This window comes from Maniola hyperantus, chromosome 10 (assembly GCF_902806685.2).
Source record: "Maniola hyperantus chromosome 10, iAphHyp1.2, whole genome shotgun sequence".
NCBI lineage: Eukaryota > Metazoa > Arthropoda > Insecta > Lepidoptera > Nymphalidae > Maniola > Maniola hyperantus.
The window spans coordinates 6,313,189-6,581,037 of record NC_048545.1 but is presented as its reverse complement, the minus strand read 5'-3'; the positions used below and the strand labels follow the sequence as shown (position 1 = coordinate 6,581,037).

At 36.8% G+C, this 267,849-nt stretch overlaps 3 protein-coding genes and 3 long non-coding RNA genes across 10 annotated transcripts in view; 3 read left to right on the top strand and 3 right to left on the bottom strand.

The window, feature by feature from the left end:
- Nucleotides 1-60,518: 60,518 nt before the first annotated feature.
- Nucleotides 60,519-63,765, top strand: LOC117986192 (IQ motif and ubiquitin-like domain-containing protein). The gene is made up of 5 exons (XM_034973032.2): nt 60,519-61,450; nt 61,566-61,678; nt 61,751-61,959; nt 62,104-62,233; nt 62,445-63,765. The coding sequence occupies exons 1-5, from the start codon at nt 60,526-60,528 to the stop codon at nt 63,573-63,575; spliced, it is 2,508 nt and encodes an 835-aa protein (XP_034828923.1). The 5' UTR covers nt 60,519-60,525; the 3' UTR covers nt 63,576-63,765.
- Nucleotides 63,766-64,067: 302 nt separating this feature from the next.
- wapl (wings apart-like) lies at nt 64,068-84,469 on the bottom strand. The gene is made up of 14 exons (XM_034973031.2): nt 83,841-84,469; nt 81,735-83,626; nt 80,811-80,999; nt 79,665-79,769; nt 78,924-79,067; nt 78,224-78,345; nt 76,338-76,464; nt 75,386-75,601; nt 74,428-74,623; nt 73,652-73,773; nt 72,370-72,533; nt 70,966-71,072; nt 70,280-70,464; nt 64,068-69,759 (listed from the first exon to the last, which is right to left on the bottom strand). Exons 1-14 carry the CDS (start codon nt 83,998-84,000, stop codon nt 69,487-69,489), a joined length of 4,002 nt encoding a protein of 1,333 aa, XP_034828922.1. The 5' UTR covers nt 84,001-84,469; the 3' UTR covers nt 64,068-69,486.
- Nucleotides 84,470-85,937: 1,468 nt separating this feature from the next.
- Nucleotides 85,938-87,044, bottom strand: LOC138402950 (uncharacterized). Its single transcript, XR_011237262.1, has 3 exons — nt 86,780-87,044; nt 86,377-86,508; nt 85,938-86,118 (listed from the first exon to the last, which is right to left on the bottom strand). It is a non-coding gene; the product is annotated as an uncharacterized lncRNA (long non-coding RNA).
- A 20,892-nt stretch (nt 87,045-107,936) lies between these two features.
- Nucleotides 107,937-134,158, bottom strand: LOC138402948 (uncharacterized). 2 transcript variants are annotated; one of them, XR_011237258.1, is made up of 5 exons: nt 134,019-134,158; nt 114,073-114,195; nt 112,994-113,204; nt 108,565-108,657; nt 107,937-108,082 (listed from the first exon to the last, which is right to left on the bottom strand). It is a non-coding gene; the product is annotated as an uncharacterized lncRNA (long non-coding RNA). The 2 variants fall into 2 exon arrangements; XR_011237257.1 differs by lacking the exon at nt 112,994-113,204.
- A 9,820-nt stretch (nt 134,159-143,978) lies between these two features.
- On the top strand, nt 143,979-242,996 carry Abd-B (Abdominal B). Of its 4 annotated transcripts, none has more exons than XM_069501600.1 (7): nt 143,979-144,109; nt 167,488-167,532; nt 197,961-198,023; nt 223,963-224,018; nt 229,523-229,569; nt 233,572-234,171; nt 239,147-242,996. In XM_069501600.1, exons 6-7 carry the CDS (start codon nt 233,613-233,615, stop codon nt 239,539-239,541), a joined length of 954 nt encoding a protein of 317 aa, XP_069357701.1. In that variant the 5' UTR covers nt 143,979-144,109; nt 167,488-167,532; nt 197,961-198,023; nt 223,963-224,018; nt 229,523-229,569; nt 233,572-233,612; the 3' UTR covers nt 239,542-242,996. The 4 variants fall into 4 exon arrangements, with proteins under 4 accessions (XP_069357701.1, XP_069357698.1, XP_034828656.1 ...); XM_069501597.1 differs by having other exon boundaries at nt 223,963-224,054; XM_034972765.2 differs by lacking the exons at nt 143,979-144,109; nt 167,488-167,532 and adding an exon at nt 180,985-181,230 and having other exon boundaries at nt 223,963-224,054.
- An 18,887-nt stretch (nt 242,997-261,883) lies between these two features.
- LOC117985829 (uncharacterized) overlaps nt 261,884-267,849 on the top strand; it is a 127,831-nt gene continuing 121,865 nt past the window's right edge. Inside the window, exon 1 of the long non-coding RNA XR_011237261.1 lies at nt 261,884-261,992. This is a non-coding gene — a long non-coding RNA (uncharacterized lncRNA). The remainder of the gene's footprint in view (nt 261,993-267,849) is intronic.

Sequence of the window (267,849 nt, the reverse complement as noted above, 5' to 3'; positions counted from 1 at the left end):
ATCGATAGATTGGCCAATATATAAATACTAGCCTGCACGGTCACGACGCTGCAGGTGGTTTCGCCTATAACATCATCATTATCAACTCATCGCTGACCACTGAGAATGAGAAGGGCTTAAGTCAAGTGCGGACTGGTGAACTTCACACACATTTGAGAACATTCAAGAGAACTCTCAGACATGCAGGTTTTCATCACGATGTTGATCAAGCGAAAAGTTAGCGGTGCGTGCCCGGAATTGAACACCGGATCCCCGAATAGGACACCGACACGACGTCTTAACCTAGTGGTTAAGACGGGGAAGCACGGATAGCCTAGTGGCTATCAGTGCTTCCCACTAGGCTACGCTCATGCCTATGCTCAATTTGAGTCCCAATGACAATTATTGCCGCATATCATGAAAAAGCTGAACTTTTTAACACGTTTTTATTAACTCACTTTCTTGTCGGTCTCTTTGATTGTATGTCCGGAACAAATCTTGCTTAATTTTTTTTACTCAAACATTATTTAAATTGTCTTTATATCTTTACACTACTTAAATGTATAAAAGCTGGAGTTCCGCAAGGGAGTGTTTTAGGGCCGGTCCTGTACCTATTATATACCTGCGATATTCCAGACCTTGAAAACAATACTATTGCCACTTTTGCTGATGATACTGCCATTATGGCCGTAGGAGGCACACATGAAGAGGCAGTGGGTAACGTACAAATAGCGCTAAATAAAGTCTATAAATGGACTAAAAAGTAGAGAATAAAGCTAAATGAATCAAAGTCAGTTCATATAGATTTCACAAATAAAACAAAAAAGTATCACGCTGTCTTCATAAACGACCAAAAAATCTCCTACGTGGATACAGCTAAATACCTTGGTATGACACTTGATGTGAAGTTGCGCTGGAAAGCTCATGTCAAGAAAAAAGGAAAGAACTTGATATAAAGTATAAACAGATGTATTGGCTACTTGGTAGATATTCCTCGCTGTCAATACACAACAAGATTCTTTTGTACAGACAAGTCCTGATGCCCATTTAGACTTATGGCATACAGCTGTGGGGCTGTACCAAAAAAAGTAACATCCAAATCATCCAACGGTTCCAAAACAAAGTACTCAGGAATATTGTAAATGCACCCTGGTACATCAGAAATGATGATATTCATAGGGACCTTCAAATTGAATACGTCCATAAAGTTATCACCAAATCTGCCAAAGCCCACGACTATAGGCTTCACCACCACGTTAACGTCGAAGCAATCCAGCTGCTTGACGTAACGGAGACAGTGAGAAGACTAAAAAGGACCAAACCTTTTGAGTTAGTGTATAGTGATTAGTGATAGTGTACATAGTGTAAGTGCTGAAAGAACACGTGAACAAAGTGTCATATCTCAAATCAAGAAAGACTAAGATGCGTCAGTGGACAATTTCTTAGTATATAAGATAATTTATAAGTTTAGGTTAAAATAAAATTACTTATTAGTCATACATTAGGCTAGATCGTAATATAATTGAGTAGCTAATTGGCACTCAACAATAAGGAAAAAAAAAAAAAAATATCTTTACACAAAATTTTATTTTTATTAATATTACTTGCCCTGTATAAATACTGTGAATCAAGTTGTGAAGAAGTTAACTTGAGCTGTCAATCTGTGTCTATTAGAATTTGGACAAATGAAGTTTCCAATAATAATGAAATGGGTATAAAATATACGAGTATATTACAGTATTTTTATCGCTCTCTGAATAATTATGAACATAAGCTACATGTTTTTGTTTCGTCATCGAACCGCAAAAATTGTTGGATTAGTTAATACCGTGTTAATTAATTTATGCATAAAATATTTATAAAGTACGCACATAAATTTGCAGACGGATGCCAGGTTTAACAATATAGGAAAACAAAATTAACAAAACCAACGAGCCGATTTACAAGGGCGACAAATTTTAGTGTCATTTAGTTTTGCTTAATAAATAGCGATACATAATAAAATTATTTGCATACATATACTGTCAAAATTGGTGAAAGAATTATTAATTAATGCATTACCTAAAATCGACACAATATTACAATAATAACTGTCCATCGACTGTTGACCACATAATTTTTGGAAATTACACAGTCATGACAATGATTTATTTGTTTGGGAGAGAATAATTCAATATTTCTTTTAGTTAACGTCAATTTAAAACCTATGAATAAATATTTTTAGAGTGGATGTGTAAGATAAATATGAGTAACATTTGTAAATGTAGTCTTGAAAAAACTCGTTACTTTAAAAAGTATAAAGATAAGGTATTATAAAATTTTCTTAGGGATTAATGTTACTAATTAATTTGAAATCATTCTAATGCTAATTGTAGCCTCTCTGATTCTGATAAGTTTTTAAGTTTGGCCACTTGAATTAGGTACAATACCTTTAGGTTTTTTATAAAAATGATCAGTAAAATGACAAATAAGTTCGTTTAATGACACTCTTGTAGTAAATGTAAGCCGATTTTAAATCAACAAAAAAGTTGAATCAGAAAATATCAATCAGGCTCAGGGCGTTTGGTATACACGGTATATTAATTTAATTTCGCACAATTCGTAACAATCAGCGTAAAACAATTTACAGGGCAGTGTAGAGTAATCATCGAAATAGGATTGTCACTTTCCAATTATTGGTGCGTTGGGGGAATCTCGATTGTAGGTATTTGGACGATCGCTCTTGTCGAAAATGGAATTTGGAATGCTGAGTTAACTTTGCGTTCACATTAAAAAATGTTTAAAGGAACTGGATTCACCATTTCCAAACCACTATTTAGTCAGAGAACTAAAGAGTGGTTTCCCTATAAATAACTGATACTATATACATCTCTCTCTCTCTCTGATAGAAATCTGCCTGTGTTCTTCAATGGATTTATTGGGTACTTTAAATAGTTTGTCCCATACCTTGATGTCAGTTGTATGAGTCGTTTGTAATTATGTTAGATCGTAGCTAGGTAGTAGCCTTGTATAAGAAGATATAAAAAATCTAACACAAAGAAACGTATCAAATATTTCGTGCAACTATTTAATACTTATTTTTTTAACAAGCTTGAAGCGATGCTAAAACATTATGTGACGACAACCAACGAGTAATGTGAGCTACGCAACTTAGCCGCTACGAATTTTGCGCGTAGACTGTCTACGTAGCTACTACCTCTACGGGGTTAGAATGTTGGTTGAATGGGTTGATTCATTATAATAATTATTCGTAATGCATAGTTTCTCTGGTAAAACAATATCATATAATTATGAATTAGACAATCATTTATTGACTAAGATTATTTCTTCTTAATTTCCTTAGTATATTATTAGTTTAGTAGTAGGTACCTAAGTAGGTACGACCAAGCTTCGTTCGGCGTCTCCCGAGTTGATTGGTGTTAACCTTGAATACCCGCAAGAACTCTAAAACATTATCTACGAAATTCCATACAAATGGCTAGATTTGCTATATATCTAAATATATAAAAGGAAAAGGTGACTGACTGACTGACTGACTGAATGACTGACTGACTGACTGACTGACTGATCTATCAACGCACAGCTCAAACTACTGGACGGATCGGGCTGAAATTTGGCATGCAGATAGCTATTAGGACGTAGGCATCCGCTAAGAAAGGATTTTTGAAAATTCAACCCCTAAGGGGGTGAAATAGGGGTTTGAAATTTATGTAGTCCACGCGGACAACGTCGCGAGCATAAGCTAGTATCTAATATATTTGCCCATTTAAAGTAAGTATGGGATATGAAAAACAAACGTAAAAATATGCAAATTAATAAAATTTTCTTTCTTATATTTCCATTAGCTCTCTAGATTTTTATTATACCATAATATTATATGTAATAAATTCAATATAGATATTATGGAGTACTAAAACATATAGTTACTTCTAATAGTTGAATGTATTTCCATAAACAGGTAATGTATCAATATAATATTAAGTAAAAATATATTTATTACGCTTTGCTAGAGCAATCATTAAGTTTAAATATTATTCAACTCATATAATTATTATTATGTTATTGATTTCATTTGAATTACATATACACTATAAACGTCAAACCGCGTAGTCGGTACGTCAAATCACTTCAGTCAAGAGGTAAGTTTCTCTCCCCAAAGCATAAATATGACCTATTTTAATTTATTAAGCGCTTTAGTCCTCTAAAAGCTTTTAATTTCCATGTTAAAAAATTAAAACATGTTTCACATTGTAAAGAACCGTAATAAAATGCGATAGGTATAATTTACGGATGAAAAAAGATTGAATGCAGGCTGCGAAATTTCATTTTGGTTACGATTTATCATAATGTGGAGTGGTTCATAAAGAACCTAAAATATAATTATATTGCAGGCATGAGTCGTACGTAGGTCGCTAGAAAATAGGCCACGGGTTCTTTTTTGCTGTTAAATAGAAAAACAAAATATATAGTTATAATTATGTTATATTTATTTGAGAAACAGTACACAGTACTGTAAATAGTTTTGGATTCTGAAATTCTTTAATTAATCTCTCTCATCTAATTTTGAGGATTACTTGATAAATTGATACCTAATAGGAATTTGCAGATGATACACTTTAATAAGTTGAAAACTGTGCCTGTTCACGTTTCCTTCGCATCGTGGCACTCTGCTTGTGTAGGACGTTAACATAATATATGATTCGTGTAGAACTATGGACGACAAACTTCTCATCGTATGCAAATTAACTCTACGGATAAATGTTCGGTATTATAAAACTTTCTTATTTTTCTATTTTTCGTATGTAAATTCCGTCTATAAAATCAAAGGGTTGCTTTGCTTTGACGACATTCAATTTCCAAATTAGCCTAATAAAAAATAAAACTTTTAATTGCTGTAGTTTTACATCGTTTTTTTTATAGACTCGAGATCAAATCAAGCAATGCTTGTAGATCGCTTAATACTTATTATGGTAGGTCGACACCCAATTGTTTTCAATGAAGGGTTTGATAACCTTATTTATTTATAAATCATACGGAAGTGAAGATTTAAAATAACTAATTGCATAATATACTCAACCCGTATCAAAGTAGTACCCGTGTGATAGTTTTATTTTCCTTGTTTGTTTGTTTGTTTGTTGTTTGTATTGGATGTTCGTTGGTGGTGATGGTGGCTTTGGTAGATAAAGGTGTAAAAATGTTACGTCAAAGTGTAAAGTCTAATTTTTTATATTTTCTTCTAAGTAGTATTAGAAATCACGTCATGCATTGCCAGGCACTTAGTATGGTGGCACTTTTAAAGTCTAATCAATTTTTAACGTTTAAGGGTGGCTGTGGGGAGGGGGGTACTTAAAAAAGTTTTATGTAAAATCGTGAAATAGATACCTACCTATAAATACAGTCCGTGTAACTACTCCAGTCATCCAGGCCATTTGTAGCTGAAAAGCAATATACACACGTGCCAAAAACCTATTTCAGAAAATTGGATGATAAAATATTTCACATGTCTACCTACCTACTACCTACTTACTATAAAAGATTATTATCCATTTATTTATTTTTTACTCGCAAAATAAACTTAAATTATGATTTTATCGCACCATCAAATGAGAGATTTTATGCAAAATAATTGCAATTAGATTACACAATATGTACTAATAAATTTTAATAGTTATATTAAAAGAGTTTTCAGTGAGTTTTATATTATCAACGTTGCGTAATATATTGAGTAGGTATTTATTACTTAAATATACATTTTTACCATTATCCTAAATTATTTTTAATTTTAAATAATACTATTTTTATAAAATATTTGTGTGAATACAAATAAATGTATAATAACAAATTAAAAAGGTTCACATTAAATACAAATCAGTTCAGTTGATGACTATGGGAATTAATAAAGAGTTAAATTAACAATAGATATTATTTGTATTGGTGTTGTTCATCGTTTTGCAATAGGCAATTTAGTATCGAGTTATCTTTAAGCTGCTTTGTCTGGGTCCTACACAAATGAATAGATTTCAGCTAACTCATAACTGCATGCCGTTTGTGACTAAGGGCTAACACATGGACCGGTTGTTTTAAAAAGTAAATATTACTTCCGAGGGGTTGGTCATGGTCAAAATTCAATTGAAAGCGTCAATTATTAATGTCTTACTTATACTTGTAACATAAATCAAAAAGTAACTGCTACCAACGGTTGTTGAATGAATAAATAAATAAAAATATTTTTTATTCATTTAAACCTTTACAAGTACCTACTTTTGAGTTTTGAACCGTCAAATGCATCTACCACTGGTTCGGAATGCCTTTCCTATCGAGAAAAACCAGCAAGAAACTCTGCTCATGAGATTTTTAAAAACCTTATTCACGTAGCAATTTAATCGCGGACATCATCTATATTTAAATAGTAAATTCGATTAGTACTAAAATAAACAAACCGAAACCTGATGAACATCAATTAACACAGAAAAATTGTGATAGTTGTTGAATGTATGAAAAATCAACGCAATTATAACAAACATTGTTTCAGGGACAACCATGTAGCGTGCAAAATAGGAGGATGTTACTGCGGATGCATTCAAATCAATTTCAAATCGCTGTTGACGAGAAATGGTCAGTTATAAAGCAATTAAAGCTTAGATGTGTAGATGAAAATGAAAATGACCTGGCGTAGCAAATGCAAATATATTTTATGTAGGACCAGTATTTTGCTGCCATACCTATTTGGAAGTAGATAGTAGTTACCAGTGATTTCACCCGAATGTTATTACCGTTTTTGATAATCGACTAAAAGTTTCTATACGTATTGTCCCCAACACAGGAACGAACGATCATCACCTATGAAGTTCGGATTATGGTGGCTTTCAGCTTTTATAAAATAACGAAGATCTGGCACGCGCTGGCTCTATCTCTATAACAGTACTAGATTTGATCACTAGGTCTACTCCTGCTTGTTAAATTTTTGGTAGATAACTTGGTTAAAAATAAATTTCCATTTTGATTTTGAAAGGAGAGTCTAATATCACAGAATTTCGAAATGTGCATTTTTACATTGATAACCGTTTCCTTTTTTGGTCACCTTAAGTTTCCTTTTGTGGTCCGATTAGGTAGATATTTAAAGAATAATTACGTATGCGTAATTATTCTTTAAATATCGATTTTCAAAAAATTCGGTCGAATAGCAAATAATTAGCATAAAATAAAGTCTGACAAAAGCTCTGTCCGTCAACTTATATTAGACGAACTATACCCGAACGCAGAAACCAAAAAATGACGAAAATTGGAAGGTATAATCAGACATGCAGGAAGAAAAATGTTTATAGGCTCACTTGTTTGCTTTGTTCCAGGCCTGGCATTTTACTAGAAGTCAGTCAAGTGTAAGTTGCGTTCGCAGTTTGGAAAATTGAAACTGAAAATGAAAAATTTGGCTAACGTTTTTCTCTTATAGCTTTAATAGAATGGTCGGTTCCAATTTCGTAAATCGCCGGCAGCTTGTCTGGTGTTATGCGTATCACTGGTGTACGGTTATTAGGAAATAAAAATGACTACCTAATTAAATAAATAAAAATATTTTTTATTCAATCAAACTTTTATAAGTACTTTTGAATCGTCAAATGCGTCTTACCTACTAACTGGTTCGGAATGCCTTTCCTACAGCATACCAGGCTTCCATAAAAATAAAATTGCATAGTACTTGACAGGTTGAGATGGCAATCAGGGTATGAGGCGGGGGGGACGCCCCGCACACCTGCACTTCACCCGCGCTATCCCGCACCGGATTAGCGCGGGGGCTGTGAGGGTATGCGGGGCGCCCCACCCCGATTGCTATCTCAACCTATCGCGTACTATATTTACCTAAATCCTTAAGTTCATGTAACTTTGAAATATTTTAACGGAAAGGCAAACCACAGACACATAATATAAGTATAAGTAGTTCAATATACGTGTCTACAAAATTTCATTGAGTTTGATTTGTTAATACCTATTCAAATGTGAGCCAAACTACGTTTGCTTGGACCGCACTGCTAATAAACTCCTTTTCTTTTTTTCGAATTCAAAAATAATCTAGAAGATAAACATAATTATATAATTTAGTAGGTAGGTACTTACCTGATGATTATTACTCTTAAAGCATGCGAGTTTAAATAGAAGCCATTAGAACATCACACATCATCGAACATGCAGTTCATATGAGTAAGTTTATTCCCTTTGGATATCAACAGTTTACGCGCCGTCGATTCACTTTATAGAAACGAGTAAGTACGTCGTAAGTATGAAGGCCGGTGGTATGAAATATGCTATAATTTTCCGTAATTTTGCTTAACAACAAGAATACTAGAGGTTTTATTACATTTATTACAATTTTTATTCCTATAGCAAGCAGGATGTCTACAAGAAAGGTTGAATTTGAATATTTCTTTAATTTACTACCAACATAAAAATATGAAAAATAGACACAATAAAATAAAGATCGTGGATTTGACTTGACTTGCAGCTCGGTCCAGCAATACGCGGGACTACAATTACTTTTCATATCAATACTCTAAAAAGCCTTTTTATTAATTTAAATTAATTAATTATTTATTTAATTTTTGTTTAATTTAATTTTAATTCACGACGATGAATTTTTTTTAAAATAAAAATGTCGAGTGATGAAAATAACGCCATTAATTTACCTCCGGAAACTATTAAAAATAAAATAAATAAAATAAAATAGGTAGATTTTGATTATATTGTTTTGCGAGGTGTGAAAAGTAGAGTATTGAACTTGGGGGTATACTTAGTCTTGGGCGCCCCTAAACTCCGCGTTTCACTTAGGATTCTATATGCAACACCCTCGCTACGCTCGGGAGTTACTCTAATATCTCTCGTTACGCTTGGGATTTATCCCGGCGCCCGTGACGTTAGACATTATAGATTACATACATTGAATAATCTACTATTATACATGGCATAATATTAGTGTACCTACCTAAATCGAATCTTTCGAAAAGAGAATTTGTCGAGTTTCTTGCTAGTTCTTTACGTTACGAAAGGCAATCCCGAACCAGTGGTAAGTAGATGAATTTGACGATTCAAAATTACTTGTAAAGTTTATTTGAATATCCAATCTCTCTATGTCTATTTTAATTTATCTACCTATACATATTATAGTAAATATTGCTACTTTTGACTGTTTCTATAATAATATTGTAGCTGCAATGTTACGATTTAGTTTTATCTAGCTCATTGCCTTCACAGGAACTTACTTATGCAAAATAGCGCATAGTAAACTCCTGTATGTTAAAGAAAACCACATTTTCGTTCTTAAACGATGCTTCGTTTTACCACAGTCCACGACTGTTTAGAGAATAAAAAACATTACATACGACCATTTCTAACATTGAAAGTTAAAACTCCTGGAGAGTCTTATTATAATTTATTTGAGTTGGTTCGCAAAACTCATACCGTTAAATTCTAGTGTTGTACCCATCTCGAACAAAAGGAATACTCACCAATGTTTCCTAGATTGTACCTGTATTGTAACGGTTTCCTTACTAATTGATGAGCCTTAATAGCTCAACCGGTAAAGGAGTGGACTGAAAACCAAAAAGTCGACGGTTCAAACCCCGCCCGTTGCACTATTGTCGTACCTACTCCTAGCACAAGCCTGACGCTTAGTTGGAGAGGAAAGGGGAATATTAGTCATTTAACATGGCTAATATTCTTTAAAAAAAAATTAAAAAAAATTGGTGGTTGGTTAATAGGTTAAGACCTTAAAGATACCTAAAGATGGTATACCAATAAATATATTGGTTCAAACCTATTTATTTTCTACCAACTGAATTTAAAACTGACTTAATACTATAAACTGTTTTATTGACACCTCATTGCTAAACTGTTTTTTTTTGGAAGACATATTTCATTTCAGCTTCAAAATTTACTTTCCCGATGTATCGCGTTACGTTTAGGGCTGAATAAAAAACTACAGATACAGAGAAATGGATGAAATTCCTATAGAAAACTGCAACACATTGATTGCGTTTGTAGCACGTTCCGTTCAAACTCACCTTTCATACTAACCGAGTTAACAACTACATTTACAGAAAATTCAAGAGAAAAAGTTCTTCCCGCTTTTAATAAAATTAAAAAGTTGTTGGTATAACAATTCCTAATTTTAATCAAATATTTTCGAGTCCTCAATTATATCCCAGCATTTCATCAGTGTCTTATTCTCGGGCTCACATTACCTACCATAATTCATATTGGCGCCTATCCGTTCAACTTTAAACCCCCAAAGCCAACATAAAGGGGTCATAATTATTATAGATCAATTTTACGTTTTGAAGTAGGTACATAATAAGGGCATGTAAAACGTAATCGACGAAACTTGCCTTAACACCTAAATATTTATTAAATAGGCGAATTGAGAGCCTACTGAATTTTTGAAATTTGATAATAAATTACTGTTGCAAGATGGTATTTTTCAGTGTTCAAACTGTGTGTGAGTGAGTGTGAGTGAGTCTGTAAAAGATCTACTATTTCTAATTTAAAATAATATGTTAGTCAGAACATATTTAAGAGGAATATATTTGTTCCCAAGTGAAGATTTTTCTGATAAAAGTAAAAAATAGAATCTTTGTCATTAATTTATCATCAGTGCGCCTTCCTCATTATCTGAATCAGTTTCAACCAGTGCGTCCTAGCACTTAAGTTAACGAAGGACGCAATGCTCGGCCTAGAATCGTGACACACTTCCATAGTCAAACCATTATTCGTATTAGTAAGGGCGAAATTTATATAACACTTACCAAAATAATACTACAAGTAATCAATTTAAATTAATTATTATCTAAAATATTCAGATATATCTACCTGTCTACCAATCCGCACATGGCCAGCGTGGTAGACTATGGCCAAAACCCTTCTCACTCTGAGAGGAGACCCGTGCTCTGTAGTGAGCCGGCGTTGGGTTGATCATGATGATGATGATGATGATGAGTCAGATACATGTTCGTTAGCTAAGTAGGCTAGCAAGATACTTCAGTCTTCCCGGTATTATGGGTACATACCTAATGGAACTACCTAAAGTGTTAAGACGTCCGCCTTCTTTTCGGGAGGTCAGGGGTTCGATCTCGGTCACGTACCTCTAACTTTTCGGAGTTATATGCGTTTATAGAAAAAAAAATATCAATTGCTTTAACGGTGAAGGAAAACAACGTGAGGAAAACTGCATGCCTGAGTTCTCCATGTTCTCAAAGGTGTGTGAACTCTGCCAATCCGCATTGGGCCAGCGTGGCAGATTATGGCCTAAGCCCTTCTCACTCTGAGAGGAGACCTGACTCAGTAGTGGGCTGGTAATGGGTTGATCATGATGATGATGGACTAATGGAACTCGGAAGATCAAGAACCAGATATTCTTCCGTCAGAGCTGGTAACAAGATTATTAAAGCTAGACAAGCCTCCGGTCATCCAAACTAAACTTATAAAAACTCGATCCAGAAGGCATTTATTTCCATTATGATAAACATGTAACTCAGTCTAAGAACAAAGCCTGTAGATTGGACATAGTCAATCCCCATACAGTTAAATAGGAATGGCTCCACTACAAAATGTGGTAAGCTTAGAACGATGGCCTTATATTGCACACTAGAAAGATCCTTCTGCACGTGGTTAAGCGTCTTCGATTCTCGTAGATATTTCGTAGGCTGGATCGTAAAAAAATTATCACTGACAGGAGTGACAGGGCAAAATGGCAACAGCTAATTTATTCGTGTCTGCGGCTCGCCAGGACTACGATTTTCAGTAATGAAGGAACGATTGGAGAAAACAGAGAAAGACTTCACTAAACTAATTAATTACCATAAGAAAACACATGCCATTAAATCATTGAAAAAAATCGGCTTAAGTACCTACAGTACTTAGTTGCAGCTGATTGCATGAGAAGTGAAATGGGAAAAATAACATGTATTAAATATGTTATAGTAGTGTTTATTCAATGAGATATTATTTCCATTCCGGCATGATACCTACGCAGCTTTTAATCGGCTTACGTAGGTGTTGCTGGCTTTGTTACTTGTTACTGTCCAGACATAATGTACCTACTATATTGTGTTATTTATTTATTAGCTCAGATCCACGAGTTATATTTAGAACTAGATTAAAATCACAAAATAAACAAATATGCATTATTAGTACTTTTATGCAAGGGCTACATCAGTACTTTATGTCCTTTAGTGCATTAAGTTCTACTTACTTATTTAAAATTTTATAAAATATCATTCTCTCTTACCATTGGGACATCTATCAGAATATGCCCAAGAAGCGAGAAATAAAGATTAAGTCCTAAAGATAAATCCTTCCGCCATACCCACCCAGAATGGGGTTATTCCTGTTGAGTCACACCCCCATGAGTAAGGCCAGTGTCAGACTAGCGTATTTTTTTGCGCGTATACGGTCGTTTCAGCATACGCGCTTACACGCGTGCTACATACGCGCTTCAAAAAACCGGACGCGCGTATACGGGCATATTTCGGCGTGTACGCTCGAACCGGGGTGGTGTTGTCAGTATCAACAGCGCGCGGCTCGCGCTTATACGAGCTTAGAAGCGCGTCAACGCTCGTACGAGTTGAGCGTGTGCCAAAAGGCGCGCCTGTACGCGCCTACATGCGCTTCCAAAAACGAGTTTATGCGCGCGTATAATACGCTAGTCTGAAACCGCCCTAACACTGTGACACGTGCTCACGATCATTGACGAACGAGACTGTGATGTACACATGAGTTCATCTAAGGCACGTAAAGTCATGGAATTCGAAGAAGAAGCTAAAACCCCTTTGTAAACAGTTCAGGATTACAAGGATATTGTTAATTGACTTTTATTATTATAGTTTCAACAGGTATGCCGAAATCGGTAACTACTTGAATAACGTGTTGTATTTTTATTACTTTTTAAGTTTTTTATTAACTTTTAACACACGGTTTTTATTTTATGTATTAAGCTTGTATATAGTAATTATTTACACGTACCTATAGAATAAACAATAATAATAATAAATTGCAATAAATTGCTAACTGCATTTTTATTATGCAAATTTATTCACATTCTAAAAATAAACAAAATCTTTACGTAATATAAAACTGTGATTATGCATTTAGTATTATTTCAATTTTCACTTCAATATTCCAAATAGATAAAAAGTAATTATTTAATTTTGATATGAAATCGACCCGTTTGCACCATAGTACCATTTTAGGTATTAAGATACAAGTACCGGACGAGTTCCGTCGGGTAGGTACTAGTATCTAAATACCTAAAATGCGAAGTGCGCCTGGCCTACCTTTGGTTAAAAATGTAGAAATATGTGTTTCAGAATTTTTTGAAAATTCCACCTTTTTTAGATTTTCAAATTCCAGATTTTCAAAAACTTTACTCTAGCGAAGCCGGGGTGGGTCAGATAGTATTAGATAGTTGTGTCCAATAAAAATTACAACACAATACACAATTTATCTATTCCACCACCACTGTGCCATCAGCACAGATGTCCGTGTGGAAAAGAGGTTGATAAATTTGGAATCCACGGACTCTCTTGCCAAAGGAGCTCCGGTAGGCTGTTTAGGCATGGCTCTCTTAACGATACAATTAAAAGAGCTCTTGCCACCATAAATATTCCTGCGCTCATTGAGCCGGCAGGGATTAGTCGGGATGATGGCAAGAGACCTGATGGATTGACGCTGGTTCCCTGGGAACGGGGACGGGCGCTAATGTGGGACGCAACTTGCGTTGACACATTGGCCCCGTGTCATATCAGGAAGACAGCATCAAGACCGGGAGCCGCAGCAGAAACAGCTGAAAACGGCAAGCGGCGCAAGTATGCCTCTCTTATAGAGAGTTACATTTTTGTGCCGTTTGCCGTGGAGACCCTGGGGCCATGGAGTCTTAGTGCTAAAAATTTTTTACGAGACATTTCACCGCGATTAATAGCCTCAACTGGTGACAGAAGGGCTGGCTCATTTTTTGCGCAGCGGATCAGCCTGGCTGTCCAGCGCGGAAATGCAGCCAGTATTCTTGGCACCATTCCACGCGGTCATGATTTATATAGTAATTAGATAAGGCTAGCTTTAAGTTTTATTGTATTTAAAAAGATAAAAAAAAAAAAAAAAAAAAAAAAAAAAAAAGTTTATTATAATATATGATTAATTGGTATTTATCTATTGATGTCTAGATGGCAGATCGCATAATATGAGATACATCATTAAAATATTCTAAGTACGTGCTCGTAGTTTACTGAAATAATTTTTATGTTAGTAATTAATGAATGTGGACGTCTAGTCTGCTTGATTAAGTTTTGATATCGACATAGAATTCAGGTTTTTTATTTAAGTATCTTTGTAAAAATGACTCGTAATATCCGCATATCTATCTTCATGAAAGCAATTTTGAAAATACTGAAATTTAAGAATTTTATACTAAAATAAAGGCAGTCTTACGGGAATATCAACAGAAGTTAAGACCATCTTCTACTGAACTGACTAGACTGAACTTAAATCTATGAAATAACAGTGCTATTGCTACATTTTGGATTTTTAAATTAAATGTAGAATCACAAGCTATAATTTCAAAATTTGTAAACTAAAAGCAACATTAAGTAGTTTCGTTTTTACATCTATCGCCACACCACGTAGTATTAGCATTAGCATGTCGGTGATGCGATCTAGAAATTTTTACCTATCCCAAAATCGCACAACGTTCTAAAGAAATTTTTGCTTCAAAAATATTACGTAAATGTTAATATTTTCAATGTGAGTATGTGCGCAAAGTAGCTACATTACACGTGTCCTATAATTCAGAACATAATATGATACTATTAAGGGAAAGCTCTGCCAGCTATGGACCTGCAACGTAGATCATTGCCAAGATTACATCACCGGCTATTAAGCGACATTGCTGATAGTAACGGGGCTATAGCGTTTACAAAGGACACTATTTGGATATAACAAATCCATACTCCATACTTAATATTATAAATGCGAAAGTGTGTCTGTCTGTCTGTCTGTCTGTTTGCTAGCCTTTCACGGCCCATCCGTTCAACCGACTTTGACGAAATTTGGTACAGGGATAGCCTATCCCGGAAAATCAAAAAGTTCCCACGGGATTTTCAAAAACCTAAATCCACGCGGACGTAGTCGCGGGCATCATCTAGTTATTATATAACGTGATTTAGGGCGCCTACAAATTTGCTGCAAAGTGGCACTGATTAGGTACAAATTTTCCCACTATTGTCACGCTAAATGTATGGAAAGGCAAGATGGAAAGGCATATCGAACCAATGTACAGCGACAGGTTGAGATGGCAATAGGGGTTGGAACGCTCCGCACACCTCAGCCTCGCGTTAACCCGATACGGGATAGCATAGGTGACGTGCGGATGTGCGGGGCGTACCCCCGCCTCATACCCCGATTGCCATCTCGATAGATGCATTTGACGATAACATCTTTCTCGCAACTTTTGCAACGCTTTTAAAAAATCGAGTCATTGTCGCGCTGATTGTATTCGGGCTGCAGAAGACATACTTCCAGTTTTTAGGCCAATAATTACACTTACAATATTATATTTCCAACTGTTTTAACATCTATTAATTCATGATGAAACCAACTATTTGCTTAGCAAACAATTATTTACGACAAAACTTTCGTGTAATTAGCAGGTAATATTTGTACTACTTATTAAGCATCGGTAATGAATTTGATTTGGCGTTAATTAATAAATTTGTTGCAATATAATTAATCTAACATTAGTTGATGGGTGAATTGATGAATAATTTTCATTATTTGTGATTCAAGTAGCACTAATTCTAATTTAGGAAAACGTAATTGTTATTGTATAAATTAAATGCAAGGATGATTGTGTTTGTGGAGCTCATGACTTATTGCCAGCCCTTAATTATAGCTGTTACTTCTATATAAAATAGCTTTGTAATGGTAAAAGAATAACTATTATAGTGCCCCGTCCTTTAGTTTGGCTCGTCTTGGCTGATAATCGGTTCAGTAGTTTCAGACTTTATCAATTACACAGAAACAAACAAACAAACAAATCTTTTCTCTTTAAACTATTATATTTTTTACTTAGTAGATTGTGTTGATACTTGATTGTGCATTGTGTTGATTGGCTTTATTTGTGTTATTTATGTTGCAAGTGTGCATTTGAGCCAATAGCAGAGGGAGTGTCTGTCAATTAGGTAGCTATTTCAGTCTTACACTAATGCCACAATAAGTTTGTATATAGCATACCTATAGTACGCGACAGTTCAAGATGACAATCGGAGTGGAGACGCTCCGCACACCCCGCACAGTCCCCGCGCTAACGCGGGATAGCGCGTGTGACGTGCAGGCATGTGCAGGTGTGCGGGGCGTCCCCCCGCTTCATACCTCGATTGCCATTGCGACCTGTCGCGTACCTCCTCTCCGTGATATTGCCACAAAATAACGGTAGAAGTAGCTTGGAAAGACATAAATACAAGTAGACATACATACACAATTAGAAAAATGTTTTGAAACGTCTGGCATCACAAAAATATTTCGTAATGTCGTATCTCTCCATGGCCTATTATTTATGAATCATGAATTACTAAAAAATTGCAACTAAAAAAACCGTAGATCATTCCCTAGAGCTCGCAGTTGCCTGACGCAGGGCTAATTGCAGAATGAAAATCCTATTGCAGATATCGACAGAGCCACTTTTTTATTTATCGTGAATTCATTATGTACCATTGGATTGGAAAATGTTTTCATGTTAGATCGCTCTCATATTATCGGTACAACCAATCGAGGGTTTTATTAAATTTAACTGCCTCTACAACACCAACCATTCAAATGGCGTTTATCCATTGTCAGTTTAAATTATTTCTTTTTGTCTGAAAAATCCATGTACTTATAGGTAATTTTGTTATATTGTCGACTGTGTTTGCGTCGTAATTTTCCAGGACCAATTATTTTAGACATTTATACTACTTAATAGGGTGATAAGTAATACAGCACCATGGGCTTTCAAATCCTTCCGCATTAAGATACTCTGCTCAGTGCGAGTAAAGAACGATTTCATACTCTTAGGAAAATTATGGTTAGTCATAAATCATTAGGTAAATCGATATCAACAAAAGCAGCATTACAGAGGCTATTATGCCATGTTTTTCATGAATATTTTATACATCACCTAGGTAAATGATAAATTTTTCGATTTTTCTGCTCTTTACTAAAAGTTCACGATAAAATTTACATAGACAATAGTAAACATACCTGAACAATTATATTATCGTACAAGGGAGTTTAACGCTTAACTGATAATAATATGTTACTCATTGTACCGTAACATTGCAGCTACGTTTTCCGTATGTCCTATTACGAGTACCTAATACGAGCAAATGTCGACATGTAAAAATAGTTTTCCATAACATCGTAGTCCCAGGAGCGTGCAGTGCCTCGGCAGGACTTATTACGAAATGAAAATCTTATTGCCGCTATCGATAACACAGCCTATTTCCAATTACTGCACAGTTATAATAATATTATGATGTACCTAGCATAGGAATATAATAGCTATATTATGCTGATTTTATACTAATGAACAAATAAGGTTAAAAAAACAAAATAAGTGTGATATTTTATATTTAATATGAAATATCATACTTGTTTTGTCTTTTTGTAGGAAATTACTGATGTTGTATACCTACCTACTTGACTTCATCTTATTATATTTTGTAGCTATTTTTTATATAACAGTACTAATAATAATATTATGATGTACCTAGCATAGGAATATAATAGCTATATTATGCTGATTTTATACTAATGAACAAATAAGGTTAAAAAAACAAAATAAGTGTGATATATATATATTTAATATATATTTTATATATTTTAATATGAAATATCATACTTGTTTTGTCTTTTTGTAGGAAATTACTTATGTTGTATACCTACCTACTTGACTTCATCTTATTGCATTTTGTAGCTAATTTTTTTAATAGTTATTTAAGGACACAATATGTACAATATAATTCTTGTAACACGGCAACCATTTATATACTTAATAGCTATTAATTAATATAAAAATCAATTAGTACTTAATGAGGTGCTGAATTTCTGCAAGTAAACCTACTTATCTTTTCAGTAAAGCTCTATAAACGTCAATATAGGAGAAACTTAGTTGAAACCTTTTCACGTATAAAGAGAGCCGTAAAACTTTTAATTATTTTGGTGGAAACAGTTCGAGAGACTACAAACATAAAGCTTGCATTCTTTTCAAGCCGCACGATGCCCCGCACACAGTAAGTGCCTCGTTTCAGAGTGTTGTAAAACAAGCGTAACCTGTGTTCTTCTCTTATCGCGTGTATGTATCTACATAATATTATAACCTTATTTTGATATAAAATCTCATCTCATGTTCAACTATATCAATTTCCTGGATTTTCTAAGGTTGTTTAAGAATTTTACTAACTATCTGCTGAACTAACTGTTCTGCAATTATTATAACCGAAACATACTATGCTATAAACTTGCATTAATAATGTTTTTATTCTCAAATTAAAATGGAATAATTTATCATAAACTCGATGATGCCCGCGACTTTGTTCGCGTGGATTTAGATTTTTAAAAATCCTGTGGGAACTCTTTGATTTTCCGGGATCAAATCAGCAAGCTATCTCTGTACCAAATTTCGTGAAAATCGCTTGCACGGATGGGCCGTGAAAGGCTAGCAGACAGACAGACAGACAGACAGACACACTTTCGCATTTATAATATTAAGTATAGAGTATAGATCGATGAATATTATAGCTATTATACTCTATCCGCAGAAAGAAGTTAGTATAGCGGCTTCCCTGTTACGTAATCCCATACAAATGATAGAGAGTAGAGACAAAAATCTCAGTGGGTGCTAACCATTTCGAGTCACCAAACGAAACTGAACATACTTAGCTTACCTTTCTAAGCTGCCAATAACTGGAATAGAATTTTTCAATTAGTCCTGCGAGAGACGACTGAACCTCCCAGAGGTCACGACGAGGTTCTATATAGAAATTAGGTACTTTCACGAACATATTTATTTTTACTGATATAATGTTAGAAAAAAAGAAATTTTATAATAATTATGTAGGTACCTACCTATACTAATTAAAAAAATTAGACTATTAAGACGTCAGCCTCCTATTTGCAGGATATTATTTTGGAATTACGTGCGTTTTAAGCAATAAAATATCACTTGCTTTGAACATTGAGGAAACATCGTGAGGATGCCTGAGAGTTCTCCATAATGTTCTCAAGCGTGTGTAAAGTCTGCCAATAAAGCACTGGGCCAGGGTAGCAGACTATGGTCTAAACTCTTCTCATTCTGAGAGAGACCCGTGCTCAGTTATAGGTTAGTTATAGGCCAGCGATAGGTTGATTACGATGAAGTTTGTATAAAATTCCTTTTACACCCAACGACGTCCATACATACATGTCGCTGGTCACAAGTAGTAGTAGTAAGTAGTCAACACCTCTGCTTGAATGTTACAAAAGCTTCACCTTTCCATAAATACCTGTCTTTGAATAGACAGGTATTTATGGAAAGGTGAAGCTTTTGTAACATGCAACCACCAACGCGTTATGAATTCAGACGAGGTAGGTATAAGGTACTTCCTGGTAGGTAAGTTGTATAATATATAGGTACATGTACTTGCTAGGTCTGTTCTATTGTGAAGAGCAGATATTTACTTGACACGTTTTACATAACTTGTAATGATTTGTCCGTGACATGATGTTGGATGTGATGTGTTTGCATCAAACAGTGGTAATTGTAACGTGAAACTGAAGCGCCAATAGCATTAATGAAGGTTGATTAGTCTCAACGGGACACAAATTAGTTTGATCTACGTATGAATACTGTAATTAATTGGTAGACTAGTGTTTAACATTTTATGACTAGGTATTTATCTTATTAAGTACTAGCTTAATGCTCGCGACTACGTCCGCGTGGACCACACAAATTCCAAACCCCTATTTCACCCCCTTAGGGGTTGAATTTTCAAAAATCCTTTCTTAGCGGATGCCTGAGTCATAATAGCTATCTGCATGCCAAATTTCAGCCCGATCCGTCCAGTAGTTTAAGCTGTACGTTGATAGATCAGTCATTCAGTCAGTCAGTCAGTCACCTTTTCCTTTTATATATTTCGATAAGAATAATTTCCGGGCATTTTGTAAAATACTGACGAAGTCAAACCCTAGAGCACATGAGTAGTTAGATGCCTAGACTCTAAGTATCATCTTTTGTTTACAAAATGTCTCAATGACTTAACTCTTAAAATGAATCCAGATTATATTATGTACTTAATATATACAGCTTTTGTTACTAAAAACAACAAGCAGCCACATCGTCCGAGTCCACGCACTTTCCGAATCACTACCAGAAGTTAGGTAGGTAATAGGTATAGTACGCGACAGGTCAAAATGGCAATGGGGGAGGGAACGCTCTGCACACCCGTACAGCCCCCGCGCTAACCCGGTACGAGTGAGCGCGGCTGACGTGCGGGAGTACAGGGCATCGCCCCGCCTCATACCCCGATTGCCATCTCAACCTGTCGCGCGGACTATAAGTAGTAAGCAAACAATATACAAGTGAACACGGATTGACGCTTTATCTAATACCTAATATGAAAAGAAGAATAAAGAAAAGAAGAAAAATTACATCACGTTTTAAAACAAAAATGTAGTTAACTGATTTTGTCCGTTATACAATCACATAATATTTGAACAAATTTTATTGTGCATGTGGTCACTAACGATTCGATTATTTATTTATTACTCTATTTCATTTGACATTTTCTGATAACGTTATGTCTACATGTCTACCCACCACATTAGGGTGCCTGTCAACTGAAGAGAAGCGAAGCGGAGATTTATTTAGCCAACTAATGGGCTGATTACACCTACCGAGTAGTGAAGCGAGACAGTAAAATGTCACTCGGCCGAGACAGTGCTGTGGTGGCCGTTTATACGTATTTCGAAATTGCGCCGAGCACTCGTAAGTGTTTATACCAACAGAGTACTCGGCCGAGGACGATGACTCGCCACTGTACTCGTTAGGTGTAATCGTACCATAAGGCTGCCTGACCACGCGTTAAAATGTATAATTTTTTTGAACTAGTCCGCAATCTGGAGTTTTATACAATTCTATTGGTGAATATTTGCAAAGCTCCGCTCCTCTCTACTCCGCATCAGTGGACAGGCAACCTAACTCAGCCGACTAATCAAATTTGATCAATTACGTAGGTTAATGTCCAAAGGTTACAAGGGTTAAAGTGTAGGTACACTTTAACCCTTGTAACCTTTGGACATTATGTTATTATCTTCTGGAACGTGGTTGCTTTATCCCCCGTACCCACTTGTCGTTTGTTGGGTCCGAATTAAAATCGGATGTTCCAGTGGCAGAACATTTTTATATGTAGCTATTCACACTTGTTGGAAACCGATTTTGTATTAAAATTTACTGCCACTGGAACATCAAGCGACAAACGACGAGTGGGAACGGGGGATTAGGGTTGCCTGGCAGAGATCACCGAGTAAGGCCGTCAGTTGGCCGTCAATTGTATTGTATCTGTTTGTTATTGTTGTATGTACCCTACTTACTCCTTTTTTGTTTTCAATAATGCATTTTAATCTACTTAATATTTTATCTTTATTATATTATTCCATTTCATTAATTTCATTTCAAATTTTTGAGAAATGACGTACCTACACTGATATCATTAACAAAATTAAAGCCTATTTGTTATGGTGCTATATTTGGGTACTTAACTGCTACTAAGTTCTAATTCCAGAGTTTAAAAAATGGTAGTCAGCGGAGATTGTCGACAGAAAACATAAAACTATGAAAAAATTACGAGCCGCTAGAAAGTGCTTCGACTAGCGAAAGCATACACTTCCATTAAAAATGAACCTAAGAAACAAATTTTGAAAGCTAATAAAATTAGCATATTGGTGACTCGACCTTAAAGTTTTCACCTATCCCAAAATCGCCCAAAGCATCTACAGAAGTTTTAACTTTGGAGTAGGTATTATGTAATTTGATGATGAATATTATAATACTTAAATTAATATAATGAATTTGATCTGTAGCAGTGTCACAACTCTTTGATAGAATTTTCCATACCTCAAAGTAGTAATTTAGTAGTTTCAAATACTCGTATTTTTCTCTGTATATTTTTTACATGAATTTGTTTTGCACTTTATGAAACTGGGTGCCTTTGAATTCTGTCGCAGTTTTTATTAATTTCAATAAAGTTAAAAGCTTCAATCGGACCATCATTAGCAGGTATTTAGCCTTTTCCCGATTGTGGTTTTCAGTCAATTTGCCGAGTGCATTTCCATCTGTGTCCAGCACTCGACGATCCAAATATGCTTTATTAATTATTTATGAAATTAATTCCAATCGTAAAAACAACATGACTGATCTATCAGAGTTGTACCCACAATCTTTATTGAATTAGCGGATCAGTTAGTTCATCATTTCATCTGACGTTTTCGCATGTTTCGGTTCGGAAAATTTGATGTGTAGCGTGTAGCCAAAGGTACATTACGATATATACAATACCTAAGTATAACCATATTTTATATTACTGAAACTTGACTCGTTTTCAAAGATTATTTTTAATTATTTGTGCGGGCCAAAGCCTGGCGTGCATAAAGGCTTAGATCCAACGTGTCAAATATTCATGAGAGAGTTGATCTAAGCTTTGAGATGGAAAAACACGAATTTACTAAGTAGGTACATCAATAAGCTGCACTGAGCAATTATCCCCGGCTAACTATATTTTCAAGGAATGGATAGATGGGGGTTTTAATACTTTTTTTATTAATATTAATATCTATAACCATTAGCGGGCTCCTCGCGAGGCTTGGTTTTGTCTTGCGGCGCTGTTGATGTACCGACGTGCTCCGCGCTGCCTCGACCGCAGAAATGCCCTTTTGTCTCCGGCGAGGCGCCCAACGCTTGCGAGGCTGCCGCGTTTATTTGGAACTCAGCTATTCACGAATTTGTTCTACTTGTTTTGCTACCTCTCTGATTAGCAAAGGTTTATTGTTAACCTTATAGGTAAGTATTTTATGTGTCGCGAGGCAGGGAGTTTAGTGGCACTTGCGATTGCTGCCCACTCACTAACTTTAAAGCAATAATATTCCGAGTTCATCACATATGAATATCATGATATTACTACGAGTCGGTTTTATTGCGATGCGGACAGACGTGGCCAAGGATTAGGTAAGAGTTTGCGAATTTCACACGGAAATATAATAAACGTGCACCTTCCTTCCCTCTACGAGCTCTCTTAATATGCCATCTTTATGACATCCTCCCCTATAATTTACGCCGTAAAGCTTTCGTGTGAGCGACCTATCAAAATCCCATTAAATATTCTCCAAAAGTTTTATATAATTAATTTATAAATAACCAAAAAAGTATTCTATCACTACAAATTATAAATTAAAGTCTCCCGGCCGCTGAGTATGTTCTGGCAAATCGTAGAAAGTATTTTACGGATTATTATACGGTTTTCACCAACAAAAAGAGAAATTATTTTAAAAGGTTATAATTTATGAACATTTTCCGTAAAATAATGATGATATTTTGTGAATTAAGTCGGAAAAATCGTCTTTTCTGAGAGCTATCATGGAGCTCTTCGTACCAAAGTGCTATCCGTGCGAAGCTAGGGCGGCTAGCTTTTCGTATCCAGGATGCAACCTATCTCTCTACCAAATATGCTTGCGAATTCGTACACGTGGATTTATGTCTTTTAAGAATTTCATTAGAAAGCTTTGTTTTTCGGGGCAAAAATAGTCGGACTGTCCCCGGGATGCAAGCTATTTCTGTACCAGATTTCGTCAGACGGACAGACATACTTTCACATTAACTTATTCAACTATAGACTATAGGAGTAGGTAAGTAGGTACATATCAGACACACTGGATAAGAAGTAATTTTTTTAAATAAAAAATAATAATATTAGCCAATGATGATTAATATTCCCCTTTCCGTTCCGACTAAGCGTTTAGCTTGTGCTAGGAGTAGGTACGACGATAGTGCAACGGGTAGGGTTTGAACCCACATCCATCTGGATTTCAGTCCGCTCCTTTAACCGTTGAGCTATTGAGGCTCGCAATTGAAATGCTCCTTAATTTTTTTACTTTACACTGCGGCGATTTTTGCGGTTCTCTTAATTAAGTACTTAACAAGTGTTAATTTAAATGTAGTTCAACTTTTCAGCTTACGTTTTCAAAGCAAACACACGTTATTGCGTGCGAAAGTTATTTTTTAAAACCGTAAAAATCGTCACAATGCAACGTGTGTCGTGCTACAAATTAGCTGCCAATTGCATCGAACACACTATTATAAGTTGGGCTATTGTTTTTCCTGTTTTTAGAACTCGTACGAAGTTAGATTAGCTCTGTTCTGCAGTTTTCACGTCCAATGCTCATAATTTTATACCTACTGTTGTTATTCAAACCCTACCATAACGTAATTTGTTATTGTTTAGCAGAAAAATATTTATGTGAGAATATTTAGGTATCTATAATCTATACTACAACACGGCTCCTTTGACAGGATCGTCACTTTGCAATTGTGTATTGCGGAGTTTACATCTCCTGATAGATTAGGGGGTCACAACAAATTTGGTAACCATCACCGATATGGATTTTGTTGTGTTCAGAGGATTGAGGGCAACTCTATGAAGACAAATATGCTACTCTGCCGGCCCTGAGTGGTTGACATAAGTATTTATGGCGCCTGAAAGATGCGTGATCGTTACCAAAATTTACTTGATATGGATATGGCTGGTGATGGTATAGAAAGTAAGTACTAGTTGTGCTCATGCAAACCGTATAAGGATTGATCACGATTCGATTGCGTTTTTGAGCTATGCCCTTCCAAAAACTTATGTAGAAAGTAAGTGCTAGCTTTACACATGGAAATTATGTAAAAACTTACCAAAAATTTGGTTGCGTTATGGAGTAATGTAGATTCAAAAAATCTGCTTATATGGAGCTCAAAAAAAGACTTGAATGGATATGGCTGCTGATGGTGTAATAAGTAAGCTCTAGTTATGTTTACATAAACCCCGTAAAGGCTGATCTAAGATTTAGTTGCGTTTTGGAGCTATGTCTGTTGTTAAACATATTGTTAAAATAAAAATGATGAGGAATATGGCTGCTGATGGTATAGATAGTAAGTACTATCTTTACACATACAAACTGTGTAAAAAATTATCAGAAATTTGGTTGCGCTTTGGAGCAATAGTGGCAGAGTGGCATGTTTAGCTTCAGAGAGTTGCCCTCTATCCTCTTACTGAACCCGTCAAAATCCATATCGGTGATGGTTACCAAATTTGTTGTGACCCGCCGAAACATGAGGATTCATTCACTGACTTCTATATGTACTAATACAAGTACCTAAGTAGGTACGCTGGACCTGTGAGCAGCTGTGAGCGTCCTCGGAAAAGTAGGTATACAGTATATATACGTACATTAAGGTACGTTTTTAAAATTAGTTAAGTACTGAAAAAGTCGCTAAGTAATGCTTGCGCTGGTATAGAAAGCAATGTGTTACTTTTTGCAGTTTCAGACTTATGATTACACGCGTGCATTTTAATTCTCGGTACACTCGGTGGGGGTGCCTCGTATCGGCGCAAAAATAACTGTCATTTTGCCTGGCACACCCATAGAGCACACCTCTTCCAGACTTTCATAATGTACAGCTCTCCAATTGAGTGATTTTATTTTTTATATTTATCGTTCATCGGTATGCTCAAACATGTTATCAAAGGCGGTAAATCCTCATCAAACGGAGCGCGTGTCCTGCGTGCTACCAACGTCGTTGTCGGGATCTCTTAGTTGCATTGCTTACCTACCAACTGTATAAGTTGAAGACCAAATTACTATAGTGGTTGGTCATGATCATTATTACGTACCGATTAGAATAAATAAATAACTATACTTACGTAGGTCCTTGATCCGCCTTTCAACACTTATACCAACCTAATGGTGTAAGATCCCGCATTAGAAATATCTACCCTCATCTGTATAAGGTAGGTCCACTCTATCTCTCCGTCTGTCTGTGTGTCACAGGAATTTTAAAAATATACTATAAGAGCTCTACGCTTAAACTTTATCATAAAGAAACCTATTACAGCTACAGAAAGAAAATCAAATTTTGAAAGAATACATTTTCAGGGTAGGTAGTAGAAATACGTGAGTTGAAAAAAAAATTAATTTCGCTCTTCGGGTAACACCTTGTTAAATAGGTAGCATTTTAAAATTATTATATTTTTTTTACAAAAACTGTTAAGTTTTTGGGAAAGTTTTACGAATCTATGTTAATTTCGACAGATAGGTACAATAACAGCTGATATAAATAGTATATTGACAGGCATGGTCGAGACGCACAAACATATTAGTACAGATCGGTAAATCCTCGTCAAACGGTGGGAAGGCCGCGCGTGCCGATGCCGTTGTTGCCGGGATCTCGCGCCTACACAGAACACATAACCCGCTCATGACTGTCACGACGCCCAAGGACTCTTGTTGCTAACTGCGCTCTTCCAATAAACAAGACATGTGTAATATCATTATACGACCTGCGGGATGACTCGCTACCGAGCACATCATCATCATTCATCATTAACCGATAGACATCCACTGCTGGACATAGGTATCTTGCAGGGACTTCCACATGCTACAGTCTTGCGCCGCCTGAATCCCGCGGCTCCCTGCGACTCGTCTAATGTCGTCCGTCCACCTAATGGGGGGGTCTTCCAACGCTGCGCCTTCCGGTGCAAAGTCATTGCCTATACATGAGCTACCGAGCTCATTTTACATTTATTTTCAATCAATTGAAGGTTTTCTATGAAAAATTATTTTACCATCACTCAGTGAAGCAGCAATGTAGAACCAACCAATGTAAAAATATAAGCTCGGTCGATACCATTCAGTGTGACACTGAGTTAGCGAATCAGTAGGCTGATTCCTATCTCGCCATTTTACAATTCAACCGGAAGTCATCGCAAAGGTTTACAATCTACATCCTATACATATACTTATAGTCGAATGTCCACGGACTTGGACGTACTGCTAGCATATGGAATGCCCTCCCAGCTTCCATTTTTCCCGTTAGCTACATTATTGGCACTTTCAAAAGAAAAGTGAATAGGCGCCTTCTAGGCAGGCGCGCTCCACCTTCTGTTTGCTTCTTTGCATTACCGACTGTTTGGTAACGATTGCATTCAAGCGCAAGCCTTTATTTTTATTTTATTTTTTATTTTTAGGGTTCCGTACCTCAAAAGGAAAAACGGAACCCTTATAGGATCACTTTGTTGTTTGTCTGTCTGTCGGTCTGTCAAGAAACCTACAGGGTACTTCCCGTTGACCTAGAATCATGAAATTTGGCAGATAGGTAGGACTTATATCAGACATTAGGGGAAAAATCTGACAACCGTGAATTTGTGGTCACATCACAAGAAAAAAATTAAAATGTGTTTCGAACAAATATTGCTATTTTCGACATTCAAAGTAAGATTGCTATATGGGGTAGCTGTATGGGGCAAGTGGGGTATCATATGAAAGGGCTTTACCTGTACATTCTAAAAGAGATTTTTATTTATTTTTATACATAATAGTTTTTGATTTATCGTACAAAATGTCGATAAAATACGATTGTAGTACGGAACCCTCAGTGGGCGAGTCTGACTCGCACTTCGGTTTTTTTATTTTTTACTTAGTTAAAAAATCATGATCATCACACTTCATCGCCAGCCTACTACACTGAACTCAGTCTTCTCTCAGGATGAGAAGGCTTTACGCCATAGTCATGTTAGCCAAACCCTACAGGCTAGTAGGTATAAGATCAAACTAAAATTCGTTAGTAGGGACGTTAATAAATGAACAACAAAATAGACGATCAATAAAATAAGTATCAAAAAGTAATTAGGTATTAATTAGTTTTACTTTAATAACCCAGAACGCGTTTTATTTTAACCTTTCGGGCTTCAGTCTGCCCTTGTGAAGCGCACAATCTATAAATTAGGTATTAATAACTTGTTGTAAGGTATACTTTCTGTTATGTTTATTATTAAATACTATAGGTACCTACCTACCTACCACCTATCGCGAAATTTTTCACAAATCTATGAATAGCGGTTAGTAGAAACATAAAATGCGCGTGTTTACGGACCCTGCAGGCCAATATCCGACAGACTGATTGCTTCTTTACTGTTACACGATAAAAATTTTATTAGATGCTCATAAAATGTACTCAGATGACTTGCGAGACCCAGTAGCCAATATAATTCAAACTACGCTGTAACTAACCGTTATAAACTTACGTTTAAAATTATTTTAACTGTCACCACTAACCGCGAACCATATTTAACTGTTAAATTGCTGATTACCACTTGCCATTTCTCCAATACTTAGGATTTACGCTCGTCGTCCGGTACAACCATAACGCTCTGGGCATCCAAATAAATCTTCGTCTTCCTTACCTTAATCCCACGCTACGTAGGGTCGGCACAACATATCTTTTTCTTCCACTAACTTCTATCATCCGTCAACGTATTATCTACCCCTTTTACATGCATATGCATGTAAAAGGGGTAGATAATACGTTGATAATACCTTTTCTTTGGTCGTCCTCTCCTCTTTTTTCCTTCCACATGCATATTTAACATTCTTCTAGTGACATGGCTACGATAAGTAAAATTAATTAATTGGGCACGCATAAATGTTACTACAACCTTCATTTTATTATCATATTTTCAGCGATCATTCATAAAAAATACAGCAGAAACGATTCATTTCACACAAGCCAACGCAAAAAAGCGCGCTCGGTTGCGCAAACCGACGAACTGTTCAAATCGTTTAGTAAACGCCGAATAGGTTGTATATAGGTGAGGTACAACGATTTTAATCGAATGGAAACGGAACAAAGTGAAAATGTACACCTCAATTATTCCAATGCGAGTAGCTGCGTGTGCAGAAATAGCCCCGTGTCAACATGACCGATCCTAATAATAATTATACTCCGAACGAAGCAATACAAGAACCGATAGACCTACGATTACTTACTACACTGTATTATAATCGTATAGTCATTTAACTATAAGTAAACATTACAATGTAAACTGTCATGCTTAAGAGTAGGAACTAGTAATAAAACAATTATTTAAACTAAATTATAAAAATTCACCAAACTACCCAAAACCAACTAACTAAAATATCGAAATTCAAAATGCATCATAATTTTCTATTTTTTCTACCCACATACTTATTTTACTTAGCTACTAAGTAGACAAGCTAAGGAATCTTACTGACTAACTAAGGAAACTTACGCTAGTTTTTGGATCAGTTAGGATCTAAAAACTAACGTAAGCTTTTCAGGAAACTTTGGTACAGTACGCGGCAGAAAGTAATCTACATCGGCCTTCAGAATGACGTTTCGGCTTTGTAGAGCGTTGTCTCTGTCATTCATACATATATGACATTTTGTCGGTCTCAACGACAGAGACAACGCTCTACAAATTTGCTTTCTCCTTCTAAAGGTCGATGTATATTACTTTCGGCCGTGTACTGTACTTATAACCCGCGACAGGTTGATATTGCAATTCGGGGTATGAGGCGGGGAGACACCCCGCACACCAGCAAGTCACCCGCGCTCGCCAGCACTGGGTTAGCGCGGTGGCAGTGCGGGTGTGCGGGGCGTTCCCTCCCCGACTGCCATATCGACCTGACGCGTACTATAAAAATTACCTCGTAGGTACGAAATCGTACCTAGCCACTTTTAATTTGCTCATAAACATTTTACAAGTGATTGGAGACTGAAAAAAGCAATCTTGGTTATCGGTGCCGTGGTCGGCGACGGCATCGAAGCGGCATCAAGTAAACAACCGGGTTCGTCCTGCATTTCAATCGACTCTATTTGTATTTTATTGGAGACGACTCGACTCGGGCCAAGCGCGGACCAAAGCTTTATGTTTTATTGGGTTCTTTTTATGAGGCATACCTAATAATAGTGTTTGATATTAACAGAAATGGAACTGTTTAATTAGCTCTTTCATTAAGGTAAAGTAGGTCAATTTTTTATTTTTTTTACATTATCATTAGGTATCATCATAATAAACCCATCTCCTGCTCACTATTGAGCACAAGTCTCCTCTCGGCATGAGAAGCGTTTGGCCATAGCCTGGCCAAGTGCAGATTGGTAGGATACTTCACACACCTTTGAGAACATTATGGAGAATTTAAGGGTTTGATCCCGGGCACGTACCTCTAACTTAGGAGTTACTCGTATGTGCGTTTAACAATTTATTAAATATCGGTCGGATGAAGGAAAACATCTTGAGGAAACCTGCATACCTGGGAGTTATTCATACAAAGTTGTATGAAATCTGCCAATCTGCACTTGACCAGCGTGGTGGACTATAGCCCTAAACACTTCTCGTCGTGCTCACTTCGTCGTGTGTGCACACAGTGCTGAGGATGGGTGAGACGATGAGTCATAGGACAACAATTCAGTGACTATAGAAAGTTACAACTATAAGAGATGAACAGCCCCCGCCCCTCACGGATAGTGTATTTTTTAAATCACAGCAAAAAATATGGTACTTGTAGAAATAATTTTACAATAATGATATGTCATATGCGAAGTTCATGCTCCATCTACATTATTGGATACATTAAAATCCTCCATTAGATACGGATACATTAACGGCTTGATGAAGACGTAATTAAGGCTATTTACGATTTCTTAATTAAATTACCGATATGCTTCGAGAGTTATTAAGATATGCAGTACATATAGCAGACTTGTTAAATGTACAGGTTTACTCGATTAATTGTAATTCTTGGCTGAACCTGGCTGGTTGGGATGGCGTTGGCATTATGTGAGGTCAAATTTTATTATACTATATACACTATCTAGTATCTACTAATTAAAAGTAAATATAATATTATTATTACGTAGCCGTGAGTTTTCCCTAGTTGTTTAACAATGTGTTAAGACATACTTAGTTAATTTTATTTTATCATTGTTTTTTTTATTTTATTTTTTTATTTTGTTTATTTGAAAGTAATCAACAGCGTTAAAATTAAGATACGCAAGGCCCGACTAGGTATGTGTATAACATGTTAACAGACATTGCTTTGTAACATCGTCTTTATTTATTGTTATTTGTTAGGATAGTGAAAGCTTTATAGTATTAGTATTAGTATTTAATACTAATACTAATACTATAAGTATGTATCAAAGTTTATTTTAATATCATATTAAGTATACCATACATCTTAAAATACACTATTTTTATCACAGATGTCGTTGCCATTTTTGTGGTAATTTCGGTAAGAACTGAGGAACTACCTGAAGATATCGCTAAAATAATAGAGAATATAATAGAACAGATTGAAGCAGCAAGAAGAAACAAAGAAAACCAATATAACCCTATCGGTGAAATCAAAATAACTGACTCTCAAATTTTTTTCAAAAGTAATCCAATCGATGAAATGAAAATGGCTGAAACTTTACCTGAAATCGTCGACGAAAATGAAAGTAAAAGCACTTTACAACCGAATTTAGACATTGAAGAAATTACAAAGCCACATAATGATCAATCTTTAGGAAGTATGCAAAATGAGAGTAAATTGATGATATTTCCTAGCCCTTTAGAAGAGAATTTAGATATTTCAAAAAGTGCGAATTCAGTGAACGTATCATCTTCAAAAAGTATACTAAAAGATGACGGTTCTACTTTTGATTCGCAAGAAATCGAACATGAACCTGTAGACGAAGTAGTATCTGCGTCTTTACGACGAAGAGCAAACTTAGATATTATTATGAAAACAAAACATCCAGAAATTATAACTGATCAAATAACTTATGTAAATAGATATAACGACAAGATAAATTTAGAAAATCTGGACTATAACACTACACCAATTGAATCTACTCTAAAACAGTTTAACGAAAAATTTGAAACATTGTTTAAAAAAATATGGAAACTCGAAAAATTACATAGAAAAGGAGAAATGCATAAATTATATACCGTGGAGCCTCAATACCGATCAACGCTGCAACGTGATATTAATATGGCTAGCAAACCATTTCTTACAACTAGTCAAATAGTACCACAAGTTCAAAATCCCTTCATTATAAGAACTCCACGGTTGCAGCAACCATATGTACAAAATATAAATAATATGTTACCTCTAAAACAAAGCAATTTACAACATGGACGCCAGTTTCAAGTAGGACCTACCTTAGTACCTAAAATTCAGAAAACGTTTTTAGGTCAAATTCCTGTTTTGGTGGACAAGGTTCGCAAGATTCTGTGGTAATTTTTATGGTTCCCTCATCATTTTTGCATCGATGTTTTAATGAATAAAAGCAAGCATTAGTTCTTTTTTAATAGAGCATTAATTAGGTCGCACTGCAATCGGCACAATGTTTTAAGTGGCAGTTACCGGCAGCTAGTTAGCAAGTTGGGGATCCCGTTCCCGAACACAAAGAAGCAACCCGCAATACAGAGCCTAACTAGTGAGCACCTAGTAAATACGATCAAACCGAAGTCCAAACTGTATTCAAAGATCTAGTTAGCTGTTAGGATGACTCTACTCTTCACTGTCATGTTTGCAATTTACCAATGTTTGTTTGAAATCGCTTTCTGTCAATCAATCGATTTAGAAACAGTGCGTGAGCTCTCTGGTAAATAAAGGCTAGTTAAACTATAGTGAGTGCGCGCCTTTGATTTTCTCAAATTATAGTAACTTTTTTGAAATCACTTCATTTTTAGGGTTCCGTACCTAAAAACGAAAAAGGAACCCTTATAGAATCACTTCGTGGTCTGTCTGTATCTCTGTCTGTCTGTCTGTCGTGTCTGTCAAGAAAACCTATAGGGTACTTCCCGTTAACCTAGAATCATGAAATTTCGTAGTTACCTAGGTCTTATAGCACAAGTAAAGAAATGAATCCGAAAACCGTGAATTTGTGGTTACATCACAAAAAAATGTATTTTTTTCAATTTTCAAAATAAAATAACTATACCAAGTGGGGTAATATGAAAGGAAAACAGATTTTTATTTATTTAGTGTGCAAAATGTCGAAAAAATACCCGAGTACGGAACTCTCGGTGCGCGAATGTGACTCGCACTTGGCCGGTTTTTTTTTCAGTAAAGACAGCTATAATACTGGATATAAAATTGCAGACATTTTCATAAGGAAGTCGTGTAATTAGACAAGTTCTTAGATATACTGGATGTTGCAAAATTAAAAATCCAATGAAAATCACATCGCTCACACATTCTTCACAAAAACAGATGTTTTTGAGTTATGGATAGGTACACTGTCTGTCCGATGTTAGGTATGGGTTTATATTTATTTTTATCATATTTATAATTTTTTCTAAGGTGCAATAATTTTATAACATACTATATAGGGTGTGACCAGAACGCTAGCAAAAACTTAGCGTTATTGTTATACTACCTAAACACAATCTAATAACAATAACCGTTTGCCTCATTTTGTAGTTTTAGTGATTTTGTATTTTTCAAATCCGCAATGTATAGCGTGCAAAACTCGGGTCAATGCCCCGCCTACGACGCGGCATTGCCTCCGAATGACCCACTTACGCAACGTTCATTAACCTCTAGCGTCAGTCAGATGTTGTTTTATTTGCAATATATAAACTAAATTCGAAATACGTAAACTTTTACAAAATTATAGGATTTTATTATATATTTTTTTTCGCGTTTTCTTTTGTGGTATCATATCAGTACTTCGTTTTTGCCAGCGTTCTGGTTACACCCTGTATAGGACAATACCCACCTATTTTAAGACCTTATTTATCGTGAAAGATCTGTATATTTACAAAGCTTTAGAGCCGTAGAATAAAAGACAAAATATATTGTAACTCTAAATAGAGATTAGGTCGATAGGGACAGGTTGGCAGATTTTTTTCTGAGGCCATTGGAACCTTTTCTCTTTGCAAAGAAACAGACAATAATATACCGTCCACATCCTACTAATGCGAAGGTTTGGATTGGAAGGAACTAGTAGGTAAGTAATATTATAAAAGTTTATATATAAGTTATAAAAAATAAATCAGTCAGTCAGCTTTTCCTTTTATATATACATACTTAGATAGATGATTAGTAATGAGAATGGCAGGCACTGTACCTACATAGGCACTGGATAAAAGTTGTTGAAAATTGATTAATTATAAAAGAGCTTTCGAGCTTATACCTACTGTCGGATGTATACGATAAAGTTCATGAGCATAAAATTCATATTTCCTGTTAAAAAGTGTCATTTAGTTTTCAAATAGCACATTCACTGTGATACGGACAGACGGAATTTTTCACCGGCTCCGTAGGTACATTATAACAAGACAACTCATAACTTCGCACTCGACGCGCGAATAATCCTGCTAGTACTAGAGATGGCGGCTGTAAGATTTTTATTCTATAAAAATGTATGATAAAAATATATCCTGAAAAGATGAAAGTTCTATTAAATTTTGAATCTTTATTAGCTAGTTTGGGGCACATTGGTTGGATGGTTTCAACTTTCAAAGTCTATAACGGGCATAGGTACCTACACTTTGTTGAATATTAATTTCAACAACGTGTTTCCGAATTTCATTGTGCTTTATTGCTTGATATGAACAAGTAAGAACCAAACTAAGTTTGTTTGAAGCGCGCAACGAATAAACTTCTCTTAATACCTCCACCCTAGACCAAAGCGTTTATTATACACACTATACCTACTTACATAGAGAACCTGGACCACTTCTTTGTCACGTCTCCACCTCCCTCTCCTGTTGTAGGTACATATTCAAAACCGTGCCTTATGAAATATTGCCTTCGTCTCTCAGCCTATTAAGCGCGTATTAACAAAGCACGTGTTAATCTCCGTGAGGAGCTTTCAATAGCGTTTCGCAATATAGAAAACTTTCGGTGAAAATGTTTGCAACTTCTCATCGAAACGTGTTGAGAGAATTTGCTATGTTAATGTGTTTCCCCTCTTTGTATCAGATACTGTCTGTTCGCTAAATACCTTAACCCAACCCATATACTTATGCTTGCAAATGCTAAGATTAGTAAGAGATTAAGTTTTCTATTTTCATTGTGAGCTATCTACTAACCTGTTAAATTTTTTCGATGTGGGATAATTTATTTTTAACTTATGCATAGATATTACTGGAAGCCCCCATAAAACTATAACTTCGAATTCCGCACCAAAAATTTTAACAGTTTTTAATGAGTAAATATTTTATATGATAACAAGCTTATGCCCACGACTTGGTCCACGTGGACTACACAAATTCCAAACCGCTACTTTTGAGTTTTTTGGTTGGTTTAATTTTTTAAATACCTTTCTTACCGGATGTCTAAGTCATAATAGATATCTGCATGCCCATCTTCAGCCCGATCTGTTCAGTGGTCTTTTCCTTTTTATATTTACTTAGATTTAATATTAATAACAGGTTAATGTGTGCTTATCCATTATGGTACCCAACAATGCCTGCACCAACAATAAGTTAAATATTTCAAAAAACCGATACTACAGATTTTTCGACACAAATCTTTTAAAATCTTTACTCACTTTAAGTGCACAACTAACTTTATAGTTGTTAGACCGCGCCGTCGGGCCTGAATAATAACGGCGCTGCTAATCCTTGCGGGAAACAAAGTAAATATTGCCTTATGTAGCTTTAAGATACTCATACAAATCCAATTTATTTTCCATTTCCTCACTTCATGAAAACTTAAATATGCTTGCCAGGTAAACCACTTTGAAAGCAATCCTTTGATCGTGGTCTCTTTATGCAAAATTGTATCAAAATATAATATCTACATAAGCACTCATTCTCCCAGTAAAGTGTGTTCACAAACTGGCCTTAAGTACCTACCTTAGAATACTTCCTGTACCTATAGGTACTAGCTACACTAGTACCTACTATACGGGCTCCAAGAACCACGGCGCAAAGAAAGTAATAGTCATACCAACTCACCGACTTATATTCTAAGCATATGTCCCATACAAGATCTTGATAGATTCTAGGCAGGTTTTAGAACATCTCTATTTTCCGTAACAAACCTATAAATTCAGAACGACCTTAATACATGATTTTAAATATAAATACTTATTTTGTATCAATTTTTTTTTTGTTTTTCTAGATAAGATAAAATATTTGCCTTTTTCTTTCTTTCTTAAAGCTAAGGAGTATAAAAAGAGCAATTTTATTATTTACCTTTTTATCTTTTATCTATTGTTATATTTTACATGGATATGTAGAGACTTAATTTTAGGACAAGTTTCTTTCACTTTAAATTTGTTTCACATTTTATGGTAAGTAGACCATTTTTCTTAACTTTTAATAAGGAGAATTCGATCTCACAATATATTTGCAAAACAAACAGCAACTGATCAGCGAGATAAAGCAAATTGTTTGCGCTTATCTCTCGACGATACACAGGTATCAAGTCTCTAGGAAGCTAATAAGAATCCTAAAGACTGAACAGGTTACAGACTTGCTTAATCAGAAGAGCAAACCAAATTAGGAAGCACGATTTCATTGTACTGAAACTCAAGACAAAAGCTTGCCGTAGGTACCTGTACAAATGTAGGTATCTATAATACAAGGTAGATACAGAATTGTATACTTACCCCGTAGTTATTAGTAGTAGCCCCTTAAAAGTTAAAAAAGTAATTTTTATTATTTTAGATAGGTCTGTCTGTACTTATATAGGTAGGTACTTAAAATTGGCTCTAACTAACCTGACTGCATCATACAAACCATCTTCTTCTTCTTGAAGTGCCATCTCCTATCGGAGGTTGGCAACCATTGTAGCCGTATTGCTATGCCTGCCTCAGTCAATTACCTAGATACCTATACTTGTTAGATTATTATTGTTAGGTTTGTTAATGATGCAATAATCGAATCTTACTTAATCTGTAATAATGTAATGATAAAATCCATACTATATATACTATACTATACTATATTACTACATATACTATATAACTAAATTAACTATATAATATTATAAATGCGAAAGTGTGTTTGTCTGTCTGTCTGTCTGTCTGCTAGCTTTTCACGGCCCATCCGTTTAACCGATTTTAATGAAATTTGGTACAGAGATAACGTGCATCCCGAAAAGGACATAGGCTACTTTTGATCCCGGAAAATCAAAGAGTTCCCACGGGATTTATAAAGACCTAAATCCACGCGGACGAAATCGCTAGTAAAATAATAATCTGTATATAAATATCTGTAATAATAATTATAGATCAACTTACATAACATAATTATTATTATCTGCATATATAAAATCCATAGTCCTGACTGACTGACTGATTTATATATCAACGCACAGCCTAAACCGCTGGTCCTAAAAACGTGAAATTTGGAGGGTGTATTCTTTGTAAAGAGTAGGTATTCATTAAGAACGGATTTTTCGAATTTCCACCTCCAAATGGGTTAGATGGGGGTTTGAAATTTATGTAGTCCACGCGGGCGAAGTCGCAAGCATAAGCTAGTAATTAATAAGTACCAGAGAGAATCATCATCGTTGCTTATTATTAATTATCATTGTCTTCAAATGCAAGTCTATCTCGTAATAAAAAAAATAGGTAGGTATCGGTTATAGTGTAGCTATAATATGTTTTAATATATTTCATAAATTGTGTAAAGTCGCATCTACGAAACAAACCGTAAATCTAAACTCGAAGATATAAATTAGTATTTTGTGAGAGCAACGCATAAATTATTCAAACTGAAAACAACAGAAAAAAGAGGACATCCTTGCAACATGCTCCAAGTGAATCTCAGAAATGATAAAGTTGCTTGAGAAATTGCCGACATACGAAATTGTACAAAACTTTGCAATAGCTTTTCAAATAAGTAACTAGCTCGTGTTAATATTTTGCTCTTTGTGATTCCGCACTGCGAATCTGTGTATGACGGGCGTCGAACTCCTTTTATAAGTTAATTTCTGTCTCAGGCACAATCCTAAAACTTTGGAGTGCTATCTCACTTGTTACCTGTTAGGAATGAAAATTTATCCAGTAGGGTTTTTTTATTAAAATTTAAAGTACCTAAAATTCGCATGTACCTACCAGGCCTAATGAATCAACCCGAGTTATCAATCAACCTCGAAGTTATGATTTAAGTAATAATAAGTATGTTTTTACGAAACTAGTCGGGCTTAGGTACGTCGACTTAACACGTGAGTACAGCCTAAGAATAATAGAGTAAGCCTAATAATAAAGGAATAATCTATATTTATATAATGGTACCTAATGTGTTTTTAGTTAAAACGTAGAAAAATACAACATACCTACTTACCTACTTACCTGTTCCTAAATATAGAATGCAAAGTTTTTATCGTGCAGCTTGAAAGCATAGTACAAGGGGTTTTATGTTGGCCATCTCTAGAACTATTTCACCGAAATCATTAGAAGTTTTTACGATCACCTCTCTAGTAATAGGTATTACCTCCACAGAAAGGTTTCAACAACAGCTTAATAAGTATCTGTTTAGCACTAAACTCTGTTTATAGAGATGAAGCAATTGTCATTACATATTTTAAAGTCTAGATATTTGGTTTTTTAGCGCTTTGCCTAGCCTACCAAGTTTCCTAAGATGAAACAAGAACAAAACAAGTAGAATGTATAATATACAGGGTTACAGGAAAAGAGGACACGATTCCGTTAAGGGGTTATAGTACAGGACATTAGCTATCAAACGACCCCTAAAGTGCTTATGCGAAAGTGTATCGTTTTCGAGTTATTCATTTTTTTATTTTTTTCTTGGTAAAGGGGTGGTTACCACTTTAAAAATTAATAAAAAAAAGGAACAATGTATTTCATCAGATTTTTTTAAATATCTTGTTAGTAAATATCCTTGTAAATAATAAACAGTTATAAAAAAAAAAAATCTTCAACCATTTTAAAATTACAGCCCAAAAACTTTACATGTTTTCGATTTTTAAATTTAATTATTTAAATAACTTGTAAATTTTCTGTTAAAATTACCAAGGAACTTATCCTGCGGATTATTTTAAAAACATCTACGTTTCGTTAGCTATCCATTGGTACAAAAAATTTACAAAAAAAATCATAAAATCAAGAAAAAATTACACAACAAAGAGACCAGGTAGAAAATTCTAGCAAATGCTATTGCCAAAGAATTAAATCAGAATCAATATAAAAACGAGTTTAATGCAAAATCGTTGAAGATTATTTTTCAATAAGGTCATGTTCATATAAACATAGTTACCTCAAAGTAGAGTGTACTCAATTATATATAACAAAAGTCTCGAATGATATAATATGTTATGTCTTAACACCTAGGTACCTATTTATAAATTACTTATATTTTGTAGCATAGTATTTAATCGGCTTGGCGCTAGGATTCAACAGCCACATCTTTGTCATTGTGGCGAGGCAGTGGACCATATGGTCACCACGGTCTTGCTTGTGCCAAAAGTGCCGGTCGTTTTTCCCGTCATGCTTCCTTGAACGGAGTCATACGTAGGTCTCTTGTCACGGCTAATGTGCCTGCAGTATTGGAACCAAATGATTTGGCACGTAGCGATGGCAAGAGACCAGACGGTATGACTCTTGACCCGTGGAAGCAAGGTAGGTCGCTTGTGTGGGATGCCACGTGTGTGGATACACTGGCGCTGTCACACGTACAGGCGACCTCCGTGGCGGCAGGAGCGGCGGCTACTAAGGCGGAAAGGGCCAAGAGGCGAAAATATGAGAATATAGAAAATAGTTTCATATTTGTGCCTTTTGGGGTGGAGACCATGGGTTCGTGGGGCGAGGATGCTAGATCCTTTTTTAAGGACCTTTCATCCCGTCTCGCGGAATCCACGGGGGACCGGAGGGCTGGCAGTTACTTCGGTCAGCATATTAGTCTGGCCATTCAACGAGGTAACGCTGCCAGCGTTCTGGGCACCCTGCCTCGTTGCGGTGGTTTAGATGATATTTTCGATTTGTAATTTTTATGTTCTAGAATAAGTTTGGTATTTTTGTATTTAATTGAATTTAATTTAAAACAACTTTATTGTTAATAGATTTACAGAGAGTGAGAATACAGGATACACTTGAAAAACAAAGGGCGACCTTATCACTAAAGTGATCTCTTCCAGGCAACCCATACTTAAGAACTTATAGAACTGTAAGACGGGGAGTCGCAATGTAGCTATAAATAAATATAGGTATATATAAAACATATACACTCTAATAGGTACATACTATAAAATATAATATAATATATACATGTATATAAATACTATATAAAATCAATATAGTATAATATAGTATATGTTTATAAGGTGCGAAACAATCCGAATTCTTGGTTATGAAAGCATCTAGTACCTATTTGTAGATTATCGCTTGCAAAAGCAAAACTAATTTAATTTCAGACTCAATTTTTTTCGTTAGAAATAACATTTGAAATTTGAATAGGTATAGGTGAGTATATTATAGGGCGATAGTCCCATATTTAGGGCAGTTGGCTCTTGTAAGGTAATTATAAAATGACAATCCTATTCCAGCTATCGACAGGCGAGCCTTGGTTACGTTTATCGAAAGTCGAGGTACGTTAGCGTTGAAAAGTAATTTATGTTAGTGGCACTTGTATGATTAATATTTTTCCCCATTTTCCATTAACTGGGCAAAAATTGTTCATAAACCTCAAGTTTATATTCCTATTAACACTATTTAATTGACGGCACCAGTAAATATAAGAAAACTCCACTCCGAGAGAAACCAAATAGCCCAACGGGCAGGGAACGGACTGAAAGCCAGAAAGTTGACGGTTCACAACCCCGTCTCTTGCACTACCGTACCTACTCCAAGCCTTCTTCTCGCGTCAGTTCCTTAATTTTGAAGATCGTGGCTCCCTCGAGATATCATCTTCTTAGATAGATGTATGTACAAAACCGTCCACTACTTCCAAGCCATCGGCACCGTTGATTTCTAACTTGCCCGATCGATTCACTAGAAATACTTTGGTTTTCGATTTGTTTATGAAGAGTTCCAGGGAGTTGTTAACCGTCCCCAATTTTCTTAGCAGAGTGTAACGATACCCAACTGGCATACTAAAATATTATAAAATTATAATGTTCAAAATAGTATATATATATTTTTTTTTAAATCGAAAGTAAGTCTGTACATATTAGTAGTAAGGTATCTCCACATAAGAATATAAAGGTTCACTTTTAAGAGTTTCAATTTTAACTCATAACACATAACGTTGGCAAACATTGGGAATCGAGGATATACGCCGCACGGGTTATCGGGAGCGAAGACAGACAGCGATGCGCGGGGCCGCGTCGAGGCGTTGTGTGCGCGCCGCGCTGGTTAAAGCGTAATAACGCTCGGAGCGTTCATTGCTGAACTAGCGTTGCGTGCGGCATCGCACGCGTCGGTCGAAACGGTGAGTGTGCACGCTCGTCGTTGCGTAGTGGCGCTCATAGCGTGTTCTATTCAAACGGCGATGTGGAAATAGAAAATATAATTTACTTATTGTAACTTATGTGCTGGGGCGACACATGAGGTTTATAATAAAGAATACTAATTTGAGAATGGGACCACTTTGAGTACAAGGATACATTTTTATATTATAGGGCGATACTTTCTAAAGTCTGAGAGCGATTTATGGTTGAACTGACAATTTGGCTGCTTAGGCGGAGAAAACCGCGCGTCCCTCGGGATGTGTTTGGTGAATCTTTGCTTGAGATGGCTTTCAGTGTTATTAGTGAACTATCTGACATTCTTCTGAAGACTTCTATCACTCCGTGGTGATCGCAAACACTTACAAGGTACATAAATGCTGAAGATGGGATTAGGCCTGTGGATATAGTCTCCCTCGCTTCGGCGTTTGTATCGCAGTGCGCCTGGCTCTGTTTGGCATCTGACTATCAGTTAGATGTTAGATAGGGATTAGGCCTGTAGATGCCATGGTGAGCCTTGTTCATTCTTGACAATAGTTTGCTATGTTTGAATTTGTGATTACATCGGCGTGCGTTCGCACATAGTGCGAACGTATGTTAATGGGGTTGCATTCAAGTATAGTGGATGTTAAATTGAGTTGTAGGCCCATGTACTAAATCTGCAGTGAGCCTGGCTCGTCTTTAGGATTTAATTACATTGGAAACTAGAATAGGATTGGCTAGCGATGGCAGATCATACGGCTATTTCTGGTTTTGTCTTGTTCTGGTATCCTGTGTTTACTTTTGAATTATTTGCTGGTATGCGTTGGAGCGCGTTGGAAGACGCTTATGCGAAGGAGACCCAGTGCCTTTGATACTTTGTGATTCTTATATGAAGAAGAACCTAGTATCTCGGGCTTTGTGAATCCTTTGCTGAGTTGATTCTAGCATGCCTTAATAGCTACCAATCACAGTGGGCAGGTAATGCTGCTGTTCTGTTTGTACTCTGACATGCGTTGGAATACTTAACCACCTTGTGGTGTTTACTGAATACACGCACAATATAAATGCAACATTATTATACCAATACATGAATATTGAAGGTTGGGTTAAGGCCTGTGGATATTCCCGCAGTGAGTCTGACTCTCCTTGAAACCTATTAACAGGTCTGTAGTGGGAGAGCACCACTCTAAAAATGCTGTATCAGCTATGGCTGCATCGTGGGATCATAAGAGGCACGCACCTCTTTCTAAAGTATGCTTGCATACGTTGCGCCGTTTATCAAATGATGACGTTGTGGGGGGGGGGCTACTGTTCGTTGGTATTTTATGTACTTAGTGTCATAGGATACTAAGGGAAGGCAGAAGCTCACCGTACATGGCGCGGAGGGGCTATGTACCATCATTTACTTTTTTATTTCCCAAGTAAATGATGCCATCCTTCCAAGCTCCTATCCCGAAGGGATAGGTGGTTGGAACTACACGTCTTGACAACGTGATCTCATCTCAAGGTTAGAGAACTCACTCTTACAATATTATTCAATGTATCCTACGAACTTCGGCTTTCCGAAAGATTGTATTTGACTCTATTAATGTGAAACGTCTTGTGAAAGCAGTCTCTTGATCCTACCATGTTCAAACCGTTTCTATAAGTGAACAGCCACTTTGAATTGAGCAGGGACGAGTATTTGTCTTGTCCGACCAAATGCTTAATAAGTATTTATACTCGAATATGCAAACCCCACAACCGTCAACGCAAAAAGTCGTTGGGCCTGATGAACTCATAATTTCTGACGCTCTAAAAGTTCTTGGTTTATTATGGACACAACATTCCAAAGGACCTTACCGCTAAACGATACACGTGCCATTTTAAATGAATTAAATTAAAACGAAATCGTTTGAAAGAACTGAAGGAAAATAGGGTAGAGGTTCTTAGGACCTCGTCAGGTTAGTTACAATTTGGTGCCGTGACCAGGATTGACTCATTCAGTGATATTGGGTTTCGATTGGATAAAAAGTAACGAAATAGTTTTAAATTTAAGGAAAGATGAAATGTGTATTATTTTACATAGAGATAATAAAGATTATAGGATACCTTTTGGTAACGGATCTTCGAATGAGAATATGGAAATAACCGAGATACAAGAACAAACGGATTTTATGAATAACATTAAGATTGGAACTGAAGTTCCAGAATGTGACCGAGTTAAATTAACAAAGCTGTTGAACCAATATAAAACAGTCTTCACCGAAGAATTAGGTCGATGTAAGTGTTACGAACATGTCATAAAGATGAATCATGAAATGCCAATAGTAAAGAAGTCATATCCTATACCGTATGCGTATAGACAAAAAATGGAGCAAAAGCTACAAGAATTAGAGAAGTTGAATATAATATCACGAGCATCAACACCTTATAATAGTCCGCTTAATTTTACATTAAAACGCGATGGATCGATTAGAGTCCTATTGGATGCCCGAGGAATAAATGAACACATGATAGCCGAAACAGAAAAACCTCCATTACAGCTAGATGTAATTAATTCTTTTCATGGATGTAACTTTATCACAACAATTGATTTAAATAATGCTTATTTCCAGATACCGATAAGTAGGGAAAGTAGGAAGTATACAGGATTTTCTTTTAATGGAAAGTCCTATGTATACAACGTGCTACCACAAGGATTAAAGACAGCTGTAGGCAGTTTTAGTCGAGCAATGGACAAAATTTTAGGCCCAGAAGTGCGCCAGTTTTGTGTAAATTACCTTGACGATTTGGCAATTATAACTACGGGTACAATGGAAGATCATATAAATCACATTGGAATAATATTAGGGAAGTTAAAACAAGCGGGAATGACGTGTAATATAGGAAAATGTGAATTTCTATGTAAAGAAGTAAAAATGTTGGGATTCATTATTTCGACTCAAGGAATACGTACTGACCCGGAAAAGGTGGAAGCGATACAAAAGTTTCCTACTCCAAAGAAAATAAAACATTTGCGTGCTTTCTTGGGATTGTGTAATTTTTATCGACGATTTATTCCAAATTATGCAGAATGTAGTTATCCGTTATGTGAGCTTCTTAAAAAACAGAAACAGTGGAAATGGACTGAAAAGGAACAAAATGCGTTTGATTCTGTAAAGAGACAATTTACTAAGACCATAGAATTACAACATCCAGACTTTGGGAAGAAATATTATTTACAAACAGATTCTTCTGGAGTAGGTTTTGCTGGGGTTCTATATCAATTAGATGATAATGGAGATATAAAACCTTTGAGTTATTACAGTAAAGCTTTAAGGGGCCCGGAATTAAATTGGACTGTTACGGAACAAGAATTTTTTGCGGTCATAAGTTGCCTAAAAAAGTTTGAAACTTATTTAAGGGGTTCTAAAGTTGTAATAAGAACAGATCATAAAGCTTTGTTATTTGTAAAAACGTGGAAAATGTTTAATAGTAGAGTAACACGTTGGCTATTATATTTGGAACAGTTTGACTTTGAAATCGAACATATTTCGGGTAAGGAAAATATAGTCGCAGATACATTATCCAGGTACCCGTCAGATGGTTATGAAATACAAGAAGAGAAAAATAAGTTACCTGGAATTTATTACTTGAGTAAAGAAAATAAAGCGCTTTTAATCAACCTTAAGATGTTACCGCGATTGCAAAAGGAAGACAAAGAGTTGCAAAATCTTATTAATGGACAGGTCTTGCGTTATAAAGATAGATTTTCCATAGAGGGTGATTTAGTTCTTTTTAAAACTAATCAGGGAGATAGGGTATACATACCTGAATGCTTACGAGAAGAAATAGTAAAACAGGTACATGTTGAAATGGGTCATCAAGGTGCCTACAAAATAATTAAATATATAAGGGACAGGATGTTTTGGAAAAATTTAACAGATGATATTAAAGGCATTATTAGGAAGTGCCATATTTGTCAACTCGCTAAAAGTGATAATGTAAAATATGTTGGGCCTTGTCAGTCTATCATATCCAATGATGTTGGTGAATTTGTTATGGCTGACTTATATGGACCATTGCCAGCAGGTGCCTTCGGATATACTTACATTTTGGTGGTACAGGATGCATTCAGTAAGTTTATAAAGTTATATGCACTACGAAAGGCAACAGGTCAGACTTGTTTAACAAAAATAAAACAGTTTAACGACATAATTAAAATAAAAGCTATTATGACTGATAATGGTTCTCAATTTATTAGTAAAATATACAAAGATGGACTTAAAGCTCTTGGAATTAAAACAATATATACCACTATCCGGAATCCACGACCCAATACCACTGAACGAGTAAATAAGGAGTTAGGGAGAATATTTAGAGCATATTGTCATAACAATCATAAAGCATGGGTAGGAATTTTGCCTAAAATTGAAGAGTTGTATAATAACACATATCATGATAGTATAGGTTATACCCCATATGAAGTTTTATATGGTGAGAGAACTAGGTTAACGGTAGATAAGTTTTTGAATCAGACACAATTTAAAATGAATATTGACAATGTACGTAAACAAGTACGAGAGAATTTAAGGGAAGCAAGTAAAATAAGAAATGATAAATATGACAAGCGTCATAAATTAATTGAGTTTCATGTAGGTGATTTGGTTAAATTAAGGAGATGTAATAAATCTAATGCACAAAAGAAAGAGATAAGTAAATTTGATTTGTTGTATGAAGGGCCGTATGTAGTGGCAGCTATACCTTGTAAAAACGTATATATTCTGATGTATCCTAACACATCAAATATTCGGGGAAAATTTAATACTATACATTTGTCAAAATATTATCAATAAAACAATAGGATCGGCCAACTTCGCATACGTAACGTAATATAAACGTTCACGTAACATGAATCTTAAGAAGAGCGCAGTTATGCATAAAATAGATATTAAATTAAAAGCTGGAAAAATTAAAATTAGTTTCGTTACCTATTTGTGTAATGTTTAGAATGTGTAGTGAATTTACATAGATTGGAGTTGTTATTAGTATTGTAAGGTTCAGTATGATGATTTGTAATTAATATAGATGCAGATAGGAATTAGTCGTTCAGAGGTTCTGATTCAGTGTATTGTTAGTTAGAATAAAAATTGTAATGTAAGTAAAATAATGGAAAAAAAAATAAATAAATAATAATAATAATAATAATAATAATAATTAATTAAATTAGTCAATACGCGAACCGCCGGTTACGACGTTCCTATGTGCGACGTAAATTCTATTCTACATGTTTCATAGAACTCATTCTATTCATATGTATCATAGAATTTAGGGGGTTGAATGTAACGATACCCAACTGGCATACTAAAATATTATAAAATTATAATATATATATATTCAAAATAGTATATATATATTTTTTTTTTTTTTTAAATCGAAAGTAAGTCTGTACATATTAGTAGTAAGGTATCTCCACATAAGAATATAAAGGTTCACTTTTAAGAGTTTCAATTTTAACTCATAACGCATAACGTTGGCAAACATTGGGAATCGAGGATATACGCCGCACGGGTTATCGGGAGCGAAGACAGACAGCGATGCGCGGGGCCGCGTCGAGGCGTTGTGTGCGCGCCGCGCTGGTTAAAGCGTAATAACGCTCGGAGCGTTCATTGCTGAACTAGCGTTGCGTGCGGCATCGCACGCGTCGGTCGAGACGGTGAGTGTGCACGCTCGTCGTTGCGTAGTGGCGCTCATAGCGTGCTCTATTCAAACGGCGATGTGGAAATAGAAAATATAATTTACTTATTGTAACTTATGTGCTGGGGCGACACATGAGGTTTATAATAAAGAATACTAATTTGAGAATGGGACCACTTTGAGTACAAGGATACATTTTTTATATTATAGGGCGATACTTTCTAAAGTCTGAGAGCGATTTATGGTTGAACTGACAATTTGGCTGCTTAGGCGGAGAAAACCGCGCGTCCCTCGGGATGTGTTTGGTGAATCTTTGCTTGAGATGGCTTTCAGTGTTATTAGTGAACTATCTGACATTCTTCTGAAGACTTCTATCACTCCGTGGTGATCGCAAACACTTACAAGGTACATAAATGCTGAAGATGGGATTAGGCCTGTGGATATAGTCTCCCTCGCTTCGGCGTTTGTATCGCAGTGCGCCTGGCTCTGTTTGGCATCTGACTATCAGTTAGATGTTAGATAGGGATTAGGCCTGTAGATGCCATGGTGAGCCTTGTTCATTCTTGACAATAGTTTGCTATGTTTGAATTTGTGATTACATCGGCGTGCGTTCGCACATAGTGCGAACGTATGTTAATGGGGTTGCATTCAAGTATAGTGGATGTTAAATTGAGTTGTAGGCCCATGTACTAAATCTGCAGTGAGCCTGGCTCGTCTTTAGGATTTAATTACATTGGAAACTAGAATAGGATTGGCTAGCGATGGCAGATCATACGGCTATTTCTGGTTTTGTCTTGTTCTGGTATCCTGTGTTTACTTTTGAATTATTTGCTGGTATGCGTTGGAGCGCGTTGGAAGACGCTTATGCGAAGGAGACCCAGTGCCTTTGATACTTTGTGATTCTTATATGAAGAAGAACCTAGTATCTCGGGCTTTGTGAATCCTTTGCTGAGTTGATTCTAGCATGCCTTAATAGCTACCAATCACAGTGGGCAGGTAATGCTGCTGTTCTGTTTGTACTCTGACATGCGTTGGAATACTTAACCACCTTGTGGTGTTTACTGAATACACGCACAATATAAATGCAACATTATTATACCAATACATGAATATTGAAGGTTGGGTTAAGGCCTGTGGATATTCCCGCAGTGAGTCTGACTCTCCTTGAAACCTATTAACAGGTCTGTAGTGGGAGAGCACCACTCTAAAAATGCTGTATCAGCTATGGCTGCATCGTGGGATCATAAGAGGCACGCACCTCTTTCTAAAGTATGCTTGCATACGTTGCGCCGTTTATCAAATGATGACGTTGTGGGGGGGGGGGCTACTGTTCGTTGGTATTTTATGTACTTAGTGTCATAGGATACTAAGGGAAGGCAGAAGCTCACCGTACATGGCGCGGAGGGGCTATGTACCATCATTTACTTTTTTATTTCCCAAGTAAATGATGCCATCCTTCCAAGCTCCTATCCCGAAGGGATAGGTGGTTGGAACTACACGTCTTGACAGCGTGATCTCATCTCAAGGTTAGAGAACTCACTCTTACAATATTATTCAATGTATCCTACGAACTTCGGCTTTCCGAAAGATTGTATTTGACTCTATTAATGTGAAACGTCTTGTGAAAGCAGTCTCTTGATCCTATCATGTTCAAACCGTTTCTATAAGTGAACAGCCACTTTGAATTGAGCAGGGACGAGTATTTGTCTTGTCCGACCAAATGCTTAATAAGTATTTATACTCGAATATGCAAACCCCACAACCGTCAACGCAAAAAGTCGTTGGGCCTGATGAACTCATAATTTCTGACGCTCTAAAAGTTCTTGGTTTATTATGGACACAACATTCCAAAGGACCTTACCGCTAAACGATACACGTGCCATTTTAAATGAATTAAATTAAAACGAAATCGTTTGAAAGAACTGAAGGAAAATAGGGTAGAGGTTCTTAGGACCTCGTTCAGGTTAGTTACAAGAGCTGCCATTTCATTTTCGTTGCTTCCGTATTTCATGTTCATAAGCTTAACGCCTCCGATACTGAATCCACCATTACATTCCGAAAGCACTTATCGCATGATAATCTCTCCATAGATGTTAATGAGGACAGGACACAGTATACATCCCTGGCGTACGCCTTTTCCGTAGAAAAACTGAGGTGTACTCCAAGCCAATTATATAAAAAACTCCAGATATGCAAAACTTACCTATACAAATTGTCTAATACGTAGACAAATTCATATCCTGGAGTGTGTGTGACACGCATGCGCGTAGCGGCACAGAATAGGTATAGATATTGGCGCTGTTTTTATTCTTTAAATGAGATTACCTCTTTTATTTCAGACACACTGTACCTATATCGGCCACTTGACTACTTAACTCTCTAACCCGAATCTCTGACATTGCATACATTCCGAGGTATTCATACAAATAAAACTAATATCCAAACCTTCCTATCTACAAATTATTCCAATATTTTTAATCGAAATATCAAAATTTAGTACTTTTTTCGCGGAAAAATCATTTTTTCAAAAGCGTGGTTGATAGCGATTTTACGTTATTAGGTATGACAAAATGAAATGATATAGATGGGGCCGCAGGGCGCAAGCTTTTAGCCGGTTCAAACGTTAAACGATGCAAATAACCGTCCGTTGAATTTTTAATACCTCCTCTGTGTATGTAGATGTGATTATTGACACACATGGTCCGGGACGTAAATTGATATTTCGATGCCGGAATTTACCAAAGAGCTGTCGCTTTAAACATTCAACCAGAGTTCAACCATAACAAATTATAGATGTCATTTTGTACGTAGCGCCGTTTAAAAATGCATTGCGATGAGTTTCATGCTTAGCCTTCTTTTATTATTCTGCTGAAAACTACCTTTTTCAATACTACTTACTATATACTTTTTTAATAAACTAAACTAAACACACAACTAAGTAGTTCCTCTTGACCACATCCAACATAATATTATAAAGTGTATTTACTGATGGGAGGAACGATTTAAATAAAAGACAAGTGCGTGATTTTGGATTTTATAATGGATTTGATTCTGCGACAATATACCTACAATAGAAACCACGTAGATATACGAGAGCTCGCAAAAGATTTAATTATTAAAAAAAGCTGACATTGTTGTAGCGATGTTCAAAGGAGTTGTTAATTACTTTTTTTATAAAGAGTTCTGTTTCTTCGTTCTCTAGACTCCTACGTAAGATTATTATTATTTATACATTCCTATTACTAGCAACTCTCATGGCTAGGAAATAGAATCTTGCGTAAAAATAATACTATGTCCCTATTATCTATTTACCAAAACTGCAAAAAATCTATAAAATGTCGTTTCAAACGACTTATTTTAAAACTTATATAAAAAAGTATTTGATGTCTTGGAAACGCCACTAACGGTTTGGATGAAACATAGTAGATAATAAGTTAGCCGTTAGGTAGATAATTTCCATATTTGGATAAGGTATCATCCCTGATTTTGCGCTGGAAGAACTCGAAAGACGCCGAGCAAGGCTCGGTCGCCTACTATAATAATATTATTACAATAAATTCAAATTGTGTCCCTTTGTTTATTAATTTCCTTCCGTCAAGGCCTAGCCGCTAAATAAATCTTGAGGAAACCTAGCGCAGAGATAGCTAGCATCCTAGAAACTAGTAGGTGCCTACCTGATATTAACAGATTCTGAATTATTTTGCAAATAAAACCTAAAAATGTTTCAAAACTACGTACTGAAGGTGATGAAAGCAGCTTTATAAGCGCTTAAACAAAGAACACTCCGGGCCAAAAGTTCGGTAGAAAGAAGAACTTTCGAAATGCAGCACAAAAACTATTAATGTGTAGCCTCTTACGGCTCGCTGAGCTGTCGGTGCAAAATTGTTTGATAATTTTCGAATACTGCAGGATATGATAATCGAATAAACCTGACTCAGACTACAACCGCTTCCATGTGGAAATTAAATTATTTTTAAGAAATTTGTGAAGGTACTTGAAAAGGTATCTACTACTTATACTTAGGTATTGCAAGCAGGATATGTACCTTTGTTCCTAAGTAAGTAAGCTTCACAAACGTATTTTAAAATTATTAGAAAGATAGCTATCGTTGGAAAAATAAAATTATGACTTTTGTCTGTTATCTTTTGACGGCCTATCCGCCTAACCGATTTTGACGAATTTTTGTGCCGAGATAACTTGCATCGCAAAGACGGACTGATTACTTTTATCCCGGAAAATTAAAGAACTTCCACTTGATTTTCAAAAAACCTAAATCCACTCACGTATAGCCCGCGACAGTTCGAGATAGCAATCAGAATATGAGGTGGGGAGACGTAGTGGTTAGCGCGGGGGCAGTGCGGGTATGCGAGGTGTTCCCTCCCCGATTGCCATTTCAACCTGTCGCGTACTACAGGCTTTCTCTATAATGTAGATACCACTAAGAAAGGAAATTCTCTTCAAGCGAAGTCAGTGGGGGTCAGCTAGTATAATATTAGTAGGTACTCAGTTGACACATTTCTGTTGTCCAACGTTAAACATGGCCAAACGAATAAAACAAACGCGGGTCGACTTCAAAATTAAGCCCTGCGGCCAATCCGCATCCGTCGTAATAAAACACATGCAAAGTTTTCTTTGCTAAGCTCGCAGTGGCCGCAGCAAACGGAAGTGAAGCAACAGGCTTGATTAAAACACGTGTTTACACAACGCACGTCCTCTCCGTTTAAATGCAATAATACGGTACTGGTCGACTTATATTGCTACTTATATTAAATTATTATGAACTAGCTGGTGCCCGCGACTGCGTCTGCGTGGATTTAGGTTTTTAAAAACGCCGTGGGAACTCTTTCATTTTCCGGAATTAAAAGTAGCCTAGGTCAGAATGCAAAAAATCACGTGAATCTGTTGCTCCGTTGCGACGTGATTGAAGGACAAACCAATAAACCAATAAACAAACATACTTTCGTTTTTATACTAAGAGGAGTGATAAAAAGGATACCTAGTGATTTATTTTGAGAATAAGAACAAAAAAATACGCGTGGAATTGAAAAACTCCTCTTTTTTAGGGTTTTGTAGCTGAAGGGTGCCAACGGGACCCTATTACTAAGCCGTCCGTCTATCTGCCTGTCTGTCAGTAATTTCCATGGCAGTCATTTCGTTTTTAGGTGTCCGCTCCTCAAAAGGAAGAAAAATCATGGAACCCTTATAGGATCACTTTGTTGTCTGTCTGTGCGTCTGTGCGTCTGTCCGTCTATTTGTCTGTCTGTCTGTCCGTCGTGTCTGTCAAGAAAACCTATAAGGTACTTCCCGTTGACCTAGAATCATGAAATTTGATAGATAGGTGGGTCTTATAGCACAAGTAAAGGAATAACTCCGAAAACCATAAAAACCAAAACGGTGAATTTCAATGCAAATTAAAAACTAATATGGTAGCTCGTAGCTTTAGTTTTAAGTTTACGTAATTAATTATCACTATCATATTATTATCATCTTACAAATCCAACAACTGACTATCAAAAGTGTACAAAAGTAAGTACCTACCTACCTACCTACTTTGATTAGATGATTTGACTTTGTATGGAACCCTTCGTATGCGAATCCGACTCGCACTTGACCGGTGTATTTTAAGTCGTTTAAAAATCACAAGAACAGACAAACGTTTGTTTTTCTTTCTAAAATATCTAAGTAATATCTGTAGATATTTGGAATAAAAATTACAGCCATAAGAAAAATATGAACATACAGTTGTGACAACAGCGCCAAACCAACTATAAGAATTAAAAAAACAGTAAGTAAAACAATGGCTCAACTTATAATGGGTGTGCTCGATGCAATTGGCAGCTAATTTGTAGCACGACCGACGTTTCATTCTGACTATTTTTTAAGGCTGTGCTGTTGTTAGAAAATTACTTTTCAGTGCCATAATAATAATATGTACTTACCTGCGTTTGCGTGAATTAAAATAAAAGCTTACGTGCGCACAGCAAATTCTACAGTCTACACACAAATAAACTAAACCACTTACATAGGAATAAATATATAAGGTAATAAACTTTCTGGCAGGATGCTTCAGCTATTTAGCGTTTTGGTACGATGCCGCGTAGAAACGAATCAGAGTATGGATTTAATGAAACTTAGTCCAAGTCCAAGTTAGCCCGCTTTAGTCCAAGTTTATCTTAGACTGCATCGTCGCTTACCACCAGTTGAGTCAAGGGCTAACTTGTATGGGAATAAAATAAAATGCCGAATTTTTTTGAAATAAACTTTTTTGTATCTCCTCATCATGGAAAGAAAGAAAGATAAATAAGTCATGTTGTAGCGTCATAGGCTCGTAGATCAATCTCTACAATCAACTGTCTACGGCGTAGATATCTCGTAGATATACATGTGCTTTCCCAATTTGGCTTATAGAGGTAGATACAGATTTAGGGAGGTACACGTTATTACTGCTCAAATTCAGGATTGGAAAAAGGTAACGAACTTTTAATATAATTCCGCGAGAATTTAAAAACTCTGTATTTGGCATGCCTGCTACGTATATGTCATGAAGTTCATATTACGATGAATGCTGAATATGACTGTTTTAAAATTTCATTCAGCTGTGAATTAATTTCCTAGGTACCTACTTTATACCTACCTACTCAGCGCCTAATGAAGTCATTTGCTAAAATATGCTAGTAAGTAAACCGTATCAAACTATTTTTATATTATTATGACGTTTCTTAGTGAAACTAATGCCATAAATGCCTATTAGGCCTATTACACTATCAGTATCGTATCGTGATCATGGTATCGTGATATTATTGATGCGGTAATATTGATGGTAGGAGTCAAACTATCAATATTATTGACATCAGTACTGTGATCGAGTTCGTAGAGGACAGTCGTGCCATGCCACATACATACAAATTGATTACAGAAAGAAAGCAGGTATCGCTATGATATTAGTAATAAGTAAAATGCATAATATCTATCCACTAATTTATAAATGTGTCTGTCTGCCAGGTAACACTTTGCCCATCTATTCAATAAATTTTGACGAAATATGTTGCATAAGTAGGTAGATCCGGGAAAATTTAAGAAGTCTCATGGGATTTTTCAAAACGCAAAATCAATACGGACGAAATTGGGGGCATTATCTAGTATGGGAATAAATAATAATAAATTTCGTGAGATGTTTACACCTATTTCAATTCTTTTGAAAAAAGTAAGTACTTACGATTAGGTACTTGTACTTGTATCTTCAGTGTGTTCCTATTTCTAACTATATTAGGTACAAAGCGTAAAGTAGACGGAAGATGGATGGAAGTCTGTCATCAATTTCACTTACGAATTCCGTAGTCAAGTCATTAGTACAGAGACTGAGAATGCAAACTAATGTTGGTGTAAATTGAAGATTAGTACGCGACAGTTTGAAATGGCAATCGGGGAGGGAACACCCCGTACACCCGCACAGGCCCCGCGCTAACCCGGTACGGGCGAGCGCGAGTGACTTACGGGTGTGCGGGTCGTCCCCGCGCCTCATACCCCGATTGCTATCTCAACCTGTCGCGGACTATAGATAGGTAGGTGCTTAATTGAATAGATACCTACCTAGTACCTACTAAGATAACTCTACATAAACTTAATACAATTGCACACCTATCTATTAGGTAAATAGTGTTTTTTTAGTTTGTGGTAGGTTTAAGGAACTATCTAAAAAACCAGTCAAATGCGATTCAGATTCGCCCACCGAGGTTCCGTAGTTTAGAAAGAAACATAATATGCCTAAAAATTATTTTAATTTACAGTCTCTAAAAATAATTAGGTAGGTAAGTACCATTTATTTAGGACCGCTAGGGAAACTAAGTTTGTTTTTAAAGGGTTAATTGCTTTTATTTACTCATTCCAAAGAAAAATATTCTGATGCGCGCATATACAGGTAGACAGACAATTACATATTTTTAAAAATAATGTTTAGGGCCCTATATCGATAATAACGCTTCCTCCAACTTAATTTTTCGTTCTTTTTATTTACAGTTTAATTAAAAAAACATACCTATAGGTAGGTACATTTTTTTCTAAAAGCTGCTTGTTTTGAGACTTCATTTTATTTTGTCTATAATGGTTATACAAAACTCTTTAATAAGTATCAGAATTTTCATTTACCTAATTTCGGAGATAACAGGGGAACAGTATTTTTGTCATTTTGAAACATGAGTCCAAAACTAAGGAGCTGCTACTACTACGTACCTATTTAATTTCCAATAAGGTTAGGCACCCATTATTTAAAACTATCAAGCTCTAGTGATAATAGTTACTGAAATAACCAGCTTAGTCGCCATAAGGTTATGGTGCGACTAGGCTGGTTATTATAAATCAACCAATCAATTTATCAGTCAAATAAAATCAATCGTAAAAAATGAACTATGAATGAATGAAATGAATAAGTTCATTTTTTACGATAGATTTTATTAAGGGACCCTAAAAACGGTAGATATTTATTACAACACTATAGCAAAAGCTTCATAGCTCTACTATATTTTGTGAATGTTGTAATTTTAAAGCAGGTAAGTAAAATATTATTACTTCAAGTTTTTTACTCATTCCACGACGATGAGTTCCTAAGAGATATCGCAGACAGCCGATAATAATATTATTAGCCTTAACCGATAATAAGCCCGATTAAAGACGGTGAAAATAGAGAACAGAAAATATTTACTTTAACGCCTAAAAATCATACAAAAATCGGAGTAGGTACCCATAGTACGTAGGCTTACTTTACTTTATGTAGGTATATAATTCACAACAGGTCGCGATGGCAATCGGGGAAGGAACGCCCCGCACACCCGCACTAACCCGGTGCGGGATAGTGCGGATGACGTGCGGGTGTACGGGGCATCTCTCCGCGTGTGAAAAATAAAGATTATTATTTATTTATATTTATACCCCGATTGCCATCTCAATTGTCGCGGACCATACGTAAGTACCTACAATTAGACTCTTGCAGACTCTACTCGATTTTTCACCGAGAGAAAGACTACGTACTACCTACTACTACGACGAGTAAAAATGCGTTTAATTAAAGATCAATAGGCGTTGCATGGGAGGAAAATCGGACAATGCTTATCAAAGTTAGCTTGACGGATAATACTTGGTCTCAAACAAAATGCGGTCGTCTGCGTGAGATGTTAGTTTTTATGTTGACCTGACTAACTGACCTACTGACATTACACAACACAGGGCCTCAACCGTTGGTCCTAGAAACTTGAAAGACAGCTACCTACTTCGACTTAAGTATGAATAGGTAAGTACTTAGGTAACTCTTTAGGTACCTATAGAGCACAATGCACCTGCGTATTCGAAAGAATTTTAAAAATATGGGTTTTCAGTACAGTTGGCAATAGTAGGTAGGGCCTCTTAAGTAGGCATAGACTACCTACTACCCACCTACCGACTTATCTTGTAACCTACTTACTTAGCTCAGATTTTTAACTGGCACGATAAAAGGTTTACTTGAAACATACTTTGATCTTTAAAATTATGCCCCACGACGGATGCACATCCAACGCAATACAATCACGGCAAACACCTAAGTACATAGATACCTACTTAGGTACTAGAAGTTCTATGCTGTAACTTGTAAGCTATAAGAATTGTTGCAGTGGAACGCAAGTGAATCAACAGGCTCGATTGAAATAAATACAATACACCATACACACTAATAAATATCAAACATCATTCCAGAAGTAGCTAGGTAGGCATTTTAGTCATTTGGACCAACACCTTTAAACTATGTAACCTAGTTGCTAAGTACGGTAGTCGGTATCTACTAGTTACTGCCTATGTACACATTGCAATTATAATTACATTAATTAAATTGACTGTACCTATATACCTACTTACCACATTAGGTAAACCTTCGGCGATAGTTCAGTAGTTTCTCGGAGCACGTAACGTAATGTCAGCACATTTTACGTCTGTAAATTATAGTTTTACGATCGAAAATCATTTTTATGTTTTCGGAGGAATTTAATATGACGCCAGCTATGCTCCGCACATTCGCTCTTTTATTGCGCTGTAATTTTATTGTTTTCTCAATTTTTATTAACTATCAACTCCCTAACTGCATAGGTTTGATACCTACTTACCTATCAATTCGGATTCCTGCAAATGCTCCATATCCATAGGGTTAATAAACCAGCTTCATATAAGTACGCCCACTCATACACAGGCTGTGTAGCATAATTTATTTACTTGGGAGTCTTAGGACCTAGATAACTGTTTGTTTCGATTTTTATTACTATTTTCAATGGATTACTTACTTGAGAAATTCCTAAAAAGCCGGAAACGCATTGGAGGTTCGTCTGGTGCTACAAATGTTTATCACTTAGTATCAGGTGACACGATCCGCCTGCTTGTTTAATCGCTATTAAAAATAGCATCATCATCATCAACAACCGATAGACGTCCACTGCTGGACATAGGTCTCATGTAGGGACTTCCACACGCCACGGTATTGTGCCGCCTGAATCCAGCGGCTCCCTACGACTCGTCTGATGTCGTCCGTCCACCTAGTTGGGGTCTTCCAACGCGAGGTCACCATTCCAGCACCTTGAGAGCCCAACGAAAAATAGCATAGATTCAAATAAATACAAGATAGGTAGGTATTCGTATTCTTCAGTTAAGTACCTATACCTAAATACCTTATAATATTCTACCAACACCATATCTACGCCACGCTTTAGATGTTGCATGAATCAATGAATTTTCCTAGACTCAAAGGAGTTGCGTAACTTTTTACACTTTTTTTTTTCTTCGCTTTCTATCAAAAACGATTTTATAAAAATAAACACGGCCTCGGCGGTACACAGTGAATCCACGTTAAAGGTGCACAGTGAACCATAGTTCATTATATTTTAGTTTATTTATGACTAGCTGATGCCCGCAACTTCGTCTGTGTGGATTTAGGTTTTTATAAATCCCATGGAAGCTCTATGATTTTTCGGGATAAAAGTAGCCTATGTCAGTCTTGTCTTTAACTGTATTATCCATGCAAAATAATCACGTCGATCCGTTGCACCCCTCGCGCTTCTCTAAGTCTCTACCTACCTTCTCTACTCCTGTCCCGCTGGCAAGTAGTAACATACCGATTTCAAAGCCAAATGCAAATAGGAATGTTAGTAGGATTTGGAAGCAAGCAGCATCGCGTTGGTTTAGATGTTCCTTTTTCTAACCGACTTAGTAGGCCAGTTTTTCAATCACCACGATGGAAATGGAATACAACCCCTTACAGCATCAGGGCTAAGGAGTTGGGTCCTCGAGATCGACGATAGTGTTAACTTGGTAGGGACCTCCAATATCAATTTATAACCGTCAATTTCTAAATCCCAACAGTTTGGGTGGTCAGGTCCCCTGCAACATCAGGATTGAGAAGTTGCAATCAAATTTTTCTATGGAACAAAGTCGCAAAGTTTCTCTATCCATTAAAAAAGAAACTACGCAAATCGGTTTAGTAATCTCGGAGATTTCGATGTATATAGGTAGAAAACACAACTCCTCCTTTTTGAAAGTCGGTTAAAAAGGTAGCCTATGTTACTCCCTGGTTAATCGTCTACTTGTCTGTGAAAGTCCCGTCAAAATAGGTTCAGCCGTTCTAACAGACAGACAGACAAAAATTTTAAAAACGTTTGATTCAAAATGGTACACTTCAAAAACCATATGAGCTTGACATGAGATAGTTTTTTCGAAATTACAGACAGACCACTTCAATTTTACTTATTAGTACAGATAAAAAACCGGCCAAGTGCGAGTCAGGCTCGCGCAACGAGGGTTCCGTACTCCAGTCGTATTTTTTTGACATTTTGCACGATAATCCAAAAACTATGATGCATAAAACAAATAAAAATCTGTTTTAGAATGCACAGGTGAAGAACTTTCATATGATACCCCACTTGATATAGCTATCTTACGTCGAAATTTAAAATACTAATTATTAGTTCATGACCAAAATTTAATTTATTTTGTGTGATGTAACCACAAATTCATGGTTTTCAGATTTTTTCCCGAATGTCTGCTATAAGACCTACCTACCTGCCAATAATTTCATGATTCTAGGTCAACGGGAAGTACGAGTACACGAGTACCCTGTAGGTTTCTTGACAGACCGACCGACAGAAGTCAGTGGTAGGTGGTAGGTATATGGTATATCTCTATGTATATGGTAGACTAGCTGATCCCCGCGGCTTCGCCCGCGTAGATTTAGGTTTTTAAAGATCCCGTATAGCCTATGTCACTCAGGAATAATGTAGCTTTCTACTGGTGAAAGAATTTTTAAAATCGGTTCAGTAGTTCTAAAGATTACCCCCTACAAACAAACTTAACGACATTACCTCTTTATATAATATAGCTGACCTGCCCCGGCTTCGCTCGGGTGGAGTTTAGAAAATTGAGGGGGAGGTTGAATTAAATTTTTCTCTCCGTAAGAACCATCCTCGAACTTCAAGAAATATTATAAAAAAAGTATTAGCGAAATCGGTTCAGCTGTTCTCGAGATTTGCGATGAGCAATACATTTAGTGATTCATTTTTATATTATAGAGCCGCGCGGATACCTTACTCATAGATCTAAACTCCCCTCCCGCACGCGCACCCCCGCCTTGGTGACGCCCACTTCGCAACGGGCCGTGCAGCAGAAATCGTAATATTTTAATTTCGCCATAACTTCAAAACCAAACGTCCAATTTTAATCATTCAAAGACCAAATATTATCTCCATAAACTGTTCTTAGTGATGAAATCATTTATTTTGATAAGGATTAATAGCATGAGTAAAATAAACGCGTTTAAATGTAGTCCAAAAAAAATTCAAGATTTTTAAATAAAAAAATGGTTGCTGTGCCTCACTCGACATAGATGGGTATAGTGTGTCGCGGACTTTTTTGTAGATATTTATAAGATCTACAATTAATTAGAACATTTTATGGTTCTATCTTTTATAGTTTAGGCAGCGTACGCAAAATAAGTAACTTTTCTGGTTGATTTTTTACACCTTGTGTCCGAAAAACCTAAATATCTTACGGAACCCTATTTTTTTCCAAAATAAAATATAGCCTATGTTACTCGTGGATAATGTAGCTTTCGAATGGTGAAAGAATTTTTAAAATCGGTCCAGTAGTTTTTGAGCCTATTCAGTACAATCAAACAAACAAACAAACAAACAAACAAACAAACAAACAAACAAACAAAGTTTTCCTCTTTATAATATTAGTGTAGATATAGAGACTTGACAGATATTTATCATTTCCCTAGCAACCGTATCATAGAAACAAACTTGCTATTTCTGTCAATTTTCACCACGTTTTTGTAGTTTACACTTTGTTATTTTTAAAACCAGTTTAAATATCAACTAAAATATGGATACTGAAAGGACAATAGGCATCGCTCCAAACCCTGAGTGTATAAAGGGAGCAGTTGCGTGCCAATGTGAACTAGGCCGTGAGAAATTGCTGACGGCTCCGCCCTACAAGCGTGTCTGTTCCACAGTCGAAGACGATGTCAAGTTGCGTCTGCAGACTGCCCCGTGCTCCAGGGATCTCGAACAATACAAATGCCCAGTCAGCCATATTCTCGTTAATTTCAAGTCGCCTCTATCACCTAACGATGTGTTCAACAAAGTCTTCCCATCTAATACCCCAATTAAGCAAGTCAAGCGCAAGCTAGCCAAATTGCTCTCAGTTTCCAATAATAATCTAGTATTGACAAAAAATAGAAACGTATTGAAGGAAACAAGCCTTCTATCAGACCTAAACGCCGATGCGCTCGGAAATCTTTCGATCGATGTCTTTACAAAGGATTCGGAGGAATTTTCTCTATCATCAATTCCCAAAGAATCTTACGTTCATGAACTTATCCACACCATGATGCCAAAAAAGAAAACAACGCCTTTTATTGCGATTAAATTTAGAGTAAGAAATCAAAATGGAGTATTTACTCGTTCATACCATTCTATCATGAAGGTACATGAAGTTAAAAAGAATTTAGCTGGTGTGTTTCAAGTGGATCCAGACATCCTGGTACTATTGCGAGAAGATCGCCCTCTAAAAGACCGCATGGCATTGTTAGATCTTGATTATGATAAATATGGAATTGTTGAGGTAGAACTTCTAACTAAAAATAATGAAAAACTTAATTTAGAGAGATTGTACAAGGAAATGCCTTTTACTGATGTTTTGACTGTGATGGTCCCTTTTGGCAGTGTTGTAAAATATATTAATGTTGAAATATTTTCAAAACCAATAAAGAAGCCTTTTCTTGGTGGTTATAAAAATGTTCATACAGGTTAGTCAAACCGAAGACCTATATTTTCTAGATAAAGATAAAGATATTCCTCGTTCCCAAGTTTATAACAAGGAATTGGTATAACAATCTCAATCAAGTTTACTTCTTTTTTCAGGTACCATTTACCACCATGCTTACACACAAACCCCACAAAAGCCTGAAAAAGTGTTGCCAGAAAATAAAACCTGTCGCGATACCCAAACAGCGGAAATGCGGGAGAAAATTTACGTGAGTATGAATAGAATTTACAAAAAATAATCACCTAACCAAGATTCTGATACAAAAATAATTTCATTTCAGGACACAAATTATAGCAGATCTACGCAAATGGATTGTGTCCACGCTTATATTCCAAACGTATGCGACAGAATTATAGTACCGCAACCCTACGAGACATACGAAGAAATGATCGTGAGACTTAATCATAATCATTATGCAGCCATAATACAGAGGGCCTTCAGACATCACCAGTTTAGGCAGAAAGTTAAAAGATGGTTGAAAGAATGTATGTAAGTATCTAAGATCTCGTAGTCGTAAATAGGTACTTAGGTATTAATTGAGTTTGAAGAGATAATTATAACGCAAATATCTACACAATTTGCAAGGTTTTGAAGATGATTCATTGACGTATTGCAATAATAATTCATTTACAGGGAAAGAATTGCAAGAATGGAAGAGGAGAAGAGGTTCGAACGCGAAGCTATCGAAAGAAGATTACGAAAAGATCTCGTCACCAAAACATTTCCAAAGACTCGCGAAGACTTTGATCAACTATACGCTATGGTAATAGCTTACTATCACATACGAGTTTTTTGTTTTACTAGCAAGTGCTTCTAGTATAAAGCTTATTTTACACTATGCAATTTTTAGAGTTAAAATTAGTACCTAAGGATGTTGAGAACGCCAATATTGACCGGACTATAATATAATTTATATCCCGTAGTTTGAAATAAGCTTAAATAAAGTATTAATATATTTTGGTAAATGTTTACAGGTTGATCGCTGGAAACATGCAGAAATCGCAAGAATCTCACAACTTCACTCTAAGGGCCCTAAAATTGCTGAATTCACGCTCTTATTAGATAAAGAAGTTGAACTTCTACGTTGTATTGAAGCTTATAGAGTTAAAGTACGGGAAGACAGTCGAAAAACCAAAGAAAAGAAATTTTTAGAAGAGATATCCAAACCCGTCGCATGGTACGGTCGTGATGGCAAATTGATAACGATGGATACCGTAGAAATTCAAAAAGCAAGAAAACTCAAAGAATTATATAATTCATTTATTCGAGACGATGTGGATGTTAAAGAAAGAATAGAGCTTTTAGTAAACATGAAATTCGCTGTTCAAGAATTTCGTCACCCCTTAGCTGAAGAGATTATAACGCTGCTTGATAGAGAATGTGATCTTCTTGTCAGAAGATATAATGATTATCAACTTGAATTTCTGAGACGACGAATAGCTGCTAGCGTGTTCCACTTGATTAAAACATCTGAACTAAACTCCGATGTGACTAAGTGCAAGGATATAAGGGATTATAGAAAAATGGAAGATAGTAGGCTTTATTTTTGTGAAATGTGCCATCAAGTGAAACTTAACACCGAGTTTCCATTGAATGCTAAAATGAGTGGTTTCTTGGTATGCACATCTTGCTCCTGGAAAGATGTGTCCGAACGATTATGGATCGACATGACCCCGTATAAATTCATTCTAAGGGCTGTCCAACGTGATGAAAGGAAAAGAAAGTGTTGGGGATCCTTGGCTTTTGTCCTCCAAGAGAAAGATATATTCTTCATCGCAGAAAAACTATGGCATTCTCATTCAGCCATTAGCGAATGTAGCGACATGACTGAGCTAAGGTTGTGTAGATGGCACGTCAATGAAGACTGGTCTCCGTGGAATTGTTTCTTAGTCACTGTTCAAGAAATGAAAGCTCACTTGAAGCTAGAAAACCCTGAGAGTGTATACGACGAGGAACTCGTCCAGAAAGTACAAAACAAGCATAAGATTGCCAAAGGTAATTTCGAGCAGCTCCTGACTGTCAACAAACGCCTGACAGAGAGCGGGGACTGGGCGGGCGTTCGCGCGCCCGCTGTTGCCCGTGTAGATGCTGTTGATAGAATATGAACTAATTTAGACTAATTTAACGATTTTATAAACAAATCATGATGTTATTATATTTACTCAGTAGTAAGCTATTGTAGATTGATTTATATAGAAAATTACGTGCTACATTTTTGTGGCAATAATATTTTGTAGATTTTTAATATTAGGTAGATATAATAAACTCTAGTAGAAAAAATGTTACGATACCACCATTGACAACCAAAAATATTATGCTTCATTAAAAATATTAGATCCATTTGATTTTTGTTATTTGATATAAAATTGAAGTAGTACCGAAATAATTAGCTTTGAGAAAAACAATGTTTTAAGCTCACGCTTTTTAAATATTTATTCAATCTATTATTTTCGAATGTTGTGTATGAAAGATACATTATAAGTTATTGCCACAATAGTATGCTATTTAATATTTTCACAAAATATAAATGTTAATATAGATAAAATGTTTTTTATAATAATCAGTCACGGGGTAAAGGACAGTCAAGAGATACAATATTTAAATCGTCCTTCTTTTAATATAATTACTTGTAATACTTTATAACATAATTACACATTACATTTACAGATAATTTCTCAAGATATCAAACTCTCCTGCTCATCTAAAATAACATATAATAAAGGTATTAAAACACAAGTGTGATATAAAGTGAAATTTGATAACGAAATGCAAGGAGCTAAGCTTAGATCATACACCTACAATAAATTACGTAAATATAATTTAGATAATTATAATCATTAAATCTGTACAAAAAACACAAAACAACCCAGTCTATTAACATAATCTTATATAAAATAAAATCTAAAATTATACACAAAATAAATTGGTACGAGAATCCGAGCTAACTGCTAAGGTAGAAACTACGGTTAAAAAATTGCTTAAAAATTAAGTAAAGCTGTCACAAAATGTCATTCCAACTACTGCAGGAAAATTAAAAACCAGACGTTACTATAACCATTGAAAAGTATATAAACCCGTAAAAACTCCTGTTATGTGTTTATTTGTTAAGGACGAAGTCTTTTGTATGACCGAAAATACCATTTTACGAATGTTTTAAATCAGGATACAGAACAGGAACTTTTACGCTTATTACACAAGTTAATGACAAATTAAGTAGAATGCCTAGTAATGAGTCGTTTGTAGCTGAATAACTTTATTTTGATTTTCTTATTCATAACATGTTGTACACAAATCTCTAATCAAATTTACATGTCCATAATAACTCGCACAAAGGAAATAAAATTATTATGAAAAAAGGATGACATCACTTAGACCTATATCAATTTAGTGCGTGGGTAGAGATCTATGTATATACTTTGACTTGGCTCAGAGTTAAGACAGTTAAAACAAGATAGATTTATAGTCATAAATCTCGTTTCAACTCTGTAAATTAAGTCTTTTAAGTAAAGTCTGAGTAAATTCAAAGAAGATTTATAGACCTCAGACTCCGTTCATACGGCATTAACACCACAAGTGTTTTGGTAGAAATCTTAACCAAATACGTAACATAGCACACTGCGTATAGAACCCTTCACACGGAAAACTCTTACGTTTTTCATCGGGTAAACAATATTCAAACTATGTGCCACTATGTATTCGGTAAGATTTAGGCCTAGCGTCCACTGGCTGCATCCCTACATGTCAGCACACACTGATGCCACGGTATCCTTAGGTATGCAGATGCCCTGGCATGCTGTCTAAACTAATAACGCCCGCGAGAATGTCGTAGCGTTCCGAGAGATATCGAGGCGTTCCGAAGACTGCCGGCATGGCATGCCTAAGCTCACCGCAACATTATTTTTGAACCTACGAAAAGTCAAGTAATTATGATCTACTAGATGATGCCCGCGACTTTGTCTACGTGGATTTAGAATTTATATCTCTCTAACTCTATTATTTTCCGGGACAAAAGTAATCTATGTCCAACCCCGAGAAGTAAGCTAACTCTGTACCTAATTTCATTAAAATTAGCGTGAAAAGCTGGCAGACAGACAGACACACACTTTCGGATTTATAATATTTGTGTTGATTAGTATTGATTATTATTCATTACTTGAAAAATCCCTTGTCGTGCCGTGCCGCAAATGGGTGTCGGATCTTATCCTGCAGGAAACGTGTAGCGCAAGTGCCGAGTGCAAGGTTTGTTTTTTTAAACTAAATTGGAAACCATGGTACTAATTCTGTTGTAAACAAAACTACTGAATTAACATGTCTAAAAAACTATCATTTTCTCAAGATTGCAACATTGCGGAAAAGGGTAGCAATAGTTTTTAGACATAATTTATTTAGTGTGTGTGTTTGTGTGAATTAGTACCAATGTATCAGTAGGTTTCATCTGGAAATTATATTAATAAGAACTTGTAACAGAAAATCGTATTCCAATGTTTCGATAAAGCTTCAATTTCGATTACAAGACTTCAGTACATATTATAAATTCTTTGTCTACCTTTCAAAAACTAGCGTCATATATAAAACAATCAATTTTACACTACACTCATTAATATTTACGTGATAAACAAATTTGTTCGTGTCTATAGAATTAAAATCTTGGCTAGACTACTTTTTGATGTGTTTGTTCACAATTCGCTGGTGCTTTTTGTGGTGACCACAGCTGTATCACCTTATTCTTCGGTTAATTTACTAGATATTTGATAGGTATAGGTAAAGCATGTCAAGACGAAATCAATCTATAATTTGCGACGGCAGTTGGGGTACGAGGCGAGGGGGACGCCCCGCACACCCACTCGTCACCCGCGCTATCCCGCACCGGGCTAGCGAGGGCCTGTGCGCGTGTGCGTGGCGTCCCCACCCCAATTGCCATGTCGACCTGCCGGGTACTATATCATATAGTCCCTATGTGTCAGTGTACGCAATAGGTATTACAATTCCTCACATTTATACAATAAAATAAAAATTAATCTCAATCATATTATATTTCTTGAACGAAAGTTCAACTGTCCTATTAGATAATAAAAATATAATATAAGTATAAATTAGACCTAACAAAGACAAAAATATTTTTTAAATTGTCATTACATAAAAGTATGTGTAAGTAGATACACTATGCCATCAGTAGATACTATAATATAATATTCCAAATTATCAAAATGAACGAAAAATCTAAAGTAGGTACATAAGGCGCATGTATGTACTAGAGACTTTTCGTGGTTATCCTTTAACATTATGCTATACAGAGATTATAGCGCGTCACTATAAGTTATTTAACGAACCTATATTTTTTAACGAAATAAACTCAACTTCTGACCACCTGGGTCTGGCATGAAATTGCAAACTATTTAGTAGCAGTTTTGATAAATCCACTTTACGGCTGAGAATCCACAGATCGTACCTACTTTGAGTTTACTTATGGTTGAAATGAGACAGAAACGGTCAAAGCCATGTAGTACATTCTATAGGTGGTCTCTGTCTCGGAGAGAGTAAGACTGATCGCACTTTGGATGTGTTTTCGAACGAATTTGACTCGTACAATACGCACGAACAATCACGACCTTCCAAACACTATGGGGGCACGCAGACTGGGTGAGAGTTACTTATACGTGCGTGTAGTTCCGACGTCCGAAAACAACCCGAACTTGTAAGGATTTTTAACACTGCGTTGTTCATGGAAAATGATTGATGAACTTGGTTTACAGACACAAATGTTTGTGGGATCAAAGAGAATTATCGTGAAGATACAGATTATCATTATTCATCAGTCATCACGCACCAAAGACGACTTCACGAAAGCGATATCACCGGGACACTGCCTGTTAAATGGAAATTTAAACGTGGCACCACTCAATTTGAGCGAACAGCATTCATACCTTTACGTAAGACACAAATTCGCATCCAATGTGCGGTTAACCTTAATGTATCTGACATAAATCTGCCTCGTTTTTAAGCTCTTAAGGAAAGTTTGAGCGAAGTCAAAGTGCACTCAATTAGATCTCAGCCTAAAAGGTAAAGTAAAAAGTTGCGATGTTTCCCGTGAATTAATGCGAACAAACACTAAAACCAAAATGAAGATTGGTAAATTATCTATCGGATACGGGAGTTAACGAACGCTTAAGCTAATAGCTATCGATTAAAAGTCCAACATGATAATTGTCCTATTTATTATTAATGTAAGCATAAATCATCTCTCAATAGTTGCGAACTAACATAGTTAGCGTTTGTACATTTTGCACGAACGGTTTGATCGAGTCCCTTCGAACAAGCAACGATCTTTAAAATCTCAAAATCGCATACAAATAACCTCGCCATCATATTTTAGTCAACAGAGACCAATCTATTAGAACTATCTAATAATATAATTTATTTACAATAAAAGAATTGTGCCTCTTCAGAACGATACTCGATAAATTTGTAACCCTCTTCAAAAGTCTATAATACAAAAAGTGCAGACACAATATTCACATAAAAGAATACATATCTATTATACACTTAATCGACTATTTTTGCACTTTTATATTGCCAGGTCAGTGGCTTAAACTCGGAATATCTCAATTTAATTAAGATTTCATAACCCATATCCATGATTAATGCACCTAACTACCTTAACATTTGCGAACTATATTTACAATTTAATTTAGTTTTGAAGAAGGAAGTATTGTTACAGAAAGGCGGTACTAACCGAGTGCAGACGCGTTCTGCTACGGGAATATTCATGGATTTATTTTACAAATGGCATACCTCTATTACTAGTTGACTCAATCCGCACGGAATCTTTATTTACATGACAAAACAATAATATGACGATGTACTTATGTAATTTAAATAAAATAATTATTCTTATATAGAAGGGATATTATTATAAAATTGTAATTATTTTAGATTGACCAGTAAGAGAATTCTATCGCGCGAGAACATTCCAACTTCATGTGTAATTTTATTTCAGTGACGACTAATATTATAGAGGTAAAGTTTGGTTGTAGGGCCTAATCTGCGGAACTAATGATGCGATTCCAAAAATTTTGATAGATGCTACATTATCCTAGATTCCCAGAGTGCTTTAGAATATATTCTACAAATTATATCACACGGACGAAGTCGCAGAAAGTCATTTGTTAAAATATGAACGCGAGCCGTGCAATAGTTTAAATTATTGCTATCCAAAATATAGAAATGACTAAACTGTCAGAACTGATAATTTCGCACTATACAAAATTATACGATACAAAAATAGCAAAACATTTTAAGAAAAGGGCAGAAAAAAGGTGTACGTATTCCTGTTGATCCTAGATACTTCAAATCTACATGGGCTGTATGAGTCGCAGGGAGCCGTTAGATTCAGGCGGCGCAAGACCGTGGCGTGTGGAAGTCCCTACAAGAGACCTTTGTCCAGCAGTAGACAACTATCGGTTGATACTGACGACGAATATGGGCTGTACATTTATTACGTGAAAATGACATTTTAGGTCTATTCATTTCCATATATTTTCATGGTAATCATTTGTATGGGATTACGTAACAGAGAGAGCGCTACACTAACTTCTTTTCGCGGATAGGGTATATATTGGTCATCTATCATCGCGCAAACAGTGCGTTTATTTTTGACAGTTTCTTGTCCACTTTACCGTCAAGAAACTTAAATCGAAAGTAGTACAATAAAATGAATATAGCATTTTCAAAAACTAAAGAGGTGTGTCAATTTCAGTAGTAGCCATCAATCTCTATGGAGGAGGACATCCTATCGGAGCTGGACGTACTGTTTATGGAATAGTTGAGGTTGCTCAGGGACATGTCTTGAGGCATGACCGGGGCGAGATTTGATAAAACTTGTTTAAAAGTCGCGCAAACGATGCGTTTACTCTTGAGTTTCTTGTCTACTTTACCGCCAAGAAATCTACCTTGAGTCGAAAGTAGTACAATAAAATGGGTATGCAAAATTTAATAAACTAAAAAGGTATGTCAATTTCAGTGGTAACCATCAATCTCCATGGAGGAGGACATCCTATCGGAGCTGGACGTGCTGTTCATGCTGTAGTTCATGGAATAGTTGAGGTTGCTCAGGGACATGTCTTGCGGCACATCAGAAGGCGAGGTCTGGTAGTAGCTGCTCGGGTATGCGGCGGTGTATGGGGCGGCCGGAGGGGGTTGTTCGGGCTGCGAGTTTTCCTTGTCACTAGTTTCCATGAACTGTATTATCCGCTGCGTTGATTTCACGTGCGCTACTATTGCTGCCTCGGCCTGTGAAATAAATGTAGTCATTATTATTATTGATGTTTTCTCAAGATACGTGTTTTGAGAATCAAGACCTCACCTATGAGGAGATAGTTGAGTGGACGATCTCAAGCAAGATGCTGCCACAAAACAATATTGTGCCTCTTGTGACTAACAATATATGTATACACAATATTGTTTTGTGGCAAGAGATGAGTGGTTAGAAAAGTCTGTCCGATTGCGGCAGAAGTGCAGGTACAATGTCACAATCGCAATCACCTGATTGGTTGGCGCTCGCTCACTATTGGTTACAATGCACTGTTGCAGCAAGAATACCATAAATTCAACCAATCACAACAATTGAGATTGTAATAATAATTGATACAGGTTTTCCGCAGTCGACCAGCATTTTTGCTATATTTTGACGTGCAAATTTTAGTTTTCAATTTGATCGCTCAACTTATTTATTACAATTGAACCAAATCGACAGTCACATGAAGTTGCGGTAAACTAGAAGCAATTAACAACAGCAAGTAGGTGTACTCACGCTAGCGGTGAGCGAGAGGAAGGTGAAGTACTTCTTGAGCGTGGGCAGCATGGGCGCGTAGGTGGGAACGCGCGCGCGCACGGCGGCCGCGTGGGCGGGCGACACCACGGCCATGTTGCCCAGCAGCAGAGCGGTGTACGCGCCCACCATCGTGTGCTCCATGTGCGTGCCCGCGCGCGCCAGTACTGAAGAACAACCATCATGTAAGAAATACTACTACAGTACCCGGTAAACAAACGTTGACTCTATTGGCTGGCAAACTGCGATGCACGCGATTTGCCTATCAGTCAGCGAAGGTGCACACCATTGGTGGATAAGTTGACCCTTGCTTCCTGGATACGCAAACTTTCCTCCATAATGTTCAAGTTGTTTGCTGGGGACTATACCAGTCTGAAGAGGAATGCATGTCGGCTGGATAGTGATCTCGCGGGGAGACTGCCCGAATAACAGACACAACCTAGGAACATTAATTGTTATTTATCAGTCCCGTGTCATTCGGACATGTACCTAACTCGAAGACTAGACCAAAAATAGACGTCATTTTTGGTTTTGTTATTATTATATAAAATGTACTCATACTTTTATTTAATTCGACTATGATGCAGTTTCTGCTGGAAACACAATCTAATAGTGGCAGCTGTCTTAGAGACCCTATTTTATATGTGTACAGGACGACTATTACTTACACTTGGCTACTGTTTCATCGATGTCGTCTTGCTGCTTCTTCTTGTCTTTCTTCGCTCCCTCGTCCTTCTCACCATCTAATAAGGCATCTGTGTTTTCTTCTGCTCTCCTGTAACGAAAAGTAATAAGAAAGTATGAACAGGGGTGTGATGATGATGACGATGGAACCCGTTTATTTCCACGTGGAACTTAGGGCTGCAGCAGTTGTTTTCCCTGTTTCTCTATCTGCCTTGACATGGCTCCATTATAAAAATAGAGTTGTAAGGGTGTGGAGTTTTATTGTTAGTGATAAAATTGATAATAGACTGATTTCCTTCGATAGCTGATTGATATTGATTGATATACGATATTTATATTGATGAGTGGCGACCCGTGTTGCACTGTCTTAAATAACTGCATTTTCACTGACACGGAGCTGTGCGGAATGGAGCTTAGCGGACCGTGAATTGGCCAATCACAGTGCTCGGAATCTCTCCGCTGATGCGGAGTGGAGATCCGCATCAGTGGAGCGTGTAAGTGGAGCGGACCTAATTTTAAAATAAAAATATTTAAACACGCGGCCCCCGCCCAGCCCCGACAGAACGGAGTCAAGCAGGCGGAGGCCACAAAGCAGAGGGTAGCGGCACGGTGCGGCGCGGCGGGTAGGGTAGATAAATTTGACTGATCGGCTCAATGCAGCTCTAGTCCGCCTCGCTCCGCTTCAATGGAAACACTTGCCATTTTTCACTGCTCTTCTCCGCTCAGCTCTGGTGACTAGGGACAGTTAGTCGCTAGTAGAGCTGGCTTAGATTAATTAGGTGGAGCAGAAATAGTCTGTGATGTCTAGAAACGCTTCGCGATATGACGTCATGACGCTAACACAACAGACTGCAGGCAAGCCAAAGGGGCTTTTCCCAACATAGACAAACGACAAACTAACATACTACTCCGCCTGGACAGAGGTAAACTTAGGAAGGTGGTGGGACTCATAACAGGGCATAGCCCACTAAACAAACACCTTTTCGTTATAGGTGTTACCGACAGTCCTCTGTGCAGGGCCTGCATGGAAGTCGATGAAACACCGACGCACGTACTCCTGGAGTGCACGGGCGTAGCAGATCAACGCGAGCGCCATTTAGGTTCCCCGACCTCACTCCATGAAGCCCTCGGCAACCTGGGCGGTCTATTTGGCTTCTGGAGCGAGCTTAGATGGCTGGAGTGGAGACTTCGGCGGGGACGGGCAATGCACGCACAACAGACGGAAACGTTTAAGTGCGGAAACCAGCCCAGAGTGAAGAAAGAAAGAAAAGAATGACGTCATGTTCACTGTCCACACTTATCTGCACGCTCAGGAGCCTTTTCGTGTTTAATATCATTGTTTTGTACTGTAGATGTAATAGACCCATATTTATGTAAAAAGATCTTACCTAGCCAATTCTTCCCGCTTGTAGAACAGATCTACAATGAAGTCGAGCGCAGACATGCTCCGCGATATGACGTCATGGTCACTGTCCACACGTATCCGCACGCTCAGGAGCCTTTGCGTGTTTATATCATTGTTTTGTACTAAGTTTATTAGCAGCATTAATACCTATAAGAAAATGAAAAACAGTTTAAATAATAATTTAAATTTAAGATTATATAAGACATTTCTTTCAAGCATTTAAGATATTATTTGGTTTCCAAAATATAGAGAGCATCGCAGGAGCCACTTGACAGTTTGAAGAGAACTAAATCTATTGGGTAGGAAAGACTACACTACAACTACACTAGATTACGACATGGGGTTATTCAAGGGGCGGACCAAAAAATTTCTGAAAGGCCGGCAACACATCGGCAGTTCCTCTGGTGCTGCACATATTCAGGAGCGGCGGTAATCACTTAACATCAGGTGACCCGCCTGCTCTTTTGTTTGCTATCTCTATTTTAAAAAAATTACTTCGGAATCAGCAGTGGTAGTAGTAGACGCATTTGACGATTCAAAAGTACTTGTAAAAGTTTAATTGAATCTAAATAAAAGGAAAAGCTGCCTGACTGATCTATCAACATGACTTAGATATCCGCTAAGAAAGATTTTTTGAAATTTCAACCCCTAAGGGGATAAAATACGGGGTTTAAATTTCGTGTACGTAGTCCACGCGGATGAAGTCGCGCGTATAACCTAGTAATTTTTTTTTTGATTTTGACTGTCCAGAAGTCCACTGATTGAGACGACTGGACTAGATGACGAAAACAGGTGAGGTCAAGTAAGCATATCTTTACGACCTGTGGCGAGTTTTTTCATCATTGTGTGTTTATTCTATTATATTAATTAGCTACAGTAAGATTTAAAGTGCGTGATTTTCAGACAACAAATGTGTAAAGTGCGCGGTAGAAAGAAATGTACATACATCGGCCTTTATAATATTTCGGCTTTGTAGAGCGTTGTCTCTGTTACTCATACCTATACGTTTAGTCATCTCAACAAGATAAGACAACTCATACCTATACGTTTAGTCATCTCAACAAGACAGAGATAACGCTCTACAAATCTACCATCTCCTTTTAAAGCTCGATGTACATTACTTTCTGCTGCGTACTGTACGAATTACGTAACCGAAAGTACTTGAAGTAAATCTTTATCTGGCTGTTATATTATGGTGATTTTCGACTTCTGCGCAGTTCAACATGCAGTATGGGTGATGTAAGCTAACAAGGTTCTATACTTACACAAACACAGAAGTCGAAGTTCTTATCATCAGGTATGAAGTTCCCTTGGTTATTCAGCATTATCAAACAGATCTCCATTACTGAAGGCTGTTCTCCCACCACGTCCGCGCCAACCGCTGACGCTGTAACAAAAAATTATTATCAGTAAAAAAGGTAACCCTAATTTTTTTAGATGAATTTCACTATTAGATATTTTTTAAATGTTAGGTTATGTATTCATACTTAATATTATGAATGCGAAAGTGTGAGTCTGTCTGTCTGCTAGGTTCTCGCGGCCGATCCGTTTAACTGATTTCGACGAAATTTAGTACAGAGACAGCTTGCATGCGGAGAACGAACATAGGCTACTGTTTGGCTCGGAAAATCAAAGTTCCCACGGAATCTATAAAAACCTTAATCCACTCGGCCGAAGCCACGTGCATTATCTAGTGTTTTAGTAAATTAGTTTAGACTTTAGGGCCTCGCCCATGCAGCGCTGTAGCAATGCCATAAGGTAACTAATTAATCAGTAAGTGTTGTTGACTGGAGTTTTATCAGCTACTAGCTGATGCCCACGACTTCGTATGCGTGGATTTAGGTTTTTAAAAATCCTGTGGGAACCCCTAAATTTTCCGGGATAAAAAGTAGCGTATGTCCTTCCCCGGGGTGCAAGCTACCTCTGTACCAAATTTCATCAAAATCGGTTGAACGGTTGAGCCGTGAAAAGCTAGCAGACAGACAGACAGACAGACAGACACACTTTCGCATTTATAATATTAGTATGGATGAGTACTCACACGCGATGCCGAACGAGTGCGACAAGTTGACTAGCACTTTGACGGCAGGCAGGGCGGCGTCCAACAGCGCGGTTCGCAGTTGCAGCTCGGTCTTGGCCTCGCCCACGCAGCGCCGCAGCAATGCCACCAAGGTGCGCGCCGCCCCTAGCGATCCCGTCACCAGGTGTTGCTGATTCGCTTCGTTTTGTTGCGTCACCTAAAGGAAAGTGTTCATATTGTAGTAGTTAGGTAATATATTTTCCTCGCTGAGATAATATAATTATTGATATTAAAAATTGATCTCTTGAAAAGAGCAACCGCCGAGTTTCTTGCTGGTTCTTCTCTTCTCGGTAGAAACGGCATTCTGAACCAGTGGTAAATTAAACTAGTTGACGATTCAAAAGCACTTGTAAAAGTTTACTTGAATAAAAATCTATTCTATTCTATTAATAAAAATCGCAAATAGATCTCTAATCTACGCGCGCAGTCTTGTATCGTGCGGACTATGTATGTGGTCCACTCCACCTAAGTTTCGAAGTCTTTTTGACAGCAACAGCTATGTACTTAAATTCAACTTTATGTTCTTGGACATAGCGTTCGAATTGGTATACTAAAAATAAAAAAAGTAAAGCACAAAGTTTCTGCGTGCCTGGACTTGCCGCCGCAGTTATGCCAAAATAAATAAAGCTTGCTTTTATACCAAGAAAGACGCTGCCTGTCGGCTCTACTGGTGTGCGTTAGAGCTAGCGCACACCACGTTGCGGCGAGTTGCGGTGCGTTTTAAAATTCGTAAATTTAAATTTAAATCTATGAAAATCCGGTGCGGAATTAATTGCAGTGAGCGCGCTTCTATAAATAGTTCTAAAAAAACGTACTAAAATTTACCGTTGTGCGCGCTAGCTCTTACGCCTATAAGATCTTTAACTAAGAAACTCTGCAAAGTTATGGCATGTACTTTAACACATCATACAGTACTTACGTTCTCCAGAACACGCATACACCTGTCCGCCTTCCTCAACACATCGACCTCCGCACTGCTCCAAGAGCTAGCGGGTGACTCCAATCTGCCCGCGCAATCTTGTATCGTACGGACTATGTGGTCCACTCCGCCAAGGTTCCGAAGCTCCTCCTTAAACCATTCGCCTGCACGTTTCGACGTCAACGACAATAGCGTTTCCATTGCTAAATGTCCCACCTTTTTTGGAAAAAAAATGACTTGCTAATATTATTTTAAGACCTTAAAAATTAACATCGAAAGAAAAAGGTCTGGCAAAAAATATACTGTTTTGGGTAACTATATATTAATAGTTTTTAAATATAATTTATCAATCAATGCAGCTGTCCCAATTGCTCAAGTGGTCTCTTGTACGACAATGAAGGAAAAATTGAAATTAGTTGTGCAGCTTCAGTCTGAGGAGGTCAGTTGACTATGTCAACCTGCCCGTGTACCACTCTAACAGTTGGCCCACTGCCGCCGACGAGGAAGCGACTAGCTGTCGACTATTTCAAGAAAGAAGAATTAGTTTATCAAGAAACGTACAATCGATATAATATGTATTATGACTCAGCTCCGTATCAATAAAAAACAAATATATTTGTGATAGCTAGTGACCGTGCAGACCATCGGCAAGAACTCTCTCTCCAAGCTTGTCGAACGACAAGAACTATCAAAGAAAACTCTCTCTTTCTCTCTCGTTCTCTTGGTGGTCAAAACACTCGCGCAGTTTGCATAGGGATTAATTAATGTATAACGAGCGATTACTCGCACACTGCTTCATAGCCCAGCGACAAGATTATCCCAACTACACACTTGTTTTTTTTTTGCTTGCTAATTTATTTCTAGTTTTTAGGTCAACTCATTTCTCGCTAATCGAAGGCAGCCGCCTTGAACTATCCCTGAAAGTATATAATATGAATTACTATATACATACTGTAATATTCTCCAAATCCAGATGGTTGGCTTTCCCTTGACTTTTGATCTCAGCACACAACTCCCGGACCCTCTCCTGCGTCTTCGCAAGTTGAGCCGAGGTTAACCCGCAGTCGTCAAGTGCATTCCTGTGATTAAATAAATATATTTCCTTTGTCAAAATCAATTAATATTGAAGCACAGCAAAACAAAAATAACTTGATTAGTAAAAATCTAGATGATGAAGAACTACTTGGTATAAAAATTTCAGTACCTACTCATTATCAAAATTTAATTTTCCCAGTAGAGATAAGATCTCCTTTGTGCACGTCTTAAGATCCAAACACATTTGCGCTGCGCTGCGCGATGCGCCAGAAGCTTGTTCCATACGAAATCACATGAACTATATTTGCCGCGCCGCGTCGCTCAAGTGCGCTTTACTCCATATGTTACAGTTTATATGGAGTCCATACAACTACAAGTTTATCTACTAGACTACACAAGTTTTAAGCCCCTATTTTACCCCCTTAGGGGTTGTATTTTCAAAAATCCTTTGTTAGATGATGTCTACGTCATAATAGCTGTTCTGCATGCCAAAATTAGATAAAATAGATCAATCAGTCAATCAGCTTTTCCTTTTACATATATACAGAATATTTCCGCGCCGCGTCGCGGTTTAAGCAGCTTAAGTGCTTTGGCAAGTTAAAAAGAAAGAAGGCGTCTATCAATCATCACTCATTACTAAAATAATTGACTAATTTTAGAACCGGTGTATCTTATATTATATTAATTAACTTAAAATGTAAGAAGTATTAATTACGAAACAGTATCTCAGAAGTCAGATGCAAAATAATATCACTTCACTATTTCATTCACTGGGTCATTAACCTGTCACGCAAGGTCATTGCCCCCAGCCACACATGATTAGAAAGTGGATATTGTATGATTCATTTATCACTATTGAAATGAGATTTGTACATATGACGATCTGTCAGAGGTTAAGATCTGTAAGAGGATGTTTAATATTTTTTGGTGCAAACTCAGTTATACATATACCGTACATGATTGACGCATACCGCTGAGCCTAGAAACTTGAAGGAAATTGAGGCACTAGGAGTGCACTAAGGAAAGACTAAGAAAGTTCATTAATATGTAAGTCTATGCAGACAAAGTCGCGGAAATAAACTTGTAAATATTAAGTGTTGATACTATGAGTCAAATCAAATCAAATCATTTATTCAAAATAGGTAATAAGTTACGCTTTTTGATGGTCGGTTGTTTATTCGAACTTAAAACTAAAGCTACGAGGATTTCTAACGCGCCCAGGTCTATATGAGTCAATATGAATTATATCAGAAAAATAATTAATCTTATCAGATTTTCCAATCCAGTTGGCACACTGGCCTCTACTAATACAAATAGTCAAATACGCTGGACTTGGTATTGACCTGAGTAACTTGATTATCGCCATTTTGACGCTGATTTTGATGAGTGATCGTCATGTGAATGTAATCAGGAGGTCAATTTCGTAAAATCTGCGTCAATCATTATTACAATCTCAATTGTTGTGATTGGCTGAATTTGTGCGATTCTTGTTGCAATTCAATGCATTGTAGCCAATAGTGAGTGGGCGTCAACCAATCAGAGGTGATTGCGATCGTGACATTGTAGCTGTCATTCTACCGCAATCGAGCAGCTGGTCAACATGAGGACCATGACATAGAGTGTCAATTTTGATTCCCGGTACACTCAGTGGGGTGCTTTGATTCGGCCCAAAAAAAAGCTATCATTTTGTATGGCACCTTATCTAGCGTACTTGTATGTCCACTGTTCATATCTACGAGTTGGCAAAACAAAATACATTCTAAATACAAAGGTATAATGATTGATGGATAAAAGATAACTCACTTGTGTGACGCATCAGACTCAAGTAGATTCAGCATTAGCTCTAGCGATTCTCGATCCAAGTCCATATTTAGACGATCTTGAGAAAGCACAAACATTACTGTTGCTGTGCACAAACCCAAGCTCTAAAAGATAACAATCATAAATAAATAATCATAGATTAATAAATGTATATTTAAAAACTTAAAACTATTTAAAAAATACAGACCAGAACCTCCCTGGCGCAGTGGTAAGCGCTGTGGTCTTGTTAGTGGGAGGTCCCACCATCGATTCTCGGCATGGGTTTGGAATTTTATAATTTCTAAATTTCAGGTCTGGTCTGGTGGGAGGCTACGGCCTTGGCTAGCTACCCCCCTACCGGCAAAGCCGTGCCGTCAAGCGATTTGGCGTTCCGTTACGATGCCGTGTAGAAACGAAAGGGGTACCGGTTTAAAAAAAACTGCCATTACCCCTTGAAGGTTAGCCTGCATCCATCTTAGATTGCATCATCACTTACCATTAGGTGAGATTGCTGTCAAGGGCTAACTTGTATGACTTGTATCTGAATAAAAAAAAACCAGATTTAATTTAGAAATTATAAATTTCCAACTGACAACTAACAACCACTGATGGGAATCCAACCCGGGATCTCACACTCATAAGACCACCACTGCGCCAGGGGGGGTTCCTAAAGTAGTACTGAGAAGATTAAAGTAATAAATACCTGGTCATTGGTGGCATCATGTAAGGCGCTAAAGAACTTCTGTACGGTGCCGTGCGCACGCAAGTGCATACGGAACGCGGGCGCTGTGCACTTGCTGGCCAGCGTTATAGCAGACAGGCATCGCGTCGACATTGGGTTATTGTCCTGACGAACAACGTTATTATTGAAGTCAAAGATATTATAAAACTCCGGATAGGCAAAGGCCAAATATACGTGTTTTAAAAAGTGATTTAGAATACAACATAGGGTTATTCAAGGGGGGGACCAACAAATTCCTAAAAGGCCGGCAACGCATCGGCGGTTCCTCTGGTGCTGCAAATGTTCATGGGCGGCAGTAATCACTTAACATCAGGTGACCCGCATGCTCGTTTGCTCGCTATCTCTATTTAAAAAAAAAAAGTGAAGACTGGGATTAAAGAAGGGAAACATTGATTACCAATACACAAAGTATGCCTTTTCACAACTCAACTGCTAAACCCCTTGAATTGCTTGCTTGAAAACTGATCTTGACAAAATTTGGCATGGAGATAGCTTGCATCCCAAGAACATAGGATACCTTTTTTCTTAGATAATCAAAGAGTTTCCACATGATTCTTAAAAAATTTACACACACAAAGTCACAGGCATAAGCAATTGAGTTTATAGTCTGCAGCTGTTTGGACAGTAAGGTAATTGCAAAATTGCAGTTTAAGTGCATTTATTGCTGTTGAAATTCTATAAAAAATTTAATATGTTACATACTTGCAATGCGTCTAAAAGATATTCAACATCATCATTGAATTCCTGGAATTCACCAATCTCTTGTATCTGATGCGCCTTTTTAACGTTCCGCACAACAGTGTAGTACTGAAAGTTAACAATTTTATTTTAATAACATGCAACATCTATACCCTATGTGCGGAAAGAAGTTAGTACACAGCTCTCTCTGTTACGTAACCACATACAAATGATAGAGGCAAAAATCTCAGCGGGCGCTAACCTTTTTGAGTCACCAATCAATGACAAAGAAAACTATGTTTTCTAATCCAATCAATGACAAACAAACCTATGTTTTCTAATTTACCGAAAAACTATTTTTAATTTTGTATTTAGTATTAATTATTATGTTTAAGATATTTGCATGCCAGCTTGGCGTGGTTCAGCTGGACCAATGTACTGTTATGTATGTATTAACACCTGTTTGTATACCTGTATCAGCAAATAAATAAAATTGAATTGAATTGAATTTCGAATATTTTTTGTAAACACTTTCGAATTGAATTTCGAATGTTTTAAAAAAAATGTTTGTGATTTGTTAGTGCCTCAAAATGGTTACACCCTCTGAGATTTTTGCCTCTCTCATTTGTGTTGGATCACGTAACAGAGAGCGCTATACTAACTTCTTTCCGCGGATAGGGTATAGAATCACTATATCACTATACCACTTATCCGATATGTACAATTTTACATAAAGTAGAGAGTTACATAGAGATAACACAATGTAGCTGATTCTATTGTACACAGCCTCTAAATTAACACGTCTAAATGCAATCCTTTTCTGCAGGGAGCATTGTGGAAGTGATAGGAATATATATTTTAGGTCTGTTATTTTAGTTTAGAGGTTATGTACGACAGAATTAGCCACAATATAGAGAACAGTTAAGAAAACACGTAATCAGTTCACTATTTAATTCAGTATTGACATATATCATTAATCAAAGGTATAGTAAGCGACAGGTCAAGATGGCAATCGGGGAGGGAACACTCCGCACACCCACACAACCCTCGCGTGTGTGTGTGGCTAGCACGGGTGACGTCGAGTGTGCTGGGCGTCCGCCCGCCTTATACCACGATTGTCATCTCAACCTGTCGCATACCATAATGGGTGGTATCATATTGTTACTGTACCTCTTTAGCCTCCTTAGCACATCTCACACTTGTATAAGGTTTAACAGGTTCATCCAAAGTTGGACTGTCCATTATGGGATTGGCTGCTCTATATCTTGTGACTCTTGTTAGTTCCTCTGGCACTTCTGCTACTGGATTACTGACTTCTGGTGTCCCAGCGGGCTCTGGTCTAGGAGTTTCATTTCCTTTCTGATCATGAAAATAAATCTATGATTAGAAGAGAGGCTTCATGCATAAAGGAAAATAAAAAAATTTAGTAAATAATAGGCACAAGGGGGCATATAGTACATACATTTTTAGAACTCACTCACCATAATATATTATGCTCTGTGTCAACTGTCATGTTAAAAGTACAATTTTAGTCTATAATCCAAGGGTGAACCATACTTTTACCACCCTACCGGCAAAACCGTGCCTCCAAGCAATTTAGCGTTCCAGTATGATGCAGTGTAGAAACCAAAGGGGTATGGGTTTAATAAAAATTGCCATACCCCTTCCAGGTTAGACCACATCCATCTTAGATTGCATCATCACTTAGCACCTGGTGAGATTGTAGTCAAGGGCTAACTTGTATCTGAATTTAAAAAAAAAGCTGAAATCTGTTTTTGTACAATGTGCGGTCATAAGCCTCATGCTAAAGATTGGACTACTTGTTTTGCATGCACTGTAGAATATATTGGCTACTAGCTTATGCCCATGACTTCGTCCGCGTGGATTTAGGTTATCAAAAACCCTGTGGGAACTCTTTGATTTTCCGGGATAAAAAGTAGCCTATGTCACTCTCCCAGTCTTTAACTATACCCATGCAAAACATAACGTCAAAAACGTTGCTCCGTTGCGACGTGATTGAAGGACAAACCAACAAACAAACACACTTTCGCATTTATAATATGGGTACTGATTTACTGATGTGTAGCTACTTACATCATTTGCCCATTCATGTCTGTAAAGATGTCTTCGTTTCCTAGCTGGCAATGGAGAAGGATTATCATTTACCAATGATTTACTCTTGAATATTGAACCTTTTTTCTTGGTTATAACTAACTTAACACTAGGTTTATCCTCCATATGATCTTCAGAATCTATTCGCTGAGGAGACTTGAATACATCATCCGGGTGACATTTCTGTGACTCTTCCTCTGAAAGCTCATGTGGGCAGCTGTTGTATGCCGAATCTGATGACTGAGTTTGAATTTGAGCCTCGTTTGGTTCACGGGGTGATACATTATCATCCGTCTGCTGTTCTTGTGGAGTGTCTACACGTGTATCATTTTGTTCTATTTCTTCGTTTTCATCAGTATGGTCAACACTTTCATCATTTTGCTCTGCCAGTGCATCTGCAACCATTTGTTCTTTCAGACTTGCTAATGTCTCTCTGGAACTGGGACTCGAATGTCTGCCATGTTTTTCTTTATGCTTTTGCTTCTTATGTGGTTTTTTATGTGTCACCTTTTCCTTATTACTATTCCCAGATAATATGTCAATTAGTTCATCCTTTTCTAACTGAGATTCTGTCTCGTTTTCAATACCTTGTTGTATTTCAGATGTTGTTACATTAGCTGTTGCAATTGGATTATCAGTTACCGTTTCATGTCTTCTCTTTCCCTTTTTATTTTCTTTCTTCAAATCATTAACTGTCCTTATTAACTGTTTACTTGATATTCGAGCTAAACTTTCTAGATCATCATCATTTTCACTATAATTTATATTTGGCCTATTCCTTCTCGATCTACCGCCTGTCACTTCAGGTGGTTTAGGTTCAGGTTTAGGCTCCTTAGGCTGCTTATCTGAATCTAGTTTAGCTAATTGTGCCTCAGTGTGATCCAATTGCTTATTTTTCTTAGACTCTTTTTCTTTCTCCTGTGTAGGAGATGCTAGAGTTTTATAAAGGTCATAAGCATCAGAACCTGGCACTGGAGAAGTAACCTTTTTAGTAGATTCATCTTCAGTATGTTTGTGATGCTTTTTATGAGATTTATGTTCTTTCTTTTCCTTTTTCTTCTCTTTTTTAATTTCTTGGCTTAGTCCTGCACACTTAATAGTGATTTTGAGGCCCTCATGTTTAGGAGAACAGATGGTTTCCACTGTAGGACTTTTCTTGTGATCGGAACCTACATCAGAATGTGTATCCATTGAAGAATGCCTATCTGAACTTGGTGATGTAAATCCTTCATTTGAATCTGTACTTACTATTCTAGATGTTCCTTTAGAAATTCTAAGTACTATGGGTGGTGGTTTACGCTCCTCATTGGTTTCTTTACTAGTAGATGGACTCATCACCTCCACATTCTTAGCTGGGCTTTTAGAAGGGCTCGTAACCAAAGGACTAGCCTTAGGGGAAGGAGGCTTCGGAGGTGTTGATTCATATCGTATAAAGTCAGGAATTGGACTATTGCTTCCATCCTCAGCATAATTTATTACCTTATCTCGATTACGAACCAAATACCTCTTATTGGGAGGCTGTGAATTTTCAGCTGTAGGTTCCTCTTTCTTTGATGCTTTAGTGGCAAAACTCCTTTTGTTTCTACTCTTTTCAGAGTTACGTCTCGGTAATTCTGGTGATGAGGAGTCTCTGTTATATCTACTTTTCTTAGTTGTTTTCTTTTCCTTAGCAGAGCCTGAGTGTTCCGGTGACAGTGGTGCAGCAGGTACAGGTGGAGCATATGTAATTTGTGGCACTGGTGGGTATAGCTCAGCATTGCGAGATTTAAAAAACTTTTTGGGCTTTGGTGGTGGTTGCTCAGTTTCAACAGCCGGTACTGTTAGTGGACTGTTCTGGTCCTGAACAGGCTTTTTATGTATATTGTTTTGAAATGCTGTAATGTAAATATAGACATGTTATGAGTTTGTGTGAAAAAAAAATGAAACTAGTATATAATGAGTCAGAATTTTAAATTAGGGCATCTGAGAAACTAAAAGATTTACTTTCATAAACATGATGTGGTTGCACCAAATAGAACAATTTGTACACAAAGTTATGTTTATCACTAAACTTCAAGGCCAAACAAGAATTTACTATTGAATGCTTACCGTAAGGAGCGCTCCTAATGGATGTGAAGCTGGTAATTCCCCACTTGCCCACCGTTCCCGCCGAGCGAGCAGCCGAGGGACAATTACTGTTCTCTCTGAAGAGCGCACTGTCCAGCGGCACAGCCACGCTGCCGCTTCGGCCTCTGCCCCAGCGCGACATGCTGATAATTTCATCAAATTTGATGACACCTGCGCTGTCTTTCCGAATCAATCAATTCTTCAAATGTCAAAGATGCAAGTTACACATGGCGCCTTCTTAATCACGTACCTATACCACGTTAGTTTCAATTTAAAAACGTATCAACACTTCGTTAACACTCATTAGACTTTCTCCAATAGCAATGAAAACACTACCCATAAAGATAACACATTACACACCCGCCATTTTTACAGGAGCTATGTACTTTCTTCACAGACGCATTCGAATGTATTTGTAAGATAACAATCCTTCGATAATTCACATCGTACTTTATAACAACTTACATTACGATTAAAGAATTTCTTTGAACTTTTGAGGTAGTTAATTAATGTTGACTCAAACATTAATAATGACAAATAGGACGAAGTTACAAACTGCGATGTTGTCATCTCATAACACCAGCAGCGCCATATTGGCAAAGCAAAACAAGTGAAAACAAGGAAGCGATTTACAGCCAATAGGAGCTAGGCAGGCCGTAGACATTTTTACTTTATGGATCTGGATTCCAGCCTTTTCGAGTCTATGCTATAGACTTTTTTAATTGGCTTTGCAGCTCTGGACTCTAGCTTTTTTGAGCCTATGCCATAGACATTTTAAACTACTTTACAGCTGTGGACTCTAGCCTTTTTAACTTAGGCAATAGTTTTTTTAACTTGCTTTACGGCTCTGGGTTATATCAAGCCCTTTGGGTCTAGGCACGGTCTAGACTCTAGGCTATGGACCGGCTCATTCACACTAAAGAGAGAGCACAGATAAAGTTACTAATGTGATAAACAGAGACGCAACTAACCTATTTTTTGTCCCTTATCGTGTAAGCAATTTTTTTAAGAATTACAACTTTAGTTGCAAAACAAACTTTGAGAATTTGTGCCGTCATTGTATTTCTCATTTGTTATTTAGTTACTTATTTTCACATAAAAAACGTTTAATACAAAAATATTGTTGAGCGGTTTAATACAAATATTGAAAAGTAAACTATGGTAATATTATTGTCGTGTTATTCATCGTTACGTAGTGCTATCGCTATCTCACACGCGGTTACACAGTACTTTAGTCTAGCTTTTTTAATTAGTCTACGCTATAGACAGACAATAGGGACGATTCTCTTTAACACAATCTCAAATTAACGTCTAAATCTAGTGCTATCCTTTTAAGATTGCAAGATTTGCAAGATTATGAAAGGGATAGCAAGAGATTTAGACGTATCATTTTAATTTAAATTAGAGCAAAGAAATTGTATGCCTACTACTACGTAGTACACTTTTAGAGATTGTGTACAACGGAATTATCCACACTAACGTTTTCACCAGAGGCGACTAACCCAGGCTAGTTATATGGAATGGCTCTAATATTTAACAAAAACTGTGAATTTCAGATTTTTTACCTAGCAACACCGCATAGGTATAAAAGGACAGCGCAAAGAGATAGTATACCTCTTAGATGAATGATTACCTGGATGGATACTAAGCTCCAAATGCGTGTCAATTCATTTATGTGTGCGTGCGTCATCTTGTCACTGTGTGCACCCATATACGGTTGGGACGACGAATTTTTTAAGGATATCCATATTACAGCTAAATTAATTCTCTATGTTCAGATGACGGAACACTTTCATTAAAAAACAGTAAATCTCTTCGAATATTTTTTTATTTATAAATGCGAAAGTGTGTTTGTCCTTCCTTCACGCCCTAACTAAACAACCAATCGACTTGATTTTTGGCATGGATATATTTGAAAGGACGGAGAAGTAACAAAGGAAAGGTACTAATCCTCGCGGACGAAGTCGCGGGCATCAGCTAGTACTTAGTATAAAAGGAAACACATTTTAATTAATTCAAATCAATTTATTGAGTAAAAAGAAGATAGGCAAACAGTTTGTTGGTTCTACTTCCCACCGCTTCAAATGTAGGTAGATAAAAAATGTGACTTGTTTTAGGATCGTCTTTATACGTGAACAAATCAGATCTAAGTTGAGATCAGCTGGCATATTATAGCGGCTCGATACTCTCTAGGATAGGATTTCCACACGCCACGGTCTTGCGCCAACACCATCCGACTCCCTGCGACTCTCTTTACAATCTGTTAAAAAAAACAAGTAATAAAATTAAAAAGCTATAAGACTCACGATGAACTACAGTGGCCCTGGTAAGTTCTATTTTCCTTATTACTGACCAAAAATAGAAGCATTTGACGATTCAAAAGTAAGAACTTCTAAAAGTTTATAATTGAATAAAAAATTATCCTCAATAACAGTCTTTACCAAACTACTTACCTACTCTTGCAACATGACATTGAGGAGTTGGATTAGTGATTAGTTGTTACAAAGTTTATACCTACCTGGCAGCCAGCCTGGGTAGCCTAGTATCTATTCACAATCAGCAGACCCAAGGCTTCTAAGGTAGATAAAGTTCGACTCGTTTTGGTTTCACTATTAGCCAGCTCTTGACGTGGTTTTAGTTTTTTTATAACCTGAAATAAAATTTTATTTGTCATGCTTTTAAACATGCAAAAATCCTTATGATCGTCATAGGGATTTTTGCATTTTTAACAAAAAGTAAAAAAAAACTAAAACATAAGAAATAATTTACTTCCTCAAAACTGCAAATTAATAGTTGGTCTCTTTTTGTTTTACTATCGTCAAATCAAGAAAATTGCAATGTGCTACTTATCTAGTAGTAGACACCTACCGGCTACCTACATACAATCTGAAAGTGCTTAAGTACATACTGGTTGATAGTACCTAACTATTTGGGATATCCTTCAAATGTACTGGTACTGCATCTAATTCTTATTTGTTTTAACTATATTAACTATATTTTAAACCAAAAATATAGTTAACAGGATTTTCGAAATGTTTTGAACATCGGCGAGAATATTTCTTTGGCTCCCAGTTTTTTCGTTTTATGGCCCTGATCCACGCATTTCTAATTTCAGGACATTTTGGAAATCTACAAAAGTATGCAAATATTATTAAAACGATAAATTTTATTTTATCGATAAAGTATGTACACACATCACTACAAATGAGGTCTAAAATAATGCATTAAATAAATATTAAATTACGCTATGAAACGTGATTTTGTTACTTTGTCACGAGATGATTACACTTATAATATGCAAATCTTTAATTTTCAGCAATTTTCGGAGTAAAAATCGCGGTTGGTAGCGATGAAATAATTATTAAACACTTACCCATGAAAATACAATACTGGAGCTTTTACGCCTCCTTCCGTAGATCTGGAGGTAAAAAACACACCGTCACACATTTTGTTTTCACTTTTAAGCTTACTTTTGAGCCAGACTTATGTGCTTTTTAAATATTTTTAATAAATATTACATCAAACCCCAATGTTTTGTCTGCTTAAGGGGGCATCTGTCAACTATACTGGTCACTATTTTCACCGATAGAGCGACGTTGCCAGACTTTTATGAGCTATCGCTTTTACACGAATTGAGGTTCCCTGAAACAATACCTCTTTGACACATAGATGTACAAGAGCGGCAACACGTTATGGTTACCTCTATGTATACCTACTATCTCTATGGTATACCTACATTACATTTCATTCATCCAAGGGACAGCGTGACTAAGAGCGTGACACTTCACAAGAAGGCGGCGTAAGATTTTCACCACGCGCCAAAAGAACCTTGTCGCATCGTAAACGTGTCGAACATTGTGAGTCGATGATCATCGACGATGGAAAATATAGCATGTAAGTATACTTCTATATATTATAATAATCTATACCAATAAATAGAATTGAAATGTCTGTCTGTAATCTATACCTAGGTAGGTAGGTACTAATAAATAAAATTGAAATGTCTGTCTGTAATTTTGAAATAACTGCCTCAAATTGAGGTCATAAATGGTCATTTGAACTATACTACCATATTATACACATTATACTTAGGTACTACCATCACACGTTTTAAAATTTTTGTCTGTCTGTCTGTCTGACTGTCTGTTTGAACAGGCTAATCTTCGGAATGGTTGAACAGGGCTGAACCTATTTTAACGGGACTTTCACAGACAAGTAGAGGATTGACCAAGGAGTAACATTCAGTGCGACAAGGCTATCTTGGCGCGTGGCGAAAATCGGTACTAACGTTGACGTCAAGTGTCACTTTGTTCTTGTTTAAATTATTGAGATTTAAAGCCTTTGTTCCATCCAACAGCGCCCCCCTATCAATGTCATTCAAGTGCCAAGCGAGCCTTGTCGCATTGTAGGCCTATATTTCGATGGGACTTTAATAGACAGTAGAGAACTGACCAAGGATTAACAAAGGCTACGTTTTAACCGACTTTCAAAAAATTGTATTTGAGTGTAGGTATGATGTGTGTGATGAGTTGTATTTTTCTACCTATAAACACCGATATCTCCGAGATTTCCGAAACGATTTGCGTAATTATTTTTTAAGCGCTAGAGAAACTTTGCGACACTGTTCCATAAAAATTTTGGATTCCAACTCCTCAATACTGATGCTGTAGGTACGGGATCTGACCACCGAAACTGATGAAATTTAGAAACTGTGGGTAAAGTACTTATAAATAATTGTTATTGGAGGTACCTACTTATCTACCAAGTAGAGACTTTTTGAACTCGAGGACCCAGCCCTGATGCTGCCGGAATTGCGTTTGTAAGATTTCTAAAGAATCGTGCGTTTAAATAAGTAAGTATTTTTACGAAATTTGATACTGAGTTACCTTGCATCCCGGGGACAGGCTACTACGGATAGGCCACTTTTTGTCCTGGAAAATCGAAAGTTCCTACGGGATTTTTATAAAACCTAAATGTACGCGGGCGAAGCCGCGGGCATCAGTTAGTAGGTAGTAAAACACAACTCCTCCTTTTTTGAAAGTCGGTTAAAAAAGTAGCCTTTGTTAATCGTTGGTCAGTCCTCTACGGTCTATGAAAGTCCCATCAAAATAGGTCAGCCGTTCCGAAGATTAGCCCGTTCAAACAGACAGACAGACAAAAAAATGTGTGATTCGGTTATACCTAGTAGGTACCTACCTACAGTTCAAATGACCATTTATGAGCTTAATATGAGGTAGTTAAGTAGTTATTTCGAAATTACAGACAGACAATTCAATTTAGCCTAGTGGTTAGGACGTCCGCCTTCTAATCGGAGGTTGGGGGTTCGATCCCGGGCACGCACCTCTAACTTTTCGGAGTTATGTGCGTTTTAATTAATTAAATATCACTTGCTTTAACGGTGAAGGAAAACATCGTGAGGAAACCTGCATGCCTGAAAGTTCTCCATAATGTTCTCAAAGGTGTGTGAAGTCTACCAATCCGCACATGGCCAGCGTGGTAGACTATGGCCAAAACCATTCTCACTCTGAGAGGAGACTCGCGCTCTGTAGTGAGCCGGTGAGGGGTTTATCATGATGATGACTTCAATTTTATTTATTAAGTAGTATAGATATATTTCATAGAATGGCTAGGTAGGTACCTACCCTATAGAATGACTGAATTATAATATGAAAGGAAAAGCTGACTGACTGATCAACGCATAGCTCAAACTACTGGATGGATCGGGCTGAAAGGCATGCAGATAGCTATTACAAACGTAGTGATTATAATATAGGTACTTACCTACTCTTTGGCTATTACGACGCGGACGTAGACGTCCGCTAAGAAAGGATTTTAGAAAATTCAACTCCTTAGGGGGTGAAATAGGGGTTCGAAATTTGTGTAGTTCACGCGGACGACGTCGCGAGCATAAGCAGTAGTTACTAATATTATAAAGTGGTACCTAAAGTTTGTACCTACTTACGTTGTTGTTTGACGAGTCGCAGGGAGCCGCTGGATTCAGGCGGCGGCGCAAGACCGTGGCGTGTGGAAGTCCCTACAAGAGACCTATCTCCAGCAGTGGACGTCTATTGGTTGATGATGATGATGATGAAAGTTTGTAAGTTTGTTTGTAGGGGGTAATCTCTGGAACTACTGATCCATTTTTGAAAATTCTTTCATATATAATTTCACGTAGAAAGCTACATATTATTCCTGAGTAACATACCTAGGCTATATTTTTTGAATTAGGGATCCCTAAGAAAATTCTTATAAGCTGCCCGTATACGAAGCGGGGGCAGGTCGCTAGTTCTGAATAAATTAGATTTTTTGCTTAGACCTTAGCTGTTATTAATAAAGTTTTAGGAGATTAGATAAAATCGAATCCCCATGTTTGAAAGTTAAAGGGGTAAAAAAATGCTTCGATTTGAATTTACGTACCTACCTACTTATGGTACCTAACTAGTATTATCACTATGATACGAAATTAATATAATAGGTTGGTAGGTACCTAGGTACCATAATACCTATACAACGAGAAAATATTCGAGTAAGTTGGCTCCCTCGTCACAGGATCGTGGAATTGGCGGGGCTATAAAAATTGCGGTGCGCCATTCGTCGGGCCATAATAAAAATGGAAGGTCCCAACGACCGTAGCTTTATCCCCATACGACTGCTTTAATAGTTTTTCATTACTCAAGTAGACGGTAATAAAAACCGAATAAAGATCGGGAAGAAAATTGCATGCCTTGCATAATGCTTGCCTACAGTCCTTGGAGCCGTAAAATACGACAAATCGTATTGTATTCGGGAATAAAGGTGTTGTGAACACAACAACTATGTAAACAAACAGATCATAGACAAGGCACTGGGTCTGTGGTCTACTCAAAAGACATTGACAGTGACAGTGATACGACATATAATGTGACAGCCTGACATTAGGCAGGAAACGGACTAACAAACAGATGAATTTTCAACACGTAACGTTAACGGACTTTTACATTACATCGATTTCAATACACAAGTTAATAAAGGAAAACTCAAGATTCCACAAACCCAATTGCGACAGCCAAGAAGAACGAAGGTTCGAAACTTACCAGCGCCTAACCAACAGCCCAAGGTACAAACAAGTGGTCCTTCGAACAAAGAAGAAACTCTTCGATCTTCCAAGAAATCGGCAGAAAATTCGCAGCAGAGTGGACCCAGAAGCATAACGGTCGTCCAAGCCAACTTCTGGAGTGAGTCCGTTCCTTTATCTTATTTCCTAACAATTCCTAATTTCTACAATCTTCATATCAATATTGCCTCATTTCCGTTACGTACGTGGAATATTTCCTCATAGTTAACTAAAAACCATTATTGCATCCTAACATTCATAGAAAACCATGATGGAGATTCTTATAATCTTGCTAAGGTTCGCTTTCTTTCTTTAGAGCGGCGGCTGGATAGGGATGCAAACCTGAAACACTTATACACACAATTCATTCAAGAATACATCGACTTAGGTCATATGACTCTTAACCAAAGCATACATCAACATACATCTAACTTACCCAACGTCTATTTTCCTCATCATGGGGTACTTCGTGATTCTACAACCACGAGGTTACGAGTGGTCTTTGATGCCTCGGCTGCCACTTTAAACCAAAAATCATTTAATTCTATACAGATGGTAGGTCCCACCGTACAGGACGACATATTTTCAATCTTAATACGCTTTAGGCAACACAAAATAGTGGTTTCTGCTGACGTTGAAAAAATGTACCGTACTATTTACATAGAACCAAGTCAAAGGTCACTTCAACAAATAGTCTTTCGGTTTCATCGGCATGAGGCCCTACAAACTTACACTCTTAATACAGTGACATATGGCACAGCCTCAGCCCCTTATCTGGCTACAAAATGTTTAGTGTCTCTTGCGGATGAAACCGAGGACCTTGCAACTCAACGTGCCATCCAACATGATTTTTATGTGGATGACTTTTTGTCCGGAGGTGACTATACAGAATCGGTCATTACTCTTTGCAAAGGTGTAAGAGACACTTTAGCCTCTGCAAAAATGAACTTACGCAAATGGCAGTCTAACAGTCTTGAGGTCTTACACGCTATCACTGACATAAAGGATAACTCAGAAAAATCCCTTGATTTGAAGTTGAGTGACAGCTCACCTTCAAAAACATTAGGTCTTCATTGGAATTCAGTTTCAGACAATTTAAATTTCATCATTGACATAGACACAAAGAAAAAGCTAACAAAGCGCAATATCATTTCTATTATCAGTCAAATCTTCGATCCTTTAGGTCTTGTTGGTCCATGCGTACTATTAGCTAAACTTGTTATACAAGCGTTATGGATTTGCAAATGTGACTGGGATACTGAAGCACCTGCCGACATAAAAAAGGACTTCTTAGATATTGCAAACACCTTTCATATTTTAAATTCAATCACAATTCCTAGATGGGTGTCATGCAGCAACCCATCTCTTATTGAAATTCACGTATTTTCAGATGCATCCGAGCGCGCTTATGGCGGTTGTATTTATGTAAGAACGGTAGATGATAATGGGTCAGTGAATGTTAGACTGTTAACTTCTAAAAATAAGGTCGCGCCCATTAAGCCCAAAACTACAATACCGCGTTTAGAACTATCCGCAGCGTTGCTTGCCACAAGACTCTGGAAAAAGACAGTTAGTGCTCTTACAATCAATGTCCATCAACACTATTTCTGGTCTGACTCAACAATCGTATTGTCATGGTTATCAAGTTCATCTTCGCAAACAATTCAGTTCGTCAGAAATAGAGTTGGTGAGATACAAGAAAGCACTAGCGGCCATAAGTGGAACTACGTGCCTTCCAAGTCTAACCCCGCGGATCTTGTTTCTCGTGGGGTGAAGGCTGATTCCATCAGCACAGCCGCCCTGTGGTGGTCAGGGCCAGAGTTTTTGCATGAAGTGGACATCAAATTTCCGGAGATACACAAAAACTCAGACACTGTATTGTGCGCAGTCACACCACAAAATACAGAAGACGTTAGTGAAAACAGAGTTCTTCAACTCATACATAAGCATAGTAACTTCAACAAAATAATTCGAATCTTAGCTTACGTGAATAAATTCATACACAATTGTAAACACAAACCCAAAACGAATCATCTTACCCTCAACGAACTTGAAACATCTCGTAAACTCATTTTAAATCATGCTCAAAAGGAAATGTTCCCTGAAGAATATTTATTGTTAAAGAATGATCAATCTTTGTCATCACACAGTAAACTTAAATCACTTTCACCATTTTTTGATTCTGACAATCTCATAAGAGTAGGTGGTCGTTTAAAAAATTCTTATTATACTTACGACGTCAAACATCCCATTCTTCTTTGCTCCAAACATCATCTCACGAAAATTTTATTTGTTTTACAACATAAAATTCTTATGCATGCCGGCCCTCAGCTTCTTTTATGCACGGTTAGACAGAACTACTGGCCTATTAATGGAAGGAATCTAGCCAGAAAAACTGTACACTCTTGTGTTCGTTGTTTTAGATTCAAGGCGTCTTCAGTTCAGCCCATCATGGGAGATTTACCCAAAGAGCGAACGCAACTGGAACATCCTTTCATTAACACAGGTGTCGACTATGCCGGGCCGGTGCTTATACTCGACCGAAAGGGCAGGGGGGGTAGACTTACAAAATCTTACATTTGCGTATTCGTATGTTTCGCAGTAAAGGCAGTACATCTTGAACTCGTAACGGATCTTACAAAGGAGGCGTTCCTGGCTGCTCTGAATCGTTTCACATCGAGGCGAGGAAAACCTGCCACCATATTTTCCGATAACGGGACTACCTTCATTGGAGCGTGCAATGAGCTCGCTCAGTTTCTTAAAAATAGCTTAGAGTTCGTGCAATGTCAACTCATCGACCAAGGTATAAACTTCAAGCGTATCCCGGCGTATAGCCCTAACTTCGGCGGAATTTGGGAGGCGGCTGTCAAATCCGTGAAACACCACTTACGCAGAGTACTTTCCTTAACCCACTTCAACTATGAGGAAATGGCCACTTGCCTGGCGCAAATAGAGGCAATCTTAAATTCTCGTCCTCTTACCCCCCTATCATCCGATCCTTCCGACCTCTCTTACCTATCTCCAGCACACTTCCTCGTCGGACGACCTCTTCTATCAGCAGCTCATCCAAATTTGCTGGAAAGGAACATCAATCGACTCCAGAGATATCAGCGGGTGGAACAACTTCGCCAACATTTTTGGCAGAGGTACTCCTTGGAGTATGTCTCGTTGCTGCAGACGAAAACAAAATGGAGACAGTCAAATGGTCAACTCAAAGTTGGGTCTCTCGTCTTAGTAAGAGACCGCACTCAACCACCTCTTCTGTGGCTTATGGGTCGAGTTACAAAAATCTTCTACGGTGGAGACTCAGTTGGAAGAGTTGCCGTACTACTCACCAAAAAGGGCACAATTACACGGGCCTACAACAACATCTGCCCTCTCCCTACGGACGACATCAGCCCGGGGGGGAGCATGTTGTGAACACAACAACTATGTAAACAAACAGATCATAGACAAGGCACTGGGTCTGTGGTCTACTCAAAAGACATTGACAGTGACAGTGATACGACATATAATGTGACAGCCTGACATTAGGCAGGAAACGGACTAACAAACAGATGAATTTTCAACACGTAACGTTAACGGACTTTTACATTACATCGATTTCAATACACAAGTTAATAAAGGAAAACTCAAGATTCCACAAACCCAATTGCGACAGCCAAGAAGAACGAAGGTTCGAAACTTACCAGCGCCTAACCAACAGCCCAAGGTACAAACAAAGGGAATAAAGTTGATTTTATAAGTTGGTATAGGTAATGACGGACCTACCTACTTACAACGAGATTTAAATACTTCTTATTGTTTAATCGCTGGAAAATGCGTTTACGCACTCCCCCCGGAAGCCAGCCAGCCAGCCAGCCAGCCAGCCAGCCAGCCAGCCAGCCAGCCAGCCAGCCAGCCAGCCAGCCAATAAGTCAGCCAGCCAGCCAGTCAGCCAGCCAGCCAACCAGTCAGCCAGCCAGGGACATTATGTGGGACTAGCCGGCCGAGAGGCTACCGGAATACCTACCCACTAAAACCCGGCGTCGCGTCGCGGCGCTACTGCGCGTCGCTTGGTGACTGGGTTACGGGAACACCGAAGCAATCAACCGCGATCCAACCAGCGACGTCCGCCGTGGCGGACTCTCCACCGGGGACCCACTTGCGAGGTGCCCCCACCGCACGTCCAAGGCACACCAACGAAGTGGGCCCCCCGACCCGGGGACACAAAGGGCGACATCGTGATCCCGCGCACGTCGCTCGCGATCCATCTTTCACTTCGTCCACTGAGCCCTCTGTTAGTCAGAGGGGTACGCGGAGAAACCTCCCCCTGCCATTAGTATTAAGAAATTATTAGCCATGTTACCGGAACGCACCGGCCCGAATATTGCTCTTCCCCGCGGACGCATCCAAAAGGGACCAGCAGCACCCTGGCACACTGGGAAGTTACCTGGCTGGCACCCCGAGATTTAAATACATACCGATCTGCCTGCTGAATTTCCAACTATTATACTCTTCTTGTACTTAGAACTAAGGAAAATGCCTGTGATATTGTTATACCTACTTACTTAATTGTTGTGATAGTGATAAAATTAAACTGACAGACAGACCGACACATAGCAAGAACGTGCAAAATCAATCTGACTCAACTAACATTATACCTATCTAGGTAGGTATGTACTATGCTTAGGTACTATGTACCTACCTACCTACTTTTACTTAGATCCTACCTACTGAAATTCGATATTTTTATATTTTCATGTGAAAATAGATAACTGTAGGTATAGGAGCATGTGGAAGCAATTCGGCTTTTCGCCCGCAACGGTTTAGCGTATTCTTTTTTCACAGGGACTCAGTTCGTGAACGCATCGTGGTTGAGACCCCGGATGGGTTCGAAACTAGCCGGGCTAACGTCGACTAAATACCTACGTGAGTAAAGCCAGTTTCTCCTACATGTACTATACCTAGAATCTATATTATGGTGCATTGGTATCAATGTCGCTTAATATTACTTATCTCCAACTTCCTAGTAATCTTTATCATAACAAGACCAAACAACACTGATTTATGATATCGTAAATCTCAAATTAGTTGTTAGTGTACCTTTTATGGCAGATCGCGTAAACCAGAACTAATCAGTCCACAAAACTTATATTTTCTCATCTAGAAGAGACCCCTAGCCATGTGACCCTCTCGCATTGTACGAAATAGCTTATGTATAAGAGGGTGAAGGATAATAGGATTTATATCGTAAAAGTTGTGCATTTGTGACCAAAGTACCTAAGTACCTCCTATACACATACGTATACCTAGTCTATGTATATGGGTATAGGAGTTGTAGGCGCAAAATAGGTACATAGTACAAACATTACTTATAGGTAACCTACCTTGCCGGCCGGCCGGCCTACCTAATGAGCACAGGTTTTCTTTCAGAAGCAGACTTCACACATCCTTGAGAACATTGCAGGTTTCCTCACGATATTTGCCTTCACCGCACCGATATTAATTAATACCGATATTTAATTGCTTAAAATATGTAAACCTAACTCCGAAAAGTTAACGGTGCGTGCCCGGGATTGAGCCCCCAACTTCTCGAGTAGGAAGCGGATATTTTAATTACTAGGCCATTACGTGATAAAAGCTCAATCCGTACTATTTCCTAATAATATTACTTATACTCAGATGCAAAAGTGTGTCTGTTTGTTACTTTTTTTACGGCTGTTTAGTCGATTTTGACGAAAGGTTCATCTCGGGAAAATAAAAAATTCGCGCGGATTTGGAAAAACCTAATCCTCGAGGACGAAAGTCGCGGGTCACAGTACTAGGTATATACTACTCTGTCAAGAAAGTAGCTACCGGGAAACGATCAATAATACACAAAATGTTAGTTATTTATCCAAATTTATTTTATCACCTTCAAAGTGCTCCTTCAGAAGCGATACACTTACGCCAACGATAATCCAATCATCAAGACATTTTTTTAAACGCTTTTTCCGGAATTGAGTTCAGTTCTCGCCGCGAATTCTCCTTTATGTCTTCTACAGAATGAAAACGGGTGCCACGAAGTGGTAATTTGAGTTTAGGAAAAAGACAAAAACCGGCTGGAGCCATGTCTGGTGAATAAGGTGGTTGCTCGAAGGTATTTGTCGAGTTTTTGGTCAAAAATTCGTTCACAATGATGGCCTTGTGCGAAGGCGCATTATCGTGGTGCAAAATCCAAGAATTATCTTTCCACAAATCTGGCCTTTTTCGGCGAATTTGCTCTCTTAAACGCCGCATAACGCTCAAATAATAATCGGCTATCTCTCTCAAACTTGAATGAGGATTTTCAGTCACTATTTCCTTCACTTTTGCGATGTTAACTACAGTCGAAGAAGTTGATGGCCTACCAGAGCGAGGCAAATCTGCCATCACGTCTTGACCGCTTTTGAACGCTTTGTACCACTCATAAGCACATGTTTTTGATACAGTCGATTTACCGTAAGCCTTCTGTAACATTTTTAGGGACTCCGAACACGAAATTCCATTAGCGATGCAAAATTTAATACAAACTCTTTGTTCGATGTTTTTGTCCATTATGAAATTCGCAATACACACTAGATATTATGATCTAACTAAAACAGCACTGTATTTTATCTAAATAACACATGCTACTCAAACTCCGCGCCAAAATGGAAAACAGCCAACTTAACACCAAAAAAATAAAAACAAAATTTCAAAATTTAATTTGGTCAATAAACAAATCATCTATTCCCGATACTTTCTTGACAGAATGTACTTATCGAAGCCAGTGAACGACAAACAATAATATGAACCTATCCTACCTAAAATCTACATAATATAGGTACTTATATAAGAAAAGCTGACTGACTGACGCACAGCCAAAGAACTTCCAAAGAACTACTTACTTGACGGATCGGGCTGAAATTTTGGCATGCAGATAGCTATTATACGTAGACATCCATACTAAGTAAGGATTGTTGAAAATTTAACCCCTAAGGGGGTTAAATAGGCGGTATGTAGTCTACGCGGACGAAATTGGGGAGGAAACGCCCCGCACACCCGCACAGCTCTCACGCTAACCCAGTGCCGGGTGTGCGGGGCGAGCCTCGCCTCATACCCCGATTGCCATTTCAACCTGTCGCGGACTACTATTTTCTTTGTCGGAAATTGGATAAGGAAACTGCCTACACCAGTTTTTATGAGCGTACACTTTTTATCACGGTGGTCGTACGGCTTTTTTATTTTTATTGCGTACGTGTCCTGTCCGCCACCGTCTACGTCAGTTATTTTATGTACTCTATAAAACTGTACATATTCTTTGGTACATAAAAGCTGCGTAAAATGCTACCTACTGCAAAGGAACATAGAAAATGTTCTCTTCTGTAGAAAAGATACTTAGCTGTAAGCTTCTTTCTCTTTGCATCGTACCTACTTACCTTTATATTCCTCATTGCTGAGGGATCTCAGCAATGAGGTTATGAATAGTGATTCGTTTCAATCAATCTAAATAAGTATTCTATAAAAGGAAAAAGTGACTGACTGACTGATCTAAAAACGCACAGCTCAAGCTACTAGACGTACTTATCGGGCTGAAATTTGGCATGCAGGCAGGTAAGTATACCTACCTACCTAATCGTACGTAGACATCAGCTAAGAAAATATTTTTGAAAATTCAACCCCTAAGGGGGTAAAATGTTTAAAAGGGTTTGAAATTAAGTATTTTTTATCACTAACTACTTACTACCTACATACTTAACCATTAATTTCAAGTTTGTTTGTACTTTAGGCACAAGATGAATAAACTAGTTTTCTTTCTTTCTTTCAAATTTGCGTATAGTTCACGCGGACGTAGTCACAATATATCTAATACTAGGGGGTTTTCTATGGGATTTCATATCGTTCGATCGATGCTAGTGATGTCGGTCTTCGAGGCTCGCAGAAATATGTAGGTAGGTACACAAGTCGGCTTCTCATCTAATTAACAAATTTCCGTCTTTTTCAGGGTTCAACCACTGAACCGATCTTGAATTTGGTAGGTATCTCTCTCTGCGTCGTATTCCTTATTGTTAAGGGATCGTGACCCCATTTCCATTAATCATAATGACCCTCATAATACAACTTCGCAATCACTTTTTCACTTTACCTTAATCACTTACAAAATTTTTGAGAATCGACGGTGTGATCGGAGCTCGCATCCTCCGTCACGGGTCGGCTCGGCATTGCAGTACCTACCGCCGAGATAGGCACTCTAAAAAAAAAATTAAAAAAACTAGGTACTCGTCCATAGGATCAGTGCTTTAATTGGGCCAAAAACTGACTACACCGTTCAGCACTTAAGTACGTTCCAGGCGTTATCATGCACTTGCCTCCTGGAACCGCAGTTGCAGGTGGTTGCAGCGACTCGGTAACGTGCGCAAGTGTGTTTTCGATCCCCGGGACGTAAAAATTACGTTACCGAAAAACGTGATCAGTCCAATTAGGTATGACAACGTTTAAAGCAAGTTTTCATTTATTTTTTGTTGTTTCAGTAACTGAAAGTACCTACTTACTTAAGTATAAACACCATTAATCTCCCAGTCTCAACTGTTGAGACTGGGAGTTTAATGGTATACTCGGTACTTTCAATAATCTTTTATTTCAGACAATATCGATTCACAATAAACAGTTTGTTTGCAGTTTAGGGATTCTCTACTCTGAGTTTAACGAAGTACCTACCTACTTACTTGGTAGAACTTATGGTACCTATAGGTACCTTCTCGGCATTTACAACATCAATTCACTGTCTACAGTTCATAAATTCCCACAGCTTAAGGAGTGTAGTGCCCTTGCTGCATCAGGAATGAGCGTTTGTGAACTCATCGGTATTCAGTTCGTACCTATCCGTGATTCTTCGAAGTGGCCGTCATACAAATACGCACTCATTAGATTCGTAGTTTTACAGAATAAGTAAGTGATTACACGGATCAATGCATAAACGCCCTGGGCAGTTGAAATTCGTTCGAAAAGAACGAACACAATAGGTATCATTAGGTATTATAGAATATAAGTAGATATATACCTACCTAATACTTATTTAGTTTAATTGTAACGCTTTTTTAAAAGCACTAGAAAAACGTTCGTATGGACGAGGGCAAAATGTTGTTTTAGGGTTCCACACTCAAAGTGTAAAACGGAGCTCTGTTTATGTCACTCTGTTGGCTGGCTGACTGTCTGTCCACGTGTCTCTAACCCGCAAACAAAATCACATAAGTTGGTACCAAATAGAACGTTGACCCAAAACTGAATAGTGAATTAATACTTAATTGCCCTATTGACCCTACCTGAGCAAATAAAAAAATACTGTACCTAGGTATTCAATTTTTTTGGTTTGATGATAATAAATTTAAAAAAAAAACCTACTAAATACTAAGTACCTAGTCTAGTACTGTTTTTAAACAACAAATACTAAAAACAACGATTCATAAAGTACTTAATTTGTAAGCTGTGATCAAAACATAATTATGTACGGAACCCTGAAAGAGCGGAAACCAACTCGCACTTGGTCAGTTTTTATTCCCTCAACCTATCAATCAACCCAAAAGAAACACGGGAAAGCTTTATCGATCGTAAGCTCGTGCTGGTTCCCGCCTCTACAGCAATGGCGTTAGTAAGAGAATCGCTCCGATTCGCCAGTCACAAGCTTTCTTTTGTAAGCTCGGGAGCGCGCATGTGCTTTATGTCCTGTTTTCAAAATGGCCGCGGCCCCTTTATAACGTCAAAGTGACAGTTTGATAGACGATACATTGCTATTGGAGAATATTGTAATAGAGTAGGGGACGATACAATTGATTGAAGTTGGAAAAGTAAGATGGTTGAACTAAGATCGAGCAATGCACCTCAAACAACTATTGGGATGCAGATAAATGTATTAGGTAGTAGGTACCTAAGTTACAGTAGTAGGTACCCACCTACGTACCTACAACTTAGCTTTGTAAAAGGCTTAGTACTTAAGTAGAAAATAGCAGTCGAAAAATTCTAAATTAGTGGAAAGCATTTGTTAAAAAAATGCTTATAGATACCTACCTACTTAGGTAGGCTAGCAAGATATGGATACTAGTAGGTATCTACTAGGTAGGTAGGTACATATAAACAAATATTTTTAAAATAATATTTGTCTATAGATACCTAGAGACTTATTAGGTATGGTTTTTCAGGATTCATACATCCATTCATTCACCAACCTGTATAGATTGTGTCCAATGCAGCTCAGCATCTCCAAGAGCCCAACCGTAGGTAGGAAGGTAGGCCTACTAGGTATCTTCCAGCTTCCTTATCCGTCCATTTCCTGCCACCGTCTTTATCGGATTATCGGACTGGAAGCTGTCCCACGTAATTCTTGCTGGTATAGGTAGGTACGAGGTTGCCATCTGAGTGGTCCACCCGTCGGGCCCAACAGCTGTCGGTTCTGCGACAGACATGGCCTCTTTATAGACTACTAGCTGATCCCCGCAGCTTCGCCCGCGTGGATTTAGGTTTTTAAAGATCCCGGAATATAGCTTTCTACTGGTGTAAGAATTTTTAAAATCGGTTCAGTAGTTCCAAAGATTACCCCCTACAAACAAACTTAACGACATTACCTCTTTATATAATAGTATAGATATAAATCTAGTGCCACTTCAACTTGCTTCCTTTGTGATAGGTATATGTCAGTTACTTTGGATCTCCTACTGATTTCCTCGTAGTGGTTAGAAAGGCACTAGCATTGCCCGCAGAGTGGTTTGTGGCCAGAAATCTGTGCAGTGTCCACGTTTCAGCTCCATCACAAGTCGGACATCATCAATTCTCGTACCTATTTAGGTAGGTAAGTACGTAACTGTCCTTAGACATAATTGTACCTACCTAAATAGGTACCTATAAACAGGTATAGGCTCTTAAAGTTTGTAAGTTAGGATTTAGTTTAGATTCACCTACCTATAACCTAGGTAATCTTGGGAAGTATACCTAATGATCCGATTCTCAATATTCTTTCACTGATACGTAAAGATCGCTACATTATTTCCGCTTGCTATTATACTTACCTACCTAAGTAATAAGTCTTAGCATAAATTATATCACAAAGACGAAGTCACGGGAAAATCTAATACTTACTTAAAATAAAACGCGCGCGCGTAAGTACTTGTCATATTTACATTAAAAAAAATATTTTTAAAAAATATTAAAAAAAACTAGTAAGCACTCTGATATTTTATAAATGTCGCTCGATCAATCACACCACAACACCGTGTCTAAACTTTAACTGATCTAATTCCTTTGTTGAACCAGGCGGGCCTTAACCCTTTGTGAGACTTTAAAGTCACACAACACCCTATGCCGTAAATCCTTCAATCATGGCATACCTACTTTGAAAGAATTTAAAACCAGGGTTGTATTCACTTCGTTTCCAATTTCGTTTTATCACCATCAAGACTACGTACCAACTTACTTACATTTTATTGTGGCCTCAGTACCTATACCTTTATAATTTATCTTGCTAGATACACCTAGGCCACAAAACACCAAATTAAGTAATCCCAATTACGTGGCATAGGTAGGTATAATTTGTGCTTATAGTAGGTAGGTAGTTATGCTTGTTGCATGAATGATGTAAGATAAAGTAATTCTAAACTTTTTTCTATTTTATAAAGTTCACATCAAGAGGTCTTTTAAGCACCTTTGATGGCACTACCTAGGTAGGTAGGTACGTTTACGTAATTTTCATGTTACTGGATTTTTATCTGCAAATTACGAAATGACGAAAGCTTGATGACTGAATAACCCAGTATAACCGTACTAAGTATAATCTTATAAATGGAAAAGCGTGTGTGTCTGTCTGTTTTTAGAGCCCATACGTTTCAATGATTTTGACGAAATTTCGTACCTTGCAACCCGGGGCAAAGATAAGTACCTACTTAGGTATCTCTGGCCGGGGCTATAGGCTACTTTTTGTTTCGGAAACTCTTTGATTATCCGGGATAAAATGTCCATTCCTGGGATGTAAGCTAACTCTTTACCAAAATTCAGCAAAATCGGTTGAACGGTTGGGCCGTGAAAAGCTAGCAGACAGACAGACACACTTTCGCATTTATATAATACTAGCTTATGCTCGCGACTTCGTCCGCGTGGACTACAGAAATTTCAAACCCCTATTTCACCCCCTTAGGGTTGAATTTTCAAAAATCCTTTCCTAGAGGATGCCTACGTCATAATAGCTATCTACATGCTAAATTTCAGCCCGATCCATCCAGTAGTTTGCACTATGTGTTGATAGATCAGTCGGTCAGTCAGTCACCTTTTCGTTTTATACCTACTTACATTTAGATGAGTAGGTAGGGATTCTGTGGTCATAGCTTATACTTATTATTATATCTATATTGTTACCCAAAATACCTAATACTACACCTGCCTATTTCCATGTCCAACCCTGTTATTTTTTCTTGTTTACCCATTTAAGTTATCCATTCAATAATAAACTCTATGGGTGCATTTAACAACAATGTCCCGTGATAATCACTGAATTTAAACTTTGAGGATTTACGATGACTATAAAATACGCAACGGACAGATTTATTGTGGGTATTATTACATTTATATACCTACCTAGTTGGACCATATCTGTCCGTACCATCATATAAAATACTAGCTTATCCTCGCGACTTCGTCCGCGTGGACTACACAAATTTGAAACCCCTATTTTACCCCCTTATTTTGGAGTGGATTTTTTAAAAATCCTGAAATACGCAGTAATACTTAATTCTTCATTTTTAACAGAAATTTCAAATATACTTAGGTGCTAATTTTCATGGACATACCTCATCATCATCATGATCAACCCATCCCCGGCTCACTACAGAGCGCGGGTCTCCTCTCAGAGTGAGAAGGGTTTTGGCCATAGTCTACCACGCTGGCCATGTGCGGATTGGTAGACTTCACACACCTTTGAGAAAATGTTCTCAAAGGTGTGTGATGTGAAGATGGAGAACTCTCAGGCATGCAGGTTTTCCTTCACCGTTAAAGCAAGTGATATTTAATTAATTAAAACGCACATAACTCCGAAAAGTTAGAGGTGCGTGCCCGGGATCGAACCCCCGACCTCCGATTAGAAGGCGGACGTCCTAACCGCTAGGCTATCACAGCCTTAACCTATTTTGACGGGACTTTCACAGACAAGTAGAGGATTAACCAAGGAGTAACATAGGCTACTTTTTTAACCGACTTTCAAAAAAGGAGGAGTTGTGTTTTTCTACCTAAGTACCTATGAACACTGAAATCTCCTAGATTTCTGAACCGATTTGCGTATTTTTTTATCGATACCAGAAACTTTGCGACTTTGTCCTACAAGAATTTTGGATTCCAACTCCTACATCCTGATGCTGCAGGGGATCTGACCACCAAAACTGATGGGATTTAGAAATTGTCGGTTGTAAATAATTGATATTGGAGGTACCTACCAAGTAAAAACTTTAACTCGTCGTTGAGCTCGAGGACCCTCAACCCTGATAGTACTGTAAAGAATTGCATTCCTAAATCGTGGTGGCTTAGAAACTGGTCTACTAGGTCAGTTAGAAAGAGGAACGGGTTCCCGCGGAATTTTAACAAACCTAAATCTACGCGGACGTAGTCGCGGGCATCAGCTAGTAGGTACCTACCTTTTCTCTAATCCGTGGTACCTACCTAGTGAATAAAGTAAGCCATAATGTGACACATTTTGATTTTATAATTAGTATTTTAAGATAATAATATTATGAGAGTAGATAAATACATTTATTATTATTAAATATTCACTGTTTCCACATTCCACAGTTGCAGATGGTTTCAGTATGAACCTGAGGTTGCTTTATGAAACGAGGGAGCTTTCGTCCAAAGCTCAAAGCTCATTACGTTATTAAGCAGTACACTCCAGTAAACATAGATGGCGGAAGTAGTTGCAGTTTCGGCTGTCATGTGACGGTTTCAGAAGCGAGGTCTGTGCTCCTAACGAAACTATTGCTCACTAAGTAATTTATCAATTTTTATGTAGATGGCGTTGGAGATTATTTAACGATGTAGCCCTTGGTATAATTCCCGCAAATTGCTAATGCGCGTGGCCACCATTTTAGTGACGTCAGCATGACGAAAGTTTCGAGCTGATGGTATATATATTTTTATTTCGGCTGACGTCATTTCAATGTTAATGAGACATGGTTCCAGCGCAATAGCAATTTGCGGGACTTATAATGATAATATTGTACAAAACTTGCTAACAGCAGCTACTTACTCCCTGATTTTTAGTGAAAGGCTGAATCTTCGTGAGCATGTTCGGTTCAACGAGACGCCCTAGTTTTTCTCTGTGAAAATTCTCAACAGGGGTACTTAGGTATATGTAAGTACCTATACCTAGCTATTTTAGTGTCGAAATTGTCTGAAAAACAGTAGGCTGGGAATCGAACCCAATGACTGATGAACCTGCCTTTTACTGCAATCTTATCAGTCTGCTACGCGACATTAGAATGCTGTATCGCAGCGCTTGGGCCAACTTTTTCAATAAAGTGGCTAACCACAGCCAAAGTTTCCTACCAGACAAGGTGAGAACTTTAATAGAACTCGTTACTTGCCTACTTAACACAAAGCCACAGTGCTTACCACTGCGCCAGGGAGGCTGAAGAGGGAGGTATTAATTTATAGTGACCCTCGTTAGCTTACCTACCTTAGTAGTTATTGAGAAACGTATTTTACTTTGAGGGGACAGTTTATATCTATAGTCCGCGACAGGTCGAGATGGCAAACGGAGTATGAGGCAGGGGCATGCCCTGCACACTCGCAAATCACCAGCGCTCGCCCGCACCAGGTTAGCGCGGGGGCTGTGCGGGTGTACGGGGCGTTCCCACCCCGATTGTCATCTCGACCTGACGAGTAGACCTCGCTCGACCACCTCGTGAGTTTCCAGTAATGAGATAGGGTACTACGATAGGGAGGATGTACCTACCTTCATAATTAATTGCTATGGGGTTCATAGTAAATATTTAACTCGGCTCTGAGGCTTGTCCAACAGATTGGAGGTGTTAAATTACGACGTTTTCCCGTTCCTATTCCGACTATGATTACCTACCTACAGTTGACTTAAAAAGTTAACTAGGTCTTATTGTTTTGCATTTATTTTTATGTGGCCATTGCTCTCAAGCACATCCTTCATAAGGTTGACTTTTGTACTACTTATTGATAAGGCAGTAAAGTGGATAAAAATGTAGGTACAGTACCCGGCAGAAAATATTGTACTTCGACCTTTAGAAACAGATAGCGGTTTTGTAGAGCGTTGTCTCTGTCGTTGAGACCCGCAAAACCTCATATAGGTATGAGAGACAACGCTCTACAAAACCTCTAATAGTCGATGTACCTACAATATTTCCTGCCGGATAAGTACTGTAACTTAAATAACTAGGTAGATTAGGTACCTACCTATACCTACGGATAAAAAAAATATTCAAAATAAGTATTTATTCATTTTTCTCATATTTTATATAATTATAGTTTATTATACCTACTTAGCTATTTTTTTTGCCTGAAAAGTATTTTTGCTGACGTAGGTATAGACCTGAATGTCTAGTGACATACTCTACCCTAGCTAGGTAAGTATTTACCTACATACCTAATACTAGTTAGTTAGTTAGTTAATACTAACCTTCCATAATATGATAAAATATTTAGGCGCTGGAACCTACCGATGTATATTTTTTCAGATAGGTAAGTAGGTACTATTAAGTAGAACCTACGAAAGCCTATATAGGTATCTAAGCTATAGCGACGAATCGCACACCCTACTGGTCGTCCACGCGTGGACCCTGATGGGTCTCGGGGTAGGTAACTGCTGGAGGCGTTGGACAGCCGTTGGTCCTCTCCGCTGATGAGCCGCTGGGTTTGACCACTGGTCATTACCTAATGCCGTATCCGGTGAGTTCACGCTGCAGTGCGATCTATAAAATATATTAATTTATACATACATACCTACATACAAAGTATAGATAATAAATATTAGATACTTATTATTTATAGCTAGCTACAGGTAGGTAAGTAAGTAGGTACCTACTATTTCTTTCGCTGAATCTTATTTGCGATAACTCGGCGAAAATCTGCGATTCGATATGACGACCTACCTATAGTCATATAATATTATTCTGTGCTATACTTAGTGATTTGTGTTGTTTCGGATTAACTATATGCTGCGTAGGCCCTACTGGCCGCTACAGCGTCAGGGGTGGCGAGCGCGAAGCTTCGCCTGGGGGTGAGCCCTAGGGCTCGAAGAAATTATTTGAAAGGTCGAGGGGCAACGCCTTCCTAAGGGCGCCTTCTAGTGAACATTAGGCTTTACCTATAGGTATAGGTCTCAGTACACGACAGGTCGAGATGACAATCGGGGTGGGGAGGTCCCGCACACTCGTACAGCCCCCGCGCTAACCCGGTGCGGGAAAGCGTGGATGTGCGGGGCTTCCCCCCGCCTCATACCACGATTGCCATCTCGACTTGTCGAGTACAGGTCGCTAGGTAGGTAAGTTGTATCTAATTATAATGCTCTAAATAACTTTCTTTCTTTCTCGGAAGTGCCCATAGTGTGCTTCTTTAGAACTAAGATATTGCCGGCTTCATTAAACTGCTCAGCTATTACCTACCGTGGTAATGGCAAACGTTAACTTCGGACATAATTACAGCACAAGTAATTATAGTAGGTGTAGGCAGTGGTTGCCAATTACACGAACATGAATTGGAAATGCGACTGAAGAGAAAACCTGGCGAGCTGCATCTGCTTCATACTATTTAAGTAGGAACCTGTAAGTACATACCTATACTTAGATAAGGTATAGAAATATTAAAGTAAATAAAACAAATACCTATTATGTAGTTTTAATTTTATTAAACATTCTCGCTTATAATATTTAATTTATTTTTGATTTGGGATTTTTTAACGTTTCATGATCAACGTCGATTCCATTCCTACCTAGTATATTTGGGTATACCTAGCTAGATATAGATTGTTCCCCTCTGAAATTCACCCTTAAAATCGACTCATTTCACTTGAACAAGCACCCGTCCACCCTTACAACATCCTGTCCCCTTTACTTCCCTCGCGCAGCTTCCGCCATGTTGCATCTCATTTCCTCTGAAACGTACAAGAACGAGACACATTGTTATTCACTAAGAGAGTGACAGAGACAAAAAAATAGGGCTGCAGAGACCAGAGACTTGTCGGTTTGTATAAGGTTTATTGGAGTAAAAACTTCGTAGGTAGGTAAGTAGGTACATGGAGTGCGAGTCCCACGCTTTTGTTGACTTAAAAATTAATTCCAAAGCTGATAGCACGCATTAGCTGTTGGGATTTTTGAACTCAGAGTTTGTCAAAGATATAATGACGTCATCCATACACATTTTGAGTACCTATACCTACTTAGGTAGATATTAATGTGCAGTTAGTACCGTAGGTAAGTAAATTTCGAACGGAGAGTCCAAGGTTGCATTATTTCTGTTATCATCATCACCATCATCAACAAACTAAGGCTATGGGATTATTGGCTTCCTCAAGCAAACTTCTCCATCGGAACCAGGCCAGATGCATTTCTGCGGCTGCAAGGAATACCTACTTACTTATTTGAAAAAAAGAACTGCCTTATTTTGACTTATTATTTCTGATATTGTTTTGGATTATCTGGATTATCTCCTTTCATCGTTAATTCAATCCTGAAATAATAAGAAAACTTTAAAATGAGATAAAAATCTGAAACTATTGAACTGTTGCATAATAAGACAAAAACCAGTTCACCAATTTCACAAAAAGAGGCACTTGTAATACAGTTTTACTTTTTATTCTAAAACCACGAGCTTTATTTACCTATACTTACTTTAGATTTATGTAGATTTATTGAAGGTTGAAATATTTTATAGTCTCTGCTGGTGAGGTCAGCAGTAGGTAGGTAGATAGGTATCTACATACTTATCTGACAATCTCATAAATAAAAATTCTTTGTTACCATTATTCAAGATTTATGATAGGTACATGAAAATACAAATGAAAATTCTTTCATGCAATGAAAAATAAATGTGAACTCCGGCGTTATGGTATTTTGATGATTACAAAGTTTTAATTTACTTTTAATTACAAAGTTTTAGTTATTAATTAACTCCCATCCACAAATTAGTTATGTAGGTAAGTACCACAAGGACCTACCTACTTAAAGTTACAAATAAAATTAAGTTTAGGTATATAAAAATACTAGCTTATGCTCGCGACTTCGTCCGCGTGGACTACTTACCTGAATTTCAAACCCGCATTTAACCCACTTAAGGGTAGAATTTCCAAAAACCCTTTCTTAGTGGATACCCATCACTCTTTACAAAGAACACACCCTCCAAATTTCATGTCACTAGGACCAGCGGCTTAGCCTGTGCGTGGATATAGTCAGTCAGTCAGTCAGGACTTTGAATTTTATATAGGTATATAGACACAGTTTATGTAGGTAACGACCAAAGATAATAATAAATTCATTACTATTTGTTCGTGTAAGAAATCTCTAGTAGGTAAGTAGTTGATAATAACCACAATAGTTTGTTATTGACATTTTACTATCGCATTACAAATTAGGTAAAGGTACTCGTACTTTTGTTGCATACAATAGGCCGTTAAAGTAAGTACCTAGAGCAGCCGTATTTTCTTTACAATATCTATAGCTAACAATGAAGCCTTATAGACGTCAAACTTGCGCCGCCGACTGTATCTAATCCACATTCCATATTCCTTATCAAATCGTGGCACCCCCAAAGCCAGAAAGCACTCAAGTGAAATTCCCCGCGACTTGGTTTATAGCTCTCGTTATCAAGGCCGTTACTTTTCGTCATTCGATCGCATTAGGCGTATGACGCACTAATATATACCGGAATTTATGGCATCAAGCGTGCCGTCGATAATTTCATTTTTTGGAGCTTTATTTTATTTATTTGATATAAATTTTCTGAAATAGTTTATGCCCGAGCTTTCAAACCACCGCGGCGTGGCGTAGCAGTCCTCAGTAGGTATTCTTTGCACGCAAGCGCAACTCTTTCTATAGCGCATCTCAGAGCTTTTCACAAATACGATCAGTATCTAAGTATAACTACTGAGTGTGGAGACATCTTTGACTTATGCCCGTAGGATTTTAACATTGTTTTAAACAATTTTCACTGATGTACGAAGGTAGGTATACCTGCCGATGTCTACGACGTAATCTGAGCAATAGATTTCTGCAATTTCCGTAGGTAAGTTTTCACGAAGCGCCGGTCGTGCGAGCTTGCGGATATGTAGGTACCTATTTACTTATTGACGATGCTACATTGCATCGCAGTTTTGTGTTTTGGCCCTAAGACTTTAACTAAGTAGGTAGGTACCTACCAGTACCTAGTAATTGTGGAATATTGAAAGCTCCAGTCGCCCAGCTCAATAATCCTTTAAGATTAACATACGCTATTTAAGTATAATTAAGGCGAATGGATGTTTATTGATATGACACGTGCGTTTAATTACTGAGTTATAAAGCTGAGTATGCTGGGGGTATGACTGCTATGTAATAATTATGTATTATCTTAACGAATTTCGTCTAATAGATGCGGGCTCTACACAATTAACCCAAATAAAAGTGAAATTATCTTTGGCCGTATCTAGTGGTAGGTACCGACCTAACTTCCTAACCGATTTCATTTGCTGACAATGTACTAATGTAGTCAGCAATATATTACACTTAAAAATTGCCTTAACCATGTTTTGCAGTTTATTGGTATGTAGAGATAAGAAGCAATTAATTAGGTAGGTTTCTCCTAATTTTCGCCTACCTTTTTACCTATGAAAAATAATTAAGCTCATCTAATTCTATCAAGATACGAAATACCTTATATTTTGTAACATTTTCCGTAAAAAACCTGTTAAATAAATTGGCATATAAAAAAGATGGGTAGGTAGGTAAGTACTAAGAAATGCTTAAGGCCTAAGGACCTCATTACCTTCCACCTATATAAGTACTTATCTACTATATATAGGTAATTTTGATACTTTCATCTTCTTTTCATCCGTCCTCTTCAACAATTAGATATTTAGTAGGTAGTAGGTATAGGTACCTATGTATTGTTTGAAAGATATTTCTGTGCTACGAAATAATTCTAGATCCTTGTAAATTTGTGATATCTAAACGAAATTTTCAAAACAACATCTCACGTAAATACTTATCTATTAGTGTCTCTACTTAGGTATAGGTAAGTATGCAATCTCAACGGCTCTATTCATTAGTGTCCAATATATGGCTACTTACCTACTTACTTAGTGTACCTACCAACCTAGGTAGGTATACAGTTCCACTACAGAATATAACATGTAGAATAGTAGGAACTAACGTAATTCCACTACCAATAATTAGGTATTTAAATGCGAATGTGTGTTTGTTTGTTGATTTGTCCTTCAATCACGCCGCAACAGAGCAACGGACTGACATGATTTTTTTTGCATGAATAAAGTTAAAGACGAGACTGTGACTGACATAAGCTACCTAATTTTTAGGCTACTTTTATACCGTTAAATCAAAGAGATCCCCCGAGATTTCTAAAAACATAAATCCACGCGGAAGAAGTCGCAAACACCAGCTAGTAAATAAAATAGCTTACCTGGCACTTACAACTAAGCGCCTTAGCCTGAAAAAGGAAAGTCTTAGTTCTTTTTCGTTTCGCATCGGTTTACGATGCCGTCGGCTAAGTGCATGAGCGCGCTAAACGAGTATTATACTAGACTACGCTTGATACCGGTTTTTGTTCCTGTTTTAATACATTTTGAAACTTCAGTTTTAAAATGCAAAAAATTAAGGCAAAACGTCATAGTACAAAATGCGCGCGTACGAGCGTATAAATGCCTTCATCTGCACCATGAATGCTATGTCAAATTATTTTAACTCATGGCAGCATTAAAATATTGGTAAATTTTAAAAAAATGTGCTCACTTTCACTGCGGTAGATGATATCAATAGGTACCCTTATTATAAATGCGAAAGTGTGTTTGTTTGTCCTTCAATCGCGTCGCAACGGTGCAGCGGATTGACGTGATTTTTTGCATGGGTATAGATAAAGACCTGGAGAGTGACATAGGCTACTTTTTATCCCGGAAAATAAAAGAGTTTCCACGAGATTTTTAAAAACCTAATCCACGCGGACGAAGTCGCGGCGATCAGCTAGTTTTCAATATTCATATAGTCAAATGTAGAACTGAAAGTTTTGTTCTAGATGTAGGTTTTCCTCTACCGTTTAGAAAAGTTCTAGCTCCTTTCCTACCAACATTGAACTTACTACACATACAAACAATAGCACATTAGGTACTTTTATATTATACAAAAAAGTGTATTAAGTAGACAAAAGGTACGTAGGTTCTTATAGCATGGTAAGTGTGGAGGTAATGTAATAGCCCTGTCGAGAGGCAGCCGCCCTTTAACGGCGTCGTAATTGCGAACTAAAATTAAGTGTTATTTTTATGGTGATTTCCCTACTACTACTTAGTTGCTTTCAATAGCGTAAAGAGTTTTATTAATTGAGAACAAGTGCGCGTACCTGTAGCCTGTAGGTAGTGGTACCTACATAGATCATAAAGTTTTCTTGTAATTACAACATTTCTTGTACCTACCTAAGCTCCGATTGATTTTTTACTTATTCCTTTTTTTAGCGTTTAATTTCCTTATCAGATTTTCTACTTATTTTTTAAGCATTTATTTTCTTGTCAGTTAATATTCCTAATTTTATCTTATATGGACATGATGGTATAAGTACATTTCTCTTTACTCTGATGTGCAATGAAATTAAAAAAAACATAAAGGTACAAGTATACAAGTCCGTAGTAGACTACAGGCAGCAGCTGCAGCAAGTGACGTGTCGCCGCGACACTAGCTGGTGTCTATGTACCTAATTCTATGAAAATGCTTGCGTGGCTAGGTGACACATCGTCTGAAAGGTATTTCTTTGCAATACATATAGAAACCCTATATATCTTGTTATTAAGTATATAGGTTAGGTATACCTGATAATATTTTCTTCCTCCGTATTGTAATACGTATGTCTGCATTGTATATTTTATCATCTCAGATATCTACTCAAACGAGTTCGGTGCGCGGCATATGCTGGTCTGTAGTCATAAACCGACCCGTCATAAATTATTGCAACTTTGTTACTCAGCTCTCGTGTAAGGGGCCTCAGAGCCTACATGTGAGCCATATCTGCTTTAACCAACTCTATAAAAGGAGAGTTTATCTTTAAATAAAACAATTTTCATAAAGATTTTTGGAAAAGAAGAATTGAGTTTAGCTCCAAGTTACAATTATTTATACTACTTAATTGAAAGAAAATCTCCGAAAAAATTGATGGTGCTCGATTACCGAAGCTGTTAATAAAAACCGATCAAGTGCGAGTCTACTCATAAATGGCTTTTAGGTTTAATTTGTTGTTTTCGTTTCAGCTATCGTTCGTAAAAATGTTAACTAGTAGGTAACCCGTAACTGACATTCAGACGAATATAAAAGAGACTCTTATCTACCGTACCAGCGAACCAGATCGCGTACAATTCCGTCTTTACATCAAAAAGGGACATTATCCTTTCTTCCAAGCGACCGTAAAACCTTATCTGGGAGAAAGCAAGGCAGGCGAGCGTCGCAATCTACATAGAGCTGATAATGGCAAACCAGTATATCGTGACCTACAAACTTTCATCGTGTCCCTATCGAAATTGGCCACGGCAATGAAAACGGGGGCTACATTTTGCTGGTCGCGATATAAGTAATCTTGGTGGAACACAGTGGGAGGTTTACGAGCGCGGGCGGAGAAGGCTTTTATATTTATTAAGTAAGTTGGGCTTTCGGCTGTATTAATCCACCTTTATGGAGGGGTTCTAGGCGCCTGTGGTAAGAGATACAGTGCCGAGTGGGGATAATGCCCTGCAAATTCCAAGTCTTTAGTCGTTACCCTTAAGTGATTTGTATTCCAGATCACGCATTACTTAAGAGATGGCAACTACTTAGCAAATTAAAAAGTCAACAAAGAATTACCTATCATCTAGAAACACCCACTACTAGTAGATAGGAATATTCATGACTTCATTCCTACCTGTTGAATTTTTCTGATCATTTAGGTACGCAGGCATTTCTCTAAATGTGCGTGTACTGCGTCTGTGATATTTTCCGTACTTGGAAGGTAATTTTCATCCGTCCATCAATATGAAATTGAAACCTGAAATAACAGAAATCATTGCTTATTATCAAAACTGCAAAATATAAAACTTAAAATGCTAACTATGGGGAAGGAAACATCGTAAGGAGACCTGCACGCCTGAGAGTTCGCTATATGATGTTCACAAAGGTGTGTGAAGTCTGCCAATCCGCACTAGGCCAGCGTGGTAGACTATGACCATTTTTGGTCAAACCCTTCTCATTCGGAGAGGAGACCTGTTCTCGCAGTAGTGATACGGCGATGCATGGGCAGGTAGATGATGATTATGGTGATGAGATCTCTTATAGAGATAAGTGCTTCCCTGTCCACTTCTTATCATTTTTTTTCTACTACCTAACTTGGGGGAAGTGGGGCAGATTGTTACAGAAAAATTCAAATTTATATTTCACTGAATAAAAATAATTTAACATATTATTTTTTGTAAGTGCTTGTTTTGTGTTCTACGCATAGCAATTTTCGTAAATATTATAAGTAATTACAATTTAAAAAAACTGTTTGAATCTTAGAGATAAAAAAGTTAAGTAAAAAATGTAAAAAATGGATGATTTGCATTATACTGCCCCACCGACGAGGGAGATTAATACCTATAGGTACATCAGTGTGATCACTTTGACATGAACTGAAAATGGAAAAAATTTAATTATAAGTAATTGAAAAGTATTTTTTTCACTAAAAACACCTGTTGTTGTGGCTTGCAAACCTTTTGCAGCACTATTTACTTTCAGGCTGTCTGAGAAGCTAGTGACTATGTTTTCAGGATTTATAAGTCCAAGTTACCTTCAGTAAATCCTGTTTCCAACTATTTTTAAATGTATATCTTTATTTAAATTATTTTGGATATTTCTAATATTTTTATAAATAATGTATGCATTGATGCGTATTAATGTGACCCAAACGCCATTTTCAAAAAACTATAGGTTAAGACTGAAACCATGTAAACAAATTAATGTAAAAAATGCATTAAAAATACATGTGGAATCCATTAATTACCTAACATTTCCTATAATGTACATTTTTATAAGAATGCATAGGAAATCGCTAAAATATTCTTACTTTCTGCATTAGTTTTAAGTTAGATGCTCTCAAAACACGTTTATAGGTGTTAAACTACAAAAACTAAAATACAATATTATCCGAGACGTTTATTTACCCGAGCCGAAGGCGAGGGCAAAGTCAAAGCCAGCCATATTAATTACTAACGATCCGCCCCGACTTCGCACGGGTAGTTTATAACAGTTTTCGTAAGGTTCTCTGATTTTTTTGAAATGAAAATATAGCCTGATTATTCCTGAGTGACATACACTTGGTGAAAGAATTTTCAAAATCGGTTCAGTAGTTTCAGGGATTACTTCCTACAAATAAACATACAATATATTTAGCATTATAGTATAAATTAGTAACTGTAGATTGAGCAGGTATTTGCCTACTCTACGTTAGATAATTTCGAACTTCGAACGTTATCTATGTTTGAGGTAAACCGACGTGAGGTCGGTAGCTAGGTAGGTACGTGTACGTGAACGTTATCATAATTTTACGGGCTACGTGAAAATGCGCACTTTTATTACGTGAACTTTTATTACGCTTCTAGATTAGAAACCCGAACGGGGGGCAGGTTTAAGAGTGGCTGATATTTTATATTTAACCAGCTGAACCACCCGGCTTTGCTCGGGTGAAATTTAATTTACCAATTTAATACGTAGGTAGGTAATATTCCTGGATAAAGTAGCCTTCTGATGGTGAAAGAATGATTAAAAACAGTGCAGTTAGTTTCAAAATTTATCGATTACAAGTAAACAAATCTTTCCTCTATATAATATTAAGTACGTAGGTAGGTACCTACCTAGGTAGGTACTTAGACAAACCTTTTTTATGTGGGAAAATCACGGGGAAATCCTCATGGATACCACCGTGCCACGAGAGGCACGGAGGCTATGTCGGACTCTTACCGACTAAAACCATCGCAAACGAAGGCGAAACCAACGCATCGCCTGGTGTGTGACTCGCCTAATAAATGACTGTCAACCACTGAAATAAAATTAGGTTTATTCATAACTAACTGATGCCTATGACTTCGTTCGCGTGGCATTAGGTTTTTAAAAATCCCGTGGGAACTCTTTTTTCATTTTCCGGGATAAAAAGTTGCCTATGTCACTCTCCAGGTCTTTATCTATACCCATGCAAAAATCAAGTCAATTCGTTGCACCGTTGCGACGTGATTGCAGGACAAACCAACAAACCAACAAACAAACACACTTTCGCATTTATAATAGGTAAGGGTACTGATTTACAGTTTGATTGGTAGATATACCTACCTACTTAATAAGGCCCAAATTTAAGTTTGTGCACTATTTGTAAATATTTGCATGCAATTTAATATTACATAGTCATTAAATAATACTTACTTTGCATGAAAAGTAATAACCATAATATTATACTTATATAAAATAACCAAAATTTAATAGATTTTATTGTGGTCCTAACCCGGGTGCCTAATTTGCCTAACAAAGCTTTTTTTAAACTGCTTCTTATAAAGTTAACAAATTAAGCTGATTACTTTTTCCACCTTGTATCTCTATAGGATCTTCATAGTACCCTGGTTTGAAAGATAGATCAATAAATCTAATTAAGTATAAGCCATAGACCTATAATACTCTATAAGTCTAATGAGCATTTGAATACAGGTGGCCCATATTGGGTGCAAGTACCTTAGTTTTAGACATAATGCATCACAACCTGTGAAATTGTATCCTACTGGCACACTGTAAAAAGTTGCCTTAGTTGAAGTTGCAGTTAACTTGCAGTCCAAATGCAGAGCGTCTGTATTGACCCTAAGCAATAAATAGAGATACCTACTCATGTGACTAGAGGAAAGGATTAATGAGAAAAATATACCTACGTCTATCGCTGTATGAAGTAAGTAGGTACTCGTAGGGCTTATTAGCTTGTGGCTTCACGGCATGACTTTTCCAATAGACTGGTACGACTAACCACATCTGAAGCTCACAAGTGTGTATATGTATACCTACATAAAGTCCAAGGTTATATTTTATCTTCACCTCAACTATTAATAGATAGTTACGTAGGTACCTAAGGTAAAGAAGTAAATTTAGCAACGTAGGTACCTACCGAAAATAAATTCAGCCAAGCCAAGTAAAAACGGGGATATGACGCGTGAAGAAATCGGGTCCGTATTTATGACAAGAGTTATTGTTTGAAATGTCTAAGTCGTAATTCCGCGGCATAAAGCACCAGGCTTCTTTGGGCACCCTCCCACGGCCCACCCCGGGACCCACCCCGCCCGGGATGCTGTTTTTCCTGCGAAATGGCCCGTTTGAAATTGTTGTTTTATGGAAGTTTTTAGTAGTTGACTGTGCTCGGGAGAAATAATATTAGTATATGTATAGGTAAGTATATATAATGGCAATCTTTAAGCCCGTTAATACCCTTGCTAATACCTACTTAATGGTTCACATAGCTCAACGGGATATGAAGCCGGAATGGTAATTAGCACGGTACATAATTTGACAAATCTAGAGATATTTGGTGCCCAATGTCATACAATGATGACTTCGCACCGGAAAGCACAGCATTGACAGACCCCCAGTAGGTGGACAGATGAAATCATACGAGTTACAGGGAGCTTCTGGATAGATACCTACAGGCGGCTCAAGACCATAGCGTGTGGAAGTTAATACTAGAGACACAATCTCTTGTGGATCTCGCAGCAGGTGGGTGGCTATCGGTTGGCGATGATGATGATAGTGTTTCATATACCTAGCCTAGGTACCTACTTTTATTTAGATTTTAGACATGTTATCTAACTTATTTCGGTATATTGGAACATTATACCTACTCGTACCTAGTAAGTACGACATTCACATTTCACAGTCGCTAATCACAGGCAGATCTTGCTCTTTATTCAAGTTAGTCATCGATTAGATTTGCCAACTGTCTACGTAATCGGTAAAAAATGTAAAATCTTTGCAGCGGAAAATATAAATAACCCAACCAACCTAAATGGTAAAAAATTAGCCTCTAAAAAGATGCAAAACATGCGGTCGACGATCTCGAGGAAATATTGAAAGCCGAGACCGATAAAAAGTCCAAATAACGACCTGTCACAAAATAATATACAATGAAATTATCTCCACCATTTTAAACTTGGAACGCATTCCGTTCTCCCTCGCTATTGGTCGGCACTTGACAGCGGATGAAATACGTCGGGTCTCGGCGTTCGGGTTGCCCGATCCAGCGCAGCGGGTGTCAACATGGTGCCACTAAAATCCCCTAATGAAATTAAATTCCTTACGTTTTAGCTTTGCTCGTAAATAATTCGTGTATCTAATCCGCTGATTAATGAACATGATGGTATTTTTAATTTTTCTTCTACCCATTAGATGCCTCCTCCTACTCATTTGTATACTCATAGGTCAAGACAAGATTTAGATGGTTAATTGGAAGATAGATAGGAAATAGGAATCTAGATTGAACAATAACGAATAATTAACTATGTATATATTTTCTTAGCGTATGAATATAAGTAAAATTAACTAACAGTCTAACATTATGCACTTCATACTAAAAAAGGGTAATGTTGTTATATCGATAGGCCATAACATCAATAAATTGTACGTATCCGATCACTCAGACACTTTTATGACAGTAGATAGAGCTTACAAATCACTGTCATATATTGTTTGAAAAAGACGGGATATTTGTAATGTGATAGATAGTAAGTAGGAACCCCATTTATAGAGAAAATAAACTTGGACACACTTTAAACCTTAACCAACAAAATGTACAAAAATATCTAGGTACCTAAGTAGGTATAGGTACGTACTTCTATGGAAATTGTAATTGTATGACTTTTTAGGAGGTAGGAGCTTTCAGTAGGAAAATTAAAAATATAGGTACTTATAGGTAGGTACTTATATAATTATCCATGATTGGTTTTGTTACCTAGTAGGTAGATAAATGCAGATATAAGTGGAAAAATCTATAATAGCTACTTAGGTAAATTAGAATAATTTTAGCAGCTGTATATACCTAAGTAAAGTTTTTTTTTTAAATTGCCTTTTTGCAAATTATTTTAATTCTGACTTAACTTCTTTAACTATTTAAAGAATTATAAGATTAGTAAAGTATAATGTAGTAGAGATATTATATTGAAAAATAGTAACACAAAATTCAACCTAACGGCCTAAGGGTGCTTACACAATATACCTACGGTGCAGATGAGTACATTTCTATCTATAATAAATCTGTCTGTTCTAACTTTCAAAGTGTGAATACCGACTGAAAGTTGGCGCGTTGTCGCATCGCAAACTCGAAATAAGTACAGAACAACTGTATTCTGAGATCGCAAAGGTCTACTTTGCGTACTAAGTGTACCTACGCCTTTGGTTTTAGTCCCCATCTTTCCCCAGCATGCGTTTGCATTGGTTCAGTATTGTGATTTTTTAATTTTGTCTTCTGTATCCTTCTGTACCCTTTTGCTAGCTGAGCTTGATGTCCAGAGACACACCGACTTATTTTACCTCAGTGAACAGTTTGAGGCTTGTGTTTAACAAAGTTGGTAGTTTAGTTAGTTCAATTTTCCTATTGTAGGTAAACAGAATAATCTCTGTTTTCTTTGGATTTACTGTAAGTTCGTTTCATTGCACCATCTTTCGATTAAGCGCCCTAAGGCTATGCAAGGTTCGTTTTTCACGTCCAAGACTTTCACAAACAATGGTAATCCTAAAAAACAAAGTGTATCATAGCGGTTTAAAAGCATTTTCGATAAACCCGCGTGTTGGATAGGCCGTGGATACAGTAACAACAAAATTACAAGTTTACGAGGGACAATATAGCCGTATAGCGGCTTACGGCACCACTCATGTGAAGCACTAAAGAACTGGTTTAGTGGCCTACTGATGATTTACTGGTACATTCCATGGTGACGCGACGTCAGCAATCTGTCATTTAACTGAGGCTCTAGTCTTTTCAAGTTAAAGTAATTAACTGTGAGTAAATCTGTAATTATTTAGTCTGGAGATTCAACTATCAAGAAAACATTATGATTTGATAACTAGGTTAAGTATATAATTTTGCACAGATTTAACTTAAAAATTTTAAGCATTGCTCTGGATATGACAGGTATGAAAGACATTTTTGTAAAATCCATCGGAAAAGTCGGAATAAATTGTATTTTTGGTGGTAGCACTTCTCACTTTCTTCATTAGTAAATTGCAGCTATACCTAATGCACCCTGTAAAGCCGAGGTGGGGCGCTAGTCGATAACAGATAGGTATATATGACCTCTTCATAATTCGAATATTTTCTATCAATCTGTCAGTTAATTGGGTACAACATCACGAACAATCCACTGAAATAATACATCATTGATTTTATAACCATAATAACAATTGAAGTCTTGAACTAGGTAAGCTCCGTCCTACTAATTTTGAATGCAATTTATCCATGCTAAAGAATATATTTATGTAGGTAGGTAGGTACGTGATCCCAGATATTCAATAAGGCAGATACAAAACACGTTCCAAAACTGCAACCGATTAATAAAACAATATAAAAATAATAAGTAAGTGGGTAATCAAGAAAATCACATATCTATAAATCGTCACACTTAGCCCACCCATGCCGTAAAATAAATAAAACGCATGTCATATCCCTTAGTGGGAGACGTAAATTATGGCGAAGAAAACCAATATTTCTTTTCGGTTATCATAAATTACCGATAAGTAATATTCTTAATAAAGGTTTACAACAAAAGTATTTTAACGACTTCAAATAGGTTTTAGGACTTAGACAAACGGCAACATTTTCACGTAAGTTGAAGCACAGTAATTATTAGATATTATATAGACGCATCTGAAACGCGCTGTGAACGCGTTACAGTTACAGCCTGTATATTTTTTGCAAATGTACTTACATCTACATTAATTGAAATATTGTTTGCAGAGCTGTCTCTGAATATTCTAATACTGTCAAAATAAAAAGACAATAAGTATAATATTGGGTTTATTATGTGTGTATATATTATATAGTAAGTAGCTACCTACTTACTATTAGGTTAATGGTAGGTACCAACCGTGAATGGGTAATTTATGAAGGCATGGTAAGCATTAATTTATAAGGGGTTCGTGAGGCACCGCCACCGATACCCCGAGGGTATTTCGTTTCCTACGGTCTTGGAAATTGGAATTGTACGAATGGATCAGGTAGGTACCTACTACAAACCTTTGTTTATAATAAAATCTAATCCTATTTTTTATATCTAACGATATAAAGTAGGTAGGTATATAGTACTAAAAAAATTGTAAGTACTTAGATAGGTATAATATGAAGTTTGAGTAGGGATTAATCTCACAATTCTCAATAGGTAGGTAGGTAGATAGATACCTACCTACTATTGCGAGTCTGTCTATCTGTTACGTTTTAAGCCTCAACTGCTGAACAAATCCTGACAGAAGACAGAATTAACTTATATTCTGGAGACGGACATGAGATAGGTACTTAGGTACCTACTTTAATCACAAAAACTGAGGGTTCCTACTTCCTATATGATAGATATCACATCTATTTTTTATTTTTTTTAACTCTTAATTTTAACTCTGGCACATACCTACTTGCCTACGAGTTATTTATTATTTATATTCTAGATTTAGCTAAAGAGGTACAAATCACGTATTCAAGTCGGTAGGTATAATTTAATATTAATAGGAAATAATCTCAGTCCATTCATGTCTCAATTCGCCACAGCATTATGACTTCATAACACCCTATTTCACAACTTTAATATTTTCCTCGCCACACATGAGTCCCGATTCTGCGTGAGACGCTGAATTTACGATCCAATATTTATATGCAAAGTGCGTCGCCAAATGTGCCGGTGCCGAAAAAACAGCCACGTCCTTTTGCACGTAAAAAGGATGCGACAGAATAAATAAATCGAGGGCTTCCTAACAAACGGGCGTATGTACAAAAGTGCAGTTTTACAGGAAGGACAAAAATCTAGCTGAAATAAAATACGGCTGATAATATTTAGAACATACTTAATAATATTATGACCTAAACTATGTTATGGAGAGGTGAAAGGTTAGTGGTTAAGACGTCGGTCTTATCTACCTATTCAGTATACCTACGATTCAGGGTATGCACCTCTAACTTTTCGGAGTTAGGTACTTATATGCGCAGCAATTAGGTAGGTGCCTAAATATGCTAATAAGGTGCTTTAACGGTGAAGGAAATTGGGAGGAAACCTGCATGCCTGAGAGTTCTAGGTGGTTCTAGTAAGTAGCTACAAAGTGTTTTCAAAGGTGTGTGAAGTCTGCCAATCCCCACTTGGCCAACGTGGCGGACTATGGCCTTAACCCTTCTCATTCTGAAAGGAGACACGTACTCAGTAGTGAGCCAGCGATGAGTTGATGATGATGCTGATGTTTTGGAGTTTGTAAATTGTTTTACATATTTTTTTAAATAGAGATAGCGAGCAAACGAGCAGGCTGGTCACCTGATGTTAAGTGATTACTGCCGCCCATGAACATTTGCAGCACCATAGGAACCGCCGATGCGTTGCCGGCCTTTTAGGAATTGGTTGGTCCGCCCCTTGAATAACCCCATGTTGTAATCTAGCGGGAACACCACCGATGGCATTTGGTTCCACAGTTAGCATGTGCGTGGAAAGAAGGAATTGGCACAACGGACGGTCGAAGTATAACCGACGGTCGGTTTTATTGCAGTAAAAAAGGAAAAACGCCATTGTTGCGTATACGCCTTTTTGCTACGAATCCCTCGACATAGAGCCACCCTTTTTGTCCATTATACGAGCAGGCTTTTTCCGTTGCCTCCATAAACTGTGCCCCAATAAATATGTAAATCTACCGAAAAAAACTCGCTTCTGCCGCCCGGTTTGTGAGTTTCACTTTCGACTGGACTTAATTGGTACAATTGTAGGATTTTAAAGGCTTACACGACCCTGCCGTGCCAATGACCTTTTTATCGCTTTTTTCTCCTAACTTATCTTTTTAAATTGAGATCGATTTTTAAATAAGTAGAAATTTATTCAGTAACTAGCTGATTCCTGCGACTTCGTCCGCGTGGATTTACGTTTTTTTAAATCCGAAAAAAAGGATCCGAAGTTCAATGATGTAGCCTATGCTTGGTACCTAAATTAATTTTGCATCATCCGCAGTTACTGAAACATTATAGTTTAGGAGTGCTGTACCCTACATCATCAGGGTTGAGGAGTTGAGACTTGAAGTCTGAGAATAAAGTCGTTGCTTGGTACCTACAATATGAATTCACTATGAACACTTCCTGAATCTTGATAACTCAGGCGGGCAGTATCCCTGCAGCATCAGGATTAAGGAGTTGAATCCAGAATTTTTTATGTGACCACGACGTAAACTTTTTTTGTTGATTTAAAAAAAATTGCAAATCGGTCCAGAAACCTCGAAAAAATCGATGTAGAAAAAAGAACCACCTCCTTTTTGACAGTCGGTTAAAAACCGATGACCTTGAAATATTTACGGAAAAATCTTTAAAATATCCCCTTTCTAACAAAAAAAGAATGAATGAAATCGGACTACGCGTTAATGAATTACAACTCAGTATACATTTTAACTTTCGTCCCCTCTCCTACGGGAACCATGCTGAATTTCGGGATAAATAGTATCCTATATTCTTCCTCATAGTATGACCTCAAATCGTACCAAGTTTCATTGGAATCCATTCAGTAGTTTCAGCGTGATGCGCGGCCGTGATACAGACAGACAGACAGACAGATAGACAGACAGACAGACAAAAATGAAAAAAATTACAGTTTTGGGTTCAGTATCGATTATAGAGTGCCCTCGAAAAAAAAAATTCAAAATATCTTCAATGTACAGAATTTGACCTGTTACAGTTTTATTATAAGTATTGACAACTCAGTATACATTTTAACTTTCGTCCCCTCTCCTACGGGAACCATGCTGAATTTCGGGATAAATAGTATCCTATATTCTTCCTCATAGTATGACCTCAAATCGTACCAAGTTTCATTGGAATCCATTCAGTAGTTTCAGCGTGATGCGCGGCCGTGATACAGACAGACAGACAGACAGATAGACAGACAGACAGACAAAAATGAAAAAAATTACAGTTTTGGGTTCAGTATCGATTATAGAGTGCCCTCGAAAAAAAAAATTCAAAATATCTTCAATGTACAGAATTTGACCTGTTACAGTTTTATTATAAGTATATTGACTAGCTGATTCCTGCGACTTCGTCCGCGTGGATTTACGTTTTTTTAAATCCGAAAAAAAGGATCCGAAGTTCAATGATGTAGCCTATGCTTGGTACCTAAATTAATTTTGCATCATCCGCAGTTACTGAAACATTATAGTTTAGGAGTGCTGTACCCTACATCATCAGGGTTGAGGAGTTGAGACTTGAAGTCTGAGAATAAAGTCGTTGCTTGGTACCTACAATATGAATTCACTATGAACACTTCCTGAATCTTGATAACTCAGGCGGGCAGTATCCCTGCAGCATCAGGATTAAGGAGTTGAATCCAGAATTTTTTATGTGACCACGACGTAAACTTTTTTTGTTGATTTAAAAAAAATTGCAAATCGGTCCAGAAACCTCGAAAAAATCGATGTAGAAAAAAGAACCACCTCCTTTTTGACAGTCGGTTAAAAACCGATGACCTTGAAATATTTACGGAAAAATCTTTAAAATATCCCCTTTCTAACAAAAAAAGAATGAATGAAATCGGACTACGCGTTAATTAATTACAACTCAGTATACATTTTAACTTTCGTCCCCTCTCCTACGGGAACCATGCTGAATTTCGGGATAAATAGTATCCTATATTCTTCCTCATAGTATGACCTCAAATCGTACCAAGTTTCATTGGAATCCATTCAGTAGTTTCAGCGTGATGCGCGGCCGTGATACAGACAGACAGACAGACAGATAGACAGACAGACAGACAAAAATGAAAAAAATTACAGTTTTGGGTTCAGTATCGATTATAGAGTGCCCTCGAAAAAAAAAATTCAAAATATCTTCAATGTACAGAATTTGACCTGTTACAGTTTTATTATAAGTATTGACAACTCAGTATACATTTTAACTTTCGTCCCCTCTCCTACGGGAACCATGCTGAATTTCGGGATAAATAGTATCCTATATTCTTCCTCATAGTATGACCTCAAATCGTACCAAGTTTCATTGGAATCCATTCAGTAGTTTCAGCGTGATGCGCGGCCGTGATACAGACAGACAGACAGACAGATAGACAGACAGACAGACAAAAATGAAAAAAATTACAGTTTTGGGTTCAGTATCGATTATAGAGTGCCCTCGAAAAAAAAAATTCAAAATATCTTCAATGTACAGAATTTGACCTGTTACAGTTTTATTATAAGTATTGATTGATGATTGTATGAAAAAGTGAACACATTTTATTTTTACCCATTTTCATCATTATTAACTTATGTGAATTTGCGTTCTAGAGCCTGTACTCAGTCCTGGGTGCGGTTGGTAAGTATCTGATGCCCTGGTAGCTTTAGATTTTAGCTGTCAAAAATATAAGTAGGTAATATAGGTTATCACCTTGGGTTTTCATCATCCATTACTTCACTACAATTAAAAATACCTATTATTTTTGTATTTCAAATCTGATCTTTATAAATGCACTAAGTAGCTGACTTCGGCCACGCAGACTAGGTGAGTGTATACACAAATTTCCAACCCCTATTTCCCTTAGAGGTTAAATTTTCAAAAATCCTTTCTTAGCTGATATCTCCATGCCAAATTTCAGCCCAATCTGTCAAGTAGGTAAGTAATTTGAGCTGTGCGTTCATATTTCAGTCAGTCAGTCAGATTTTCCTATTTTACGTTTCTAAAATGCGTTCTGAACTAGGTAGGTACCTATACCTATGTAGGTAGTAAGTAGGTACATCAATGTAAACAAAAAAAAATAAAATACCTACCTACGTACTTAATTAAGTTTCATTCACTAATACCTACTTGTAATTTTATTTTGAGTGTAAACTAAATGAGCCATTCCGGCCGGCTTTGCCCGGGAATTACTGAAAATCCTTTTTCAGAATCTCAGGTATCAGGACCCAGCGATTTGAGCTTTGAAATATAGTACCTATCAATCAGTCGACCTTCGTTTCCTTTTATCCTACGTGTGTGTGTAAGTATAGATATTTAGTCACGTACCTAAGTGCCTACTAATTTAGGTTAAAACTGTTTTGAAGAAAGCGATCTCGAACGAGGGAGCTGCATCGATCCGCCCGGGCGCGGGGCGAATGGAGTTTGGACCCCTCCAAGGGACTGGTTCCCCCACATCTGCCTCTCGTATAATTAAGTCAACATACGTACACAATCACATACGTTTATAGATCTTTTGATATAATGGGTAAGCCGATACTAATTTTACTTTCAATGTAAGCACATTATAGCTAAGTAAGTAAGTAAAATAGGTAAAGAACGAGTTGATATGACTGAATTTCAGCCATAATTGAACTAATACGGACAGACAGACAGACAGACAACAAAGTGATCCTTTAAGCTTTCCGTTTCTCCTTTTGAGGTACGGAACCCTAAAAAACTAGACAGTAAGTATATCGCTGCCATACTTAAATCGCCTCGTTTTAACTGATGTAGGTAGGTACCTTACCTACTACTATTATGTAGGTATTCTGAGCTGAAACTTAAATGTGAAAGTCCTGCTTACGCTCTATAGATCTCAGCCACATTGTCGTACGTAGTCCCACCTGAAAAAAGTTTCTAGCTCAGCATAATGCTGTATGCCTCATAGGTCGTAATACCACATAGGTATTGTTTTCGATTTCATTGGACTTCTTATCTATAATACAGCCTAAAAGATAAACCTACCAGTACGCGACAGGTCGAGATGGCAATCGGGGTATAAGGAAGGAGGACGCCCCGCATACTCGCACGTCACCCGCACTGGGTTAGCGCGGAGGCTGTGCGAGTGTGCGAGGCGTTCCCACCCCGCTTGCCATCTCGACCTGTCGCGTACTATACCTACCTACTAAACATAAATTCACACAAACGCAACGGGTTAAGTGCACCAGCCACATTATCATTGCCGTAATTTATGTTGCAAAAAGTAAAACCGCGAACGATCGACACGAAAAATGTTTAAAGGATACATTTTTCCTTAATGAATGCTATTGATCGGTCGAAGCTATAAGCGGATAATTTACGACAAACTCTAACCCTCGGGTTCTGCTGCGTGCTGCGAAGGTGTGTTATTTATACCCCCTTTTTTATGCCCCCTTTTTTCGCAGCTCGTAACGGCTGGCTATAAAGGGGACGTAATTTTAATTTCATGATTGGAAAGCTCGATTGGCCGGTTATGTGGCTTAATGAGTTTATGGCGGCAATGAGTGAATGATAACGGTCGTGGGACACAAGGTATTGACTCTCTCCATGACTAATCCAGATTTTTTCTTGATCTTACTTCAATGTGTTTTTTTATGAAAATAAAACATCAGAGGTTCTCCTACCTACTATCTACTAAGTAGGTAAGTATAAGAAGTAATGAATCACCTCGCTTCTCTAATAAAAAATAAAAAACTGGCCAAGTGCGAGTCAGGCTCGCGCAATGAGGGTTCCGTACTACAGTCGTATTTTTTCGACATTTGGCACGATAATTCAAAAACTATGATGCATAAAAATAAATAAAAATCAGTTTTAGAATGTACAGGTGAAGACCTTTCATATGATACCCCACTTGATATAGTCACTCACTTCGAAAGTTGAAAATACTAATTATTAGTTCATGACCACAATTTAATTTTTTTTGTGTGATCTAACCCTAAATTCACGGTTTTCAGATTTTTCCCCAAATGTCAGCTATAAGATCTACCTACCTGCCAAATTCCATGGTTCTAGGTCAACGGGAAGTACCCTGTAGGTTTCTTCACACACAGACGGACAGACAGACAGACAGACAACAAAGTGATCCTATAAGGGTTCCGTTTTTCCTTTTGAGGTACGGAACCCTAAAAAACTAAAAAAATAATGTTATTAAGAATTAGGTAAGTATTATATTATTAAGAGAAGGGGGTCTCCTCTCAGTATAAGAAGGGTTTGGCCATAGTCCACCACGCTGGCCCAGGCTCATACTGAGATGATACCCGTGCTCTATATAGTGAGCTGGCAGATGGGTTGACATGATGATGATATTATCAAGAAAACCATGTTAAATATGACAAAATATTTTCATTTCCCCTCCAACTAACCTTTCGGATTTCAGTCTACTCCTTGACCATTGAGCTATTGAAGCTTTAATCTTTAAATTGAATTAATTAAGTAATTAGTTGCGTCGATCTCTAGTAATTCAGAATTTCCATATAGAGTGTACTTAAGTATGGGTAGTCACATAAAATAGTTTGTAGAGAAAATAAACAGTCCAAAGATTCAAAAGTGCCGTTTTGTTTCGCATGCCCATAATTTCCTATTAAAATAGTTTTGAGATTGGGAATAGTTTTTTACTTTTTCACTTAATCTCTAACATGTCTCCATAAATAACACACCACTTGAACATTAGAATTTTGAGGATGTTAAAATGAGAACAAAGTTCGGTTTCGTTTCGTTAATTCCCACACCATATTGAAAAAGATAAATCTCTGTCGCACCCGCCCTCCGTTTCGATCCATTAAACTCGGCTTTTTGTGCCTGAAGAAATATTGTTACCTAAAAATGTATCCAACTATACATAACGTAGGTAGTAAATGAAGGTTCGGATATCTCAGAACTGGTATCGATGAGCCGTCTATATACGTTACAATGTAGTCCCTTTTATTTTCATAACGCATATTTTAACGCGCGTTGAATTTTAATAAATCCGATACTAAAATATGTACTTACAGTAAAACCTTCAAACGATGCAAAATGTAAAGCCTTGGGTGATTTATACCTATCGCCTTTGAAGCGGGGATTATGTTCGCACTCATAAGGTAGATACGTAGGTACTTACATGTATTATATTTTTTTACTTCTTTTATAGCTACGCAACTTTGTAAATGGCATACCTACCCATGGATGGAGTCACTTAACGAAAATATGGCGTATTAAAACGCATAAAGAAAACAGTGTTTTCAGTAAAATAGTGGAGTATAAAGGAAAGTTGTATAAGAGCCTCGTAACTTTGAACATAAATTTTGTGAATGGCTTGAAAAGAATCTATGGCGAGAGAATTGTTAATAAAGATATAGAGCGATGTATTACGGGACATTAGTGACGTTTTATGGGAGCCATGGCGGACCCGATGAATGCACCCGCAAGGAGTCTATGAAATTATTGCAATTTATCAAACTGAAATGACTTGTAAATGGTTACGACTGTAATTGTTATGATGTGACTAAAACGCAGAAGACCCTAAAAAACATAACATTTATTTTATTTATTTCAGCAAGCTTGCGTCATAATTAGGTACCTATAGTATTATCTTAAGCTTTATGTATATCTACCTATGTAGGCAGGTTAAAAGCTAAGTAGGTATAGATACTTAGCTTGATTGATTCCTAATGATTATAATATCTAATCGTTATTCATACATTGTAGGTAGGTATACATAATACAGTTTATTCATAAAATACCCTATATTTTTTTAATAGGTAGATATAGGTAAATCGGTTTATTAGGTAGATAGGTATAGATGGATAGATGTTGTACAATGGATAGCCTATCTAATGAAGTCCTAAATAAAGCAAACTTGTTTATAAAACTTAGGTATAAGCTACCTTAATTAATACCTAATTACTTTGTATCTACCCAAATTAGATTAGTGTAAATCAAAATGGGATCTATCTCAAAAGATTGGTTGTTGTTAGATAAATAGGTACATTGGTACCTAATTATGGTAAGTAGGTCGATACATGCAGGTAAATCAGGCATATAATATGTACATTCAATAGGTACCAATTAAAAAATAAGCCTTAAGCATATTCGCCGAAAGATAAGAAAAGGTTTTATTCCACTCGCACTGGGTTAATCAATACGGCATATACGGCATATAATGCTAATTAAGAGCTGCTACTTTTATAGCATCAGCAACTGGGCGCCCAAGAGCTGAGGTACAGGGCTTTGGAAATTTACCTAATAGTGAAATGTAATATGAATCAAAATTTAAAGTAAACGATGTTATTATGCCTGCGACTTCGTACACGTGGATTAAGGTTTTTAAAAACCCCGTGCAAGGAACTCTTTCATTTTCCGGGATAAAAAGTAGCCTATGTCACTCTCCAGGTCTTAAACTATACCTACCCATGCAAAAAATTACGTCGATCTGTTGCTCTGTTGCAACGTGATTGAAGGACAAACAAACAAACCAACATACCTACAAACTATCAATTCTTTAATATTTTAAAAGGGCCATTTTCTTGCTAGTTCTTCTCAGGAGGAAGGGCACTTCGAACCAGTGGTAAATTCAGTAACGATTCAATAGCACTTGTAATTTTATTTTAATAAAAAATCTATTTCTATTTCTGGAGGGTGCTCTAAGTTGTTGTATTTAGCGAATTTGTATACAAGAGTTAACATAACTTCAGTTTATTTTAATAAAACTTCCTATCTATGAAAAAAAATCCACTAGGCCTAGGTACCTATAGATAGTCTGCAGAGTAAGCTTATCTTCAAATATATAATATTTTTAAAGTTTCCACGGCACCTATTTCAAACTGGCCATAAATGTCTCGACCAGGATAATATTTTTACGATGCCTTATGCGAGGCGATATGTCGAAGAGGGGGGAGGGGGTTACCCTTATCTGCCTATACACATGTGGAGTGACATTCAAATTTATCGACTTAAAAATATCCACCCAGATTAAAGATACAGCGTCCTCCACAATCCTGATAAAATATTATGCTTAGGACAAAAAACTTTTTCCTCTTGTCTCTCTCACTTCCATGAGTAGGTATGAGTAGGTAGATAGGTAGTTAGGTACCTATGAATTTTTGTCGTTAATTTTTTTTTTTTTTTTTTTTTTTTTTTTTTTTTTTTTTTTTTTTTTGTTTTTTTTTTTTTTTTTTTTACTATTTTTTTTTTAATACAATAAAACTTAAGGCTAGCCTTATCTAATTACTATATAAATCATGACCGCGTGGAATGGTGCCAAGAATACTGGCTGCATTTCCGCGCTGGACAGCCAGGCTGATCCGCTGCGCAAAAAATGAGCCAGCCCTTCTGTCACCAGTTGAGGCTATTAATCGCGGTGAAATGTCTCGTAAAAAATTTTTAGCACTAAGACTCCATGGCCCCAGGGTCTCCACGGCAAACGGCACAAAAATGTAACTCTCTATAAGAGAGGCATACTTGCGCCGCTTGCCGTTTTCAGCTGTTTCTGCTGCGGCTCCCGGTCTTGATGCTGTCTTCCTGATATGACACGGGGCCAATGTGTCAACGCAAGTTGCGTCCCACATTAGCGCCCGTCCCCGTTCCCAGGGAACCAGCGTCAATCCATCAGGTCTCTTGCCATCATCCCGACTAATCCCTGCCGGCTCAATGAGCGCAGGAATATTTATGGTGGCAAGAGCTCTTTTAATTGTATCGTTAAGAGAGCCATGCCTAAACAGCCTACCGGAGCTCCTTTGGCAAGAGAGTCCGTGGATTCCAAATTTATCAACCTCTTTTCCACACGGACATCTGTGCTGATGGCACAGTGGTGTTCCCAATCTGAGACCTAGAGCCACACGAAAACTTTCGTTATCTAAAAGTGTGCCGAGATTTTTTGATGGCAAGGCATGCAGCCAATACCCAGATTCCTTTTCGGATAATGCTAGAAGCCTGGCACGATCTCTGTCACTTGTAAGATTTTGAACCAAATTCGTATGTGTCAGTTGAACCAATGGCAAATCCCAAAGTTTTTGTGTAGTACGTTCCTTCGGGATGTCGACATTGGGACATCTGACCTTCCAACTCTCTAGGGCCTCTGCGGCATAGGTCAATGATGAATTGGATTTGAGAATTTGAGAGCTAAGCTCTTTTATACTATGCACAGAGGACAGAAAAGCCGGAAGAGCTACACTGGAAATTTTCCTCACGCCGATGCCACCGTACTTGACCGGTAAAGTTGCTTGGTTCCAGGAGTGCTCATCAAAAGTTAAATTTAGAATTTGTTCTAGTGTACTTTTAAGGGTGGCATCCATGTTATCGAGTAGTCCATGAAATTTCCAAATTGGGCTCGCGCGGAGAATGTAAATTAATTTAGGTACAAAAAGGCAATATTTTAGGATCGAAAATGCTATGTCGTTAATTGGTTAACATTTTGAAATTAAATTTGAAACTTAGAAGATAAATAAATTAATGCGTGTCCCATCTTAGACCACATTATTAATTTTCATCAGCTGTGATTGTGGTCAAATCAAGGGTGTTAATAGGTACCTATATCTATTACTTAAATAAATAAATGCAAATAGGTATACCTACGTATGTATATATAGGTACCTACCTCTAAATAAAAATGAATAGTCGCACTTATACCTAAATAAGGTCATCACTTTACAACGTCTTGGCCAATTTGAATGATGTTTTTGTTATTTTCGTAATTATCAGGACAAGGTTTGTGTTAGTTATTTGAACTAACACCGAAGACCCGATAGGCAGATCTTCTAATTTTTAGGTTCGGAGAAGGAACAATTAAAACAACGTACTTCAGCGGAGAGTGTGTGTATGTAACGGTTTATTTTGACAGTTCTTATATAGGTACAATTCTGACCATAGACTAATTTTAGGCATAATCTACATGATAGTTCCGATAGGCCGCGAACGCACTGTCAACTTAATAAGAAGCGTTGACAGTTTGTAAGTATGAAAGATTTTTTTTGGAAAATTACTACCTACCTATACTATAAATGCGAAAGTGTGGTTGTTTGTTGGTTTGTCCTTCAATCACGTCGCAACGGATCGACGTGATTTTTTGCATGGGTAAAGACGTAGAGAGTGACATAGGCTACTTTTCATCCCAGAAAGTCAAAGAGTTCCCGCAGGATTTTTAAAAACCTAAATCCACGCGGTTTAAATCACAGGCATCAGCTAGTCCTCAATAAATAAAAACATTCGGGGGTGGGGACTATTGTAACATTCCTATCAGTGTAGTTAGCGCTACTTTTGAGGCTACAAAATAAAATATAAAAGTATAAGCCTTCTGTTTAAGTTTACATTCAAACGTACACAAAAAGTATTTGCGTAGTGCTGCTTGTTTTCTAATTCTGTTACAGAGTTGTTCGCGTGTAAATAACAGGAGGCTGGAAGAATTGTACTGCAGCTTTATATGTGGTAACGGTAAGAACGGAACGGTAAAAAATTACTAAGATAGGATTAGAACGGAATGCAAAAGTGTAGCTGTCTGACTGTGTCTGCTAGCTTTTCACTGCCCCTTTGATTAACCGATTTTGATAAAATTTGATACAGAGTAAGCTTACATCAGGAAAATCATACAGCTGGAAAAACAAAAAGCTCCCACGGGATTCGTAACGGTCCATCCTTTAACCGATTTTTATTAAATTTGGTAGATAGTACCCAAGCAGCAAGTCAGCCAATACTGCTGAAGACACCACTATATCAAAGCTTTTATCAAAACCTTCTGAATATTTCATGCAAATTTGGAATCATCTAAAGAAAGTACCTAATAAGATTGATTTGATATCACGTCCTTTATTCCACAGAAAAGTTTGTCAAAATTACTTATATCTGAGGACTAAAACAAAGGGTGTCACAATAATTTATATTCAGACGAGATTGTGGAACGCTGTTAGTTGCCCCATGAACAGTTATTTTTGTACACTTACGTGCTACTTCGCTGAGGGACCAATTTGATGCGCGTGGTGGTGAGTGGTGACTGGTGATCCCAGCGGTAAACTCCAAGGACGCAAACTTTACCTACTTATTTCTTAAATGGATATTTTCTTTTAGGAATTTAATAAACGTTGACTTCACTCGGTTGTGTTTCAAATTATACTAACAGACTAAACGTGAGCTCGACCAAGTTATATGAGGCGTCTATAAACCAAACCGCATCTATTATTCCGCTGGTCGAACAGCCTTCCAGCTGACGTGGTTTTAAATACACTTTATGGCCCAAATAATTTGGGCTGTTGACCCAGTTCTGTGCCATAAAAGTGTTAATTTTAATGAGGCGTGATTCGCCGGCTCAAATCAAGATTACAAAGTAAATAGCAGGATGTACTTAAAGTAGCTAAGTTCGTAAATTCAGTGCACATTCAAATATTTTGACTGTGAGCTTATTTGGTAAATTTTATAAAGCTTTTAACTGCATAATTTAGATAGATAAGAAATGGTGAACTGAGTAAAAAACATTCGGTTCATGGGAACAGCAATGTTTCTATAATCCAACCGAAAAAGATAATGCACCAGGCCATGTTATAAAACAAGATGGTGCCCGCGACTTCGTCCGCGTAAGTTTCGGGTTTTAAGAATCCCGTAGGAACTCTAGAATGCAAGCTAAGTATCTCTGTAGGTACCTTTCGCCAAAATTTACTAAGCTGATGAGCCGTGAAAAGCTAGCAAACAAACAGGCACACTTTCGCATTTATAGGTTTACGTGATTTAAAATCTAGATCACTGCTTATGACGAAGTCTAGGCTTGTCACCTAAGTTACCCAATAAGTTTTAATATGACTATTTGCGTAGTGTACCTACTTATTATAGTTAGGTAGGTACCTATAACTAATTTACATGTTCACTGAGATAAGCAACAGGCACAAAGTACCTAAGCATAATATGATAGGTAGGTATTACACAGAGAGGTTCGGCGAAGCTGTCTAGTTAGTAGTGCAGTAGGTAAGTAAGTGCGGACACCCAAACTGGCCTAGGTACGTAGTTAGGACCCTATATTAAAGGATCATCGTGCTCGTCATTTACCACGAGATCAAAGGCGTCTGACTACTGTGTGTCTCTTTATATTGTTCAATATGCCTGTTATTGGTAGTTCCAATGAAACTACAAATCAATATAATTTAAAAGGTTCTACTGCTTGTACCTACCTAACTTGTAGTAGATTTGAGAGTCATTAACTTGTCATTAAGCAAAGTGAGAACAAAGTCGGCTGCTAAACAAATATTATCAACGGTACACTAACACCTTGGCGTAATTGCGAAGTGTCGTAGTAAAGCCGCCGCTCAAAAATATAGCCAATAAACAAATATTTGATAACCAATACTGGCCCTAAAGTCCCATATACACTAAATATTGGAACAAGTTCGCTAAGCCAGCTCAAAATGATGTAACGATTCGTGCAAACACATCGTGTGTGCATAGCTTATTAACAGATCTTTGCTACACGCACTCATCAACACCAAAGTGTAATAAAATGAAGAACTTATTATCTACGAAATTGGTCTTTATTGCTTGAGTTTTAAGCTCTACAACTAAAATTAGTTTAAAACTGCATACATGATCATGGGTACGGTGTTTATTGCACCCATGAGCAATTCATCCCGAGTTAACGTTTGACTAATTTGTGAAGTATAGTGGTGGTATCATAAAATAAGGCCAATGACGTCCAATCAGCTGTTTAAGCTTGAATAAAACTGACAGTAACAAAGTATCTATCTATCGATTTGTAACAGTATAATAGTAAAAAAATTATCAGAAGTAGGTAGAGCACAGGTACAGTCTCCAGATCACAGCTGTTAGTGACTGCTTCGGCAAATCGGACCAAATGCTCTTCTTTTAAGCAAAAGGTAGGTTCTTTCTACGATTATTAATGTATTATTTTATATTACACTAACTTAATACCAATAAAATATGAGTTTTAAAGAGGATAACAATGTACTTACATTAAAGGATATTGATGCGGCATAATTTATCTTTCAAGTGGAAATATTTCGTAGGTTCAACCTTCTTTCGCTTATATTTGCTAATGAATTGCAACATAAAAGGATACTTTAGATGTAAACTCAATATTCTATAACACTTTTCAGTATTCACGTCTTGTATAAGAGACACCGTAACATAAACTGACCAGTAACTCCTTGTAATCACCTTGAACCCCGTTTTCACTTTTCGCGTTCAAATAAACTGGCGTTTTATTGTTTTGTACACTCTTATGCAAATGAGTATCGCAAACAGTAGCATTTATGGAAGGGTTTCCTAAAAATAGAAAAAATCGAGAGTGAAAGCCAACTGGGGGCATATTGTGATTGTTTGTCACGCTTCCTTTCCACTATTGTTAGGATAAATATTTACGCTACGGCATGCAAAAGAGGTTTTTACAAGACGACTACCGAATTAGCCTTTTTTGTGCAACCCTTTGCCTTTTGGCGTTGTTTGTTTGTTCTTTGCTTTTGGGACAGAGGCATGATGTGTCGAATTGGGTGCTAAAGTAAACATTAAGCAGACTTCGCTTGTAACTTGACTTGCTTTGATCCTTGGTATAATAGATAGGTAATATCTTAAGACTAGCTGGGGAACAATCATATTATAATGTCGATGACACCTTTATATCATAAGTAGTCTCAAATAGTGATTTACCACAAGTCAACAATCAATAGTACTTAGTAGGCAACTTAGGCAGGGTCAGATTATAAGCTGTTGTGGATGATATTGATGATAGAGTCTAAGATAGAAACCTGGAAGGTAAAAACCCAATTTACTTTGTTTTAAAGCCTTTAATTTGGTCAAAATCTAAAGAGTTGGAAGTCAAGTAATTCTGTAATGAATAGTATAGTACCTAAGTAGACTAGGCAGGCAGTCTCAATGTGGTTAATTCTGTTGTGGTAAATCTAGTGCCATCCTTTTGTGTAGGGTGCACTACGAAAGGGATACCTAGGCAAAGGCCAATTATTTTAACTTGGTTTAGATAGAGATGTGTATCACAAGTAGACCGTACTACTTAGGTACGTATCTACTGATTTATTTTTACGAGAACTTATGTATAAGAAAGCTTACAAAAAGTACAAAGAGAGCTAGAGAAGGTTGCGGTAGCCGGTCCCGGTGTTAAACTTTACGACAGGGATTCGAGACACAATAAAAGTTGAAATAAATCTAACCGGGGATAGAAAAACAATCCAATTCGACCTCAAACTACTCAAAATAGAGAATAAAGTCTGACCTAATAGAGTTTGTTTTTATAACAATAATAATTAATTAATCTAGTAAATGAATGCAGAAAGACACCAAATTTTTTGACTGTTGAGAATATTAGCGAATGTGCACATTACTTTATACTTATAGATAGTTCGCATCCCGGGGAAGGGCGTAGACTACTTTTTATCCCAGAAAATCAAAGAGTTCCCCACAGGATTTTAAAAAAACCTTTCCACGCGGACGAAGTCGCAGGCATTATCTAGTTAGGGTAAAGGCGGGATAGATGCCCCACTTTTTGAAAAAGCGTTCTAATTTCAAAAATAATAATATAATTTGAATGATTCCTGTTAGTAGGTATAGCTAGTTTAATCTTTCATGTAACGTTACCACTAGTTTTTGTTGACCTAACAAATACTGGTTTTGCAGAAATTGAATTTTTGCAGACCCATTTTTTGGGGATAGATGTCTTTTGATGGGATAGATGCCCCGCCATGAAAATGCCGAGGAGGATAGATGCCCTATGGTAAAAAATAAGTAAAATATGTAATTATTAAAATGTTTTATTTAGGTATAATCTTTGAACATAATTTTAAAATGAGTCTCACAACCATATTAAAACTAAAAAAAACCTATCCAACAAAAAATATTTAAACATTTAACTTTTAACACTAGCACTACCTACTCATGTGGTTGGAGGCCAAAGGGCTAAGGATCGTTGTACGGTAAGTACCTAGGTAGGTATCTATAGGTAGGTAGGTATACCAATAAGAGAATTACAAATAGGTAAGTAAATTCTTCATTAAAACAAAGAAAACAGTCAAGCCGATGACCTTTAGGAATGCTTTTAGCACTGTAGCTGACCGAACACCACAATCTTCCACTTGATAAGTTGAGGGTGCTAAAGTAAGGCAATCAGCTCTTACTTTTAAAGTTTTAAAGCTCTGAATGCACGATAATAAAACAACTTTTATACTACTGTCCAATTTATGGTTTAACAATAAATAAGTATTAGTAATACCTACTTACCAATAGGCTCGATATTAAATCGGTTTACGTCTTTTATAAAGTGGCATACCTACTCTCAGTCTTGAATCTTGATCAGTGATTTACTATTATCTTTCCAAATAAGGGAACATATTTGCATAACTTGCTTACGAAAGTTCCTATCATCCTGATCCTTATTTATAATCCTAATTCATCTTCTACTTTTTTATCTTTTGACATATACTTCAGATACTGTGTGTAAGGTTAAAGGTATAGGCACACAGTATCTGACGTAAAAGTAACTGACGGTAATTAGGTAAAAAACCGATGATAGTCTAGTGCTTAAAACATCGGCCACCTAATTGAGGGCTATTGTGTTCGATGGTGACCGATCAATTCACAAAAAACAAATAACAAAGCTTCATTCCACAAACAAGTTTGGCAAAATTAGAATTTATTTTATGATTGAAAACTTCTGGTTCTACAAATAATACACATGAAAAAACAAATTACGAGACAAATAGTCATTTCATAAAATTGCATTTAACAAACAATTAATTTCTTAATCGTGTTAATTAGTAAAACAATAAATAGCATTTTTTAATACAATATCCTTCCCCCATAAATTAAGTTAATGATATTATATAGGATAGGGAAAACAGGCTCAGAGAACTTAGACTGCAAGAGCTCGGGACTCGGGGCACACGAGTAGCTCGGGGCACTCCGACTCGGATGGGTTAGGTTAGGCCTAACCCTGCGTGGTTAATTCTTTTTAATCCACCCAGAAAAAGGACTGGCCTCCATTGCAGTGGGGGGGGAGGTCTCTTCCCACCCCCTTCACTCACTGCCTCTTAAATGTAGTTTATGAGGATAAAGGAAAATACAGTCACAGAGAACTTATTATGCAAGAACGAGCGAAGCGAGCTCGGGACTCGGGGCACCCCGACTCGGATGCGTTAGGTTACAAGGGGATGGTGGGGTCTGTAAGATCTCTTGGCTATGACTTGTGAGTGATGTGAGTGAGTGAGACTCGTTTCCCACAAAGGTAGGTATAGTGCGCTACAGGTTGAAATGGAAATCGGGAAGAGAACGCCCCGCACACCCGCACAGCCCCCGGGCTAACCCGGCGCGGGCGATTGCGGGTGACGTACGGGTGTGCGGGGCATCTCCCCGCCTCATACGCTGATTGTCATCTTGAGCTGTCGCGTACTATAGGTAAGTCACTGTGTTTGTATCCTTAATTAACGTTTTACTGCCGTTTCAATGTAGGACGGTAATCCATTGGTACAAATAATAAATTACAATAAATAATTGTTAACGATTGTACCGGTTTGTTAAGAAATATTACTCATTAGTGCTTTATGGCTCTTACGAACATGCTTTTATTCGATGTCTCAAACGTTGTTGAGTAAATTTATTATTGTTCAACAATATACAGACACTTTTAGAACGAGTCAGTAGGTTGGTACCTAAGTACTGCACCGTTACATATTATGTTTTCCATGCAAGAATGATAAATAATTCTTACGAGACATTTCACCGCGATTAATAGTCTCATCTGGTGACATAAGGGCTGGCTCATTTTTGCGCAACGGATCAGCCTGGCTGTCCAGCCCGGAAATGCCGCCAGTATTCTTGGCACCTGAATTCCACGCGGGTATGGTTTGTGCAGTAATTAGATAAGGCTAGCTTTAAGTTTTATTGTAATATTTTCAATAAAAAAAAGAATGATAATAATAGATAACCTACCTAATTATACCACAACACAGGTCTTATGATTAGGTAGCAACATTTTGGTAGTGCAGCTAAGTAGCTAAGTACCATCTACCTATAAATAAGTATTTTACCTTATTGGCTTAGCAATTTCATTCTCATGTATGCTGCTCTCAATGAGCAATGTAAATACATCTCTCCATATGCTTTTTTGTGCGCACACCATCCACCCGCTTCCTATTAGATATCTTCTTGCTCTTTGGCCCATTGGTCCATCGGGCTGGAGCGCTGGAGCTCGTCAGTCGTCTTATACTGCGCTTAACTTAAAACTATGAAAACATAATGCTACTAAGTAGTCAGCATTAGATATCGTATTCCGTTATACCTATAAGATACATTCTTTTCTTTAATCCCAATTCCCAACTTCCTAAGTATAGACTTAAAGAAGTTAGGTAAAGGTATTGTCGTCACTAGTTTCGCTTCCATGAGGGAATTTCTAATTAAAGCCGTTAGAGTGTAAGCAAACAGACATTCTGCACAAACACGCCAGGATTGCGGGCTCCTCGCGCCACATTCCTGAGTGTATTGACTCGAATTTCTGTCTATATCTAACACAAAGCAACTTGCCTTTGCTACGTAGGTACAGTTAGAGAATAAGAAACAGGCTATTTAATAGTCTACAATAATTCAACTAAGCAGGTAGGTATATCTATTTATTACCTTAGTATAATATTTTTCGTGCAACTCTAGTCAGGGTCAAAGTTAGGGTAGATTTGAACTCTCTCAAGACCATCCATCACGTCTACCCGTTCAAACTTTGAAGGCAGTCCAGTGCACACTACTTGGAATTGCCCATAGCATATTGGAATTTGTCTGTTTATGGTGTTAGAGCTCTTCCTTGTGCTTTTTTCCCTTGTACCTCACGGTAAACAAAAATGGCAATCAATACTCGACTTTACCTTTTACGCAAGATACCTGGGTACAAGTTTACGCTTGACGACAATCATGCTTACTAAAAAGAAACGATAAGATCTAGTTATCTAGGTGAGCTTGTAGTTGACTTGTCTGTTAAAATTATAATAATTACAGAGTTCTCTATTTGCCAACGGTACTTACCATAAAGTCTGTTCCCTGGCATGAGTTGAAACACACTGATGTTTGCAAATCCCGCTAATTGCCGCCAAGTCTTTCAGCTGATCTTACACCTCTCAGAGTGGCGTACTACAAGTATCTACGTCTACTATTGACATTGAACAATATTGATATACCTTCCTACTCCTTATGTGTGTTCCACTGGAGCCATTGGAACGGAGAAGAGAACTGAGCTCCGCTTTTAAAGCTTTTGAAGGAGGTTGCTTACTTGTTCCAATAATACTTAGGTAGGTACTAAATAAATCATATCTGTGTGGAATCGTTCAGAAAAATTGGCTACATTTCTGCGCTGAATAAGTAGTCCAGCTTATTTGCGCAAAAAATGAGCTAGACCTTCGTCACCAGAGTTTGAAAACTAAGGTTCCATGGACTTGTACACCCATCCATAATTTTAGCTATAGCTACCTACTTTCTTAAATTTGCATACCTATTGTTTTGAGGAAGAAGAGCGTCAAAATGGACTGGCAAACAAAGATAATTAACACTGAAGCACTTAGATACCTACCTATAACTCCAAGAAGTTTATATGTTACATTATGTTAATTGTATTCTATTCAAAATCCATAGATACCGAGCAATTAGAATAATTGGTTGAACTAGGCGGCTCGTCCAGAAAGCAATATAAAAAAACGCACAATTAAAACCTTATAAACAACGCCTCGGAGAGCGTTCACAGGCGGCTTGATAACACAATAGCTACCGTCAGTGATTCTCAAATCCTTTTTGTTCATAAGTAAAGCATTTTGTTTATTTATTTTAAGAAGTCTTATTACCTACCAGAGGATTTAAATTTGGATGCGTAATTAACTTAATTAGATAAACGTTCATTAATTTTAAGGTATACATTTTTATTCATTAGATATTTTATTATGTATATCTACCTAATATTTTAGTGAAAATAATGTATCTAAAAATTATGCCAGCCATCTACAATTCAGGTTTATTTTGTGATGTCTATATTATCTATAGATAAAAAAATATTTTAAAAGGTATTCCTGCCTATATATTTCTATTTACTTAAGGCCTGGACAGATCCATAGCGAGACGCTAGTGTTGGTATCGCGTGAATGCAGTCGGTAGCAGTAAAGGCAGAACGTAACACGAAAAGGTTAAAGGTAAATCGAAACCTACTCATGTGCCGAAGCGACAGACGTTTGCGACAGGAACGCCGCTACTGACGCGACAATACTAAACACTTTGAAGATATCGGCCGCATGCGTCAGATGTGGAGGATTTGGACGCAGAACCATACAAATTTTCAATAGAGTTTACAGTAGTAATGTGGCGTCAATGTGCGCGTCCGTAGCACACGTCTGTCTTTATGTATAGGTGCTTATACCTACTCTTTGGCTGCGACCCACAGAAGTGAACCTTAACTGTTAGTAAGTAGGTATAAACTACACTGAAGCAGCGTGATGCTATACGTATTTCGCAGGCTTACAAGTTAGATACAACTTCTAGGAGCTGCGATAGTCACGATTGCGTTGCACAACGTTGCCGTCGCGTGTTGTCTTTCCAAGCCTTTAGTATTTACGTAGGTACGGGTAACGCATGGTTACCTACTTACAAACGGGACCCTCATACTAATTAAGTAAGAACCTACTATGTATATGATTATAATTTTTTTTTTTTTTTTTTAAAAGAATATTAGTCATGTTAAATGACTAATATTCCCCTTTCCTCTCCAATTAAGCGTCAGGCTTGTGCTAGGAGTAGGTACGACAATAGTGCAACGGGCGGGGTTTGAACCGTCGACCTCTCGGTTTTCAGTCCACTCCTATACCGGTTGAGCTATTGAGGCTCTAAAATGCGATTTAATTGCTGATAACGTGTACGGCAAAGTTAACGCTGGTTATGTATGGGTTGAGGAAGACCCCCCACTAGATGGGCAGATGACATCAAACGAGTTGCAGGGAGCCGCTGAATCGACAAAGCGCGCGCAAGACCGTGACGCGTGTTAGTCCCTACAAGAGTCCTACATGTCCAGCGGTTGACGTCTATCGGTTGATGATGATGATGTAGGTATCGGTATGGTTGGTCTCAAATTTTAACTAAAATTGTTACTTCTAAAAAAGGTTAGGTTCATGTTCTGGGTGAAATGAAAATCGGGTAGAGGTAAGTCCTAAGTAGGAAAAATAATTTTATGGATTTCCTAGTCCAAAGAAGTAGATACGTCATTTACAATTTAAACCCATTAGATTTATGGCCTAAGACTAGTAGGTACTTAGTCAAACACTGGAATAGGTCGCTTGAGTGGCTCAGCGTAGACAAAATGGGAAAATAAAATAGGTGAAATACCTAATACCTAGCTAGCTGCTAGAGACAAAAACCAAACCATGCATTTTCCTAGTCACTTTTCCGGATACATGATACTTACTACCTATAGGTACCTAAATTGTTAATGACACACTTATAAGTGTTTATCAAACTTATATTAAAATGTACCTAGGTACCTACCTACTATACCTACCTAAAAGCATGCCAAAGATTTTATTTTTTTAAAGAATATTAGCCATGTTTATTAATTACCTACTTAATTAATTTTATTTACCTATTAGTATTGCCTACCTACTAATTGATTGAGTTACCTATCTACTTATTAATAGGTAGGTAGGTATAACTCGCACTGTTGTAAAGAGACGTAAAAAGCTCGCAGCGGCACATATTATTTACTCAGCAGTCAGCACACAAACACTTGACACTGTATCCCTGTATATCTATTTGAATAATCTCACAGCGAGGCAAATTGAAGAAATGAGATACGAGGGATGGTGCCAGCGTGCAGCGGCGCGCGCTTCGAGCGAATCTACGACGCCCCGCCCGCCCAGTGGACGCTCAACGCATACCGTCGAACGCCGCCGCTGCGACCGGCCGCGCATCGCGCACCGCGTACAGTGAACCATAATTAATTTACAGCATACTAAAAAGTGATGATACTAGTTTATCGACTATAAATCTGTTCAGTGTTGTGTTCAAGTCGCAGGTAAGTGATAATTGCTCAGTCGCATGCCGCGCTGTTTGGGATGCAAACACGCGTGAAGCGCTACGAAACAATGCGTCGGGAACCCTTTGGGTGTCATGTTCGTATTGGTCTGTGACAAGTCGACACTTTTCGTTGAATTTTAGCTAACACCGTTACAGATTTGTTGTTTTAAGTGCGCGTTTTTGACTTCTTTAAATAGATAGGGTCATCGTATTGATTGACATGAACTTTACTAATTGGATAACCACCTGTTTACCTGAATTGATTTTATTGTAATAGAACCTAATCATTGCTTAAGTTATTTTGTAGGTAGGTAGGAACTTACATAAGACCACAGCGCTTACCGCCAGGGAGGTCGTCAAACTTATACATACCTAATTCCAATAAGATACCTACCTACTACCTATCTTATCTACTAAGTTACGTAGGTAATAACTAAGAAGTAAGAACCTACGCATCTAGGAAATCTTCTCTAAGGAGATATAACAGAAGAATTGAAATATTAGCTAGTAGGTAAGTACTTATCTGCTTAGTGCCTAAAGATAAATATCCTACCTAGGTAGGTACCTACCTATCCTAAACATATTATCTACAAAATAATAAAATAAAACAATTTTTATATTGATATCATACAAATAAACAGCTTAATATACACATAATAATTATTTATGTGGGTTGCCAGTGATGACATATGGATCCGAGGTCGCTATGGTATGGGCCTTTCATAAAAAATCAGTCACTTAAGTAGTGGGCGATGGAGAGAGCTAAGTATATGCTTGGAGTTTCTCTACGTTATCAAATCGGAATTGAGGAGATCCGTAGGAGAACTAGAGTAACCGACGTGCCTTGCAACGGGTTGCGAAGCTGAAGTGGCAATGGGCAGGGTACATAGTTCGGAAAACCGATAGACGTTGGGGTCCCAAGGTGCTGGAAATTGGAATGGCATTCTTGCACACCGGACGGCGCGCAGCTTTGTAATAAACTCCCCATACTAGTGACTAGGTGGCTGAGGGATAGACGACACCAGGCGAGTCGCAGAAGGCCGCTGGATTCAGGCGGAGCAAGACCGTGGCGTATGGACGTCCCTGCAAGAGACCTATGTCCAGCAGTGGACGTCTCTTGGTTGATGATATTGTGGTTACTCTTATATAAAAATCGATTTAGCCGTTTCAATTTGCGCAGAAAACAGGTAAACGGCGGAATATAAAACAAAGTCAAGTTGGAAAAGAATTCGCAGGCTGTGTCTAATACCTAGGTACCTACCTAGTACCTACCTACTAGGCAGGGACCTACACCTACGCCTACTTACCTACCGAAGTTATAGATTTTTTTTTTTTAATTTAGGTAAGTAGATACCTACCTACCTAATTATTATGACGTAATAATAATCAATAATTTTTAACGTAACGTCACAAATTCACTTATTTTCCATTCATTGAAATGTGAAATTAAGAGTCAATACTTTTTTGTAGAGCTTGTAATTTTATTAAAAAAAGTCTTATAGGTAGGTATGTAAATCAGGACAAAAGTACCTAGATAATAGGAATGAGTAGGCAAATTCAAACATTTCGGGTTATAAGGGTTACCACAGAGGGTTACCTATTAGTCTTGACGATTACCTATCTATGTTTGTTTCGGTCATCATGTCCGGAAAGGCTCCGACGTAACAAAGAAAAGGAAGTTGGTAGGCGACATTTATTCTCTATCTACCCATCTGCCTTTGTCTATTTACTAATATAAATCAACACAAACTCTATGTAAATCATTTAATTCGAATCCATCACAGTTCGCTAAATGAATGACATGAACCGTAAACTTATAATGGCCTACGATTCACCCACGTGCACGAGCCTATTTCCTCAGCCTATTTAATATCGTTATTACGAGCCACATAAGGTTCAAATTCGAAGCACTCTGGCGAGAAGGCTGTATGGGGCACGTTATTACACTTTATGTCGTTCGACATAAAACCTGACAGACACCCAAGTAGTGGATTAAAAGCAATCTGACTCTTGCGCAACTATGAAGCAGTAAAGCAATTTCAAACGTGTAGAGGTCAATTTTTAAGCTTGCTCTCCATTTACGATTTGTTGTTATTATCTAACAGTCCTATATTATATTTGAACGCCGCACTACGGTTGTAAACGATTTGATTGCACCTATTAATTTAGCGTAGTAAGACTTTTTGTGTTTGTACGCTTTTAAATTGATGGTCGTGAATGTTTATTATGTTTTTCACGCTTAGTTTTTTATACGGTAGGCTATTAGGTATATAGTGAGGGAAAAGCATTATTGATTTACCTATTGTATCTTAGGTTGGCCTTTAGGTATACCTAAAAATAATTTTATAGATGGTTGAAGTGGGGTGCAAGTTTAGTGATTTAGTATTTAGCTACCTCTTGAATTTTTTTTCATGTTCTTGGAGTTGGCAATCGGGGTAAGTATGAGGCAGAGGGATGCCCCGCACACCCACACGTCACCCGCGCTCGTCCGCACCGGGTTAGCGCGGGGAGTGTGCGGAGCAGTCCCAACCCGATTTCCATCCATTGCGATACCTATCGGTAAACCAGGTAGGTATCTATTAGGTTTACTTAGGAACTTATAAATGCACAAGAACGCGAATTTAAAAGTAATTGTGCAGCAGCGTCTTATTTTATGAGTCCAATGAACGTCGCCTATAAGGCGATTGCTATTAAGTATAGGCTATAATCAATATGATAAATCCTACCTATATACCTACCGACCTACCTCATAACACTAGGTATAAGGTATTTATGGAGATAACTAGGGGAATGTGGGGGGACACCGGATTGTTAAGGTAAAGACAATAAATACATTGTTATTGATTGAGATAATCTATATCATAAATGTTTAAGTATACATTAGGCATAACTTTGGCATGAAAATATTTGAGATCAATCTTAATAACTAAAAACCCTTTTAACCAAAAATGATAAATCCGAATTCATACCATACCTATGGGTCAAACCGGATAGGCATTTTATATTAGAGGGGTGAATACAGATACTAAAAATAAAACATACCTAATAAGTATTCAAATTATTCCCAGTTTTTTTTTTATTATTACAAAAAATATTAATTCTTGCTCAGCACAACATTCGTGAGCCCATTTAAGACTAGCATTGCATTGGTACCATTTTTTAAGGACTTTGTTTGCTTACACTTTTCTCTTCTTTACACGATCCTCTAAAGAACTTTTTGGTAGGTACTTAAGTACCTATACATTATATTACGTGTGTGACACTAAAAGACATCCCATTCTACCTTCCATTTGAATTTATGCCTAAAAGCATGACTGACTCCGATTATTGCAATCTATATTTTGACTTTCTCACATAAATGTTCTTGAACTATTTTTTTTTACTTTTTATAGGGAGCATGTATCCACAAGGACGCTTACACTCTTGAATCTCTAAAATAAATTGTACTTGATCAAAAAGAGGAATAAAACAATCGCCCACAATACTTATATATACATCAATCGGGGTGTAACCGGATAGTCGAAATCACCCCGTCTGCTTGTACCCCACAGGTACCATGTTCGAAATTGTAAGAACTAACAAGGTTATGTTTCACTCATAACAACAACAAATACCGTTTTGGAAGACTTAACATGTAGTGCTCCTTAAAGAATATACCTATTATATGGTAGGATATAGCTAAACTGGATGATAACACTTTAAAAAAATCAAAATATTAGAAACCTTACCTTTGTTTTCAATTTTTATTTATAGACGCACGCGCTGAGATGTTGCCGTTGCCATCATTTGTACTTATTAGTTAGTAAGTACCTAAGCGTTCGCGCATATTTCTCCACTAGCTAGAACGACCCAGGTATACCCGGAGTAATGAAATAGCAGATACCCGTTTCACCCTCTATCCGGTTTCCCCCCACCTTCCCCTACTACCTATTGAACATAGGTAGGTAGTAGGTAGGTACATATTTTTAAACAGATGCAAATCGAAAACTTTTTACATCCTACTGACGAGGCAGTAGAGACTTGTTCGTGGTCATCTAATGACTTTTTTTGTTATTGCGAGATAGGCTTGCTCGCGCTTGATGACAATAATTTATAAAATCGACTTAGCGCCAGTCAGACTCACACATGAAGGGTTTCATATGTCGTACCAGAATTAATAATACTTTTTTTTTTCATGGCGGCCACTTGAAGTTTTTATTAGGTAGATAATAGATATTTATTGGTAGGTATAGGTAGCGGCAATAGAAATACACATTAGGTATGTGGAATATTTAACTCTCTACCTACCTATTACGGTTTACGGTACAGCCCGCTGATAGACAGACGGACGAACGGACAGCGGAGGCTTAGTAATATAGGGTCCCGTTAGCACCCTTCAGGTACGGAACCCTAAAAACTGTCTCGGGTCAACGTTGTATGGGAATGGGTACCTATTACTTACCTACTCAGCACGATTGACTGACTCCTACTTACCTATTACCTAAGTCTGCGCCGCGCCGCTGTGACAACTACATAGGTCACACATTCCTCTTCTAAAAAAACCTCAAAATAGCTCAACGGTTAAACGAGCGGACTGAAATCCGAAAGGTCGCCGGTTCAAACGCACCCCTTGCATTAATATTGTCGTACCTACTCCTAGCACAAGCTTAACGCTTAATTGGAGGGGAAAGGGGAATATTAGTCATCATGATGAACTTGGCTAATACTCTTTAAAAAAAAGAGAGTACGGTCTACCCATTATTAGTCTATTATAGCTGTACAATACAGATTTTCATCTTAAAACCGATTTAACGCCATGTTTTATGTAATCAAGACCGATCATAAACCACACGTCGGTAATTACAATCGTGTAGTGAGTGTAAATTTGAGTTGGACGATGTTATTTCAGAAAAGAATCGCCATTTAAACTAGTGAAACGATGAAACCTAATCAATATCCAATCAGCGGCCGGCAGTAAAGTTAACTAAGCGGGAAATTAACTCAGCCGGCGCTGTCTACCGTACAAGAGTAGGGTGGAATAAATTCTTCGAGATTTTACCTACCTTCTTACTTTCGCAGTAGGTAACTTCAAACTCAAGTTTTCTTTAATTTAATTTGTACCAATAAACATTTAAGTACAATAAAGAGAAAAATAGAGTAAAAGTTGTCAGGGAAGCACTTATCTCTATGAGAGATCTCTACCATATTGTGACCCTTGGCAATGTGAGAGGTAGGCAGAATAGGTACAAAACCCATGCTCTCATGATTCCTTTCGTCAAAGGATGCCTGGAAGAGATCGCATTAGCGATAAGGCTGCCTTTGCATGCTACAGCTATTATAGATTATAAAGATCCTTGTACCTACTTAGGTATGTTTTTTATATCTAGATATATATTTACTTTGCGTTGTGTTTAATAAAGAATAAAATAAATAAATAAATGCCATACCTACTAAGTACCTATACCTACCTAGGTACCTATTGTATGATTAGAAAAAATATAAGTTTTTTTAATACTTACCTACTACAGTTACTTAGGTGCCGTCGCGCATCGTTGTGTCCTCTCCGTGTGACGAGCGGCTAGCCCTATTTAGTGAATTAGGTCTAGGACACATCACTACGGACCACGACAGCGTTATGGTGCCGTTCTGTGGCGCGGCGCCAACCTATTTATTGAACCTGGCGCCGAGCGCGTGAATTTGCTACCAAAAATAAACGCTACGGTGCTGCGGTGCCGCACCGTAGAATGAAACGACAGCGCACCGTAGCATGACACGGCATGACACTGTAGCAGTAGCCCGGCACGACGGCACGACACCGCGCCGTGATGTATCTTGATCTAGGTATTCATTTCACAAAATGTTGTTGACCCGTATTTGATCTTTGATTGGACAACAGTAAATGCGGAACCCAGAACTCAGAACCATAAGATCGGTAGGGCATCGATGCCTAGGCAAAAGGCATAAACGGAACATTAACCTACTATAAGTACCTACCTACTTAGGTATATTAATATTCCTTGAAAGCTAAATGTAGCATTCTATCGTGTAAATTGTAAACAATAAAGCGCTATTTAACACGTAACGGCCAATTTAGCGCTAATAATTTGAAATGTTATGAACTTTTGAGTCAATAAATCGAGCGAACGACTCTAAAGGTTGTTATTTGTCGTAAACGCTTACAAATGGACACTAAAATGGTAGGAGTTACGGTGACGTATCGTTTACCCATCTACTCTACCTAACACAAATATAGTGTTTAGTGTAGGTTGTAAGTTACGTCACTTTATAGGTACGTGCAATGAATGACTGGATTTTTGTACTTATATTTACCTACTGACTGTTCATGAATAATAATAATATAGTACTTGAATAGATACCTACGAGTAGGTATGTAGGTACCTACCTATAGTCTATAGTCTATACCAAGAGTATAGATACCTACTTATCTACTTACTTACCTAATTATAAACATAATAGGGGAAATGTGCTCAAAATGACCTTAACTTTGAGTAAACGAAATCCTATCAAACGATTGATTTTCCAAGAGTTTATTAAATTTGTGATACTTGAAATTTAAATTCTTGCAAATAAAATTTGCAAGAACACAGCGAGCACCCTTTTTTAGGTAGGAGGTAAGTAACCTCGTACGGAAGGATCTGGGAACCCAAAGCATTATTAAGTATACAAACAAAACTCTTACCATTATCTGATTACCTAATAGAAAGAGTCACGGCTCTCAGGAACACGACGACGCACAGAGAGATATGCCTACCTATAGGTAACCTAAGAATGCTCTAATGTACCTAACTTGTTTTTGCACCAACCTAAGTAGTTACCCCTTAGAATCCGCCCGGCCATATTTAAAAGCTCCCTGAGCTTTCACTCTCAAACTTGGCGTATTAATCAAACCCATTCCGATGTGGTGAACTTTATTTAAAGATGGCAGAGTACTAAGGCGGTCTTGATTCTTGGTTTCGGTGATACGTAGGCGTGGCACCATTCAGCCCGGCCCTTTGCAAATGGCGCCGAAATCAACCAATACCGACCTCGACAGTCGACACAGACAAAGCTTTCATTTTTGAATGAATGAATGTCAAGCAGGGCACGGCGACTAGTAAGTATGGCCTAGTGAGGACAGCGAATATCAAACGATTACTTCGGTTAAGCTACGTCGAATCAAGACGGTAACTGGATGGGTCTGTAACTTTAGTTTTCTTATAATATGGCTTTGCTTTCCCTCCGTGCTTCGTAGACCTTTTTAAGCCATAGATACGTCTCGGTTATTGACAGTAAAAGGTCTTACATTGTGATAATAAAGTAGGTAGGTAATACAATATCTAAGGTGCAATTAAAGTCATACCTACTGAGAAAAAACTAAAAGCTTTCTAGGGTTAGGTATTAGGTAGGTAGTAAATAAGTTCCTATTAGGTACAGTTTTACTAGGTACCTATAGGTAGGTACAGTTTAGGATCTTAATCATATTCATTCACGTCACGTCGTAAACTATAATAATATGCAATTTGTTAGCTCTAACATAACAAATATTATTTTTCTTCTTCAAAGTTAACTCAATAAAATTTTAAAATGAGAAATATTTCTAAATAAATTGACATCTACCCTTTATAAGCCGAATTAAAATGAAAAAGTTATGAGCTTTGAACTATCAACACAGGTGGAAGCCAGCTGAATTCGTAAAGAGTAGTTCGAAGCTTTTTTGAGAGATGTCGCTTTTCCCAAACGAAAGCTCTTGCGTACTGGCTCGAAAGCTCTTCAATAGATGGCGCTGTGGAAAGTGACGGATGTACTTGATGCACTGCAAAGATTTATGTTGCATTTAAATCATATTATATTCAATTTTATTTTTACATTTTGGTGCTTTGGACTAGGTAGGTATACTTACCTATTTTTAACCGACTTCAAAAAAGGAGGAGGTTCTCAATTCGTCGGAATCTTTTTTTTTTTTTTATTACTTACCTCATGCGTTCCACCTTCACCGTGCGTTCTCTCTAGACTTAATATGAAATGCTATAGGTACCTACTTAGGTATAAGTCTCGCAAATTGCTAATGCACGTGGCCACCATTTTAGCGACGTCAGCACTAGACTAAAGTTTCGAGTTTGATGGTAGGTGTATTTTAATTTCGGCTGACGTCAAAATGACGTCATTTTGATGTTAATGATTCATGGTTTCAGCGCAATAGCAATTTGCGGGATTTATACCTATCTACCTCCAGATTAAGTACCTTAGAAGATACTTACGTCATTATGATAAGATCTTCAAAAAAGAAGATTGGGAGAGATACCTACCTAATAAAGCTGTTTTTACTCCGCAGTAGGAGCTACTTACATACGTATTTCATAATCAATCTCTACTTACTATAGGTCCTATTTAAAAAGGAATCGCTGAATGTGTTGCTGATCGCAAATCTCGAGAACAGCTGACTCGATTTCGCTAATTTTTTTTACACTTAATAGATATATTCCTTGAAGTAAGTAGGTACGAGGATGGTTCTCACAGAGATTTTTAAGTAAGTAATAAAATCATATTTCAAGTAAAAATAACACTAGTTAAAACTTTTATACAAAAACTTATCCCCCCTATTTTACCACCCTTAAGGGGGGAATTACCCAAACTGACTTATACAGATTTTTATTATTTAAAGCTAATAACCTAAATTTCGATTTTTGTCTCTAACTTCAAAAACATAGGACTTTCATACAACCTTCAACCGTTTTTTTCAAATTTTTTCCGAATTTTTCAAAACCGTTTCTTAGCTGACACCTACAAAGAACCTACCTTCCAAATTTCAAGTTTGTAGGCTTTATAGTTCCTGAGATTTCGTGATTAGTCAGACAGTCAGTGAGTGAGTGAGTGGTATTTCACTTTTATATATATTTAATATACCTACTTTATGTACAGACCTACTAAACTGTAGTCATGCTAATACTAATATTATGTATTAGCTTATTAGGACTTCGTCCGAGTGGACTACACATATTGCAAATCCCCATTTATCCCCATCCCCATCCCTCCTTAGGGGTTGAATTTTCCTTTCTTAGCGGATTTCTACGTCATACGTTACCTAATAGCTAACTGCATGTCAAAATTCAGCCCTATCCATCCCAAGTCACCTGTGCGTTGATAGATCAGTCAGTGAGTCAGTCTTTCTTTTTCTATGTTTAGACTAGGTACCTAAATTGATCAAATCTTAATAATTAGTTTTTATTTCTGACGCTTGTTGCTGATTAGATATCTTATTTTTTCTCATCTGTATACCTTATCTATTGTACAGGATGTTAGAAAATTTAACCCGTAAAGGCGTAAAATAGAGGGTTGATATTTTTGTCATTTTTTTAAAAATAATGTGTCCACGCGGACGTAGTCGCGAGCATAAGCTAGTTATGTTATATTATTATATTATGAAGTTTTCTCCACCTCTTTGTATAATGGAATTCAATAGGTAATAGCTAGGTACCGACCTACCTACTCATATACTCACCTATAGGTACCTACGTAGGTAGATATTTCTTTGTGTTATAAGAAGAAGAAGATTGATAGAGCGAAAGATTCCAAATACCTATCTACGTTACCTTTTAGGTAAACGTACTTATTTAAATCTTAAATCAACAGCGGTAAATATTATTTTCCTCTGCATAGCCTGGAGCTTACTCAAGTTTCCACAAAAGGGGGGAAATGGGGTGGCATTAGATTACTATTGATCGGCAGCCATTTTGGTTCGCGCATGCGTCCTTGAACATTGCTTTTCTTTTAACTCTCTAATCGCATAGATGGCGCTAGTATTTTTTTCAAATTAGTACCTAAGTATCTAATTCTAGTAGTAGCTGAGATAGCCTAGTGGTTAGGTTAGGTTAGGTTAATTAGACCTCCTGATCGGGGGTCGGGGGTTAGATCCCGCACCTCAAACTTTTCGGAGTTTTTAAAATGGGTAATTACTTACATGTCACTTGCTTTAACGGTGAAGGAAAACATCGTGAGGAAACCAGCATGCCTGAAAGTTCTCCATAATGCTCTCAAAGGTATGTCTAGATAAGTCTGCCAATCCACACTTGGCCAGCGTGGTAGACTATGGCCAAAACCCTTCTCACTCTGAGAGGAGACTCGTGATATGTACCTACCTAGTGAGGCGGCGATGAGTTGATGATGATGATGATCTAATTCTTACTATAGGTAGGTGCTTGATAGTTAAGTGGCTAAATCGTCGGTCTCCTGTTCGGGGGATCCGGGTTCCGATTACGGGTACGCACCTCTATTTTTTAAAAGCAATTACTTAAATATCCTTACTTTTACGGTGAGGAACACATCGCGAGGAAATTGCTTGCGTTCTATAGGTACCTAATGTTCTCAATTATGTGTGTAGTCTGCCAATCCGCAATTGGTCAGCGTGGTGGACTATGGCCAAATCCTTTTCATTCTGAGAGGAGACCCGTGCTAACCTACCTAATTGGCACAGGAGGTACTTATAGGTACGTAGGTGTTGGTAATTTTACTAGTGGTCTTATTAGGTATAAAAACTATACCTAGGCGTTTAGACAGAGGTTGAACCGGCGTCCATTCCTTGCAATAATGCCAGAATATTTGTAATAAGATCGTTTGGTTGTAGGCGTGTAATAGCTGCCAGGAAACTGTTTTCCATCCGTCGGTATATTACCGTCGGCGCGCCGGTCGGCAGTTTTTAAAATTCTACCTATGTACCGAAGTACGTAAACGTTTTTAGATTAATAGATGTGCCCAAAATATTTAGTTACTAGATGATGCCCAAAACTTCGTCCGCGTATTTTCTAGTTTTCCTAGGTTTCTTTAAAAATCCCGCAGAAACTCTTATTATCCGTGATAAAAAGTTGCTTAAATTAGGTACTATCTATATATATACTATCTATATATATATAGGTATTATCTCCATTCCAAATTTCAAACAAATCAGCTTAGTCATTGCGGCGTGAAGGAGTAACGGAGAAGAAGCTATTCTGTAGGTACTTAGTAATACTTATAACATCTTCCTATCTATCTCATATTATCTAAAATCATTTTTAAAACAAGACAGCCAAGCTCAAACTAATCAGAACAAATCTTATGATAAAATAACTTTGCTGTAAAAAAATATTACCTACCTACTTTCAGTCGCAAAGGTCCCCCTTTATGTGTTATGAATATTACGCGAGGGACGGAAACATTTTGCTTGAATAATATTACCTACCTACTTACCTACTATTTAGATATAGGTAGGTAGGTCTGCTGAAATATCCGGGCTTCGCAGTTCGCACCATGCAGTGGTCTTCATGTAGGTAAAAATATAGCAACCGTAGATATTATGTTTTGTCTATTGGTGAGAACTTGAATAAAATCAGTTTGGCGTCTACTAACTTTAAAGCGGGAATCAGAACAGATGCTTTTACCAGACTCAACTAATAATGATATGATGATGATAAAAATATTAGGTAGATACTCCATAAATTCAGTGTTGGCTTAATTTAGGTTACTTGAAGTGATTACCGCCATCCAATGAACACCACCACAGGAGCCGCCAATGCCTTGCTGGCTTTTGACGTATTTGTTGCAACCCCTTGAGTAATCTCATGTTAAAATAACATCTATATCTAGTGGGGAATATACCGCCGAAGAGAGTTGTTTCCACAGTTGGTATGTCCATAGCCGAAAAGATCTGGCACAATGTGATGTCGAAGTGCAAGAGGCACCCATGTGGTGAGGGTGAAAATAGCTTAAAATTAATGGCTTAGTATCTGACCTCCTCCTATGCTTCGTGCTTAGGAGATGCAATATCCATACCTACTAACACCTTAGTATTATAGGTAAATGCAAAAATATGTCTGTCTGTCTATCAGATAGCTTTTCTGTTTAACCGTTTTTGACGGATAGAGTTTTTAGATTTGTTAGCTTCTATCCCAGGGAAGGACGCACGCTTTATTTGTATTAGAGGAAATTAAAGAGTTCCCACGGGATTCTTGAAGAACCTAATTCCATGTGGATGAAGTCACCGTCATCAGCTATTTGGTACAGAGATAGCAAGCATCCATAGGGGATTAAACTCTACTTTTCATCCCGGAATATCCGAGTTCCCATAGCATTTTTATAAAACCTAAATTCACACAGATTAAGTTGCTAGCATCATCCAGTAAGTACATAAATCCACATGAAAAGCTAGTTTATAGGTAGGTAACTACCTATATCTTGATACCTATGAGAATTGAGAGTTGCAAGCTAGTATCTTGGCTCGCGTCACGTGCCCGGTAATAAAAGCCAGCGGTGCCGGGTGAAACGCGCTGAGGGAAGTGACTTTCTTTTATACTTTTATACTTTCTTTTTGCTTTTATACACTTTTCTTTTTTACGTCCCCGCCGAGGCCGGAGACGTGACGGAGATATTTCTAAGAGAATTCGGGACATACTCTGGTGTATACCGGTATTAGAGTATAGCTACCGTAATATCTTCTTTTGATGCTTTGTTGCCTTATATAGATTTATAGCTGGCGTGAGCGGAAAGTTTACTAGGTAGGTAACTATAGGATTTTTATCTTATGTAAACATATGTGTAAAGCTTTAGTTTACCGGCAACTAAACTATCTAAAGGTTCTCTGAGCTTACTGGCCGCTCATTTCCACTGCAGCTCTGCAACTCGTGGAGCTACGTAGGTTGCTCTGGTTCTTCTACGGATCACCCACGGTCGGCCCGTCCATAAAGACGATCTACGCAACCGTCTAAGATACTAGAATTTTGGAAGCGACATGGCGAGGGTAGGTATACGGGATAGGCGAGGCGTCTCCAGTGTAATAACTAATAATTAGGTAGGTAGGTACATATAGCAATAATGATTACAAAATTATAGTTTTTATCAACTCTATAATACCTAATTGTATAATATCCGGTGCCCTAAGTAACTAAGAATGGTGTCTGTAACATCAAATATACCAACCTAATTTCTGTGCCTGCTTTGCTCGCGAATATAGAGCTCAACGATTTGTTTTGCAAAACTTATAAGAAATCAAGCGTGGTCGCTTAAGAAATTATGATTTCCTGTTCGTTTTCATTGTGAGTTAGCATATATTTTCTATTTTCTTTATCTACGTGAGTAAGCCTTGTTTCTGTAAAATTATCCACACACAACTATCTTCGAAAACACATAAAATCCAAATCTCATTAAAATTGTCAAACGTTGCCTGAACCAAACTACTTTGGTAGGTATTTGATGTCATCTGTTTCGATCATGTAGACCTGCAGTAGGCACCTACTGATAAACGCTTATCCATACTAATATTATAAATGCGAAAGTCTGTCTGTCCGTCTCTCTGTCTGTCTGTCTGATAGCCATTCCCGGCCCATCAGTTAACCGATTTTAACGAAATTTGGTACAGCGATAGCTTGCATCCCGAGGAAGGACATAGGCTACTTTTTATCCCGGAAAACCAAAGAGTTCCTACGGGATTTTAAAAACCTAAATCCACGCGGACGAAGTCGCGGGCATCATCTAGTCTGTTATAAATATACGATAACATACCAACGAGCTGTAGGGCTTCACTGAACATAAGCGTACCAAGATCGTTGAGCGTACAAATCCATACAAGAGGCCTATCTAAGAATGTGGTAAAAGCTAACCTTTGAGACGACGAAAAGCTTTATCCTTCTTTAGATGACGTTTTTAGCTTTTACAGTGGGTCTTTAGAACCATCTACTTACCTATCTATCTGTTGTTGTTGTAGCGTCTCAAACTAATCTCCTTATTTCTGAAATAAATTATGCTGCAAAGGGGAAGTCAGGAGATTAGGGGGCTTGAAATTTTGTTTTATTCAAATGATGTAACCCTTTTACGATGAAATCGAGCCGGCGGTGGGTCGGGCCTGAATGCGATAATTAAAACCTTTACAACAGTGACATTTATGCTGATGCGAGGATCCAGCCTTAATGAAGGGCGGGCTCTTTGACTACATCTACGGAATCCCTTAATTAACATTTCTCGTGTAAGGTTCCAAGTTTAATACGAACACTAAATTTCAAACAGACATTTTGGTGGGCAGGTTACCTAAAATTCTAAATATATACCTATAGAAGGAAAAGGTGACTGACTGACTGATGTATCAACACACAGCTCAAACCACGGGACGGATCGGGCTAGACATGCAGATATACGTAGTTTTACCCTAGTTATTTATGACGTAGACATCCCTAGAAAGGATTTTTGAAAACTCCAAAGGGGGTAAAGCAGGTATTTAAAATTATGAATGTTAATATCTGTAAAATAAAACTTATTACTTATCTTGGATTTCGGTTAAAAATAAAGGAAGGGGTATTTTGGAACTTTAGGAAATTCTAAGGAAAAGAGGGAGGGAAGGCAGGTAGAATGTAAAGTAGGGTACCTATAGCTACAAGAAATGTAGGATTTTATTAATTGCAATTTCAGGAAGACAAAATTAAAAGGAAAATATAAAATTAAATCATTTATTTCATTAAATTTCTTCTCTATAAGAGTTTACAACAATTAGGAAACATTTTATTACATTTGTTCTTCATAAGAGTTTACAACAATCACAAAATAGCTCCACACTGAAAGAAAAATGTATGTTAATATACCTACCTACTTAGAGGTACCTAAATACCACACGCGTTTTTCCCCTTGCTTTGTCCTTGCCTTAGCCGTGCTTAAGCACATTGAATTGGTATGTACTGTACGTAACTACTTAGGTATATAATCTAATTTTTAATTCGGGAAATTCTGTGTTACCAGAGATAAAATCCTACTTCCCACAAAAAAGATAACTTTAAATCTTGTACATATGTAAATATATAAATCAATTGCCGCATGTATGGAATATCATCACTTGAGAACAACTCGACCAATTTGGCTGATTTTTAGGGTTCCGTACCTCAAAAGGAAAAAAAGATTAAAGATACTTCGTTGTCTGTCTGTCTGTCGTGTCTGTCAAGAAACCTACAGGGTCCCGTGGACCTAGAATCATGAAATTTGACAGGTAGCTATTATCTATTTAGTGTCTTATAGCACACATGACGGGAAAAATCCAAAAAACGTGAATTTGTTAACCACAAATAAGTAATCACAAAAAAAAATAGCTTGACGGCATGGCTTTACCGGTTGGGTGGTAACTATGGTCACGGCAGAAGCCTCCTTGCACCAACCAGACCAGAGACAGTTTGTAAAATAAAAATTCCCAAATTGCCCCTGCCGAGAATCGAACCCGACTACAGTGCTCGCCACTGCGCCTGGGAGGTTTTCAATTATTAGCTATCGTCAATATGCACATAATATCACTGTACTTACTAATCACATACAGGATGAAATGGAACACCTGCGAGTGATACCATCGGCAGCTCGCATACTGTTCTTGCATAATCAGCAGTGGGACAAAAATAATCGAAATTAAACAAGTAATTAGTGCGCAGCCTATCAAAATGTCAGCAGATATCGGAAGTGACTGAAAAATATAAAAATACTTGTATATTATGTATTAGTTTATGTACCTACATTATACCTACAGGTAGGTAGGCAGGTATACCTACTTTTTTTTTTGTTTTAAGGTACTTGGTCATGTAAAAGTCAGAACACGCATAAGATGGGGTTCTTTAGTAGATAATTATTGTTATAAAACCGTCATATTGTGGTAAACCAAAAAAATATTTTTTTGGACGAATGCATTGGGCCAACATGTTAGCCAAACGAGAACCTACAATAGGTAGATATACTTTGGCCTGAAAGGTACACTTTATGTCTATAACTACGCTGCCCAGCCTTTGGATTGATCCTATAATAGGTAAGTCAACAAAACATTACCCAAAATATTCCAAGCAAAAAAGCAAAGCAGCTGGTTGTGAGCAACAGTTCCAATAAGAACAAGATCCATCTGAATATTTCAGCCGGAATCCTTACGGGACTTGATACCTTGAAGAGCTCTTTGCAAGATGGTTTGGCTAACATACCAGCTGTGTGGATACTTGACCACTGAAAAAAGGTAGAAGTTAGGTCTGCAAGAAGTTGTAGGTACGTATATGTTGTGATCAAAGCATACCTACTGACTCGAGATATAAATACATCTACCTATAGATCGATTAGTGCGCTACCTAACATAAATAACCAAGGGACACATGGTTAAGTCGCTATAATCCGCCAAAACAGATAGATCTGCATGCACATCGTATCTTCGGCATGCATAATATGCACCACCTGCCCTCCTAATGCATGCAAAAAAGCAAGCAACCAAGCAAGCAATATTAGGTACCTACCTACCTATTACCTATTTTACATAAAGATCTTTGTTTAGTATGCTACCTATTGCCAGTTAAGTATGCAGATAGGTACTTACTAATTTTAAATCAGAACTTAACGATTACTAAACAGCGTAAAAAGTTTGCTTATGCTCACCAATCCCAAAAAAATGATAATAAAACAGGCACATTTCAAATTTCTCGTGCACCAACAAAATCTGTCCACTTTTGGTAACCAATTAAAAAAACCCATTCAACGATTCAAGATTTATTTTATTTTACTTGCGGGATACACAGTTCCGCACAGTTATAAACATAAAATAATTTTATTATAGACTTAGTGTGTTTATACCTACTTTATACTTACACAGACAGATCGTTTTTTTTGTAATGACAAGTCTCAAACATTTTTCATAAGCCAGTCATAATCATACTTTAAAGCAAATAGGTATCTACCTACTCAGCTCCACAATGGAATAAAGGTATGGGCAGGGTATAGTTGCAAGTCTATACCTATTTTCTAATGAAAGAACCAATAAAGAGGCATAGAACTTTAATTATAAAAGGACTAGCTTATGCTCGCGACTTCGTCCGCGTGGACTACACAAATTTCAAACCTCTATTTCACCCCCTTAGAAGTTGAATTTTGAAAAATCCTTGCTTATAGCGGATGCCTACGTCATAATAGCTATCTGCATGCCAAATTTCAGCCCGATCCGTCCAGTAGTCAGTAGTTTGAGCTGTGCGTTGATAGATCAGTCAGTCAGTCAGTCACCTTTTCCTTTTATATATTTAGATTAAACAATTTTAGGTACAAAACTCTATGTAGGTAGGCTTACTTTAGGACTAGAAAAGGGCTAGGTATTATATCCACCTAGATATTAATAATATGATTATTATCTAGACATGTATGAGTAAGTAGGTTTTTTTTAAAAATAATGATTTCACGTTCATTTTCCTATGGACATAAAATCTTGGGTAGGGTGACTCAAACTTTCTACGGAGATTGTTGTCTGAAGGAATACACCACCATTAAATAGTAGATCCATACTGAAATTCAAACAATTAAAGTAGTTAAATACCTCCAAAATATACCTACAGAGAGGTACATGATATTTGATAAACGGAAAACATGAAAAATATGAAAATATTCATCAATAGTATAGGTATGCATTCATCACCACAACAAAATAAAGCGAGGATTGAAATGAAGAAATAACCTAGAAAGTAGATACCGGATATTACAAAAACTCCATCTGCTAGGTATCAACACCACCCAGCCGCTGCCTCGCACGAACTTTAAGTATAAATGGAGAGTTGCTTTTGTCGTCACCCTCAGAGTTTGTCGCGTTGCGGGATAAGCAAGAAAAGCCGAGACCAGAGCTTACGCCGAAACCGAAACTTAGCTGCAACCAAACATAGAGCTTAGCCTAATACTTAGATACTTTATTTTTCAATTGCATACCCATTGTGTATAAAAACATCCTTAATACGTAGGTAGGTATGTATTACCTAATGGTCTTTTATCTAAGTAGGTATAAGTACCTATTCGAAGACTAGTTCGAAAAATAATATATTTTCCGAAAAAAGGGAAACTTTTAAGGTGTGTGGATTCTATCAATCCACGCTGGGCCAGCGTGGCGGAATATGGCCTAAGCCCTTCTCATCCTGAGAGGCAACCCGTGTTCAGTAGTGAGCCAACGATGGGTTGATGATGATGATGTTGCTAAGCCTGAGCCTAACTGTTGAACGCTACAGTTAAAATTTAACTTTAAACTACACTTATTAGGTAAGTATAGGCATCTATCTTGTCCAATATTGAAATACGTCTTACATACCTACCTAGATGTATCTACCAGCATAAGTAAATAATAACTTGACCTAGTATTGCGTAAAGCGTGGCTTAGATTAAGCTACGAAAACCGGGGATTTCAGCATTATTGCCTCGACGGAGGGCCGCGGGCGAAAGGGGCGGGAGGCAAGGGGCCTCTTAACAAGATTACATTGCAGATAAAATGGCTGAGATAATAGCGCCCGAGTAAGCCGACGGAGCCAGGCTCTAAAACAAAATTAAAATGAACGAAATCCACGAACTTTGAGAAATTGGTATAAACCTACGTATAACTATTACAATATCACAGAATAATATTTATCCATACCTAATTACTATTTAATCTATAGGTAGGTTTATAATGAAGTCAGGGGAGTAGGTACATCCTCCTGGATGAGCCCCATGGGCGTCGCGCGAGAGAGGCACCGATGGTGCACGTTCTTAAAAGAGTTCCCGGAGCCTCTTAATATGCGCTGAGGATGGCCACAGGGGAGATTTAGTGGGTAGAGTCCCCACATAACCCGATCTTGAAAGCGGGTATCTTAAGAAGATTTCCCCCCGTGAACAAAAAAAAGGTCACAAAATATAGTAGAGGGGGTGGAGTTGCCTTCCAACATCAATGATCTCACTCTCCAAGTTTTTAACTATAGGTATAGATACCCATACAAAGAATCACATTCATTCGTTGTTCCATTAAGGCGTGTTTGTTCCAGTAAGACAAACAAACTAACCAACAATAATACTTAGGCAATGGGTAGTTACCAAGTCATTAGATCTACGTAGCAATTTCTAGAGTACCTACTGCTACGGTTGAATTAATATCTACCTATGTCATCTTAAAGACTGCAATATCACTCACCACCAGATGAGATCGCAAATCGCAATCAAGGGCTTACTTGTAATAGAATTAAAAAACCTAGGTAAGTAGGCATGTCAAAAATATGTCTAGGTCACTAGGTAATATTAATAATAACAATATGAGGATTCCTTTCTACAAATGGATGAGTGTCCAATCCTGAAAAAAATCTTTGACTCTGTTTGATTACCACGTTAGACTTATACCGTCCTGCCCATGTTTCACCTCAGACTGCATCGTCACTTGCCACCAGGTGAGGTCGCAGTCAAGAAGGGTATATAGTTAGATATAGTTGTCTAGTAACTCACCAACTAGAGTAGTGTTGTTAATTAAGATTATATTCATGTACCTAGAAGTAGGTATATCTACTTACAGATGAGTCGGTAACGTAAGCAGGGGTTTGCTTTAGACTGGTATTGATCGTAGCTTCACGGCTGTTTGAAATTCAATTCGCAGAGTGGGAATAACAATAAAAAGCGAACCGCTCTGTGTCTCCACTTGGCATCACCTGTGTTTGAACGTGAATCGAATGTTTTAGCTTGAGTATAATTCCACCCTTGTTCCTGACTATCCTTGGGTTACTACTTAAGTAGATAACATGTACGGTGTTGGAATTTAATATCAAATGAAGATCTCTATACCCTGCTACAAATAACGATTGGTAGTTGACATCTTTATTGCTACGACTAAGTCAATTCCAGGAACACCCGCGCCGGCAAGCCAAAGTGATGTGGTGGGTTTCCTACCAAGAAATGACAAAATATTTCATACCAAGCCTATTTCAAAAACAAGAGGCGTTTCTTTGCTATGATATTCTATTTTTATGGTCGCGACCTCATCCTTGTAGTACCTACGGGGCGAACACGCCTCGGGCTTAACCGCGATACGCAATACGGGTCCCGTGATAAATCTTCACGAATTCCAACTTTATTTATTAAGTTGTGCACCATTTTTACGAGGTCTCTCTGTTGGGACATTCATTACGGTTTCTACTGGGTGATGAAAAAAACTTTGCCCGATATCTCCACAACATTAATTGCAAAAGTTTCTCGCTCCCTCTTAAATTTCTTGAGGCAGCTTTAATAACGTATTTTACGATTTTGGGCCGGGGAAAAGAAATAAGAAAAACGTGATTCGCTTTGAACTGATAAAACACTTGTATATGTATAGGTATAGCTAGATTTAAACAGTATAAAGACCGAAGACGTCACGTAATAGAAGAGGACTGCGAGTTTTATGTCGGCAATTCGGGCGTGCACAAAAGAATTGTTAAGTCTGTGAACGTGCCATCCTGATCTCAAACGCTCCGAGTAACTCCACTAATTATAACAGCAAACATAGCGTAGGAAAAGTAACATGAACTTGAAATAACATTGACTAGACACATGAGTATATAAAGCCCATAAAATAAAATCAATCGACAGAAATCGGCAATAGGTACCTAATTTATCTTTCTTAATTATTGAAAACCCTCTTCGGGTAACGGGCCGTCATGTTGTGAAGCATGGTCGTTGGGCCCGTTTTACCCAAAGATGGGTAAACACCGCACACCGCACCAGGTTCTATGAAATCTGTGCCGCTACGCGTGCAGATAAATTAATGTCAGTAGGTACTTATAACTACCTATTAAACACGAACTGTACAGAATCAATAATATTTTTACAGCTGATTTAGTCGAAAATTTTATGATGGCATAAAGTATTACATTTTAACATTGACACTTCTGGTAATGTAATGCCCGTATAATCACTTTTACAGTTAGAGTTTTTATGCACTGAAAGATAAAATCAAGTGGTTCTACATTCGTGAAATCGATAACACTTTGGTATCACATGTTATAGAGATGCCGGTGTAATCAAATTCAGCAAGGTAATAACTTCTTGTAAAAGATAATGGAAGTTTCGTCAAGGGAGGGCATGGTGGGGTGCCATAGGTGAGTGCCGGAGGGCGGATCTCATACAGTTAATTTATGCTACTATAACTCAAACGGAAAGCCGCTCAATAGGTAATTTAGATGTTCCAAGCAACATTGTCGTAATGAGAACGAACCATTTCTGACTAAAGTTTATTGGTGCGCTGAGAGGATGATTCGCAATGGGTGGTGAGGATGGACGTGTGTTTCTACTATATCTATACCTAGTATGGGTAATTTCTTTTAGTTTTCCTATTTATTTGTCCTATTTTAAATATCACTTTATGTGTTGTCGAAACATTATGAAACCAGCGTGCTTCTAAAAAGTTGATGAACATTTAGGATCATAGGAAAATATCATAATGAACAGTTTTTCTACGCTACTACCTACTTAGACTAGGAATTCATAACGTCATATTCAGCTTAACGTATATACCTACCTACGCGTTTTCAAAGTAACTCTACAGGTAATCTACATAACCTCTATACCTATCCAGTCGAAGACGATTTCAAATACATAAAATAAAGTTTTATTAATCAAATAAGCCCAGTTTTATATCTATAGATATCTACATGCGTAATAATAACAGCTTTAAGTAAAACATCCAAAGGGCGGTTCTTTTGCTTTTTAAATTCTACTGCAAAATGCTGTTAAATGAATATCATCGTACTCGTTTTAGTATTAGAGGTTTTATTTGGGTACACCACGTAATGTGATAAGACTTTTTCCAAGGTGTTATAAAAGTTCCAGCTTAAACGAAAAAAGCTCATAATATACACAAGATATGGCTTCATGTGGCAGTTTGTTATGAAGTTTATAGTGGAGCCCGTTCTTGTTACAAGAAAAAAATATAAGGTGAGCATTACATTCAAATGGGATCGGATCGCTTTGCCTCTGGAAAATCTTAATCCTAAGTTATGAACAAAAACAGATAGGCACATAGGTACTTAGTTGAAGTTGGATATTTTAGCGTCTTAACTATTGTGAATGGTATTTATTGTGAACTAGATGATACCCACAACTTGGTCCGCGTGAGTTTCGGTTTTCAAAAATCCCGTGGGAACTCTTTGATTTTTCGGGATAAAAAGTAGCCTTTGTCCTTCCCCAGGATGCAAGCTATCTCTTGTACCTATCAAAATCGGTTAAACAGATGGGCCGTGAAAAGCTAGCAGACAGACAGACAGACGGACGGACGGACAGATAGACACACTTTCGCATTTATAATATTAAGTATCATCATCATGATCAACCCATCGCCGGCTTACTACAGAGCACGGGTCTCCTCTCAGAGTAAGAAGGGTTTTGGCCATAGTCTACTATATTCATAGTAATTAGGTACTTATTGGATAGTTTCATATTTTATGTTTATTATTCCGTAGGATGGAACACAGTTATGATAAACGCCCGGAGATGAGAGAAACACGGTGTCGGAATGTTATTAGAGATTTTTATTATAAAGCGTAGTCGTAAACTAGATCTACGCGGTACTCTTTGACGCTAATTATTATTATTATTAAATCCCGGAGTATTCTACAGCCGTAAAAATAAACCCTATATTTTTATGTTTCTAGACTTTATAAATATCGTTTGTGCCAAGAGCAGGTACCAGAACATAAATGTAGATAATAATCTAATACCTAAGGTAAAATACCATCATCAAATATGATTTCAGTTTATGTATTTCAGCAGCAGTAAATCATGTTGCAGAGTACCTATTGGTTAGGTATACCGTATATGTACCGGTCCATTCATAAATAGTATGATAACCATGAATTAGTGTGCTTACAGACGAGCAGTAACTTGTCAACTGCTGCCGTTGCGTCGTCGCGGATCGGCGTCTGCCGTCGCGTCCACGCGTGTTAGCGGCCACCGCTAGCGTGTTAACGATAGCCATAGACGCGTAGGCAGCTGCCGTCGTCACTGGTGGCTGTCGTCATGACTGTGTCGGCGGCTGATGCCGACGCGCTGACGGCTGCCGTTAACGCGTGTCGCGACGGCAACCGCCGACACGCGCCGACAGAGTGCCGCTCGTCTGTAAGAACACTAACGCTGTACAACCAAATTTAATGTCAATCTATATTATGCACCAATAAAACTTAGCATCTATCGGAATACTTCCGAATTCTCGATTGCAAATCAAATCGATATTCGATACCAATAAAACAGCGTCGATTCGCAAATACATAAAAGCCGGATTCAAGTCTTGCGCTCTGTATAGAGTTAGAAGGGTTCCCTCTTTTATTGCAAGGAATTTGCATATAAAGTAACCATTGAAGAAAAGCGATCTTGATTCGATTCTATTTTTTTCGTATTCATTGTTGAAGGCCGCGGGTTAGCGCACATCCCGTTTTATGGTCCACGATGCTTTCGTAGCGAATAAAATAAATAATGGTAGGTACCTACCTATCAACAGTTTTTTTGTTGATGATTTATTTGAGAAAGTATTGGCTGTGTGTTGTATGTTTTGACATTTTAATCTCTGCAATAATTTAAGACTACCTACTGGTATAAATCAAAAGGTTAGATCTTTATAGAGCTTTTTTGTTACAGATCGAGAAGCAGAAAAAAATACTATGGACCGATAAAAGAGCACAGGTAAGTAAAATATATTCTTATCATAATCTAAAATATCTGAAAACAGGTGCACAGAAATGTTTTTGTAATTATAACTGCATATAGATTAATTATTGGTCCCGCTCCGCTCTACTATAACTGATCTATGTCAATAATTGTTTTGTTATGTTTACGTTGCATTTATTTTTATGTCAAATAATTTTATCTTATCTCATCTTATCCGTACCTAGGTACTTAATACTATAAATGCGAATGTGTGGCTGTCTGTCTATCTGCTACCTTGTCCCGGGGACGAACATAAGCTACTTTTCTCTCCGGGAAATAGAAAAGTTCCTATGGGATTTAAAAAAATCTAGATCCGCGTAGATGAAGTCACAGACATCCTCTACCTATTTGATACAGAGACATAGTTTGCATCCTAAAGACAGGCATAGACTAGATTAGATAAGATTTATTTATTTGATTTCATGTACCTACATTAATTTGATGGTGCAGGGTGCTTAAAGCTAAATACACATGAGACCCTGTCAGAGCATTGCAAAATCAATTTTAGGTAAGTAGGTACTTACAATAGAATGACTAGGTACTTTTATCCCCGAAAATCAAAGAATTCTCTGGGAATTAAAAATCATTGACGTGGACGAAGTCGCGAGCATCATCTAGCACTTATTAGATAAATTACTGTTTAATATTACACCTATTTTATTTATCAAAATTAATTCAGTCTGAGTTTTCCACGAAGCAGTGTTATGCCGTGGTAAAAAACTGGCTATGGTCCGAATAAACATTAAAATAATAATATCTACTACCTATAAATAAATGGATCTAAAAGATCATTTAGCCAAACAGACAAGAGAAAAAAGACGAAATGATACATTGTAGAGATTTTTTTATAAACTGATATTTTATTTCACAAGGTGGGTTTATGTTAAGTAGGTATGAGTCGTATGTGGTATACCTGACATTGTCCAAGCATAAAAAACGTAAAAACAACACTTTATGCGATATAAAGTATAAAATGAGATAAAATAGTGACCACGGGCGTTTCCAGCGATTCCCAATAAAAATGATATTTAATTGAAGTCGATAACGCGTCATGTCGAGATGCCTAATAAACTGTCTTTATTATTACTGTGTAAGGTCGACAGCGGGATAAACATAATAAAACGAGGTCCTTTTACCGGCAAATGCTTTTGAACATTGGATTATTGGATCTAGGTCCAAATCATATTATTCTAACTAATCTGACTACGAAATCTTTAGGTAGGTAGGTAGGTATATTACCTACACTTAAAAACCACTATATACCTATTAAAAGTGATAGCCTAGGGTTAAAGCGCCGGCTTTCTACTTGGGGGATCCGGGGTTTTATCCCCGGCACGCACCTCTAACTTAAGTTACTTGAGTTAAGTGCGTTTTAAATGATTAAATTATATTTAAAAATTATAAATTCCCAAATTGCCCTGCTGGGAATTGAACCTAGGACCCTCCACTTATAAGACCATAGTGCTCACCACTGCAACAGGAAGGTCGTATAAAATTGTAATATTATAGAAATCTAGAGTCGCATTTAAAGATCCATATCGGTTCTACCACGACTATTCAATCAATCAATCAGTCCGTTTGTGGCTATTGCGGACATAGGCATTCCCGAGAACACCACCACACACGGTCCTCCACTATCACGACTGTCATGTATCTATCTAATCACTTTAATACTTAGAAATCATCTTCTTATTTTTGTTTAGGTAGGTGGTAGGTATGCTCCTCGAACTTTTGTGTAAAACATGTAGGTAACATTGCAACTTTTTAATAGCTCAAAGTGGGTAAATTATTGATACTTAGGTTGATGGGACTTTTTGTCGCCAGGTAAAGGTGCATATAAATTGGTAGTGAATAATTTATTAAAATTGCAAAGTCCTCGCTCGGTTCACGCCTGACCGGTGTCAACTGGTACATAAATTGCTAACCTAATACCTTTAAAGGCATCTTGCGGATCTGCCTCTAGTACCTACCTATAAATAAGTTTGCAAAACTCGAAAACTTTGTCAGTTTTCTTGGGTTTGTTGTAACTTGTAATGTCAAAGTAAAATAGACCTAAGGGAGATCGCCCACCGTGACTTCTTGTAACGATACAGCCGCAAAAAGGTCGCGAAACAGTAAACAATGCGTCGCTGGCCCGTCTTTGCCCACAATTTCTATCGCGATTCAGGACCGAGTGCGACTGTATCGCTACAAAAAGTCAACATGGGCAATGTGCCTAAAAGTAATGTACGCACTGAGTAGCAACATGTTTTAAAGCAACTTCATAAAGTTTTCACGCTTTGTTATTCAAGATTGCCGGCTGAAGATGTTTGTCGGAACTCTACATTGAATTTCGTTCTCGAAAATGGTGAAAATTTGTACTAGGGGTCACTGGTTTGCATATCAATTTTTAGCATAGTCTAAAGCTTGATAGGTTCACAATGTTGCCACTGCGTTTCGCCGGCAGTGGGAGATAAAAGACGCGAAAGCACAATAGCGTTTAAGTGATAGTTATGGCAGCTTTTATAGGCAGTTAGATTTATTTTTACTGCACTGTTTGTTTTAATGTGTTTTTCGCCAGTTGAGAGGTCGTGACAATTGCCTTCTCATTCATTTATCGCTGCTAAGTAGGTATGTTTCACACAAAGTTTACACTTGCAAATTGCTTAGTCTCCTGCACAATAGATGTGCAGCGATGCATTTCTTAGAACTTGGGAGAAAAGTGTTAAATGAGCAATGAATCAAGTGGGTTAAGGGTTTTATATTAAACTAGCTGATGCTAATTTTAAAAATCCCTTGAGAACTCTTTGACTGTCCGGAATAAATAGTAGCTCTCTCGCATGATTCAAAAGCACTTGTAAAAGTTTATTTCAATAAAAAATTATTGTATTATTTCCAAATCTTCAACTACCTAATAGTACCTATAACCTACGCAAAAAAATCATGTCAATAATTATCGGCCCAAAATGTTAGGATTAAAGAATAAAAAGTGTTTTGATCAGAAGTGTAATGAGGTACACCACTTTGTGCCAACTCTTCATTTGGTATCATTTTGTTAAAGATTATAGAAAAATTAGGTGCCTATACTAACTCAAGATAGGTAGAAACGTATCTATCCAGTCGAGCCCAATCCCCATTTATTAGAGAGGCATGACAACGTAGGTCGAGCCTAATCAGGAAATATAGGCCAATAAAACGGGACGGTGGTGTGCCTTAATCAAATTGTCCAAATGACCAATGGAGGTAACCCATTTGTGATGGGATATTAGGGCGGATGGATAAGCCACCCGCTAAGTCTGCTTTTATATAAATACTAGCTTATTCCCGAGACTTTGCAGGCGTGGTACCTACTACGCAAATTTCAAACCCCTTTTTTACCCCTTTAGGGATTGAATTTTCAAAAATCCTTTCTTAGCGGATATGTCTACGTTATAGTAGGTACCTACCTACCCGCACGCCAAATTTCAGCCCGATCAATCCAGGGGCTGTGCGTTAATAGATCAGTTAGTCAGTCAGTCAGTGAGTCTGTCATCAGTCAGTCAGTTACTTTTCCTTTTATATAGGTATATAAGAGAAACGCTCGAAAAAAATTTATTTTTAATGTATCTACCTACCTAACTAGGTACTTCAGTTATTTTTACTTTATAGTGCTTTGTTCTTGAATAAGATAAAGTCAGATATAAAGTAGGGAGGTAGGTAATAAGCGAAATATTATGAACCTTCTGAACTACATATACAAGTATTTTGAAAATATCATGAGTTCTCTGGTATATATTAGTCTTATTACTTTTACCTATTTAAAATGCAAAAAATGAAATTAAATAATTATCATATACTTTTATCTAGCTGGATTTATGATTTGGGTAACTGAAACTGATGTAGGTAGTATCTAACTGATAGATAATAAATTACAATTCAAACCAACATCATAATGCTCAACTGTATTTTTCCCTTATTCTAAAAACAAAGATCTCTTCAAAAATTCAGCATGTGACTCCCGGGATGTGTCCTATAAATCAGTTTTACAGCATTCCCGTGTCATTTCAGTCGTCGAACGGCATAAAATGATAATTTTATTGCGCTCCCCTTCCGTCTCCAGGAGTTTACGACAATTGTGAAATGTATCGACAGTTCGGATGTCACCTCCAAGGTGGACCAAGACCAAACCGATGAAGCTTTCACGTTTATTTTCCATCTCCAAATTATCTACGCTCTAAGGCTCAAAATTGACACTGTACTTCAGCCTCCGAAGCAGAATTATAATGGTTTCATGAACAACATATGGTGCTATATCTCTCTCTGCCCTGAAACTGATATTTTTAGAAGGTGTGGAACAACTCATTAATCTTTCAGGTGATTTTACAATTTAATTTGATGGCACGATGATGCGATTATGGATGAATGTGTACTAAACTATTTTTGAAATTTATATTATAGGTACAAGTAATGAATTCCGTATAGCCTCAAAAGAAATTATAGATATATGGCATAAAATCTTAACAGGTCAATAATTATGTATTTCTAACCCGTTACTTAATTCTCGTACCAAACAGCACAAGCAAGGCTTTATTGACTGAGATAGGCTAATAATACCTACCTATTAGTTTTTATTATATAGTTATGTGCATTTTCTTACACTATGTACCTAGTTACCTACATTGTCAAAACTCTCATCTTAGAATACAATCCACAAAATTTCAGATCAGAATTTTAAGATATTACTTACGAATAGGTACGCGGAGTACCTACTTTTTTGGTAAATAAATTAGAATCAGCGGTTTTTGGTCGAAATATGATTGTTATACAATTAAGGTGGGTATTCTTTTCAAAGCAGTTCTTTTTAGTTAACTAAGAAACGTCCTTATTTAAGGTACTTCATTAGCATCTTCACTTAAGCTTTTGTTACAAATTATACTTGTCACAACTTACAACAAATAATTGCTGTTGTTAGCAATGCGCCCTTGACATTATTATGCAAATCACGTCTCATTGTACATACTTACTTAGCATGCAACAAAATTAATAGTTTTATTGAATTTTACAATGTTTTTAAAAATCAGGTGAAGGAACATTGAAATGTTGGTTGTACCAGGTAAACAAATTTTCCTCTTGGTTAGACAAAATTTTATAATAAGTATGAATGTTTTAAACGTGTTTTAAATGAAATGTTATAGGTAAGTAAGTTGGTACTCTTTCAGCTGGGTAGGTCCTACGTTTTGGTATGTTTAGGAAAAAATGTGAAATAATTAATTAGTCTAAGTTTTGTTTTGACTCTATTATAGCAATACCTAATTTAGATACTTAATCCATTTTAAATATGTAGTCTCAATATAAAAATATTTACTTTTCGTACTGGTTTGTTTAGATTTTTTTCTTCTCGTTCCTAATGATTCCACGGTCGGTTCACTATATACCTACCTAACTGTTATACATTAAAAAGGAACTTCGGACGGAAATTCGAGGGTTAAGTGTCGTGACAATCGCCGGTTTACAGCCTTTTCACTTTTCCACCATAAACTTTTACTATAAACTTGACCGTACTACTGCATCATTAGAATGCTTTAAACTTCACGACATGGTTTATTGTTTTCTTCTGAGTTTGTATGTTATCTTACTAGACACATTATTATGCTCAGTCAGAATCATCAAAATAAACTTCAAGTGTAAGTTCAAGACTAAACTTCTGCTGCACCAATGTTGTTCCAATACTTAGATACAACATAACAGTAGACCTATCTATATCTACCTATATGAATATCCGAGTTCCAACTCTTTAATCCTAATGCTGAAGGGGTACCTACTGCCATATTATTAACTTATACAAAACTCCTATGAGATAGGTACCTACATTTCCATAATGGAGGTTCGTCGAAGCGAAGGTCTAATGAGGGGGGATTAAGACGTAAAGATAGACCGAAGCGCCCATTACAGAGACCCTCATGTATCTATGGTTATTCGGTCGTTAGGACGACTCATAATGATGGCTACTAATGGTAGTTACTTGACTACCTATCTATAGGCAAAACAGTACCCGGCAGAAAATATTGCACATCGAACTTTAGAAAGAGATTTTACGCTTCGTAGAGCGTCGTCTCTGTCACTCATACCTATCTATGTGACGTTTCGTCGGTCTCAACGACAGAAACAACGCTCTACGAAACTGTTGTCTCTTTCTAAAGTTCTATGTGCAATATTTCTTGCAGGGTAGAGCTGCTACTGTAGTTGCAGCTATAGAATATATCCCTGGTTGGATTTTCTTGTGTAATTAAGTATTGACCATCTAAACAAAAAAAAATAGGAATTAGGTACCTATCTAATCATACCTACCTTATATTATCACACGGCTGCTCGAAAAAGGAGTGTAGGTAGGACTGTAGATACTACCTAATGTTTTCAGGGTATACGTAGGTCGTATAGTGATTTTCTTTATTCCACCATTCTCTCGTAGGGAATCGCGCGGTTTTAAATTATAAATTGCACGTATTGCCCTTTTTTGAAATAGGTACCTACCTACTTACGATTTTTTTTCCTGTGTCTGTGGAAATAAGTAGGCAAAATATAAAATTTTTGCAGTTTCCACGTCAGTTAGATACCTGACGAAACTTTCTAACAGCGTAAGCAGCAGAGCTGAGTTTGCCAGCACGTGTTGATAGGTAGGTAGGTACCCTATATGGGCGTTCCATTGAAGCTTTGTACTTATCTAACGTCATACCGAGGAACACAGTGATCTCCTCTACTTTTAGCATATCATTATTTATCATTAAATCATCATTTCAAATAACCGAAAAATGAAGAGTGACCGCTTTGCCTCCTATGGCCGCTTTGAGCACACGTCCCTGCCTACTAGGTACACACCTGTAAATGTATTTAGAGCTTTTTATTATTTAAGTAGGTACTTACAAAATTTACCTAAGTAGGTACCTACCTATGATAAATCATTAATATAAATGTGCTGTTTTAAAAGAAACGAAAGAAAAAATCAGAAACTATAAAGTATAAAGTACCTACCTACTGCAAGGTTGCGACACAAAGAGTTCTGAAAGTTTCAGCTTTTCAAGCAATGCTGACATTCTTACGATAAACCACGTAAAAACTTGTCACGCTGGCTAAAGTCCGTTCTCCACTAAACGATATTAGCAGCATTGGTACAAGAAAAGACGTCTGAACTGTGTGTTAGAGTGATACAGTGAATAGCTCTGTCCCTCTCTCACGCTTGGCGGTCGTTACCTTGCCTCGACGTAGTGTAGTGGAGAGACGCCCTAACGCGCCGTACCGGTTTGGACGAGGCGAACGTCACAAAATGGCGGCAGTAAAAACAAGTGAAGAGTGAGTTACGGTCGAGCGTGTGGGTCGGGGACTCGGGGAGGGGGCGGGGAGGCGGCCAATGGCGTCGCGCTGAGCAAGCCGCACTCCCGCCAACTCTGCTATTTCTTTTTATAGACGTTGTTTTCCTCCGGCGCTTTTTCCTGATTTTTTTTGCAGGTTTTGTTTGCTTTGTAAGGCGCGGACAACAATGTGTTTTTAAGTGTTTTTCCCTCGGTCTAAAATACAGAGCTTTCTCTTTAATGTTTGGTTGACAGATAACTGCTGCTTGTGAAGTCAGCCGCTATCATTTGCTACATTGTAATGATGTGGAAACATTGCCTTTTAACCTAATTTGATATCTGCCTATACCTACATACCTACCTACCTATTACTTATCTTACTCTTGTTCACAAATATCTGGGTAAGTACAGACGAGTAGATACCTTTACTTAAGTACCTAGTATAGAAGCTAAATACCAAATAATTTTTAATAGGTTCATACCTACCTATCTAAAATTGCGGAACCGCCAGGATTCGAACCTGCGTCTTCTGGGTTCGCGCCCAACGCCTTAATCGCTAGGTCACGGTTTTGCTTACCTACTGCCGGTGACGAAATTTGTATAAGTTCCTACCTACGTAAGTATGTTCACTCAGTGCAATTTTGCGGCATAACAAAGCTTAACTTTTCACGTAGGTAAATACTTAACAACAGCAGAAGAGTGGCTTTCGGAACTCCGTAAGATCTAGCTGCAGCATTGAGACCAATTTTTTTGGATTTAGGTACCTAAGTGCTTCTTCATCCCTACGTCGCGTCGTGGGGATGCACAAACTGTTTATTGTGAATTTGTATTGAAAGTAGGTACCTACCACAGACTTCGTCACTGTCAAAGAGTTCCGTAGCTTGGAACAATACTTATTTTTTACAATTTGTTAAGGTACCTAGGTGATATTTTTTTAAATAAGCTACCTAACAATTTTTTGAATATATTTTATAGGAGGTGAAAATTAAACCCTTAAAGGGTTAAACCTAACTAACCCTAAAACGGGCTGAAATGGGTTAATCGAAATAGACTTAGAACTAAGTACCTAGGTACTCGTATTTGCGTAGATATACCTAGGTATTATATTATGACCAAATCAAACTAACAAGAGAAACTCCCAGATATAAATAAACACGAAGGAACTGCGCCTAATCCTACACAGCCATAAAAAGTACAAAGTTATTTAGTACGAAACAGAACTCATCGGGAAAGTTGCAGAGTAATAATTTACGGAGGACGAAGACGTCTTAGCGTCTTGTAATATCTTCCAGTGACATATTTATTGTTTTCGAGGGGCGGGGGATGGCTTTCTTGAAGGGGAACACCAGCTAACACAGATACATAGATGTAGATATTTTATTAAACAAGGGTCGACTTACAAGTAGAGCTACCAAATATAATGTTTTGAAAAATGGGACATCCATCGAACTAATAAAACTACTAGGTAGGTAGGTACCTAGGTATATTTTCCCGTTTTAGGAAGGTACTTAGGTCTAAGTTATTTTTAATTTACCTATTACATTCAACCGTTAGTAGGTACCTAGGTAGGTATATTTTCAGACTTATTTTAAGTCCTTTAAGGATCATAATAGGTACCTACCTATTAGATATTAGATTATTGACCATAATGATAATAACTAGAGAATTATAGAGACATATAGGTAATTTCATTTATTGTAGTAGGCAATATTTTTTTCTTGATAAGAGAAAACAGTTTGGACCACCTAGGATTGGGAAGCTTTTATTTTATGAGTAGGTATCAGTTATATACCTAGTATATATAAATTATTAAAATAATAATCAAGACAATCCAAAAAAAGCAAAACAATCAGTACCTACCCGTAGTACAAGATTTTACGTCTCACCAAACGAAACCAAATTCGAGAGTCGAAATGCTTCCGCGTTACAGTAAAATGGACCTAAACAGCCTTGAATTGAAGTCAAATATTCAATGCCACTGATTTTAATTTCGCAATGTTTCCGCTTGGAGCGCTGGCTGTAGAAGTGTAGACAAACTTGAGCTTTAAAACAAGGTATTTAAGATCCTGTTTACTGTAACGCGGAAGTATTTCGACTCTCGAATTTGGTTTGGTTTGGTGAGACGTAAAATCTTGTACTACGGGTACCATTTATAAAATATCGGCATGCACAAAACAAAAACCTAAACTTGGATTAGAAATAATCAGAAAAGTTTTTGCTATTAGATACAAACTTATTTGTTGGGTAGGAGAAAGATACTTGGCGAAGTGCATGTCAGACTTGCGTATCGAGGGTTCCGTATTTGGAAGGATTAGTATATTATACCACCTATACATAATGTTAAATAATAATCTATAAGTACCTATACTTATTATAAAAGTGAAATACGTACCTACCACTCACTCACTCACTGACTGACTAAGTAATCACGAAATCTCAGGAACTAAGTATAAAGCGTACCTACAAACGTGAAATTTAAAAAGGTAGGTTCTCTATAAATAATAAAAGCCTGTATACGTTATTTTGGAAAATCCCTCCTTAAGGGTGGTAAAATAGAGCATGCTTGTAAGGGAAAGTTTTAATTATTACTTACTAACTTGAATTTTGTAAGGTAGGCTCTATGCGGATATAGGGCTCGGATACAAAAACATCATATGAATAGAAATATTAGGTACCTAATATCTCACCCTCACAACGGGCTCTACGGGCAGCGGCACGTGCGTCCCGCAGTCAAAACCGCGGCGCGTGCGCGGACGGACTCCCTTGAAAAAGGACCCCGGATGGGTTCGAAACTAGTCGGGCTAACGTCGACTACACACGTGAGTAAGCCGGGACAGATAGTATTTATAATGTACCTAATATAAAAAAAATATTTCTTTAAAACCTTAAAAAATTTAAATTTTACCTACCTAAATAAAAGTTAAGTTTTTATTAAGTATTTCAAAACTTTAATACGGTATAACTAGTCAAATCAGTGACTTTCCTCGAACGTCAAAACGCGCGCTTAGTACCTGTAGTACTTACCTACCTATGCGAGATTCTATGAAACACTGGAATGTGACGTCTCATCATAATGACGACCTTTTTAGTTTAATCAATAATTTAAAATGGTTATTACGCTTAAAAGTAACAAAGGACGCGAATTTTACGTACTTAAGTATTTTGGAAGATGTATTTTGGAGGATTTTGGATTCTATTTAATAATCACTGAGAAATAATTTATTTTTGATATAGTCAAATAGGTACCCAATTTGCTAGAAGCGATTAAGTAGGTATACCTACCGACCTACTACTTACTACGGAGGAAACTTTAGATTTTTTGTATTTGAACATAGCAAAGGCCTACCTATCTAATAAGGCCTCGTTTGGCACCCTTTGGGCTCGAAAGTCAAAACCCTGACAATTAAAGCTGTCAAATTGTTATCGTGTTTTTAATCTATTTAATAATGTCCTACCTGTTGCTTACCTGTTGCTATGAAGATGTAGGTAAATTTTTATAGAGTCATCAAAATATTTCTAGTAAATCGGTAATGAATTTGTTTTTTCATAGCGATTTCTACCATAGATAAAGCTTTGGTGGCAGAACCCTCACCTTCTTTTATTTTAAATACCTATAGGATATAAAAGGAAAAGGTGGCTGACTGACTGATCTATTGTCACAGCTCAAACCACTGGACGGATCGGGCTGAAATTTGGCTTGCAGATATATAGGGTAGCTAAGGGGGTAAAATAGAGGTTTGAAATTTGTGTAGTCCACGCGGATGAAGTCGCGAGCATATAAGCTGGTTAATTTTAGATATTTAATAATTAATAATACTTAATTAGAAAAAAGTTATGTACCTATTGCTATTTTAACGTAACCTAACCTATTTTACGTCTCCCAATTTTTCTTTTAATTCTATCTAAACTAATTTTCAAAAGAAAAACAGAACAATGACTCAGTTTTGCCACATATAAAAGAAATTATACCTAAACATAAATCCGTCCATACCTATAACAATAATTTGCCTAAAGTAAAATTTTTGTCTCTAAAATGTATTACTTACTAGGACTAAGGAAAAGGAAACAGAGATTTCATATTTTTTCCGAGCGAACCTGCGGGCCGGGCGGTCTCTATTAGCTGATAAAATTGGCCCCATATTATGATACATACAGTCCCTAGTCCCACAATATTATTATGTTTGGTACCTAACAGGAAAGTAATTATAAAATTCCAATGCAAATTTCATGTCAACAAAGATTTTTATGCGGCAATAATATCCATGATTAAGACGTTTGTATAATTATGTGAACAAAAATATCCAATCAGATTTTTGGTAGGTATCCTCCAACATTAATATTTTAGTTATCTACCTACCTACTGTGCGGTTAAGGGTATGTTTATACAGGCGTCTGTCAGCTGCGATGTAAAATTAAAAAGCGGACGCAACGTGTTATATTCATAGGGTTGGCGCGATGACTACCTACTCATTTTACTTAGCTAGATAAAATTGTCTATGTTTGGTATGGATGGACAAGTTGTGTAGGTAGAGGTAGGTAGGAAGTCATGGTCATTAATTTTACTACATTTTTCTAAAGCAATAATAAATCATATTACTTTCAATTTGAAAGGTTTTTTATTCAAAGCGGTTCCCTTACCAAAATTGAAAAAATTAGACAGGTACGTACCTATACCTACTTACTTTGGAAATTATTAGACGCTTGCAAGTTTTTCTAAGTAGTAGGTTGAACTTTCTTGAGCCTAGAACCCAGGTTAAATTTTCTTAATGCTCTCTCAGAAATGGTCTAGGCCTTAAACCATTTTTGAGACAGTAATGTAATATTTGCATTCCTTAATACTTAAGTACTTCCTCCATACTTAATCTTAGTAAAAATATACTTGATTTAAAAACTTCATATACCTATGATCTTCATGATCTACCTTGACATTCTTGTGGCATTACTAGGTATATTCGAACAATTTCGTTAAAGCTTATTACTGCCACTATTACTATCCATTTATGTAAAAATTTCATGAATAAGTATGTGGAAACGGCAGCCCTGAAAGTCAAGGCGTGGGGCGGCAGGTCGACGACCGGTCGCCTGAGCTCGAATATCACCCGCAATATCTGGCTCAGCTTAATTCCCCGCCTGTCTGATACAAGCTTACTTACTTTAATTTACTCGATATTATAATATTAGGTAGGTATATTTTATCCGCTTTGTGATCATTTTTATTAAGGTTGGCGAACTGTTGATGTGATTTCGTGTACAAATTAAGTTGCAATTGGCACAGGAAAAACTTTGAAGGCATTTTCCAAGAAATCTTGAAACTACACCAAATAGTTACATAGCTATCTATTTCTATTCCTACCTTTAATTTTTCAAAGTTATGTTCGTTATAAGCTATTAGGTACATATCACTTGCCTTATCGGTAAAGAAAAACGTCGTGAGGATAGCTTTGGGAAAGCTGTAAGTATGCCTGAGAGTCCTCTATAATAAAGGTCTGTAAAGTCTGTCAACCTACGCTTGACCAGAGTAGTGGGTTATGGCCTAAACACTTCTCATTCTGAGAAGTTTGTTACCATTAAGTACGTTTGTGATGTGACTAGATATTGGAAAAGGGGCATGACCCTTCTCAATGAGAATTAGATGGTAGGTATAAGTAAGGCAATAGTTGAATTGGGTATTTGCCTAGGTATAGCAAAAATAAATAAATAAATTATTTCTCAGTAATTATTAAATAAAATAAATTAGTAAAATCCACGTCCTTTGTTAGTTTCATGTGTGATGACCATTTTAAATTATCGATTAAACTAAAAAGCACGTAAAATTATTGTGACATCACATACCATTATTTCATAGAAGCTCGCATACTGAGCGTGCGTTTTAACGTTTGATGAAAAGTTACTGATTTGACTGAGTTGTCAAATACCTACCGGATTGTTCGATAGAATTAAGACGTTATGCAAACCACAAGAAACACTGTTCTGGAGCTGGGTGTTCGTTACATTTACATAGCTACTAGCCTATAAATAAATACCGGCTCACACACACGTGCACAATATGACGTTGTTTTAAGTTTATTTTATTTTTATACACGACGTCGGTGGTGCCCGCGCGGCCTCTAGTGCTGTAATTTCGCGCTGTTCGCGCGACGCAGGCGCGTACGCACGCCGGATAAAGATGGCCGCGGGTTTGAACATAAAAACCCTTTAGTGCTTATTATACCCCAATAGACAATGAAATAGATTTTCTTCGCAGAATCTTTTTTACATTTTATCGGTAGAGTTTGTTAAAGAGACGATTTTGAGTGCAAAGGAATATGTTATCACAGTAATGCATCAGTTGTTACGGTTCGTCAGTTTTTACAAGATTAACAGCATCCAAGTAAGTATTACTCATACTTGTTAGTTATTAAATAGTAGATTATTTAATATATTAAATCTCTCTCTCTGCTTTGTATTCCATATTCTATATTAAGTAGTTAATTATTTCCCGAAATTCCGTAGAAGTATTTGATTTAATTAAATCTTTGGTAAATTATTAGAAGCGGAGCTTACGGGTGATAAATAGAGTCCGTGAAAATATTATCAGCTCGCTAGCGATTGGGCGTAGATATCTATGCAATATTCTGATTTTAGATTGGACTGCTAGATATCATGGAAGCACCTAATTAAGAAGATATTAATTTAATGTTTAGGTACTGTAAGTGAAATAATAAAATAATTAGATATTTTTAGGTATCATTTATGAAATTACTAGCTGATTCCCTGGGAACTTTGATTTTCCGTTATAAAAAGTACCTACATAGGGGTAGGTGGGTCGGTAGACTTTGGGCAGGCATACCTTTTCAGGTGCTACAAAAATCTAGCCTATTAGGTATAATTTTATCTAAAACTCTTCTGAAAACCTGTTCATACTTCATATTACTTATTATTAATGACACAAACTCCTACCTACAAGTAGGTAGGTAACTATACAGGTATAAATAGGCACTTTCTATCGTGACTGAAAGAGCAATTAATGATTGTTCGATTTTCACGACTAATATTCGTGCAGATGATACTGAAACGAACTTCGTGAACACGTTTGCATTAAAGTTATTTTCTTCTTTTTGTCTGGGTAGGTTGTTACTCAGGCAGGTATAATACGTGCTTCTTGGAATGGCAAAATTTTTATCGCAAGCCCGTTATCGTGGCCGATCATAAATCTGTTTTCAAATCGTGAGTCGCCATTGCTGGCGTAGAGCCGGTGCAAGCTCATGTAGAGTCTTTGCTTTGACCGAAATTGGACCATTCTGCAAAAGTCATAAAGCCTAGTTTACGATAGCCGCCAACCTTAGTTTGCTACGTTCGGGAATTTAAAGGGTTTATTGTCGCATTGTACGTAAGTATTTGCCAATGCACGTAAAATACTAGGCGAGGTTCTTAAAATGCCAGACTTATTTACAGTTCAAGAACGTATTTCCTTACGGAATTGATTTGAGCCTTGGGAAACGTTATGCCACCTTTAGGTAGGTTATATTGTGGAATTAAATCAATAAAATACTGCTTTTCCAGAAGATAATTTATCCAAAGCTCTTGGCTCCTGGATGTAAGAAGCGAGGCGGGCAAGTTCTAGTTGAAGCTAAGCTACAAATTATTATTTATGAAGTAAGTAGATCCAATCAATCTAATATGAGTGGTCTCGTACCTACCTATCCAAGTTTGTCGAGAAACTTGATAGGCAATGAATAAAAAATCCAATTCTATTTCTAAAAATATTATTTATCAGCAGGCTCTTTTGAAACTTAAGTAGGTACCTACCTACCTGATGCCTACGTACGAAATCGACATACCTAGGGCGGGTGGAACTTTTTGAAGGGCGTGAAATGAACTCCAAGTAACGGTAATCTCGGTAATTATAAGACTTTAATGTTTAATTAAATCTATACTATATCCACCTAATACTAATATTATAAAGAGGCAAAGTTTGTAAGTTTGTAGATAATTTTAAATACAAAAATTGTGGAACCGCAGGATTCGAACCTACGTCTTCTGGGTTCGCGCCTGACGCCATGACCGCTAGGCCACGGTTCGCTTGCTGCCAGTGAGTTTGTAAGTTTGTTTGTAAGAAGTAATCTCTGGAACTACTGAACCGAATTTTCAAAATTCTTTCACCAGTAGAAAGGTAGAGATACCTACATTATTGCTAAGTAACATTATATTTTATTTAAAAAAATTAGAGAACCTTATGAAAATTTTGATAAGCTACTCGTGCGAAGCCGGAGCGGGTCGCTAGTAATTTATATAATACTGGAGGATGCCCGCGACTTCATCCGCGTGAATTTAGGTTTTTAAAAATCCCGTGGAACTCTATTGTTTTCCGGGATAAAAGTTGCCTACTTATGTCAATTTCCGAGATGCAAGCTACCTCTATACCAAATTTCATATAAATTGGTTAAACGGATGGGCCTTTATAAAGCCCGTGTGAACTCCTTGATTTTTCTATTCCTATGTCATTCCCTGGGATGTAAGATAATTCAGTACCAAATTTCATCAAAATCGGTTTAACTGGTGGGCCGTGAAAAGCTAGCAGACAGACAGACACACTTTCGAATTTATTATATTAGTATGGATTATTTTTAATATCTATAGGTACCTACCTATTGTATAAAAAAGAAAGATTGGTTTGTTTATTTGTAATCGACTCTCTCGAATGTAACTCTGAAACTACTGAACCGATTTTAATAATTAGAAAACTATTTCATCCAGAAGTAACATAAGATATGTACCTACCTATACCTACATACCTATTAAGTATATAATACGAGCGGATCAGCTAGTTAATTATAAATATTTATCTCACACAAACCTTTCAATGTTTACCTATAAACATTGAAAGGACAAGAAAAGTTTGTGTGAGATAGCTTAGTGAGTTTTACTTACATAGCTTTTAAAATTTTGGTAATAAATAGTAGTATTGATTCATGTTTGGTCCAAATACTATTTCAAAGAACGTTTAGCTCTCTAATTGCCATTGTGCTTTTGATTAGCTAATAAAATTAGTAGTTACTTCTTTGAATTTAAAAATAGTACATTCACCGACATGTCATTTAAATAATTTAATCATTACTAATCGAAGTTTTAACTTGACCTCTAAGGTGTATGGAAATAAAATTTTCATTATATTTATCTATTCAACGAAGCAGTCGCATGGTTATATTAACATGTAGGTACTTACCTATTATACCTACCTACCTAATAGCTTTAGATATACCTTAAGCTAAAGGTTCTATAGTCATTAAAACTGTAGGTAGGTACCTACCTAATGATTTATTAGCGGTTAGAATACAGATACCTAGGTTGTTACTTAGCTTATAGATAGATACCTTACCTACTTACAAATATGCTAAGGCAACTTTACTTTGACATTCATTTATATTTTGAAAATGCAAAGAGTATTTGGCGTACAAATTTTTACTCTAAATATTGGTATGAATGTTGGGAACGCCAATATTGACCGGACTATAATATAATTTATATCAAGTAGTGATGTCACGTTATCTAGGTATCGGATTTAAAAATTCAAGTAGAGTCAACGTCAAAGATGAAAAAATATTTCCCCGCAATATACTTACCTACAGCTTATTTTTCTACTTCATACTCTAAATTACATCGCACCATTAATCTCTGAATTTTCAGACTTTTACGATAAAGCCGTTATTATAAAATGGAAACTTGTACCTACCCGCAGAATTATCTATATGATTTATCGTCTCGAGATCTAGCGCAATTAGATATAGTGCGGGTAACTGCGGGATTGATTTATGATGATTTACAGTAATCATACTTGAACAGCCCGTGAGTCGCTCAGTGAGAGTGTGCCTTTTTTATGACAGACAGTCTTTGATAAATGTTATAAATGCGACGGATGACAGTGTGCGGTTTCGACGCCATTTTGTGGGGACACTGCGAATTGCGGTCACCTTTGGATTATTAGAACTTGGTAAACGTTTCAATTCAAAATCTTGAGTAGAGGAGGTACTTACCTACTTAGCTGTATTCATATAGGTATACGTTAGCTTTTCATCATCATCATGATCAACCCATCACCGGCTTACTACAGAGCGCGGGTCTCCTCTCAGAGTGAGGAGGGGTTTTTGGCCATAGTCTACCACTGGCCATGTGCGGATTGGTAGACTTCACACACCTTTGAGAACATTATGGAGAACTCTCAGGCATGCAGGTTTCCTCACGATGTTTTTCCTTCACCGTTAAAGTAGGTGATATTTAATTAGGTACTTAATTAAAACGCACATATTATAATTCCGAAAAATTACCGGGATCAAACCCCCGACCTCCGATTAGAAGGCGGACGTTCTAACCACTAGGTTATCACTGATATCTATAGCTTTTAGCTAAGCAAAAATATTGTTAGGTTACCTAATGTAAAAAATGACTTCTCACGCGCCAACAGAAAACTGAATTATTGTAATAATGAAAATTTTACCTAGGTTAAAAAATGAATGACCGTAACGTAGTGGTTACAACGGCGGCCTCCTATTCGGGAGGTCCAGTGTTCGATCCCGGACACGTACCTACCTCTAACTTTTTGGTGCTATATGCGTTTTCCTGCATGCCTGCGACTTGCGAGTTCGCTGTACTGTTCTCAAAGGCTAGTGAAGGTGAAGTCAGTCAATCCACACTTGGTCAGCGTGGCCGGCCAAAGCCTTCTCATTCAGAGCTGAGACTTGTTCTTAGTAGTGAGCCGGCATGGGTTGATGATAATGATAATAAAAAAATTCAAAGGATTTCGCGCGGTTTTCAATTGGGCCATGTTCTTCCTAGATAGAAACTAGCATTACCTCAAAGCAATAAACAGGGCACTAAAGGTGACACACATAAAAAGATCTACTTTACACGAAGCTGATACCGCGTCACCGCTGTCGTCGCCTCGCTATAACCAATAAACAAATCGTCGACTCCACTCAACCCCACTATCGTGCCCGTAAAAACTTAACTATCCGGTAACACGAACACACCTGAATATAAATCACAACACTGGTAAAGCACTTATCAAAATGTGTATGACACGATCACGCTTTATTCTTTTCGTGCTCACGTTCCTGATAGCATGAAACTTAGGAATAAGCGAAAACCACGCGATGTCTACCCCGCTCCAGCCTCGAGCCCGAACTATTTACATGCAAATACTTAGAGACTTTCAATAACGAAATCACTTTCGTTTCCCACAAAATCCAAAATATTTGACCGAGCCCATCAAAATTATGCAAATTATGCAAAAAAACCCTTTCATTATAAAGGACGCGACAGATAATGCCTATGATTTTGGTGCATTGTTTCACGTTTTTACGGGCCCGTACCTCACAAGGGGCGACAATTTGCCTAATGCGTATCGATAATTTATGAAAAGGTTGCGACAGTTACTGTTGTCGAGGGCCTGACTTTCGGTTTCAGCGTACTGATTTGCATAACCGACTGAACTGACAATGGGTGGACACCCTTTGAATAATCCATTTCGTTTCACTTTTAAAATGGTTTCATTGTTGATATTCTGTAAGAGCAATAAATAAATCAGGCTTTTTATACGATACAACGCATGTGGTGTTGCACAACATTGTTACCTTATGTACTTACTTACCTACCTACTTTACTGACAGGTTTTGTGAGTATGCTTGGTGTGTTATATTCCACCATGCTTGTTGACTTAACGTTAGCACACAAGTTGTACCTATAAATGTTTTCTTTTAACGTTGTAAATTTGTTTTATTTATTAAACACTTTCAAAGAAACCTGTAAAAAATATTATGAAGTTGTATAAACACGTACCTAATCTGAAAAGAAGCCCATAACTTTGTGACCATTTATAATAATAGATTAGTTAGAGCAACCAGGTAGGTATAAAACTTACAGCTGCAAGCACCTCTACAAAGTTTCTCATCCTTTATCTCTCATACCTACCTTAACGAATTACCTACCTGTATTTTTATAGGCTGGGATTATTATAATATCTTCCTTGCAAGATCCTTAGTGGTCATGCTACTAGATTTTAAACTAAGGTTCACCTAATTTAGGCGCAACTATGTAGGTACCCATTATTTCAATTGCTACTAAATAAGCGGAACCGTATCGTCTCAGATCGGGTTGGATTTCTAAACATCCTTTCTAAATATAAAGTAAACCTGTAGGTACCTATGCAAAAATATTAAGTTTAGCTGTTTGAACTATACCTTGATTTGACGCGACCATTATAAACGATAAGCTAACTGACTGATCTATCAACGCACAGCTGAAACTACTGAACTGATCGGGCTGAAATTTGGCATGGAGATAGCTATTATCACGTATAGACGTCCGCTAAGAAAGGACTTTTGAAAATTCAACCCCAAAGGGTGTAAAATACGGAGTCGCGAGCATAAGCTAGTGCGTTATAATGCAACTCACGTTGATGGTAGGTACCTACCTACAACGTCAGAAAACAGAAGTCCCAAAAACAACAGCTCAAAGTTTCAGCAGAATTGGATGAACGATGAGCAAATATAATAGGTATACCTACTTATTGAAACTAAGTAGGTATAGGTTATCAAACTATCATAAACGATGAAGTGGTCATTGATGGTAAAATGGTTGAAATAAATACCAATAACACACATCATTATGGTGTGTAATATCGTTTTACAACTTTAAGGCAATAAATAAATTGACTGCCGTTTGTACATTTTATTACGATTTAAAAGTCGATGACTGTTTGAAACGAATAATTGATTTATGCCTGTTATTAACGTTAATTTGATGCCAACTTAAGTAATACTAATTTTTCAATTTAATGTACATTTGACCCAATTTATTTACAAATATAGGTACCTAGTTAAGTTTTTTTACTGATGAATTTTTAGCTAGAATAGTTAGATATTTATGGAGCTATATATATTGTGGGTTAATTTTATTAAAATGTTTTATAAATATTAAAAATTACCAGATTACCTAAATATTACCAGAAATTGAAAAAATACCTAAATAATAATCTTAATTTTTATTTAGTTTTTTGTATCAAAGGCGGAAAATAATATAACTACCTATCTAACTAGGATAGTCAGTTCGAGTTCCTAGTTGAAGTAGACAAAACTGATAGATAATAATTCTGATTTTCAATATTTAGGTAGGTAGGTAGGTAGGTACTTACTTTTACTACTATACGATTTTTCTTACATTTTACCTCTTTACTTTTTTACTAGCATATAATTATACATAGAAGTACCTAGCTATATTAAAATTGTAACTTTTACCTATCTAAGTATTAATCGCCGAAGGAAATTATATTTTATCTAATGCTTAACTTGATAAAAATCTAAACATCCCCTCATAATTGAAACTTTTTGTTACAACAACATAAAATGTGCACAAAATTACGCACCAAATTACCATTAAAATAAAATATAGCCATAATTACCTGGTGAACCGTAATATAAACCGAAATATCTGAATGGTAATTCATCACACTCGTATGTTAATGATCGGACTTTTCTACAAATGTTTTAGTCTTTTAGTCGTTCAACACGTGTTAATAACCAATAAAACAGTTTAGTGGTACATAAAAAGTTGGGATTTATAACGAATAACTTATGATCGCGCGTGCCCGCTTTACAGTGTGATTAAATCTAGGCGTTTCTATGGTTTGAGTTTCATTGACTTTCACTGCTGTTTTGCGATTATTACTTCCGAATTCTACGACGTGTGTTTATAACCGTTTAAAAGTCACTATATTTTTATATTACCTGTGTCTTTAGTTTTATAGAATACTAGGTACTCCTTTTTAAACGCTATAAACGTTTACGAGTATTAGTCTAGTAATTTATACTGAGGTAGTCCAGTGGTTGAAAACTGTTGGACGTTGCGGCCAGTTTTAATTACGATTTGATAATACGACATGAGAATATTTAAACTTTGTTACAAAATAAACTTAAAATACGAGTTGGATAAAGGAGAGGATATACGTTTATGTGTTACAAGATTATGCACTCACACACGCCGTATGAGTGCTCTCCGATCCAATCAGAATGCTTCTAAAGGTTCGTTATGCGGGCAATATCGATAAATTTTGTTCAATGTTGTTTCGATAATACTACAAACATATAACGTGGTCCGTGTAGGAGGTAAATGGAAACGAGGTAAGGCCCTTTCACACACACTAATAAGTGTCCATTGAATAATGAATCAAAAATAGAAGCTAAATAGGAAACCTGTAGAAATCTGTTGGAAATGTGGTGATATTATAAGTAGATAAGGATAAAAACCCCTGAGTAGGAAGAAGAAAAACGATTTTGATAGGCCTGTGCAAAATTCATTCGGTGTGCATTTTGTAACTATTATAAACAACTAAACTAGTGGCCCGTGTCAACTTCATCCGGGTGAATAAAATAATAGGTAAGTAGGTAGGTATATTACATAGTTAATAAGTTATTTATGTCCACCTGGAATAATGTATCTTTCAAATGGTGAAATAATTTTTCGTAGGTAATAGGTAGGTACCTACCTACGACCTACAATGATTCTGAATATTACCCTGCACATAGGATTAGGTAACCTACACACACACTCACAAAATTCGCACGCTTAGTTTTATAATATTAGTAGGCACCTACCTACCTATAACTAGATATAAAGTGTTCGTATAATAACTTCAAGGCATTTCAAAATCGTTAAGACGCTATCAGATTAAAACTTACATCGTTAAAACAAGAATCATGAAAAAGATACCAGAAGAATAAAAATAAAAAGTGTTTTATTTTATTTTTATTTGCGTAGGAGCTTAAGCAGCTATATTTCAGAAAAGTTGAATGCTTTATCCGTTTTTAGTGAGTGAGTAGGTTTCGATGCGTTTAAAGTTCGTTGCACCGCCCGCCTACCCGTGTGAAGGGACATTGTCGGCGTGGGAGCAGTATCTGGAACGGGCTGATCTGGCGGACGAGTCGTAAACAGAATTAGTGCTCCGAACTAACCGGTAACAAAAAACGGCGTTTAAATTTAGACGCCGGGTAATCTGAATCCACTGCTTACCTACCCCTTCGGATTTTAAGTCGGTACTTTTAAGGTGATTGGACGATACGAAATTTTACATATTTTTATGCCCTCACTTAAAGTGCTGCAAGCTTTTTGACTCTGTAATTCAAAACGAGAGATCTCGGAAGGCATTTAACAGAAGTCAAATCGCAGTCTTCATATTTTTCAAACAAAATTCCTTTTGTGGCCCGGTCTCGACTGGTCGAAAATCGAGATGGCAATCAGATGGCAATCGGTGGGGGGATGCCCCGCAAACCCGCACAGCCCCCGCGCTAACCTAGTGCGGGATAGCACTTGGGGGTGTGCGGGGCGTCCCATATCCCGCCTCATACCCCGATTACCATCTCGACCTGTCGCGTACTAAACGTACTCTACCCAGTTTTCTACAGAAACATGCGTGTCTCCCTTTTAAGCTGCATCAAATGAGGCTTGGAGTCCAAGCATGAAAACGTTGTTTGGTACTTACAATATTAATTCACTATGAAACCTCCTGAATCTTGTTACATAAATTAGGCGGGCAGTAACCCAGCAGCATCAGGATTAAGGAGTTGGATCCAGAAATTTTTATGCCAACCACGGAAACTTCCTCTGTTGATTAAAAAAAATTGCAAATCGTTCTAGAAACCTCGAAAAAAGTGGGGTACATACCTACATTCAAAAAAACCGCCCGAATTCAGAACTTCCTTTTTGGAAGTCAGCTAAAAAGTTAGTTGATTTTATTCATCAGGAAATCTATGTTTTCTTTCGGTATAATAGGTAATATCAATGCTTACAGGTAATAAACTGTGCAGAAAAATGTTAAATTACTATTTTATTATCGGTTTTATTATTTCCTCATTATAATAATTATCTTCTAGTGAAACATAAAAATACGTAGATATAATATTACATTAGATGCGTACCTACTAGGTATAAGTAGGTACAACGATATTATTGAGTAACAATAAATGTGTAGAGAGTGTGTTCCTAAGATCCATGATAGGCGTAACTTAGTAAGTAGGTATCTACGTAGGATATTTTCTACGTAATGTATTAGATTAAAAAAAATTCGATTTCTTATCCAAGTAGACCGTATAGGATTGAGTTCCTATACCTAGTAGCCACAATAAAGTAGTAAGAATACATAACGCGTAATTTTTAACTCATCACGCGCCATTTTTACTTTTTGTGTCAAATTTCATGTCAAAAGTACGATTTTAGTTCTTATTTTAAAGGTGAACCGTACTTTTTAACCGACTTCAAAAAAAGGAGGAGGTTCTCAATTCGTCGGAATCTTTTTTTTTTTTTTTTTTTTTTTATGTATGTTCCCCGATTACTCAAAAACGCCTGGACCGATTTTGAAAATTCTTTTTTTGTTTGAAAGGGTATACTTCAAAGTTGGTCCCATTTCAATTTGGTCAAGATCTGATGAACATCTTCGAAGATAGATACTGGAACTTCTCAACGGATAAGAGTAAATTGCTCGCGATCAGTGTAATAGCTTAGTAAACAGTAGATTTTTAACCAGTCATAGCATAATTCCATGGGGCCACTAAAAATTGTGAAATAAATTTTTTTTACAAAAAAATAAAAACCGACTTCGTTACATAAACACTAAAAATTGAAAAATAATTTAATTTATTACCGAATATATTATGTATACAAGAGTTAATATAGTTCCATAATAATATTTTTTGGGGTCGGTGCCAATGAGGTGCCATTGTGGAGTCCCATAAAAATATGAAGTCTAGACGATTCGCGCAGCTAAAGCTAATTGGCACCGGCACCAAAAAGTATTATTATGGAACTATATTAACTCTTGTATATATTCGGTAATAAATTAAATTATTTTTCAATTTTTAGTGTTTATGTAACGAAGTCGGTTTTTATTTTTTTGTAAAAAAATTTTATGACATGACAGTTACCCATAGAGTTAAAATGGCGCGTGAGGAGTCATTTTGTATGGACTATATTATGTATATTTAAAGGTAAAGTTAGTAGGTATATATTGTTTTCTATTACACAATGTTTCAGCTAAAAGCTTCCCCTCAATTTTCCACCCTTTACTGTCTCTCGTGACCAATTAGTTGGTAACAAGGGCTCCAGCCTATTAAAACTTTTCCCATCAAACTATCACTGAATTAAAACATAGAATACCCCTATTTTTTGATCCGGTTAGAAGTTGATTTTATTTTTATTAGGCACCGGTTATGCCTAAAAGCTTAGCAAAAGGGTGGGAGTGTGTGAAAAGTTCGTGCGGGTTATCATTAAAAGGGAAATAAATTAAAATTATTGTTACTGCCAAGCTACAGTGGAAAAATCACTTTTTAACACATACCTAGGTATATTCTCATTGTGGGAAAACACCTTTTTATAATTATTTAATTTTCTTCAACCAAGTAAGGTAGTACGTTCAATGTTCTTTTATCCTGAATTTTAATTGAAAGCCCTAACATATTACGTTCTACGAAACCGTAGAACGTACCTAGGTGTTGTAGACAGTGATAGGTCTACAGTAAAAATGTCTACAGTCCACCTCTGTACCTCTTTGATTATCTTCGGAGAAATACTTTTTTTATTGAAATAAGTTTCTTCTTCTTCGTCTTAACAATCTTGGCAGAGTGGTCGTAGTCATCACGAAGTGATGTTTTTGTGGGCAGATGTTTTACGTGAGCTTTCGCCACTTCTCCCTGCTGGCCGATAGTCTGGTGACCTTCCTTTCCCTCTGGTACCTTGCCTTTACTATTGAAATAAATTACTTAGTAACTAAAGAAAAGCTATTTCAAACAAAAATCGTGGTGTACATTAAGACGAGACATAACACTGCTACTTGCTGCTTGCAAAATTTTTTGTTCCTGTAGGTTGGTGCCGACTGTCGTGTAGGTATCTACATCATCTCAGCAATCGATTGAGCAGAAGAAGAGGAAGAATGCGTTAGTATATTTTAACGATTATCTTTAGTTATAGGAATAGCGGGTCGTTCAGCTAACAGAAATGCCTAGTAAGCATGATAGCTACTGTAGTGTACTATCTACGTTAGCGTTATCAACGGGGGTTATGACTTATGAATAATGTATGTCATGTAAATCTTCAAAGCATTACAGACCATTTCACCGGAACTATGAGCCGACCAAAATTATCTAACACAAGGATAGCTAGGGACCGAAGGATACGGTGGGGAGATAGACTTTTTTATTATTTATGTAATATTTTGTAATTTTTTAAATCAGAAGGGTGGATCCCCTCTAAAGGGTGGGCCGTAGCTGAATGAATTTATTGTCCTTTGTAGATAAACATATCAATTTGTTAGTGTTTTGTTAGCGACGTAAATATGTGTTACAATTGAGGACGGATTATGGCCTCAGTACTGCTAGTGGCGTTTTACTGAGCACTTGGTTATGAATGAAGAGTGACTTTATGTTGTCTTTTAATGTTACAAAGTGTGTAGGTTTAGTTGGATCTAATGCAGGCCTCTACACTGATATCAGCTGTTCCACATTTATAAATGTGTAAGTTATAGATATATTTGTCTATGCCTAGCTATAAAACCTACTCTATAAAATTTTCTTTTTGTTTCTCTATTGATAACTCTAAATACTTAAGTATAGAGTTATAAAACAAAAAGTTCATAGGAACCATTTCTACATGTAGCTAAGTATATTTACTTAAGTATAAATTAATAGAAGTTTTCTTATGAGTTTAACTAATTTACTTCTTTCTTCGAGAGCTTAGCGGATGAGATTTTATTTATGCCACTAACCAACCGCACCTATGTTTCATCTACCTGTATATATCTGCTCCCTCGCCTAATAAGTAGTTTAGAGAATAAATTTAGAACAGAACTTAGTACCTAGAATTAATTTAAAATATATAAGTAGGTATGTTAAGATCTATCTTATGAATCTAACTTAGCTTAATTTTAATTAAGTAGTGAATGTCAATAATCATCAAGTGTCTTTCTTCTTCTTGTAGTGCCATCTCCTATCGGAGGTTGGCAACTAATAGGGCTGCACCTTGGACGATGCTGCGCGGAATAAAGATAGGATAGGCTTTCGACCTACTCTTCCCGTACCTATCATTGGCGTAAATTCTTGAGCCAAGGTGATCTTTGGCCAGGTAGTCCTCTGCCGGCTATTTTCCTCTGAACTATGAGTTATAAGTGTATCAAATGCCTTAAAATTACAATGAGGTTTTACATTTTCCTGGTCCAGTTTAGATCATGAGGAAGAGCTAAACAAACCAGCCTCACCATACTTTGTTTATCCAACTCTGCATCTAACCATACGTATCCGCCAACCACTTCCTAGTGTTGGAAAAAATTGGAATATACAAGCCAAGCGTAATCTGCGGGCGATTTTATCCGTGAATCGATTAGAAAGCGAGCGAATAAAATCGATTTTCCCCCAAATTGAATAGTCGTAAAACGTAGGTAGCAGTTTTACCGTCCGGATTGTTTACGCAGCGGCGTCACGAGTGTAAACGCTTGTCGATAATTGATGATTTGATTTACAACATCACTAAACAACCGGTGTTTGGGTGATCGATACGGTTGCCTTTGAATGAACGGATGCTTACTATATATTCATCCAGTCTGGTCTATATTTCTAAAGATCAAATTCGTAACTTACGCAAGTCGTGAATTGGTAAATACTTATAACCAAAAATAGGTATTATAAAATTTAAGATATAGGTAAAGTTTATTTTATGAAGACTATGTACCTACATTTGATACATCTAAGAGTACCATTATCACACTAACTTGCTTACGTTTTACATTACGCTCATGTAGGTAGGTACCTATTCCGATTTCCACAGCACGTTACCTATTACCTATGTATAAAAAATCGTAAAGTTAAAACAAGTAACTAATGTCCAATTATTCGCACTATTACTACTTAAACAGTAGCTAGGTAATCGGCGCGGTGCCTTATCGGACGTACAATAAAATATTTATAAAATCCCGCTCAGCCATTAAAAATGCGTAATCAAGCAATTTAAAGGTCGACGACATTACAAACTGCACTCGTAACCTTAGGTACTATAAATTTTATTCGATAAACAATGAACCAATCGCTGTAATATCCAACTTTTGAGGCAGGTTATGGGCTATTTGGTGTTATTCCGCGTTTAAATGAGAACCATAGTAGGTAGGTACACGTTTGCTAGGAGCGTGAAAAGTTAGTTTTGCTGAGACAAAAAAAAGATAACCGGTGTAGTATACGTTGGTATATTTTAAAATATATAGATACAATACAATAAATAGGTGAATTTAAGTTAAAGTAGGTAAGTAAAATGAGATCAATTGCGACGATTGCATCAGTTTTATTAAGATTAGGTAATAATGTCGATCGCTGCTTCATTGAGGAATACCTAAACCTACCTTTTATGTCTGTGGTCTTCTTCCATAGCCCATAGCCATAGAATAGGTAGCCATAGTGCACTGCCAGAACGTACTTTTAATGGAGTTTTATACCGATTGGGGTAAATAGATAATTAAGGCATGTGCGGTAGGAATGGTTCAAGCTCGCGCAATAAACTTTTATCGCTTGTTCTTTCAAGTATTATTTGACAGTGTTGATGCGTTAAATTGCGATTAATAGATGATTAGCCATTCAGGGCCTCGTTTATGGCGGTCGTGTAATAAATTCAGTTTATTGCGTATCAATCATGGGTATGCGGAGGACGGACGTGCCCTCGCTTCAGCGTTTTGACCTCCGAGACGGTTGCTAGTAAATTACTTTTTATTGTGAGTAATATAATTTGTTGCCACGTCACAGGCCTACCGCGGTGTATTTTCATATAAAAAATGTTGTCTTTGCTTATTTGCATTCTTCAGCAGGTGTTTAGTAGGTAATAAATTTGAAAAGAAAGGGTCTACGAGATCGCCGTAGACCTTTGAGTCTACGATGATATCGTTGGCGTAGCAGTGCCAATATTAAATTTCTAATTTTATAAAATTAAGGAAATAATTGCTTCTAACCAAGCTACGATGTTTAATTCTTCTAAAGAAAAAACGCATGTAGTAATAATCTAGGCATGGATAATGAATATACTTACCTATTATTATATCTGCCTATTAACCTAACATAGATCGAATAAGCGCGTTTTATCTACTGCGCCATCTTTAAGGATAGGTACCTAGGTATTATACCTACCTACTAACCATAGAATTCAGAAAATGTACCTACAATTAGAAGTGGTTCCTAAAAGAGCATATAATATCTAAGCTTGTCACTGCGCATCCGGTGTCTAGTGAAACATAATTCCGTTGTACTTATATTAGGTAAGTTAGGTATAGTAAAACAGACGTACCTACATACTATATGTAGGTATGACTTGCTTTGGATGCTAAAGCTCATACCTATTAGATAATATGTTTTTCGCATAATTCATGCTTGAGTGTGATAATAAGAATCGATTACAGGGCCTCAGTATTAACAGCAGATACCATTTCTGTGTACATGTTTAGTATTTTGTGATAAATTACCACCGAACCGCAAGACGTCGGACGAGTTGCCATCCCTATGTCGTTGACATCCCATCTACACGCACGAAACGTTTTGCGTCATCATTCCTCATACACATGGCTAACGTTTGGAATACTCTTCCACGATATGTGTTTCCTACCAAATACAACCCGGGTATCTTTAAAACAAAAGTAAATAGGCATCTTCTATAGGAAAACGCGTCCCATCTTAGACCACATCATTACTTCCCATCAAGTGTGATTGTGGTCAAGCGTTTGCCTATAATGAATCAAAAAAAAGCTATGCCTATGTATGTAAGTATTAGGTACGCCTACCTACTTGATATCTATGTGTCGTCGTTGCCTTGTTGTACCTACTAGTCATGTTTAAAGCGCAGCTGTGCCTCGTAGCAAGCAGGTCAATAAATAAAACCTGTTTGTGCACTAACATACATTATTTACCGCCACATAGCGAGATAATCTTTGCTAAGTGCACATTGGCTCGAAGCTGGGAGCCCGGCTGGTTTATGGTAAGTTAAGCAAATATTAATGGCGGTAAATTTATAGCCGCTCTGAAACGGTGGGCTTTCTTTTAGTTGGTAAACGTGTGTTTAGTTGAAACAAACATAAGTGGCTATAAAAAATGTCGATAATGGATAGGTAGGTAAGTAGGTAAGCTCTCTTACGATCCAACCACATTTTTATCGTAAATTGTATCGCCATCGATGCGGCTCCACGTGGATTGGATAGTCTATTAATATCACCACTATACTTATAGGTATATCATCTTACAAATGCAACAACTGACTTTAAAAGAGTGTAATTTATTACCTATTTTGAAAAACCATTTAATTTGATTTGATTTATTTATAGATAGGTAGATACCTACCTACAAGTAGATATCTGAAAAGAGCAACCGCCGCGTTTCTTGCTGGTTCTTCTCAGTAGGAAAGGCATTAGGCTTAGAGCCTCAATAGCTCAACCGGTAGAGGAGTGGACTGAAAACCGAAAGGTCGACGGTTCAAACCCCGCCCGTTGCACTATTGTCGTACCTACTCCTAGCACAAGCCTGACGCTTAATTGGAGAGGAAAGGGGAATATTAGTCATTTAACATGGCTAATATTCTTTAAAAAAAAAAAAAAAAAAAAAAAAAAAAAAAAAAAAAAAAAAAAAAAAAAAAAAAAAAAAAAAAAAAAAAATACGATACAGGCAGTAGTAGGTAACGAAATAGTAGGTACCTAGGTACCTGCCTACCTATATTCAATTGACGATTCAAAAGCACTAAGTAATTGTAAAAATTTAGGTAGGTAGGTACCTACCTATTTGAATAAAAATAATATAGTAGGTACCTACTTACTTATTCCTAGTTGTACCTTCTAAAAATTTACCTACCCTAAGTAAGACCTAATAACTGCCTAAGTACCTACCTAGGTAGCTACCTAATTTTTCTCAGAAAGAAATTCTTCAGGTATACCTATAGATTCCTGCCTAGGTAGGTATTAGGTAGATATTAAGTACCTAAGTATATTGGATAAAGCTCTCCAAGAATCCGTTACAGTTTAAATTTTTTTCTTAGGCATTTTTTAATTCATTCATCTTATTGTTACAGATCTCATCAAGATGGATTAAATACGAAGATTCAATTAAAACGACGGAAAACGTTGCCTTAAAGGTAAATAAATACCTACCTACCTAATGTACCCACCTACCTATTATTAATTAAATACCTACAATCTACATCACATTTTGATATTATTTTAAATATTGAGAGTTAGATAGGTACAGTTTTGTAACAAAATAATTGTCTGAGCTTTTTATAACTGCTACATCTCAAGAAAACCGTTTGAAAGTTTCGTACCTATTGTAGGTACCTACCTAATAACGAAGGTAGGTAAAGGTAGATTTTTTTTTATATTTTTTTTCAGATAGGTACAAGTTAGCCCTTGACTGCAATCTCACCTGGTGGTAAGTGATGATGCAGTCTAAGATGATAGCGGGCTAACCTGGAAGGGGTATGGCAGTTTTTATTAAACCCATTAGTACCCCTTTGGTTTCTACACGGCATCGTACCGGAACGCTAAATCGCTTGGCGGCACGGCTTTGCCGGTAGGGTGGTAACTAGCCACGGCCAAAGCCTCCCACCAGACCAGACCAGAAATTTAGAAATTATAAAATTCCAAACCCCTGCCAGGAATCGAACCCGAGACCTCCCACTATTAAGACCACAGCGCTCACCACTGCGCCAGGGAGGTCGTCGATAGTAGTAGTCGTCGGAGGTAGATGACCCAAAACAAAAGCTCTACTAGTAAAATCCTAAGAAAACTAAAGTTATTCTTATTTGATCACTCCTATCAAATTTATTCGGCGCCATAATCAAAAATACTCCAGCAAGAATGCATTGAAAGCTCCGCCATGCGACGCTTTTAAATTTTTCATTCCCCTCTCAAATCACAAATGAATCCAATCTACTATCAATACACAAAGGAGATGGCACTACATTCTTTACCTCATGTGACACATATAGCTTTCTTCGAGATAGAATGAGATAGTAGATAAACAAACATGGCGTCGATGAAAACGGGTATGGCACCTGAAATTCTCGACCACACATGCAAATTGTTTATGTGTGAGTTCTATCTTACTTGAAAAGGGAGGGTCCACAGGACAGGTGTTGTAAATCTTTGGTTATTTTATATCCACGCAGACGAAGTCGCAGGCATCAACTAGTATCGAGTAAACTTTATAACCTCTACAGTTATAAAGTTCATTCATTACTAGAAGTAGGTACTGCAATTAGGTACCTACTTATGAAGAAATATAGCTGTTTCTAAATAAATAGATATGCCTATTAAGTACTTACCTATTCTATATTTTGTACCAACTATAAATTTTATAGTTAGTTTACCTATTGTTTTTTTTTGGTTATTTTACCTACAAGTAAAAATTAAGAGCAATAAGTGGTTTCAAGCATGTTGTAGATAAAACATGTAGGATACCTACTACGTCCTATTGACGTTTACTTTAACAACGTTTCGTTAGAGTCAAAAGAAAACCTACTATTATATTTTATTTTGAACTTGTAATAAGTGCAAAAGGTTGACGACGTCTGCTACACAAGTGATGATCATTTAGTTCTATGAGCAGCACACAGATGGCGCTGTTCAACAGAAATAAAGCTCACTTCCAAAGGACCATTTGCTCTACCCTGAAATATTGTTTACAAAAATACATAATATCTAAAATAAGGTCTGGCCTGAGAATTTTTTAGCTATTGATAAGTATGAAATAAAATGAAAAATTGGATCATCGTCTAGTTATGATTGTGTATTTAATTTTGGGAAATATTAACAGGTGAGAAAAGCATAGAATACCTAATACCTACCTAAATAAAAGGCCGATTTAGTGAAAAAAATCTAAGCCGTTTGAATTTACATTCCAAAATAGTAAAGAAATCTTCCTATCTAACGCTTTCTTTGAGACTTTTTAATCTCGCTACCCTAGCCACGCGTTTTGGTTGAAATGAAAATGGAAAACTAGGTAGGTACCTACTTATAAGTTGGTTTAAGCAATTAATTTGACGTAGGAACTTGCCTACTATCACTACGAATAGATTTGGTAATACCTGAGGTGCTTAGGTAAGTACCTAAATAATAATGTACCTACCTACCTACTTACCTACCTAAAAGTACTTAGAGGTAGAAAGCTGGCTGATTCTTGCCTGCAACGCATATTATTGTATCTACCAAAGCTCCGGAGCTTCGAAGCTTGTAAAAGTTCAGGACTATTCCGCTAGAGGGCGTTATTCAGCATTTAATGTATTTGGGGTAGAGCAAAGCTCAAAAACGAAAATCATTGCAAGCTTTGTGTCTGCACTACCAGAAAAAAATATAACTTTCCTAGCTATTTAATATTTATCTTTATCTGTCCATCTGTCCGTCTACCATTTTAAAAATAAACTATAAAAACTATAGGTAGGTATGTAAGGTAGAAACTTAAAGACTGCTACAATAGAGGCATAGCTATTTATATTATTTTTAAATATTTTCTCAACATGAAAAGCGTGAATAGAAAAAATAAAATAGTTTACCTAACCTCTCGAGTGAAACCTTGTTAAAAAGATATTTCAAAATTAATATTATAAGATTTCTTGCACATTTTTTGGAAAACCAGATAAGTACGTACCTAAGTAAGTTAGTACTGAGTAGGTAAGGCATTTTGTTTTTAGTTACTTAGGTACCTATAGGTACCTAAGTAACTAAACCTATCTCCTACTAACCAAATTTTTTCTTATGAGTTTTCACGCACTTGAGAGATTTTTACACGACCCAAAAAAAGTTTTATCGAAGTTTTCAGGAGAGCTTGAATCTGAGCTGCTTTATTCCACCATAACTTCTACCTAAATGCCTGAACCGATTTGGATGCATGGGGTAATATTTAGAATCCTTATGCGGCAGAAAGTAATGTAGCTACATCGGCCTTTAGAATGACATTTCGGCGTTGTAGAGTCGTCTCTATCACTCATACCTATAAGTACTTAGTATATGACGTTTTGTCGATCTCAACGACAGAGACAATGCTCTACTACTAATCTGCTATCTCCTTCTAAAGGTCGATTTACATTACTTTCTGCCGCGTAACATTTTATCGTCCCGAGTTACACTAGCTCTAAATTTTTTTTTAACAAATTCAATAGGTACAACCACCACTGTATTGCGTCATTTTCAAATGTGAAAAAAAAACACGTAATAAACACCAAACCTGATGCAGTGCCAACCCTAGCCGGGTTTTTTGCAAAACTTTTAAATTACTTACCTATAACTTATAGGTACCTAAGTAAGTAGGTAGGTCCTATTCTATAACTATTCTGTAATTAACTCGTAAATTGACAATCATTGTAATAATTTTAAATATAGGTACTCGTGATTATTTTTATTGACGTTTAGTAAAAAAATATGTTTTACCAATAGGTAGATACCTATACCTACCTAACGAAGAGGTACAAATACTTAGGTATCTACCTATTGGTAATCTAACACAAAACATCTTCTAAAGATGTCTATCAAACATATGGAAATGACCCTGTGCCAGTTGGTACAATGTAGCAATAAAGCTAAACTTCCTAGAATAATTATTGTAGTGTGCTGACCCAATTTTGTATGAAAATTCAAATTAGTTTTTTGCCAGCAAAGAGAAAGCGTAGACGCAGTCAGTGCAGTTTTAGATTTTAACCGTGAAAGTAGTGTGCTGTGCAATAATATTTAAAATATATTTCGGTCATGTTTGTGTTATTTCCGCTTATTTTTGTAATAAAAGTAAATATGACAGCATGCGCTTGCGATGGCTGGCATGTCGCCAAATGCCTTGTGACAAGATTGAAAACCAGATGGCGAAGGACGGCCGAGGAAATCTACATAGGTATTATATATATTATTTTAACTTAGGTACTTATTTAATAGATTAGGTTTTCTTTCCTAGATGCCAGTATTTAAAAAAATATTATTAACTGGCGCTAGCCCGTGACTTCGGTCGCGATACATCCATCCATCCACCCATACCTATAGGTAGGTACCTACTCTTTTCTATAGTATAAATGAGAAAGTATGTCTGACTGTCTGCACTTTTCACGGTCCAAAGAGAGTTCTCACGAAATTTTTAACAACCACGCGAATGAAGTCGTAGGCCTTAGGTAGGTAATACCTTGGTATATATATATATATATATTTTATAACTTATTATTTCAATTTTTTTCATATATACCTACACTGCTGGACTGCTTTATTTTAATGCTCGATAAACTTTAAGCTCACTGCTTAATTAAAGTAGAAGTTACCTAGGTAGGTAGGTATGTACCTACCTATACTTAGATACGTACTAAGCATTAACAAAATAATTATGAACACAATAAATGGTGATAACTAATGTTAACTTAACCTAAGCAATTAACAGATACATATCTAAGTTTAGTTTCATTACTATTATAAGCAGATACAATTAGAAAAAAACTTAGCTGTTTTGCTCGTGTTTTGTAGAGTTAATTATTTTCATGTTATGATAGAGATCTTCTTGTATGAGAATCTTTATGAATATTAAATGCGTATTTTGATATACCTATAAGAGAACTTGAAAAATTTGAAACTGCATTAATAATGCAGCTAGGTATGCATTTTCTTATGTAGGTATTAGGCAGGTAGTAGATCTAATATAATATAGGTATACTTATATAATACATATTATACCTAATTATTATAATATATTTTAAATCATCATAATAAAGTACTACCTACCTACTTTAAGGATTTTATTATTATTTTAAGTACAATTCACATCTTTAAAACAGACTAAGTAGGTAGGTAATGCTTAAATTTATATTTAAGTGGATTACAAAAAATAAATAAGTAGGTAATTATTATTTTTAATTTTGCACAAAAATTAATATAAAGATTATTCTAAATATTTTTATTACCTCCATATTTAATATGATACCTAAAGGATGTCTGATAAAATTATTAAAAAAATTAACTACTCAATCGTATTTCGCAGTGTGTGGTCTTTTACATAGTTTTATTTCAAAAAGCTTCATACGGGCCGGCCTTAATTAACTTTACGACGACTTAATTTATCGTAAAGTGAATTCGCATGTGAACAAGTTATTAATTATTCGGTGATTACCTACTTAAACCTTTTGTTTGTAATACGAGTTAACGACGGCGAAATGTATATGTCGTGTTTGAATGTCAAACAATGCAAGTTATTAACGTGGTACTTAAGTGTAATAGATCTAAGTATGTAGGTGGGTAAGTAGGTAGATTTTATTCGTGCGTATATTTTTAAACATTTTTTATTCAGTAGGTACCTATAGGTAGTAAGTAAATAATTACGTTTCGTAAACTACCACCTATCTACCCTTCAAACACACTGACTGTAATATTATTACCGATTATTTACAGTGATTGTGCTATAATTTTCGAAATCTAACATACCTAATAATATTATAATTAAATGTAGGTATCTATTAGTTATGTAGGTACCTAATACCTACCAGTAGGTAATCTTTTCTATTGAAACTGTTAATGGTACCAAGAATAAGTAGGTACTAGCTGCATCTCCACGCTGAACAGCCAGGCAGATCCTTTGCGCTAGGTACCTAATTAGTAAGTACCTAACTAATTAATCTACATAGCGATAAGGCAATCAAAAGCTGGTAGCGTTCAACGCGGGTGTTCCGAGAGGCGATGTGATATACCTACGTCTGTCGACGAACATCTTTACGATACGAGATAATAAGCTGCCTACTTTCCTTACTTGTGAGTGAAACCGGTACAATTAGAAGAAAGCGGTTTCTTAGATAATGCATTGTCACTCTCATTAGAAGTATAACTTTATAGAAGGTGCCAGCTCATGAGCTCACTACTCGTATAACTAGGTACGTAGTAGACCGTATGGTAAGATCTGACTATATTCTAAATAGGTAGTTTTCCTACTACCTAAATACCTATATACCTATGTATAAAAATCATTAGTTTAAGCTCTGGTATTCTAAGATTGAGCTGGAATCACATAACAGCCGCTATATAGGACATTATAGATGCTACTTTGAGGCTACACTGCCATCCTCAATGTACCTAATGCTTACTTAATCAAAAAAGATTAAATTAACAATCCTATGTAATTCCTATGGAATTCACCCAAGTCATTTGTATTTTAAAACACGAACAACTCAATAGAATATTTCGTTTAGATTTTTATGAGTTTCCGTACAAGAGGGGTGTAAGTGAAAACATATCGGAAGCGGGGAAATCCGTGCAATAACAATAACTCATACAGTCCGCGCGCCCCCCGCTAGATGGCGCACCGCGGACATAAGTAATCCATTTATTCTCGGGGTGCGCACTCTTAAGCAAGGCTCATATTGTTTTATATTATTACTCTTAGTTAACGTTGGTTCGTGTTCAGACTGACGCCTTTGGGATTATGAGAGGGTATTTCTTAAGCCACTAATGTAATGTAAGTATACCTATCTAAACCTACCTAGGCTTTTTTCAAACTTTTATGAGTAGGTAGTAGGTACCTACCTATGAATTCGTGGTCAAACACGGAAGAGTATTTTAATACTCAAAGAAGTGTATTTGGATTGTACTCTATACAAACAGGAAATTTTCGGTAAGCGTTTCAATTCAAATGAGAATAAAGTAGGTAGGTAAATACATTGCAGTTGGCAAGCGAGAGAAATCCAAAGAATTCGCGAAGTCATTACTGCTGGCAGAGGGGAATCTGGAAAGTTCCCGAGGCTCGGAATTTTGCGGATAAACGTTTTAATTGGATCGCTCGGGAATATTTTGTAATTGCAGCCCGCGGCTAAGGAATCCAGGCACCTTGTAATTATAACGTCTACGGAATAGGTAGGTACGGATATATTAAAATATGGTTAAGGCGGTTTTGAAGAATGTAAATAACCCACTTTTATCTATACTAATATTACAAAGAGGAAAGATTTGTTTGTTCATATTTGTTTGTCTGTAGGTAATCCTGAAACTATACTGAACCGGTTTTAATAAATCTTTCACCATTAAAAAGCTACTTTACCCAGAAGTACCTAACATAGGCATAGGCCACTTAGGGGTTGAATTTTCAAAAACCCTTTTTAGTAGGTAGATGTGGAACCAACTCCCATCGGCGGTGTTCCCACTACTTAGATTATAACATGGGGTTATTCAAGGGGCGGACCAACAAATTCCTAAAAGGCCGGCAACGCATCGGCGGCTGCTCTGGTGCTGCGAATGTTCATGGGCGGCGGTAATCACTTAACATCAGGTGACCCGCCTGCTCGTTTGCTCGCTATATCTATTAAAAAAAAAAAGATATCTACGTCATAATAGCTATCTGCATGCCAAAATTTCAGCCCGATCCGTCCAGTACCTAAGTTTGAGCTTTGCGTTCATAGATCAGTCAGTCAGGCACCTTTTCCTTTTATATATTATTTAGATTTCACCAAGACAAAGCCAAGCGTCAGCTATAGTCTTTCATATAGAAGTAGGTACCTATGTAAATTCCATCGGTTTAATCCTCGCTTAACCACCTCTTAAGTAATTATCTTGATTCTTATTAGAAAAATCTATTCTGCTTAGGATACGCGCGTGTCTACAAATAAAGTACATACAAAGTACTATAGTGATGGTGTTAAAATGTTATTTAACCCTAGAAGTTTGCAATTCTCCCTCGAAATCAGAGCGTTTGAGCCAAATGAAAGAGTTCCGCCCGATAGTATCGGATAACAAAGAAAGTTTTTACGGCCCAACTTCTAGTTCTTAGATTCGACCCGAGTCTGCGTTTCCAATTTAAGGAAAGGTGGTAATAAAATCTTTTACTTATCCGTGTATTTACTGATTGTATGGGTTTTAGTTACGATAAGTTAGTTACCTACCTTTATTTCTACTTAGATTTATACGTAGGAAACTTAGCTTTAACTTAACCATACTTACCTACCTACCTGACAAAAGCTACAGCAGTAGATAATAGGTATCCACCTACTATCTACCTATACCTTTTAAAATCGAAATAATAAATTTCTCTATCAACGAAAAAAAACCAGTTTCTTTTTTAGTCACGGTTAAATTCATAAACGCTATTTTTTTAATTTCATATATAGGTACGTACCTACCTACTTATTGACTTCAACTCTCGAAATGAACCTCTTTATTCGTCAAATTAAGGTCTAGGTGAAGATAGACACTAGACGACAAAGAAAAAGCTTATTTATACCTATCTGAAGATAATGCGTAAGTTAATTCGTCACTGACTTAATTTTTTTAAGTATTTTATTTTACTAGCATAACATCTTGCTTAAAATCTTCTTGCATCTGAGCCTATTCATTTTAACAGTAAGGGAATATCCAACAATCAAATTCGTTTTGGCCATTACAATATCTAAAACCCAACTGAAGGCGGCAGACGGAGTTTATATTTGAATTTAAATTGATGCAGTCTATAATAATGTCTTTGAGAGATGCCGCGCCCCTCATTTCTTTTTCCTTTTTATAATGTAATTTTCTTAAATCACCTCCGGCACTCCTCAATCCCCCAACCTGTCTATTAACGTTGATGTTCCACACCGCGGGCTAAAAAGGTGATATTTTTCCTTTTATCAGACTGGAATAAAACGCGAAGTAAAACAAAATTAAGTTTTTCTTAATCTAATCTAAGGTAATTTTATATTGTTATCTTTTGCTGTAATTTTACTTATTTTACCTACCTAACATAGAAGTTTTTGAGCGTGAACGATTATTAGGTGAAGCTTTATTAACATCTTAGGCTATGGACAAACCAAGCGGTAGGTATTTCACGCGTGGAAATTTGTGAACTAAATTCCTCTACAACGTGAAAATGTATAATATAGTGATATTGTGTTAGAAGAGCGGCATAATTCCTGTATAGGTATGTGGACAAAACGCCTAAAATAAATCAACAAGCATGCATTCTTCCGGATACGGAATTCCGCTGGATATTACTTAAGCAGGTAGTACCTTTTCTAGGGCCATAAAGAAAATTTTACGGCAAAATTAACATGAAGAATGAAATTAATCACACAATTATAAGAACAAGACTATAAATCCAGTAATTGCTTGTCACAATGTCAATAGCATTTCACTGATACCCAATTAAGGACTTCTTTTTCCTTTGATTTCATTGCGCAGACGCAACAAAGAACGAGCGGCCGTGTAGGGTCGTTCACCCCAAACATCTGTTCCTATATTTTAGTCTTCGTATCAGACGGGTTCGAATAAATATCAACTTGTAAGTAAGTACTAGTACTGCACTTGGCCTGTTATCTCGCTATATTAGAATACATTAGTCTGTAATAAAACTAAGTTTATCATACAGATATATACTTAGACGGTTAACACCTAATTTTCACTTTGCATAGGAAATGAAAAACATAAACTTAGATAAGTACCTACCTACTATAGATACATACACGTGTGAATTAAAAGTGAGTTGCTTGTAACATAAAAATCAAGGAATGGATCTAGTCTACCTGCCTACCTAAATATGTTTTTTTTAATGGGCTTTTTTATACAAATAAATAAAATTCAATTGTCTGTCTGTGGTTTTGAAATAACTACCTCATATTAAGCTCATTATTTGAACTGTACCATAATTGAATCAAACGTTTTTAAAAATTTTGTCTGTCTGTCTTTTTGAACTGACTAATCATCGGAACGGCTGAACCTATTCAGATGGACTTTCACAGACAAGTAGAGAATTAACCAAGGGTAACAGGCTACTTTTTCAAAAAAGGAGGAGTTGTGTTTTTTTACCTTTGTACACAGAAATCTCGGATATTATTGAACCGATTTGCGTTTTTTTTTAAATTACCTTGCGACATTGTCACGTACAAAATTGGGTTTCCAACTCCTCAATCCTGATGCTGCAGGGATCTATGAACACTAAAACTGATAGGATTTAGAAACTGTCGGTTATAAATTGACAGTAGTGGAAAAGGCGGGTAGAGTGGTGCGAGGGGTGCAACAGACCTACGTGATTTTTTGCATGGATATTAGGTAAAGACCTAGAGAGTGATATAGTTCCCACGGAGTTTTTAAAACCTAAATCCACACAGACGAAATCGCGGGCATCAGCTAGTTAGTTTACCATTAAAATGGATTTTGTTTGGAATAAGTAGGTCTACGCACATTCTATTTCGGACGATTTGTTATTTATCTCCGTCTAAAAAAAGATACTGAAGAAAAATACCAAAATGAAAATAATTTGAAGCGGTATTTTATACTCGAAAACTTTAATCCTTATGAAAGCTTTTGATGTTTTCAAGCTTTTTCCTCAGTTGACATTGCAGTTAATTTAAAATATTGTCTCCGCTCCAAAATCCAGTACGCCTGGCGGTCATTCTTTAATCTGTAATAATAATAGGGAGTTATAATGCCCATTAGGTCTCCGCCATATTATAACCTCTGAGCGGAATGCTCTGATTGGCGCTCGAAGCAACATGGTTGCCGTGTATTTATAAAAGGTGCCCGTTTTGTACGGACCCGTTTCTTTCCGAATACCCGATTACGTTTCACATACCGTCGAAAGAGATTAAACCTTATAAACAATGTACTTAGGGCTACTTTTTGAATATTAAGACGACGGATGCCTCATTATTCTAAAAGGATTTTATTTTTGAAAGCTAATAATATGCTATACGAATTGAGTCTTGTGTTTCTCTTTGTAAATGTTTTATCAGCTATTTTATTTTAAGAAAATTGTGTATAAATATTTAGGTAGGTTACGTAGGTACACTTTTTAATTATGAAAATATAAGGATCACAGAATAATTAGGTCCCTAATAGATATTGTTTTTAAGATAAAATAGATTGAAAGCAATTAAGCTACGAGCAAGCAACTTTTGTTGTTTTTGTAGCAACGCTACGTAATTACGTAGCAGTCGATCTAGGCTAAGCTGTGCTATATTTTTTCTACTTATTTTTAAACTATCGTTTTTATTAAGGTACCTATGTGTTGACGCTTTATATAATATGACTATTAAGAATATATATCAATTTTTTTTTTTTGTAAAAGAATATTAGCCATGTTAAATATCACTGGTTAAATGAGTAATATTCCCCTTTCCTCTCCAACTAAGCGTCAAGCTTTTGCTAGGAGTATGTAGGTAGATACGACAATAGTGCAACGGGCGGGGTTTGAACCGTCAACCTTTCTTCTTTATCTTTTTATTAGTTGAATACGACGAAAAATGTTTTAGCTTAGCTTAAACCCACGTAGGTACTTACCTACTTATAGAAAGCATTTGAAAAAGTCAACGACCACGGTTCTGATTTTGAAAATAGGTACACCCCCAAGTACCTACCTACTTAAAATGCCAATAAATAAAATGGTTTATATTAATAAAGTTTATACATTTTGGTTAATATCTATAGATAGTTGTGTGAGCGATCGCGTCATGTCGCTTATTTCCATCCAGCGGGGAGCGAGATTTACGAGCACTTAGGCGTTCACCGATTCGGCACATTCAGTCTCCGCAAACATTACTGACAATCCTCTGTCTCGTTATTTTGCTGAATTAAATCGATTGTTTCTTGGAGGAGAAATCCCATTTGAAACAGTTTTATTGGTTTTACCTGAGCCGCTAATTTATTCGTTGAGAATTTAGCTTTTGATTGAGAATAATTGAAGCTTATTTCAAACTATGGGATATAAATTAGGTATATCTATTATACTTAGTCCGGTCAATATTGGCGTTCCCAACACTCGTACCAATTTTAAAAAGTGATAACTGGTACGAATGTTGGGAACGCCAATATTGACCGGACTATACTTAATATAATTTATATCCCGTAGTGTTCAATAACCTTTAGATTTTCAAAAATCACTACCCATTTTATACTTAAATGCGGAAGTGTAGGTAATTATTTATTGGTTTGTCATTCAATCATGTCGCAACGAAGCAACGGATTGGTGTGATTTTTTGCGTGGGTTGATATGGTTAAAAACTTGGAGAGTGACATAGGCTTTTATCCCGGAAAATCAAAGAATGCCCACGGGATTTTTAAAAACCTAATTCCACGCGAATGAAGTCGCGTGCATCAGCTCGTAGGCAAGTTATATTCGTAGAAGCTATGGGACCGTTCACATTATCAGGATTTCTACAAAACACGAACCTGATGGTGTCTGTTTCCAGCGGCTACCAGGCGTCTCCCTGGAGATCATACCTAAATTCCTACCTAGATATCGTGATCGTGATCAACCCATCGCCGGCTCACTAAAGAGCACGGGTCTCCTCTCAGAGTGAGAAGGGTTTTGGCCATAGTCTACCACGCTGACCCAGTGCGGATTGGCAGACTTCACACACCTTTGAGAACATTATGGAGAACTCTCAGGCATGCAAGTTTCCTCACGATGTTTTCCTTCACCGTTAAAGCAAGTGATATTTTAATTAGGTAAGTACTTAAAAACGCACATAACTCTGAAAAGTTAGAGGTGCGTGCCCAGGATCGAACCCCCGACCTCCGATTGGAAGGCGGACGTCCTAACCACTAGGCTACCATAGCTTCCTACCTACATATATATCCACATAATCGGAGCTTCCTAATGCTGCGTTCTCCACAAACTCGTAAGATTAGATATTAACTAGAACAGTAGGTAGTAGCTTTTTAAGCTTCCTAAAAAATATAGAAAAAGGTTTTACCTACCTAAAATATTTCATAATTTATATGAAATTTATAACAATAAATTAATCATGTCCTTTCCATTTCCAGTTCTTTTATAGATACCTATTTAACACAGTGAGTTAGGAATTATTACGGATAGGTACCTAAGCACTAACACGGCTGGTATGCAAACTGTTACGCATGCAAGAGGAACTATAATATATTTTAATAGTTTCACAATTGGTAGCTTGTTGCCCGTCCTCATATATCTGCTAAACAATGACGTCTGTCTCTGTTTGTGTTAATAGGAAGAATCCCTTTTGGATTACGTAAGTGCAAATGATTTACAACCTTTTGTACTGCAGATAGAGTGTGATATTGCTTGCGTTTCAGATAATATTGATGACATAAGCAGATATGTATCTATATCTATTGCCCTAGCAAATTTGTGCTCACGAGATTAGTTTCTAGGCGGGAGAATTTAGGAAGTAATGTGTTTTAACAAGTGCTTTATTTTAAATAATTTTTAGGATTCCGTACCTCAAAAGGAAAAACGGAACCCTTATAGGATCACTTTGTTGTCTGTCTGTCTGTCTATCAAGAACCCTACAGGGTACTTCCCGTTAACCTAGAATCATGAAATTTGGCAGGTAGGTAGATCTTATAGCTGACATTTGGAGAAAAATCTGAAAACCGTGAATTTAGGGTTAGATCGTACAAAAAAAATTAAATTGTGGTCATGAACTAATAATTAGTATTTTCAATTTTCGAAGTAAGATAACTAATCAAGTGGGGTATCATATGAAAGGTCTTCACTTGTGCAATCTAAAACAGATTTTTATTTATTTTTATGTATCATAGTTTTTGAATAGGTACTTATATAAATAAGTAGTAGTGGTGTACCTACCTTACCTATTAGGAACATAGAAGAAAGCTACATTCTTAAAAATAAGTAGAGGATAGGTATGTAGGTAGGTAGGTACCTCGTTTACTTTGTAATTTATAATTTTTGTCTCTATTTTATTTCGTAGATACCTATTCCAAGTTTTGTTATTTAGTCCAGAATACGCTTTATAGACAATCTAATATAATCCGGGCCTTCATTTAGAGAAGGTGCGGTCGGGCTTAGCCTGTCCTCGAGTTATCCAGGCCGGCAGTTTAATAAATACCCGCCCAAAACAGTTCAGTAACTCGTTGGGATCCCGGCGAAATTACATCCTCGGATAAGTTATACCTACGTAGGTAACCCGAGCGTAAAACGTGTGGGGAAATAATTCTGCTAAATAGACTTCCTACCTACTTATCTAGGTACACATCAAAATTTGTTGAATTTACATATCTACTTACTTGAGAAATTAACTTTATTATAACAGAATTGACATAATATATTCCTACCTAAGAAATTAAATAATGGAAAATAAAACAAACAAGAATTATTGTTACAGTGGTAAATTAAACCTGACTATTCATAAGCACTTTTAAAAAGTTTACATGAATAAAAAAAACATTCTATTCTATTCAAACATTCTATTCTATTCTATTCTATTGTTTTATGAAATACCTACTAGCTGAACCGCCCCGGCTTCGCTTGGGTGGAGTTTAGAAAGTTGAGGGGGAGGTTGAATTAAATATTTCTCTCCGTAAGAACCATCCTCGTACTTCAAGGAATATTATAAAAAAGAATTAGCGAAATCGGTTCAGCGGTTATCGAGATTTGCGATGAGCAACACATTTGGTGATTCATTTTTATATTATAGAAGATTACCTAAGTACCTAACTATAGATACCTTTCTACGCACAATACATATCGATAATGAGTATGAATTACCTACCTAGCAAAGATGTTGATGATTTATTTTTTATATTTTAATTTAATAGGTAGGTAGGTAGGTATCTATCTGTTTATATGATGAAAAGTATCGATCAAGATGAAATTATAACTAAATAGGTATAGGTAGGTACCTACCTAGTTATGCTTGCGATAGGTTTCTAAAAAAAGTGGTTGCTAACTGAAATCAATAAAAAATGCTTCGTAGGTATAATAGGTAGGTATCTGAGTAATTTTCGAGCTTTCCAACTTACCTAGGTAGGTAGGCCGTAGGATGTTTAATACCAAAATGTATTACACCCATATTTATTTATAGTTTCGGCAATAGCGAACCGTCACATTTGGAGCCATACATTATGCAAATATTCGAGTCAACGCTCCCTCGCACACAAAAAGTTTTCCTAAAAAATCCAAAAGGACAAATATCTCCCTCAGCGTGGCCCAATTTCACCAAGTAATTCATTCATATTCATACCTTTCACCCTTTGTTCCTTGTTACGCAACCACTCTCTATTGTCCCTTTTGTACCCCTTTACTTTTGTTAATTTTTATTTCCTTATATTATTATTGTTATTCAAATAATTTAGAAATTTTTGTGTCAGGACAAATTGTTTGACGAGATGACCGACGACTACGTAAAGCCTCCTTGCAAGCAAATTAAGCTTTGCTATAACTTTCGTTATACTTTATAAAAAAGCGGTGTTAGCCTAGTGATTAAAACGTTGGCCTCCTATTCGGGAGATCTCGGGTGCCATCCCGGTCATGCACCTTTAACTTTTCGGTGTTATGAAAGGAAATGAAATGATTTTTTTTGAAAAATTGTTATGTGGGTTTCAAACATTTAAATAGAACTTACTTTAACGGTTAAGGAAAACATTGTGAGGAAACATGCATGACTGAGGGTCCTTCTTAATATTCGCAAACGGCAAAGGTTTGTGAAGTCTGCCAATCCGCACTTGCTCAGCGGACTATGACTAGACCAAAGCCTTCTTTTTCATTCTGAGATGAGACTCGTGCTAAGTAGTGAGCCGGTGATTTGTTGTTGTTGATGATGATGATGATGATATTTAAATCTATTATAACGACATTTTAGGTAGATAGGCCTACATATCTATTATACCTACTTACCTATTTTGTTTATGAATGCCTAGATAAAAATATCCTGCATAGCAAAACTGATAGTCTTTCTTGATGTAAATATTATGTTAATCTAAAACACTCGGCACGGAAAATAGAATATTTGCCAGGGAAGGAAACTCTTTATCATTTAGGTGCTTATGAAGGCGTGATATCAGCGCTGAGTGAGTTCTGCAGAAAATGGCTTATTTGCATTTGAATGATAATAACTTGGACCCGACCGAGAACTGGTTTTTACACTTGCTGTATCAGATTAGGGCACTTTAAATTTAATTGGAGTTTCAAGTGGCAGCGTATAAAGATACCTTACATGCACATTTTATCAAATCGTTTTAAGTGTCTCTGGTTTCTCACGAACCTAAAGCTCAAGTAAGCATGAGTTAATCTTAACATAGTATTGTTATTATTTCGTATATATACCTACATGTATTTGAGACTTAAAACAAATTTAATACCAAGCAGATTAACTCAAACTTAGATTAATGTAATCGCTTTATTTCTTTTTTTGGGGGGTTTAGTCAAAGGTGACTATGTCATCCCCGAAAAATAAACATTTCCATAATCACATTAGGTACCTATATAAATAAAAAACACAAAAAAGCTTCGTAAAAACAAAAAACACAAACACATTATTGGACACATTTCAATGAGTGACCGCGATAAGAAAGAAACTCATAAATAATCGCTGTTTGTGCTCAATCAATCAAATATCTGCGAAATGTAATTTTACGGTATGGACATTAGTATTAGGTATTTTATAACGTAAATAACGGATACATACCTACTACAATTAAAATTATTTTGAATTATCGATATTATTTTCCCCGTCCCGTCGTGACCATGATCCTGCAACTGGGTCAAAATACCAATAGGTACCTACCTAATTCAAAATCATTTTAAGTAGATATGTTCCTATTTACCTGTTATTTACATTATAATAAGTATATTTTTAAACTACGAAATAAGCCTAAGATCATTAGGAATGTTAATATTGAGTTAGGTACCTAATGAAGAACCAAAATTTTTTTTCTGTTGAAGTGACGTGAACTTCGTTTTACGTGTAGACTTTAGACAAAATGCGGACACAAACAAAATTATGTAAAACAGAGGATTTGCATTCATTATTCAGTAGATTTACAATTTTACATTTCTTAGCAAAATAATTACGAGGGTCGTGACTTCTGGCCAGCGAAAGTTTTGTAGACGTTGAGGAGGGGTGAAAATATTTGATAAATAATTACCTTACACAACATGAGCTGAAGGACGTCAAAAATGTCCTACTGTTAGGTATTCATATAGGTAGGTTAAGTACTGAACTGAGATTTGAAGAATCATGGCGTCAAGCTTCACAAACTTCATGAATCGCAATGTCCCGGAAAATATAAGGCGATTTATATTCGGGGGTGGTTCGGGCTTCGCTCGTTTTTCTATCAGCAATCTGGGCCGAGATGTGTGCATCATAAAATATACCTATCAAGGTAAACTTTATTAGGTAGGTATTTGAAATTATTTGTAGGTATAGTTACATGATAGTGATAGTATTACAATTTTAAAAGCTGACTGATTGAGGCATTAACTAAATTTTCTAATTGAAATCATAAGTTGTTCCATTAGGTAGGTATCGACGTGTCTAATGAGGTTTATTTCATATCAAAAAAACCTTGATATTCCAAACCAAGTCACGGAAAACAGTTGCATCCTGCTGTATACAAGCCGCGAATCACAAACAAAGGGGTGGCGTTGAAATTATTTCTAATAAGAAACCACCGCCCCGAGACAAAAGGGACGCGTTATTTTTATACAGGACGGTCACTGAATAACAATACAGGGATTTCTTCGTATAAATATCTCAATAAAAAGTCCGGGGAACGCACAATTATATTCTGATCATGCGTCTACTTGCTTCCTTTTTCACTGAGCGTCAACGAAATGTTTTGGTCCTTTTGATTTATGCTCATTATGTATTGAAAGATTTATATTTATTTAAAAGGATGTTCTTTGTTGCTCGTTGTCTAATTTGCCTGTGAATGTACCTATCCAGACGAGATCCGTTTCGTTAAGTGAAATGGGAAAGGTGCGCTGGCCGCGTAGTAAACTCTCCCCTGACGGCTCTTTTTATATTTCCTTACATTTGTGCATTCACTTCAAAGTTAATTAGACTTTATAGAGCGTTCCTTCCCAATTCTGTTTCAGTCTCGCGTCTGACGTACGCCAAGACTTATTCGTTGGAGGGAGGAATGAAGGAGTGCGGGTATGGGAGGGGAGGTCTGGCCCGAAATAGCAAATAAATGAGACGAAAATGTAAATGTTGCGCTTCAAAGATGAAAAGCGCGCCGCTCGCTCGTTCTTGTTAAGCTCATCGCAAATGTACCAGACTTAGGAGCGGAGCTGAAATAATTTTCAGCCCAGATGGACCTACCAAACCAACGAGGTTATTATGTAAGTAGGTAGGTACCAACTTATATTATGTAATATTATTCATAGTGGAAATCAAAAAGAATAATCAAGAAAAAGGAGGCCGTGATCTTAACCACTAGGCTATATCTCTGCTTAAAAGAATACGAAGGACGTCTAAAATACCTGTTTCCTGTATGTCTGATCATTTTCATTGTTATTTACCTAAAGATAGGTATCTCCTTAGTATGTTTATATGTAGGTACCTATATCATAATATTTTCTGGATCTATTTTGCCTAAAAATATCAATATACTTATAATAAAACTGTAACAGGTCCAATTCTGTACATTGAAGATATTTTGAAAATTTTTTTTCGAGTGCACTCTATAATCGATACTGAACCCAAAACTGTAATTTTTTTCATTTTTGTCTGTCTGTCTGTCTGTCGGTCTGTCTGTCTGTCTGTCTGTCTGTCTGTATCACGGCCGCGCATCACGCTGAAACTACAGAATGGATTCCAATGAAACTTAATACGATTTGAGGTCACACTATGAGGAAGAACATAAGATACTTTTTATCCCGAAATTCAGCATGGTTCCCTTAGGAGAGGGGTTGAAAGTTAAAATGTATACTGAGCTGTAATTCATTAACGCGTAGTCCGATTTCATTCATTCTTTTTATGTTAGAAAGGGGATATTTTAAAAATTGTTCCGTAAATATTTCAAGGTCATCGGTTTTTAGCCAACTGTCAAAAAAGAGGTGGTTCTTTTTTTACATCGATTTTTTCGAGGTTTCTGGACCGATTTGCAAAATTTTTTTTAAATCAACAGAAGAAGTTTTCGTGGTAGTCCCATAAAAAAATCTGGATCCAACTCCTTAATCCTGATGCTGCAGGGTTACTGCCCGCCTAAGTTATCAAGATTCAGGAAGCGTTCATAGTGAATTCATATTATTGGTACCAAGCAACGACTGCATTCTCAGATTTCAGCTAGTTATTAAAATAAATACGGGAAAATTCCCGAAGTTAAAACACAAAACGTATAAAAGAAAGAAAAGAGTTTTAAAGAAATGTCCGGTACCTACTTACTATTACGGCAGCCCGTCTCCGTTCCAGGAAGTTTAGTTTGTTATGGGGAACACGTCTCTAGCCAAAACAATGGAATCCATAACCCGAGTAAATGAGCTCATGGCATCAGGTTGCCGCGAGTTCTGACTAAATTATATCTAAGAATATGAAAACTAAATAAATAAAAACATAGTGGAGAATGTACGAGTATGTTACCCAAATATGCTTTCAAATTGATATTATTCTCAGAAAGGTATACTCTGTTTGTAGGTAGGACCTAAGTCTTATTTAAATGAAGATTTCTTTTATATTGATTAAGTTTGAATGAACTAGTTTATTAGGTTTAGGTTGGTGTCCGCGACTTCGTCAACGTGGATGACGGTTTCAAAAATCACATGGGAATGCTTTATTTTTCCGGGATACAAAATTAGCCTATGTAACTCTCCAGGGCTTTAGCTATCCTCCTGCAAATAATCAGCTCGATACTCAAACACACGCCTACCCTAGAAGACAAGGTGATGATAAATCTGAGCATTTACTCCTAACAAAATAGAATAGAATAGAATAGAATGTTTTTTTATTCATGTAAACTTTTTAAAAGTGCTTATGAATAGTCAGGTAGTTTTAATTTACCACTGGTTCAAACACAGAGCAACCGCCGTTTTACCTTACATTTCTGTTGGAATAGGTACCTATTTCATTTGAGCTTTTACCAGTCATTTATAACATTTGCTAAAAAGTTCATTACAAATGAATGCTCAAAATATCACATTAGATAAAATGTGACTATCGGCTCTGAGTTATGATCTTTTAAATTTTAATCACCATGTATCTACTTGCCTATTACCTATGCCTTAATAGGTGCCTAATAGGAAACGAATCTTTTTGTCTATATATATACCTACTTATATAAAAAAGCTGACTGACTGACTGACTGATCTATCAACGTACAGCTCAAACTACTAGACAGATCGTACCTACTGAAATTTGGCATGCAGATAGCTATTATGACGCAGACGTCCTTTAAGAAAGGATTTTTGAAAATTCAACCCCTGGGGGGGTAAAACAGGGGTTTGAAATTTACGTAGTCCACGCGGATGAAGTCACGAGCATAAGCTATTTATGTCATAATGGTCATAATAATACAGGCGGGTAAGTAAAGAGTCATTGTAGATTTAATCTTGGTATGTATTTAGGAGTTTTATCACGACATGGACGGTCGCAAAAGTTAATAAAGTCACTGCACAATATCTGCGAGTCAGCCAACGTATATTTTCCCGAATAAGTCCGCTTAATAAAAGTCGTGACATATGTCCGTGTATTGCCATTGCGGCTCCCCCGCTTATCTTATATTGCATTTGCAATAACCGATTCGGATAAACTTGTTTCATAATGCAATTCAATTGTACCTATTGAGGAAATTGTTTTAGTGGATTTGGAATTTTGAAATGAAATTGTGGTTTAAAAACTTTTTGTATTGTAGAAATGTAGATGTAAATGTTAAAAATGTTTACTTACTTACCTAGGTAGTTATTATGAGTTATAGACTTTTAAATTTAGGTTAGGTATATGAATTAACAATTAATTAGTGTTAAATTTTAAATTATTAAAAAGTATAATGAAATAGATCATAATATTTAATAGATAAGTAAGTATATTGATCGTATTATCAAATCATAAAATGATTGATAACAATTAATATGACATGATTTCACAAAAAAAATTCGTGGAAATCAGGTTAGGTATTTATAAATATATAAAAGGAAAAGGTGACTGACTGACTGACTGACTGACTGATCTATCAACACACAGCTCAAACTACTGGACGGGTCGGATAACATCAGGTGACCCGCCGCTCGTTTGCTCGCTATCTCTATTAAAAAAAAAAACTGGACGGATCGGGCTGAAATTTGGCATGCACATAGCTATTATAACGTAGGCATCCGCTAAGAAAGGGTTTTTGAAAATTCAACCCCTAAAAGGGTCAAATAGGGGCTTGAAATTTGTGTAGTCCACGCGGAGTCGCGAGCATAAGTTAGTTATTTATAATGTGAAAATAATTAAGTATATATAAATTATAAATAAATAGGTAGGTATGTTAAACTGTTACTTAGTTAACAATTATATAATATTCAATTTTACATGTTTTTCATCTTAAAGCATCTTTATTTTATAATATTATTACAATGAAACAAGCACGTGGTAGATAGGAAGGTTACGTGAGCTAGGTACCGACAAAGTTACATTGCAACCTTGCAATAAAGCAAGCATAAAGTCGCGAAACAAAGAGATGCATTTATCTCCGCCCTTCTGAATATGATCTCTAAGTAGTAGGTGGCATAAACGTTGTCGTGATGCACTTTTGCGCAACAATACCTATATGTATGTACCTACATGGGACATAGTAGGTACATACCTAGTTAGGTCAAGTACAAGTGTGGTAAGTATACGAGTGATACTTGATAGGTAGGTAGGTACCTATATGGATGAAATATAACTATATACCTATCATATTATAACCTAACAGTCTTTCAAGTCCTTACCTAACTATTACTTAAGTTGGTATGTACCTATAGGTACATTTAGGTATATTTTATAAACAAATTGTTCTAGATTAATCTACTATAATATAATACACTAGTTTATGCTGGCGACTTAGTCCGCTTGGACTACATAAAATTCAAACCCCTATTTTACCTCCTTAGGGGTTGAATTTTCTAAAATCCTTTCTTAGTGGATGTCTACGTCATAATAGCAATCTGCATGCCAAATTTCAGCCCGATCCATCCGGTTGTTTTTTTAAAATAGAGGTAGCGAGCAAACGAGCAGGCGGGTCACCTGATGTTAAGTGATTACCGCCGCCCATGAACATTTGCAGCACCGGAGGAACCGCCGATGCGTTGCCGGCATTTGAGGAATCTGTTGGTCCACCCCTTGAATAACCCCATGTTTGAGCTGTGCGTTGATAGATCAGTCAGTCAGTCAGTCAGTGAGTAAATCAGCCAGCTTCTCCTTTTAGGTAGGTATTTATATAAGAAAGAGAAGAAAGATACTAGTACCTGCCCAATACCCATTATAATTTATGCTAGCTTGAAGTGACACTACCTACCGAAGTGATACCTACCTATTTCCAAAATGTAACGTACCTAAGTACAGCTTAGTGTTTTTATTGTTGTATTTGTACTGTACTGTGTAATATACCTATGCACAGTACAGTACAGGGTAGGCTAAACTTCTCTCTAAAAAGCCGTGGTAGGTAGAAACAAACAAAATGTGTGAAGGGTTATCTCAATCAAACGACTTCATTTAACTCGTGGCCTGAAGAACGTTATCCTAAAGCACATCGCTGCATCGTAAATGGCCTCGAGGCCTCCACGAGATCTTTGATACTGCAGTTCTCAGAAAAGTGCACTACCTTTTTTGCATTTTGTGTGCTTCCTTATATATCTACATGGCTATTACACAGTGTAATTACTGAACAAACAACTTCTTAATGTTTTTTGGGATTTAAATGTAAGTATTTACCTAACTAAAAAACTGCGCAGACGAAGTTGTTAAACTTCGATGTAATCTGTCTCTATAGAGAGTTCCTCACGAGGCTAAGTTAAAGTAGCAGCGCTACTTACCATAGGTACCTATTATAAATGCGAGTTTGATTGTCTAGTGATCTGTCCTTCAATCACGCCGTAATTTGAACAATGGATCGACGTGATTTTTTACAAGGATAGAACTAATTTAAGGCCTGGAGAGTACCTAACATAGGCAATTTTTTTTTCGGAAAAACAAAGAGTTCCTTCGGTATCATCTAGTTTATTAGACCGTATAAAACTGGCTCAGGCCCAGGACATCGTCCGCGATAGATACGGTACATACCTACGTAGGTAGATATATAATTTATAGACCATAAAACTCGGGGATAATGAAGGTATATAGTAGTAGCTCTATCTAAGAGTGAAATTATTTTTGAAATCAGATGAGTAGTTTTGGAGATTATCCTCCTCCTACATCCTAAGTTCAAACTTACAAACTTTACCACTTTCTAATATTAGTGTAGATACAAAAATATTCAAAAACTGTAAAATGTAAATAATTAACTTTCACTGAACTATACCTAGCAAGCCAACGATCTCTGTACTTTATTTCAATACTCTAACACAAAGTACCTAGATACAGCATTCGCTTAAATTACTTAGTAAACGTGTCATAAAATCTTAATACGTAATGAATAATCAGGTACCTACACATCTTGTTTGCGGAAGCGAAATCAATTCGGCAAATACGGAGGCTCTTCTCTTGCATTTCGAACCCCGTAAATATTTTATGGCCCAGGAAAAAATACACGAACAAATTACGGAAAAATATTGGGAACATTTTTCAATCTTATTCCTTAAGTGGAACAAACGATAAAAATAAATTTAGCGCTTGTGGGCATTTATAGCTGAGATTTCTAGAGCTTTCTTGGAGGGGGGCACGCCATTTCCCTTGTTGCTAATGGAGGCTTCAAGCATGGGAAAGGGAAAACCGTTTTATTACTTTTTTGTAAAGTATATTGAAAAAGCTTTTAGAATTTAGCAAAAAGGTATTTTTTTATTATAAACTTCATATATTACGTTTAAATAAGTAATATTATCTATATAATCAACAATCCTGGTATAGGGCCACCATTTTTGAAGCATCATCAGTATAATGATATTATGAGTAAGTAGGTCGTCAGTTTTCAAGTCACCGCCACCAAGAATCAGGACAGAATTAAATTGTTTAGTGCCCTAAATAACCGAGGTGTCGACAAAATTATCAGATGAACCACCGCCGCTTGACAGTTCGTAAAATTTATAATACCTTCTACCGAATTAAATTGAGTGCAGACGAAGATTGCTCTCACCTTTGCTGGAGGAAGGACGCCGTTCTTTTCAGTTTTTATTTTAGGTATTAAATATCACTCTGATGTCTTTACCTGCCTATTTCAAAGGTTGTGATATCTTATCAAATCAGACACAGAAACGTTAGTGTGTGCCTTACTTTTTGGTATGAGTTTTTTTGTATCTTCAACCGTTTAGGGCTTATTTTAAGCGGTAACAAAATGTATTCAATCTTAGAAAAATAACAGTTCAATTTACTATTTTAAAAGTTAGTAGGTAGGTATGTATTTTGGAGGTCGAATCTCTAAGTCAGGTAAAAATTAAGGATATTAAGCTTCAATTTTTGAAGAATATATGTAAATGAAATAGGTGTTAGGTATATGTAGGTATAGTCATGTTATACGTAAGTACCTAGGTACTTGTAGTGAAACACGCATAGCTGATTCAATACTGATTTTTTTTAATACCCACATATACCTAAGCACAATAATTATTTATTTGTAATCTACCTACATACACCACATCTCCCTTCTTATAAATTAATGTGACAATTGGGTAGGTTACAAATAGAAAACATTAACAAGATTCTTAAGATTGCACCATGGGTAACTAACATTAACTTAACTTATTCTTAATACACTTTTCCCCTTTTTTATGTCTAAGTATCTACCTACTAACTATTTATTAACACTTATTTAATAATTCCTAATGAATATTTAAAATATATAATTTATATATGATTTGTCAGCTGGCGAAAGGGTTATTCTTGCAGATGGAGTAAGGCGCAAGCCAGTCTCGGTGGTAGCACGCGCACCGGAGCCGCGTTCCTATTTTGTGCGAGACGACGCCGGCCGTGTGTGTCGTCGCACCCGTCGTCACCTAATAGCTCGCACGACTCAGCCCGATGCGAATACTCATGGCGACAATGTCAAAGCACAAACGTCCAATACCAATGATCATCTTGTATCAACTGATGTTAATGAGTGTCCTCCTCATAATGCCTAGACTGTTTGTCCTACACCTACAAAGCCTACCAGCTCAGGAGTAATCTACCTACATACACCACAGTACTTAAGTATGTAGTGTTTAAGTAGATAATATAATATTATGGTCCCTGACTTCACGTATAATGTTCTTCTAAAAGGCTTCTGTTGTTTTTATTTAGTTTCTTGAACTCTTCTACAAAGTTGAAACAACGAAAATATTGTATCAATTTTTTTGATAATTACGACCGTTTAAAATTATTTACTTCTTCCTCTGTTCCCTGTGTATTTTTATTACCGAGAGTGTGAGATAGTGGGCTACAAAAACATATAATCAAAGGAAATATTATACTCAATGGCAGTAAAATTTAACTTGTTATGCACATTTGCCTATACCTACCTACTATACGAGGTAATTTAGAATGGATAAGTAATGAACAACTTACATACAATGTAAGGCAATGTGTAGGAGTGAAAATGAATCATGTTTTATAAGTGAAATAAGTTGTGTAAGTAGATACAAGCTGCAAGGACTTTGTAACTTAATATTCATTTTTAAATGCACAATATTTTTATGTTCTTAGTGATCAGCACCTACATGGTGCACTTGAAAATAAATAATAAACTAGCTTATGTCCGAGTCTGCGTGGACTACACTTCTAACCCCTATTTTACTCCCTTAGGAGTTGAATTTACCAAAATCCTTTCTTAGCGGATGTCTACGTCATAATAGCTACCTATGCATGCTATTAATATACTATTTTCATTTTCATTTTCATTTTCATATGTCACACGTCTTTCAGCCTACCTACTTGTATATAATACTAGCTGATGCCCGCGACTTCAACCGCGTGGATTTAGATTTTTGAAAATCCCGTGCGGACTCTTTAATTTTCCGGGATAAAAAATGGCCTATGTCACTCTCCAGGTCTTTATCTATATACCCATGCAAAAAATCACGTCAATCCGTTGCACCGTTGCGACGTGATTGAAGGACAAACCAACAAACAAACACACAAACACACATTCGCATTTATAATAAGGGTACTGATGTCTATTTCAGGGACTTACCTATATAGGTAGCCTATAGGCAGAGTAAACGATAGCTTTTTCGTTATTCTTCTCCTTTGTTTATACAAGAAAAATGTATAAATCAATATAATCATGTTTTTCCAGGCGTGTTGCGAGTAAGGCTCGGGCGCGGCGTCCCTCGCGGTCGACCTTACTAACAGGTGAGGCGGCGACGCCACACAGAACATGATACTAAGGTTTGAATTTGAACTTTATTTTTACTAGTATAGAGCGCATTTTGATTACCTGCATGGTCAGCTTATTTATTGCAATTATCGCTTGACCTTTTGTACGCTGCAAATGAGAGAAAACACAAACGATTTGCTCGAACCTTGTTAGGAATTATGCATTTTGATTAGTATTTTGTAACTAAAGAGTAAGGATAAAATAAAAGGGTCCCTGCAGGTTTCAGGATCCTAGAGCTTTTGTTTATTGCAATTTTTTGAAAACAAAATCATGTGGAATGATTCATGATATCATGATAATATCATCATAGGTATTGGATATGCTTTATTTCTAACGAATAACCACCTGGCATGTAGAGAAATAGACTAGCTATCGTTCTACTCGTAAAAATCTATTTATTTGCATGCGTTTGTGCGTGCGGGGGAACCATTTCGTTTGTGCCACTAGTGCTGCCAAAATTATACGATTTGTATAGCGCTAGGAAACTTTTTCATTTTAATATGTTCAACATTTGTTTTGTTCTCATGTTCAGTTTACGTGGACGTTAGAATTTAAAATGCACTAATCCTTATGCCGCGGCTACATTAACGGGAAACGCCGTTGAAAAACGTGTTAATGGCCGCTAACCGAAGGTGTAGCTACGTCAACGCAATAATTTGAAGAACGGTATTCACAATGCCGTTTGGCGTTAGACGGTTTTAACCCCAATTCAATTGGCATTAGACGTTAACCGTTCAAATGGGTATGCATGACCACTCAATTTAACGCGTTGATTATCGGCGGAATCATCGAGTTGACTAAGGCGTTGTTGGGCATCGACGTTGACCCTAATGTAGCCCGAGCATTATACATAGTAAGATACCTATCTATATGTCTTTAGGCATCCAGACGTGCCTCAGTCGAAATTCGCGCAAGCGCATTTGCATTTTTATTGCATGAACCCTCAGGCCTTGCATGTAAGACTCGTTTCATGACAGATTTATAATGCAGTAGGCAGGTAGGTACTTACTTAGTATGCATTTATATACCTGCCGTTCAAGCATTCCATCCTATGTAGGTACCTACAAATTTCACAATTCCCGGCTTCGTTTGGATGTATTTTGAATAAATGTTCATAATATAATATATACCCTAAGTCAGTTCTGGGTAAGATTTTACATAAGTATATCGATTACAAACAAACAAATCTTTCCTCTTTATAATAGGTACTAGTACCTATAAGTACATAGATATTTTCTTTAAACCGGATAATATCAAAAGGTAATGCTTCCATAACAGGTACATTTAACATCGTAAAAGTTTCATAATTCCAATGGTAAATATACATAGCTAGATATATTTCAATATAAAAAACAAATTTTTCTTAATATTTATAATCGCTTGAGTATATTATACAAAGGTATGTATGTAATATCTAATATATGCATGTTTAGTTGTTTAATAAGAAAATATTGCAGTACCTACCTACTATAAATAATATCGTTTGACTTTGCCGCCACGGCAAACTAATTCAATTTTTTAATTTATCGCTCTCCAAATAACACGCGTATGAGAATAAAAATGCCAACATTGTTGCGATTAGTTTATTCATGGTGATATTTTAATTTCTTTATTAGGTACATTAACATATTTGGAACATATAATGTAGGTATAGATACAGAGGCTCCTACATCAATTAAAATGTTAATTTTGCTTTACAATGAAGACATTATACTTAAATAGCTAGGATCTTTAATGATCTCAAAACATAATGCATGTAGGTACCTATTATATTTTATATAGTAGGCCTAGGTCGTTCATGTACAAAATCTACGTTGGGTAGGTATGGTTTACCAACTGATTTTTTCAATAATGTTCCCAAAACGGAAAGAATTTACATTAGGTACGTAAGTGAGGTCCTCTACGCTATCTACTTATGTCTTCTAGAGAAAAAACACGAATACTTATAATAGGTATACTTAATTATACCTATTACACCTCGATAACAACATAATTTTCTACGGTAAAGAAAAGACGTCGTAGATATGCCTGAATTAGTCTCTCGAAATCTAAACAATGAACAAATTGGTGTGTGATAAATCGAAATTTTGAATCATATCGCAGAACGTTTTAACCATTGTAATTCACTACTGATCAAACTTTATATCGGATGATCTATTCCGGGTGATCCATCGATTCACAATGTGTGCCCTTGAAGATAAAATCTGGCATAAATCAACCAATCGAATACTGAATAACAGAGACCACCGGCTGATGGGTATAGTTGGTATGTAAAACGTGCTTGTATGTCCTAAGTGGTACGAGGAGGCAAGGTCAATGTACCTACCCATGGGAAACATATGAGTATGTATTCGCTGGTTTTTCTTTTTTTCTGCTTGCGGTAGGTAGGTAATATCTAATATAGGTACCTACCATGTGTAAAGGGAGAATATTCATGTATGTTGGTTATTACATAGGTAAAGTTTGGTATTGCTTCTCTTTGCGTTGCGTATTTTCTTTAATGGCGTATATAGATAAATACATACCTATTACCTAGTCTATATCTTATTCTAATTACATTAATGTCATAATTTCACTTATAAGGGTGTCATTTAAACGTGATGGGTTCTACTTGAATAAATAAATTTTAATAAACTATTAAGAAAATAAAATAGAGTGAAATATAAATGAATTTTCAGGTACCGAAAACCAAAAGACATGACGTATGAACATGTAAATCTTTGAGCACATGTAACTTTGAAATTACACTTTTTTACTAAAATCATAGATAAAATTTGTTTCTAGAACGCACCTACCTACCTCTCTACAAAATTAAATTGAGATCGATATGTTAATATGAAAATGAGAACCAAACCAAAATGAAAGAGAAATGAAATGAAATAGTTTATTTGTATGAATATGGGAAGACAACGTGTTTACAAAATATACAGTCAGGAAACCCATATCAATGATATAAATGTAGAAAGTCCAAACTACGTTTGTTTGGAGAGCGCTTCGAATAAACTCCTCTTAACTTTGAGAACAGTTGTGATCGTATTTTCGCCAGCTTGATCGTCTCTTGTTTTGACAGAGACGTTGAAGCGTTGCTAAATCGCAGTTGGAATTGCAAATGAATCGGCCGTTTACATCGTGTCGTAAACGCGGTGATATGATCCAGTCAGTTTCGCACCATTAAACTCTTGGACGTCCTCCCCCGATGTTATTGTAAATATGTCCTATCTGACGTAAATACATACATTTCTAATGTATTTCCAACTTCTGTATCCATTCTATCCATACCTACTAATATTCGGAATATGAAAGTGTGTCTATATCTACTAGCTTTTCATGGCCCATCCATCTCAACCGATTTTGACGAAATAAATATATTTATGTATAATGCCCCAACTCCCGAAAATAGGCTTTTTCTTATCCCGTAGGTATATCACAGAGGTTACATTTTTTGAACCAATTTTCCAGTTCAAAAAATTTACCTAACTCCACGTGGACGAAGTCGTGCTCGTGAACATCATCTATATTGTACAAAGATAGTTTGCAGTTTTGCATATATTTAAACGTTGTACCTATAGAATTTTATCCTGGAAAATCAAAGAGTTAGTTTCCTTGGAATTTTAAAAACCTAAATCCACTCTAAAATATACTTAAATATTTCCTTGAAAAGAGTGATCAACTATTTACCTAAGTATATTTCTCTGTATAGGATCACATTCTTACGGAATTTCATGTAAATCCTAAAAGCTTTTAAAATACAGGAAAGGGCTTTATTTTGAGTGTACTTTCGAATTTATTTTAGTAGAGAAGTATTTTGTTTTTAAAACAACCGTGGGAGAGGCATTCTTTAAGGCACATACTTGTAACAGAGATAACACGGCCTGGTCGGTTGTAATGTGCGGCCAAACTTGTCCTGTCACCAGACCTATTGAGAACTGTGTAGTACCACTATAAAATGAACCCTTGTATTATTTTTATATTCCATTTTCTTCTCGCCATAATGATACCAGTGCATACGGGGAAGGTCCCATTAAATTGGTTTAAATAAACCCGTTCGACTAGCTCGCGGCTTGCTTTGGAATTGAGTCGTAAATGTCGACTCGAGTGCACTGCGCCATCGTTCTGCTGTCATTTACTCTTGAAAAAATAGTTGACAAAATGTCCGACTACATAATAGTACTTAATTCACGATAGGTACCTACTATAGGGTTAACGAATGGGGACTTACTAAGATATTATAAAACTTGCTTAAGTACAAAGTTTTATAAACTGAGCCTGGTAGCTAGATCGTTGTACTACCATTAGTAGGTACCTCAACGAAATGAAATAACTTTAAGATTAAATCTTTTTCTACTGTAGGTAGGTATTTGACTTTAGTGGTGTCATTTCTGACAGACAAACTGGTCGATTCAAACGGAGCTACGTGGAGCTACATGGGAGCTACTAAAGATGTTGAGATTGAATTTCTTGATTTTTCCTAATTTTTCTTGATTTTTCTCCAAACTACGCGCATTCTTATGCTATGGTCTGTTTTGAATCAATCATTACGGAAATACTGGTAATTGTTATGAAACACAAAACAAAATTTACGATCACTAACATGTCTAGTAAAGCCAGAGATCGTTAAAGAAAAAAGTCTGTAAACATGTTTTTTTGCGTTCTAACATAAGTAGGTTGCGTTCCACACCCCTTGGAACTTGGAAAAAACCGTAGCAATCGCAAATCACCTATTTTATGTAAACTTCGTGACTTTGCGCCGTATCGAATGACTTAGAAAGGATTTATTCATATTCGTATCGAGCGGTTAGAAAATAAAATGGTGGAGCTGTACCTATAGCTCTGTCAATGGGAAGGTGGGTGGGGCGTGGTATAGCTCAAAAATAAACTAAGTAGGTACCACCGACCACGGTCATCAGTTTGGAATTTGAATACACTGATAATATGATTAAGTTATCTAAGAAAGAATTAGGTACCAATTTCATATTATTTATTATAATAATGTTTATAGTACCTAATAACACTCTAACAAGTTCATTATAAGATACTGATGGTGCCCGCGAATTCGTCCGCGTAGGTTTTTCATTTTTCAAAATTCTGAGGGAACTCTTTGTTTTTCCAGAATAAAATGTACGTACCTAGCTTATGTCGGTCTGTACCTACCTATACCAAACATCAAAATAGACAGACAGTCAGTTTCGCTTTTACAATATTGGATTTCCTCAAACCACGAATATAATATTTTTATGTATAGGTACCTACGTTTTTTAAAGTTATAGGTAACAAACCTTCTTGGATTTTGGGTAGAGATAGTAATATTTATTATTAAGTACCTACCTATCTAGTAAAGTTGACCATTCTTAATTTATGAACCTTTTTATAAATATCCAAAGTTATTATAGCCAATTAATATTATCTGTTACAGTAAAAACACTAATTAGTATACCATTTACTTAATATATTTCATATATTAAATATGCTTTATTTACAGGTTGCCCTGTCCGTTCACTCAAACCTCACTAGCCAGCTTACGACAAGGTGAATATCTTATCTTGGTATTTTTTATATGTCGTCCTACCTATTTAAATATCTGAATGAAAGCAATAGAACATTTTAAGTTGAGTTATCTTAAATTATGTGAGATGTGTATCAAAGTCCAGTAGATAACCATATTAATATAAGAAAGGTGTAGGTTAATAATTTAACAAAACTAAAATGCACCCATTGAAAGCCATTGTTCTTGATCAAATCGCTGGTCGAGGCGGTGTTTTTAAAATTTAAAATAATTAAAATCAAGTCTAAGTAGCACGAACTAACCGCATTGTAATCTTTATGCATCGATGATATATTTCATGAACCGGTAAACAACAGATTTAGGGTACATAAAATGGTAAAAATTTATGGTTCGTCCGACAAGAGAAAGCCACATTGAGTTGCAATTAACACTGACATATTTTTTTAGTTGTATTGGAAGTTATTTAGTTAGGACCCGTTAGTAATTTCAATTAAATGCAAATTACAAAATAATTTATTATTTAATGAAACTATTTACCGTAACAACTAATAGGTAGGTATACTACCTATACGAAACTTATTGCAAACATTTTACTTAAAGAGATAGGCACCTATTAAAATAAAATGATTGCAATAAATTTCGTCTTGTTTGATCACTATTAAGTTTTTATTTTTTAAATATTATCGCGTAGTTACTATCAACTTACCATAAACTAAGATGATTCCATAGGATATACACCGTCCAAGTGATCATTGGACGCTGAATTGCCAGACTTTTCTATGTGTTGGGTTAAATCCTAAAAGATGGTCCTCTTGGGTCATCTGACGCCTGGATCAATTTCTGGGACACGATATTAAAATTTAAATAAATTCATTAAAAAAAGAAAGGTAAAGCTGTAGGTACCAAAAATTAAATAGTGTTAAATTTTAAACCCTTCACTATTCATTAATATTTTATAGATAAATAATTGCTTGCCCAGTTTTTTTTAAATAAAAATAAAAATAACAGTCAAACTATGCACTTAATATAGTACCTACATAATATATGTGCACTTAATGACTGTATCTAGAGGTTTCCTAACACATAGGCCTCGTTTTACCTTCACAATTCAACTGAAGCTCTCAAACATTGATATAAGTAGGTAGATATCGCTGCTCTCAAAGACAGATTCCTAAAAGGCCGGCAACGCACCGGCGGTTCCTCTGGTGCTGCAAATGTTCATGGGCGGCGGTAATCACTTAACATCAGGTGACCCGTCTGCTCGTTTGCTCGCTATCTCTATTTAAAAAAAACTTCCTTATATTCTGTATGAATGTTAGGCTTTAAATTAAAAAACCAAGTTCTCATTACATTTACATCAATACAAACATTCAATAGCTAGGTATAAACGTTTTACGATACAAAAAACCGGCGTAGTTACAATGTTATGTATTACATAGATCGTTTTCTATAGCTCTACCGCGACCGGCGTTTGCGCAAGAAACACGCTTGAGATAAGAAAGCGCACTTTTATTTACGCATACAGTACAGCCGATCATTGGCCTGGCGTATTTTCTAACGTAAATATTTATAGACAGGCCGGGCAACGCGCACACTTGTTCCTCTGTTTGCTTCTGTCATTCAACGCGACTCAAATGAGTCTTGTTCGTTCTCGGTTTCATCTAGATAACGTTTGTTTGTTAACCTCTCAATGCTGCCTGCATACTCAACTGTAATGTACCGAAAGAAAGTCGTGATTATCATTTATCTACCTTTTTTTTCATTTGAAAAATTTCTGTAATTTAGAAGTTTTATCTAAAAAATTCAATTTAAAAAAAAGAAGAGGGAATAGGTCTGCATATTCTTTTGGCATTTTCTTATATCTGATTCTACCCACTTGAAAGGTAGAGATGAGCTTTTTATAATGAATAGGTAAACCTGTAAAATACTTATCAAAATGGTTATAGCCTTATTGGTAGATACCTACCTAGGTACTACCGTGACAGGTCGAGATGGCAATCAGGGTGGGGACACCCCGCACACCCGCACAGCCCCTATAGCATACATATACATACATATACGTAAGTATAGCTAGGTACCTACTTACTTATTATTTAAAATAACGTAGACCTTATGTGAATGACTTTTTTTTGCTCAAAATACAAAATAGAACCTGTAATCCCTTTAATAAAATCCAGAAACACGTAGACACATAACTCGCAAAATCGGTTTAATGTTACTGACAGCTCCCTTTGTAGAAATTTTGTAATTGCTCCTTCACTGTAGTTAAGTGTGGGAAATTAGTGATCGCATATTTTATTTTGACAATTCGGTTGGTTTTCAATTATCATAATAATAAGGAATTGTTAACAAGAGTGATAACATTACTCAGCTTGTTATATGTATGTTTTATTATTGTTCGCCTGACAGATTTTATAGCCATGTCTTGTGTAAACAGCACATGTACTTACAATAGGTGTGAAATATTGTATAAGATTTATCGGGAGTACGGCATTGTTCCCTTTGACTCTATAGGTATGTGAAAAGGAAGGGTGTGTCGCCTTTATAAGGTTATGTGTCTTGAATTACTTCAAGGTCTTTAAAAACCCCAATTTATACGCACAAGTCGCATGTAATTAATCTTTAACCTGACATGAATAATATGTACCTACATAGGTACACATTACTCGTAGATATGTCTATCTACAGTTAAATAAAGCGGTAATTAATAAATCAAATAAATATGCAAGTACCTATTAGAGATACTATACTTATAAGAGAATTTTGTGTCGAAAATATGAGGCAGTGGACCACGACCTTGCCATTGACATAAAACAATATATTATAAAGTGTCTAGTACTTACTATGATTATTTGTGGTAAAATTAACAGACGATAAAATTAAGTTTATACTCACAATAAAACGTGAGTGAGTTGCCGTCATAAAGTCTCGACTTTTTTATCGGTGGCAACTCGGCGATGGTCGGTGACGCTTGCAGTTTGGTTAAACGGCAGTTTATGGCTATTTTGCCTCCATTAATCGCTTTACTACGCACCCGCGCCCGCACCCGTGCGGCTGACAAATTGACAACCCTTGCTCTTATTCACTTTGATTGTATTGCGACAAAAACCATTTATCCTTTTATTGTCTCTTATCAAACCACTTAATCAACTTTAAAAAAAACAAAAAATACATGCACCTAATTGTTTTTTTTTTTTTTGAAAAAATAATAGGTAAAATGAAAGTGGGAACATAGTGTTCCTAATACAAAATTAACTCATACTCATAAAAAACGTACTTAGTTACTTAAAATAAAAAATAAATTTTACGTATTTAAAATTCAAGATTGTATAAGAAAAAATAATGAAAAAATCAGAATAGAGCCGTGAGCGGCGGGCGGGCGGCCGGCTGCCGCCTACGAGTGCAGCGACGGTTCGTCCGCCCGCCACTAGATGGAGGCGCGTCGCGCGCCTGTGTGCTCGCCGCCGTGCGCCGCACACCGCCGCGCGCCGCCACTCCGCGCTCGACCGCGCTGCCGATCGCGCGCTTTGTGTTTTTCTTTCATCTTTGCGATCACATTACGATAAACTCGCGACTTCGTTCTCGCCGATAGGAAACTACAATCAGTGCTTGTAGAACTTTTCAGTTGAGGCCTGTTTCATGTCTGAGGACTATTAACGATACAATTTTTGTTATTTAATTATTATAAAGAACTGTTTCGTGCTACCTGGACTTGATTATTCTGATAATATCCTGAACGATCTCGGCTCGTCGAAGCGTAGACGTGCAGCATTTTCCGAAAGATTTCCAATAGTGTCGGCTCGCTGCGGTCGTCTCTCGTCCGGCCGGCAAGCTAAATTGGGAACCGCGTTTTGACTTTCATGTGCCGCTGCGTGGTCGCGTGTGCGCGTGGTGCGATGTGCCCGCGACGCGCGTGAACTGCCGGCTCGGTCCCTGCTCACCCGTGGCTTGCCCGGCCGCCACCCTGTACCCTGACAACCATGTCGGGGGCCTCGGCGCCTGCGACGGGGCCGCCGTGTCGCCAGCGCCCGCCTCCGGGCACTCCACCGGGCAGGCCTGGTGGAGCATGATGAACGGCGTCGGCGGCGCGCTGTACGAGGAGGCGCACGCGTCGCCCCCGGGCGGCTCGCCGCCGGCCGCGCCCGCCGCCGCGCCGCCGTCCGCCTCCAGCGCCTCGCCGGCGTCCGTGGGCTCCAACCCGCCGCAGCCGCTGCACATCCCCGCCAAACGCTACGAGCCCGAGCCGGGCGTCATCCGGCACGCGCAGCAGTCCTGGGGCTACCCGCCCGACGCGCCCGCGCCCTTCGAGCACCAGTACCCCACCGGCCCCACGTACTACAACCTGCCGGTCGAGCGAGAGCGCAAGTCGGGGTTACCCTTCTGGCCGAGCGGGGGTGAATATAAGCCTTACGCAGATGGCTGCCATCAAGGTTTCACCCAACCCTGTTGGAACTATCCCTATGGAGCCCCTCGCGGAGACCAGCCGCTGCCCTACGTCAGTGGGGATGAACGACGAACTGCCGTCTCCGAAGCGTCCGGTTTCTCTCACGATGCCTACGGCCTTCGAAACTACGCGCCCGAATCAGTATCCAGCGCGCCCTATCCGCCCCCGAGTGGCCTACCCGGTCAGTATTTTATCATATTTTTTCCTAATCTAGATTTGTAAACCATCTCGAACCTTGAGCACACGTTTTTGTTCCGGTCACGTCACCATAATGTTTGTAATCTTTTCCCAAGCTTATCGAAGGCACATGTGCTGCAAAAACATTTCTTAAATTTGTCAACAAATAGCTGTGTGCAGGCTCAAGGTTCGAACATCTACTACCTGTCCAGCTACTTAATGAAGAAAATGTTTATGACCTTATTAGATATCTCTTAATTTGTGGACAGATGAATAGATTTGTAAATATAAATAATAATTTAATATGAGTTTATCAACCTTGACCCTTCCAAGTGTGGGTGGTACTGCTAGCCGCTAGATGGCAGTGGCGCAGCGCACACAGCTTCAGGAAAGGCTAATGTGTGCGTGAGGTAAGTAGTGTGCGTGCCGCACACGACGCGGCGTCTTCGTGTGGGTTGTAAGTTTATCATTATCAGCTCCATGCAATTCTGCAGCGGCTGCAATCTTGTTGTCTTTGTTGGAAAGAATGGTACAAAGGCTGTACTTACACTTGATTACTTTTACATGAAATTTACCTTTATCCGAATTCTTAAACAAATTTTTGGGTGTGGGATGGATATTTTTATCTTGGAGAAATGCTATTTGAATGCTCTACAATTACATCAAAAATTCCGTATACCTAAAAATATCGAAACTACATAAAATAGTACGTACTACAATCATTAGATTAGGTATTGTACAGAAGCATACGTATATGACACTCAATCAAGGCATCTTCTCAAAGAGCACCATAAATCTGATGAATGAACGAAACACGTGCTACAAAATGTTTAAAAGCGAACCGTTAGCATCGTTTTATAGGCAATGTTAAACGGCGTTATACAACCGACAATAAATTAAAGTTTACGTAAAATAAAGCGCTAATAAAAATGTATAACTAATAAATAAACACCATACCTGGGCGTTAAGATAATAAACCGACGATCTTTGAGTAGTGGCAATAAACCAAATATTGCCACAATAAACACTGTTTAGGCTGATGAGGCGATAAAAAACAAACTAGATCCTGGGGGCGAGGTATCCCGTACGGTGTATACGAAAACTACGCTCGACGTAGATGTATATCAATTTTATGATCGTAAAACCACGACTACGTCATGCAATAATAATACTGGTTTCTTCCCAAAATCGCTAGCAGATAAGTAATAATTAGACAGCCTCTAGCGAGTTGTCAATACGAGAGCAATAAAAAGGCTCCATTCATAAACGGTCGACGCTAGTTCACTTTCGATCGCTGAACCTAACCATAAAGATGAGTTTATCGCGCCTCAGTTACGGCAGAAGGTGTAACTTGACATAATTTTGCGTAAAACGTGCATATAATGGGCCATTAAAACGAAACAATTGTTGAAAAAGTTATACGAGTGTTCACGTCACTTTATGATTGTGTGTTTACGGCCCACCTGAGGTTGACATTGACTTTGATTTGTGCATTTATGGCTTACGAACGGTTTGAAGAACAGTTATGGTCTGTTCGGAAACCAGACTTCGCGCAATCCGGTTTGCTTTATACTCGCGATCGCGGTTTTCAAACATATTTCCTTCTGAGCAACGTTTACATTTCCATATCTTTCTTTACGAATTAGTTAATCGAAACAAAATCTTAATTAAGTAGATTTCCCATTAATATACTTTGGATGGTTTAATGAACTGTCAACGAAGTGTCTTCAGCAGATAAGTAAAATCAGCCAATCAGTTTCAGCGGTTTGTTTTACCTATATTATTATTAGGTATGTAGGTACCTTCCTATGCCTAATACGCATAATCACTCTCTATGTTGCCATCTACATCTTTGGCACAATTTTCACTTGGACCGCAAAAAAATCAATATGAATTTTCAAATTCAACATTTTCTATTTAATTATCAACAATTTCCAGGTTTTTCATTTTCTTTAAAAACACTTTTTTTGAATTATTTACGTGAATTGCTAAATAACCCTCTCATTTTAAAGCTATAACTGGAATGACAGAAACAAAATGCCAGCCTACACCGTAAAAGACTTTGAACCTTAAGTCTTTGTAACAAGCACGGTTGTCTTGTTAGGAGTCAGACCGCAGTCTGGTAGGTAACTTTTATGGGCGAACGGAACCCGCACTTTTATTGCCTCTGATCGCTACCTATCCCCACATAATTGACAACTCCACTCGTCATTATGCCCTCTTTAAACAATTGTTGCTTTCCATAGGCGACACTTAGATTAGAAACCATAAACTTGGTATTTATGTGTACGGAAACTGATTTATTTTCATAGTTTCCCCAGAAGTATGAACCCGGGTCATTACTACCTATTACTCTTGTATCTTTCTACACCACTTGATATAGTGATAGATGATTCGACAAACCACAATCATATCAAAATAAATTATGGGGAGACCACCTGAATAATTTCTACCATACTTACCTACTTATCCATGTCGTATATGACAATAATAAACCGTCTGATATTTTTGGTAGATTTAATAATGATAGGTCACATTTAGTGGATTCAATAGGATTCAAATTCAATTTCAAATCAGAAAACAAATCATTCTATGTCAGATATCTTCGGCCTAGTGGATTGACATCTCAGAAGCAGATCCACGTGGCATCGGTCTTTGACGGAAGGATAAGAGGAAAGCTGACTCTGGCGTAAGTCAGGGCAAACGTTAGGAAGAAGACTTCACGCAAGTGCCTCACAACAACTGTACATAATTTCAACTCTATCACATGAACAATACTCAAAAGCAGATCTCGAGACATAAGCTAATAATGAAAGTAAGAAGAAGACGAAGAAGAAGAAGTAGTACACGCAAGTGCTTCACAACAACTGTACAAAATTTTAACTCAATCGCATGAACAACACGCGAACGCACTGGTATCGAACGAATGAGCGAGCTATATTAAGTAGAGTAGGAACATTAATCAAATATAAAAATAATAATTTACAAAATTGCTAAAGTTTAGATAACACGACTAAGTATATGTACTCAGATCCGTACGAGCAACATTTCGGTAAAGAGGCGACGTTATTGCGGTAGGGCAGTTTTATGAACTAACGCTTAGGTATCGCGCTTAATGGCATCAAAAACTTGGGGAAAGGGTTGGGTACTAAGTATTCGATATTAAATTAAAACTGTACAAAGTAGAATTTTAACTGAAACGCTCGTCATAACTGGAAAGTATTTATTTATGTAAGTAATTTAAAAAAATAGATATAATCATTACATTTCATTTAATACAATAATGGTAACGATACATTTCTGATTTCAATTTAATTAGAGGAAAATGTGTACCTACCTATCTCAGAAAAGCTAATGCTAAAAATTCCAGTTTAGCTTCGTCTTAATACCTACTGAATACTGAAAAAGTGTACGTAAAACATTATCATAAAAATTATACTTACTGTATGTATTGTACATAGAAATTTTAACTAAGTAGGTAAATGTTTTACAAACTTTTGGTGTTGCTTGTGGCTATAATAGAAAAAGTGAAATCTCACCTCATAATGTGTCAGGATCAAGCTAGAATGCAATAAATTGAAGTGTCTTTGATGATTTATGAGAAAGCAAATGAATTATCCGTTGCAGAAGAAAGTCTTATTTTCTTTACTGAGATTTATTACAACACATAAATCCGTTCTCGAGGCAAATGACGTATATTTCTATGCGTCTGACTTTACAATGACTGTCCATTTCGATGTCCATGTTCCAGTCACTTTCTTCAATTTTCTTTTTCATCTCGATTCGAAATTCATCGACTAGAAATCACTACCCAAAAGCAGCTTTATAAAAAAATTGAGGCTCTGTTTTTGACAGAATCTTTACTTCTAGGAATCTAGTAGATAAGGTTGTCTATTATAGAGTCTATTATAATGCCAACAACATAAGTCGCTGGAAGGAGATCGCACAAGCAGCAGGGAAGAGTTTAGTCACGACCACTCTGTCAAGAGTGAACGATTGAGAAGAAGAAGAATTATAGAGCCAACGAGAGATTGCATTTTTGACATCTGTCAGTTATATACAAAATAATCGACGAAAATAATATTGTGTGCCCTCTCGCACACATTACTTTCATATCAGACAACGAAACGTCAAAAACGCAATCTCTCGTCGGCCCTACAATAGTTAATATGTAAAGAAACGTTGGGGTCCCAAGGTGGTGGAAAGCGTAGCGTTGGAAGGCCTCCACTAAGTGGACAGACTTATGACCAGCATTGGACGTCTATCGCTTGATAATGATGATGACGATCATGAAAAGAAGCAGTAGTACCTAGTTTAAACAGAAACATAAGACGTAAAAACAAAAACAAAAACAGTCAGAAAACGAAATGTTTGCCAATATTTAAATGTATTACGCCACAGCTCACGCTCTTCCGGTAGGGTTAGACAATGAGGCGTAGGTATATTTCTCAACTCGAGGTACCGTTTTGAATAATAGGAAATAGTACAGAGAGTAGTTGGCATCGAATATTGAAAACGTTGTGGGTCGCATACAAAGTTTATGAACGATGATCTCATCAAAAGAGCCGCTCACATAAATCGCGCTATATGCATCTTCTAACGCACCGTGAGGCAGCTTGCGATTGTTTCTTTGAACGTTGCATAGAAATAGCTGGTTATGAGCAAAACGTTCGGTCACGCAGTGCTACGTGTGCATTCGTGGTAATTAAAACCTACCTACAACAATGTGGATATAAATATTTTTAAGTCTATTTCCGAGCGACCAGTAAATCTTACTAACCTCTCTAGGTCATAGATTGATCAAGTTGATACAGTTAAGATGTTTTGAGTTACGAGAGCGAATTAACACGCAAGCCAATACAAAGTAACATAGTATTCATTTTAATTGTAGGTACGGCCTTGAGTAAGAAATAAATTATCACAATATTATGTTTTATGTTGTATTTTTGTATTTTAATTCGATTTTTTTTTCTGTGCAGGATCCCTGTCGATGTCTGTGGGCGTCGGCGTCGGTTGCGGGTCCTCGAATCCCCTAGATTGGACAGGACAAGTCACTGTGCGTAAAAAACGCAAACCTTATTCAAAGTTCCAAACCCTCGAGTTAGAAAAAGAGTTCCTTTTCAATGCTTACGTGTCGAAGCAAAAGAGATGGGAACTCGCGCGGAATTTAAACCTCACTGAGAGGCAGGTGAAAATATGGTTCCAGAATAGACGGATGAAGAACAAGAAGAACTCCCAGCGGCAAGCAGCGCAGGCGGCTCAAAACAACAATAACAACTCAAACGCGAACAACCACAACCACCACGCGAGCCACCACCACGCGCCGCACCATGTGGCGTTGCACCACGCCCCGCCCGCCAAACATCATCAGTGACCCGCGCCTTTCTCTGGGACTTATCCCCTTCATCACGGTATAGCTAGCTAAATCCGACGGGAGGAAAGTTCCAATAAGGACTCAGTTGTGTTGTGCTCGACGGTCGTACTTAAAGATCCGAAAGATGTTCGTTACCCAATAGACTATGTAGGAAAGTTTGCTGTACCGATCTGTACGTAATGTGGACGCTTCCCGGACGAGTGCCGGTGCGCCGCGAGTCCCAGAGAATCTCACCGTAAGATAAAATTATTGTGTTGTCGATTTGTGTATAGTATTAATTACGAAATTATTTTCTGTAATTTTAACGAGACTAAGTACATGAGTAGACGATTCCTGATATTGATAATATTATCTAGTATAGCGCTGATAATGTATTGAGAATTATTTAAGCATTGAAGCTCGCATGAAATAGAAACATCACCTATGAATTATTGTATCTAGATAGTTTATTGAAAATGAATTTTGTAAAATATTTTGTGAGACTGCTTTATTGTTGTATTCGTATCGCTGTTCAGAGGGTGGTTAAATCTTGACTAGTTAACTTTTATTTTCGTTACCAAATTGTTGAATTACTCGGGTTGCTTTGGTGGCAGTTGTAGAAATATTTTCGTATTAAGTGCGATGGATCTTAGACTTGTTGATTGGCACATTGAAGCCGGTTAATCCTAATACTTAAGAACGTAGCATCGACGTCGCTTATATAAGAAAATATAATTAAATCGCAAAATGATCAAATATTTATTACTGTTTATTTTCTGTCTCATTATTCGTAAATTTTGTTATTTAAATTATCGATTTCAGACAAAGCTTTAACTCTGTTCCAGTAGAATTATGCATTAAGTTACTGTTATGACTTTTTGAAATATTGAAGTTGATGTTATAATCAATATAATTAGGTTATGGGCAAGTGCATTAATACTGTCCTCTATTGACTCATTGTCCTGTTCGCTTAAGCCTGTCTATTGCTTTTTTATTATTTTTTGTTTTAGTTGAATATTTTATTATTTATTTATACACGAAAATAGCAACAATCTATGTAATAAATATATTATTATAAGTTGTATCTTTGGTCTAGTACATCGAAGTAAAACGTGAATATTAGGTGTACATTGTACAGCTGTTTAAAGTTATGGTGTAATAGATACCTTTATATACAAAATATCTAGTTACAAGAATCAGCCCAGTGTTAGAATATAACTATGAATACTATTAAACTTACTAGCTACATCTTCCCTATTTTATCTTATGTCTATGTAATTAATGTTCTATCGTAAATTAGTAATTTACTCGGATCTATTTCAATATAATGTCCGTTACATTTTTATAGTGAGTAGTAGTTTTTGTACAAAATGGCGACCTCGTCTAGGTAACCGAATTTCTACATAAGCACAAGGCGTCTAAGATATATTCTTATGATTGTAGCAATTCGATTATGAGGACATGGACACCTATCTTGGTTTGCACGATTATTGTACCCATCGGTTTTTACGACTCACATTTTATTTATCACTCAATAACACAATATGATTATTAAAATCTAATTGCTTCATTACCTTAATTGTTGACTGATGATTTAAAGTGCTATAGTTTAATATTTATATTCATGTAGTAAATAATAATGATGCCGTTACTTTTTATATGGGAGTGTGGCCATGTCCTCATGTGTCATGTTATTAAAATATACTTTGTATGTTCCTCTTTACACTAAACATATTAATATTATGTAAATTATTATTTATTTCCCATACCAGCCATTCTTAAATTACAATAACTTAAACTCGGTCATAGTCAGAGAAACTGTATGGATATCTAAAAGGCTATGTGATCAATATATTTTCTTTACCTGTACCTTTTGATTTGTTCAACTGTATTTTAATAATTATGTTAGACTAGATGATGCCCGCGACTTCGTCCGCGTGGATTTAGGTTTTTAAAAATTCCATGGGAAGTCTTAAATTCCGGGATAAAAAGTAGCCTATGTCCTTCTCCGGGATGTAAGCTGACTCTGTACCAAATCGGGTAAACAGATGGGCCGTGAAAAGCTAGCAGACAGACGGACAGACAGACACACGTTCGCATTTATAATATTAAGTAATATGGATTAAAATTAATTTTTAATTCGGTGGAATTCTGTGTTACCAGAGATAAAATATTTCCCACAAAAAGATAACTTTATATCTTGTACCTACATAGGTAAATACATAAATTCAATTGCCGCATGTATGGAAGATCATCACTTGAGAACAACTCGACCGATTTGCCCGATTTTTTGTTGTTCGTAAAGGACAAGGTTTTTGTGTAAGAATTTTTTGAAAAATCCTCAAGCAAAATTTGTACGTACCTATAACTAACTTTTTTATAATGATAGGGATTTCAGGTAATTTGGGGAAAAATCGAACTTCAGGTGGTCACCATGGTTTTCATACGAATGACTCCCCTGATGTAGGTATATAAATAACAACGTCTGAATTCCACCGAATTAAAAATCAGAGTATAGAATAAAATTCAGATGAAAATTAAATGAAAATATTATATGTTGATGATGTTCAGAAAAAATCCATTTTTATTTAGATGAGTAAAAACTTAATGCAGCATAATTTTTATAATATTAGCTGAGTAGATACCTACTTATTTGAGAAAATAACCAATTTCTCCGGATTTCTATGAAATCAGAAATATGAAATACACTACGTATTTTAACGTATAGCTATATACAACGTGTTCCTGACGATTTCCTATAACTTCGACTTAAATTTGGCAACGTCGCAAAAATAAGTGGCATATGGGAAACAATTTTGAATCTAATTTACCTAACTACAAAAGAAAAATTATTTTCTCCGAAAATATCAATTTTAGAACATAATATGTTCCTTAGCCATTTTTGATTACTTTTCGATAAGGCATCTAACCCTCGATTTATGGGATATCCTCCTGCACACGTATGATAAAAGGAAAAACTGACTGACTGACTGATCTATCAACGCACAGCTACCAATAGCAGACAGATAGCAATTATGACGTAGCCAGTAGCTTATAAAGGATTTTTGAAAATTCAACCCCTAAGGGGGTAAAATAGGGGGTTGAAATTTATGTAGTCCACGCGGACGATGTCGCGGGAATAAATTAGTTTTTACATATTTTAAAATGGTGTAGACCTACTTGTTGTGGATTCCAGACAGTTTCCTTTATACCAGCTTTCAGCCTATCAATATCATATTACTGATATTTAATTTCCGTAGATATTGAATCTAGATATTCTTTTCAACTATGTAATAATAATTAAAGGTCTCGTAAAATTATCACTGTACAGATAAATTAATGTAGTAAAAGTCACACCTGCGTGTGAGGTCTTATTAAGTAATAATGTATAATTAAATGAATGTGCTCCGACAGTTTTATGACGAATTTAGAAAAGAATGTATGAAAGGGAAAAGAATTAAATATTTCGTCGTGTCTCGGCCTATTTTTTTTAGCCGTCCTTTAAATATTTAAGGTACATGCCTATCTAGTACCCATTGTACGAATACAGACACCTCCTGCAAGATTTAGGCTTTATCACCTTTGAATACAGTTTTGGCTGCTGAATCATTATGAAGAACTCTCAGGCATACAGGTTTCCTCATGATGTTTTCCTTCACCGTTAAAGCAAGTGATATTTAATTCAGTAAAACGCACATAATTCTGAAAAGTTAGAGGTGCGTGCCAGGGATCGAACCCCCGACCTCCGATTAGAAGGCGGACGTCCTAACCACTAGGCTATCGCAGTACATAATAAAGTTTCTTCATGCTTCAAATAGACGTACCTACTTAGAGAAAATAAACCTTAAAATTAAATAGCTAGAATAAAATATTATATTAAATGAATTTTTTTATACCTAGGTAGGTAGGTATTCAATAAAACTAGCTAAACTCTCCAGGCTTCGCAGTGGCTTTGTCTGATAGGATAAGTATTAAATTATCATAGGTATAATCCCCGTTCTCATGGGAACTTCAGGTCAAAAAGTTTATAAAACACTATTATACATATAGAAATGCAACGGCACAAACTTAGGAAAGCTGATTTTTTATACATTATAAGAGAAGCACAGTGGTGCCCTCTTCGAGGAAAATGCTGGCTACGTGGTTCAACTTTAATCTAACTTAGAAAGCGCCATCTTTTGACGGATACAGATGGGAAGGCTACTTTCAGGAGCAATCTTTTCGAACCAGACCTAAATTACACTTACATAATACCTAGGTAGTAGGTAGGTATCTACCTCTTCTACCTAATTTTCTAAAATGTTTTACAATGATATAGGCACTAATTCCTAGGTTCGATTCCTAGGTAGGAATAGGTATGTGCTTATTTCGTAGGAGGATTTAGTTCCTAAATTAAGGAATCTCTAATGTAAAGAGTGAAAATATGATAGGTGTACGTAAGTGAAATGGTGAAAAACTAGAGATGATTACCTTTTTTTTTTCCTCGTGCGGAAAATTCATCATGGATACCACTGGCCACGGGGGTGCACAGTGTTTATGTCGGACTCCTACTCATCTTTTGATTAATTCGCATTTCTTACATAAAAAATGATCATGCCTACTTACTATTTATTCTTGACTAAAAATGAAAATACTCAATAGTTGTTGTTTAAAAAAATATTAAGTACCTACCTACCTACCTAGGTATGATTTTATAAAAAAACATTAGGTAAATATTTGATTTCAATTTTAAACCTCGTAAAAAAAAAGGTGTACTTTAGGTAGGTAGAAACGACGAAGCATCAATACTTAGGTATCTAAGCGTGGTGGGTAAAATAACGTAATCATTACTAGTTATATCTACTTACCTAGAGCTAACAGCGATTATTTTAATTTTTTTATTTAGATACAAGTTAGCCGTTGACTGCAATCTCACCTGGTGGTAAGTGATGATGCAGTTTCGGATTAATTGTCCGTTGATGCTATAATATACTTATAAGACCTACCTTCCTGCCAAATTTCATAATTCTAGGGTAACGGGAAGTACCTCTACCCTGTAAGTTTCTTGCCAGACATGAAAGACAGACAGACAACGAAGTAATCCTATAAGGGTTCCTTATTTTGAGGTACGGAACCCTACTAAAGTTATTGGTGTAATTAAACGTAACTAGGCTGTAGTTTCCTACCTATATACCTGCTACACTACCTACATTGTAACCAATAGGCTCATGTATGCAGCTTTACCGGTTATTCTGAAACAGGCCGCCTCCTCGCCAATTAGCATTTAAATGAACCGACCGATACAACTTTATATCACCGGTCATCAATAAAAGACCTACCCGTTTCCCGATCTTTGAACGTCTATCTACTTACCTACCTACTATATAGCGAGCTGTACAAGCTTGTACGTTCAAAGATCGGGAAACGCACAAGCGCGAAGGCGGGAAGAACCGTTAGTAGGTAATTCAATGGGAAGGACAGAAATTAAAGCTTCGTCCACAATCACTGAATTGAAGCGAACAAAATGCTTTAGACAGGTGAAATAAAAGGTACCTAATTAGTTTATTTAATTCAATGAGGTTTTCAGGTAAAATAAGTTCAAAATAATTATACTTTTGATGAGAAAAATCATCTAGTTAGGTACTTAGGTAGGTAGGTACTTAAGTACCTGGCAGTGAGTAGAAACATGTTGATTGTTGAGGTTGATCAACTTTTGAATTAGGTAAGTAGGTACTTAGTCGTGGTGATTCAAATACATAGGTAGGTACCTATGTAAAAAATATTTTTTGAACTGGAAAATCTTGATTGATGAAAAATTATTATACTTTCAGGATAAATGAAGAATGAATTAAAATTACATAAGTACCCATTATTCATCTATCACTACTCCTTAAATTTGGTAGGTAAGTATAAAGTATCTATAGGTATTTGTTGTTAATTAGTGGATCACATGACTATTTTAAAAATCTACATCGTTTCACCTCTTACACCGTTGCGTTAGTGGATAGATATAGGTAAGTACTAAGAGAGCTGAAATGGTGTTCTTTGCAATCTTGTCCATAATTATTATTTCATATACCTAGTATGGATCTACAACATAAGAGTCTAATAGTAAGTAGTAACAAAGGAGTGTTTACGATTCCACAAACACTTATTGGCCGACCAGTTCTTCTGGTATATGGTTCAGGATAAGTATAGGTAGATACTATTCGTACAAACCCAACACTAAGTATTTCGATGTGCAGACATGCTGCCTACATACAGATCGTTGGATGTCTACGTTATTGAATGCCTGCAACATTGTAAGAACCTGAAATTGTAAGTAAATAAGAGTAAATAAGAAGCTATACTTAAGTACCTAGTAATGAAATCCGTTGTTTACTGCTATTGGATCGCTTTGATCTAAAGAGCACATTTTATATTCAAAAGGCGAAGTAGTTAGGTATGCCTATATTATATTAGTAAGTATTATTTTATCACGCATATACCTAAGTATCACATTTTTATTGTGGCTTGAATTTTTCTTAACTCGTCTTGCAATAATTAAGTAGGTAAGTAGGTACCTATTGTAGATTAGGTAGCCGATGCCCCGAATTCATGGATGCAAAGTAGCCAATGGCTCCTAGGTATAACTACCTAAGTATCCATGCAAAATAATCTGTAGGTAGATCCGTTGCAACGTGATTGAAGGACACACCAACAAACAATCACACTTTGGCCTTTTGTGTAGATAAACTTACCTTCAAAAAGAAGGTACCTACGTTCTAAACCTAAGTAGCTACCTAAATAGGTTCTACTAATGTAGAAAAATAAAGCCTAGGTTCAAGCAGACAGGTTTAGAAGGAACTTTTATTGAATAAACTTAATGAAAATTTGGTGGATGCTCGGTGGTACAATGAAGTTGTATGATAAAATGGAGTTGTTGATAAAAATTAACGACATTTTAGTATTCATCTGATAACAATGTAAAATGCCCTAACTTAGCCAAACAAACAAGCTTTAGGCGTTTATCAGATTAGCCTACCTATACCTACACGCTCGGAGCTCCGTGACTCTGACCAGAGATAATATATTAAATACCTATATTAAGTATCTCTGCTCTGGCTGACTCTACATAAATGAAGACTCACCGACTCAGTTCTGCTATTAAGCAAATTTAATCTCGAATTTTGAGTGTTAGCCATTATGACGTAGGCATCCGCTAAGAAAGGATTTTTGAAAGTTCAACTCCTAAGGGGGTGAAATAGGGGTTTGAAATTTGTGTAGTCCACGCGGACGAAGTCGCGAGCATAAGCTGGTCTTTCGATAAGTTACTTAACAACGTTGTAATTTGATAAAAATTGTGTATCTATTACCTAGTCTTTTTTACAAATAATTTTTGAAAAGTAACTTATCGACAGACTTAACTTATCAGAGAAAGATTAATTCAGCCGTTAGATATAAGTAATAATAATATGTCCAACATCTCCACAGCTACGTTTCTAAAAGTTTCTTAAATAAACAACAGAAATGTAGTTAAGTGTTTGTCAGATAATGTAATTATGTAGTGAGTGTTACGGGACACCTCGGCTCACTCAGGGTAATTGAGTGCCCCCCCGACTCACTCCCGCTATTAGGCAAATCGAATCTCGTCCGACCCGCCCTCTGTACCTACTCGTATGTTGGCTGTGAACCAAAGATTCAATTTGCGCGAATGTAAATAAAGTGCCTCGTCAGAACGTATTACTCAATTTATCACGATAGACTTGGAAAATCTTATCTACCTATCTATCTACATTTATTATATTGAATACGTAATAGGTAGGTACATTAACATAGGACTGTTTCATACAGAGTGATTATTGGAAAGATGTGTATATTACTACCTACATACCTACCTGGAAAAATTCTACAAAATACTAGAAAGTTACCCATTTATCAATTATTGGTGGTTAATCTACAGGATGTATAACCAGAACGCTTTCAAAAACTTAGCGTTATTGTTTTAAGTACTTATACTACCTAAATACGATACGATTCAATACCAACAACCATTTGCCTCATTTTGTAGTTTTAGTGATTTAGTATTTTTCAAACCTGCAATGCAGATAGGTATAGCGTGCAAAACTCGGGTCAATGCCCCGCTAACAACGCGGTATTGACTCCGTGTGGCCTACTTCCGGTACGTTCGTTGACCTCTAGCGTCAGTCAGATGTTTTATTTGAAATATATCGTGAAATTTTACAAAATATAGGATTTTTAATTGTTCCCCCGTTTTTTCGCGTTTTTTTTTTGTGGTATCATATTATCACTAATTATTAGTACCTACCTACTACAGCCAGCTTTGCCAGCGTTCTTGTTACAGCCTGTATAAGCCCTGTATAATAAGTCGAGCTCAGCATTTAAGACGAGTTTATTCGTAGCGCGCTCCAAGCAATCTTAGTTTGCCTCTTATTTGAATACTAATAACCAATCAAATTCAATGAAGTTTTGCAGACACATTCATGTCTGTGGCTTACAAAATTTCTGTAAAAATAAGTATCTACCTACCTAAGAAAAAAAACACAAATCTTTGAGCCCGCTTAACTTTGAAACTACAAGTAAGTAGGATTTTTACGAAAATCTGGCAAATGACAGACAAGATGTTACGGGTTAAGAGCCCGGGAGGGCCAAAACTTCGTTGTTTTATAAAAGCTAAAAGTCTCTTTGCGTATTGTCCCTACCACAGGTTACACAGGGAAGAACAATCAGCGGCTATGAAGTTTGGATGATGGTGGCTTTGGGAGATAAAATGTAACAAAGGTGATAAATTTCTTACTTCAAAGTATAAAGGGTAATTTTTTTAATATTTACTTTGGAATACTTACTATTAAAAATCACGTCATGCATTGCCAGACACTTAGTATCGTAGCAACCCCCTGCCAGACACCCTTAAAGTTTAATAAAGTGTCTGGCAGGGCGTTGCCACGATTGGGCTTCTTCTCAAACCGGGGTGTTATTAGAATCCTCGTAGCTTTTAAGTTAACGGAAATGATTAACAGCATTAGATACTCTTACCACTGAAACAAAGCATCTACCAATACACTTTAAATAAATAGTTTTTAAAAACGGACTTTGTGAGGGTTTTTTATACCGAGGTAAGTAACATTATTTAAGGATCAATAATAATTAAGTAATATCTACTACATTTCAAGTGTGTTAGCAAAAGCTCCCGACTCGCTTTTATCATCAAACGAGTGTTAGATTTTTATCAAACGATTTATAGGTAAGTTCTAACAAACATGTGAAAGTTATAGGTACCTGGTGATATGAATATTCGATCCGAATTTTTGTTTGTGTATTGATTTAAAGATCAAAAATTAATATTAAATTTCAAGTTACTAGCAAAAGTTGTCGACTCGCTTTTATCATCAACCAAACGTTAGAACGAGGCTTTCGTCTCCCATTGTTATTTTTATCAAATAATTTATAGGTAAGGTGAAACTTATGGTGATACGAATATTCGATCCGAATATTTGGTGTATTGATTTTAGGATCTGAAATTAATATTACATTTGTTAACAAGTTGTTGACAAAAGCTCCTGACTCGTTTTTATCATCAACCAAACGTTAGAATAAGGCTTTCGTTTCCCATTGTTATTTTTATCAAATAATTTATAGGTAAGATCTAACAAACTTGTGAAACTTGTAGTGATATAAATATTCGATCCAAATATTTTGTGTCTTGATTTTAGGATCTGAAATTAGTATTACATTTGTTAACATGTTGTTAACAAAAGCTCTCGACTCGCTTTTATCATCAACCAAACGTTAGAATGAGGCTTTCGTCTCCCATTGTACTTTTTATCAAACGATTTATAAGTTCTAACAAACTTGTGTCTTATATGAATATTCGATCCGAATTTTTGTTTGTGTATTGAACAATAAAAGTTCGTACAAAAATATCCCTCCCGTTTTTCCGTATAACTCTGTCCCCCTCGGCGGCGTCGCCCGGCACGTCCGGGGACCATAACACCGTTTGATGTTCTGCTCTCCAATGCTGTTGGAGGCGATATAAAGCAAGATGTACGACTGCGCTCTGGGCGACGCCTATATTTCCTAAACATCTTTCGGTGTTATAATTTCGTGCGCTATGCTCTTGTAAGTACGTAGTTTTTTTGCTTTTTTTACGTTTCTATTTGTTGCATATTTTTCTGATAGTCGACTTATTTTGTAATTTAAAGTTCTAATAAGCGATAAAAAATGTACCAATTCAGCATTTCATTTGTTTAAAAAAAAGTGTTAAAAAAATTAATACCATGAAAAAATTATTTATTTATTGATATACCTACCTACTTAATTATTATATGACATTTATTTTTATCTAGAAAATTTCATAAATCCAACATACCTAATCATTAATTTAAATACTTTAAATAATCATTTTCTTGAAATTTTCAGGGGACTGAAGGAAAACATGAATATAAGGATAGATACGTCATTACAAATCCACGCCGAGTGCGAATATGCAACACGGCGCGGTACGTTACTGAGCGGTTACCAATTCTATCAACAACCTATAAACCGCAACCTTTCTTTGTCTGGCCTTTTAATATCATCGTGAAGGTGAGCGAGACGGGGATCTACGAGTTTAATGGGCCGTTACGTGAGAAAAAATCAGTTCGCATTCGCGAGCGTAGATACGCGAGTGATAGTGGCAAGACGGAAGGGTATTCGTTGTTGGTGCCCTGAGTGACGTTGACAGTGCTGTGATACTGATCTACTACTTGTTGCTGTCTACTAACTTCACGTGAGTAACTTATTAGGAGTAATGGTATTTATATTTATCGTGCGCAGTTTGCGCGATTACGATTGCGCGTCTTTCCACCCGGCGTTGATAAGTTGCACTGAAACATGCTTTAGGCATCTAACGCCAACACATAACCGGTCCCTGTATGATACCTCTATGTAGCATCTATAGGTATTGTAGATTCTGTGAATACAGTTTTGAATAACTTGAGCTTCCTCAAATCCATTTGAAAGCTAACAGTGAAATCATTAAGATTTTCTTCTCAAACAATTGAAATTCTTGAGTTTTCGTTGTCTATGCTTACCTATGTAAAAAGTTGATGACGTTCATGATTTTATATGGCATTCCGAACCAGTGGTAAATTAAAACTACCTGACTATTCATAAGCACTTTTAAAAAGTTTACATGAATAAAAAAACATTCTATTCTATTCTATTCTATTCTATAAAAGTAGGTAATAACACTGACAAGTGACTGTTCTGATCTGATGATTAATGAATAGTTTGATTCTGTAAATATAAGTACCTAAGTGCCTACCTGATTGTTAAATATTTAATTAAGTAAGTGCCTAGTTACTTACTTAAATCTAAGTAGATACCGAGATACTTCAAACTACTTATTGCACGTTTTGAAACACTCGTAGCTTTAGTTTTAAGTTATCATCAAGTATCAAAATTTTGAAAAGTAAGTAGGTACCTACCTAGCTATTTTTAGTTGGTGTTTATTAACCATTCATTATGATATGGTTATATTTACCTAATTGTGATTTTTTTGTTATGTAAATGTACTTAAGTATATCTCATGTTTAGATATACTTATACGTAGTACAAAATAACGAGGTAGGTAAGATATCTGTACTTACCTAGGCAGAGACCTAATTTTCAGACCAACGGTGCGTACCTATGGAATCCTCGTATAGCCTTAGATATTAGCTAATAGTTTTAATACTTAAATAACTTTATTTTATAAAATTATGTAGAATATTGTCTACTCATAATGTGCGTTGACTTTCACCTATTTAGCATATAAGTTAAACAAAAAGATCGGTAACAAAACCTTTCATTGATAAATGTTGTTGGAACACCGAGCTTTCGTTCCTTATTACCTTATTTGCATTTGACATTGTAAACCGTAAGGCACAGTTTACTTGGGTAGGTTGATGAACGGCATATGCTTTGATCTGGGTAATCTTATCTTATGTAATCAACTAGACTAGAGTGGGTTTATCGCTTTGGACTTGACACTAAAAATAATTAATTAAAGCTTTTAAGTTAAATAATAGGTATACATACCTAATCTACAGTCAACGGTAATATGTTGTCTAAACTAGCATCAGCTGAGCTTAGCTTAGAGTCTGAGACAACAGATTACCGTTACCTACTTAAACGATCAATATTATTGCTGAATACGAAGGTGCATAAGTAGGCATTTACCTAGGTAATATAATTTATATTTCTTGATGATGATTGGACCAACTGTACGTACTCCCAAGATTGCTCTGATGTTATTCAGTCATCATCATGAGTAATGTAAGTATAGCTCTACTATGAGAAGGTATTTTGGATAAAACTTATACCTAATCGTGAGCCTGATAGATTGCATTTTTTATTTAATTTGAAAGACTGATGTTATTGATATAATATCAAGTGGCTTTATCAAAAAAACTAAATAAGTATTTATTGACACCTATAAGCCCTATCTTATACCTGCGTACATAGCTATTTAAGAGTAGGTAAGTAGATATTTTAACTCTTAAATAGGTAGGTATAATACTAACATTTTAAGTAAGATATAATAGTAAGATATATATAGTATAGTAAGATATAATACTAACATTTTATTTAGAGCACAACAAAAAATTTTATTTGTCCTTTGCTCCTACAGGCGTGCTCTGCCGGATTCAAAGAATGTAGAGTTTCTCTTGATTTGCATAACAAACAAAAAAGTTTCTGGCCTGAGCTGACAAAGTTCGACACTTGGGTACAACTGTCAACATTTTATGAATAACAAGAGCCCATCGTAATAAATAGGAATTCAATTTTTTTAACTAATAAATTTAAAACCATTGGTAGACAGCTAGGAGGTATCTACTTATGAGTATGGCATTTTACATTATTTTTCAGTTGTATATTGGCATTATTAATTCATGTTATTGGGACAAAAATAATATAGGTACGTATTCATAAGTATTTTTTAATATTATTGGTCTTTTAACTATCCAATTCGTTAGTTTGAAATACTGATTTTAGCAACACCAAGAGAGAACTGAATAAAGATATTTAATTCGGTAAAATATTTTCGGCTTAAATAGGTACTTAAAAAAAATCGAAAAGTTCTATACCTACCTTATTATAATATAGTAGGAGCTTTTCGTTACATAGTCGCTTCATAATCCAATTGGTAGGTATAAGGTAGGTATACCATGTCTTATTAGACGAACTCACGTAAAATACACATCAAAATCGCAACGTCATGTACCTGGTACATGAGACCTATTTACATCGCATGCCTTCAACATATTTTGGTACAAATTCTCTTCAGATATGTTAATTAAATAGCTAACAAAGAGTCTTTCGAAAGTCGGTCCCAAGCTGTTTTTGTTTGTCGAGGGAGGGCTATCATTTTCATGCAAATCAGTTTGAGAGAATGCCTTACTTCTGGAGACTGGGCTGTGAACGAATTGAGTTTGTTGTTTGACGTAATACCGGTAGTTTGTGCTCACGCTTAGTTATATTACGATAGAATATGAACTTTCAAAGTTAATTGTGTTATTGTGACTAACGTTAATTTATAAAAAAGGTTAAATACAAAAACTTCTACAAAAGTAAGTGTCTACTCATATGGATTACTAGCTGATGCGTCCCAACTTCACTCGAGTAGAATTCCTGAAAATCGGTAAGAGGGTGGAATTTCCAAAAGCCCTGAAACACGTTCATCTTTGATCGAAAGCTCAAATACCAATTTACATGCAATTTGAATGTACCTATTATGACGGACATTCAATTTTTACACCCTATTTAAACCCTTCAGGGATGAAATTTCCAGAATCCTTTCTTAGTTAGAATAGCATCTACCTACTTACTTAAACTTTTACTTGCATGAGTGGCCTAGTGAGAGTATATAGCCATGGCATCGTGGCTATAATTTAAAATGTAAAAACTCAACAATTCATAGTACTTACCTGATTGCAACCAACCGCTGGTCTATAATATTAAAAAAACCTGGTTTCATTGCAAGTGATATTTGCATACAATAATAAAGTCAGTATATTATTGCTTCATAACAACTAAGTTGCCTTTAATAAACTGTTAATGCAAAAAGATGGCGACCGTTTGCGTGTGCCTGCTTATGCGTAACTGCCTATCGTTTATTTGATTGTTACTTAGTAATTATTATACATGACTTTCATGTTGCAGATTGTGAGATTACATTGTAACTTTAATTTACCTACAGCTAATTAAAAGTTTTGTTAGAAAAAATAAGTTTAAAGGACTTGCTTATTCTATTAATTTCAGTCACTTCAGATGTAAGAATAATTGTCGCTCCAAGACTGGTTTTGTTACACAAGTATAGGTACTTAGGTAGTCTGGATACTTTTTTTGTAAACTTAGTCGATATTTTAATAGGTAAGTAGTTTTAATATTAACTGTTTTATTTTATATTTCAGTACTCAATTAAATTTTCCAAACTTGATTAATGATATATGACCCATAATTTCATTTTATAAAAATACATAAGCTTTAATTGGCACACAAACATTTTCTTAAACTCCAACGTTATTACAGCGAGTGGTCGTTTTAACCGGTTATTCAAAAAATCGAAGTGAAAACGACCTATAAACTTGATCAAAAGTATCGACACATTCCGTAAACACATTCAGATGACATACTGATCAAAACAGCCCGATAAAACGTGCATTGGTTTAAACCTTTAAAGCCATTTCTCGTAAACAAGGCCCAGTTTGACTTTTAGTAATATAATCAAGGGCTAAAGTTATACCTACCTAACTATATTTAAAGAGAGTGCAACAAACTTGCATACAGCCTACAGGTAATTGTCAGGCTTGTCTCTTAAATTGCAACTAAACGTAAAGTAATATTGAAACGCCTTCTATTTCATTTACCTACATACGATAGGTATCTACTCGAAGGTAATGTTAACAGAAAAAATGTTAAGATTTTCCTGGCTATAGAATATCTAGGTGTTTTAGCGCGTAAAGACTTGTGTTCCAGTAGAAATAACGACCAACAGTTAAAGATTCCTTTTTCATTATGATATTTCATTTTCATTATAGGCTATTTACAACCTAGCTAGACCTAGTTATTACCTATTCCAGGCCCACAGATGCCGTCAAACGACCACCTAACCACAAGGTGACTAAAAACTTAACTGTTTAATTTCTTATGTATAATTTGTCGTATAAAAAGGGAACTATTTAAGTACGTACTTATCGTTTTTTTTCGAGACCACCCACACTGTCAATATAAGAAACCACTAAAGGTAATTTTTAGGGTTCCGTACCTTAAAAAGAAACCCTTATAGGATCACTTTGTTGCTGTCTGTCCTTCTGTCTGTCTGTCTGTCAAGAAACCTATAGGGTACTTCCCGTTGACCTAGAATCATGAAATTTGGCAGGAAGGTAGGTCTTATGGCAGACATGAGGGCAAAAATCTGAAAACCGTGAATTTGTTGTTACATCACAAGAAAAAAACTAAAATGTGTTCATGAACAAATATGCTATTTTCAACTTTAAAAGTAAGATTACTATTCCAAGTGGGGTATCATATGAAAGGGCTTTACTTGTACATTCTCAAACAGATTTTTATATATTTTTAGGTGTAATCTAATAGAGCCTCAATAGCTCAACCGGTATAGGAGTGGACTGAAAACCGAAAAGTCGACGGTTCAAATCCCGCCCGTTGAACTATTGTCGTACCTATTCCTAGCACAAGCCTGACGCTTAATTGGGGAGGAAAGGGGAATATTAGTCATTTAATATGGCTAATATTCTTTATAAAAATAAAAAAAAATCGTTTTTGATTTACCTATCGTGCAAAATGTCGATAAAATATGATTGTAATACGGAACCCTCAGTGCGCGAGTCTGACTCGCACTTGGTCGGTTTTTTAAATCTAAATAAGTATTCTTGTAGCTATGTAAATACATGATAGTTAGGTACCTACGTGTAAATGCTTTAAGGGATATTGTTAAGTTATCTATTCATGTATCTATTAAATATCGATGTTATAATTGGATGTGATAAGTCTGCTACTTACCTAAATCTATTATCTAGGTATAACTATTTTTTTTTGCTTACCATACCACGATGCAAATGGAAAAGTATGTTCATGTTGTTTTGCACCACAGAAAATCTTGGATAAGATACTAGATAGTCATACTAGATTTATCCATCCATACTAATCCATACTAAGTAATTTATAAATGCGAAAGTGTCTCTCTCTGACGCTTAGCTTGAGTTTTTTATACCTACACAGTAGGTACCCTTATTTAAACGCGAAAGTGTGTTTGTTTGTTGTTTTGTCCTTCAACCACGTCGCAACGGTGCAACGGATTGACGTGATTTTTGCATGGGTATAGATTTGGACCTAGAGAGTGACATAGGCTACTTTTTATAACGTAAAATCAAAGAGTTCCCCACGGGATTTTCAAAAACCTAATTTCACGCGGACGAAGTTGCGGGCATCAGCTAGTACCTAATATCTTTGGATGTATCTACCTGCCAGAGGTTGACCGAATATTGCTATCACTACCCATCTTATAAATTTGAAAGTGTGTTTGTTTGTTGGTTTGTCACGTCGCAACGGAGCAACGGATCGACGTGTTTTTGCATCGGGTAGGTATAGTTAAAGACCCGGAAAGTGACATAGGGTAGGTACTTTTTATCCTGGAAAAGCAATAAGTTCCCAAGGGGTTTTTAAAACCTAAATCCTCGCGTCGATGTCGCTGGCATCAGCTAGTAGGTACTTACGTCCTAAATTTTCTAATATCTGAATTTCATAAAATTCCTTAAATGCAAAGATTTTCCCGTTGGATTCAAGATTGTCTCGCTATCTATACAATGATGGCTCATTTACTTAATTATGCCATTCAAGATTAAACTGGGTCACAAAGTACCTACTATTCGTTTTAATTAAGCTTCTTTATTCATGAGACCTTTCTATTTTGTAGTACGCGTCCTCTCAATTGACTCCTAGATTTAGAGCAATTGAATACAGACAGCTTCGTGTCGCAGGACAATTGCTTAAACTATGAAATATTGTAAGGTTTAATCATATAATATTTAGAACTAATAAACTGAAATAAACTTCAATACACTGGCCGGCAGGAAATATTGTACAGTACGCGGCAGAAAATAATGTACTTCGACCTTTAGAAAGAGTTAGCGGTTTTGTAGAGCGAGACCGACAAAACGTCAAATTGGTATGAGTGACAGAGAACGCTCTTCAAAGCCGAAATCTCATTGTAAAGGTAGATATTCTCGTTGTCTCTGTTACTCATACCTATGTGAAGTTTTGTCGGTCTCAATGACAGAGACAACGCTCTACGAAACCGCTATCTCTTTCTAAAGGTGGATGTGCAAAATTTCTTCCCGGGTAGGTACCTACTGCACTTGGCTTGATCAAAAATTCAAGAAAGTCAGTTTGAACAAGTAATCAAAGAATTAAGTACCTACAAATAGTAAAATAAGTATATAACTTCGATTACACCTAATTAACATTCATTTACCAAAAAAGGGATTTTTCTTATAATATTTTAAAAACTTTTTTATATTCAAGCGTGTTATTTTATATGAAGTGTAAATTTTCCCAAGAAAAACTCGCCCGGCTAAAGTCTTAAGGGAAACTCCCAGGGGTGTCCTGGTCCAAGAAATGTTGTTTACAACATCCATAATATTATATCCTTTACGCCTCACCATAGTTTTTATAGATAAATTATACCCAGACTAGCTAATAAATGCCCGCGACTTCGCCTACACAAATTTTGAACCCCTATTAAAACCCCCTTAGAAGTTGAATTTTCAAAAATCATCGCTTAGTGAATGTCTATGTCGTATCAGCAATTTGCATGCTTTTCAGGCCGATCCGAGTAGTAGTTTGAGCTGTGCATTGATAAGTAAATCAGTCAAGTCAGTCAGTCTCCTTGTTCATTTATATATCTACCTACCTAGATTTAATGTAGTATATAAGTCTGTTGATACTGCACGTCCGTTTCATATAAAAGATTTGATCTACTTATTCATAATATCATCGTATTCATGTAATTTTACTACTTAGTTTAAAGGCTTTGGCTAAGGGTCACGCTGAAAGCTGTAGACTTATTGAATAAAGACAGTTTAAACCGTCCAGCCCTGTCTGGGCAGTAGATACCTACGAGATGCGGACCTGTCAATAATCTGATGCAAATTCTGGACGAGACCTGCAACGCGCATGAGCAACGAATATCCGATCGTAAAACTGTTAGAGCTATACCCCCTTCCCCCCATCATAACCCCTCACCCGGTCTCTTTGTTTTGGCACCGAGGGAACCTTAAGACCCCTTAATGCTTCTCTGCGGTGGAACTTGCTTTGTCTTCGAAGGGGTTGAGATCAGAATTCCGCCTTAATGTGGTACTTCGTCTGCGCTATTAGAAGACTTGTGTAATTGGAAATTACGACTTTTGTAATTAGTTGCAATAAAGTTAAAGATAATACTAATTGTTTGGGTACAAATAATAATTACCTACCTTATTCGATATCCATAGCTTTTAAAAGCGTAACTACCTACCGTATTAACCATCTTATAAGGTACCACCTCGTTACATTATTACTATAGAGCATCATATCTACCACACCAAATCTAGTTTCAACTAAAAATATTGACTTATCCGCCATATTTAATTTAAACGAAACAACATTTTTCAGTTCTACAACACAAAAAAACTTCATATCTATAACTAGTTATGTAGGTAGGTCATGTATATTATAGTATACTTTTCATATTGTATAAATATATCTACACATTGGTATTTTATAGAAACGTGACGGTATTTATAATCGCAGATAGGGTGAGCAGGTAGAGAACCTCTCTGACGCTACCTACTCGTGAGAGCAAAGCGTCTCGCATCACTTTGATATGGGCAACTATTGGACTACAAAACCTCCTTGATGGAAATATGAATAACAAGACTTCGCCCGCGTGGATTAAGGTTTTTAATAACCCCGTGGAAACTCTTTGATTTTCCGGACATAAGTAGATAGGTATCCTATATGTATCCATTCCCGCATGCAAGCTACGTCTGTACCAAATTTCTTCAAAATCAGTTAACGGATCAGCCGTGAAAAGCTAGTAGACAGACAGACAGACAGACAAACAGACACACTTTCAGATTTAAAAATATTAATATGAAAGTATTAATGGTTTGTATTTAAGTATGTAGGTAAATATCAATAATTCGCAGCAGCACGGTCATTTAACAGAAAAAAATTAAGACACGGGGGCCTTTTCGATATAACATCCGCCATATTAATTTTGTTCTTACAAAATGTAGCTTAGGTCACCGGCCCATAATGACGAATCGATTGACATTCTCTCATTCATCACAATCGGTTCAGTAATTTAGGCGCTACGGTACAACATACCTATATAAATACAAGCATACATACAAACCCACATACTTATACATACACACATACATAGACTGCTAAAATCGTAACCCTTCGTTTTTGATTTGCTTAGTCGGGTAAAAATAATAAAAGGTATAGGTACGTAATTTATTATAACGCATTCGTAGCACACTCGTAGGATTTTCGTAGCAATTTATAGACCAGCTAGATAAGTACTTTATTTCATTATTTCAACAACATCTTCTGCATGATATCGTGTTGTTCCTAATTAATTTTATTATTTAAATGCCTTATCTTTATAATTTATGTGATTGGAATACCTAGTTACAAACAAATTAGAGTAAAAAGGTGCAAAGTTTGAAGTAGATAACATTAAAAATATTATAGGTAGTTTTAAATTACTTTTAGAGAGGTTATAGTAGCTATCTACCCACCTGCTTGTACGTAACTACCTAAGGCCTATAAAATACTTTCTTTGTAATTATTATAGTAATTATAAGGCTCATGCCCGCTGATGCCCGCGACTTCATTCGTTTGTATTTAGATTTTTTTCTTTAGTTTTCTTGGATAAAAATTACCTTTTATCCGTCTCTAAGAGGTAGGCTGACTCTGTGTCAATTTTTTTAAAGGTTGGTTCAATGGTTGAGCTTTGAAAATATAGCAGACCGATACACTTTCACATATAAAATATTAAGTAGGTACGTAGTATAAAAGTAGGTAGGTATGGGATAGGTACAGACATCGCCAAACACTTAGTGTCGTTGCAACACCCTGCCAGACGCCCTAAAAGTTTAAATTGTTAAAAAGTTTAAGGGTGTCTGACGTGTGGGTGACGTGATTTCTAATAGGTATACCTACTATTCCGAAGAAAAAAAAAATTAGACTTTAAATTTTATTGTAAATATTTTTACACCTTTCTTACCTGCTATCTCCTGAAGCTACCATGATCCAAACTTCAAAGCCGCTGATCGTTCCTTCCGGTGTTAGGACCAATACGCAGAGAAACTTTCTGCTTTTATCAAATAACGAAGGTCTGGCCCTTAGCGGGCCCTTAGTCCATGTGTTCCTAATTATTCTAGTCAAGTACCTGTACCTACTTACCTACCTACAAAATATTTCTATTTCCTTTGCATGTCTCTTTTTGTTGTTTTTGTATTGAAAGGTAGAATTCAGCGTATCAGGTGAAGGATACTCAATAGGTAGATAGGTAGGTATATAAATGCCATGGGTCGAGGTCAATGAATTTAAAAATATTTGGTTACCTAAACACGTCTTGACGTACTAACTTACATGTTAATTTTTATCCGTCAGTCATTTTGATTGTGACGTGAATCTTAATCGGTTAGCCGCCATCCGCTGAAGACTATACGGTTATCTACGTATCAATCAAGCTGATTTAATCCAAAGAATTTACCCACTCTTGTAAATGCTGTTTTTTACAAAAACAACGAAGAATTTAATGTTTATGTTTGCAATAGATACCTGCTAGAGCCAGTAATACCTAATTTCCAGTGCAGAGCTCCCAGTACCTAATCACTGAGAAGTCTGCACTTGAAATGTATACCTACTTACCTTAAAATGTAGACATACCTACCTGGGACACACAATCCAATCTGGTGAGTAGGTCCAATTTCGAGAAAGAAGCTAGCAACCGAATACAACTCGGCTGGACAGCGTTCGGGAAGTATCGAGATTTGTCTTCTCGTACATAGGTACCTAATTCCATCAGTGCTTGTTGCCAGTGAGGACATACCTAAATTTGGATCCGAGATATGGGTGCCTAACTTTGAGCCTCATAAGAAAGCTTAGAGTCACTCAGCGGGCGATGGAGAAAGCTATATGGTTGGAATTTCTAATAAGAAATGAGGAAATTCGTAGACCCGGAGTAACTAACATAGCTCATTGGGGTACGAAGATGAAGTGGCAATGGGCAAGGCACATAAGTATCTATACCTCCCAGTGCAAAAAACTGATAGACGTTGGGGTCCCAAGGTGCTGGAATGGCGACCTCGCACTGGAAAGCGCAGAGTAGGAACATCAAGCAAGTCGTAGGAAGCCGCTGAATGTAGGTAAATAATTAGATACGTAAACTTAAAACTATAAAGCTATAGGTACCTACGCAGGTTCCAAATGCACCCTGGTCTGAAAAGAACTCCACAACAAACTCGTCGGGTATAATAATAAATTGTTGACCTACTTACACAAAATAGGTGAGATATTCAGTTAACTTAATTATCTACCCATTAATTATTCAAAGAGCTACTAAGTATTAGAGTAGGTAAGTAGTTTCAGAATGTTGATTCTTAAAATCAAAGGAGTTCAGTAACCCAATAGACGAGAGCACATAAATCCCTCCCACATGGCACATGCATGCATATTATTATACATTCAACCTACGCATCGGCATCTTACCGATACTTCCATATCAGATCAATACATTCAAAAAGATTTTAATCTGTATGGTCTCGAGTTACAAACGCCTTACTTTTGTTCCTATTTAAAATACATTGACTTAATTGACTCGTTACCTTCTTCAAAGTCACCGCTATAAACTCGTACGCATATTGATAAAAATCTGGAAAAAATATTTCACCTACGTGGGTTCCCTTCCGCGTCAATTAAGTCGGCGACACTCAATTGTTGATGATTAGTGACTAATCCGTCTCATATTCAATCAATACCCAAAACTTTACCCACACACCTCCACCCTCCTCGCCCCTCGTCGCGCGACATTTAATGACACCCGTGCAACGCTGCCTGTGCGCCAAAATACTCCTTAACCTTACCACATAAGGGTTACTGTCCCCCGAACACGCCCACCGCGTTATATAGCACCGAGGATCTATAAAAGTTACGTCTGTAATCTAACATAAAACTCGGGCCGTTTAGATGCGAACGCGGCCACGGACGACACATCTCGGCTCGCTCCGCACTTTTACCGAAATTCGACGGTGTTTTTTGTGTGAAACTATGAGTTTTTCCACGAGAAAACGCGCAATTTGTCTGTCGTCGCGTGGCCGCCGCCGCGCGCCGACGACGCGGCCTCACGCGATGTGTTTTCCAACAAGTTTGACGTTTCCACGCTCCGAACTACCAAAACAGTGAGTAGAAAATTTGAATATTTATCAGTGATAACAGTTTAGTTCGTTGCTCTGTACCTAGTCTTTTTAAATTTACCTAGCATTACAGAATTTAAAGTAAAGGCACATGTAAACTACGTAGGTACCTAGGTATCTAGTTAGGTATGTACTGGTAGGTATTTGAGATCCTGTAAAAGTTCAGTTAATTATTGTGTTCTGAAAAATGATTTCTTGTTCGAAAGCTCAGTTCAATATACGATAGGTAGGTAGGTACCTACCTAAAAGGTTAAAGTTCAATATTGCATCTAAGGGAACCTAGGCTAGGGTACCTATTGTAAATTAGGTAGGTAGGTAGGTACAGTTAAAGAAAGAACAGGTATTGTTAAGTAACGTATACTAAAATCACCTAAATAGGCAGGGTAGGTACCTACCTATTTATTTATCTTAACTTTGTCATAGGTAAGACACCTACATACCTAAGACCTTAGAATAATAACACTAGCCTAAGATACCTATCTAAGGAAAATAGGTTTAGATGGCCTGCTTACCTATCTACCTATATCTGCCTACCTAGTATTAAACCCCCAACCCATTTATTTATTTTTAAGATAAAAAGAATAAAATAATATTCGTACCTAAGTAGGTATACCTAGGTATCTACTCGAGTTCTAAAGAATGATACCCTACATGCTAGGGTAAGAAAAAAACTTTTTTTTCGGCTCCTTTTTACTCCAAATACCAAAATTTCAGGTTTGTAATAAATTTCGTCACACGTCTTCAGACAGACAGACAGCAGAATGGAATTAATTGCCTCTGTTTTTACCCTTTGGGTACGGAACCCTAAAAATGTTCTTGGGACATACAATACCTACCTATCTAGTCAATAACACATATAAAACCTAAAATATGATTTATCTATACGAAGCTAGTGTGCTGGCGCCAGTCCTACTGACTTGAAAAACCGGCCAAGTGCGAATCAGGCTCGCGCAATGAGGGTTCCCTACTACAGTCGTATTTTTTCCACATTTTGCAGGATAATTCAAAAACTATGGTAAGTACATAAAAATAAATAAAAATCTGTTTTAAAATGCACAGGTGAAGACCTTTCATATGAAACCCCACTTGTTATAGTTATCTTACTTAGAAATTTGAAAATAAAGTTCATGACCAAAATTTAATTTTCTTTGTGTGATCTAACGCTATATTCACGGTTTTCAGATTTTTCCCCAAATATCAGCTACAAGATCTACCTACCTGCCAAATTTCATGATTCTAGGTCCACAGGAAGTACCTACCCTGTAGGTTTCTTGACAGACAGACGGACAGACAGACAGACAGACAATAAAGTGATTCTATAAGGGCTCCGTTTTTCCTTTTGAGGTACGGAACCCTAAAAAAGATTCCGACGAATTGAGAACCTCCTCCTTTTTTTGAAGTCGGTTAAAAATAGACGGGCGCTCTATTCTCGCCAGCGATTTTAGCCAGCGCGTTGACTTGGCTTTAAAAAATGTTTACGCAAGGCCAATACCAAGCCAGTGTTGATTGCCAGTGAGACTGGCTGGCTTCGTATAAACAATGCTTAATGGACTAAGAGCCAGCGCAGGCCAGACCGTCGTTATTTTATAAAAGCTAAAAGTTTATCTGCGTGTTGTCTCCAATACCTACTGGGAAGAACGTTTGTTTGAATCATGGTGGCTTTGGGAGATAAAAGCCTAATAAGGGTGTAAAAAAAAATACGTCAAAGTGTAAAGTCAATTTTTTCTTCAGAATTGTATTAGAAATCTTGTCACGCATTGCTAGACACCCTTAAAGTTTAAAAGTTCTAGGGTGTCTGGCGGGGGGTTGCCATGACACTAACTGTCTGGCAATGCATGGCGTGATTTATAAGACCTACTATTCCGAAGAAAAAATAAAAAATACTTTGACGTAAGAATTTTTACACCTTTCTTACTTGTCATCTCCCAAGGCCACCATGCTCCAAACAAACATCCAAACAAATGTTCGACTAAATGAATGATGAATGAATGATGTGTTGGGCACAATAGATACGCAGAGAAACTTTCAGCTTTTATAAAATAACGAAGGTCTCGCACGCGCTGGCTCTCTCTATTATGTAAGGTATCAAACTAATAAAAAGTAGGTACCTAATCATAAACATTTTTTCAAAAAATGAAATTCAATTCGAAAAGGTTTTACCTAATAAAATATTCGAAATTCAATTCGAAACCATAGTTTCGTTTGTGATTGGTTGGTGTTTAAAATGGTTAGCGCCCACTGAGATTTTTGTCTCCATAATTTGTATGGTAGGCAAGTACTTAATCATCCATACAACTTATGGATGACGTAACGGAGAGGGCGCTATACCTACACACCTACTAACTTCTTTACGCGGATAGAGTACCCACCTACCTATAGGTAGTACCTACTTATGTAGGTATAATCAAAGTAAATCTTATAGCTAGGTATAAAAATAAAATGAAACTGTGCATGTTTGTCCATTATGCGTTCCCATTTTATCCAATAACGATGAAACTTTGTAGAGTTATTGTTGTGACTTGCGCGAAGGCTGGATTGCGCATAGGTGACAGCACGAGATGTTCGTACAAAGTAGAATTGTAATGTTTGCCGGGCATTACCTAGACAGTACCTACCCATGTTAAAAAACAAAATATATTTCAACTGAAACTCTACATCGCTCTATATTTTTACTACTGGCGCCATCTATTTAAAACTTACCGAGTTTTCAGGCTAGAAGAAATGGAAACCATTTTTATTCGATCTCATTCTAACGTACCAATTTAAGATATACCTTATCTCTTCTAACCAGTTCAAGTTGAATGACAGCTGAGTATAAAGATGCAATTGAAATAGAACCGTCCTGCTATTATGATAAGGTTGCACTTGCAATGCAATTGATTCACGCCGTAGTAAACTACAACAATCACTCGTACCTCGTGTAGTTGCACCTGGAAATATAGCTATCTCACTTTAGATTCTTGGTTATCTCTGTTAGATGCATGTTATTTTTATATAGATATCTCGTTTGGTGAGCGATAAACAGATGTATGTCGGCTGTAGCTGTATGCTTGCAAAGTTTGCTTACCACCATGATGGAAAAGGCGTGGCGCAGACGGATTTTCAATTCTAGCATAATAATCGTATCTAAGTTCAAGCAACAGACAAACATGTTGTGAATGTTCCAATTTTTTTGAGACAAAAAGAAATAATTTGCAAGTTTGCTTTATTTAAAAAAGTTATTTTCAAATATTGCTAAGTACATTTATTTAAAAAAAATAGGATTAGGGGAGCTGTGCCCAAAGTGGACACCTTAACTTGAGTTAAAAAAAACCCTATCAAGCGATTGATTTTCCAAAAGAATTTTATACTTACTGCTGGGAAGAGATTTTAATTTTATGATATGTGAAATTTTAATTCTTGCAAGCTTAAATATACTTAAGCATATAAATATCTTAATTACGCCAACTTGTAAAAAAACCGCTTTGCCCAAGTGGCGGCCTAAAGCGGCCATGGAGGTAAGGGCAATATGGTCAGCCCCAAAGTTACTGCTTATTTTTGTTCTTTTTTAAATTTAATATTACTGATGAAATAGAAATATCCAAAAATATATAAAAGAACATTATTGATTACCTAAACAAAAAATTTGGTAGCGATTTTATAAACAATGAAAAACGTAGATACCTAAGTACTCCAAAAAGTTTCATTAAGTAAATCTCCCGAGCTTCTTTTTTGAAGATTCTGCGATAATGTGTCTTCTTAGAGTAGGTACCTACTAGTGTGCAGCATATTATTATTTTTACGTTCGAGAAACTTACCTATTAGATCCACGTACCTATATTCAGTCAGATGGCCGCTTTTTTTTTTTTAATAGACAAGACATTATAACATTAATCCACATTTTTTTTTAGCTAGCCTTATCTAATTACTATATAAATCATGACCGCGTGGAATGGTGCCAAGAATACTGGCTGCATTTCCACGCTAGACAGCCAGGCTGATCCGTTGCGCAAAAAATGAGTCAGCCCTTCTCTCACCAGATGAGGCTATTAATCGCGGTGAAATGTCTCGTAAAAATTTTTTTGCACTAAGACTCCATCGCCCCAGGGTCTCCACGGCAAACGGCACAAAAATGTAACTATCTATAAGAGAGGCATACTTGCGCCGCTTGCCGTTTTCAGCTGTTTCTGCTGCGGCTCCCGGTCTTGACGCTGTTTTCCTGATATGACACGGGGCCAATGTCAACGCAAGTTGCGTCCCACATTAGCACCCGTCCCCGTTCCCAGGGAACCAGCGTCAATCCATCAGGTCTCTTGCCATCATCCCGACTAATCCCTGCCGGCTCAATGAGCGCAGGAATATTTATGGTGGCAAAAGCTCTTTTAATCGTATCGTTAAGAGAGCCATGCCTAAACAGCCTACCAGAGCTCCTTTAGCAAGAGAGTCCGTGGATTCCAAATTTATCAACCTCTTTTCCACACGGACATCTGTGCTGATGGCACAGTGGTGTCCCCAATCTGAGACCTAGAGCCACACGAAAACTTTCGTTATCTAAAAGTGTGCCGAGATTTTTTGATGGCAAGGCATGCAGCCAATACCCAGATTCCTTTTCGGATAATGCTAGAAGCCTGGCACGATCTCTGTCACTTGTAAGATTTTGAACCAAATTCGTATGTGTCAGCTGAACCAATGGCAAATCCCAAAGTTTTTGTGTAGTACGTTCCTTCCTTGTAGTACACTTTTCTTAATTTATTTTTGAGCAAATTTTGCACAAATGAAGCCAAATAGACAAGAAACAATAGGTACACGTATGATTAAAGGATTTAAATATAAGGAGGTAAGTATGATCAAAACAGAATAAATGTATCTTGCATTTTTTTAACAAAACAGGTACCTATACCTACCTACTTAAAAAATATATTTTCGTCACTATATCCACGCTATCATTCCCACCACTACTGAATGATTGCCCAGCGTGGGGCGAAGGATTCTTTATGGAACAAGAGAGGCAATTTCGCGATATTATTTGAAATAACCGAAAAATAACGATTGACCGCTTTGCCTGCTATGTCCACTTTGGGCACACCTCCCCTGCCTACAATTTTATTGCATGTAGGGATATTTTTTTTCGCGTTAGATAGGCTTGTGGGTATCGTTGTTGTAGATTTGCAGCAAAAAGGTAATACCAGCGATATCCTACATGTGTAATTCCATGCCTCATGCCTGTGTTTAAAACACAAATCTTCCCAAATTAATTAACCTCGAAATGGTGTCGAATTTTCCTAGTTGCGATGGAAAATGTTACCATTCCAAGTGTACCTAGTATGTAAAACCTTTGAGGTTGGAATGATACTTTAGCCAGCAAACCATAAAAAACGACATTACACTTATGATAAAATAAAAATACTTATAAGATGCTTATAAGATATTTAGTTTATTTCAGCGCGGTTGGGGCTCGGTCCATAGCTCGTTAAGAGATAGAGTGGAAGTGGAAGCACTCTGTGAATCAGAGCAACACCATCGAGAGGAAAGACTTCGACCTTGCTATAGGAATTAGGTACCTAAGTATCTGAGCTAGATTGGATGTGTTTACTGTTTAGCTATACCCTATACATAGAATCACTACCCATATTTCACTACCCATATTAATTCACTATAGGTACCTACCCATATTATAAATGCGAAAGTGTGTTTGTTTGTTAGTTTGTTGGTTTATTGGTTTGATGGTAGGTACTTATGTCCTTCAATCACGTCGCTACGGAGCAATGGATCGATTTAATTTTTTGCATGGGTACCTGTAGCTCAAAACATGGAGAGTGACAGATGCTACTTTTTCGCCGGAAAATCAAAGAGTTCTCAAGGG

What these genes read in the sequence shown, in the direction of transcription:
- LOC117986192 (XM_034973032.2), top strand. Translation starts at nt 60,526, where the DNA reads ATGGATACTGAAAGGACAATAGGCATCGCTCCAAACCCTGAGTGTATA. An exon ending in AAATGCGGGAGAAAATTTAC is followed by an intron (nt 61,679 to 61,750) that starts GTGAGTATGAAT and finishes ATTTCATTTCAG; the next exon opens with GACACAAATTATAGCAGATC. An exon ending in AGATGGTTGAAAGAATGTAT is followed by an intron (nt 61,960 to 62,103) that starts GTAAGTATCTAA and finishes ATTCATTTACAG; the next exon opens with GGAAAGAATTGCAAGAATGG.
- wapl (XM_034973031.2), bottom strand. Translation starts at nt 84,000, where the DNA reads ATGTCGCGCTGGGGCAGAGGCCGAAGCGGCAGCGTGGCTGTGCCGCTG. An exon ending in CATTAGGAGCGCTCCTTACG is followed by an intron (nt 83,627 to 83,840) that starts GTAAGCATTCAA and finishes TTTACATTACAG; the next exon opens with CATTTCAAAACAATATACAT. An exon ending in ACTTCGACTTCTGTGTTTGT is followed by an intron (nt 72,534 to 73,651) that starts GTAAGTATAGAA and finishes ATTTTCTTATAG; the next exon opens with GTATTAATGCTGCTAATAAA.
- Abd-B (XM_069501597.1), top strand. An exon ending in ACTAGCCAGCTTACGACAAG is followed by an intron (nt 229,570 to 233,571) that starts GTGAATATCTTA and finishes CCGTGTCGCCAG; the next exon opens with CGCCCGCCTCCGGGCACTCC. An exon ending in GCCCCCGAGTGGCCTACCCG is followed by an intron (nt 234,172 to 239,146) that starts GTCAGTATTTTA and finishes TTTTCTGTGCAG; the next exon opens with GATCCCTGTCGATGTCTGTG.